Source organism: Bombina bombina, chromosome 5 (genome assembly GCF_027579735.1).
Source record: "Bombina bombina isolate aBomBom1 chromosome 5, aBomBom1.pri, whole genome shotgun sequence".
In the NCBI taxonomy this organism is placed as follows: domain Eukaryota; kingdom Metazoa; phylum Chordata; class Amphibia; order Anura; family Bombinatoridae; genus Bombina; species Bombina bombina.
This window is the reverse complement of record NC_069503.1, coordinates 803461767-803750124: the sequence shown is the minus strand read 5'-3', so window position 1 is coordinate 803750124 and position 288358 is coordinate 803461767. Positions and strand designations below refer to the sequence as shown.

The following is a 288358-nucleotide window of genomic DNA, read 5'->3' as shown; positions in this document are numbered from 1 at the left end:
CAATCGATGCAATATACATACGATCGATACACTGTACATAGCTCAATAGATGCAATATACATTTGATAGATACGAATTACATTGATCAATAGATGCAACATACATTTGATAGATACGAATGTTATCGAATCAAAAATGCAATATACATTTTATAGATACGAATGACATCAACCAAAATATGTAATATACATTTTATAGATACGAATTACATCGATCAAAAGATGCAATCTACATTTGATCGATACGTTTGATAGTTCGATCGATTTGATATATAAATAAATCGATTTGAAATATATATAATTTCCCTGACAGAGTATAACAATAAGACATGTGGTCTGTGACCCGTGGTGTGTAAAGTAGTACTATTCTTAACATTTTACTACAACCTGTTACTCCCCCTATCGGTTGAGGTCTATATGGCCTTCATTTTTGGAACCGGGAGATGGAAGAAGATGATTGTTCTGTCCTCCTACTTCAAATTTCTCAGAAACACAAGTGGCTGTCTCAAAACAGTCCGGACAGAAGATAGATCGATCGATAGGATAGATAGATATACATAGATTGATAGATAGAATCGATAGAAGAAAAATAGATAGATTTTTTAGATATATAATTACCCTGATAAAGTCTAATAATTAAACATGCGGTCTTGGACCCAACTAGGTTGTGTTAAGTAGTACTATTCTTCGCACTTTGAGCCCTGTAACTCCCCCTATTGGTGGAGGTCTATATGGCGGTTATGATTACCCTGACAAAGTATAACAACAAGACACTCGGTCTGGGACCCATGGTAATTTTGCTGTGTTAAGTAAAACTTTTCTTATCACTTGAATCCCTCTTACCCACCCTTTTGTTGGAGTTCTATATGGCCTGCATGATTAGCCTGACAAAGTATAATAAGAAAACATCTGGTCTGGGACCCATGGTAACTAGGTTGTGTTTAAGTAGTACTATTCTTAGAACTGTAATCCCTGTTACTCCCCCTATCAAGGGCGGTCTATATGGCCTGCATGATTACCCTGACAAAGTATAACAACAAGACACACGGTGTTGGACCCATGGTAACTAGCTTGTGTTAATTAGTACTTTCTTTCATGTAATTAGCAAGAGTCCATGAGCTAGTGACGTATGGGATATACATTCCTACCAGAAGGGGCAAAGTTTCCCAAACCTCAAAATGCCTATAAATATACCCCTCACCACACCCACAATTCAGTTTTACAAACTTTGCCTCCCATGGAGGTGGTGAAGTAAGTTTGTGCTAGATTCTTCGTTGATATGCGCTTCGCAGCAGGCTGGAGCCCGATTTTCCTCTCAGAGGTCAGTGAATTTCAGAGGGATGTGAAGAGAGTATTGCCTATTTGAATACCATGGTCTCCTTCTACGGGATCTATTTCATAGGTTCTCTGTTATCGGTCGTAGAGATTCATCTCTTACCTCCCTTTTCAGATCGACGATATACTCTTATATACCATTACCTCTACTGATTCTCGTTTCAGTACTGGTTTGGCTGTCTACTATATGTAGCTGAGTGTCTTAGGGTAAGTAAGTCTTATTTTTTATGACACTCTAAGCTATGGTTGGGCACTTTATATGTAAAGTTCTAAATATATGTGTTTAAACTTATATTTGCCTTGATTCAGGATAATCAGTATTCCTTATTTCAGACAGTCAGTTTCATTATTTGGGATAATGCATATGAAATATTTTTTCTTACCTTAAAATAATTTTTTCAATTGACTTTTTTTCCCTGTGGGCTGTTAGGCTCGCGGGGGCTGAAAATGTTTCAATTTATTGCGCTGACTTTTTTTGCGCAAAAAAAAGTTTGCGTATGGTTGCGTCATATTTGACGTTCAGACGTTTTTTTTGCGCCAAAATTGTGGGCGTCGTTTTTTCGGCGTCACAGGATGTGGCGTCATACTTGACGCCAAAAAATATGGGCGTTGTACTTGGCGCCAATAATGTGGGCGTCATTTTTTGTGCAAAAAAATGTGGGCATCATTCTTGTCTCCACCTTTTTTTCACATTATTTCATTCTTATTTTTCATTGCTTCTGGTTGCTAGAGGCTTGTTCATTTGGCATTTTTTCCCATTCCTGAAACTGTCATTTAAGGAATTTGATATTTTTGCTTTATATGTTGTTTTTTCTATTACATATTGCAAGATGTCTCAACATGACCCTGGATCAGAATCTACTTCTGGAAAGACGCTGCCTGATGCTGGTTCTACCAAAGTTAAGTGCATCTGTTGTAAACTTTTGGTAACTGTTCCTCCGGCTGTTGTTTGTGATAACTGTCATGATAAACTTTCTAATGCAGATTGTATTTCCATTAGTAATAATCCATTACCTGTTGTTGCTCCTTCAACATCTAATGTTCAGGATGTCCCTGTTAATGTAAAAGAATTTGTTTCTAAATCTATTAGGAAGGCCCTGTCTGTTATTCCTCCTTCCAGTAAGCGTAAAAGGTCTTTTAAAACTTCTCATATTTCAGATGAATTTTTAAGTGACCGTCATCATTCTGACTTATCTGTTTCTGATGAGGATCTATCTGGTTCAGAAGATTCTGCCTCAGATATTGACACTGATAAATCTTCATATTTATTTAAGATGGAGTTTATTCGTTCTTTACTTAAAGAAGTGTTAGTTGCATTAGATATGGAGGAGTCTAGTCCTCTTGATACTAAATCTACTAAGCGTTTAAATTCGGTTTTCAAACCTCATGTAGTTATTCCTGAAGTTTTTCCAGTTCCTGATGCTATTTCAGAAGTAATTTCTAGGGAATGGAATAGTCTGGGTACTTCATTTACTCCTTCTCAAAGGTTTAAGAAATTGTACCCTGTGCCATCTGATAGATTAGAATTTTGGGATAAAATCCCTAAAGTTGATGGGGCTATTTCTACTCTTGCTAAGCGTACTACTATTCCTATGGCGGATAGTACTTCCTTTAAGGATCATTTAGACAGGAAGATTGAATCCTTTCTAAGGAGAGCTTATTTATGTTCAGGTAATCTTCTTAGACCTGCTATTTCTTTGGCTGATGTTGCTGCAGCTTCCACTTTCTGGTTGGAGGCTTTAGCGCAACAAGTGTCAGACCATAATGCTTATAGCATTGTTAAACTTCTTCAACATGCTAATAACTTTATTTGTGATGCCATTTTTGATATCATTACAATTGATGTCAGATATATGTCTTTAGCTATCTTAGCTAGAAGAGCTTAATGGCTTAAATCTTGGAATGCAGATATGACTTCTAAGTCAACTTTGCTTTCTCTTTCTTTCCAAGGTAATAAATGATTTGGTTCACAGTTGGATTCTATTATTTCAACTATTACTGGGGGGAAAGGAACCTTTTTGCCTCAGGACAAAAAAATATAAAGATAAATACAGGGCTGCTAATCGTTTTCGTTCCTTTCGTCAGAATAAAGAACAGAAGCCTGTCCCTTCCCCTAAAGGAACGGTTTCCGTTTGGAAACCTTCTCCAGTCTGGAATAAATCCAAGCCTTTTAGAAAGTCAAAACCAGCTCCTAAATCTGCATGAAGGTGCGGCCCTCATTCCAGCACAGCTGGTAGGGGGCAGGTTACGATTTTTCAAAGATATTTGGATCAATTCGATTCACAGTCTTTGGATTCAGAACATTGTTTCTCAAGGATACAGAATAGGTTTCAAGATAAGACCTCCTGTGAGAAGATTTTTTTCTCTCTCGCATTCCAGTAAACCCAGTGAAGGCTCAGGCATTTCTGAAATGTGTTTCAGATCTAGAGTTGGCTGGGGTAATTGTACCAGTTCCAGTTCTGGAACGGGGTCTGGGGTTTTTTTTTTTTTTTTTTTAGTTTTAGTTTTTTTTTATTGAGGACAATATAAAAATAGAGTAATAACAACATAATAATCATACACATCAAATATGCACAACATACTCAATGGTTTGTATTAGACATAGTGAAAGTCCTCTTTTTTTTTTCATCTCTTATACTTGGAGAGGTCGCTCTTGGACCAGCGGTATTGTATAAGTCCATTGTAGGAGATTCTTGATATGCATAATAAACATAACAAACATAACAATAAAACAGGGATAATGTGAGACAGGCTGATACGACCCTATAAAACTAAATAAATACAATATCAGCCTTTATTATTGTACATTTTAAAAGGTTTAAGGTTCAACTGGGAGTCTGATAGAGTTTAAAGCTATACCTGAGATTTAATCTTATATACAGATGACACATTGAACTTTTGAATTAAGGTTGTTAAAATGGGGAAAAGTAAAACGATGGGACATGTGGAGGAGCGAGACATTAAATTTAAAGCTATGAGACTGCCATGTTATGTAAGTGCTTTTAGGGGAGTTACATTGTAAACCATGACTCCGGCACCACCATCACATTTGTAAGCCCAGTCAACTGATTGGTGGTTAAAAATGCGGGCTTAAATCTGGAAACAGGAGGGGGCAATGTTTACATGTAGGGTTGATAAAGTGGCAGAGTGTAAACTCAAGGTATCTGTAGCCGCATGCTTGAAGAAGGTGTTAGTGCGCTCCATTGTTCTCAGGGAGTCATAGGGAATAAGGGATTAACCTGGCAATGATACAACATGTTCCCTCCACTGAGAGCCCCGGCCGTGGGCCCCGCAAGGTAGTGGGAGTACCCAACCTTTATTAGCGTGACAGGTCTAACCCGTATGCTGTGGAGCATTTATCAACAGATACAGCCTAATTATTTAAGAAACTAGCTGTAAGCAGGTGTCCAAGTGCAAATAAATGCTACTAATAAAGGGGTATGATAAGATAAAAAAAAAAAATATTAGCCAAAATCCGAAGCTCTCTGTTTCCCCCACTAGTCTGAACCTGCTTCTGAGCCCCCATGTTCCACTCCGTTAAGTTGTCCCCCACATAGAACAATAGGCAATGATTAATACAGGTTATACATAGTTAGAGTCAAAGGTTGCCGATATAAGAAATCAGCTGTCTGAGAGGGGCAGCTGCAGTCTACCCCTCCCCAGTCTTTGGAATATGGCCAACATCTTGTGATTGCAGAATAATCCCCTCCAAGGCAGATAAATGTCCTTTGTCTCCAGGCCTGTAGGTTACTGCAAACCGACAGTGAGCAAACTGATCAGTGGGTTTTTTGGGTGCCACTAGAATTTGGCATGGGATCGCTGACAAGGCGTTTATGTGGAAAGTGTCCATCTGTGTTTTGCGCCTGTGTGGTTGTCCGGACTGTGCAGCATTATATTGTTCTTGTCCAATTTCCCTGTAACTGAGCTTCGGCCAAGTGGTTGCCTCTGCCTGCGAGTGACCATCAGGTTCCCCAGCTAGCGCAATGTGTCTGCTTGTCAAGAGTGTCAGCTGAGGCCCCACCTGTAGTTTATCTAGTGCCCGCATGTAAAAGGCATCTGATGCTGCATAGTGGTCGCCAGTAGCCGGGTCCCCAACAGAATAACAAGCTCCTTTGATATACTCATGGTCTGAGACCGGCGTTGAGCTCATCTGCGTCTGAGTAATATCATTGCAGCAAGGAAGGCTTTGTTGTTTCATAACGAAAGTGTGAGGCTCTATCACTGGTATTGTGTGCGCTGTGGAATTGGCGCCACATGTTGTGCTTGATTCATAGGAACTGTTCCTTTGAGCGCATACTAAGTTGTTATTGGAGATCTTGGCCATTAGAAAATCGTATGGCGCTTTATTGAGTAGTTTTTCAAAGAGTCTCTCCAGCCTCTCGAGAGAAGGTGTTAGGCAGCATTGTAAGTCCGGTACTCCTATGCAGATCATAATGAAGGAAGAAGTACTTAAGCACACACACTCCTCTATCATATATTTATTTCCCAATATCTTATCGATGTGTCCACATATATATCCGGTGTGATTAAGTTTTGAAGAGGTTCGGTAAGTCAGCCTGATCTGACAGCACCGATAACCCGGCTCTTCCCGGGGGGGAGGTGGATACCAACTGTTAGGCCGCCACCTTTGGCCGTTCTCCGATCTGAATGTCCAATGTCATTAACACAGCAAACAAGAATAGTTTAGATCCCCCAAGTGCCAGGACTATGAGGCTTGATGTTTTTTGTTCATATTATCACTGTGAGAGATTAATAATCGGCGGATTATCAAAAGGTTCTGTTGGAGCTTTCAGAAAATGCGTCCGATCCTGAATACTGCACGGACACGCCCCGGGGTCTGGGGTTTTACTCAAATCTATTCATTGTACCAAAGAAGGAGAATTCCTTCAGACCAGTTCTGGATCTAAAAATATTGAATCGTTATGTAAGAATACCAACATTCAACATGGTGACTATAAGGACTATTTTGCCTTTTGCTCAGCAAGGGCATTATATGTCCACAATAGATTTACAGGATGCATATCTTCATACTCCAATTCATCCAGATCACTATCAGTTTCTGAGATTCTCTTTTCTAGACAAGCATTACCAGTTTGTTGCCCTTCCGTTTGGCCTAGCAACAGCTCCAAGGATCTTTTCAAAGGTTCTCGGTGTCCTTCTCTCTGTCATCAGAGAACAGGGTATTGCGGTATTTCCTTATTTGGACGATATCTTGGTACTTGCTCAGTCTTTACATTCTTCAGAATCTCATACGAATCAACTTGTGTTGTTTCTTCAAAAACATAGTTGGAGGATCAATTTACCAAAGAGTTCTTTGATTCCTCAGACAAAGGTAACCTTTTTGGGCTTTCAAATAGATTCAGTGTCCATGACTTTGTCTCTAACAGAAAAGAGACGTCTGAAGTTGGTTTCAGCTTGTCAAAACCTTCAGTCTCAGTCATTCCCTTCGGTAGCTTTTTGCATGGAAATTCTAGGTCTCATGACTGGTGCATCGGACGCGATCCCCTTTGCTCGTTTTCACATGAGACCTCTTCAGCTTTGTATGCTGAACCAGTGGTGCAGGGATTATACAAGGATATCTCAAATAATATCCTTAAATCCCAATGTTCGATCTTCTCTGACTTGGTGGTTGGATCACCATCGTTTAATTCAAGGGGCCTCTTTTGTTCGTCCAACCTGGACTGTGATCTCAACAGATGCGAGTCTTTCGGGTTAGGGAGCTGTATGGGGATCTCTGACAGCGCAGGGGGTTTGGGAATCTCAGGAGGCGAGATTACCAATCAACATTTTGGAACTCTGTGCGATTTTCAGAGCTCTTCAGTTCTGGCCTCTTCTGAAGAGGGAATCGTTTATTTGTTTTCAGACAGACAATGTCACAACCGTGGCGTATGCCAATCATCAAGGTGGGACTCACAGTCCTCAAGCTATGAAGAAGTATCTCGGATACTTGTATGGGTGGAATCCAGCTCCTGTCTAATTTCTGCGGTTCACATCCCAGGTGTAGACAATTGGGAAGCGGATTATCTCAGTCGCCAGACGTTACATCCGGGCGAATGGTCTCTTCACCCAGAGGTATTTCTTCAGATTGGTCAAATCTGGGGACTTCCAGAAATAGATCTGATGGCCTCTCATCTAAACAAGAAACTTCCCAGGTATCTGTCCAGATCCAGGGATCCTCAGGCGGAAGCAGTGGACGCATTGTAGCTTCCTTGGAATTATCATCCTGCCTATATCTTTCTGCCTCTAGTTCTTCTTCCAAGAGTGATTTCCAAAATTCTAATGGAACGTTCGTTTGTACTGCTGGTGGCTCCAGCATGGCCTCACAGGTTTTGGTATGCGGATCTCGTTCAGATGGCCAGTTGCCAACCTTGGACACTTCCGTTAAGACCAGACCTTCTATCTCAAGGCCCATTTTTCCATCAGGATCTCAAATCATTAAATTTGATTAAATTTGAAGGTATGGAAATTGAACGCTTGATTCTTAGTCATAGAGGTTTCTCTGACTCAGTAATTAATACTATGTTACAGGCTCGTAAATCTGTGTCTAGGAAGATTTATTATCGAGTCTGGAAGACTTACATTTCTTGGTGTTCTCATAAGTTCTCCTGGCATTCTTTTAGCATTCCTAGAATTTTACAGTTTCTTCAGGATGGTTTGGATAAAGGTTTATCTGCAAGTTCTTTGAAAGGACAGATCTCTGCTCTTTCTGTTGTTTTTCAAAGAAAGATTGCTAATCTTCCTGATATTCATTGTTTTGTACAGGCTTTGGTTCGTATCAAGCCTGTCATTAAGTCAATCTCTCCTCCTTGGAGTTTGAATTTGGTTCTGAGGGCTTTACAGGCTCCTCCGTTTGAACCTATGCATTCTCTGGATATTAAATTACTTTCTTGGAAATTTTTGTTCCTTTTGGCCATCTCTTCTGCTAGAAGAGTTTCTGAGTTATCTGCTCTTTCTTGTGAATCTCCTTTTCTGATTTTTCATCAGGATAAGGCGGTGGTGTTGCGGACTTCATTTCAATTTTTGCCTAAGGTTGTGAATTCTAACAACATTAGTAGGGAAATTGTTGTCCCTTCATTGTGCCCTGATCCTAAGAAATCGAAGGAGAGATCTTTACATTCTTTGGATGTAGTAAGAGCTTTGAAATATTATGTTGAAGCTACTAAAGATTTTAGAAAGACTTCTAGTCTATTTGTTATCTTTTCTGGTTCCAGAAAAGGTCAGAAAGCTTCTGCCATTTCTTTGGCGTCTTGGTTAAAGTCTTTGATTCATCATTCTTATGTGGAGTCGGGTAAGTCCCCGCCTCAAAGGATTACGGCTCATTCTACTAGGTCAGTTTCTACTTCCTGGGCTTTTAGGAATGAAGCTTCTGTTGATCAGATTTGCAAAGCAGCAACTTGGTCTTCTTTGCATACTTTTACTAAATTCTACCATTTTGATGTTTTCTCTTCTTCTGAAGCAGTTTTTGGTAGAAAAGTACTTCAGGCAGTTGTTTCAGTTTGATTCTTCTGCTTATAATTTCATTTTTTTTAATTATTAAGATTAAAACTTTTGATTTGGGTTGTGGATTATTTTTTCAGCGGAATTGGCTGTCTTTATTTTATCCCTCCCTCTCTAGTGACTTCTGGGTGGAAGTTCCATATCTTGGGTATCTGCTATCCCATACGTCACTAGCTCATGGACTCTTGCTAATTACATGAAAGAAAACATAATTTATGTAAGAACTTACCTGATAAATTCATTTCTTTCATATTAGCAAGAGTCCATGAGACCCACCCTTTTTGTGGTGGTTATGATTTTTTTGTATAAAGCACAATTATTCCAAATTCCTTATTTTTTATGCTTTCGCTCCTTTCTTATCACCTCACTTCTTGGCTATTTGTTAAACTGAATTGTGGGTGTGGTGAGGGGTGTATTTATAGGCATTTTGAGGTTTGGGAAACTTTGCCCCTCCTGGTAGGAATGTATATCCCATACGTCACTAGCTCATGGACTCTTGCTAATATGAAAGAAATTAATTTATCAGGTAAGTTCTTACATAAATTATGTTTTTCTTAGCACTTTAATCCCTGTTACCCCCCTATCGGGGGAGGTCTATATGGCCTGCCTGATTACCCTGAAAAAATATAATAATAAGACATGCGGTCTGGGACCCATGTTAAATAGGTTGTGTTTTAAGTAGTACCATTCTTAGCACTTTAATCTCTGTAACTCCCCCTATTTGGGGAGGTCTATATGGATGATTACCCATACAAAATATAATAATAAGACATCTGCTCTGGGTCTTGGACCCATGGTAACTATGTTGTGTTAAGTAGTAATGTCCTTAGCATTTTAATAGCTGTTACTCACCCTATCGGTGGCGGTCTATATGGCCTGCATGATTACCCTTACAAAATATAATAACAAAACATGCGGTCTGGGACCCATGGTAACTAGTTTGTGTTAAGTAGTAATTTCCTTTGCATTTTAATACCTGTTAGGGGAGGTCTATATGGCCTGCATGATTACCCTTACAAAATATAATAACAAAACATGCGGTCTGTGACCCATGGAAACTAGGTTGTGTTAAGTATTACTCTTCTTATAATTTTAATACCTGTTACTCACCCTATCGTGGGAGGTCTATACAGCCTGCATGATTACCCATACAAAATATAATAAGACATCTGCTCTGGGTCTGTGACCCATGGTAACTAGGTTGTGTTAATTAGTACTGTTCTTAGCATTTTAATACCTGTTACATCCTTTTGGGGGAGGTCTATATGGCCTGCATGATTACCCTGACAAAGTATAACAACAAGACATGCGGTGTGGGACCCATGGTAACTAGCTTGTGTTAATTAGTACTGTTCTTAGCATTTTAATACCTGTTACTCACCCTATCCGGGGAGGTCTATATGGCCTGCATGATTACCCTAACAAAATATAATAATAAGACATATGCTCTAGGACCCATGGTAACTTTGTGTTAAGTAGTACTGTTCTTAGCATTTCAATACCTGTTACTCACCCTATTGGTGGAGTTCTATATGGCCTGCATGATTACCCTTACAAAATATAATAACAAAACATATGCTCTGGGACCCATGGTAACTAACTAGGTTGTGTTAAGTAGTACTGTTCTTAGCAGTTTAATACCTGTTACAACACCAAATGGTGGCAGGTCTATCTGGCCTTCATGATTAGCCGCACCCAAACCCCAAAAAAAGACAAGCGGTCTTAGACTAACACCCATGGCTAATTCGGTTGTTTCTATTAGTACTATTCTTAGCACTTTCATCCCTGTTACTTTCAGGCCTCTTGGGGTGGTCTACATGGCCATCATGATTAGCCTAACAAAATACTACAATCCAACCTTTGCTCAGTCTTCATAAGGCCCTTCATTGGCTGTATTTTGGTAGTACTGTTCTTATTAGTTTAATAGCTGATACAACACCGAATGGTGGCAGCTCTATATGGCCTGCATGATTAGCCGCACCCAAAACAAAAATAAATCCAAGAGGTCTTGGATTAACACCCATGGCTAACTCGGTTGTTTGAAGTAGTACTATTCTTAGCACTTTCATGTCATCCCTGTTACTTCCAGGACTCTCGGTGGTGGCCTACATGGCCATCATGATTAGCCAAACCAAATACTACAATACAACCTTGGCTCAGTCTTCATAAGGCCCTTCATTGGCTGTATTTTGGTAGTTCTGTTCTTATTAGTTTAATAAATGATACAACACCAAATGGTGGCAGCTCTATATGGCCTGCATGATTAGCCGCACCCAAAACAAAAATAAAGCCAAGCGGTCTTGGATTAACACCCATGGCTAACTCGGTTGTTTCAAGTAGTACTATTCTTAGCACTTTCATCTCATAATCCCTGTTACTTCCAGGACTCTCTGTGGTGGTCTACATGGCCATCATGATTAGCCTAACCAAATACTACAATCCAACCTTGGCTCAGTCTTCATATGGCCCTTCATTGGCTGTATTTTGGTAGTACTGTTCTTATTAGTTTAATAGCTGATACAACACCGAATGGTGGCAGCTCTATATGGCCTGAATGATTAGCCGCACCCAAAACAAAAATAAATCCAAGAGGTCTTAGATTAACACCCATGGCTAACTCGGTTGTTTCAAGTAGTACTATTCTTAGCACTTTCATGTCATCCCTGTTACTTCCAGGCCTCTCGGTGGTGGTCTACATGGCCATCATGATTAGCCAAAAGAAATACTACAATACAACCTTGGCTCAGTCTTCATAAGGCCCTTCATTGGCTGTATTTTGGTAGTTTTGTTCTTATTAGTTTAATAGATGATACAACACCGAATGGTGGCAGCTCTATATGGCCTGCATGATTAGCCGCACCCAAAGTCCAAAAAAAGCCAAGCGGTCTTGCACTAACACCCATGGCTAACTCTTTGTTTTCAAGTTGTACTATTCTTAGCACTTTCATCTCATCCCTTACTTCCATGCCTCTCGGGGGTGGTCTACATGGCCATCATGATTACCTTCACCAAAATATAACAACAATACGTGCATGCAGGGAACCATGGTAAGGTTACTTCCTTTCGCAAAATCAAGTATAACAGTTGCAGGCAGAGGTTCTGACCCTGCATTATGGCTGCACCTCTCCCTAAAAGAGGCATGCGTTACAGAGTCTGTGGGCATGTATGCAAAGAGCTGGCCTGCCTTAAAGGAGCAGCAAGGCAGTACAGGTCGTTCTCCTTAAGCCGTTTTATACGCTGTCCCACGGCCACGACCCTCAACAGCCACAACAGAATGAAACACCACATATGCCATCCTTTTGAACAATAGAGTACAGGTATGGTAGTTACACGGCGATATTTATTATGAACCGTGAAATTGAAAACAAAAACAGGATTGGACACCCAGTACAGTACAGGTCGTTCTCCTTCGGCCTTTTTAGAAGAGTGTTCCGGACCCTCAACAAAAACAACAGCAGGAAAGAGGACATATGGCATCCTTTTGAACAATAGAGTACAGGTACATCATTGATTTTAGAAACCCAGAGATAATTTTTGGCAAATGGGAAATAGAAAAAAACATTCATTGGACACCCAGTACACTTCTTTATCCTTAGGCCTTTTTATAAGAGGGTCCCGGACCCTCAACAGAAACGACAGCAGTAAAGAGGACATATGGCATCCTTTTGAACAATAGATGACAGGTAAGGCATTGATTTTATAAACCCATAGATAATTTTTTTGCAACTGTGAAATAAAAAAAAACATTGATTGGACACCCAGTACACTTCTTTCTTCTTAGGCCTTTTTATAAGAGGGTCCAGGAGCCTCAACAGAAACAACAGCATGAAAGAGGACATATGGCATCCTTTTGAACAATTGATTACAGTTAAGGCATTGATTTTAGAATCCCTGAGATAATTTATATGAACAGGGAAATAGAAAAAAAAATTGATTGGACACCCAGTACACTTCTTTATCCTTAGGCCTTTTTATAAGAGGGTCCCGGACCCTCAACAGAAACGACAGCAGGAAAGAGGACATATGGTATCCTTTTGAACAATTGATTACAGTTTAAGGCATTGATTTTAGAATCCCTGAGATAATTTATATGAACAGGGAAATAGAAAAAAAAATTGATTGGACACACAGTACACTTCTTTATCCTTAGGCCTTTTTATAAAAGGGTCCCGGAACCTCAACAGAAACAACAGCATGAAAGAGGACATATGGCATCCTTTTGAACAATTGATTACAGTTAAGGCATTGATTTTAGAATCCCTGAGATAATTTATATGAACAGGGAAATAGAAAAAAAATTTGATTGGACACCCAGTACACTTCTTTATCCTTAGGCCTTTTTATAAGAGGGTCCCGGAGCCTCAACAGAAACAACAGCATGAAAGAGGACATATGGCATCCTTTTGAACAATTGATTACAGTTAAGGCATTGATTTTAGAATCCCTTAGATAATTTATATGAACAGGGAAATAGAAAAAAAATTGATTGGACACCCAGTACACTTCTTTATCCTTAGGCCTTTTTATAAGAGGGTCCCGGAGCCTCAACAGAAACAACAGCATGAAAGAGGACATATGGCATCCTTTTGAACAATTAATTACAGGTAAGGCATATGAACCTGGAAATAGAAAAAAACATTGATTGGACACCCAGTACACTTCTTTATCCTTACGACTTTTTAGCACAGGGTCCAGGACCATCAACAGAAACAACTGCAGGAAAGAGGACATATGGCATCCTTTTGAACAATAGATGACAGGTAAGGCATTGATTTTAGAAACCCATAGATAATTTTTTTGCAACTGTGAAATAAAAAAAAACATTGATTGGACACCCAGTACACTTCTTTCTTCTTAGGCCTTGTTATAAGAGGGTCCCGGACCCTCAACAAAAACAAGAGCAGGGAGCTGGGCATAGGAGTACAAGGGAGTGTGACAATAATAATGTGAAGGGGAAGATTGCAGAGTTGTGGCATTTTTAATTTGTTATCGTGGGAAGTACTTGCAATGACCTTGCTCTGGTGAATCCATATCGCAAATGTCTTTTTTAAGGCACTGTTTGTCTATTTTTTGAATATCAGCATTTGGTAAATGAAGCGTGACTTAAGGCTGGTGAGAACCGACCTTTCTTCTGGCTGTTTGAAAATGTTGTGGCTCTGGACAAACATGTGAATAAGGGGCCATCTGCCATATTCTGCACGCAACCCCTTTGATGATTGACGCTAAAAATGTGTCACCTGCAAGCAGAGATCATTACTTCTGTCTAAATCTTCCTGGTATGGACAGGCCACTGTTTCCCACAGCAAGTCATAAGCTTGAACTACAAGATTGTCTTGAGTATGGTAGGAAATCATAGTTTATTAAAGTCTGTACTATCACCACAAAAGCTGAACTTCTTGAAGCAATGAAAATGTCAGCAATTTCCTGTGCTTATGGATGACAAGGAGGACGTCCTGTTGTGCACAGAGATGGAGAGGATTTTTTGTTTCCCTGTACACAACACAGAGATGTCTCCAACATCACCATAAACACAAGACAGCGACTCTTGGGAAGTTCCTGGAGTGTTCCGGTAGCCATCTCTTTGCGCCCCGAAAGGAATACTTTATCAGTCTTTTTGTATACATTTGACATCAGATTTGGAGACTGTGGTGACGCACATTTTATTTATGGTTGTGCAAGCTGTGGCAATTTCAATTGGCATTAAAAAGTAAGATTTGGAGAGGTGACACACATTTTATGCACGCTGTGGCAATTGCAATTTGCAGTGAAAAGAATCTGCTAACAACCACTACCTAGGACCACGCCTGACTCCTGAAGTCATGCTTCAGTTAGTAACTCAAGTTAAATTAAATTATTTTTTTTTTATTATTATTATGCTCAGCAGATTCAAAACATACCATTCTTCTAGTCATATCACACGACATGTCAAAATGCTGCATGGAAAATTTCAGTATGCAAATTCATAATCTTAGTCAACCTAAAAGTGCATTAAATTTTCTAAAATAAACAAAAATACCGAGGAAAAAAAAAAAAAAAAAGGAAAGAGGACATATGGCATGCTTTTGAACAATAGATTACATTTAAGGCATTGATTTTAGAAACCCAGAGATAATTTGTTGCAACCGGGAAATCTAAAAAAAAATTGATTGGACACCCAGTACACTTATTTATCCTTAGGCCTTTTTAGCAGAGGCTCCAGGACCCTCAACAAAACCAGCAGCAGGAAAGAGGACACATGGCATTCTTTTGAAAAATAGATTACAGGAAAGGCATTGATTTTAGAAACCCGGAGATAATTTGTTGCAACCGGGAAATCTAAAAAAACATTGATTAGACACCCAGTACACTTATTTATCCTTAGGCCTTTTTAGCAGAGGCTCCAGGACCCTCAACAAAACCAGCAGCAGGAAAGAGGACACATGGCATTCTTTTGAAAAATAGATTACAGGAAAGGCATTGATTTTAGAAACCCGGAGATAATTTGTTGCAACCGGGAAATCTAAAAAAACATTGATTAGACACCCAGTTTACTTATTTATCCTTAGGCCTTTTTATAAGAGGGTCCCGGAGCCTCAACAAAAACAGCAGCAGGAAAGAGGACATATGGCATCCTTTGGAATAATAGATTACAGGAAAGGCATTGATGTTAGAAACCCAGAGATAATTTGTTGCAACCGGGAAATCTAAAAAAACATTGATTAGACACCCAGTACACTTATTTATCCTTAGGCCTTTTTAGCAGAGGCTCCAGGACCCTAAACAAAACCAGCAGCAGGAAAGAGGACATATGGCATCCTTTTGAATAATAGATTACAGGAAAAGCATTGATTTTAGAAACCCAGAGATAATTTGTTGCAACTGTGAAATCTAAAAAAACATTGATTAGACACCTAGTACACTTATTTATCCTTAGGCCTTTTTAGCAGAGGCTCCAGGACCCTCAACAAAACCAGCAGCAGGAAAGAGTACATATGGCATCCTTTTGAATAATAGATTACAGGAAAGGCATTGATTTTAGAAACCCAGAGATAATTTGTTGCAACCGTGAAATCTAAAAAAACATTGATTAGACACCCAGTACACTTATTTATCCTTAGGCGTTTTTAGCAGAGGCTCCAGGACCCTCAACAAAACCAGCAGCAGGAAAGAGGACATATGGCATCCTTTTGAAAATTAGATTACAGGAAAGGCATTGATTTTAGAAACCCGGAGATAATTTGTTGCAACCGGGAATTTGAATCAAACAAATGATTCGATGGACACCCAGTACACTTATTTATCCTTAGGCCTTTTTATAAGAGGGTCCCGGAGCCTCAACAAAAACAGCAGCAGGAAAGAGGACATATGGAATCCTTTGGAATAATAGATTACAGGAAAGGCATTGATGTTAGAAACCCAGTGATAATTTGTTGCAACCGTGAAATCTAAAAAAACATTGATTAGACACCCAGTACACTTATTTATCCTTAGGCCTTTTTAGCAGAGGCTCCAGGACCCTCAACAAAACCAGCAGCAGGAAAGAGGACATATGGCATCCTTTTGAAAATTAGATTACAGGAAAGGCATTGATTTTAGAAACCCGGAGATAATTTGTTGCAACCGGGAATTTGAATCAAACAAATGATTTGATGGACACCCAGTACACTTCTTCCTTCTTAGGCCTTTTTATAAGAGGGTCCAGGACCCTCAAACAAAACACCAGCAGGAAAGAGGACATATGGCATCCTTTTGAACAATAGAGTACAGGTACAGCATTGATTTTACAAACCCAGAGATAATTTTGGGCAAATGGGAAAGAAAAAAAAACATTGAGTGGACACCCAGTACACTTCTTTCTCCTTAGGCCTTTTTATAAGAGGGTCCAGGACCCTCAAACAAAACACCAGCAGGAAAGAGGACATATGACATCCTTTTGAACAATAGAGTACAGGTACAGCATTGATTTTACAAACCCAGAGATAATTTTGGGCAAATGGGAAATAAAAAAAAAACATTGAGTGGACACCCAGTACACTTCTTTCTCCTTAGGCCTTTTTATAAGAGGGTCCAGGACCCTCAAACAAAACACCAGCAGGAAAGAGGACATATGGCATCCTTTTGAACAATAGAGTACAGGTACAGCATTGATTTTACAAACCCAGAGATAATTTTGGGCAAATGGGAAATAGAAAAAAACATTGAGTGGACACCCAGTACACTTCTTTCTCCTTAGGCCTTTTTATAAGAGGGTCCAGGACCCTCAAACAAAACACCAGCAGGAAAGAGGACATATGGCATCCTTTTGAACAATAGAGTACAGGTACAGCATTGATTTTACAAACCCAGAGATAATTTTGGGCAAATGGGAAATAGAAAAAACATTGAGTGGACACCCAGTACACTTCTTTCTCCTTAGGCCTTTTTATAAGAGGGTCCAGGACCCTCAAACAAAACACCAGCAGGAAAGAGGACATATGGCATCCTTTTGAACAATAGAGTACAGGTACAGCATTGATTTTACAAACCCAGAGATAATTTTGGGCAAATGGGAAATAGAAAAAAACATTGAGTGGACACCCAGTACACTTCTTTCTCCTTAGGCCTTTTTATAAGAGGGTCCAGGACCCTCAAACAAAACACCAGCAGGAAAGAGGACATATGGCATCCTTTTGAACAATAGAGTACAGGTACAGCATTGATTTTACAAACCCAGAGATAATTTTGGGCAAATGGGAAATAGAAAAAAACATTGAGTGGACACCCAGTACACTTCTTTCTCCTTAGGCCTTTTTATAAGAGGGTCCAGGACCCTCAAACAAAACACCAGCAGGAAAGAGGACATATGGCATCCTTTTGAACAATAGAGTACAGGTACAGCATTGATTTTACAAACCCAGAGATAATTTTGGGCAAATGGGAAATAGAAAAAACATTGAGTGGACACCCAGTACACTTCTTTCTCCTTAGGCCTTTTTATAAGAGGGTCCAGGACCCTCAAACAAAACACCAGCAGGAAAGAGGACATATGGCATCCTTTTGAACAATAGAGTACAGGTACAGCATTGATTTTACAAACCCAGAGATAATTTTGGGCAAATGCGAAATAGAAAAAAACATTGAGTGGACACCTAGTACACTTCTTTCTCCTTAGGCCTTTTTATAAGAGGGTCCAGGACCCTCAAACAAAACACCAGCAGGAAAGAGAACATATGGCATCCTTTTGAACAATAGAATACTGGTACGGCATTGATTTTAGAAACCCTGAGATAATTGTTTGGAAACGTGAAATTGCCAAAAAAAACATGCTTGGACACCCACTCCAGGTCGTTCTCCTTCAGCCTTTTTATAAGACGGTCCAGCACCCTCAACAGAAACAACTGCAGGAAACACCACCACATATGCCATCCTTTTGCACAAGCGAGTACAGGTATGGCATCCATTTTAGAAACCCGGAGATAATTGAGAGGAACCGGGAACATTTTTCTAAAAATTTGCTGGGGCACCCATTACAGGTCGTTCTCCTTCAGCCTTTTTATACCATGGGCCACGACCCGCAACAGGCACAACAGCATGAAACACCACATATGCCTCCCTTTTGCACAATAGAGTACAGGTATGGCATAGATGGAACACGGAGATAATTTAGAGCAACCAAGAGACGGATAAAGATGCTTGGTCGGTCCTCCTCCTTCAAATTTGTGGCAATGCGCGTCCAATTTAATGGTTCACCAGATATGAGTGGTGTGCTAAGTTGTACTATTCGGAACAGTTTAATCACTGTTATGTGCCTTATTTTTTTTATTTGAGTTTTGTACCCACAGAGCAGCAGCAGAGGCCAGAAAAATTAGGAATGTACAAATGACTGAAAAATTTGGGTATTGTTGTAGCAACTGCTGTAGCAGTGGCCAGAAAAATTGATGTTTGTAAAACATTTATAAAGTGCCCTAAAAGCTTGTGGTTTGAACACTAGTTGTTGGCGGATAAGTCAAGCAAGTCCTCCGGCTTTATAACAAAAAAAAAAAGGCCAGCCTGTGTACCAGTTGCAGCCCAAGCCAGCTCATCTCATCATCAGGCCTTTTTTATTCAAATGTATCGCCCAATGTCAGTCCCTTCGGGATCCATCCCTCATTCATTTTTATAAAAGTGGGATAGTCAAGGCTTTTTTGACCTAGGCGACTTCTCTTCTCAGTGACAAAACCTCCTGCTGCACTGAAAGTCCTTTCGGACAGGACACTTGAAGCGGGGCAGGCCAGAAGTTCCATTGCAAATTGGGATAGCTCAGGCCACAAGTCAAGCCTGCACACCCAGTAGTCAAGGGTCCATCGCTCCTGAGAGTGTCGAGATCCGCAGTTAAAGCTAGGTAGTCTGCTACCTGTCGGTTGAGTCTTTCTCTAAGGCTGGATCCCGAAAGGCTCTGATGATGCATGGGAGTTAAAAAGGTACGCATGTCCTCTATCAACAAGACGTCAGGAAAGCGTCCTGTCCTTGCCGCCGTGGTCGTGGGAGGAGGAGGATTAATTTCATCTCTTCCCCTGTTACATTCCCGTGGTGCTGTGACATCACCCTTATACGCTGTGTAAAGCATAGTTTTTAATTTATTCTTAAAATGCTCCATCCTTTCCGACTTGCGGGAATTTGGTAACATTTCAGGCACTTTATGCTTATACCGGGGGTCGAGGAGCGTGGACACCCAGTACAGGTCGTTCTCCTTCAGCTTTTTTATACGAGGGTCCCTCAACAGGCACAACAGCATGAAAGAACCCATTTGAACAAGGTTGGATGCCGAGCTAATCATGTCCCGTTCCTCGTCCTCACTGATCTCACTGAGGGTATCTTCTTCCCCCCAGCCACGTACAACACCACGGGTACCAGAGAGGTGACAACAACGAGCACCCTGGGATGCCTGTTGTGCTCTGTCTTCCTCCTCCTCCTCCTCCTCCTCAAAGCCACATTCCTCCTCTGACTCCTCTTCCTCACAATCCTCTTCCTGCGTTGTTGGAGCAGGCGGTCAAACATTAGGAGTGTTGAATTCCACCATGTCGGGCTGTCGCAAATCAAGCGCCTCACTGGCAGGTTGTTTCAACGCTGGATATCGGACAAGTGCGCCATGGCCGTGTAGGAACGCCTGAAATGGCCACACACCTTCCTGGCCTGCTTCAGGACGTCCTGTAAGCCTGGGAACTTATGGACAAATCGTTGTACAATTAGATTACACACATGTGCCATGCACGGCACATGTGTCAACTTGCCCAATTTCAATGCCGCCACCAAATTACTTCCATTGTCAGAAACAACCTTGCCAATCTCCAGTTGGTGCGGAGTCAGCCTCTGATCCACCTGTGCGTTCAGGGCAGTCAGGAGTGCTGGTGCGGTGTGACTCTCCGCTTTCAGGCAAGTCAACCCCAAGATGGCGTGACACTGCCGTACCCGGGATGTAGCATAGTACCTGGGGAGCTGGGGGGGGTGCCATTGATGTGGAGCAAGATGCAGAAATTGAAGAGGACTCAGCCAAGGAAGAGGTTATGGAAGAGGATGGAGTAGGAGGAGTAGAGGAGGTAGCAGCAAGCGTGTCACAAACTCTTCTGCAGAGCCACGCATTCCATGCTTGTCAGAAGTCAGCAGGTTTACCCAATGCGCAGTGTAGGTGATATACCTGCCCTGACCATGCTTTGCAGACCAGCTATCCGTGGCCATATGGACCCTTGCCCCAACGCTGTGTGCCAGACATGCCATAACTTCCTTTCTCACAACAGAGTACAGGTTTGGGATTGCCTTTTGTGAAAATAAATTTCTGCCAGGTACCTTCCACTACGGTGTCCCAATAGATACAATTTTTTTGAAAGCATCAGACTCCACCAGCTTGTATGGTAAAAGCTGGCGGGCTAAGAGTTCAGACAAGCCAGCTGTCAGACGCCGGGCAAGGGGGTGACTTTGAGAAATTGGCTTCTTACGCTCAAAGATGTCCTTGACAGACACCTGACTGTGGGCAGATGACCAGGAACTGCTACATAAGAGAGACTGAGTGGAGGATGGTTGAGAGGGGGCAAGGAGGACAGCACTGGTTGACGTGGCTGAAGATTCTGGAGCAGGAGGAGGAGGGCGGCTTTCACTTTGTGTGCTGCTTCTACTCATGTGTTCTTCCCATCGGCCTTTGTGATGGGAGACCATGTGCCTTCGCAAAGCAGTTGTACCCAGGTGGCTGTTGGACTTCCCACAACTCAGTTTCTTTTGGCACAGGTTGCAAATGGCATCGCTGTTGTCAGAGGCAGACACACAAAAAAAATGCCACACTGCTGAGCTCTGCGATGACGGCATTCTGGTGGTGGCAACAGCATGCGTTGATGGGCGTCGGCGTGCTGTCTGGCTGAACCCTGGTGCAGATGGATGCTGTCTGACTGTGCCACTAGCTCCTTGAGACGACCTCCCCATGCTTCCAAATCGTCTCCTCCTCCTCCTTTCTGTCTCCCCATCTTAACTTTCCCCCTCTTCTTCTTCTCTTCTAGCAGGCACCCACGTGACATCCACCGACACATCATCATCAACCGCTTCACTTGTATCTGACACATCAAGAAAGGAAGCAGCAGCGGGTACAATATCATCATCCTCACACCGTACCTCCATGTCGGTAATGCTGCCTGACTGAGACTGATCACTATTATCTACATCCTCTGTCAATGATGGTTGCGCATCACTCATTTCTTCCAACTGATGTGTCAATAACTCCTGTGACAGATCAAGTGAAGCGGCTGTGGTGCTAGTGTTGGTGGTGGCGACAGGCGGGCGAATGGCACTGGTCACTTGAGACCTGCCCAAAGCACAGCTGGACGTAGATGGTGCGTCAAGGTTAGGAGGACTAGCAGCGGAAGCTGAAGAAGATTGGGTGTCCTGTGTTAGCCATTCAACTAGGTCCTCCTCAGAACTTTTCGCATCCCCCCTGGCACCCGGCGTCTGAACAATGTGCATATTTGTAGGGTCTAAAGGAATCACAGCACCACGACCACGGAACCTGCGGGGTGGCCTGCTTCTGCCTGTCATTTTTTTTTAAATGGACACTAACAATACTATTACACCAATTATATGAGTGGTGGCACTGTGCAAGTGGGCACAGTATACGCCGTGAGACTGACAACAACAAAAAAGACAGATGTTTTAAAAATCACAAATTGATAATTTTTTAAAATATTAAAAGTACTGTGACAACAAATATGATTGTTGGCACTAGTTGGCAAATGGGCCTGTCTGGCACACACGCTGGGAGAAAGGAAACTGCAATTCAATGGCACTAGGAGACTGAAGAATCACAGTCAAAACAGTTATGATTAACAAAAATTCCAATCCTGTTACAATAAATATGATTGGTGGCCTGATGATATGAGCTGCCTTGGGCTACAACTGGTACACACGCTGGCTTTTTTTTTCTTATAATGCAGGATGACTTGCGTGAGTTATCCGCCAACAACTAGTGTTCAAGCCGCAAGCTTTTAGGGCACTTTCTAAATGTTTTGCAAACATCAATTTTTCTGGCCGCTGCTACAGCAGTGGCTGCAACAATACCCAATTTTTCAGTCATTTGTACATGCCTAATTTTTCTGGCGTCTGCTGCTGCTCTGTGGCTACAAAACTCAAAGCAAAAAAAAAGGCACATAACAGTGATTAAACTGTTAAGAATAGTACAACTTAACACACCACTCATATATGGTGGACCATTAAATTGCATGCGCAGTGCCCCAAATTTGAAGGAGGAGGACCGACCAAGCATCTTTATCCGTCTCTTGGTTGCTCTAAATTATCTCCGGGTTCCATCTATGCCATACCTGTAGTTTATTGTGCAAAAGGGTGGCATATGTGGTGTTTCATGCTGTTGTGCCTGTTGAGGGTCATGGCCCATCGTATAAAAAGGCTGAAGGAGAACGACCTGTACTGTGTGTCAAAGCACATTTTCTGTTCAATATTCCCGGTTCCTCTAAATTATCTCCGGGTTACTCAAATCAATGCCATACCTGTACTCTATTGTTCAAAAGGATGGCATATGTGGTGTTATATGCTGTTGTGGCTGTTGAGGGTCGTGGGCCATCGTATAAAACGGCTGAAGGAGAACGACCTGTACTGCCTTGCTGCTCCTTTTAGGCAGGCCAGCTCTTTGCATACATGCCCACAGACTCTGTAACGGATGCCTCTTTTAGGGAGAGGTGCAGCCATAATGCAGGGTCAGAACCTCTGCCTGCAACTGGTATACTCGATTGTGCAAAAGGAAGTAACCTTACCATGGTTCCCTAACCGCACGTCTTGTTGTTATATTTTGGTGAGGGTAATCATGATGGCCATGTAGACCACCCCCGAGAGGCCTGGAAGTAACAGGGATGAAAGTGCTAAGAATAGTACTACTTTACACAACCGAGTTAGCCATGGGTCTTAGTACAAGACCGCATGTCTTCTATTTTTGTTTGGTGCGGCTAATCAGACAGGCCATATAGACCTCCCACTATTAGGTGTTGTAACAGGTATTAAACTAATAAGAACAGTACTACCAAAATACAGCCAATTAACAGGCTTTCAAGAGCCAAGGTTTTATTGTTGTACTTGGTGAGGGTAATCATGATGGCCATGTAGACCACCCCCGAGAGGCCTGGAAGTAACAGGGATGAAAGTGCTAAGAATAGTACTACTTTAAACAACTGAGTTAGCCATGGGTCTTAGTCCAAGACCGCATGTCTTTTTTTTTGGTTTGGTGCGGCTAATCAGGCAGGCCATATAGACCTCCCACCATTAGGTGTTGTAACAGGTATTAAACTAATAAGAACAGTACTACCAAAATACAGCCAATTAACAGGCTTTCAAGAGCCAAGGTTTTATTGTTGTATTTGGTGAGGGTAATCATGATGGCCATGTAGGCCACCCCCGAGAGGCCTGGAAGTAACAGGGATGAAAGTGCTAAGAATAGTACTACTTTACACAACCGAGTTAGCCATGGGTCTTAGTCCAAGACCGCATGTCTTTTTTTTTTTGGTTTGGTGCGGCTAATCATGCAGGCCATATCGACATCCCACAATTAGGTGTTGTAACAGGTATTAAACTATTAAGAACAGTACTACTTAACACAACATAGTTAGCATGGGTCCCAGACCGCATGTCTTGTTATTATATTTTGTAAGGGTAATCATGCAGGCCATATAGACCTCCCCCGATAGGGTGAGTAACAGGTATTAAATGCTAAGAACAGTACTACTTAACACAACCTTACCATGGGTCCCAGAGCATATGTCTTATTATTATATTTTGTTAGGGTAATCATGCAGGCCATATAGACCTCCCCCAATAGGGTGAGTAACAGGTATTAAAATGCTCAGAACAGTACTACTTAACACAACCTTACCATGGGTCCCAGACCCAGAGCATATATCTTATTATTATATTTTGTTAGGGTAATCATGCAGGCCATATAGACCTCCCCCGATAGGGTGAGTAACAGGTATTAAAATGCTAAGAACAGTACTACTTAACACAACCTAGTTACCATGGGTCCCAGACCGCATGTCTTGTTATTATATTTTGTTAGGGTAATCATGCAGGCCATATAGACCTCCCCCGATAGGGTGAGTAACAGATATTAAAATGCTAAGAACAGTACTACTTAACACAACCTTACCATGGGTCCCAGAACATATGTCTTATTATTATATTTTGTTAGGGTAATCATGCAGGCCATATAGACCTCCCCCGATAGGGTGAGTAACAGGTATTAAAATGCTAAGAACAGTACTACTTAACACAAACTTACCATGGGTCCCAGAGCATATGTCTTATTATTATATTTTGTTAGGGTAATCATGCAGGCCATATAGACCTCCCCCGATAGGGTGAGTAACAGGTATTATAATGCTAAGAACAGTACTACTTAACACAACCTTACCATGGGTCCCAGAGCATATGTCTTATTATTATATTTTGTTAGGGTAATCATGCAGGCCATATAGACCTCCCCCGATAGGGTGAGTAACAGGTATTAAAATGCTAAGAACAGTACTACTTAAGTAAAAGGAGGATAGGCAGCTGCTCAAAAAAGAGTGAAATCAAGGGCTGGCAAAAAAAGGTAAAAACTTGAAACCTTTATTGAATCATATTAAAATGTAAGCAGTACAGGGCACACAAACTCCCTGACTAGTTTCGTGCTCTGTTGAGCACTTAATCATAGGGTGAGTTTGTTCAGTGTTCATAGCCTATTTAAAGGCACAGAACACCTGAAAGTAGTTATACATTAAAAACAACAACAGTATTAAAACAATAACAGAATCTACCTAATTACAAACACTATCGGCTAGATTTAGAGTTTTGTCGGTAACGACCCGAAAAACTAACGCCGGCTTTTTTCTGGCCGCACCATAAAAATAACTCTGGTATTGAGAGTCCACATAAAGGCTGCGTTAGGCTCCAAAAAAGGAGCGTAGAGCATTTTTAACGCAGCTTCAACTCTCAATACCAGAGTTGCTTACGCAAGCGGCCAGCCTCAAAAACGTGCTCGTGCACGATTCCCCCATAGGAAACAATGGGGCTGTTTGAGCTGAAAAAAAACCTAACACCTGCAAAAAAGCAGCGTTCAGCTCTTAACGCAGCCCCATTGTTTGCTATGGGGAAACACTTCCTACGTCTGCACCTAACACTCTAACATGTACCCCGAGTCTAAACACCCCTAACCTTACACTTATTAACCCCTAATCTGCCGCCCCCGCTATCGCTAACACCTGCATTTTATTTTTAACCCCTAATCTGCCGCTCCGTAAACCGCCGCCACTTACATTATCCCTATGTACCCCTAATCTGCTGCCCCTAACACCGCTGACCCCTATATTATATTTATTAACCCCTAATCTGCCCCCCTCAACGTCGCCTCCACCTGCCTACACTTATTAACCCCTAATCTGCCGAGCGGACCGCACCGCTATTATAATAAAGTTATTAACCCCTAATCCGCCTCACTAACCCTATAATAAATAGTATTAACCCCTAATCTGCCCTCCCTAACCACCGCTACTTACATTATCCTTATGTACCCCTAATCTGCTGCCCCTAACACCGCCGACCACTATATTATATTTATTAACCCCTAATCTGCCCCCCTCAACGTCGCCTCCACCTGCCTACACTTATTAACCCCTAATCTGCCGACCGGACCTGAGCGCTACTATAATAAAGTTATTACCCCCTAATCCGCCTCACTAACCCTATAATAAATAGTATTAACCCCTAATCTGCCCTCCCTAACATCGCCGACACCTAACTTCAATTATTAACCCCTAATCTGCCGACCGGAGCTCACCGCTACTCTAATAAATGTATTAACCCCTAAAGCTAAGTCTAACCCTAACACTAACACCCCCCTAAGTTAAATATAATTTACATCTAACGAAATTAATTATCTCTTATTAAATAAATTATTCCTATTTAAAGCTAAATACTTACCTGTAAAATAAACCCTAATATAGCTACAATATAAATTATAATTATATTATAGCTATTTTAGGATTTATATTTATTTTACAGGTAACTTTGTATTTATTGTAACCAGGTACAATAGCTATTAAATAGTTAAGAACTATTTAATAGCTAAAATAGTTAAAAAAATTACCTGTAAAATAAATACTAACCTAAGTTACAATTAAACCTAACACTACACTATCAATAAATTAAATACAATTCCTACAAATAAATACAATTAAATAAACTAGCTAAAGTACAAAAAATAAAAAAGAACTAAGTTACAAAAAATAAAAAAATATTTACAAACATAAGAAAAATATTACAACAATTTTAAACTAATTACACCTACTCTAAGCCCCCTAATAAAACAACAAAGCCCCCCAAAATAAAAAATGCCCTACCCTATTCTAAATTAATAAAGTTAAAAGCTCTTTTACCTTACCAGCCCTGAACAGGGCCCTTTGCGGGGCATGCCCCAAAGAATTCAGCTCTTTTGCCTGTAAAAAAAAACATACAATACCCCCCCCCACATTACAACCCACCACCCACATACCCCTAATCTAACCCAAACCCCCCTTAAATAAACCTAACACTAAGCCCCTGAAGATCATCCTACCTTGTCTTCACCTCACCAGGTATCACCGATCCGTCCTGGCTCCAAAATCTTCATCCAACCCAAGCGGGGGTTGGCGATCCATCATCCGGTGGCTGAAGAGGTCCAGAAGAGGCTCCAAAGTCTTCATCCTATCCGGGAAGAAGAGGCGATCCGGACCGGCAACCATCTTGATCCAGCGGCATCTTCTATCTTCATCCGATGACGACCGGCTCCATCCTGAAGACCTCCACCGCGGACCCATCTTCTTCCGGCGACGTCCAACTGAAGAATGACGGTTCCTTTAAGGGACGTCATCCAAGATGGCGTCCCTCGAATTCCGATTGGCTGATAGGATTCTATCAGCCAATCGGAATTAAGGTAGGAATATTCTGATTGGCTGATGGAATCAGCCAATCAGAATCAAGTTCAATCCGATTGGCTGATCCAATCAGCCAATCAGATTGAGCTCGCCTTCTATTGGCTGTTCCGATCATTCTTCAGTTGGACGTCGCCGGAAGAAGATGGGTCCGCGGTAGAGGTCTTCAGAATGGAGCCGGTCGTCATCGGATGAAGATAGAAGATGCCACTTGGATCAAGATGGTTGCCGGTCCGGATCGCCTCTTCTTCCCGGATAGGATGAAGACTTTGGAGCCTCTTCTGGACCTCTTCAGCCACTGGATGATGGATCGCCAACCCCCGCTTGGGTTGGATGAAGATTTTGGAGCCAGGACGGATCGTTGATACCTGGTGAGGTGAAGACAAGGTAGGATGATCTTCAGGGGCTTAGTGTTAGGTTTATTTAAGGGGGGTTTGGGTTAGATTAGGGGTATGTGGGTGGTGGGTTGTAATGTTGGGGGGGGGGGTATTGTATGTTTTTTTTTTTACAGGCAAAAGAGCTGAATTCTTTGGGGCATGCCCCGCAAAGGGCCCTGTTCAGGGCTGGTAAGGTAAAAGAGCTTTTAACTTTATTAATTTAGAATAGGGTAGGGCATTTTTTATTTTGGGGGGCTTTGTTGTTTTATTAGGGGGCTTAGAGTAGGTGTAATTAGTTTAAAATTGTTGTAATATTTTTCTTATGTTTGTAAATATTTTTTTATTTTTTGTAACTTAGTTCTTTTTTATTTTTTGTACTTTAGCTAGTTTATTTAATTGTATTTATTTGTAGGAATTGTATTTAATTAATTTATTGATAGTGTAGTGTTAGGTTAATTGTAGGTAATTGTAGGTAGTTTATTTAATTAATTTATTGATAGTGTAGTGTTAGGTTTAATTGTAACTTAGGTTAGTATTTATTTTACAGGTAAATTTTGTAATTATTTTAACTATTTTAGCTATTAAATAGTTCTTAACTATTTAATAGCTATTGTACCTGGTTAAAATAATTACAAAGTTGCCTGTCAAATAAATATTAATCCTAAACTAGCTATAATATAATTATAATTTATATTGTAGCTATATTAGGATTTATTTTACAGGTAAGTATTTAGCTTTAAATAGGAATAATTTATTTAATAAGAGATAATTAATTTTGTTAGATGTAAATTATATTTAACTTAGGGGGGTGTTAGTGTTAGGGTTAGACTTAGCTTTAGGGGTTAATACATTTATTAGAGTATCGGTGAGCTCCGGTCGGCAGGTTAGGGGTTAATAATTGAAGTTAGGTGTCGGCGATGTTAGGGAGGGCAGATTAGGGGTTAATACTATTTATTATAGGGTTAGTGAGGCGGATTAGGGGGTAATAACTTTATTATAGTAGCGCTCAGGTCCGGTCGGCAGATTAGGGGTTAATAAGTGTAGGCAGGTGGAGGCGACGTTGAGGGGGGCAGATTAGGGGTTAATAAATATAATATAGGGGTCGGCGGTGTTAGGGGCAGCAGATTAGGGGTACATAAGGATAACGTAGGTGGCGGCGCTTTGCGGTCGGCAGATTAGGGGTTAATAAGTGTAGGCAGGTGGAGGCGACGTTGAGGGAGGCAGATTAGGGGTTAATAAATATAATACAGGGGTCGGCGGTGTTAGGGGCAGCAGATTAGGGGTACATAAGTATAACGTAGGTGGCGGTCGGCAGATTAGGGGTTAAAAAAATTTAATCGAGTGGCGGCGATGTGGGGGGACCTCGGTTTAGGGGTACATAGGTAGTTTATGGGTGTTAGTGTACTTTAGAGTACAGTAGTTAAGAGCTTTATAAACCGGCGTTAGCCCAGAAAGCTCTTAACTACTGACTTTTTTCCTGCGGCTGGAGTTTTGTCGTTAGATGTCTAACGCTCACTTCAGAAACGACTCGAAATACCGGAGTTAGAAAAATCCCATTGAAAAGATAGGATACGCAATTGACGTAAGGGGATCTGCGGTATGGAAAAGTTGCGGCTGAAAAGTGAGCGTTAGACCCTATTTTGAGTGACTCCAAATACCGGAGGTAGAATAACCAGCGTTAGGAGCCTCTATATTGCAGGTTGCAGTGTTTGCATTCAAGGAGATAAACCACAAAAGTGGTTCTACAGTTAGCGTAGAATTTATGTTTGAACTCTTCTCCTGTCTGGCTACTCCTAAAGCCATCACCCACCTGTACAAAACCACAGGTTATGCACGAACCGTGACCACATTTATAAGTTCCTCTCCTCCTAATCCAATCACTTCTGTCTGAGTTGTTGGAACAGATTAAACTAGGGGACAACTTGGATGACAGTGTAGGTGCCCTTCTCGGCACAAATTTACATGAACCAATTATGGGTCTTAAAACATCATCATTTTCTAACAAATGAAGATTCTTTCTCAAAATAGAACATACCTGATAATATTCTTTAGAGTATTCAGTTGAGAATACTATAGTGTCTTGTTTTATGATGTTTTGTCCATCTGATAGGTTACTTTATCTATCCCCTATATGGGCCTTTGTATCTATCCCCTTTATGGGCTTTTTTGTTTTTGGTTTTGTTTTTGGTATATATATATATATATATATTGTTTCATTGGATATTTTGTATTGGATGTCCTGTATTTGATATACATATATACCTAAAAACAAATATTATTTGTACATTTTGAATGACAGATTTAGCACAAATAAGTCCTTTTACTAATTTTGTTTTATAGCAAGTTATATAGCATCTTGTCCAAAAATGGGGATTACAGATCAGATTGAGTATGGGATATATTTTCAATACAGTTTAAAGTAATTCTAACAGGCCCATTTATCAAGCTCCGTATGGAGCTTGAAGGGCCGTGTTTCTGGCGAGTCTTCAGACTCGCCAGAAACACAAGTTATGAAGCAGCGGTCTAAAGACCGCTGCTTCATAACCCTGTCCGCCTGCTCTGAGCAGGCGGACAGGAACCGCCGGAAATCAACCCGATCGAATACGATCGGGTTGATTGACAGCTCCCTGCTGGCGGCCGATTGGCCGCGAGTCAGCAGGGGGCGGCGTTGCACCAGCAGCTCTTGTGAGCTGCTGGTGCAATGTTAAATGTGGAGAGCGTATTGCTCTCCGCATTTAGCGAGGTCTTGCGGACCTGATCCGCAGTGTCGGATCAGGTCCGCAAGCCCTTTGATAAATGGGCCCCTAAGAGTGTTCAAAATTTATAGGAGATATGAGAATTATATTTGCTTTGTAAATACAATTAGGACAATGCAAACTAATTTGGTCTTTATTCACAGTGATTTAGCTGTTTGTTCTTTCTTCCACATGCCATACATAGTGTTTGTAATTAGGTAGATTCTGTTATTGTTTTAATACTGTTGTTGTTTTTAATGTATAACTACTTTCAGGTGTTCTGTGCCTTTAAATAGGCTATGAACACTGAACAAACTCACCCTATGATTAAGTGCTCAACAGAGCACGAAACTAGTCAGGGAGTTTGTGTGCCCTGTACTGCCTACATTTTAATATGATTCAATAAAGGTTTCAAGTTTTTACCTTTTTTTGCCAGCCCTTGATTTCACTCTTTTTTGAGCAGCTGCCTATCCTCCTTTTACTGTGGTTACTTTCGGCTACACTTGGCAGCTTGCACCCCTGCAGCCTGATCACTTTGGTTTGCTCTTTCCTCCCCGGACCTGGCAGTCACTTCCGCGTCTGCAGCGGCTTGAATCTTGGGAAGAACAGTACTACTTAACACAACCTTACCATGGGTCTCAGACCCAGAGCAGATGTCTTATTATTATATTTTGTAAGGGGTAATCATGCAGGCCGTATAGACCTCCCCGATAGGGGGAGTTACAGAGATTAAAGTGCTAAGAATAGTACTAATTAAAACACAACCTAGTTACCATAGGTCCCAGACCGCATGTCTTATTATTATATTTTGTCAGGGTAATCAGGCAGGCCATATAGACCTCCCCCGATAGGGGGGGTAACAGGGATTAAAGTGCTAAGAAAAGAACTAATTAACACAAGCTAGTTACCATGGGTCCCACACCGCATGTTTTGTTGTTATACTTTGTCAGGGTAATCATGCAGGCCATATAGACCTCCCTTGATAGGGGGAGTAACAGGGATTACAGTTCTAAGAATAGTACTACTTAACACAACCTAGTTACCATGGGTCCCACACCGCATGTTTTGTTGTTATACTTTGTCAGGGTAATCATGCAGGCCATATAGAACTCCTCCGAAAGGGGGAGTAAGAGGGATTTAACTGCTAAGAAAAGTTTTACTTAACACAACCTTGTTACCATGGGTCCCAGACCGCGTTTCTTGTTGTTATACTTTGTCATGGTAATCATGCAGGCCATATAGACCTCCACCGATAGGAGGAGTTACAGGGATGAAAGTGCTAAGAATAGTACTACTTTACACAACCTAGTTACCATGGGTCCCAGTCCGCATGTTTAATTATTATACTTTGTCAGGGTAATTATATATCTAACAAATCTATCTATTTTTCTTCTATCGATTCTACCTAACTATCAATCTATGTATATCTATCCTATCTATCTATCTATCTATCTATCTATCTATCTATCTATCTATCTATCTCGTGTCCGGACTGTTTTGAGGCAGCCACTTGTGTTTTTGACAAATTTGAAGTAGGAGGACAGACCAATCATCTTCTTCCATCTCCCGGTTCCAAAAATGCAGGCCATGTAGACCTCCCCCGATAGGGGGAGTAACAGGTTGTAGCAAACTGCTAAGAATAGTACTACTTAACACACCACGGGTCACAGACCGCATGTCTTATTGTTATACTCTGTCAGGGAAATTATATATATTTCAAATCTATCTATTTATCTATCAAATCGATCTATCAAACGTATCTATCAAATGTAGATTGCATCTATTGATCAATGTAATTCGTATCTATAGAATGTATATTACATATTTTGGTTGATGTAATTCGTATCTATCAAATGTATATTGCATCTTTGGATCGATAACATTCGTATCTATCAAATGGATATTGCATCTATTGATCGATGTAATTCGTATCTATCAAATGTATATTGCATCTATTGATCTATGTAATTTGTATCGATCATATGTTTATTGCATCGATTGAGCTATGTAATCTATGTATCTATCTATCAAATCTATCTATCTCGTGGTTGTGCAAATGGACTGTTTGCGGTTGTTTGCGGTGCGTTACACTTGGAGTTTGGTCTGTCACTGTGAAGCGGCACGTTATTGCAAACAATTTAGGAATGTTAGGTGATTTAGGCCCTTTATGGGTTAAAAGCAGACTCTGCATCAACTATGTAATTTTCCATGGGAGTTTTGACATGGATCCCCCTCCAGCATGCCACAGTCCAGGTGTTAGTCCCCTTGAAACAACTTTTCCATCACTATTGTGGCCAGAAAGAGTCCTTGTAGGTTTTAAAGTTCGCCTGCCTATTGAAGTCAATGGCGGTTCGCGCGGTTCGCTGATTCGCGAACAATAACGGAAGTTCGAGTCCGCCGTTCGCGAACCAAAATGTTTAAGTTTGCGACATCACTACCCCTTGGTTCCTCACCCTACCTTCCCCTAAGCCGTAAGCTCCCCTCTCTGACTGTCTGAGTTGTGTCCACTGGTTTTTCGCCCTACCTTCACAAGAGCCTTAAGCTTCCCTCACTGCCTACTTGCCTTCTCAGGCTGTGCTCCCTTGTTCCTCATCCTACTTTTCCCTAGCCTTAAGCTCCCCTCCCTGCCCGCCTGCCTGGGTTGTGCCCCCTGGTTCCTCACCCTACCTTTATCTGAGCCTTAAAATCCTGTTCCTGCCTCCTGGCCCGTCTGCCTGGGCTGTTCCCCTTGGTTCCTCACCCTACCTTCCCTGGAGCCCTAAGCTCCCCTCCCTGCCTGCCTTCCTGGGCTGTGCTCCCTGGTTCCTCACCCTACCTTCCCTGGAGCCATAAGTTCCCCTCCCTGCCAGCATGCCTGGATTTTGCCCCCTGGTTCCTCACCCTACCTTCCCCTGAGCCGTAAGCTCCCCTCCCTGACTCCCTGCATCCCTGCCTGGGCTGTGTGCCCTGGTTCCTCACCTTAACTTCCCTGGAGACTTAAGCTCCCCTCCCTTCCTCGCTGCTTGCCAGCCTGGTCTGTGCTCCCTGGTTCCTCATTCTACCTTCCCTGGAGTCTTAAGCTCCCCTCATAGCCTGCCTGCCTTCCCAGGCTGTGATCCCCGGTTCCTCCCCCTAGCTTCCACTGAACCATAAGCTCCCCTCCCTGACTGCCTGTTGGTTCCATGCCCTAACTTCCCCTGAGCCTTAAGCTTCCTCCCTGCCCACCTGACTGGGCTGTGCCCCTTGGTTTGTCACCCTACCTTCCCCTGAGCCTTAAGCTCCCCTCCCTGCCTCCCTGCCCACCTGCACTGGCTGTGCCCCCTGGTTCCTCACCCTATCTTCCCCTGAGACTTAAACTCCCCACCCTACCTTCCTGCCCTCCTGACTGGGCTTTGCCTCCTGGTTCCTTACCCTAACATATGCTGAGTCTGAAGCTGCCCTCTCTTCCTGTCTGCAAGGGTTTTGCCTCCTGGTTCTATGCCTTATCTTCCCTTGAGCCTTAAACTCCCCTTCCTGCCACCCTGCCATCCGGACTGGGCTTTGTCTCCTGGTTCCTCACCATAAATTCCCCTGAGCCTTAAGCCCCCCTACCTCCCTGCATGGGATGTACCCCCTGGTTCCATGCCCTACCTTCACCTGAGCCTTAAGCTCCACCCTGGCTCCATATCCTACCTTCCCCAGAGACTTATGCTCCTCTCCCTGTGTCCCCTTGTTCCTTACCTTACCTTCCCGTGAGCCTTAAGCTCCTCTACCTGCCTGCCTGCCTTGCTGGGCTGTGCCCCCTGGTTCCATTCCCTACTGTACAAGGACCCTTAAGATCCCTCCTAGACATCCTGCCTGGGCTTTGTCCCCTTGTTCTTTGCCCTAACATCCCCTCAGCCTTAAGCTAACCTTCCTGCTTGCCTGCTCAGGCTGTGCCCCTTGGTTCCTCACCCTACCTTCTCCTGAGCCTTAAGCTCCCCTCCCTGCCTGTCTGCCTTCCCAGGCTGTAATCCCTGATCCTATGATTAAGTGCTGCATAGCACGAAACATGTAAGGATTTGCTCCCCCCCCCCTCCACCTGTATAGCTTGCATTTGTACTGTGCTGTGCTTGTCTACTTGTCTACTTGTTTTAAACATTTTTGTAATAAACCTTTGGATTTTATGGACTATGGAGTAAGAGTGCTGCTTCCCTCTACCTTCTACCATTGTAATCCCTGTTCCTCATCCTACCTTCCTCTGAGCCTTAAGTTCCCCTCCCTGCCCGCCAGTCTAGACTGTGCTCACTGGTTCCTCAACCTACCTTTCACAGAGCCTTTAGCTCCCCTTCCTGTCTGCCTGCCTTTCTGGTCTGTGCTCCCTGGTTTCTCACCTTCCTTACCATGAGCCTTAAAATCCCCTCCCTGCCCACCTGCCTGGGATCTGCCCCCTGGAATCTCGCCCCCTTGGTTCAATGCCCTACCTTCTCTGGAGCCTTTAGCTCCCCTTCCTGTCTGCCTTCCTGGTCTGTGCTCCCTGGTTCCTCACCCTTCTTTATCCTGAGCCTTAAGCTCCCCTCCCTGCCCACCTGCCTGGGAACTGCCCCCTGGTTCCTGGTCCTAAATTCCTCTGATCTTTAACCTCCCCTCCCTCCCTGCCTGCTTTCCCAAGCAAAGCCCCTGGTTCCATGCCTACCTTCCCCAAAGTCTTAAGGTCCCCTCCCTCCCTGCCTCCCTGCCCGGGCAGAGCATCCTGGTTCCTCGCCCTACCTTCACCGAAGCCTTAATTTCCCCTCCCAGCTTGCCTGTCTGGGCAGTGCCCCCTGGTTCCTCAACCTACCTTCCCACGAACCTTAATCTCCCCTCTCTACCCTCCAGTCTTGGCCCCCTGATTCCTCGCACTACCTTTCCCAGAGCCTTAAAGGGACAGTCTACACCAGAATTTTTTTTTTTTTTTATTGTTTTAAAAGATGGATAATCCCTTTATTACCCATTTCCCAGTTTTGCATAACCAACACAGTTATAATAATATACTTTTAACCTCTGTGATTATCTTGTATCTAAGCCTCTGCAAACTGCCCCTTTTTTCAGTTCTTTTGACAGACTTGCAGTCTAGCCAATCAGTGCCTGCTCCCAGATAACTTCTCGTGCACAAGCACAGTGTTATCTATATGAAATACGTGAACTAACACCCTCTAGTGGTGAAAAACTGTTAAAATACAATCTGAAAGAGGTGGGCTTCAAGGTCTAAGAAATTAGCATATGAACCTCCTAGGTTAAGATTTCAACTAAGAATACCAAGAGAACAAAGCAAAATTGGTGATAAAAGTAAATTGGAAAATTGTTTAATCTAAGCTCTATCTGAATCATGAAAGTTTATTTTGGCCTAGACTGTCCCTTTAAGCTCCCCTCCCTGCCTGCCTACCTGGGAAGAGCCCTTTGGTTCCTTGCCCTACTTTTCCCGGAGCCTTAATCTCCCCTCCCTGCCTTCCCGGGCAGAGCCCCCTGGTTCCATACCCTAACCTTCCCCAGAGACTTAAAGGGACACTGAACCCAAATGTTTTATTTTGTGATTTAGATAGAGCATGCGATTTTAAAGGGACACTCAAGTCAAAATTAAACTTCACGATTCAAATACAGGATGCAATTTTAAACAACAATTTTAAATACCTTCCCCAAAGTATTAAAGTCCCCTCCCTCCCTCCCTGCCTCCCTGCCCGGGCAGTGCATCCTGGTTCTTTGCCCTACCTTCACCAAAGCCTTAATTTTGCCTCCCAACTTGCCTACCTGTGCAGTGCCCCCTGGTTCCTCACCCTACCTTCCCCCGAACCTTAATCTCCCCTCCTTGCCCTCCAGTCTTGGCCCCTTGATTACTCGCACTAACTTTCCCAGAGCCTTAAGCTCCCCCTGTCTACCTGGGAAGAGCCCTCTGGTTCCTTGCCCTACTTTTCTCGGAGCCTTAAGCTCCCCTCCCTGTCTGCCTTCCCGGGCAGAGCCCCCTGGTTGCATGCTCTACCTTTCCCATAGTCTTAAAAGGATCCCCACACCAATTTTTTTTCTTTTGTGATTCAGATAGAGCTTGCAATTTTAAGCAATCTGAAAGAGGTGGGCTTCAAGGTCTAAGAAATTAGCATATGAACCTCCTAGGTTAAGATTTCAACTAAGAATACCAAGAGAACAAAGCAAAATTGGTGATAAAAGTAAATTGGAAAATTGTTTAATCTAAGCTCTATCTGAATCATGAAAGTTTATTTTGGCCTAGACTGTCCCTTTAAGCTCCCCTCCCTGCCTGCCTACCTGGGAAGAGCCCTTTGGTTCCTTGCCCTACTTTTCCCGGAGCCTTAATCTCCCCTCCCTGCCTTCCCGGGCAGAGCCCCCTGGTTCCATACCCTAACCTTCCCCAGAGACTTAAAGGGACACTGAACCCAAATGTTTTATTTTGTGATTTAGATAGAGCATGCGATTTTAAAGGGACACTCAAGTCAAAATTAAACTTCACGATTCAAATACAGGATGCAATTTTAAACAACAATTTTAAATACCTTCCCCAAAGTATTAAAGTCCCCTCCCTCCCTCCCTGCCTCCCTGCCCGGGCAGTGCATCCTGGTTCTTTGCCCTACCTTCACCAAAGCCTTAATTTTGCCTCCCAACTTGCCTACCTGTGCAGTGCCCCCTGGTTCCTCACCCTACCTTCCCCCGAACCTTAATCTCCCCTCCTTGCCCTCCAGTCTTGGCCCCTTGATTACTCGCACTAACTTTCCCAGAGCCTTAAGCTCCCCCTGTCTACCTGGGAAGAGCCCTCTGGTTCCTTGCCCTACTTTTCTCGGAGCCTTAAGCTCCCCTCCCTGTCTGCCTTCCCGGGCAGAGCCCCCTGGTTGCATGCTCTACCTTTCCCATAGTCTTAAAAGGATCCCCACACCAATTTTTTTTCTTTTGTGATTCAGATAGAGCTTGCAATTTTAAGCAACTTTCTAATTTACTCCTATTAGCAAATGTTCTTCATTCTCTTTGTATCTTTATATGAAAGCAAGAACGTAAGTTTAGATGCCTGCCCATTTTTGGTGAACAACCTGGGTTGTTCTTGCTGATTGGTGGATAAATTCATCCACCAATAAACAAGTGCTGTCTAGGGTCTGGATTTTCTTTTTCAAATAAAGATAGCAAGAGAACGAAGAAAATTGATAATAGGAGTACATTAGAAAGTTGCTTAAAATTGTATGCTCTATTTGAATCACGAAAGAAAAAATGTGGGTTCCGTATCCCTTTAAGGCTCAGGGGAAGGTAGCGCGAGGAACCACGGGGCACAGCCCAGGCTTACAGGCAGGGAGGGAATCTTAAGGCTCAGGGTAAGTTAGGGCATGGAACTAGGGGGCATAGCCCAAATAGGCAGACAAAGAGGGTAGCTTGGCAGATTTGGCATATAATGCAGTGGGGCTTATGAGTAAATTAAAAAGTTGCTTAAAATTGCATACTCTATCTGAATCACGAAAGAAAAAAATGTGGGTTCAGTATCTCTTTAAGCTCCCCTCCCTGCCTGCCTGGGTTGTGCCCCCTAGATCCATGCCCTAATTTCCCAGGAACCTTAGGCTCCCTGTCAGGGTACAGGTAAATGACATATATACAGTATGTATATATATATATATATATATATATATATATATATATATATATATACAGGGAGTGCAGAATTATTAGGCAAATGAGTATTTTGACCACATCATCCTCTTTATGCATGTTGTCTTACTCCAAGCTGTATAGGCTCGAAAGCCTACTACCAATTAAGCATATTAGGTGATGTGCATCTCTGTAATGAGAAGGGGAGTGGTCTAATGACATCAACACCCTATATCAGGTGTGCATAATTATTAGGCAACTTCCTTTCCTTTGGCAAAATGGGTCAAAAGAAGGACTTGACAGGCTCAGAAAAGTAAAAAATAGTGAGATATCTTGCAGGGGGATGCAGCACTCTTAAAATTGCAAAGCTTCTGAAGCGTGATCATCGAACAATCAAGCGTTTCATTCAAAATAGTCAACAGGGTCGCAAGAGGCGTGTGGAAAAACCAAGGCGCAAAATAACTGCCCATAAACTGAGAAAAGTCAAGCGTGCAGCTGCCAAGATGCCACTTGCCACCAGTTTGGCCATATTTCAGAGCTGCAACATCACTGGAGTGCCCAAAAGCACAAGGTGTGCAATACTCAGAGACATGGCCAAGGTAAGAAAGGCTGAAAGACGACCACCACTGAACGAGACACACAAGCTGAAACGTCAAGACTGGGCCAAGAAATATCTCAAGACTGATTTTTCTAAGGTTTTATGGACTGGTGAAATGAGAGTGAGTCTTGATGGGCCAGATGGATGGGCCCGTGGCTGGATTGGTAAAGGGCAGAGAGCTCCAGTCCGACTCAGACGCCAGCAAGGTGGAGGTGGAGTACTGGTTTGGGCTGGTATCATCAAAGATGAGCTTGTGGGGCCTTTTCGGGTTGAGGATGGAGTCAAGCTCAACTCCCAGTCCTACTGCCAGTTTCTGGAAGACACCTTCTTCAAGCAGTGGTACAGGAAGAAGTCTGCATCCTTCAAGAAAAACATGATTTTCATGCAGGACAAATCTCCATCACACGCGTCCAAGTACTCCACAGCATGGCTGGCAAGAAAGGGTATAAAAGAAGAAAATCTAATGACATGGCCTCCTTGTTCACCTGATCTGAACCCCATTGAGAACCTGTGGTCCATCATCAAATGTGAGATTTACAAGGAGGGAAAACAGTACACCTCTCTGAACAGTGTCTGGGAGGCTGTGGTTGCTGCTGCACGCAATGTTGATGGTGAACAGATCAAAACACTGACAGAATCCATGGATGGCAGGCTTTTGAGTGTCCTTGCAAAGAAAGGTGGCTATATTGGTCACTGATTTGTTTTTGTTTTGTTTTTGAATGTCAGAAATGTATATTTGTGAATGTTGAGATGTTATATTGGTTTCACTGGTAAAAATAAATAATTGAAATGGGTTTATATTTGTTTTTTGTTAAGTTGCCTAATAATTATGCACAGTAATAGTCACCTGCACACACAGATATCCCCCTAAAATAGCTATAACTAAAAACAAACTAAAAACTACTTCCAAAACTATTCAGCTTTGATATTAATGAGTTTTTTGGGTTCATTGAGAACATGGTTGTTGTTCAATAATAAAATTAATCCTCAAAAATACAACTTGCCTAATAATTCTGCACTCCCTGTATATATATAAATATATATATATATAAATATATATAAATATATACTAACATATATATATATATATATATATATATATATATATATATATATATATATTGAAGCCATGTTTATATCAGATATTACTATAAGGTTACAATTCTGATGTCAGGAATTGACTTTAAACCCATGTAATTTTAATACACATCTCAGAGCTCAATGCAGACAAGATGTCCCAAAAACTTCAAAAGAGTGCATTTGCTCCCTAGCTAAAAGTACAAAGTTATACTCTATTCAGCAGTCCGGTGAACAGGGGGTTAAAAGGAAACCAAAGTCCAGTCCCAAAATTGTGGCAGAAACTAGGGTGCCACCTAACCCCCTCAATTTGGAGTCTAAAAAGAAAACCTATGCGGAGGTGGCCCGAGAAAACAGGCCATCCCCACAAAGTTTTAACTCTGCCCCTCCCCCAACACGGGCTGAGGCGCAGAGAGATTATGCTCAAAATGGGGGGCATACCCAGGTAAATAATTATTACCAAAGAGATGAACGCCCACAAAATAATTGGTATCCCCTTAAAAATAAATACCAAAAATTGCGATAATACTCTCAGGGTAACCAAACACCCCAAATAAATAGTGCTCCCCAAAATACTAACGCTGAACAAGTTGAACCCCAAAGACAACCACATCAAAATAGGAGAAATAGCTATGATTCTGAGGGATCCCAAGGACCCAGGAATCAATACTCTGAGATATCAAAAAATCGGTCCATGGGTAAAGATAGCTTATCCATTCAAGTGGGCCAACTCAGTACACAAGTTAGTCAATTATGTACACTATTTACTAATATGAGTCAAGCTTTTACGGCTCAGCAACCTAACAATCCTTTTTTAGGGGTACAGCCTGTGGCCAGCAGTGGGCCACAGGCACAGTCATAAATACTGCAGTATCACCTAAAAGAGAGGGGAGAGATATACCAAATAAAATGATAAATGTCAATAATGGTACTAATCATATTCTCTCCCTACAGACCGGATGTGATGATGAGCAACCTCAGCCGGGAAACTGTAACCAATCTCTTCCTTTGCAGCATTCTCTTAACCTTATTTCCACAGATGCAGTACACAGGTACCCAATCAGCCCTATTATAGAGGAAATGAATGGTGAGCATCAAAATTCTCCTGCATCAGGTAACACGGCGGATTCAGGTAACACGTGGCGAGGCACACAATTGTGTAAACATACCAATTTTATGTGTGAAATGGTAGAAACTGCAGGGAGATATTATGTATTAGCTGAGCTGCAGTATTCAGTCTCCAACCCTATCATGGGATTAATTGATACTGGGTCTCAGGCAGGCAACTATTTTATCCCACAGGTACTACACACAGCTAAATGAGCTAACTCCTCACAAACCTAAAATAAAAGAATTTGATGGTTCGCTAATAGGTGTATGGGGTGACTCTCTAAAAGTCTGCGGTACAGCATGGTTAAAGTTAAAGCTAGGGAACAGGGTCATAAGACACCCTGTCATTATAGTAGATCTGCCAATTGATCGTTTAATTATTTGTAGTGATCTCCTGAAGCGATTAAGCACCTTAATTGATTGCATAAATAATTTAATTTGGTAAGTAAAAAAGCCTATTAATTATGAGAAATCAGGTATATCTTGCACCCGGCATAACTGTCACGTGGTGGAAGAGAAACCAGATGCTGTGGAGATTCATTTCAGGAATGACTCTATACCTGAAATCACTATCCTACAAATAGATGATCAGACTCCTTTAAGTGGCTCTGATGGTAATACTTTTAAAATTTCGCCTGGAAAGATAGCGAATATCTCCTTTAGACGGCGATATATTAACCATATCTCTCGACAAGGGAGACCCTAAATCCCCTAAGGGGGAAGGCCACTCTCAATACCTTGCAGGAATTGAGAGAATTAAAGAGGATCTATTTATCCCTATACAAATGCATGACCTTGGTAAAACCAAATATGCTAAATTGAACTTAAAACAGGAAGCTAGCTATATAAGTGAAGACTTATTAGCACAGGTAGCTGAACCTAAAGTGATTAAATATCTTTCTCCCCAAGACCACTGTGTCCACAGCCCGAATGACAGATCTGAAAGCTATAACATCACAGCTAAGTGCTTATTATCTATATCTATAGGTAATAAATCAGCGGAGCACCTGTTTTTAGTTTTATATACTCCCCATAATCAAATATACGTTGGCAATGATCTCTTACATAGATTTGATTAAGTCTTGCCACTGGAGCAGGTTAAAGGGGGACCCTAAAGTGTTTCAGGATGAAAGCACAGCCCTGAAAGCTAATCAGCAATTGCCATATGCTGTGAATAGGCAGGTGTCTAACGATGTTATAATCCCTGCTGGGGCTAATAGATTCCTCTTACCCTTACAGGTAAAGAGAGGTCAGAAACTAAAAACTTCTGAAACACTACTTTGCCTCTCCCATAGAATACAAAATCTGGGTATAACAAGGACTCATACGCCTTTGGTAAATATTGAAAGTATTCCAATACATGTTATTGTGCATAATATGACCCCACAGGATATAACCTTATCCAAGGATATGCGCTGGTATCAAGTTATTACACTTTTGGATTCCAGAATAATGTAATTGGGCTAATACCTGAAGGATACTTAACTGAAGAACAATTAATAGAACAATCCTTTGCATCTATACCAGAGGGACTATTTACAATTCAGTCTATTTATCCCTTCAGCTCAGAGGAAAGCATCTGTAAAATTGAAGAAGCCTCTCTAGTATTTGATCAGCCAATAAAAGATCAAGAATACCCCAATACCCAGAGTCATGGGGGCAATATATATTATAATCAAGGGGACCTCACCTCTAGGTTGGAAGAAGCCTATGAAATAGGACAGCCTGAAATTTTTTCCAGGATTTCAGCAAATAGTCGAATAGCAAATATCTTTAGCTAATAGCTGTTTCAGGGATGATGAATGCAGACAGCTGCGAGAACTCCTGATGGAGTACAAGGATATTTTTGCTAGGGATTCTTATGACTGTGGGACTACAGACTTTCACATTGCAAGAATACAAACAGATCCCAATGCACCACCTGTCTTTGTTAAACAATACAGACTTCCTTTAGCCTCATATGATTCTCTTGCAGAAATCATAAGGAACTTGGAAGAAAGGGGTATTATCCGACAGGTGCACAGCTCTTATAACAATCCTATTCTAGGTGTTCTTAAGCCAAATGGACAATGGCGTTTGTGTGCTGACTTAAGACAGTTAAACAAACGAGTGTACATGTCTGGCTGTGCCATATATTGACCAGTGCCTATCACAGAAGCAGGGATCCAAAATATTCACTGCCATTGATTGTGCACAGGGATATTGGACCATAATGGTACATGAGAAGGACCAGTATAAGCTGGCATTCTCATTCCAAAAGGTCCAGTATGCATTCCAGAGACTTCCGTTTGGATACATAAATTCAGGACATGAATTTGCTGTATTCATGCATAAGGCTATGCATGATGCACTGAAAAGGGGGACCTTATCTTATGTTGATGATGTTTTAAGCAAAAGCACAGACTTTGAAAAACACATCACAGAGCTTAAACATGTCCTCAGCCAACTTAAAAGGGCAGGTGTCAATTTATCCCTACAAAAAGCTCAATGGTGCCGCACTCGTGTAAACTTCTTGGGACATGAAGTTACTTCTGAAGGGTTAAATCCTCAGAAGAAAAAGGTGGAAGCTATAGTAAATTCTAAAAACCCAACTAACTTAATGGAATTGAGATTGTTCCTGGGTATGACAAATTATTCTCGCAAATTTATTGATTATTATGCAGAATTAGCTAAACCACTGCTTCTAAAGAAGGATGTAAAATGGCACTGGAGTGAGACTCAAGAGACAGCTATCAAAGAGCTGAAGAGAAAACTCACTCAAGCACCTTGCTTAGCGCACCCTGAAGGCGGTAAACCTTTCTTCTTAGAAACAGGTTACACAGATAAAAGCATGAGTGCTGTTTTATACCAAATGCATGATAATTTAGGATTGCTTATGCAAGCAAAACTCTATCCCCAGTAGAAATAAAATGTAACGATTGCGAAAAAGCCCTCTTATCTACTGTATGGGCTCTACAAAATTTCCGCAGCTATATACAGGTCGTGAAAATTATTGTAGAAACGGCCCATCAGCCTTTGCTCTATTTGCAAAGTGAGAGAATAAGAGATGGGAACTTCTCTAATAGCCGCATAACAACTTGGACTCTTTCCTTACAAGGCTGGCTGAACTTTTGGCTAAAGTGTGGTGACTGAAAAGTGGTTGTGTTGGAATACATTCATTTTAAGCAAATTGGGCTATTTCTTCTTATCCACATTGCAAATACTTATTTTCATATGAGGTGAAACAAAGAATATTGGAAGCTGAATATCGATTTGATTATTTTTGGTGAAGTATACGAGATTGATAAATATATATATATATATATAATATTTAAATCAAACTGCAGTTAATAGATTTAAAAGAGCATTTTATATTTTAGTTTGCTTTCATACGCCTAGATTACGAGTCTTGCGTTAGGGTTAAAAAGCAGCGTTGAGAGGTCCCAACGCTGCTTTTTAACGCCCGCTGGTATTACGAGTCTAACAGATACAGGTGTACTGCTCACTTTTTCTCCACGACTCGAGCATACCGCTAATCCCCTTACGTCAATTGCGTATCCTATCTTTTTAATGGGATTTTCCTAACGCTGGTATTACGAGTCTTGGAGAAAATGAGCAGTAGACCCTCTCCTGTCAAGACTCCTAACGCATTTAAAAGTCAGTAGTTAAAGGGACAGTCTACACCAGAATTTTTATTGTTTTAAAAGATAGATAATCCCTTTATTACCCATTTCCCAGTTTTGCATAACTAACACATTGATAATAATATACTTTTAACCTCTGTGAATATCTTGTATCTAAGCCTCTGCAAACTGCCCCTTTCTCCAACATAGGTGTGTCCGGTCCACGGCGTCATCCTTACTTGTGGGATATTCTCTTCCCCAACAGGAAATGGCAAAGAGCCCAGCAAAGCTGGTCACATGATCCCTCCTAGGCTCCGCCTACCCCAGTCATTCTCTTTGCCGTTGTACAGGCAACATCTCCACGGAGATGGCTTAGAGTTTTTTAGTGTTTAACTGTAGTTTTTATTATTCAATCAAGAGTTTGTTATTTTAAAATAGTGCTGGTATGTACTATTTACTCAGAAACAGAAAAGAGATGAAGATTTCTGTTTGTATGAGGAAAATGATTTTAGCAACCGTTACTAAAATCCATGGCTGTTCCACACAGGACTGTTGAGAGCAATTAACTTCAGTTGGGGGAACAGTGAGCAGTCTCTTGCTGCTTGAGGTATGACACATTCTAACAAGACGATGTAATGCTGGAAGCTGTCATTTTCCCTATGGGATCCGGTAAGCCATGTTTATTAAGATAGTAAATAAGGGCTTCACAAGGGCTTATTAAGACTGTAGACTTTTTCTGGGCTAAATCGATTCATTATTAACACATATTTAGCCTTGAGGAATCATTTAATCTGGGTATTTTGATAAGATTATATCGGCAGGCACTGTTTTAGACACCTTATTCTTTAGGGGCTTTCCCAAATCATAGGCAGAGCCTCATTTTCGCGCCGGTGTTGCACACTTGTTTTTGAGAGGCATGACATGCAGTCGCATGTGTGAGGAGCTCTGATACTTAGAAAAGACTTTCTGAAGGCGTCATTTGGTATCGTATTCCCCTTTGGGCTTGGTTGGGTCTCAGCAAAGCAGATACCAGGGACTGTAAAGGGGTTAAAGTTAAAAACGGCTCCGGTTCCGTTATTTTAAGGGTTAAAGCTTCCAAATTTGGTGTGCAATACTTTTAAGGCTTTAAGACACTGTGGTGAAATTTTTTGAACAATTCCTTCATATTTTTTCGCAATTGCAGTAATAAAGTGTGTTCAGTTTAAAATTTAAAGTGACAGTAACGGTTTTATTTTAAAACGTTTTTTGTACTTTGTTATCAAGTTTATGCCTGTTTAACATGTCTGAACTACCAGATAGACTGTGTTCTGAATGTGGGGAAGCCAGAATTCCTTCTCATTTAAATAAATGTGATTTATGTGACAATGACAATGATGCCCAAGATGATTCCTCAAGTGAGGGGAGTAAGCATGGTACTGCATCATTCCCTCCTTCGTCTACACGAGTCTTGCCCACTCAGGAGGCCCCTAGTACATCTAGCGCGCCAATACTCCTTACTATGCAACAATTAACGGCTGTAATGGATAATTCTGTCAAAAACATTTTAGCCAAAATGAACACTTATCAGCGTAAGCGCGACTGCTCTGTTTTAGATACTGAAGAGCATGACGACGCTGATAATAATGGTTCTGAAGGGCCCCTAAACCAGTCTGATGGGGCCAGGGAGGTTTTGTCTGAGGGAGAAATTACTGATTCAGGGAACATTTCTCAACAAGCTGAACCTGATGTGATTACGTTTAAATTTAAGTTGGAACATCTCCGCATTCTCCTTAAGGAGGTATTATCCACTCTGGATGATTGTGACAAGTTGGTCATCCCAGAGAAACTATGTAAAATGGACAAGTTCCTAGAGGTCCCGGGGCTCCCAGAAGCTTTTCCTATACCCAAGCGGGTGGCGGACATTGTAAATAAAGAATGGGAAAGGCCCGGTATTCCTTTCGTCCCTCCCCCCATATTTAAAAAATTGTTTCCTATGGTCGACCCCAGAAAGGACTTATGGCAGACAGTCCCCAAGGTCGAGGGAGCGGTTTCCACCTTAAACAAACGCACCACTATACCCATAGAAGATAGTTGTGCTTTCAAAGATCCTATGGATAAAAAATTAGAAGGTTTACTTAAAAAGATGTTTGTTCAGCAGGGTTACCTTCTACAACCAATTTCATGCATTGTCCCTGTCGCTACAGCCGCGTGTTTCTGGTTCGATGAGCTGGTAAAGGCGGTCGATAGTGATTCTCCTCCTTATGAGGAGATTATGGACAGAATCAATGCTCTCAAATTGGCTAATTCTTTCACCTTAGACGCCACTTTGCAATTGGCTAGGTTAGCGGCCAAGAACTCTGGGTTTGCTATTGTGGCGCGCAGAGCGCTTTGGTTGAAATCTTGGTCAGCTGATGCGTCTTCCAAGAACAAGCTACTTAACATTCCTTTCAAGGGGAAAACGCTGTTTGGCCCTGACTTGAAAGAGATTATCTCTGATATCACTGGGGGTAAGGGCCACGCCCTTCCTCAGGATCGGCCTTTCAAGGCAAAAAATAAACCTAATTTTCGTCCCTTTCGTAGAAACGGACCAGCCCAAAGTGCTACGTCCTCTAAGCAAGAGGGTAATCTTCTCAAGCCAAGCCAGCTTGGAGACCAATGCAAGGCTGGAACAAGGGAAAGCAGGCCAAGAAACCTGCCACTGCTACCAAGACAGCATGAAATGTTGGCCCCCGATCCGGGACCGGATCTGGTGGGGGGCAGACTCTCTCTCTTCGCTCAGGCTTGGGCAAGAGATGTTCTGGATCCTTGGGCGCTAGAAATAGTCTCCCAAGGTTATTTTCTGGAGTTCAAGGGGCTTCCCCCAAGGGGGAGGTTCCACAGGTCTCAGTTGTCTTCAGACCACATAAAAAGACAGGCATTCTTACATTGTGTAGAAGACCTGTTAAAAATGGGAGTGATTCATCCTGTTCCATTAGGAGAACAAGGGATGGGGTTCTACTCCAATCTGTTCATAGTTCCCAAAAAAGAGGGAACGTTCAGACCAATCTTAGATCTCAAGATCTTAAACAAGTTTCTCAAGGTTCCATCGTTCAAGATGGAAACCATTCGAATTCCTATCCACAAGGAACATCATCGGTTCCTAAGGTTCGCATTCCTGGACAAGCATTACCAGTTCGTGGCGCTTCCTTTCGGATTAGCCACTGCTCCAAGGATTTTCACAAAGGTACTAGGGTCCCTTCTAGCTGTGCTAAGACCAAGGGGCATTGCCGTAGTACCTTACTTGGACGACATTCTCAAGCGTCGTCCCTTCCTCAAGCAAAGGCTCACACGGACATTGTCCTGGCCTTTCTCAGATCTCACGGATGGAAAGTGAACGTGGAAAAGAGTTCTCTATCTCCGTCAACAAGGGTTCCCTTCTTGGGAACAATAATAGACTCCTTAGAAATGAGGATTTTTCTGACAGAAGCCAGAAAAACAAAGCTTCTAGACTCTTGTCGGATACTTCATTCCGTTCCTCTTCCTTCCATAGCGCAGTGCATGGAAGTGATAGGTTTGATGGTAGCGGCAATGGACATAGTTCCTTTTGCGCGCATTCATCTAAGACCATTACAACTGTGCATGCTCAGTCAGTGGAATGGGGACTATACAGACTTGTCTCCGAAGATACAAGTAAATCAGAGGACCAGAGACTCACTCCGTTGGTGGCTGTCCCTGGACAACCTGTCACAAGGGATGACCTTCCGCAGACCAGAGTGGGTCATTGTCACGACCGACGCCAGTCTGATGGGCTGGGGCGCGGTCTGGGGATCCCTGAAAGCTCAGGGTCTTTGGTCTCGGGAAGAATCTCTTCTACCGATAAATATTCTGGAACTGAGAGCGATATTCAATGCTCTCAAAGCTTGGCCTCAGCTAGCGAGGGCCAAGTTCATACGGTTTCAATCAGACAACATGACAACTGTTGCGTACATCAACCATCAGGGGGGAACAAGGAGTTCCCTAGCGATGGAAGAAGTGACCAAAATCATTCTATGGGCGGAGTCTCACTCCTGCCACCTGTCTGCTATCCACATCCCAGGAGTGGAAAATTGGGAAGCGGATTTTCTGAGTCGTCAGACATTGCATCCGGGGGAGTGGGAACTCCATCCGGAAATCTTTGCCCAAGTCACTCAACTGTGGGGCATTCCAGACATGGATCTGATGGCCTCTCGTCAGAACTTCAAAGTTCCTTGCTACGGGTCCAGATCCAGGGATCCCAAGGCGGCTCTAGTGGATGCACTAGTAGCACCTTGGACCTTCAAACTAGCTTATGTGTTCCCGCCGTTTCCTCTCATCCCCAGGCTGGTAGCCAGGATCAATCAGGAGAGGGCGTCGGTGATCTTGATAGCTCCTGCGTGGCCACGCAGGACTTGGTATGCAGATCTGGTGAATATGTCATCGGCTCCACCATGGAAGCTACCTTTGAGACGAGACCTTCTTGTTCAGGGTCCGTTCGAACATCCGAATCTGGTCTCACTCCAGCTGACTGCTTGGAGATTGAACGCTTGATCTTATCGAAGCGAGGGTTCTCAGATTCTGTTATCGATACTCTTGTTCAGGCCAGAAAGCCTGTAACTAGAAAGATTTACCACAAAATTTGGAAAAAATATATCTGTTGGTGTGAATCTAAAGGATTCCCTTGGGACAAGGTTAAAATTCCTAAGATTCTATCCTTCCTTCAAGAAGGATTGGAGAAAGGATTATCTGCAAGTTCCCTGAAGGGACAAATTTCTGCCTTGTCTGTGTTACTTCACAAAAAGCTGGCAGCTGTGCCAGATGTTCAAGCCTTTGTTCAGGCTCTGGTCAGAATCAAGCCTGTTTACAAACCTTTGACTCCTCCTTGGAGTCTCAACTTAGTTCTTTCAGTTCTTCAGGGGGTTCCGTTTGAACCCTTACATTCCGTTGATATTAAGTTATTATCTTGGAAAGTTTTGTTTTTGGTTGCAATTTCTTCTGCTCGAAGAGTTTCAGAATTATCTGCTCTGCAGTGTTCTCCTCCTTATCTGGTGTTCCATGCAGATAAGGTGGTTTTACGTACTAAACCTGGTTTTCTTCCAAAAGTTGTTTCTAACAAAAACATTAACCAGGAGATTATCGTACCTTCTCTGTGTCCGAAACCAGTTTCGAAGAAGGAACGTTTGTTGCACAATTTGGATGTTGTTCGCGCTCTAAAATTCTATTTAGATGCTACAAAGGATTTTAGACAAACATCTTCCTTGTTTGTTGTTTATTCCGGTAAAAGGAGAGGTCAAAAAGCAACTTCTACCTCTCTCTCTTTTTGGATTAAAAGCATCATCAGATTGGCTTACGAGACTGCCGGACGGCAGCCTCCCGAAAGAATCACAGCTCATTCCACTAGGGCTGTGGCTTCCACATGGGCCTTCAAGAACGAGGCTTCTGTTGATCAGATATGTAGGGCAGCGACTTGGTCTTCACTGCACACTTTTACCAAATTTTACAAGTTTGATACTTTTGCTTCTTCTGAGGCTATTTTTGGGAGAAAGGTTTTGCAAGCCGTGGTGCCTTCCATTTAGGTGACCTGATTTGCTCCCTCCCTTCATCCGTGTCCTAAAGCTTTGGTATTGGTTCCCACAAGTAAGGATGACGCCGTGGACCGGACACACCTATGTTGGAGAAAACAGAATTTATGTTTACCTGATAAATTGCTTTCTCCAACATAGGTGTGTCCGGTCCACGGCCCGCCCTGGTTTTTTAATCAGGTCTGATATTTTATTTTCTTTAACTACAGTCACCACGGTATCATATGGTTTCTCCTATGCAAATATTCCTCCTTAACGTCGGTCGAATGACTGGGGTAGGCGGAGCCTAGGAGGGATCATGTGACCAGCTTTGCTGGGCTCTTTGCCATTTCCTGTTGGGGAAGAGAATATCCCACAAGTAAGGATGACGCCGTGGACCGGACACACCGTTGGAGAAAGCAATTTATCAGGTAAACATAAATTCTGTTTTTTTCAGTTCTTTTGACAGACTTGCAGTCTATCAGTGCCTGCTCCCAGATAACTTCACGTGCACGAGCACAGTGTTATCTATATGAAATATGTGAACTAACACCCTCTAGTGGTGAAAAACTGTTAAAATGCAATCTGAAAGAGGTGGGCTCAAGGTCTAAGAAATTAGCATATGAACCTCCTAGGTTAAGCTTTCAACTAAGAATACCAAGAGAACAAAGCAAAATTAGTGATAAAAGTAAATTGAAAAATTGTTTAAAATTACATGCTCTATCTGAATCATGAAAGTTTATTTTGGCCTAGACTGTCCCTTTAAGAGTTTTATGGGCTAACGCCGTAACATAAAACTCTTAACTAAAGTGCTAAAAAGTACACTAACACCCATAAACTACCTATTAACCCCTAAACCGAGCCCCCCCTACATCGCAAACACTTAACTAAAGTTTAAACCCCTAATCTGCTGACCGGACATCGCCGCCACTTAAATAAATGTATTAACCCCTAAACTTCCGCACTCTCGTCTCGCAAACACTAGTTACATTTTATTAACCCCTAATCTGCCGTCCCTAACATCGCTGACACCTACCTACATTTATTAACCTCTAATCTGCCACCCACAACGTCACCAACACTATACTAAATTTATTAACCCCTAAACCTAACCCTAACACCCCCCTAACTTAAATATAATTTAAATAAAACGAAATAAAATAACTACAATTAACTAAATTATTCCTATTTAAAACTAAATACTTACCTGTAAAATAAACCCCACGCTAGCTACAATATAACTAATAATTACATTGTAGCTAGTTTAGGATTTATTTTTATTTTACAGGCAAGTTTGTATTTATTTTAACTAGGTACAATAGTTATTAACTATTTAATAGCTACCTAGTTAAAATATGTACAATTTTACCTGTAAAATAAACCCTAACCTAAGTTACAATTACACCTAACACTACACTATAATTAAATTAATTCCCTAAACTAACTACAATTAAATACAATTAAATTAAATAAACTAAAATAGAGTCACTGATCAAGCAAGAATTAAAAATGTTTTCCTAGAATACTATCAAAATCTATATGCAGCAAAAGAAATTAATATGGAGAATAAGAATAACTTTTGGCATAAGATCAGCTTGCCTAAAATATCTCAAGAAGCAGTTAGCGCCCTTAATAGACCGATTAGGAAAGAGGAAGTTCTAGAAGCTATAAATAATGCTAAAGTCAATAAAGCTCCTGGCCCCGACCAGATACCTGTAGAAATGTACAAAATACTCAGATCAGAGATAGCAGATACTCTAGTCTTATTGTTTAATGGATATTACATAGATGGCATAAATATGTCAAAGTATTTTTCAGATTCTATCATATCACTGATCTTGAAAAAAGGGAAAGACCCACTAGATCCTAAGTCATATAGGCCCATTTCACTACTTAATGTAGACTATAAGTTACTAACTCATATCGTTGCAAACCGATTAAAATTCTGTCTTGATCCAATCATTCATATTGATCAAACGGGCTTTATGTACCAAAGATCCTCTACCAAAAATATGCGGAAAGTAGCTTTAGTACTAGAGTACTTCTGGAATAAAGTATCAGAGAGAAAAACAGACAATCAGGACTTTGCATTAATTACAATCGACGCCGAAAAAGCGTTTGATTCCGTGGGCTGGGATCATCTATTCTCGACTTTAAACTTTTTTGGTTTTTCAGGCCATTTCGCGCAATTTATTAAAATTCTATATGACCATCCCCGGTCCAGTATTATAATTAATGGCAGTTACACTTCGAATTTAACATTATATAGAGGAACGAGACAGGGATGCCCACTTTCCCCGCTATTATTCAATCTTGCTATAGAACCTCTGGCGGTTACATTACGACAAGAACTACAAGGTATTAGATTAGGCCAAGAGAAACTAGTATTATCTTTATATGCAGATGATTTGTTATTATATATTAGAAACACAGAGAGGAATATACCACAGGCCTTAAATATTATCGATATGTTTGGTTCTATTTCAGGTTATAAAATTAATGCTAATAAGTCCGAAATTCTCTGGTTACATAAGACGAAAAAAAAGCACACAAGATCATCCTTTCCAAGAGTCTTTAAGTATTAAGTATCTAGGACTAAATTTCCATGTAGACCCAAACCAATGGTATAAATTAAATTACTCTCCTTTCTTTAAAAAAGCTTCAGAGAAATTACAACGCTGGATTATGTTCCCTATCTCCCTCTCGGCCAAGGTAATGATTATAAAAACTATCTTGTTTCCTCAATTAACGTATATTATGCAAAATCTACCACTATTTATAAAGAGTCAAGATATAAAAAGATTTAATAGAGAATGTGCTAATTTCTTCTGGAATAACAAGAGACATATGCTTTCTATAGCAAAACTAACACTCAGATTTGAAGACGGCGGATTATCTTTTCCAGATATTAAAAAGTATAACATGGGGGGCGTGTCCTAGCAGCGACTCGATGCAGTCGCACTCTTCTGTAGCTCTGGAAGAAAAATCAATAATCCGCCGGTTATTGCTTTAATTCTACAGCATCTGACATTAGTTTGAGTCACAGCACAAATCTACACAAGATCCTATAGTTGGTTGCTGTATTTATGATCCTGGAGACAGAATTGGACGATTGAGGCCTGTAGCGGCGGCGACCTCACAGGCAGCGTCCCCCCCCCTGGACCCCAGGGGTGTCTAGCCAGAACCGGTTAATCTACGCACCCACAGCAATATTGCCGTAATTAATAACCTTTCCCATTAAGCATCGGCACACCGACTTGGGCATAGTAATTGTACAGAGAGTGCTGTCGCAAACATCAATCGGTCATAATGGGAGTTAGTGACCTTTCTACTGCTACTGATCATTGCTTAGCTAAGTTGGAGGCTCTGCTACAAGCTCTAATAGATAAAGCTCCATCGGAGCAGGACTTACTCTATCTAATGGAAAAATTAGAATTTACTAAAGCTGCTGAGCCGGTGCTACAACAATCCGAGATCAGTGAGCCAGTGGCACAGCTACAGCCCGGCGACGATGAGCAACCTACCACGCTGGGGCTCGGAGCAGCCATGCAGTCAGGCGGTAGTCCTGCTTTCACACCATTATCGACATATGACAACGATAAATATAAAGCAGAGGAAATGCCACACCAGCATAATTTGCAAGACACCAGCCTCTCGCTATACACAGGCCAGCCGGGCGGAAGATGTAACACTACTACATCTCGGAGGGCGCCTGGAGCCACATTGATCCACACACAGATGGAGGTATTGGACCTTCCGCAACTAAAAGTCACTGCCAGCAAACAACGAAGACCTCTGATCGCTCTCGGGATTGGAGATCCCACGGACTTAGCAAGTTTGCAGGTACGGGTAGAACAGATCTTGGAGCTGCTGCGGAAGCCACGTGGGCATTGGGGGAGCCCGGAGATAGCCGCAAATATAGAGATTCTAAGCTCACCTACCTTTACCACAGATCTAGATTGTTTCTCAGATAGTATATGGCTTGTGGAGGGTCCTGACCTCCGATATAACCCTCCCGGGACTGAGAACCAAATCACACTACCCCCAGGCACTATCACTACCAGATTTCCTATACTGCCGAGGGGAGAGACCCAGCTCTGCCAGATTGCCGGCTGTGAAGGGGATGGTGCTTTTCGTGACAAGTGGAGGTACTCGGGGGGTTGATAACTCTACTTTAATGCACATCTACCAATAAACTTTACTTGGGACTCTCTTAAAGACTCATATATAAGATTTGCCGCGCTGTTTGGTTTTGCTACCAGCGATTGTTTTGATGTTTTCCGGTTTGCATATATGCTTGAATATAGATGTTTTACTAATTTAATATGTAACTCCTATCCCATTAACTCTATCCTTATTTTTCAGAAGCCCGGGAAGAGGGAGGTTGTTCAGAGGCAGGGGGAGATGAGTATTTTTTTAGTCTATAACTCTCGGGTTGAATGTGGCATTAATGGCGGGCACATTAAACATAATGTATTACCTCACTCGCGGCTGGCGGCCGCGGTAGCGGGTGGGGGTCATGCCTATATGTTATAGCTGGGACATCGCCATTTATCTGTCAGTAAACACCCCTAACAACCTCAACATTGAACATTCCCCCTACGATTGCAATATTAATATTTATATCATTGGGTAGGTGAAAAATACCTCTGATAAAGCATTATTATTACCCACTTAAGTGCTGCAGGGCTCCAGGAATCAACTACCCTGCCTATCTATCCCCCTTTAAAATAGCCTGGACACCCCTGTGTTAGGACATGTTTAAAAGCCTCTAAGGCTATATACATTGCTTAATTAACTAAACCTTACTTTCTACATGGGAATAGGATAGCTGTGGGTGCAACTACATATAAAAAGGACATCTCTTCTGGTTAGTTGTGTCTCTTGACACAAATTCTTGTGTGTTGTTCTGTCTCTTTTATTTGATGTGACTCCCCAAAATTGTATATAAATGTCTTTGTATTAGACCCATGAGTGGTCTAAGATGCTAACACTAGGGGATCTGAAGGAAGTACACTCAATTAGACAATGTGTTTTTAAATAATGACCCCCATATTTGAATATCGACTGCAGATTGTCATTTTGTTTTAATTGTTATATGGCTCTAGCAATCAACAGAGGGGATAAACTTGTTACTTCATGGAATCAATGACATATTGTATTATAATATTTCTAAGGTATGCTATGGTGCATACATTTTATGACGTGTACTTTTGTTTGATATAAATAAAGCTTTTTTGAAAACCAAAAAAAAAAAAAAAAAAAAAAAAAAAAAGTATAACATAGCCACATTAGCTCGTTTCGCATTTGACTGGGTAACAGAAGCCAACTACCTGACACATGTGTATATGGAAGAACAACTTAGTGCTCCATATACATTGAAAGCTTTGTTGCATTGCCCAATACCATATCTACCAAAGGATATTAAAAAGATGCTATTAATACGTAACACTATTGAAGCATGGCAGAAACTGAATAATCTACTTAATCTTAACTTTGAAATATCTCCACTCCTACCAATACAAGGTAACCCAAAATTTACGCCAGGTTTATCCTATGAAGTCTATAATGTATGGTCCCAAAAAGGCCTATTTTATGTCTATCAATGTTTAAATAATTATCTTCAGATTAGATCGTTTGAGGACATTGCCAGAGAATTTGATCTTTCAAATAAAAACTTCTTCGCTTACTTGCAAATCAGACATTTTATAGCAGAAAATAAAATATCAAATTTAGAACGTGAAGGATGGGGACAAATTGAAACATATTTAACATATTATAAAACAGGCAAACATAGTATCGCCTTACTATATAAAATTATGCTTGCTAAACAGGGTCAGTTAATAATTAATAGTCTCTCTGAGAAATGGAAAACCCATTTTGATAACATGACTGTAGATATGCTATAAGCAAGTTTCAAGTGGGTCAAGAGTGCTTCTATCTCGACAGTCTGGAAAGAATCACATATAAAATTAATTAGCAAGGCCTATTTGACGCCAATGAAAATGACTAAATGGAATTCAAATTCCGCTAATAATTGTCCCAGATGTAATAATCCAGGTGCAGATACAGTGCATTGTTTCTGGGAATGCCCCAAAATTCTGCAGTTCTGGATCAAAATAGAATTTTGGCTCAATAAGATGCTAGACACTAGACTAAAGATTACACCTAAACATATTTTTTTTCTTGCCACTACAGAGACAAATAGAGATAATATCAACCTTATTAATACGACAATCATGTTGGGACGTAACCTAATATTAAAACACTGGAAAAGTAAAAAGGCCCCTCCTATGTCTTGCTTCATAAATTCAATACATGCACAGTTAATTTTTGAACAAATGAGTATCTCAGTCTCACAAAAAAGAAAAATTAAAGCTTTCTTCTCAAAATGGCTAAGAGTTATTTTATCTTACCCACGTGATATTCAGTTCTCCCTTATTTTTAATTTGCGAAGAACAGAATACTTTGAAACTTTGATTCTGACAGGGGTCTTCCCAACTGAATGGTACTGATCTGGGATGATTAGCACGAGAGGGCTGGGTGGAGAATATAGGTAATAGGGGGAGAGGGGGTGGCTGAGAGGAGAGGGGTAACAGAGAGTATTCTTCTCCTTTTTTTTTTTTTTTTTTTTTCTTCTCTCTCCCTTCTTTTCCTTGTTATTGTTCCTGGTATGAGTGGATGAATGGATGCCCCCCCTCTCCCACTGTGGAGAGAAAGGCGGTAGGGCATACATTTTTTTTAAAAAAAAACCCCATTATGGGTGCGAGAATTTATTTTGTTTGAACTTTATTACTAGATGAAGATGGAGTTATAATTATAAAGTGCCATTATATGCCTGTAATATGATGTCTTCTTTGTCTTCAAGCTGTACCCATTCTGTTTCAATAAAAACTATATATAATAAATAAACTAAATTACGAAAAAAAACTCAGTAAATTACAGAAAATAAAAAAATAATTACAAGAATTTAAAACTAATTACACCTACTCTAATCCTGGTAATAAATTAAAAAAGCCCGCCAAAATAATAAAATTCCCTACCCTATACTAAATTACAAATAGCCCTTAAAAGGTCCTTTTGCGGGGCATTGCCCCAAAGTAATTAGCTCTTTTACCTGTAAAAAAAAATACAATACCCCCCAAAATTAAAACCCACCACCCACCCAATCCCCCTTAATAAAACCTAACACTAACCCCTTGAAGATCACCCTACCTTGAGACATCATCACCCATCCGGGCACAAGTGGACCTCCAGAGGGGCAGAAGTCTTCATCCAATCCCGGCAGAAGAGGACATCCAGACGGGCAGAAGTCTTCATCCAGCTGGCATCTTCTATCTTCATCCATCCGGAGCGGAGCGGGTCCATCTTGAAGCCAGCCGACGCGGAGCATCCTCTTCTTCCGACGACTCCCGACGAATGAAGGTTCCTTTAAATGACGTCATCCAAGATGGCGTCCCTTGAATTCCAATTGTCTGATAGGATTCTATCAGCCAATCGGAATTAAGGTAGGAAAAATCCTATTGGCTGATGCAATCAGCCAGTCGGATTGAGCTCGCATTCTATTGGCTGATTGGAACAGCCAATAGAATGGGAGCTCAATCCTATTGGCTGATTGGATCAGCCAATAGGATTTTTCCTACCTTAATTCCAATTGGCTGATAGAATCCTATCAGCCAATCGGAATTCAAGGGACGCCATCTTAGATGATGTCATTTAAAGGAACCTTCATTCGTCGGGAGTCGTCGGAAGAAAAGGATGCTCCGCGTCGGCTGGTTTCAAGATGGAAGGTAGGGTGATCTTCAAGGGGTTAGTGTTAGGTTTTATTAAGGGGGGATTGGGTGGGTTTTAAAGTAGGGTTGGGTGTGTGGGTGGTGGGTTTTAATGTTGGGGGGGTATTGTATTTTTTTTTACAGGTAAAAGAGCTGATTACTTTGGGGCAATGCCCCGCAAAAGGCCCTTTTAAGGGCTATTTGTAATTTAGTATAGGGTAGGGAATTTTATTATTTTGGGGGGCTTTTTTATTTTGTTAGGGGGATTAGAGTAGGTGTAATTAGTTTAAAATTCTTGTAATTATTTTTTTATTTTCTGTAATTTAGTGTTTTGTTTTTTTCGTAATTTATTTTATTTAATTTAATTGTATTTAATTGTAGTTAGTTTAGGGAATTCATTTAATTATAGTGTAGTGTTAGGTGTAATTGTAACTTAGGTTAGGGTGTATTTTACAGGTACTTTTGTCTTTATTTTAACTAGGTAGCAATTAAATATTTAATAACTATTTAATAACTATTGTACCTAGTTAAAATAAATACAAACTTGCCAGTAAAATAAAAATAAATCTTAAGCTAGCTACAATGTAACTATTAGCTATATTGTAGCTATTTTAGGGTTTATTTTATAGGTAAGTATTTAGTTTTAAATAGGAATAATTTGTTTAATTGTAGTTATTTTATTTATATTTATTTCAATTATATATAAGTTAGGGGGGTGTTAGGGTTAGACTTAGATTTAGGGGTTAATAAATGTATTATAGTTGCAGCGACGTTTGCGGCGGCAGATTAGAGGTCAATACATTAAATATAGTTGCGGAGATGTTGGGGGGGGGGCAGAGTAGGAGTTAATAAATATAATGTAGGTGTCGGCGATGTTGGGGGCAGCAGATTAGGGGTTCATAAGTATAATGTAGGTGGTGGCGGTGTCCGGAGAGGCAGATTAGGGGTTAATAATATAATGCAGGTGTCGGCGATGTTGGGGATGGCAGATTAGGGGTTAATAAGTGTAAGATTAGGGGTGTTTAGACTCAGGGTTCATGTTAGGGTGTTAGGTGTAGACATTAAAAGTGTTTCCCCATAGGAATCAATGGGGCTGCATTTTTTGCAGGTGTTAGACTTTTTTTCAGCCGGCTCAGCCCCATTGTTTCCTATGGGGAAATCGTGCATGAGCCTGTTTAGCCAGCTTACCGCTACCATAAGCAACGCTGGTATTGAGGTGAGATGTGGAGCAAAATTTTACTCTACACTCACTTTTTAGAGGCTAACGCCGGGTTGAAAAAACCCTGTAATACCAGCATTGTTTGCAGGTGAGCGGTGAGCTGGAACTGAGTGTTAGCAACGCACGGCCTTACCGACAAAACTTGTAATCTAGCCGATAGTCCTGTATGGTGTTAAGCTTTTCTTTTGTATGCTAAGTGATTTATCTTTGCAAATATATATATATACAGTATATATTAGAATAGTCTTAATTGTAGATAACTAAGAATTTATTTCAGCTTAGATAAATTGGCATAGGATGTGATTATTTGCACAAATAATATATACAATTTCTGATGTTTTAAATTGGAATTATATAGGATAAATTGTGGCTATATAGCCGATTGTACTGTCTGAATGTTAGTGGCTCATATCTTGGTATCTCATTGTGGTATTTTAAATGAAATTCAATTGCGAATAAGGTTAATAAATAAGGTAACTTTTAGGATCTTTGCATAGCATATTAAGTTTAAACGTGTATAGTTTGATTCAGATCTGGATTTTCTATAAATATAATTCAATATGTCTGTAAATTTTAACTAATACAAAGAATTTAGGAATTTATATTAATTTTATCATTTTGTATATGCATTTTATTGGGGTTTTATTTTAAAGAATAATTATTAAATATATTGTATTATAACCTGGCCATATACTGACATCCCCTCACTGCCAGCCTGTCTAGACTGTGCCCGCTGGTTCCTCACCCTAACATTCCCTGAGCCTTAAGCTCCCCTCCTTGCCTCACTGCCCGCCTGCCCAGGATGTGCCCCCTGGTTCCTTACCCTACCTTCACCAGAGCCTTAAGCTCCCCCTGGTTCAATGCCCTATCTTCTCCGGAGCCTTAAGCTCCCCTCCCTTCCTGCCTGCCTGGGCTGTGCCTCCTGGTTCCTCACCCTACCTTCCAAGGAGCCTTATGGTCCCTTCCCTCCCTGCCCGTCATGTATTCCTTGTTCCATGCCCTACCTTAACCAGATCCTTAAGCTCACCTCCCTGCCTGTCTGTCCAAGCTGTTACCCCTAGTTCCTCGCCCTACCTTCCCCTGATCCTTAAGCTCCCCTCCCTGTCTTCCTACCTGGGCAGAGCCCCTTGCTTCCTTGTCCTAACTTTCCCGGAGCCTTAAGCTAACCTGCCTAACTGGGCTGAGCCCCCTGGTTCCATGCCCTACCTTCCACCAGAGCCTTAATTTATCCTCCCTGCCTACCGGGCAGACCCCTTGTTCTATGCACTACCTTCCCCAGAACCTTAAGCTCACCTCCCTTCTGCAACTTTTCCTGTGAGCGATGGGAAGTGGCAACTGGCCCACTTTTAGGGTAGGGTATCTGGATGATGCACCATCCTATGGCTGCACAGTACTTCAAGGGGGCTTACTTCCCATTTGCTACCTGGGAATGGTGAGGGGTCCCTGGGTAAAGATGGCTGGATGACACCTCCCTCTTTAAAGTGTTGCCCCCGGTGGCCCAACAAGGAACATGATATAACTGTCACTTCCATGCTGGCCCACGTCTCTTCTGCTACCCGGGAATGGTGAGGGGTCCCTGGGTAAAGGTGTCAGCAATTAAATCATATGTTCATACATCACATATTTAATAACTATAAACCTGTAAAGTGATGGGGTGCAATTAAGTCTTGAAATATTTTTACTTATTCAAGTAACAATCATATTTATTTATTTAACAATGCAACCAAATTATGCTCATTTATCATCAGCTCATCTTGTATCAGAGTGGAAGTATCTGCCTGTAACTGGATATGCCACACTTTTTTAATAACTTGATGATCACTTCTCTAGGTATACTTTCCTATGCATCTTTTACCCATTGGGCTACAAGGCTATAAAATGGGCCCTTCAAAGCACACTCTCATGTTAGTTGCTATTTGCCGGATTCCATCCATGTGTTCCAGTATTTTTTTATATGGGTTTTGAAAAGTTTGTTCATGGAGACATCTAATGGTTGCAGGATTGATGTACAACCACCAGGAATCACTGCTTGCCTTGTCTTGTTTCTGTGTAGCTTTGCCTTGATGGATTTGCAGAGATGACTTTGGAACTGGTCTCAAACAAGCAATGATCATGGCTTAGAAATATTTTGGGGCCTTTAGCCCCCATCTGCACCTGGAGAGAGCTGCCTGGTTCTCCTTCTGACTTCCAAAAAGCCTTATGCCTTAAGCCCCCCAGCTTCACCTGGGGAGAGTTGACTAGTTCTCCCCCTGAACTCCCCAAGGCTCTGTGCGTTATGCCCCCAGCTCTGCCTGGAGAGAGCCACCTGGTTCTCCCCCTAAATTATCAGGAGCTCCCTGTCTGCCTAACTGGAAAGAGCCTTCTTTTTCCATGCTGAACTTCCACAGAGCCTTAAGCTAACCTTCCTGTCTGTCTTTGCTGTGCCCCCTTTTTCCTCACCCTCCTTTTCCCCTGAGCTTTAAGATCCCCTCCCTGCCTGCCCTCCTGTCTGCACTGTGCCCCCCGGTTCTTTGCCCTACCTTCCCCGGAGCCTTAAGCTCCCATCCCTGCCTGGGTTTTGCCCCCTTGTTCCTCACCCTACCATCACCTGAGCCTTAAGCTCCCCTTCCTATCTGCCTGGGGAGAGCTACCTGGTACCTCCCGGCCCCACCAAGAAAATGCAGACTAAAGCCTCCCCTGCTCTATATGCAAGAAGCTGCCATATCCCTCTATGGTCCTAGGGAGTAGACACAGTTCATCACCCTCCCTTCCCCTGAGCCTTAAGCTCCCCATACTGCCGCCGGCCCACTTGCCTATACTGTGCCCCTGGTTCCTCGCCCTACCTTCCCCTAAACCTTAAGTTCTTCTCCCTGCCTGCTTACCCCGGCTGTGCCCTCTGGTTCCTCGTCCTACCATCCCCTGAGCCTTAAGCTCCCCTTCTGTCTGCCTGGGGCGAGCGACCTGGTTTCTTGCCCTACCTTCCCCAGGGCCTTAAGCAGCCCTCCCTACCTGCCTACCTGGGCTGTGCCCCCTAGTTCCTCGCCCTACCTTCCCTGGAGTCTTAAACTCCCCTTCCTTACATGCTACCTGGGTAGAGCCCCCTCCTTTCTTACCTTACCTTCCCAGAGCCTTAAGCTCCCCACCCTGGCTGCCTACCTTTGCAGTCAAAGCCCTACCTTCCCAGAGCCCTAAGCTCCCCATCCTGGCTGCCTAACTTCGCAGTCCAAACCCTACCTTCCCCAGGGCCTTAAACTCCTCTCCCTGCCACCCTACATAGGTAGAGCCTTTTTTTTCCTTTCCACCCACCATTAAAATCCTGCTTGAGGTGTCGGACAACACTTGTAGGGGGACAGCAGAGCTCTAGTCACTCACCTTTAAACTCTCCTCCAGTGGCAGCACAATGCTTCCATTGTGCCCATGAAGCTCTGGCAACCTGGGAATGATGAGGGGTCTATGGATAAAGGTGCATGCCCAGGCGATGCCCCCTGGTTCCTTGCCCTATATTCCCCAGAGCCTTAAGCTCCCCTCCCTCCTGATTGGGCTTTGCCTCCTGGTTCCTCACCCTAACTTTCACAGAACCTTAAGTTCCCCTCCCTGTCTGCCTTCCCAGGGAATACCCCCTGGTTCCTTGTCCTACCTTTCCCTGAGCCTTAAGTTCCCCTTGCTGCATGCCTGCCCAGGCTGTGCTCCCTGGTTCCTTTCCCTACCTTCACCAGAACCTTAAGCTATCCCCTTGGTTGCATGTCCTACCTTCCTCAGAAACTTAAGCTCCCCTCCCTTCTTGCATGCCCGGGCTGATACTCACCCTAAATTCCCCTGGGCCCTAAACTGCCCTTTCTGATTTCCAGCACACCTGCCTTCGCTGTGCCCCCTGAATTCTTGCCCTAACTTCACCAGAGCGTTAAGCTCCCCCCTTCCTGCCTGCCCAGGCTGTGCTGTTCCTCACCGTACCTTCAATAGAGCTTTAAGCTCCCCTCTCTGCCTGCCTGTAATCCTGCCTGGGCTTTGCCCCCTGGTTCCATGCCCTACCTTCACCAGAGCCTTCCATGCCCTACCTTTCCTGAGGGCTTTAAGCTCACCTCCATGCCACTCTGCCTGCCTGCTTTGGCTGTGCTCTGTGGTTCCTTGCCCTACATTAACCTGAGCCTTAAGCTACCCTCTATTTCTGCCTGCCCGGGTTGTGCCCCCTGGGCTCCTCACCCTACCTTCCCCTGAGCATTAAGCTCCCCTCCATGACTGCAATCCTGGGAAGAGTCCCCTGGTTCTATGCCCTACCTTCCCTGGAGCATATATCTGCTCCCCTTCATGACTGCAATCCTGGGAAGAGTTCCCTGGTTCTATGCTCTACCTTCCCTGGAGCCTATATCTGCCCTCCCTGCCTGTATTCCTGGGCTGTGCTCCCTGATTCTTCACCCTACCTTCCTCTGAGCCTTAAGCTCCCCTCACTGCCTCCCGGCATGCCTGGCTGGGCTGTGCTTACTGGTTCCTCGCCCCCTACCTTCCCCTGAGCTTTAAACTCCCCACCATGCTTTCCTGCCCTCCTGACTCGGCTTTGCCTCCTGGTTCCTCGCCCTAAGGTCCACTGAGACCCTTCCTCCCTGTCTGCAAGGGTTTTTCCTCCTGGTTCTATGCCTTATCTTCCCTTGAGTCTTAAGCTCCCCTTCCTGCCACCCTGCCCTCCTGGTTCCTCACTCTAAATTTCCCTGAGCCTTAAGCCTCCCTCCCTGCCTGCCTGGATGAGATGTGCTCCCTGGTTCTGTGCCCTACCTTCAGCTGAGCCTTAAGTTCCACCCCTGGATCCATGCCCTACCTTACCAAGAGCCTTATGCTTACCTCCCTTCCTGCATGCCCAGGCTGTGCCCTCTTGTTCCTTACCTTGCCCTGAGCCTTAAGCTCCTCTCCCTGCCTGCCTGGGCTGGGCCCCCTGGTTCCATTCCCTACTTTACAAGGACCGATAATATCCCTCCCTTCCTCACTGACCTCCTGACTGGGCTTTGTCCCCTTGTTCTTCACCCTAACTTCCCCTCAGCCTTAAGCTAACCTCCCTGCTTGTCTACCCAGGCTGTGCCCATTGGGTTCTCGCCCTACCTTCTCCTGAGCCTTAAGCTCCCATCTTTGCCTGTCTGCCTTCCCAGGCTGTGATCCCTGTTTCTCACCCTACCATCCTCTGAGCCTTAAGTTCCCCTCCCTGCCCGCCAGTCTGGGCTGTGCTCCCTAGTTCCTGGCCCTACCTTCCCCAGAGCCTTAAGCTCCACTTACTGCCTGGCTCCCCAGGCTGTGCTCCCTGTTCCTCAGCCTACCTTTCCTTGAGCATTAAGGTCTGCACCCCTCCTGCCTGCATAGGCTATACCTGATGGTTCAATGATCTACCTTCAAAGGAGCCTTAAGCTCGCCCCCCCTTGGTTCAATGCCCTACCATCTCTGGAGCCTTTAACTCCCCTTCCTGCCTGCCTATTTGGTCTGTGCTCCCTGGTTCCTCACCTTCCTTACCATGATCCTTAAAATCCCCTCCCTGCCCACCTGCCTGGGAACTGCCCCCTGGAATGTTGCTCCCTTGGTTCAATGCCCTATCTTCTCTGGGGCTTTTAGCTCCCCTTCCTGTCTGTCTTCCTGGTTTGTGTTTCCTGGTTCCTCACCCTTTCTTACCCTAAGCCTTACGCTCCCCTCCCTGCTTCGCTGCCCACCTGCATGAGAACTGCCCCCTGGTTCCTGGCCCTAAATTCCCTGGATTTTTTTCACAGACAGAGCCCCTGGCTCCATGCCCTACCTTCCCCAGAGTTTTAAGCTCCCCTCCCTCCCTCGCTGCCTCCCTGCCCGGGCTGTGCATCCTAGTTCCTCACCCTACCTTCACCAAAGCCTTAATTTCCCCTCCCAACTTGCCTGCCTGGGCAGTGCCCCCTGGTTTCTCACCCTACCTTCCCCTAAATCTTAATCTCCCCTCCCTGCCCTCCAGTCTGGGCCCCCTGATTCCTCACATTACCTTTCCCAGAGCCTTAAGCTCTCCACCCTGCCTGCCTACCTGGACAGAGCCCTCTTGTTACTTGCCCTACTTTTCCCTGAGCCTTAAGCTCCAATCCCTGCCTCCCTAACCATCTTCCTAGGCTGTGCCCCCTACTTCCTTGCCATACCTTCCCCAGAGCCTTAAGCTCCCCTCCCTGCCTGCCTTACCGATCGTTCTCCCTGTTTCTCAACCTACCTTCCCATGAGCCTTCAGATACCCTCCCTGCCTGCCTGCCCGCCTGCCTGGGTTGTGCCCCCTTTTCCATGCCCCACCTCCATCAGACCCTTAAGTTACCCTCTCTGCCTGCTGGCCATTGTTGTGCCCCCTCATTCCTCGCCCTACCTTCCCCTGCGCCTTAAGCTCCCCTTCCTGCTGCCCTACCCACCTTCCTAGGCTGTGCCACCTGGTTCCTTGCTGTACCTTCCCCAGAATCATAGTCTCACCTCCCGGCTTGCCTGCATGGGCTTTTTCCCCTGGTTACGTGCCCTACCTTTAAAAGAGCCTTAAGCTCACCCCCCAGGTTCCATGCTTTACATTCACCAGAGCCATAAGCTCCCCTCCCTTCCTTCCTGCCATGGCTATGCCCCCTGGTTCCTAACCCTACTTTCCCCTGAGCCTTAAGCTCCCCTTCCTGCCTCCTTGCCAGGCTGCCTGTGCTGTGCCCCCTGGTTCCTTACCTTACCTTTCATCCGAGCATTAAGCTGATTGCCTGCCTACCTACGCAGAGTCCCCTGGTTTCATGCATTGCCCTTCCTGGAGCATTAAGCTCCCCTTCCTGTCTGCCTGCTCATGCTGTCCCCCTTAGTTCCTCGCCCTAACTTCCCCTGAACCTTAAGATATCCTCTCTGCCTGCCTGTTCTGTGCCACCTGGTTCTATGCTCTTCCTTCCTGGAGCCTTAAGCTCCCATCCCTCCAGCCTACCTGGGCAGAGCCCCTTGGTTCCTTGCCATACCTTCCCCAGAGCTTTAAGCTCCTCTCTCGGCATGCCTGCCCTGGTTACTTGTACTACCTTTACCAGAGCCTTAAACTTTCCTACCTTCCTACCTGGGAAGAGCCTCCTGGTTCCATGCCCTACCTTCCCTCGAAGCCTTAAGCTTGGTTCCTCGCTCTAACTTCCTGCCTCAGTTATGCCACCTGGTTCAATGCCCTACCTTCCTGGAGCTTTAAGCTCCCCTCCCTGCCAGCCTACCTGGTCAGAGGCCCCTGATTCCTTGCCTACCTTCCCCAGAGCTTTAAGCTTCATTTCAGCCCACCTGCCTGGGTTGTGCCCCCTGGTTCCTTGCCCTTCCTTCCCCGGAGCCTTAAGCTCCCCTCCCTTCCTACCTGGGAGAGCCTCTGGTTCCATATCCTATCTTCTCCCGAAGCCTAAAGCTCCCCTCCCTGCCTACATGCTTGGGCCATGCCCCCTGATTCCTCGCCCTACCTTCCCCTTAGCCTTAAGCTTCTCTCCCTTCCTGGTTGTCTGCATGCCTAGGCTTTGGCCCTGGTTCCATGCCCTACCTTCCCCAGATACTTAAGCTCCCCTCTCTTTATAGATGCTTGGGCTGTACCCCCTGATTCCTTAACCTAGCTTCCCCAGAGCCACTCCCTGTCTGCCTTCCCGAGCTGTGCTCCCTCCTTCCTCACCCTACCTTCCCGTGAGCCCTAATTTACCCTCCCTAGCTGCTGACCCACCTGCCTGGGCTGTGCCCCCTGGGTCCTCACCCTACCTTCCCCAAAGCCCTAAGCTTCCTTTCCTTAATGACTGACTTCCTGGGCTTTGCTCCCTGATTCCTCACCCTACCTTCCCCTGAGCCTTAAGCTCCCCTCCCAGCCACCCAGCTAGCCTGCGTTGGCTGTGCCCCGTGGTTCCTCGCATTACCTCCCCTAGAGCCTTAATCTTCCCTCCCTTCCTGCTTGCCTGGGCTGTGCCCCCTAGTATCTTTTCCTACCTTTCCCTGTGCCTTAAGCTCCCTTCTATGTCTCCCTTCCCCCATGCCTGGGCTTTGCCTCCTTGTTCCTTACCTTACCTTCCCCTGGGCTCCCCCTCCGGCCAACCAGCCAGCCCATGTTCGCTGGGCCCCCTGGTTCCTCCCACTACCTTCTAGAGCCTTAATCTTCCCGCCCTGCCTGCATGCCCAGGTTGTGCCCCCTAGTATCTCTTCCTACCTTTCCCTGAGGCTTAAGCTCCCTTCTCTGCATCCATTCCCCCATGCCTGGGCTGTTCCCCCTGCTTCCTCGCCCTATCTTCCCTTGAGCCTTAAGCTCCCCTCCCTTCCTCCCTGCCCTCCTGACTGGGCTTTACCCCTGATTGCTAGCCCTAACTTATATGGAAACTTAAACTCCCCTCCCTCTCTGTCTGCCTGGGCTGTGCCCCCTGCTTCCTCGCCCTATCTTCCTTTGAGCATTAAGCTCCCCTCCCTTCCTCCCTGCCCTCCTGACTGGGCTTTACCCCTGGTTCCATGCCCTAACTTCCATGGAGCCTTAAGCTCTCTTCCCAGCCTGCTCAGGCTGTGGACCCTTGTTCCATACTCTACTTTCCTTGGGGGCCTTAAGCTCCCCTTCCTGCCTGCCTGCCCAGGCTGTGCCCCCTGGTTCCTCGCTTTATCTTCCCTTGAGCCTAATGCTCCCCTCCCTTCCTCCCTACCCTCCTTACGGGGTTTTGCACCCTGATTCCTCGCCCTAACTAACACAGAGCTTTAAGCTCCCCTCCCTGCCTGCCTGTCCAGGATGTGGCCCCTGATTACTTGCCTTACCTTACCCAGAGCCTTATGATCCCCTCCCTGCCTGCATGCCTGGGCTGTGCCCACTGGTTTCTCACTCCACCTTACCCTGAGCCTTAAACTCTCTTCTCTGCTTCCCTACCCTTGTGCCTGGGCTTTGCCCCCTGGTTCCTCGCCCTAACATTCTCAGGTCCTTAATCTCCCTGCTTGCCCAGGCTGTGCCCCCTGCCTCCTCGCCCTGTCTTCCCTTGAGCCTTAAGCTCCCCTCCCTTCCCACCTGACTGGGCTTTGCCCCCTGATTCCTCACCCTAACTTCCACAGAATCTTATACTCCCTTCCCTGCCTGCCTGCTTGGTCTGTGCCCCCTGGTTACTCACCCTATCTTCCCTAGAGTCTTAAGCTCCCATCCCTCCCTGCCTACCTGGGAAAAGTCTCCTGGTTCCATGCCCTATCTTCCATGGAGCCTTAAGCTCCCCTCTCTGCCTGCTCAGGCTAAGGCCCCTGGTTCCATACCCTACCTTTCCCTGGGCCTTAAGCTCCCTTCTCTGCCTCCCTGCCCTCCTGTCTAGGCTTTGCCCCCTGGTTCCTCAGCCTAACTTCTCAATAGCCTTGAGCTCTCATCCCTGCCTTCCTTCCTGCCATGCATGTGCTCCCTGGTTCTTTGCTCTATCTTCCTTTGAGCCATAAGCTACCCTACCTTCCTCCCTGCTCTGACTGGGCTTTGCCCCCTGTTTCCTCACCCTAACTTCCACAGAATGTTAAGCTCCCCTCCATGCCTGCCTGCCTGCTTGTGCTGTGCCCCCTATTTCCATGCTCCACCTTCCTCGTAGTCTTAAAATCCCCTCTCTACCAAGGCTCTGGCCCCTGGTTACTTGCCCTACCTTACCAGAAGCCTTATGATCCCCTCCCTGTCTGCATTCCTGGGCTTTGCCCCCTGGTTCCTCACCCTACCTTTCTCTGAGCCTTAATCTCCCTGCCCGGGCTGTGCCGCCTGCTTCCTCTCTCTATCTTCCCTTGAGCCTTAAGCTCCCCTCCCTTCCTCCCTGCCCAGGCTGTGCCCCCTGTTTCCTCGCCCTATATCCCTTTGAGCCTTAAGCTCCCCTCCCTTCCTCCCTGCCCTCCTGACTGGGCTTAACCCATGATTCCTAGCCCTAACTTCCATGGAACCTTAAGCTTCCCTCCCTGCCTGCCTGCTCGTACTGTGCCCGCTGGTTCCATGCCCCACCTTTCCTTGAGCCTTAAACTCCCTTCTCTGCCTGCTTGCCCTACTGCCTGGGCTTTGCCCCTTGTTCCTCGCCCTAACTTCCCCCGGTGCTTAAGCTTCCCTCTCTGCCTGCCGTGGCTGTGGCCCTTGGTTCTTCACCCTGACTTCCCTGAAACCTTAAGTTCTCTCTCTGCCTCCCTGGGCTGTTCCCCCTGGTTCCTTGCCCTACCTTCACCAGAGCCATAAGCTCCCCTCCTTGACTGCCTGCACAGACTGTGTCCCCTTGTTCAGCACCCTACTTTACCAGTGCCTTCAGCTCCCCCGCTGCCTCCCACCCTACAAACCCTGAGCCTTAAGCTTCCTTCCCTGCTTGCCTTCCTTCCTGGGCTGTGCCATCTAGTTCCTGACTTCACCTGAGCCTTAAGATTCCCTAGGGGAAATTTGTTTTAAGGTGTGCTAGTTTCCTATATCTGATTTGAACAGTTATATATTTTTAACCCCCTAGTTCCTTGCCTTAGCGTCCTTTGAGCCATAAACTCCCCTCCCTTCCTCCCTGCTTTCCTGACTGGGCTTTGCCCCCTGTTTCCTCACCTTAACTTCCACAGAACCCTAAGCTCCCCTCCCTGACTGTCTGCTCAGGCTGTGCCCCCTATTTTCATGACCCACCATCCCCGGAGTCTTATGGTGGGTCTTGGTATAAGTCTACCAAGGCTGTGGCCCCTGGTTACTTGCCCTACCTTACCAGAAGCCTTAAGTTCCGCTCCCTGCCTGCATTCCTGGGCATTGCCCCCTGGTTCCTCACCCTTCCTTTCTCTGAGACTTAAAGTACCAGTCAACACAGTAGATTTGCATAATCAACAAATGTAAGATAACAAGACAATGCAATAGCACTTAGTCTGATTTTCAAATAAATAGTAGATTTTTTTTCTAACAATTTTAAGTTATGTCTATTTCCACTCCCCCTGTACCATGTGACAGCCATCAGCCAATCACACATGCATACACATACCATGTGACAGATATCAGCCAATCACAAATGCATATACGCTTATTCTGTGAATTCTTGCACATGCTTAGTAGGAGCTGGTGACTCAAAAAGTTTAAATATAAAAAGTGTACTTTTTTTAATGGAACTTAATGGAAATTGCATGCTCTATCTGAATAATGAAAGTTTAATTTTGACTTGAGTGTCGCTTTAAACACCCCTCTCTGTATCCCTGCCCTTTTGACTGGGCTTTGCCCCCTGGATCCTCGCCCTTACTTCCCTGGAGCCTTTATCTGCCTGCCTGCCTGGGCTGAGCCCCCTGCTTCCTGTCCTATCTTCGCTTGAGCCTTAAGCTTGCCTCCTTTCCTCCCTGCCCTCTTGACTGGGCTTTACCCCCTGCTTGCTAGCCCTAACTTCCACGGAACCTTAAACTCCCCTCCCTGTCTGCCCTGGCTGTGCCCCCTGCTTCCTCGCCCTAGCTTCCCTTGAGCCTTAAGCACCCCTCCCTTCCTCCTTGCCCTCCTGACTGGGCTTTAACGCCTGATTCCTAGCCTTAATTTCCCTGGAGGCATAAGCTCTCCTTCCTTCCTCCCTGCTTGCCTGCCTGCCTGGGCTGTGCCCCTGCTTTTCTTGCCCTACCTTCTCCGTAACATTAAGTTCCCCTCCCTGCCTACCTGCCTGCTGGGGCTGTGCCCCATGGTTCCTCACCCTCACTTCCCCTGAGCCTTAAGCTACCCTACCTGTCTCCCTGCTTACCTGGCTGTGCTGTGCCCCCTGGATTCTCAACCAACCTTCCCTGAAGCCTAAGGCTCTCCTCTCTGCCTGCCTGCCTTCCCAGGCTGTGCTCCCTGGTTCCTCACCCTACCTTCCTCTGAGACTTAAGCTCCCCTTCCTGCCTCCCGGCCCACCTACCTTGGCTGTGCCCCCTGGTTCCTTGCCCTACCAACCCCTAAGTTTTAAGCTCCCCTCCCTGCCTGCATACCTATGAACAGTCCCCTGGTTCCATCTCCTAACTTCCATGGAGCCTTAAGCTCCCCTCCCTGCCTGGTCAGACTATGGCCCCTGGTTCCATACCCTACTGTCCCCGGAGCCTTAAGCTCCCCTCCCTGCCCGGGCTGTGCCCCCTGGTTCTTTGCTCTATCTTCCCTTGAGCCTTATGCTCCCCTCCCTTCCTCCCTGCCCTCCAGACAGGGCTTTGCACCCTGGTTTCTAACCCTAACTAACACAGAGCTTTAAGCTCCCCTCCCTGCCTGCCTGCCCAGGCTGTTGCCCCTGATTATTTGCCTTACCTTACCCAGAGCCTTAAGATCCCCTCATAGCCTGCATGCCCGAGCTCTGCCCACTGGTTCCTCGCACTAACATTCCCAGATCCATAATATCCCTGCCTGCCCAGGCAGTGCCCCCTACCTGCTCGCTCTATCTTCCATTGAGCCTTAAGCTCCTCTCCCTTCCCTCCTGACTGGGCTTTGCCCCCTGATTCCTCACCCTAACTTCCACAGAACCTTAAACTCCCCTCCCTGCCTGTCTGCTTGGGCTGTGCCCCCTGGTTTCTCACCCTATCTTCCATTGAGCTTTAAGCTCACCGCCCTTTCTCCCTGCCCTCCTGACTGGGCTTTGCCCCCTGAATCCTCACCCTAACATTCACAGAACTTTTAACTCTACTCCCTGCCTGCCTACTCGAAATGTGCCCCCTCGTCTCTCACCCTATCTTCCATTGAGCCTTAATCTCCCCTCTCTTCCTCCCTGCCCTCCTGCCTAGGCTTTGTCCCCTGGTTCCTCACCCTAACTTCCCAATAGCCTTGAGCCCTCATCCTTGCCTGCCTGCCAGTTCTGTGCCCCCTGGTTTCTTGCCCTATCTTCATTTGAGCCATAAGCTCCCCTACTTTCCTCCCTGCTCTCCTGACTGGGCTTTGTCCTCTGTTTCCTCACCCTAACTTCCACAGAATATTAAGCTTCCCTCCCTGCCTGCCTGTTTGGGCTGTTCCCCCTATTTCCATGCCCCACCTTCCTCCCTGCCCTCCTGATGGGGCTTTGCACCCTGGTTTCTCACCCTAACTAACATGGAGCTTTAAGCTCCCCTCCCTGCCTGCCTGCCCAGGCTGTGGCCCCTGATTACTTGCTTTACCTTACCCAGAGCCTTAAGATCCCCTCATAGCCAGCAAGTCAGCGCAGTCACCACAGAGTTTTCTTCAACCTCCCAAGACGTTGTCATCGCTTAGTGCCCTACGAGATGGAAACTGGAGGGATGGATGTTACTAATGTTTTTAAAAGACAAACCCATGTACAAAATTAAGCAATGAAGAATTCTAGAAACCCAGCGGGCTGGGTAAAATGTGTACTAAAATACAGTCCTCGTTGAGATTTTAATATTTGTAATATGTGTTTTATGTAAAACTATGATCAAAGACAATGTAGCGCTTACATGTTTTAATGTGAAATAATTTTTCAGAATCTGCAGTATTGATTAATAATGCAAAATAGGACAGAACTTATGCAAAGGTGTGTCAAATACTTTTTTTTTTTTTTTTACCTAACTCTAAGTGCAGAAATCATTTTATTTTTCCCTCCAATAAAATATTCACCAGATGCACTAATTTTATTTAATTATTTTTTAATTTAAACACTAGCATCTTTCAAGCACCGAAAAAATTGGGCCTCACTAATTTTGTTTTACATGTACAGTGTACACCATTTAATGGAATTAAAACCCTTTCAAAATGCTGCTTAACATTTTGTGCCATAGATATTTTGTTATAGTCATTATATTTTTGTCACTTTTGTATGTTTGGAATTCATGGGTAAAAACATGTAAGGTGTTTTTCATTGCAAAAGCACAAGGGTATAAGGAAGGATTAGTCACTGAAAATTTTTGTTCAACCCACTTTAAATTGTGTTGTCATTCTTGTTTTATGTGTTTATTTATTATTTAACTATTTAATTATTTTCCTATTCAGTAATAATGAAGTATTCATTGCATTGACACTGCAATGTCTTACGATTACAAGTGGTGGGGGGTAACCTTTCTTATCAATAAAATGTTACTTATTGCTGATTTCTGTTGGATAAAAGGTCTTTTGATGGACATTAAACTTTTGATAATAATTTTACAAAATTAAATTGCACTAATGCTTTAATATGACAGTGTATGACCTTGTACTGATGATAATCATATACTGCTGTTTTGGAATGTTTCAATAATAAAGAATATTTTTTAAAAAAAAACAAAAAACAAGATCCCCTCATAGCCTGCATGCCCGGGTTGTGCCAACTGGTTCCTTATCCTACCTTACCCTAAGCTTTAGACTCCCTTTTCTGCTTCCCTGCCCTTGTGCCTGGGCTTTGCCCCCTTGTTCCTCGCCCTAACATTCCCAGATCCTTATTCTCCCTACCTGCCTGCCTAGGCTGTGCCTCCTGCCTCCTTGCTCTATTTTCCATTGAGCCTTTAGCTCCTCTCCGTTCCCTCCTGACTAGAATTTGCCCCCTGATTCCTCACCCTAACTTCTACGGAACCTTAAACTCCCCTCCCTTCCTGCTTGGGCTGTGCCCCCTGGTTTCTCACCCTATCTTCCATTGAGCTTTAAGCTCACCTCCCGTTCTGCCTGCCCTTCTGACTGGGCTTTGCCCCTGAATCCTCACCCTAACTTTCACAGAACCTTAAAATCCCCTCCCTGCCTGCCTGCTCAGGCTGTGCTCCCTAGTCTCTCACCCTATCTTCCATTGAGCCTTAATCTCCCCTCTATGTCTCCCTGCCCTTCGGCCTAGGCTTTGCCCCCTGGTTCCTCACCCTATCTTCCCAAAAGCCTTCAGCTCTCGGACCTTCCTTCCTGCCAGCCAGGTCTGTGCCCCCTGGTTTCTTACCAAATCTTCCTATGATCAATAAGCTCCCCTTCTTCCCACCCTGCTCTCCTGACTGGGCTTTGCCCCTTGTTTCCTCAACCTAACTTTCACAGAATGTTAAAATTCCCTCCCTGCCTGCCTGATTGGGCTGTACCCCCTATTTCCATGCTCCACCTTCCCCAGAGTCTTAAACTCTCCTCCCTACCAAGGCTGTGGCCCCTGGATATTTGCCCTACCTTACCAGAAGCCTTAAGATCCCTGCCTGCATTCCTGGGCTTTGCTCCCTGGTTCCTCACCCTACCTTTCTCTGAGCCTTAAACTCCCTTCCCTGCTTCCCTGCCCTTGTGACTGGGCTTTGCCCCCTGGTTCCTCACCCTAACTTCCCCAGAGCCTTAATCTTCCTAACTGCCCAGGCTGTGCCCCCTGCTTCGCCCTATCTTCCCTTGAGCCTTAAGCTCCCCTCCCTTCATCCCTGCCCTCCTGACTGGGCTTTACCCCCTGATTGCTAGCCCTAACTTCCACAGAACCTTAAACTCCCCTACCTCCCTGTCTGCCTGGGCTGTGACCCCTGCGTCCTTGCCCTATCTTCCCTTGAGCCTTAAGTTCTCCTCCCTGCCCTCCTGACTGGGCTTTACCCCCTGATTGCTAGCCCTAACTTCCATAGAATCTTAAACTCCACTACCTTCCTGTCTGCCAGCGCTGTGCCACCTGTTTCCTCGCCCTATCTTCCCTTGATCCTTAAGCTCCCCTCCCTTCCTCTCTGCCCTCCTGACTTGGTTTTCCCCCCTGATTCCTAGCCCTAACTTTCATGGAGCCTTAAGCTCCCCTCCCTGCTTGCCTGTTCAGGCTGTGTCCCCTGGTTCCATGCCCCACCTTTCCTTGAGCCTTAAGCTCCCCTCTCTGCCTTCTTGCTCTCCTGCCTGGGCTTTGCCCCCTGGTTCCTCACCCTAACTTTCCTTGAGCCTTGCCGCTTGGATGAAGATTTCTCCCGGTAATAGTTACATTGTATCTAGCTTAGGGTTTATTTTTATTTTACAGGCAAGTTTGTATTTATTTTAACTAGGTAGAATAGTTACTAAATAGTTATTAACTACTTAATAACTACCTAGCTAAAAAAAATACAAATTTACCTGTAAAATAAAACCTAACCTAAGTTACACTAACACCTAACACTACACTAAAATTAAATAAATTACCTAAATTAAATACAATTAAATAAATTACATACAATTAAGCTAAATTACAACAACAAAAACACTAAATTACAGAAAATTACAAGATATTTAAACTAATTACACCTAATCTAAGAGCCCTATCAAAATAAAAAAGCCCCCCCCAAAATAAAAAAAACCCCTAGCCTAAACTAAACTATCAATAGCCCTTAAAAGGGCCTTTTGCTGGGCATTGCCCCAAAGAAATCAGCTCTTTTACCTGTAAATAAAAAATACAAACACCCCACCAACAGTAAAACCCACCACCCACACAACCAACCCCCCAAATAAAACCCTAACTAAAAAAAACTAAGCTCCCCATTGCCCTGAAAAGGGCATTTGGATGGGCATTGCCCTTAAAAGGGCATTTAAATCTATTGCTGCCCAAAGCCCTAACCTAAAAATAAAACCCACCCAATACACCCTTCAAAAATCCTAACACTAACCCCCGAAGATTCACTTACCGGGAGAAATCTTCATCTAAGCGGCAAGATGTCCTCAACGAAAAAAATCCTATTGACTGATGCATCCAGTCAATAGGATTGAACTTCAATAGGATTGAACTGATCCAATCAGCCAATAGGTTTTTTTCTACCTTAATTCCGATTGGCTGATAGAATTCTATCAGCCAATCGGAATCTAAGGCACGCCATCTTGGATGACGTCACTTAAAGGTACCTTCATTGCGAAGAAGCCGTCCATTGAAGAGGAGGCTCCACAACGGATGTCTTGAAGATGGAGCTGCTCTGCGTCGGAAGGATGAAGATAGAAGATGCCATCTGGATGAAGACTTCTGCCTGTCTGGAGGACCACTTCTGCCCGTCTGGAGGACCACTTCTGCAGGCTTCGTTGAGGACATCTTGCCGCTTGGATGAAGATTTCTCCCATTAAGTGAATCTTCGGGGGTTAGTGTTAGGATTTTTTAAGGGTGTATTGGGTGGGTTTTATTTTTAGGTTAGGGCTTTGGGCAGCAATAGATTTAAATGCCCTTTTAAGGGCAATGCCCATCCAAATGCCCTTTTCAGGGCAATGGGGAGCTTAGTTTTTTTTAGTTATGGTTTTATTTGGGGGGTTGGTTGTGTGGGTGGTGGGTTTGACTGTTGGGGGGTGTTTGTATTTTTTATTTACAGGTAAAATAGCTGATTTCTTTGGGGCAATGCCCAGCAAAAGGCCCTTTTATGGGCTATTGATAGTTTAGTTTAGGCTAGGGTTTTTTTATTTTGGGGGGGTCTTTTTTATTTTGATACGGCTCTTAGATTAGCTGTAATTAGTTTAAATATCTTGTAATTTGTTTTTTATTTTCTGTAATTTAGTGGTTTTTTTGTTGTAATTTAGCTTAATTGTATTTAATTTATTTAATTGTATTTAATTTAGGTAATTTATTTAATTTTAGTTTAGTGTTAGGTGTTAGCGTAACTTAGGTTAGGTTTTATTTTACAGGTAAATTTGTATTTTTTTTAGCTAGGTAGTTATTAAATAGTTAATAACTATTTAGTAACTATTCTACCTAGTTAAAATAAATACAAACTTGCCTGTAAAATAAAAATAAACCCTAAGCTAGATACAATGTAACTATTAGTTATATTGTAGCTAGTTTAGGGTTTATTTTACAGGTAAGTATTTAGTTTTAAATAGGAATAATTTAGGTAATGATAGGAATTTTATTTAGATATATTTTAATTATATTTAAGTTAGGGGGTGTTAGGGTTAGACTTAGGTTTAGGGGTTAATAAATTTAGAATAGTGGCGGCGACGTTGGGGGCGACAGATTAGGGGTTAATAAATGTAGGTAGGTTGCGTTAACATTGGGGGAGGGAGATTAGGGGTTAATAAATATAATGTAGGTGGCGGCTATGTCGGGGGTGGTAGATTAGGCGTTAATAAGTATAATGTAGGTGGCGGCGATGTCGGGGGCGGCAGATTAGGGGTTAGTAAGTGTAAGATTAGGGGTGTTTAGACTCTGGGTTCATGTTAGGGTGTTAGGTGTAAACATAAATGTAGTCTCCCCATAGGAATCAAGGGGGCTGCGTTACTGAGTTTTACGCTGCTTTTTTGCAGGTGCTAGACTTTTTCTCAGCCGGCTCTCCCTATTGATTTCTATGGGGAAATCGTTCACGAGCACATATTACCAGCTCACCGCTGTATTGGAGTGCAGTGTGGAGAGCAATTTTACTCTACGCTCACTTCTTGCCTGTTAACGCCGGGTTTGTAAAAAACCTGTAATACCAGCGCTGCAGGTAAGTGAGCGGTGACAATAAACTGCACGTTAGCACCGCACAGCTCATGACGCAAGACTCGTAATCTAGGCGCAAGTATTTTACAACAATTAAATTTGGTCTTTTGCCATGTTGCCTATTGTTACAGCATCTCTGATTGATTCAGGGGTCTCAGAGTAACATACAATAAGGCTTGGTACTAATTGGTACTATGCTTTATTACCTGGGCTGTGAGAAACTGCCTGGGTCACCTAAAGATATATACAATCAGACCCAGACTGGCCATAGGACATACAGAAAAAATGCCCAGTGGGCTGAGCTCTTATATGAGCTTTGCTGCTATATAGAGGCCCCACCCTCAGGGTCGGCTCCAGAACAAATGAAATGGGGGGGCATTTTTTTTCACGAGGGGGCATGCATTTAAAAAGCATGTATGAGGGGCGGAGCTAACCGCCGAGGAGACTAGCTGCACATGATAATAGCTCCTGTCTTCAACTTATATTTTGTGGGGTTATTTTTGCCCTTGGAGCCCACAAATTCTGGAGATGTGCTGTACCCCTACCTGAGACGCTACTGCACAAGACAGAGCAAGTTTAAGGAGCGCTCTCCCAGCTCTTTGCCGATCCCATAAAGTGAAGCCTATCCACGAGGTGGTGTAAACATGGAGGTCACTCGCACGGCTGTTTTGGCCCTTTTTGAGGAACATCACCGCGATCTGCTTTCCAGACTGGATCGGCTAATACTGACTAGCAGACACCCAGACTCGAGGGAAGCTGGGCCTCCTGTGACTCCCATTATCGGTGAGGGTCCTACCTGTGAGAATGACTCCAGCTACAATGATCCAGAGAGGAAGTTTTCCAGGCCCCAGGGAGTGGTTTGTGCGCAGTCGGATACCTGTTAGCCTTCCCTGCTCCCCTTGGCCCTCATCAGGAGAGCTGCGACTGATGCTTGGTGTGACGGAGGGATTTCCAGAACGGAGAGGGTAACTAGGGAATACCTGCAAGCTAAGCTCGATCTGTTGCCGCTGCAACACTTCTCCCCCAATGCTAATGCTGCCCGGTCCCTAACCAGAGGGGAGATCATCTGGCTTGATCCGGGGACTTACCTTCTCGACCCATTTGTATTGCATGCCGACCGGCTTCCCCTGGTCGCTCCCGCTCTCCCGGCTGTTCGGATTGGAATCCAGAGCTGGCGAATAGGAGTGGGTTAGTTTGATACTACTCTGGGCCCCGGGACATCCGATTACCCAGTCCTTTCAGATATGCCCACCCCAACACAGCTTGGGCTACCGCTGGGGACAATATTCATTGACTTCAGCAAAGGATCTGTTTTTCATTCTCGAGGATGCCCTTCTCCATCTGACAGTCTGTAATAGCATAAGAGAGCCCTACGTACATGACCTGCATCATTATTACTCTCCTATATATAAGAGACTTAGACATGGGATAAGTTGAGTCTTGGGTCTAGGGCTATAGCGCTATGTTACAACCAACATGTTTTGCATGATCTTACCTATTAGTACGTCTGTATTATTGTTAACCCTATCCAAGATATTACTGTATGAAGGCTGTATGAAGGCAGTAAAAGCTGATATGTATGTACAACATGTGTTTAAGCTAGTTCACTGCTAATTATTTACTGAACATATTTGAATATTTTATCTAAACTGGTTAGCTGCTCCTCCAAGAATCTAAGTGTAAATGTCTTTGTATGTAGATCCCTTAAAATGTCATTATGTACTAAGTCCTGACCTTTATAGCTCTTAAGGGGTTACTCTATGTCTGTGCTATTTAGAAGCAGTTATTCAGCTAATGTGATACGAAAATGTGAGAACATGTTTTAGAAATGTTGTTTGAGACTATAACTGGGAACACATGCATATAGAATCACATTGGCTGCTCTTGATATCCGAATAGATACCTACTGTTCCCAGTAACCCTGGGGCTTATGTTAGGGATCAGTTGTCAATCATCTGCTTTAAATCCGCCCCCCCCTCTATCCCTCTTCCCCTCTTCTCCTTACCCCCCTCTCCCCCCCCTCCCCTACCCCCCTCTTCTTTTCCCTCCTCCTCTTTCCCCCTCCTCTTCTTCCCCCCTCTTCTCCCCCCTATCCCTTCCCTTTACCCCTTCCTCTCCCCTCCCTCTCCCCCTTCCCCCCCTACCCTATCCCCCCTCTCCCTCCTTATTCCTCCCTCTTCTAAAGATGTGGTAAGGGATAACCGCCTTATCCTCCACATCCCTATTTGGCAGAGTTGTGTTGTCCCTGCCCTGCCCGTGGAGCCTTGTTTGAGTGTGTCCTGGTTTGTTTATAAAAATGGCTCTTCGGGAATTTCTTATGACTATTACTCTGTGTTCAATATTTCTAGATACTTTTTCCCTCTCATTTCAGTATAAGAGTTTTATTCACTTATGTACCTAATGCATGTGATCACACTACTGGCACGTCGCAATAGGTTCAGGGTCTGTGTGTCCCTCCCCTGATTATAAGTTTTTTGAACCTACAGCTTTTAGACTCACATTCTTATTGACCTCCTGGTAGCTGTTTTAATGCGAATAGTCATACGCTGGCACCTATTAAGGTTCAAGTTTAATTATGAACCAGTCCCTGTAGCTTATTCCCTTGAAGTAGTGTAAAGTACTCACGTAAATATTGTTAATTTTTCACTTTCTTCTTACATCTCCTTCACTTTTAGTGTTAGTTTTCTGGACCTAACCATGGTCCCAGCGGCTATAAGAAGGAGGATATAAAGTGTAGGCCTCATTCAGGCCTGAACTAACTAAAAGCCCTCTGAGTAGTACATTCATCTTACTGAGGTCCAAAAGCGGACTCGGCTTGGATGGGGGGAAAAGAGCGTGCTTTGAGGTTTGCTCTGCCATTTTGTGTATATTCCAATCTACGAGTCCACTATGATTGTTACAACAAGAGATCTATACCCAAATTTGTTATTCAGCATTTGTTTTTGTTCATGTAAACTATATTGTCATATACTATGTGTCATTTGTTTGTTTGAGCAAACTGATTCCTGTCTGTTATTGTTATTCCCTCAATAAAAAAAAATATTAAAAAAAAAAAAAAAAAAAGCATGTATGAGAGTCAAAATAAGAGCAGACCTACTGTGGCAGTCCAGGGGTTACATTTATCAGATCTCTGGCTGTGCAGGAGTTAGATTTGTTTATATTTCTGTAAGTGCAGCGGTTACATGTGTCATATCTCAAGGAGTATAGGGGTTACATTTATAAGATGTCTGGCAGTGCCGCAGCAGTTACATTTACCAGATTTATGGCAGTGCAGGGGTTACATTGGTCATATCTCAGGAATGTCTCCCACATATGACCCAGCCAGTGGACACTGTTTGCATGTGTAGCTCTACCAATGACCCTACTAATGATCAAATAAGCTTTTACGTGACAATAAGTTTGAGTGCCAAGCAGTACATTACTTGTACAGATATTATTAATGAAATTTACCAGCACACACACAGTATATACAGTATGTATATACACACAAATGATATATATATATATACATACATATAAACACACACACACACACACACAGTATATATATATATATATATATATATATATATATACACACACATATACACACGGTATATATGTATATACACACACACACACATATATATATATATACACGCAAACAAAATATATATATATATAATAAAACAACCTTAGGAACAAATAGGAGATGTTTTGAAACATGTAAATAATAAACATAAGGCTATTTCACTCATTGTCCCACAGCCACATTTGAAGTATGTGTATGTGAGCACCTATAATCTGACACACATTTTACACTGATTACTGCAGATAAAGCAGGCACAATGCACACTTCTTTTGTGTGACCTGCAGTGGGGAAACCAAGGAATTCCCTATTTGCTTCTTTATCTGTGGCTGTCAGGATATAAAGCACAATAGGGAAGGGATACTACTCTCACACACACACATTGGTTATACAGCTGTGTTTTCACAAAATTACTTCTGCCTTCCCTCTCACTGACTGTTAGCTTCTCCCAGCACTTCCTGCAGAGGTCTGATGATGTCATCATCTCACTTCAGCTCTGTAGTAAGTGGGCTAGCAGGAGATGGGGCATTGCAAGGCCTAGGTTAACTGTGAGAGCACCAGCAGGGAAATGCAATTTTATTTGTTATCTGGACCTGGTTGTAAATAGAGGAGAATAAAGAGATTAGCTGGACCCTCCAGTGGCAGATCTCCAGTGGCTGCAAATGGTTGATGCGACATTTGGGACCCTGGACGTTCCATCACTTTTAAAATTTAAAAAAAAAAAAAAAATTAAAAAAAAAAAAAAAAAAAATCACTTATTTTGCCCTGGGGGGCACAGCATTCCATTTGGGGGGGGGGGCATTGCCCCCCAATGCCCCCCTTAGAGCCGACCCTGTAGTTAGCCTTCTGTTAAAGCAGTTCTACTCCATGATCATGGGTCCAAGAGTGGCCCATTATTTAATAGAGAAGGTTTAGATTTATATTGGCATGCCTGTAATTTATCTCTTTATAGCATTGCTACAGCTAATAATCTTAAATCAAGTTGCTAGTTGAGTCTGTTTTCTTTGAGAGCAGCCTAGTAATACCTTACTGATTTGTTTGTATGCCACACTTTACTTTAAGGAGTCCCTTAAGGGGTTCCTTCTACCATAGTTAGCTTTCTGTTAAAATTAACCTATCCCATGGGTTAAAGGGACATGAAACCCAAAAATTTTCTTTCATGATTCAGATAGAGAATACAATTTTAAACAACTTTCTAATTTACTTCCATTATCTAATCTGTTTTATTCTCTTGGTATCATTTATTGAAGGAGCAGCCGTGCACTACTGGTTTCTAACTGAACACATGGGTGAGCCAATGACAATCAGTTTATATATGCAGCCACTAATCAACAGCTAGAACCTAGGTTCTCTGCTGAACATGAACTTTCCTAGATAAACATTTCAGCAAAGGATAACAATAGAAAGAAGCAAATTAAATAATAGAAGTAAATTGGAAAGTTGTTTGAAATTGTATTCTCTATCTGAATCATGAAATAAAATTTTTGGGTTTCATGTCCCTTTAACCCTTTGAGTGCTAAGCACTTTCCCACCAGGGTGCTAAGGTGTTTTTTTTTTTTTCTTCAGATCCCCAAGACTTACACTGTTGGAAAGGTTAGGTGATTACCTTTCCAACGGTGGGTCTTGGGGGTCTGTAGCTGCTTAGATGCCTGAGATACAGGCTTCTAAGCAGCATGCCCCCTGCTCCTATATTTAACATTGTTTATGTTAAATAAAGTTTCTCGTGACATCATCACGTCATTGCACCTGACGTCACCGCGCATAACGTGAAGCCCCAGCGATGCCTGTCACTATGCAGGCCAGATCGCCCTGGTAGGAGCCGGTGGGAGCCCCCAGATCTCCCTTAAAGTAGGAGAGTGCTAGTGACGGCTCTGAGCCATTAGCACTCAAGGGGTTAAGGTCTGGAAAAGGCCCTTTATTTAAGTGGGAAGGCTTAGGTTTATGTTGGCTTAACTGTACTTGTATCTATCCCTATGTAATAATAGGTATATAAATCACTCAGCCATATTGATAGCTGACTCTGTTAATGTCACAAGGATATTTGTTTTGTATTTTATATGATACGCTCTGTACTACATTTTCAATGAGGACAATTGTGTAATGCTTTATAACTTTGTTTGTATGCCAAATTTACCTCTCAATAAAAATATTTAAAAAAAATAATAATAAAAAAAAAAATACCTGTGAAATAAAAATAAAACCTAACGGCTAGATTACGAGTTGTGCGTTAAGGTAAAAAGCAGCGTTAACAGGTCCTAACGCTGCTTTTTTATGCCCACTGCTATTACAAGTGTTGCAGGTATAGGGGCACCGCACACTTTTTTGGCCTTACCGCAAACCGACTTACGTAAACTTTGTAAACCCTTTTTTCTATGGGACTTCCATAGCGCCGGTATTACGAGTCTGTGTCAGGGTTTTTTCCCTGTTGTGTTTGTCATGTGCTGCTGGCAGCCATTTTACTCACCTCTCTTCCTAACTATGGTGCATTGTGGGGGATGCTGCTAATTTCCTGTACTTTCTTTTATGGCCAGACTGGTGTGCATCATCCGTGTGAGACAGGATGCAGTCTCAGAATTGTGATGTCATAACTTATTATTTAAAAGGCCTCTGTTCAGTATGCTTTGCCTTTGCGTTGTCTCAGACCTGTTTGTGAGAGTTCCTGTGTGTTATCTGGCTGCCTGACGTCCTTCCTGGTTCTTGATCCCTGGCTTGTTCCTGACTCTGCTGTTTTCCTTGTTCCTGATTCCGGCTCGTCTGACTATTCGCTTTGGCTCCTGACTCGGCTCATCTGTCTACCAGCTCTGGTTTTGACTCCTGGCTTGTTATTTGACTTGTGGACTTTTTATTATTTTTTGCTGTTAATAAAGGTGTGATTATTTTTGCACTTCTCGTCTCTCATCTCAGTCTGATTCCTGGCACCCTGACAAGTGAGCGGTACAGCCTATACCGACAAGATCCGTAACGCATTCTAAAGTCAGTAGTTATGAGTTTTACACTACAACGCTGTAGCATAAAACTCATAACTAAAGTACTAAAAAGTACACTAACACCCATAAACTACCTATTAACCCCTAAACCGATGCCCTCCCGCATCGCAAACACTAAAATAAAAATTTTAACCCCTAATCTGCCACTCCGCACATCGCCGCCACTATAATAACCCCTAAACCGCCACACTCCCACCTCGCAAACACTAGTTAAATATTATTAACCCCTAATCTGCCGCCCCTAACATCGCCGTCACCTACATTATACTTATTAACCCCTAATCATCTGCTCCGGACATTGCCGCAACCTACATTATATTTATCAACCCCTAATCTGCTGCCCCCAACATCGCCGCCACCTACCTACATTTATTAACCCCTAATCTGCCATCCCCAATGTCGCCGCCACTATTCTAAATGTATTAACCCTTTAAACTTAAGTCTAATCGTAACACCCCCTAACTTAAATATAATTTAAATAAATCTAAATAAATATTACTATCATTAACTAAATTATTCCTATTTAAAACTAAATACTTACCTATGAATTAAACCCTAAGGTAGCTACAATATATCTAATAGTTACATTGTAGCTAGCTTAGGGTTTATTTTTATTTTACAGGCAAGTTTGTACAGGTAGCCCTCAGTTTACGCTGGGGTTAGGTTCCAGAAGGAATGGTTGTAAATCAAAACCGTTGTAAATTGAAACCCAGTTTATAATGTAAGTCAATGGTAAGTGAGGGAGATAGGTTCCAGGCCCCTCTCAAAATTGTCATAAGTAACACCTTTTTTAGTTTTCCATTTATTTATTTATTCCAAAGATTTAACTATTTAACTTTATTTTACAATGGCAATTTTATTTTGATAGCTTTTGTTGGTTTTCTAGTTTCCACTGTATTTTAGCGCTAGAACATATGTGTGTTTTTTTTAAATAAATGTGACTATTTGTGCAACTGTTTCATAGCCTCTTGTAAATATGTTGTATTAATCCATAGTACATTATTGCCCCCTTATCACTTTATCATAAATGGGGGCAATATTGCCCTATGACTTATACCACCAATTACAGATGCCTCTTTGGTAATCCTACAGAGGCCTGTGTAAAACAATATAATAGTTTGATCCCAAATGGGAATATTATGGGTGCTATAGATGAGGCAGAAATGGAATTCTTAACTGTCAAGTGACCCACAATTGCTAAACTATATCTATTACCCAAAATTCATAAAAACATTAACATTCCTCCTGGAGGACTGATTGTTTGGGCAACAAGTCACTAACTGAGAAACCAAGTAAATAATTGGATGCACACCTTAAGAATTAGTATTTAAATTACCCTCTCATATTAGGGCTAGAATGCATATTTTAATAAATGAAATCAATATTCCTGAAGGTGCTTTATTAGTCATGTGTGACATAGAGTCACTGTACACAAGGATTAAAACCAGATTGGGGTATTCAGGCTGTCAGCCATTTTGTTTATAATGTAGAATGTGTAACGGAGATAACTAAATAATTTTTTATATCCTTAATGAGATTTGTTTTGGATCATAATTATTTTGTCTTTAACAGTCAGTTCTACTTACAAACTTGTGGAACAGCCATGGGGACAGGCTGTGCCCTAACATACACCAACCTTTATTTAGGATGGTGGCAGGATACAGTTGTGTTCAGTGAGACTATGAAAAATTATACGCAACACATAACACATTGGTCTAAATACATTGACAGCATCCTAATTATTTGGGATGAGGGACATGATTTATTGAGCCAATTTATAGGGCTATTGAATGATAACTCATATGGCTTATATCTTACCTTCATTGTCAATAAACCTGAAATTCAATTTTTGGGTCTAACTATTAGAAAGACCAAACTTACCAAACTCTGTAATTCTACTTCTTCCGTAAACCAACAGCTACTAATAATATTCTGACAACTATCAGCTCTCACTATCCCTTAACAATCTTCTGTTGGAGAATATTTGAGACTAAGGAGAAATTGCAGTTAAATGTAATCCTTTAAAAACGCAGCCAGGGATTTAAGGAGTAAACTTTTGTCCAGAGGGTTTTCTCATAAATTACTTGTCAGAACGTATCACAGAGTGCTGAATTATTCAACAGATGAATTACTGACGCCAACAAAAATGGGCTCTGATACTATGGCCCCTATTTATCAAGCCATCAACCGAAATTCCGCTGGAATTCCGCAGCGTAATTGTGGAGAGCTTGATTCGCTTTATTTATCAAAGGCTACAGACCGGCAAAAGTAGAAATTTGTGACGTAACATATGATCCGCTGGTTTCAGTCCGACACAGATCGATGCTTACGTCACTACAGATGTTCCGAATGCAAATTTACTTTTATTTTCCTATAGGAATCAATTGGGCTGCGTTAAGGAGCTTTACGCTGCTTTTTTGCAGGTGCTAGACTTTTTTTCAGCCGGCTCTCCCTGTTGATTCCTATCGGGATGTCGTGCACGAGCACGTTACACCAGCTCACCGCTGACTTCAGCAGCGCTGGTATTGGAGTGCGGTAGTGAGCAAAATTTTGCTCAACGCTTACTTCTTGTCTTTTAACAATGGGTTTCGGAAAACTCGTAATACCAGTGCTGCATGTAAGTGAGCGGTGAGAGAAAACTGCTCGTTAGCACCGCATAGCCTCTAACGCAAAACTCGTAATCTAGGTGATTGATTTTAATTGTTTCGTATATGCATTTTATTGGGGGTTTGTTTTAGAGAATAATTATTAAATAAATTGTATTATAACCCTGCTATATACTGACAAAACTTACAAAAAGATGGGATTTAATCTTATTATTAAAATACATTGAACAAAGCTTACAATGATAAACTAATTGATAAAAAGTTGAGAGAGTATTTGTACAACAAGGACCCTAGAAATCCTATTTTTTATACAGTACCTAAGGTACACAAAGATTAATTTAAGCCCCCAGGGACACCCATAGTCTCTAGTATAGATTCTGCATTTACTAATATCTCTATATTTTTAGATAAGATTTTGCAAACAAAGGATACACAAATATCTTCTTATCGTAAAGATACTGGGGATTTCCTGAGAAAAGCTAAAGATATAGTCTTAGAAACAGACACATTTTTACTTTTTACAATGGATGTTAAGAGCCTCTACATGGCCATTAAACATGAGACAGGAATTGGTGTGATAAGAAAGGTGCTGGCTCTTAATAAAAAATATACAGGTAGACAAGCAGAGTTTGTGAATGATCTTTTAAGGCTTATATTGTACAGGAATCACTTCTTGTTTCAAGATGACTGGTACATTCAAATAAAGGGTACAGCCATGGGAGCGAACGTTGCCCCATCATATGCCAACTTATTTATTACGAGATTGAGGAGAAAATAATTTATGAAAATGAAAAGTTTATTAAATATGGAGCCACATGGTTGCGCTTCATAGATGATGTGTTTGGCATATGGTGGGGCAATGTAGAGTCCCTTAAACAATTTGTGAATGAGATTAATTCAGCAGTGAGAGGCCTAGAGTTTTCGGTAGAGTATAGCAAAGAATCTATAACTTTTTTGGACACCAAAGTATCCAAGGAAGGTCATAAACTAACGTTTGACCTTCATAAGAAAAAAACAGACAGAAATACTCTACTCAGCTATGACAGTTTTCATCCTAAGGGATTAGTGAATTCACTACCGAAAAGCCAACTCTTAAGAGTAGACAGAATTGTGAGCAATGAAAACACACAAAAAAAAGAGAATCGAGGAAATGAAACAAAAATTTCTGGAAAGGGGATACCCAGAACCACTACTGAACAAACAAATAGTTAGTCTCAAGGAAACACTGGATATTAAGGGTAATAAAAACAAAAATAAGGATAGAGTGGTACTAGTCACACAGTATAGTCCTCATAGTGAGAGAATAGCACATGTCATAAGAAAACATTGGCACAGTTTGCAGGACTGTAATAAAGAAGTAGTGGAGTTAAAAAACCCACCTCTTATGGCCTATAGAAGGGTTAAGAATCTAAGATATCAGCTAACTAGTACTGACATGGGGCCCAATAAGAAATCTAAACAAACCTTCCTAAATAAGAAGAACTTGGGCTGTTACCCCTGTTTAGGGAGTATGAGGTGTAGCTCTATGGTCAAGGGGAATCACTTTTTCCATCCAAGAAAATAGAAAAAGTATCAAATTAAAGATAATTACACGTGTGAGTCCACGTTTGTGGTTTATTTAATTAAATGTTCCTGTTCCCTGATCTATGTGGGTGAGACCATCCGCATGGTCAGGGACAGGATGAGTAAACACAGCTCTAACATAAGGTGTAATAACATAGATGCCCCTGTTTCTAACCATTGTGTGGGCACCAAATTAATCAACTAAGGTGGCAGGTCATAGATAGTGTAGGCCCCAAATGAATGGGGTTAATAGGGAAAAACTCCTAAAACAAAAAGAAATGTTCTGGATTCAAGAATTAGACTGTATGATCCCAAAAGGCCTGAATAGAGACCACGATTGGTCAGTTTTTCTGTAGATAGCAAAACTTTTTTAGGCAAGGAATTAAGATAGGATAAAAAGCTGCTAGGTAGTTACTAGAGAGGCATTGGGCAAGAAATGAAGAGGTATATGTCCCTAGCATTAAGTAATATAAACAATAGGTTTGTTAATGTGTAAGCTATCCATCTATGTTTTTAACTATAGTGTAGTAATATTTTTTCACCATTAGGTGGCAGAAGAGACACACATATGCCGTTGGCGCGAATTTGAATGGTTTTAAAAGCGAGAAATGTATTGTATAATTATTAAGCATGAATAAGGGTTGTTAACCCGAAACATAGCTTTATATATGTTTGTTTAAACAATAAAAGAATACTTTTATGTGCCAGTGCTGTGGACATCTATTTTGTACCGACATGCAGAATTAGGACAGGTAATAGATGTCAAACACTGGTTTAAAATCTTTGAGAAAGCCAAGAAAACTTCTGTATCAGCCAAAATACAAGAAATGCACTAAAAATGTTTAAGTAGGTGGTACTTGACCCCCCAAATATTAAAGAAAATATACCCAAATGCAAGTGGGGAGTGCTGGAGAGGCTGCGGAGAGGAGGGTACCCTCCTATATATCTGGTGGACGTGCCCATGCATTCACTCCTTTTGGGAGGAGACATTCTTGGAAATTGGATCCACTGGACCATTATCCCTCCTAAACCAAATTACCTAATCTATCACAAAATGCCCAAGATGGTTGGGGAGGCTAAATACCTTTTTTTTTGGTGTTAAACAGGGCTAAGGGACTCATACATCTGTATTAGAAGAAACAACAAATCCCAAAGCCACAGGAGTGGAAGATTAGGGTGGATGAACTGCTTCAAAAAGGTATCATTATCTAAAAAAAGGGTAAAATAAACACCCATGAAATTATGCGTTTAATGTGGGAGGGATGGGATATTTTACTAGAACACAAGACTATATGGACATAATTAGTCGCTCATAGCTCAAGAGAGCCCCCCTCGCATCATCCTACACTCACCTGAAAGCGATCACAGGCCTCTTCCCATCCCAGACTCCTCCCTTCCCTCGCTTTTTTTCTCATACCCCCCTCCCTCACACCCCTATTCACAGATTTCTCTCTATATTCCGCCTCCCTACTTTTCTTCTCATCCTATTTGGGAGAGCACATAAGGCGTTTTTCTAATCTCAGCTTAGTGTAAAGTGAAAACTGAGACCAAGGTTATCGAAACACTAACACCTCATTTGTTATCCTTATCTTATTATATCAATGATGCTAATGCTAAACATACAAATACTACTAAAAGTGAAAAGAACAGTATACTATAAAATAGTTTTTCCCTTAATGTGTTTCCAATTACTTTTTTTTACCAGCTGCAGAGTATAAAATGCATGAGATTTGCTTTTTAAGGTTTATTTGTGTATATAAATTAGCTGATTTTCGCCTAGATTTAGAGTTCTGCGTTAGCCGTCAAAACCAGCGTTAGGGGGTCCTAACGCTGGTTTTGGCCGCCCGCTGGTATTTAGAGTCAGTCAGGAAAGGGTCTAACGCTCACTTTCCAGCCGCGACTTTTTAATACCGCAGATCCCCTTACGTCAATTGCGTATCCTATCTTTTCAATGGGATCTTTCTAACGCTGGTATTTAGAGTCTTGGCTGAAGTGAGCGTTAGAAATCTAACGACCAAACTCCAGCCGCAGAAAAAAGCCAGGAGTTAAGAGCTTTCTGGGCTAATGCCGGTTCATAAAGCTCTTAACTACTGTGCTCTAAAGTACACTAACACCCATAAACTACCTATGTACCCCTAAACCGAGGTCCCCCCACATCGCCGCCACTCTATTATTTTTTTTAACCCCTAATCTGCCGACCGCACACCGCTGAAACCTACATTATCCCTATGTGCCCCTAATCTGCTGCCCCTAACATCGCCGACACCTACATAATATTTATTACCCCCTAATCTGCCCCCCCCAACGTCGCCGCTACCTACCTACAATTATTAACCCCTAATCTGCCGACCGGACCTCACCGCTACTATAATAAATGTATTAACCCCTAAACCGCCTCACTCCCGCCTCGCAAACCCTATAATAAATAGTATTAACCCCTAATCTGGCCTCCCTAACATCGCCGACACCTAACTTCAAGTATTAACCCCTAATCTGCCGACCGGACCTCGCCGCTACTCTAATAAATGTATTAACCCCTAAAGCTTAGTCTAACACTAACACCCCCCTAAATTAAATATAATTTAAATCTAACGAAATAAACTAATTCTTATTAAATAAATTAATCCTATTTAAAGCTAAATACTTACCTGTAAAATAAACCCTAATATAGCTACAATATAAATAATAATTATATTGTAGCTATTTTAGGATTTATATTTATTTTACAGGCAACTTTGTATTTATTTTAACCAGGTACAATAGCTATTAAATAGTTAATAACTATTTAATAGCTACCTAGTTAAAATAATTACAAAATTACCTGTAAAATAAATCCTAACCTAAGTTACAATAAAACCTAACACTACATTATCAATAAATTAATCAACTAAACTAAATTACAAAAAAAACAAACACTAAATTAAAAAAAAAAACAAACACTAAATTACAAAAATAAAAAAATTACAAGAATTTTAAACTAATTACACCTACTCTAAGCACCCTAAAAAAATAACAAAGTCCCCCAAAATAAAAAAATGCCCTACCCTATTCTAAAATAAAAAGTTAACAGCTCTTTTACCTTACCAGCCCTTAAAAGGGCCTTTTGCGGGGCATGCCCCAAAGAAAACAGCTCTTTTGCATTTAAATAAACATACAATACCCCCCTGTTCCGATCAGCCAATAGAATGCAAGCTCAATCTGATTGGCTGATTGGATCAGCCAATCCGATTGAACTTGAATCTGATTGGCTGATTCCATCAGCCAATCAGATTTTTCCTACCTTAATTCCGATTGGCTGATAGAATCCTATCAGCCAATCGGAATTCGAGGGACGCCATCTTGGATGACGTCATTTAAAGGAACCTTCATTCGGACTTAGGACGTCGTTAGAAGAGGATGGATCCGCGTCGGCTGCTTCAAGATGGTCCCGCTCCGTGACAGATGGAAGAAGATAGAAGATGCCGCTTGGATGAAGATGTTTGCCGGTCCGGATCTCCTCTTCTTGCCGGATAGGATGAAGACTTCGGACCCTCTTCTGGACCTCTTCTTGTCGGATAGGATGAAGACTTCGGACCCTCTTCTGGACGGATCGGTGATACCCGGCGTGGTGAAGACAAGGTAGGAAGATCTTCAGGGGCTTAGTGTTAGGTTTTTTAAGGGGGGTTTGGGTTAGATTAGGGGTATGTGGGTGGTGGGTTGTAATGTTGGGGGGGTATTGTATGTTTATTTAAATGCAAAAGAGCTGTTTTCTTTGGGGCATGCCCCGCAAAAGGCCCTTTTAAGGGCTGGTAAGGTAAAAGAGCTGTTAACTTTTTATTTTAGAATAGGGTAGGGCATTTTTTTTATTTTGGGGGGCTTTGTTATTTTTTTAGGGGGCTTAGAGTAGGTGTAATTAGTTTAAAATTCTTGTAATCTTTTTTTATTTTTTGTAATTTAGTTTAGTTGATTTAATTGTAGATAATTGTAGGTAGTTTATTTAATTAATTTATTGATAGTGTAGTTTTAGGTTTAATTGTAACTTAGGTTAGGATTTATTTTACAGGTAATTTTGTAATTATTTTAACTAGGTAGCTATTAAATAGTTATTAACTATTTAATAGCTATTGTACCTGGTTAAAATAAATACAAAGTTGCCTGTAAAATAAATATTAATCCTAAAATAGCTACAATATAATTATTATTTATATTGTAGCTATATTAGGGTTTATTTTACAGGTAAGTATTTAGCTTTAAATAGGATTAATTTATTTAATAAGAATTATTTTATTTCGTTAGAATAAAATTATATTTAACTTAGGGGGGTGTTAGTGTTAGACTTAGCTTTAGGGGTTAATACATTTATTAGAGTAGCAGTGAGGTCCGGTCAGCAGATTAGGGGTTAATAATTGTAGGTAGGTGGCAGCAACGTTGGGGGCGGCAGATTAGGGGTTAATAAATATAATATAGGGGTCGGCGGTGTTAGGGGCAGAAGATTAGGGGTACATAGGGATAACGTAGGTTGCGGCGGTGTACGGAGCGGCAGATTAGGGGTTAAAAATAATATGCAGGGGTCAGTGATAGCGGGGGCGGCAGATAAGGGGTTAATAAGTGTAAGGTTAGGGGTGTTTAGACTCGGGCTACATGTTAGGGTGTTAGGTGCAGACTTAGGAAGTGTTTCCCCATAGGAAACAATGGGGCTGCGTTAGTAGCTGAACGCTGCTTTTTTGCAGGTGTTAGGTTTTTTTTCAGCTCAAACTGCCCCATTGTTTCCTATGGGGGAATCGTGCACGAGCACGTTTTTGAAGCTGGCCGCGTCCGTAAGCACCGCTGGTATTGAGAGTTGCAGTGGCAGTAAATATGCCTGTAAGCTCCCTTTTTGGAGCCTAACGCAGCCCTTCTGAGAACTCTCAATACCAGCATTATTTAAAAGGTGCGGGGGAAAAAAGCATGCGTAGCTAACGCACCCCTTTGGCCGCAGAACTCTAAATCTAGGCGTTTGTGTTTTGAAGCCACAACCTAATAAAATGGGTTGAGCTTGTAGGTATAATCAGATCTTATTACTTTATCACATTGTGTAAATATACCTGCTTTTTAATCTTATATCTGTCCATTAACCAATCACCAATACTTGGAGAGAACAATGGAAAATTTAAATGTTATTACCTTATCTCTTCTATAGCCCACTGGGAGTGTAATTTCTTCTACTGGCTGTGTTAATACAGCTTGGCCTCATGGCCAAAAACTTTCAGGATGGGTGGGGATATCACAGGCTAAATACACTAATTAAAATGCCAATATAAGGTTAATGGGATACTTGTACACAATTTAATACACTCCAGCAGGTAAAGTGGATCATTGGGAACAAATTAAAGGGGAGAACATTTTTTAGTAAACTGTCCATTTAACAATCTCAAAGCTGATGGTTTTTCTAACCCTATTATCTGTAAGAAAATTCCTGGTTGCACTTTTCTTATAAGTTAACACCTATGTAAATTGTTTTGTTTAAACGTGTTTATAACAATGTCCTTTGTTTTGTAATGTACTTTTAACTTACAAAAAAGCTTGTTTAAAAAAACCCCAAAAAAAAACACGCACTACAGTAACTTTATTGTTAATAGATATCAGATATAAAATGCTTTGGGATCCACAAAGTTCAACTGGGAATAAAAGGGAGTGATGTAGAGAAATCTTTGTTACAAACTGAAAGTAAATGAATTTTGTTTAATAAACTCACTTCAGCCATTTGGGCTAAATGTGCAAAATAATTTTGTTCCATTCCTATAATGCTATCTTGATTACTGGAAACGTAATATAACATCCTAGGTAACAATACAAAAGGAAGCTGGAAACTCTGTAATGGTAAATAAACATCCACTTACATGAATAGAAATAAGTATGAACAATGGGTAGCGACACATTCTTTGTGCACACTGATGGCAAATAATCTAATTCAGAAAAGTTAATAGGTTGACACACTAAGAGTCAACATAATTTGTTCAATTACATTATAGTCAATCACACACAGTACTAAATATTGTATATTTTAAAAACAATTAAAGGGACCTATAACACCTTCAAAAGATCCTTTAAACTAACTTATACTGATTAATAATAACACACTACGCATGAATCTCTATTCTTGAGGGTCAGTTTACCTCAAACAGTTTAATTAGAGTGTCTTCAATCAAACTGCTGATCCAGCACTTGGTAAAGCTATGTATGCCGCCATATTGCCACAGGGGCACAGCAGTCATGTGATGAACATGGCATATACTTTTATTAATCAAGTCAGAGAATTATCAGAACCCTTGATCACTGTGGAGCTGAGCGAGTGCTACATTAGCTGTATATATTATTATATTTATCTTATGTGCCTCATATAAAAAACATTCAGTTTGTGAAGGCATTATAATAAAAGCACTGCCACTTTTTTTTCATTATAAATACATCTGCACTATTGTCTGCAGCTCAGCTCCAGGAATGCACAGTCACACCTCCTTGAACGGTTGTAAATTCTCTTAGCAAACTACAGAGGGGAAGAAGGGGAGGGGGCATATTTGTTGGAAGATAGCAGCTCTGCTAAATAAGTGAATAACTAATGTATGCACTGTTAGTTTTCCAGCTGCTATCTTTCAACGGAACATACCTCCTCCCCCTCCCTCTCTCCCTCCCGTAGTTTGCTATGAGAAATCACAAACATTCACGAAGGTGTGCATTCCTGGAGGGGGAGGAGGCATGTTCCGTTGGAAGATAGCAGTTGGAAAACTAACAGTGCATACATTAGTTATTCACTTATTTAGCAGAGCCCCCTCCCCTTCTTCCCCTCCATAGTTTGCTAAGAGAATTTACAACCGTTCACGGAGGTGTGACTGTGCATTCCTGGAGCTGTGCTGCAGACAATAGTGCAGATGTATTTATAATGAAAAAAAGTGGCAGTGCTTTTATTATAATGCCTTCACAAACGGAATGTTTTTTTATATGAGGCACATAAGATAAATATAATAATATATACAGCTAATGTAGCACTCGCTCAGTTCCACAGTGAGTGAGTGCTCTGATAATTCTCCTCTAAACTGGATAAATAAGAGTATGTGCATCACATGACTGCTGTGCCTGTGAGTAAAACGCGCGTTACAATATGGCTGCAAACATAGCAGCATTGAGAGCAGTATCAGCATTCTGTTTGACAACATTATCTTGAACATACTGGGGGTAAACTGCTCAGAGTCATACACATCCTTGATTACTAGATTTAAATTATATTTATGATTGACAGCAGAAGTTTGTTTGCAGAATTTGCGGCAGGTGTTTAGTGTCCCTTTAAATATGAGCTCACAACAAGAATTATAGTTTTCACATTTATTTTATAAGCAAATTGTGTTCTTAGAATTATTATTTTATTAAATTATTCTACTTATCAGTATTAAAATCTTGTGTTTTATATCACTTTTACAGCTATCAGCACTTATAGCACAGTTAAAGTTTACTACAGTATTAATTGTATTGCATTTAGCAAAGCGAGGAATATAAGTTATTAGTCACAACTTCATGATTGCAAACTTTTATGGATACCCATTGTCATGGAGCCTTGACTACGACATTTGCCGAAACGCATAGGCTTGTTTAGTTTACACACCAGCCAATAGGAATGCAGGGTACCCCAGTATAAAACTGGAACTTTGCATTCAAGCTTCAGTGTGCGGCGGAGATCGCATTAAGAGGAGCCTCCACGCTAGATGTCATAGCCGCTGCTGGTCCTGCCCAGCTCCGTGCCACCACAGCTGCACGCCACTGGGATCAAGATAGAAGATGCCCCCGCAATGGATGAAGATGTCGCCGCCTGGATGAAGACTTCTCACCACCTGGATGAAGATAAATGTCCGGCCTTCAAGAACGGTAAGTACATTTTTTGGGGGGTTAGTGTTAGGTTTTTTATTTTATTTTTGGGGTGTTTTTTTTTTTAGATTAGAGATTTTTTTAATGGCCAGCAAAAGAGCTGATTGCCTTTTTAAGGGCAATGCCCATACAAATGCCCCTTTAGGGGCAATGTGTATCTTAGGTTTTTTTAGACTTATTTTTCTTTATTTTGGGTGGGTGAGTGGGTGGGGTTTTTTACTGTTAGGGGTTAATTTGTATTTCTTTTTATGTAAAAGAGCTTATTCAGGGCATAACCCTACAATTGGCCCTTTTAAGTGATATTGGTAGTTTAGTATTAGATTGGGGGGGGGTGTTTGGGTGACTTTTTTGTTTTTATAGGGGTATTAGATTAGGTTTAATTTTTTTGGGGGATAATTTAATTTTTTCTAATGTAATCTTAGATTTTTATTTTTTTTTGTGATTTTAGATTTTTCTTTATTTTATGTAATGTTAGATTTTGTATTTAAATTAAATCGTAGGTTTTATTTTTTATGTAATGTTAGGATTTTTTATTTAAATTTTAGATTAGGCTTTTTAATTTTGCTAGTTTAATTAATTTGTTAGTTTAATAAATTAATAGTTTTTATTTTATGTAATAGGGATTAATTTAGGGGGTGTTAGGGGGCTTAGGCCTAGATTTAGAGTTTGGCGGTATCCGTGAAAACCAGCGTTAGAGGCTCCTAACGCTGGTTTTAGGCTACCGCCGGTATTTGGAGTCAGTCATTAAAGGGTCTAACGCTCACTTTTCAGCCGCGACTTTTCCATACCGCAGATCCCCTTACGTCAATTGCGTATCCTATCTTTTCAATGGGATCTTTCTAACTCCGGTATTTAGAGTCGTGTCTGAAGTGAGCGTTAGAATTCTAACGACAAAACTCCAGCCGCAGAAAAAAGTCAGTAGTTAAGAGCTTTCTGGGCTAACGCCAGTTTATAAAGCTCTTAACTACTGTGCTCTAAAGTACACTAACACCCATAAACTACCTATACACCCCTAAACCGAGGTCCCCCCCACATCGCCGCCACTCTATTAAATTTTTTTAACCCCTAATCTGCCGACCGCCACCTACGTTATACTTATGTACCCCTAATCTGCTGCCCCTAACACCGCCGACCCCTATATTATATTTATTAACCGCTAACCTGCCCCCCACAACGTCGCCGCCAGCTACCTACAATAATTAACCCCTAATCTGCCGACCGCAAAGAGCCGCCACCTACATTATAGCTATGTACCCCTAATCTGCTGCCCCTAACAACGCCAACCCCTATATTATATTCATTAACCCCTAATCTGCCCCCCTCAATGTCGCCTCCACCTGCCTACACTTATTAACCCCTAATCTGCCGAGCGGATCTCACCGCTACTATAATAAAGTTATTAACCCCTAATCCGCCTCACTCCCGCCTCAATAACCCTATAATAAATAGTATTAACCCCTAATCTGCCCTCCCTAACATCGCCGACACCTAACTTCAATTATTAACCCCTAATCTGCTGACCGAATCTCGCCGCTATTCTAATAAATGTATTAACCCCTAAAGCTAAGTCTAACCCTAACACTAACACCCCCCTAAGTTAAATATAATTTAAATCTAACGAAATAAATTAACTCTTATTAAATAAATTATTCCTATTTAAAACTAAATACTTACCTGTAAAATAAACCCTAATATAGCTACAATATAAATTATAATTATATTATAGCTATTTTAGGATTTATATTTATTTTACAGGTAACTTTGTATTTATTTTAACCAGGTACAATAGCTATTAAATAGTTAAGAACTATTTAATAGCTAAAATAGTTAAAATAATTACAAAATTACCTGTAAAATAAATCCTAACCTAAGTTACAATTAAACCTAACACTACACTATCAATAAGTTAATTAAATAAAATACCTACAATTACCTACAATTAAACCTAACACTACACTATCAATAAATTAATTAAATACAATATCTACAAATAAATACAATGAAATAAACTAACTAAAGTACAAAAAATAAAAAAGAACTAAGTTACAAAAAATAAAAAAATATTTACAAACATCAGAAAAATATTACAACAATTTTAAACTAATTACACCTACTCTAAGCCCCCTAATAAAATAACAAAGACCCCCAAAATAAAAAATGCCCTACCCTATTCTAAATTACTAAAGTTCAAATCTCTTTTACCTTACCAGCCCTGAACAGGGCTCTGATGAACTGCCAGTGAGGCAGGAAACGCGTCAGCAGAAGGATTTCACTGTTTGCTGTGCCGGTTTGCTTTAAGATATATCAATTAAGTACATGTTTTAATATACTGAAAACCTTACCTCTCTCTCTCCTTTCTACCCTGGAACTGTGAATCTGTTTTAGACTTAAATATGCTCTACGCTCCTTTTTTGGAGCCTAACGCAGCCACTCTGTGGACTCTCAATACCAGAGTTATTTAAAAGGTGCGGCCAGAAAAAAGCCAGCGTTAGCTACGCGGGTCGTTACCAACAAAACTCTAAATCTAGCCGTTAGTGATTAGATTAATGCTTTGCGTTGTGGGTTAATAGTTTAAATAGGTAGATTGCGTTGTGGGGGATGGCAGATTAAGGGGTGATTTAACAAGGGCTGAATGTAACTGTTTCCACGCGAGCCTTCAGGGTCACAGGAAACAGGAGTTAAGAAGCAGCGGTCCGCATGATCTCATATGATTGGGTTGATTGATACCCCCTGCTAGCAGCCAATTGGCCGTTAATCTGCAGGGGGCGGCATTGCACAAGCAGTTCACCAGAACTGCTTGCGCAATGCTAAATGCCAACAGTGTATGCTGTCGGCATTTAGCAATGCAGGGCGGACATGATTTGCTTTAGTGAATCATGTCCACCCAGGGTATGATAACTCAACCCCTAAGGGTTAATAGTTTGACTAGGTAAATTGCATTGTGGGGGTATGGCGGATTAGGGGTTAATAGTTTAAATAGGTAGATTGCATTGTGGGGGGATGGCAGATTAGGGGTTACTAGTTTAAATAGGTAGATTGCTTTGTGGGGGTGGCGGTGTGGGGGGTTGGCGGTTTAGTGCTTAATACATTTATTATAAGTTGGGAGTTGAGAGGATGGCGGATAGAGGGGTTTTGACGTGTCGGGTTTATTTTTGGGAGGCGGGTTAGACTTCAATGGGAAATAGGTCTCAAAAAGCTCCTTTTTCCTAGTTGAGTTGGATGTAATTTTTCTCATTGTATCGTCAGCCTCCGACAGTGTATTAACAGTTTGCACGGTCATTGGAAACCTGGTATTATTTATAGATTAGTGGCTTCTGATACTTTGTATGGGGCACGAAAATGTTTTCAGCAGTTGGAGTCTGGTTGCCGAAATTGAAGTGTAACGGGCCATTGGAAGCCGTTGGTGAACGAAATAGCTAGCTTCCAACAGCATGTTTATCTGCTTGCGAGCGCATGCAAACCTTATTACGGCTCAATGGAAACAAGCCCTAAGTTGGACTATTCAATGCTGTGAGGTGTATGCTATTATAAATATAGCTACTACAATTGTAGAGATTCTGCAAGAAATTGGTAAATTGTACTAATTACATGTATTGAACAAGCTGGATGGCAACATGTGTTTTATTATATTGAATGTCATACAACTACTTATTTAAGAACAATTGTGAACTAAGCTGCCTAAATTATCAATAGTATTATTAAGCAAACAAACCTTTGCATGTCTTGATATATTCGCATATAGTAACACCTGATGCTGAACTGAAAAAGTTCAACACCCAAAATTTTACACATACTAATGAATTAACCACTACCAAACAGTGAATGAATAGAGACTATTTGTTATAATAGGCCTGACCAAATAAGAACATAATTAACTTACACACCATTACACATATATTGGGGCCGATTTAACAATGGCCAAATAGCTCCTAATATCCCTGTTTCCGTGCGAGCCTTCAGGCTCGCCGGAAACAGAAGTTAAGAAGCAGTGGTCTTAAGACTGCTGCCTCTTAACTCATACACCTCATCTGAGGCTGCGGACATCAATCCGCCCGATCGTATATGATCGGGTTGATTGACACCGCCTGGCCGCGAATCTGCAGGGGGCGGCATTGCACAAGCAGTTCACCAGAACTGCTTGTGCAATATTAAATGCTGACAGCATACGCTGTCGGCATTCAGCGATGTCTGGCGGATATGATCCACTACAGTGGATCATGTCTGCCAGACATTGATAAATTGGCCCCATAGTGTCCAATCCAGGTGGGTCTACATAACCAAAATCCCTAAGATGTTTTTGTTGTTAAATATGCAATAACTCCAGAAAGGTTCTGATATCTTTCCTCAGAGTAGTTTGAATATTCAGCTCATTTGTAAAAACCTTTGACTGATATCTGTTAAAAATAAACATGTTTTTAACTTCCATTCCCATTATTATTTTACTAATTTTGTTTCAATAAATGTTGTTTTAATTTAAGTGACACCAAATATGAGAGTAAAAATAACATCACCAAGTATACAAATATACGGCTAGATTACGAGTTGTGGGTTATGCCTGAAAAAGCCTCACAGCGCTGCTTTTTCCCTACCGCTGGTATTAAGAGTTTACGTAACACCACAAAAATATCCATCTCCACTCAAATCCATAACGTAAACCCAGACCCAGTAGTTAATCATATACCGCTAACAAAAACGTCCACAAATCGCTTCAAAAACATTACACTAAGTACACTTACACTCATACAAACACTACACAATATTTATTTTTTTAGATTTTACATTTTCATGTCAAAATAGAACGGATCAAAGTTACGAGATCTTGGGTGTTTGAAAAATGCCACACAAATCCATTTTACATTGACTTACATAGACAAACGGGAACATACACTCATATAGCTACATCTAACTACAAATATTATCACATACATACACAAATCAATACATACAAACAATATACAGCACATTAGCTACACAAAACAGATTTTTATTAGGAAAGAAACACGATTTAGCTACTTTTTCACACAAGAACATGACGTCACTCACTTTATGCTCAAAAAAAGTGTTGGATTTTATTTCTCAACAAATTTTTCTCTTCCATTGACTTCAATGGGGAAGACGTGCTCATGCATGCAACAGGCAGATTTACCTAACGCACGCAAAATGCGTAGACTTGAAAACTCGTAATACCAGTGTTACAATTGTGGTAATAACTCATTCTTTCTTGCGTTAGTCCCACTATGACAAATAGATCAAGAAATTACTATTTCCCTATGGAGTTATAGCTTTTACTTGTGTGAAATTCACTACAACATCACAGTCTTAAAGGAAATTACATTACATCAAATAATTTTTATATTTCATTATTCACAAACAGTAGACAATTGGAAACACGTCTCATTTACCTCTATTATAACATTTCATTTATTCAACTCATATGCTTGGATGAATAGCATATCTACATAGGCTCAACACATGATCATTGATGGATGCACATACATGACTTTTGCCATTCACTCATACATGTGCACTGATAGTCTGGCCAAAAAACACATATAAACAATTAATACATTTACATAATACAACTACATTGGAAGGTTGCTTAACATTGGATTCTCTCTCGGAATCACCAAACATCAATTATGGATTTAGTGTCCCTTTAACATCACAATTCACTCATAATATACCATTAGGAATTACGTACAATAAGAACAGATCATTAGAACAGATTAGAGCTGTCACCTTTTTGGAAGGAACAACAATGCTATACTGCTTCATGTAAGTCAGCATATGTGGGAGAGAATCACAAAATACATACATAGATGTACATAACATGCATCACACAACAACAAAGCACACATTTATCTTTTTAATCAGCACACAATAAGAATGTTGTAAAATACAACAACAGAATGAGGATTTGCTAACTAGACAGGCAGGTTGCTAATATGATGACGTCATTCTAAGCTTCAACCACACAGATTACAGCAATAGGACTGTACCGCCCCTTTCAGAAGTTTCTCACTCAATACTACAATACTACATATACGTAAACGAGAGTTTGGAAGATCTTCATTATTATAGCGATTTCAATGGGACATGTAAAATATTGACATCTCGCAAATCACTTATATATACAATACTACAGATGTCAGCTGGAAGATCTTCATTATTATTGCGATTTCAATGGGACACGTAAAATATTGACATCTCGCCAATCACTTATATATAGAAGAATACAGATGTCAGCCATTACTTTATCGTTTAGAAAAAATATTGCAGCAACCTTGATCGATCAGATTCTATGGCCTTGATTTATCAAAGTTTGGCGGACCTGATCCGCCAGTGCGGATCAGGTCCGCCAGACCTCGCTTAATACGGAGAGCAATACACTGTCCATATTCAACATTGCACCAGCAGCTCACAAGAGCTGCTGGTGCAACGCTGCCCCCTGCAGACTCGCGGCCAGCAGGGGGGTGTCAATCAACCCGATCGTACTCGATGTCTGTATTGAGCAGCAGTCTTTGTGACCGCTGCTTCATAACTGCTGTTTCTGGCGAGCCTGCAGGCTCCATTCGGAGCTTGATAGATATGCCCCTATGCCTTGTCTATGCCCATTATACACAAGTATGCACTTTCATTCATGTTAGCGTGGACGTGTGCTTTTTACTATAACATCGCGTTTAATAAGTATTTATAACGTATATGAGCAAACATTATGAAGGTGCACTGTATATGTTATATTTTACACTTTCACATTACGATTCATTGGGGGAAAACAAAATTTCAGCAAACACCTAAAAAAAAAACGCCCCCTTTGAAAGCATTCGCGCCGCTCACATACAATCAAGTGTATACAATCAGCAATCATTACGAACACGCTACCATTGGACATATTGCACTATAAATCCCCCAAACAACATGGCCAAAGCATCCCTTGTGATCGACATTGTATCAAATCGCTTCTGTGTGTTTGCATACCTTGTTTGCTCTGCTGTCTGGCTTTGTGCTGCTTAGCTTGGCAAATATGGATGATCCGCAGTTAGTTGCTGCTGGTGCTGTTGCACAAGTGGTGTACAATAGAATCAGGCGTGCTCGGCGTCTCCAAAAGAGCCAAAGGGCTTGTCTGGTTAGAGGTCCTCCTGTTCACAAGGTGAAGCCCACCTTGAATAACATGAGCGACTTCGAGGTTTGATCGCAAAAAGCTCATTAGCCTTTTACGATGTTCTTAAACCTCATATGGAGCCACATAGACATATGTGAACTGCAATCCCTGGCATGACCAAGATGCTAAGTTGCATAAACGTCTTGGCCTCCGGAAATTTTCAATCCGGAGAGGGGTACATGCATGGGCTGTCTCAGGGTACCTTCTCTGTGGTTTTTGACAACTTTCTGGATGCCATGGTACGAGTCAGTAAGCATTACATAGGATTCCTTCAAAATGATGGTGATTGGAGGTGCCTGAAGAGGGAATTCTTTGCAATAGCTCGAATGCCCAATGTCTTGGGAGCAATAGATTAAACCCACATTGCGCTGCATGCTCCAGAAGATGACTTGCCCTTCCGAAATCGCTAACACTTCCATAGTCTAAACATGCAGTTTGTTTGCGATGCATGGATGCGGATTATGCAGGTGTGTGCGAATTTCGGTGGGGCTTGTCATAATGCCCGCATCCTCAGACAGTCATCCCTGTGGCGACAGTTTGAGGCCAGACAGTTTCCCCATGGGTGGCTCGTTGGTGAGTACTTGTGCACAACATGGATAGTTAGACAATTGCCACTGTAGTCTTCAAAAACATTTGTGTTTGTGTAATGTTCATTATGTGCAGCTATAGGATGCAATTTAACCATTTCTTTCTCTTTTAGAAAATGTCTCGTTTATGCAAAATACGCATATGTAGCATGTCCTACCTTAAATGGGCAGATATAGGATGCGCTTCAACCATCTAATTGTCTTTCAGCAAATGTCTATTTTAGGGGATTTTCGTGTACACAAATTAATTGTATTTGAATATAATAATTTTAACTATATTTTTAATATTTGACATTTTGTTATGTTCATTATTTATAGGTGATTTGGGTTACATAAGCCACCCTTGACTCATTAAGCCGTTGCGTAACCCCACAGATGAGGCCCAGGAGCGCTACAATCGGGCGCACAAGTGGGTTATGGCTGTAGTGGAGAGGATGTTTTGGCTACTCAAAATGCGGTTACGATGCCTAGACAGGTCTGGAGGAGCCCTCCAATACAGCCCTGGTAAGGTGGCGAAGATCGTTATAGCCTGCAGCGTCCTGCATAACATTGCTCAGCGGGCTGGGATGCTGCAGGCCGTCCAGGCGCCCCAAGACCTCCTCCAAGATGAGGAGGATGACCCTGTTCTAGAGGGGTCATTCCGGGATGAGGGGCTCAATGTCAGAGCAAACATCATCAACCACCACTTCAGACGGTAAATACTAGAAGTTATATAGGAGCATTGCGAATATGTGTGAATTGTAGAGAATAGTGCAAACATGTTAGGACTGTTCAACAAATGATTATAAAAATATATAATTTAATATTATTATTATCATAGGTAATTTATACATCATATGATTCTGGCATTGGCTCCTGTAATGACTTTGCCACCTGGTTTTCAAAGACAACATCAGATGGTAAGTATAAACAATGTATGGACTGTGGGTGGGGGGAATTTTGCACAATCAGCCATCATATGGCATACATTTTAAAATTTAGTATTTAGTTTACACATTACTAGATTTTTGGATAGTCAGAAAGGGATCCTCTAGCAATACTATATGCTTCTAAGTCATATTCCAAGTCAAACATCAGAGGTTAGGTCTGCACAATGTATGACTTCACACTTGATTGATAGAACATAACAGAAGATGCTACACATTCGCCTAGATTTAGAGTTTGGCGTTAGCCGTCAAAAGCAGCGTTAAGGGCTCCTAACGCTGCTTTTTACCGCCCGCTGGTATTTAGAGTCAGCCAGGAAAGGGTCTAACGCTCACTTCAAAGCCGCGACTTTTCCATACCGCAGATCCCCTTACGCCAATTGCGTATCCTATCTTTTCAATGGGATCTTCCTAACGCTGGTATTTAGAGTCTTGGGAGAAGTGAGCGGTAGAGCCTCTACCGACAAGACTCCATCCGCAGAAAAAAGGCAGCAGTTAGGAGCTTTATGGGCTAATGCCAGTTTATAAAGCTCTTAACTACTGTGCTCTAAAGTACACTAACACCCATAAACTACCTATGTACCCCTAAACCGAGGCCCCCCCTAATCGCCGCCACTATAATAACATTTTTTAACCCCTAATCTGCTGACCGCACACTGTCGCCACCTATATTATCCCTATGAACCCCTAATCTGCTGCCCCTAACATCGCCGACACCTACATAATATTAACCCCTAATCTGCCCCCCCAACATCGCCGCTACCTTGCCTACACTTATTAACCCCTAATCTGCCGACCGGACCTCGCCACCACTCTAATAAATGTATTAACCCCTAAACTGCTGCACTCCCGCCTCGCAATCCCTATAATAAATAGTATTAACCCCTAATATGCCCTCCCTAACATAGCTGCCACCTAACTTCAAGTATTAACCCCTAATCTGCCGACCGGACCTCGCCGCTACTATAATAAATGTATTAACCCCTAAAGCTAACCCTAACCCTAACCCAATCAGATTGAGCTCGCATTCTATTGGCTGTTTCGATCAGCCAATCAGATTTTTCCTACCTTAATTCCGATTAGCTGATAGAATCCTATCAGCCAATCGGAATTCGAGGGACGCCATCTTGGATGACTTCACTTAAAGGAACCTTCATTCATCGTCTAGTCGTTGTTGAAGAAGGATGTTCCGCGCCGGAGGTCTTGAAGATGGAGCCGCTCCTCGTCGGATGGATGAAGATAGAAGATGCCGCTTGGATGAAGATGTCTGCCGGTCCGGATGTCCTCTTCTGCCCGGATAGGATGAAGACTTCTGCCACTCCGCATGTCTTCTTTTGGTCCATCAGTGCCCGGCTGGGTGAACACGGCTCAAGGTAGGGAGATCTTTAGGGGGGTAGTGTTAGGTTTATTTAAGAGGGGTTTGGGTTAGAGTAGGGGTATGTGGGTGGTGGGTTGTAATGTTGGGGGGTGGTATTGTTTTTTTTTTTTACCGGCAAAAGAGCTGATTTCTTTGGGGCATGCCCCGCAAAAAGCCCTTTTAAGGGCTGGTATGGTAATAGAGCTGTTAACTTTTTAAATTTAGATTAGGGTAGGGTTTTTTTTTATTTTGGGGGGCTTTGTTATTTTATTAGGGGGCTTAGAGTAGGTGTAATTAGCTTAAAATTCTTGTAATCTTTTTTTTATTTTTTGTAATTTAGTGTTTGTTTTTTTTGGTAATTTAGTTTAGTTTACTTAATTGTAGGTAATTTTAGGTACTTGTAGTTAATTTATTTAATTTATTTATTTATTTATTGATAGTGTAGTGTTAGGTTTAATTGTAACCTAGGTTAGGATTTATTTTACAGGTAATTTGGTAATTATTTTAACTAGGTAGCTATTAAATAGTAAATAACTATTTAATAGCTATTGTACCTAGTTAAAATAAATACAAAGTTGCCTGTAAAATAAATATAAATCCTAAAATAGCTACAATAAAATTATTCGTTATATTGTAGCTATATTAGGGTTTATTTTACAGGTAAGTATTTAGTTTTAAATAGGAATACTTTAGTTAATAATATTTAATTTATTTCGTTAGATTAAAATTATATTTAATTTAGGGGGGTGTTAGGGTTAGACTTAGCTTTAGGGGTTAATACATTTATTATAGTAACGGCGAGGTCAGGTTGGCAGATTAGGGGTTAATATTTGAAGTTAGGTGGCGGCGATGTTAGGGAGGGCAGATTAGGGGTTAATACTATTTATTATAGGGTTTGCAAGGCGGGAGTGCGGCGGTTTAGGGGTTAATAACTTTATTAGAGTGGCGGCGAGGTCCGGTCGGCAGATTAGGGGTTAATAAGTGTAGGTAAGGTAGCAGCGACGTTGGGGGGGGGCAGATTAGGGGTTAATAAATATTATGTAGGTGTCGGCGATGTTAGGGGCAGCAGATTAGGGGTACATAGGTATAATGTAGGTTGCGGCGGTGTCCGGAGCGGCAGATTAGGGGTTAATAGTGTAATGCAGGGGTCAGCAATAGCGGGGGCGGCAGATTAGGGGTTAATAAGTGTAAGGTTAGGGGTGTTTAGACTCGGGGTACATGTTAGGGTGTTAGGTGCAGACTTAGAAACAGTTTCCCCATAGGAAACAATGGGGCTGCGTTAGGAGCTTAACGCTGCTTTTCTGCAGGTGTTAGATTTTTTTTCAGCCCAAACTGACCCATTGTTTCCTATGGGGGAATCGTGCACAAGCACGTTTTTCCAGCTAGCCGCTACCGTAAGCAACGCTGGTATTGAGGGTTGAAGTGGCGGTAAATATGCCTTTTTGGAGCCTAACGCAGGCTTTCAGAGAACTCTAAATACCATCGCTGTCTTAAGGATGCGCTGGGAAAAAAAAGCAGCGTTAGCTACGCGGGTCTTTACTGACAAAACTCTAAATCTAGGCGTTAGTAAGCTAGTGATCTAAATAGTTTCAGAAATGGGGGTGGGGGGTGCAGAACTAAGTCACACACTTTTATTAATTATTTGATTTACACTTTTTCTTCCATTAGGGAGATGACTTCATCTAAAGACTGAAAGTGAAAGTAAATAAATTTATTTTCATACTATATATTTTTCTACGTAATTTTTTTAAATACATATTCTTTGAGACATATCTCTACCACAGTAAAATAAGAAGAAATATATCCATCTAATATTCTGACATGTAAACAAAATATTAGTCCCATGACTGTTAAAGTCATCTATTTTACAAGCACATGTCTGATATCAAATATACTAATTTTGTTTAATGTATTGAATGAAAAATATCAACACAGCTTATTCAGATAATGTTAAAGTCAAGTATCTTACAAAATTTAAGTTGGAGTTAAATACATCCATCTATGCTTTTATTGTGTGATTTATAGATGTTAAAATCATAAAATGTTTATGACGAGGATATGTAGTCTAAATTATACATAACAACTTTGTTGCTTTCACTTTTAAGAAATTAAAGTGTTTAACTTACATTAAAGGGACAGTGTAGTTTAATGTTAGATTCACATTCTAATCTCTATAATCTTTCTTAGTTATCCAAAAACATTCTTACACTAAATATAGGTTATTCGGCTTCAGGGCCGCCATCAGGGGGTGACAGGGGTGACTCCTGTCAGGGGCCCAATGAGCCAGGGGGGCCCCCATGAGGCAAGAACTAAAAAAAAAAAAAAAAAAAATTTTAAATTTTGGCAGCCACCAGTGGGAACTACAGCAGAGTGCTAATTGAGCATGGGAAATGTTATTACAAGGAGTAAAGTATTAGCATTTGAGAGGATTTCTGAGTGTGCACTAAACCACTATGCATAGAGTGAGCCAGACTTGGCACTTACGTTTGTACAGTGTGTGCCTGAGTCAGACGGCAGATTACTTTCATTTGCAGAGAAGGTAGGACTTACTTAGCAAATGTTTTTTATTTCTTTGTGCAATTTCGGATTGTAACTTCAGTGTGGTAGTAGTTGCATGGTGGGGCCATTTTTTTTAGCAGCAGTGTATTTATGATTATTTGACAATGCTGTAGAAATTCTATATTTAAAACCATGCAGAAATGTTTCCTCCTCAATACACAAATGGTAGGTGCCTTTTTGGCAGATATATATATATATATATATATAACATTCCAGTTCACTGCCCCTTTATGCAAGGACTTTCCAGATGCAAGGAGGCATTTTATGTTATGTTATACTCTCAGACTAAGATTGCTCAGTGTTTGAAATGAGACAGGTTAACTTAAAACTGTTCAGTTTACACTACAGCTGACTTAATTTTGGAATACATACCAGCAAGCCTAAACCCTGCATTTAACCAGATCTAATGGTATGAGTACCACAGTTTATGGATCCACCAAGACCATATAGAGTACAGCATTTTCAAAATCCATAAGTACAGCTGACAGATGGGAACATCTGTACACTATATTTGAAGTGGTGCTCTTGTTTGGGAAAATAGGGAAAAAACAAACAAACATACTGTATGTCAACCTTTTAAAACTTTTCTTCATCTAGCCATCTACCCAGATAATTAATGTACAATTTTGAATTCACAGAATTATTTTTGTTTACACATTTACAAATATGATTCTTTAAAAAGTGATCTTTTCATTTCTGCAATTTTTTTTATCATGCATGTCACACACTGTTGATTTAGGGGATGCAAGGTGCATACATGTTTCCTCCTGTGAGTGTTTCTGTGGGTGTCTGTGTTTATGTCTTTGTGCTTTGGTTTGTGTCTCTATGAGTGGATGTCTGTGAGGGTGTGTGCATATGTCTTTGAGCTTTTCTATGGGTGTCTCTGTGAGGGTGTGTGTATGTTTGCCTTTGTGTATTTTCTCTGGATGCCTCTGTGAGGGTGGGTGTGTGTATGTATGTCTGTTTTCTGTGGATGTCTCTGTGAGGGTGTGTGTTTTCTGTGGGTGTCTCTGTGAGGGTGTGTGTATGTCTTTGTGTGTTTTCTGTGGATGTCTCAGTTAGGGTGTGTGTATGTCTGTGCATTTTCTGTGGGTGTATCTGCGAGTGTGTATTTATGAATGTGTGTTTTATGTGATTGTCTCTCTGTGTGTGTGTATGTCTTTGTGTGTTTTCTGTGGGTGTCTGTGTGTGTATGTCTTTGAGTGTTTTCTGAGGCCGTCTCTGTCTGTGTTTTCTTGGGTGTATGTGCAAGTTTGAGTTTGTGTATGTGTCCATTGTCTGTTCCTTTTTAGGACATTTGACCTTACTATTGATTATTCACATCTTTCTACAGACTTTGAGACTAATGAGACATTTCTGGAAGTCACCAATCCACCATTTAACCTTTAAATTGTTTAGGCAGTTCAGGGCCCTTCCTTTCAGCCACTGCATGCTGTTGCCATCATTTAGTTGGCATCTTCCTTGACAAAAAGATAATCAGAACTCCATATTTTGTTTTGTAAATCTCCTTTTTTGACAAAACTGTAGTCTACCTCATTACTTGTCAGGTCAATGTAAACAAGTGCTGAGATTGTATGTTATTATTATTATTATCGGTTATTTGTAGAGCGCCAACAGATTCAGCAGCACTATAAACAAAGGGGACTACAACAAAACAATTAAAGGGATCAGATGGGTAGAGGGCCCTGCCAAGAGTTGCACTGTTGTAATACACTCTGTGTCTATATGTGAATCCTTATGTGTGAGTGTGTGTGTTTCAGTGTGTGAGTGTGCCTGTGTGTTTCTGTTTGTGTGTTACTACCTACTTTAAAACATTTCCAAGTTTGTCTACACTTAAGAATAAAGTGCATATACGTTTTAGTCACTTGGTAAAAAAAATTGCACATGTTAAGGGGGGGGGGCCTAATCAATGGTTGTCAGGGGCCCCAAAATTTCTAGTGGCGGCCCTGTTCGGCTTTAATTATTTTTAAGGTAATATGTTAGATATTATCTTTAAATAAAACGTAAGTTAATTTCACATTTATACTAAGCTAGTTATTGTATGCCATATTGATTACTTTTTAGCTCTAGTGGAGTTATATGAAGGGTCAGTTAACTATAGATATATCAAAAGATAATTTCTAGCAAGTATACTCTTTACCTGTTGGATAGATATCACATATCTATAGGTACTTCCATTTAGACATGTGCGATTCGGTTCGGTCCGAATCGAAATTCGGACGAATTTTGTTGAATTTGGAATTCGGATCGATTCAAATTTCCGAATTGCGGCAGTGCCAAATCTACCGAATAAATCCGAATCGATTTGAATTTATTCGGATGGATATGTATTACACTAGTATTGTACAGTATACTAGTGTAATACACAGCACATCCCACTTAACAGTGCCGAAATTCCGAAAAATCCAAATCGATTCGAACCGAATCGAACCGAACCGAATTTCACATGAATCTGAAATAATCCGAATGAATCCGAAACGAATTCATTCGATTTCTTCCGAATTCGAATCGATCCGAAATTCGAACCGGTCCGAATCGATCCGAACCAAACCGAATTTTTCGCGGCTGCACATGTCTACTTCCATTCCCCTTTAGTTTAGTTTATTTCAACAATGTTAACTCCACATATTCCTAATGGTTTTGTCCTTAAAGGGACATTAAAACCAAAATTTAATTTAATGATTCAGAGAGATAATACAAATCTTTTAAAACAACATTTAAATTTACTTCTATTATCTAATTAGATTCATTCTTTAGATATCCTTTGTTAAAGAAATAGCAATGCACATGGGTTAGACAATGACCAAGGCATCTATGTGCAACCACCAATCAGCAGCAACAGAGCCTATCTAGATATGATTTTCAGGAAAGAATATCAAGAGATAAAAGCTAATGCGATAATAGAACTAAATTAGATGTTTTTTTAACATTGTATTATCCATCTAAATCAGGAAAGATTATAGCTTAATGTCCCTTTAAGGTAAAGCTGTATAAATACAGCCATTGGAAGATATTTCATTCACAGTGGGGAAAACAATACAGAAGGTAATACAAATATGCTTTATTCTCATGTTATCCTAAGTTTGAGAAATGGAGATGCATAGGTTTATGATCAGCAAAGCATAACTGGGAAATATCTACTTATTTGTGTGTGGGCAACAATGCATATTTACAATGTTTAGACAGATGTATTTTGATAAATGTAAAGATTGCATATTAGCTCATTAAAGGGACGGAAATTCAAAAGCGTTTCTTTCAGGATTCCGAAATAAAATATCTTTGTAAACATTAAAATGTACTTATATTATCTAATTTCCTTCATTATTTTGATATACTTTCCTTTACAAAAGAAAGAAAAAGTCTGGCACTATGAAAAATAATGTGATAGGAAAAAGGGATATTGTATTCCCTGGTGCTAACCCTTATTATATATAATCAAAGGGGGAAGGGGGAGAAAACTGGACAAGAAGGGGTTAATAAGCACTCATTCCTATATTAAATGGTGACTAAGTTGAAACATTCAACTAATACATTGGAAGTAAATTAAGTTAAAACTTATTTAAATTTATTAAACCACTAAAAGAGAGTGTGATAAGAATGAACACTCTCACATATACCTAAATAGCTCCACACTCGCACTAGACACTCACACTAATAACACAGATGCTGCAATATACCCAGACAATGCCACACAGACTCAACCACCCCCCTGTATTCCTGGCCAGTAACAGGATACGCTGGCTTCAGGTGACAGGGATGGTTTATGTACTGAGTGACATGTCCCTTGCAGCTGTTATATATTTCGTGACACTCACGAAATATATAACAGCTGCAAGGGACATGTCAATCAGTACATAAACCATCCCTGTCACCTGAAGCCAGCGTATCCTGTTACTGGCCAGGAATACAGGGGGGGTGGTTGAGTCTGTGTGGCATTGTCTGGGTATATTGCAGCATCTGTGTTATTAGTGTGAGTGTCTAGTGCGAGTGTGGAGCTATTTAGGTATATGTGAGAGTGTTCATTCTTATCACACTCTCTTTTAATGGTTTAATAAATTTAAATAAGTTTTAACTTAATTTACTTCCAATGTATTAGTTGAATGTTTCAACTTAGTCACCATTTAATATAGGAATGAGTGCTTATTAACCCCTTCTTGTCCAGTTTTCTCCCCCTTCCCCCTTTGATTATACTTTCCTTTACAACCATATCTAGATATGATCAGTAGCTGAAGATTGGTGGATGCACAGAGATGCCTTGTGTGATTGACTAAGGGGCCTAGTTATCAAGCTGTCAACCTCAAATACGCTGGAATTCCGCAGCGTATTTGTGGCGAGGCTGATTCGCCTTAGTTATCAAAGGCTAGAGACCGGCAAAAGTAGAATTTTGTGACGTAAACTTTGATCCGCCGGACTCAGTCCGACACAGATCGATTTTTACGTCACTCCAGATGTTCCGCACACAAGTACGGCACAATCTGACTACTTTTGATAGTTATCAAAAAACTAGCAGGTACGCTTGGCACTTTTACGGCCCAGCATACCTGGTTTTCAATCCGCCACCCTGGAGGCGGCGGATCCCATAGGAATCAATGGGAGTCTGACCATAGCGAAAGTACAAGTTCGCTGCTGCCAGACATCCCATTGATTTCTATGGGAGCTGTCTACACCTAACACCCTAACATGTACCCCGAGTCTAAACACCCCTAAGCTGTCCCCCCCTACACCGCCGCAACTAAATAAAGTTATTACCCCCTAAACCGCCGCTCCCGGAGCCCACCGCAAGCTACTCTATACATATTAACCCCTAAACCGCCGCTCCCGGAGCCCACCGCAAGCTACTCTATACATATTAACCCCTAAACCGCCACTCCCTGAGCCCACTGCCACCTACATTATACCTAGTAACCCCTATCCTGCCCCCCCCTATACCGCCGCCCTCTATAATAAAGTTATTAACCCCTATCCTGCCGATCCCACACCTCGCCGCAGCTAAATAAATAGTTTAACCCCTAAACCGCCGCTCCCGGACCCTGCCGCAACCTATATTAAATTTATTAACCCCTAATCTGCCCCCCCTACACCGTCGCCACCTATAATACATGTATTAACCCCTATCCTGTCCCCCACTACACCGCCGCCACTGTAGTAAATTTATTAACCCCTAAACCTAAGTCTAACACTAACCCTAACACCCCCCTAACTTAAATATTAGTTAAATAAATCTAAATAATATTTCTATTATGAACTAAATTAATCCTATTTAAAACTAAATACTTACCTTTAAAATAAACCCTAATATAGCTACAATATAAATAATAATTATATTGTAGCTATCTTAGGGTTTATTTTTATTTTACAGGTAACTTTCAATTTATTTTAACTAGGTACAATAGCTATTAAATAGTTATTAACTATTTAATAGCTTACCTAGCTAAAATAAAGAGAAATTTACCTGTAAAATAAAAACTAACCTAAGTTACAATTACACCTAAAACTACACTATACTTTAATAAATTATTCCTATTTAAAACTAAATACTTACCTGTAAAATAAACCCTAAGATAGCTACAATGTAATTAATAATTACATTGTAACTATTTTAGGAATTATATTTATTTTACAGGTAACTTTGTATTTATTTTAGCTAGTTAGAATAGTTATTAAATAGTTATTAACTATTTAATAACTACCTAGCTAAAAGAAATACAAAATTACCTGTAAAATAAATCCTAACCTAAATTACAATTAAACCTAACACTACACTATCATTAAATAAATTAAATAAATTAACTACAAATAACTACAATTAAATACAATTACATAAACTAACTAAAGTACAAAAAAAAAAGCTAAGTTACAAAAAATAAAAAAAATAGGTTACAAACATTTTAAAAATATTACAACAATTTTAAGCTAATTACACCTGATCGGAACAGCCAATAGAATGCAAGCTCAATCTGATTGGCTGATTGGATCAGCCAATCGGATTGAACTTGAATCTGATTGGCTGATTCAATCAGCCAATCAGATTTTTCCTACCTTAATTCCAATTGGCTGATAGAATCCTATCAGCCAATCGGAATTGAAGGGACGCCATCTTGGATGACGTCCCTTAAAGGAGCCTTCATTCGTCGGTAGTCCGTCGGTAAAGAAGAATGTTCCGCGTCGGCGGGATGAAGATTGAAGACCCAGCTTGGAAGATGACATCGCCCGGATAGAAGACTTCTTCAGCGCCTCTTGGAAGATGACATCGCCCGGATGGAAGACTTCTTCAGCGCCGACTGGAGGATCACTTCATCGGATGGAAGATTTCTTCAGCGCCCCTTGGATGATCACTTCTGCCGCTCCGGGTCTCCTCTTCAGTTCCATCCCTGCTCGGCTGAGTGAAGACGACTAAAGGTAGGATGATCTTCAGGGGATTAGTGTTAGGCTATTTTAAGGGGGGTTTGGGTTAGATTAGGGGTATGTGGGTGGTGGGTTTTAATGTTGGGGGGTTGTATTTTTCTTTTACAGGCAAAAGAGCTGAATTCTTTGGGGCATGCCCCCACAAAAGGCCCTTTTAAGGGCTGGTAAGGTAAAAGAGCTTTGAACTTTTTTAATTTAGAATAGGGTAGGGCATTTTTTTATTTTGGGGGGCTTTGTTATTTTATTAGGGGGCTTAGATTAGGTGTAATTAGCTTAAAATTGTTGTATTATTTTTAAAATGTTTGTAACTTATTTTTTTTATTTTTTGTAACTTAGCTTTTTTTTTTGTACTTTAGTTAGTTTATGTAATTGTATTTAATTGCAGTTATTTGTAGTTAATTTATTTAATTCATTTAATGATAGTGTAGTGTTAGGTTTAATTGTAACTTAGGTTAGGATTTATTTTACAGGTAAATTTCTCTTTATTTTAGCTAGGTAAGCTATTAAATAGTTAATAACTATTTAATAGCTATTGTACCTAGTTAAAATAAATTGAAAGATGCCTGTAAAATAAAAATAAATCTTAAGATAGCTACAATGTAATTATTATTTATATTGTAGCTATATTAGGGTTTATTTTAAAGGTAAGTATTTAGTTTTAAATAGGATTAACTTAGTTAATAAGAGAAATATTATTTAGATTTATTTAATTAATATTTAAGTTAGGGGGGTGTTAGGGTTAGTGTTAGACTTAGGTGTAGGAGTTAATAATTTTATTACAGTGGCGGCGGTGTAGTGGGGGGCAGGATAGGGGTTAATAAATTTATTATAGGTGGCGACGGTGTAGGGGGGCAGGATAGGGGTTAATAAATTTATAATAGGTTGCGGCAGGGTCAGGGAGCGGCGGTTTAGGGGTTAAACTATTTATTTAGTTGCGGCGAGGTGCGGGATCAGCAGGATAGGGGTTAATAACTTTATTATTGAGGGCGACGGTATAGGGGGGGCAGGATAGGGGTTACTAGGTATAATGTAGGTGGCAGCGGTGTCCGGGAGCGGCGGTTTAGGGGTTAATACATTTATAAGAGTTGCGACGGGGTCTAGGAGCGGCGGTTATGGGTTAATACATTTATAAGAGTTGCGGCGGGGTCTAGGAGTGGCGGTTTAGTTGCAGGAGGTAGAACAGTATAGTATAGTGTGGGTGCTTAGTGACAGGCTAGCAAGAAAGCTGTCAAAAAGCAGAAGAGCAGCGAAATCGGATGAGTGATAACTCTCACAGTCCGCTGCTCATCGCCCCGTACTTTGTGAGCGGATTTTTGACAGCTTTTTTGATAACTTAGGCGAATTTTTGCAGGTCCGCGGCGGCGATGTGAGGCGAGCTTAGGCGGGCGTATTGGGCCGGCGAAGATAGGTAAAATAGACACGTGGATAACTACCCCCCTAAAGCTCAACCATGTGCATTGCTATTTCTTCTGTAAAGGATATCTAAAGAATAATCTAAATAGATCGAGTTGATTTTAAATTTTTAAAACTGTATTCTCTCTCCAGATCATGAAAGAAAATATTTGGGTGTAATGTCCCTTTAAAAATAAAGACGCCGTTGCCCAATAACATATGTGAGCAGTTCAGACAAATACAAGCTCAAGGTTTATTTACTAATAATGAACAAACGTATAGTTTAACATTTAAAAACAGATTATCCAAGTTCCGTCCATTATAAATAAAAATTACGCATTTCAGAAATATAGCGTGGGAAACGTATTTTGCAACACGAGATTCGCATCTTTAAAAATACTAGTATAATGCCACGCACTAGCACACAATCGATGTGCATTATAAATACATTTAATAGAGCAATGTCAATACTTCACAATAAGTCACGATATTAAGTCACGATATTTATTGAATAAACAATAAATACATACAATGTTTACTATTTTCAAATAAAATGTATTTATATTAAATAACCTGATCGATATTAAACATTGAAATGTGTAAAACATTTACTAATGTGACTGGATTATATTTAATAAAAATCAAATAGAGATCAAATGTAAAATTAATATATTAATATTTAACGGATCACGTATATTAAATCTGCGTCACACATCCGCATAACAGTCCCATGAGTTACAAATAAGTCTACATGAAAAATGTATTTGGGTGTAAGAGAGGCGCTGTGAAACAGCTGAGGGAACAAAAAAAAAATACGGGTTATGAGAACCATTTAAAAGGAATATTCTGACTCCACGAAAACATTCTTGATAAAGGCACTCATAGTGCTGAAACGCGTAGAAAGGAAGCTGTGGAGTCTGTTTACATTTTCCACTTGTCACCCATCATCTATCGATAGAACCCAGGGTAGATCCAGGAGGATCTAGGAAGATTAAGGAGACCGCTGTCCACTCTTTTTCAACGGAATAGCCGAACGGCAACTCGAAAGGATTTAGTGCTGTCACAGACAGTGAAGCAGCTGTGAGTACTTCCGCCACGCATCTACACACACGCTGGCCGGGGAGCACAGCTAGGTAAGCCTGTCATACAGCTGAAGATTCACACTGAACGTTTTATTATAATAATTACATCGATAAACTGTCCTTGAATAAGAAAATTTGTCACTTTTTCAAACAAGAAAATTCAACGAAATTCACTTATTTCCCAGTGCACACAACAAAGAATTATCTAACACTTGTATTTAACACAGAACGGCAGAACAGCAGATTGTCCTGTCTCTCACTCACTTCAACCCACAGAGTTCAACTCAGTACACCCAATAGGAATTTTTCTACACACTTCTAACGGGACTTTTTCCACCCACAAAGGATACCTTTACCCACCAGGTTTAATTCACATACGGACATTGTTGGAGTAATTATAAGCCTATTGTTTTAGCTTAATTATTATCATGTTTATCGGAGGCTTAACATATTGCACCTTATCTAAGTGATAATATAGCGTTGAACCGTCCTAGTTACAACATAGCGTTAAATTGTCAATTGTACGATTTATTCATTGCTGCTAACTATTCTCTTTATTTTAATCAGTTGTGGCCACAACTCATCTTTTAATTTTAACTTCAAATTCATCTACTATCGTCATCTATGTAATTTTAACTTTAAATTCATCTATTATTGTCATTTATTAAATTTGTTCTTACTAGCCCTTGCTTTTTTGGAATTTATTATACATATTGATATATTTTTATTCATACAATTTGAGCCATTTTTTGTTCCCTCAGCTGTTTCACAGCGCCTCTCTTACACCCAAGTTTTTTGTTTCCTTTATTGGACTGAGTAGGGAGATATCAGTCTTATTTAGAGAGGCTTAGAGGGTTAGACTAAGTCCAGACTCTTGTTTCTGATACATGAAAAATGTAGTAACATCACCCCCAGGAGGTATGTGAATGGAAGTTACTAAGATATGAAACATTAAGGAACGGACAATCAGAGTTCATCACACAAACATAACTTGAGTCAGTATGGTCTCACAGACATGATAACAAAATTACAATATTTTATCCAATCAGATGTACAGATACCATGTCCCATGGTGCATATCATGTTTACTTCACCATATAAAAGTGCATTACACGTTGCCATTTTTGTCAGTTCTCTAATGCCTGCTGGCGGATATATATATATATATATATATATATATATATATATACAACACATAGAAACACCCAGCACTCACCAGCTAGCTCGCAGCTAAGATAAAATCACAATTTGAAAGGTTAGTCACCGCACCTGGCCAAATGGGAAAGCTCAGGCACCACGTCAAGGTCCTTTCCATTGCCTGAGTCCCTTTTTATTTGTAATCCCCCTTGTTTCTTGCACCCATTCCGGACTGGGGTTAACTGCCTGTGGCTCTGGTGACATCACAGCTTTTTTGGAGTGCTATTTAGCACCCAGGGCTGGATGTTGCTGAGTTACAGGATGTGTACCTGATCCGGTCTTGGAGTGCAGTTCCCTTCCATGTTTTGTATTTTCTATGGGTGATTACAGCCACCTGTGAACCCCTTCTTTGTTCTCAGTCTGTTTGGCTTTGTGAGCTTGCATGATAGTATGGCTGTGTTAGGGACTCAGGCAATGGAAAGGACCTTGACGTGGTGCCTGAGCTTTCCCATTTGGCCGGATGCGGTGACTAACCTTTCCAGTTGTGATTTTATCTTAGCTGTGAGCTAGCTGGTGAGTGCTGGGTGTTTCTATGTGTTGTATTACTTTTTATTTGTAATCCCCCTTGTTTCTTGCACCCATTCCGGACTGGGGTTAACTGCCTGTTGCTCTGGTGACATCACAGCTTTTTTGGAGTGCTATTTAGCACCCAGGGCTGGATGTTGCTGAGTTACAGGATGTGTACCTGATCCGGTCTTGGAGTGCAGTTCCCTTCCATGTTTTGTATTTTCTATGGGTGATTACAGCCACCTGTGCACCCCTTCTTTGTTCTCAGTCTGTTTGGCTTTGTGAGCTTGCATGATAGTATGGCTGTGTTAGGGACTCGGGCAATGGAAAGGACCTTGACGTGGTGCCTGAGCTTTCCCATTTGGCCAGATGCGGTGACTAACCTTTCCAGTTGTGATTTTATCTTAGCTGTGAGCTAGCTGGTGAGTGCTGGGTGTTTCTATGTGTTGTATTACTTTTTATTTGTAATCCCCCTTGTTTCTTGCACCCATTCCGGACTGGGGTTATCTGTCTGTGGCTCTGGTGACATCACAGCTTTTTTTGGAGTGCTATTTAGCACCCAGGGCTGGATGTTGCTGAGTTACAGGATGTGCACCTGATCCGGTCTTGGAGTGCAGTTCCCTTCCATGTTTTGTATATATATATATATATATATATATATATATATATATATATATATATATATAAAAAGAAAGGATTGTTGTCAGCACTATCAGTTTAACCAATAAAAAGGGGTAGTATACAAAGGTCCAAATATTTAGAACTTATCAGACCTTTGGTGCAAGGGGAAAGTAGAAAATAGAATCCTATCAGCCAATCGGAATTCGACGGACGCCATCTTGGATGACGTTATTTAAAGGTACCTCATTCCTCGTTCAGTCTTCGTGCCGGATGGATGCTCCGCGGTGGAGGAGCGAAGAAAGAAGATTGAAGATGCCGCTTTGCTTGAAGACATCGCCGGATGGAAGAAGACTTCACTGCCGCTTGATTGATAACATCACCGGATGGAAAAAGACTTCACTGCCGCTTGATTGAAGACATCGCCCGGATGGAAGAAGACTTCTCTGCCGCTTGATTGAAGACATCGCCCGGATGGAAGAAGACTTCTCTGCCGCTTGATTGGACATCGCCCGGATCGGATGAAGAGTTCTGCCCGGCTGGGTGAAGACAAGGTAGGGAGATCTTCAGGGGGGTAGTGTTAGGTTTTTTTAAGGGGGGTTTGGGTGGGTTTAGAATAGGGGTATGTGGGTGGTGGGTTGTAATGTTGGGGGGTGGTATTGTGTTTTTTTTTACAGGCAAAAGAGCTGTTTTCTTTGGGGCATGCCCTGCAAAAGGCCCTTTTAAGGGCTGGTAAGGAAAAAGAGCTGTGAACTTTTTTTTTATTTAGAATAGGGTAGGGAATTTTTTTTATTTTGGGGGGCTTTATTATTTTATTAGGGAGCTTAGAATAGGTGTAATTAGCTTAAAAATCTTGTAATATTTTTTTATTTTTTGTAATTTAGTGTTTGTTTTTTTTGTAATTTAGTTTATTTTATTTTATTGTATTTTAGTTTAGATATTTGTAGTTTATTTAATTTATTGATAGTGTAGGTGTATTTGTCACTTAGGTTAGGATTTATTTTACAGGTAAATTGGTAATTATTTTAACTAGGTAGCTATTAAATAGTTATTAACTATTTAATAGCTATTGTACCTAGTTAAAATAAATACCAAGTTACCTGTAAAATAAATATAAACCCTAAAATAGCTACAATGTAATTATTAATTACATTGTAGCTATCTTAGGGTTTATTTTTTTTTTATTTTTTTTTTAACAATAGTTTTTTATTGGTTTTGCAATAGAAAAAAATACATTAAATTATTACATAGGTGAAATTTCACGATCAGTACGTAAATTAACAAAGAGATAAGGGGTCTTCCCAATCAACATATAAACTAGGATAGGACCAACAATTTGTGTGACTGAGTGGGTGGACCTCCGTAGGCTGATCTGGTTATGGGTCAGTTCAAGAATTCTCACCTTCCGGAGGTCACTGAGCCCCTTGACAGAGAACTATACCTCCGCTGGAGTGTCTCCAAGGAAGGAAAAAAAAATAAATATGTCCATTTTCACAATATCTGGTGTACAGTTAGGGTTTATTTTATAGGTAACTATTTAGATTTAAATAGGAATATTTTAATTAATAATATTAATATTAATTAGATTTATTTTAATAAGAATTTAGTTAGGGATGTTAGAGTTAGATAGGGTTATTATACTTTATATATATATATATATATAATATAATAACGATATTAACTATATTAACCCTAATATAATTAGGATTAATATAGTTAATATATATAATATAATAACTATATTAACTATATTAACCCTAATATAATTAGGGTTAATATAGCTGGCGGCGGTGTAGGGGGATTAAATTAGGGGTTAATATTTTTAAAATAGATGGCGGCGGTGTAAGGGGCTCACTTTAGGGGGTAGGTAAGGTAGATGGCGGCGGGGTAGGGGCTCACTTTAGGGGGTAGGTAAGGAAGATGGCGGTGGGGTAGGTGCTCACTTTAGGGGGTAGGTAAGGTAGATGGTGGCGGGGTAGGTGCTCACTTTAGGGGGTAGGTAAGGTAGATGGCGGCGGGGTAGGTGCTCACTTTAGGGGGTAGGTAAGGTAGATGGCGGCGGGGTAGGTGCTCACTTTAGGGGGTAGGTAAGGTAGATGGTGGCGGTGTAAGGGGCTCACTTTAGGGGGTAGATAAGGTAGATGGCGGCGGTGTAAGGGGCTCACATTAGGGGGTATGTAATGTAGCTGGCGACGGTGTAGGGGGATCACATTAGGGGGTTATACTTTTAATGTAGGTGGCGGCAGGGTCCGTGTGCGGCGGTTTAGGGGTTAAATACTTTATTAGGGATTGTGGCAGGGGATCGCGGTTGACAGGTAGACATTGCGCATGCGTTAGGTTTTATTTAACAGGTAGTTTAGGGAGTTACGGGGCTCCAATAGACAGCGTAAGGCTTACTATGGCTGCATTTTGTGGCGAGGTGAAAATGGAGTAAGATTTCTCCATTTTCGCCACGTAAGTCCTTACACTGTATATTGGATACCAAACTGCGCTGGTTTGGTATACCTGCCTATGGCCCAAAAAAATACAGGCGAAGGCAGAAATATACAAGCGTAACTTCTAGGTTACGCCGTATATGTGATACCAAACCAGCGCAAATTTCGGCATCGCTGGCTTTTGCGGGCGACGCTGCATATCGGATCTGGCCCAAAGACCTTAGTGTAGTGCATACAGCAGCTGATCAGCAGATGGCAGCAATTTGAAACTGCATTTGTTACAAGTTCCATATTGTCATATTATACCTTCATTGTATTATGTTGTTGTCAGTTAGTAAACAGAAAGGATACTTGTTACTGAGTTTATCAGTCTCTGAGTTATACTTGTGTGTATATTTATGACAAATAAGAGAGATCCCTGGATAAGGAAGTGTTGTCAACTCGTCACTAAATATACCATTTTTGTTGTCAGTTCTGGTAATGTAGGGACATGATCAGGTACTAAAAAAAAATCGACATAGAAAAAAAAATAATAAAAACCATATCGCTAAAGCGAATCTATCGTCTATTTACGTTTGTGCATTTATTTATATGTAGCAACGCTTCAGAATATACAACCATTTCATGTTATTCTATGGGAATTTGGGAAAGAAATGAAAAATCGCACCCGGTCCCAGATGGCGCATGCGTATTACACACTGGGCCTTAGCTACTCCCGCTAACAAGGGAATTGAATTGCCTGTATCGCGGAATGAGTTATTCGGTACTCCGTGACGTCACGGCGCCTATTGATCTGTCAGTGTTGTGAATTTACTTTCCGCTTCCTTGTCCAAGAGATCGACATGTTTGTGGCCCGGAGTATTGCAGCCGACCACAAGGATCTTATCCACGATGTTTCCTTTGATTTCCACGGCAGGAGAATGGCGACTTGCTCCAGTGATCAGAGCGTTAAAGTAAGAGGGCGGAAGGAGCTAGCACATGGGAAGCAGCCTTTATTAATGGGGCTTTTTAGCATGCTATGGTGATTAATAACTTAGTGTTCGCTACTGGAAATCCAGGTTCAATCGCTATATTTATATTTAACTACTGTACTTATAAACTGTGATGGGCTTCAGTTTGTGCCAAGTGTCCAATTCAGTTTGCCTTCTGCAGGGAATAAGCTGTCAGTGAAAGAGTTAGAGCTTTTACTAGAGGAATTTTACTACTAATAATATTTATTTGCAAAATGATTATTTTCAAAACTGAAATCCAATCTCGTGCTAATAAGTGTTAATGTACCTCTGCAAAGCTTGTGCCATAGTGGTTCTGGCAAATATTGACTTTTTTGTTGTGATGTTTCTTCATTCATATAATAAAGCTGATGCTTTGGTTAAAAACAAAAAAAAAACCCCTGAGAGTACATGAATGAATATACAAAAACAACACCCAGGCTTCCTAATCATGTGTTTTTCACCTTTCCCTGTCCCACTAGGTGCAAGCCAACCCAAAGCCGACCATATGGTCAAAGCATGAAGGAATATATCATGCAGTGCATTCCTGCTAGAGGCATCACTGGCAAAACTTGATGAGCTTTGGCTATGCACTACCTTTTCTCCCTCTAAAAAAAAAGAAAAGGGGAAACACCAATACTAACTTTAAAAGGTATAAATGTATTTTTCTGTTGGTAGAGATCTTGCAAGTACAGATGACTTATTAGCCAGCTTTCACCTCCATGGCTGGGCTATATGACCGAATATGACCTTGTTCACCATATATGTGATTTTACCACATACATACTTTACAAACCACATTAATTTATTAAAAATAATTCCTTCTATTCTATGACAATAATAGCCTTGCCAGAATACAAAAGAGTGAACTAAAGAAGCTTCTTGAGATTATATTGAGTTACTTATTTACTGAGACAAAGGAAAAATACATAATTTTAATACTTTGGGATAGGATTCCACATATGTGTTAAAAGTTATCATATGACTCTAAACTATCTAATCCCTTTTATCTAATCATACCTAATATTTCCCACAAAATACTAAGTACTGTAAATACCACTCTAACATTCACCTTGCAACCTCCTGGTGAGATTCCTGACAAATGCACTGTATACTTCTTCATCCAAACAAACTATACAAATTCCACCATTAACATAGTAACAAATAACCACACTAAATTTGTTATAATGTTGGGTATCAGGGGGCTTCACCAACATATAGTGCTTGACAACCTTAGACTGTACCACTCACTATGCACTACAGCCACCTCAGGCCATAGAAATGTATCTCTAAGCCAAAACATTATATATATATATATATATATATATATATATATATATATATATATATACACTGTGTGTGTGTGTGTATATGTATGTACGTGTGTATATATATATATATATATATATATATATATATATATACACACACATTATCTCACAAAAGTGAGTACACCCCTCACATTTTTGTAAACATTTTATTATATCTTTACATGTGACAACACTGAAGAAATGACACTTTGCTACAATGTAAAGTAGTGAGTGCACAGCCTGTATAACAGTGTACATTTGCTGTCCCCTCAAACTAACTCAACACACAGCCATTAATGTCTAAACCGTTGGCAACAAAAGTGAGTACACCCCTATGTGGAAATGTCCAAATTTGGCCCAATTAGCCATTTTCCCTTCACCGGTGTCATGTGACTTGTTAGTGTTACAAGGTCTCAGGTTTGAATGTGGAGGTGTGTTAAATTTGGTGTTATCGCTCTTTCTCATACTGGTCACTGGAAGTTCAACATGGCACCTCATGGCAAAGAACTCTCTGAGGATCTGAAAAAAAGAACTGTTGCTCTACATAAAGATGGCCTAGGCTATAAGAAGATAGCCAAGACCCTGGAACTGAGCTGCAGCACGGTGGCCAAGACCACACAGCGGTTTCACAGGACAGGTCCCACTCAGAACAGGTCTCGCCATGGTCGACCAAAGAAGGTGAGTGCACGTGCTCAGCATCATATCCAGAGGTTGTCTTTGTGAAATAGAGGTATGAGTGCTGCCAGCATTGCTTCAGAGGTTAAAGGGGTGGAGGTCAGCCTGTCAGTGCTCAGACCATACGCCGCACACTGCATCAAATTGGTCTGCATGGCTGTCGTCCCAGATGGAAGCCTCTTCTAAAGATGATGCACAAGAAAGCCTGTAAACAGTTTTCTGAAGACAAGCAGACTAAAGACATGGATTACTGGAACCATGTCCTATGGTCCGATAAGACCAAGATAAACTTATTTGGGTCAGATTGTTTCAATCGTGTGTGGCGGCAACCAGGTGAGGAGTACAAAGACAAGAAGCTGAGGGTAAAGGTGATGATCTGGCCAAGCATGTCTCCAGACCTAAACCTTTTTGAGCATCTGTGGGGCATCCTTAAACGGTAGGTGGGGGACTTACATTCACCAGCTCCGTGATGTCATAATGGAGGAGTGGAAGAGGACTCCAGTGGCAACCTGTGAAGCTCTGGTAAACTCCATGCCCAAGAGGGTTAAGGCAGTGCTGGAAAATAATGGTGGCCACACAAAATATTGACACTTTGGGCCCAATTTTGATATTTCTACTTAGGGGTGTACTCGCTTTTGTTGCCAACTGTTTAGACATTAATGGCTGTGTGTTGTATTATTTTAAAGGGGACAGCAAATGTACACTGTTATACAGGCTGTACACTCACTACTTTACATTGTAGCAAAGTGTCATTTCTTCAGTGTTGTCAAATGAAAAGATAAAATAAAATATTTACAAAAATGTGAGAGGTGTACTCACTTTTTTAAGATACTGTGTGTGTGTGTGTGTGTGTGTGTGTGTGTATATATATATATATATATATATATATATATATATACACACTTGTACCATTTACTAATTTACATGAGTATTTTTTTGTACATGTGTTATCTGCCCCATTTTGTTTCTTGCTTTTTAGTTAAACCTGATATAACTAAATCTTTTTTTTTTTTATATATTTTCCATCTGGCCTTATGTGATCATACCTATTTGGTAACAGGATAACATGAATTGAAATAATATCTGTTGACCGGCATCCCAAATTGTTGTACATTTAAGGGGCCATATCGTCTGGCAAGTTCCACCACCATGGACGGAACTACTTTAAGTAAAACAGTTTACAGCCAAAACAACTTAAAGGAACATAAAAACCCAAGTTTTTTTTTCTATGATGTAAGAAAGTGCACAGTTTTTAAAAACGTTACAATTTACTTCTATTTTCAAGTTTAGTTCATTTTCTTGGCATGCTTTGTTGATAGGTTCAGCAAGTGGGCAGATGTCTGGAGCGCTCTATGGCAGCAGTGTTTGCACAATGTCAAATGGGGTTAAAAGTATTGTAAAACAGCTGTCATTTAGAGTTTCAGATATGCACCCTCCTGATTATCTTAAATGGATATAAAATCCACCTTTTTTTTTTTTTTTTTTTTTTTTTTTTTCTTCTTTCTTGATTCAGATAGAGCATGCAACATTACTTTTAGCCACCAAACAGCAAGTGATACCCAAAGGTCTGAACCAAAAATTGTCCGGCTCCTAAGCTTACATTCCTGCTTTTTCAAATAAAGATACCAAGGGAATAAAGAAAGATTGCTAATAAGAGTTAGAAAGTTGCTTAAAATTGCATGATCTATCTGAATCATGAAAGAAAAAAATTGGGTTTCATACCACTTTTAAGTAGGTGATTTAACAAAGGGTACAAAGAGAAGTAAATCTGAAAAGTGTTTATTTTTTTAATTGTAAGCTCTGAATTTTATAAAAACACACAGTCAATCAATGAGCATTAGGTGGAAGTACCTATCTGCCAAAGCACATTCGCAGGTGGTAAACGGTTTTTAGTTAAAAAACAAAGATGTTTAAGTGCTGCTCTTGATATTTTTCAAGTAAGAAGGTTAATGTTGCTTAAGAACCAATATAACTGAAAGTGTAACCAGGCGCTGAGGATTTTGTGCAAGTGCTTAGGGGTCATTGGGTGGTCCAAGATGCGTGTAATATATATATGCTAACTTTAAAGGGACACTGAACCAAATTTTTTTCTTTTGTGATTCAGATAGAGCATGCAATTTTAAGAAACTTTCTAATTTACTCCTATTATCACATTTTCTTTATTCTCTTGGTATCTTTATTTGAAAAGCAATAATGTAAGTTTAGATACCGGCCCATTTTTGGTGAACAACCTGGGTTGTTCTTGCTGATTGGTGGATAAATTCACCCACCAATAAATAAGTGCTGTCCAGGGTCTGAACCAATAATTGGCTGGCTCTTTAGCTCAGATGCCTTCTTTTTCAAATAAAGATAGCAAGAGAACGAAGAAAAATTGATAATCGGAGTAAATTAGAAAGTTGCTTAAAATTGCATGCTCTATCTGAATTACAAAAGAAAAAAATTGGGTTCAGTGTCCCTTTAAAGTGTGAACATGTTAATATAGTCTATATGCTTTAATGTGTCTTTCCTGTGGTGGGTAAGTGAAACAGTAATAATTAATACTTATAATTTAGACTTTTTATTAATATAAAAAATAAATTCTTTTGACTTGCTGACTTAATAAGTTCTTTCTCCCCCCTTCTTAAAGGTCTGGGACAAAAGTGAAAATGGTGATTGGCACTGTACTGCAAGCTGGAAGGTGAGGTACAAAGTCCATCTAGTCACTCTTTTCTAAAGAATGTGTCGTCTTTGTCTTAATGTTCTAATCACTCTTTTATAAAGAATGTGTTGTCTTTGTCTTAATGATCTAATCACTCTTTTCTAAAGAATGTGTCGTCTTTGTCTTAATGTCTTAATCACTCTTTTATAAAGAATGTGTTGTCTTTGTCTTAATGTTCTAATCACTCTTTTATAAAGAATGTGTCGTCTTTGTCTTAATGTTCTAATCACTCTTTTCTAAAGAATGTGTCGTCTTAATGTTCTAATCACTCTTTTCTAAAGAATGTGTTGTCTTTGTCTTAATGTTCGAGTCACTCTTTTATAAAGAATGTGTCGTCTTTGTCTTAATGTTCTAATCACTCTTTTATAAAGAATGTGTCGTCTTTGTCTTAATGTTCTAATCACTCTTTTCTAAAGAATGTGTCGTCTTTGTGTTAATGTTCTAATCACTCTTTTCTAAAGAATGTGTCGTCTTTGTCTTAATGTTCTAATCACTCTTTTCTAAAGAATGTGTTGTCTTTGTCTTAATGTTCTAATCACTCTTTTCTAAAGAATGTGTCGTCTTTGTCTTAATGTTCGAGTCACTCTTTTCTAAAGAATGTGTCGTCTTTGTCTTAATGTTCGAGTCACTCTTTTCTAAAGAATGTGTCGTCTTTGTCTTAATGTTCTAATCACTCTTTTCTGAAGAATGTGTCGTCTTTGTCTTAATGTTCTAATCACTCTTTTCTAAAGAATGTGTTGTCTTTGTCTTAATGTTCTAATCACTCTTTTGTAAAGAATGTGTCGTCTTTGTCTTAATGTTCGAGTCACTCTTTTATAAAGAATGTGTTGTCTTTGTCTTAATGTTCTAATCACTCTTTTATAAAGAATGTGTTGTCTTTGTCTTAATGTTCTAATCACTCTTTTATAAAGAATGTGTTGTCTTTGTCTTAATGTTCGAGTCACTCTTTTATAAAGAATGTGTCGTCTTTGTCTTAATGTTCTAATCACTCTTTTATAAAGAATGTGTCGTCTTTGTCTTAATGTTCTAGTCACTCTTTTATAAAGAATGTGTCGTCTTTGTCTTAATGTTCTAGTCACTCTTTTATAAAGAATGTGTCGTCTTTGTCTTAATGTTCTAATCACTCTTTTCTGAAGAATGTGTCGTCTTTGTCTTAATGTTCTAATCACTCTTTTCTAAAGAATGTGTCGTCTTAATGTTCTAATCACTCTTTTCTAAAGAATGTGTCGTCTTTGTCTTAATGATCTAATCACTCTTTTCTAAAGAATGTGTCGTCTTTGTCTTAATGTTCTAATCACTCTTTTATAAAGAATGTGTTGTCTTTGTCTTAATGTTCGAGTCACTCTTTTCTAAAGAATGTGTCGTCTTTGTCTTAATGTTCGAGTCGCTCTTTTCTATAGAATGTGACGTCCTTGTCTTAATGTTCTAATCACTCTTTTCTGAAGAATGTGTCGTCTTTGTCATGTTCTAATCACTCTTTTCTAAAGAATGTGTCGTCTTTGTCTTAATGTTCTAATCACTCTTTTCTAAAGAATGTGTCGTCTTAATGTTCTAATCACTCTTTTCTAAAGAATGTGTCGTCTTTGTCTTAATGATCTAATCACTCTTTTCTAAAGAATGTGTCGTCTTTGTCTTAATGTTCGAGTCACTCTTTTCTAAAGAATGTGTCGTCTTTGTCTTAATGTTCTAATCACTCTTTTCTAAAGAATGTGTCGACTTTCACCTTTAAGTTTTCTTTATTTATATTTCTCTAGTTTGTTGACAAAAATATGTGATACTTTAATGAGTATGTTCTATAGTAGGGCTTGACACATTTGTTCAAAATGTAGGAGCCTGCCTATTTAGGAGCCAGAAAATGTTCCCTACTTAGAAGCTATATTAGTGCTCAAAAAAAGAAGATGCATGCGTCTGATGCCTCAGGTATACATTGGGGCTTAATAAAGCTCAGACTGTGAGTATTTTTTTATAAAAATTCAAGAGGAAGGGGGTCATGATCTCAAGCTGAAGGGTAGTAGATTCAGGAGTAATTTGAGAAAGGACTTTTTTATAGAAAGTGTGATTCATGGAATAAACTTCCACAAGAGGTGGTAATGACAAACCCTGTGGGGGACTTCAAGAATGCCTGGGATAGAACTAGATAAGTTTATACTTTTAGGAAATATTGGGCAGACTTGTTGGGCCTATGGTTCTCTGTCGTCAAAATCTGTGTTTCTATTACCACAGTGATATCCTGGCTATTAAAACCTATATATAAGGTCTTTATTTAAAAGAGGGACTTTGGGGCTTTAAAGAAGGAGTCTTTATGCCTTTTTTTGATCTTTTAAAAGTTCTTAGAGACCCCTTATTAATTTTTTTATTATCCTATATACCTCCAAGTTCACCACCGAGCAGGCAATTGCCTTTCAAACGGTGGGTCTTGGGGGATTCTAAGGCTTAAAGGGACAGTCAAGTCCAAAAAAACTTTCATGACTCAAATAGGGCATATAATTTTAAACAACTTTCCAATTTACTTTTATCCCCAATTTTGCTTTGTACTCTTGGTATTCTTAGTTGAAAGCTAAACCTAGGAGATTCATATGCTAATTTCTTAGACCTTGAAGGCCGCCTCTAATCTAAATGCATTTTGTTAGTGAGGACTGATTGGCTAAACTGCAAGTCTGTCAAAAGAACTGAAATAAGGGGGCAGTCTGCAGAGGCTTAGATACAAGGTAATTACAGAGGTAAAACGTGTATTATAACTGTGGTAGTTATGCAAAACTTGGGAATGGGTAATTAAGGGATTATCTATATTTTAAAACAACAACAAATTTTGGTGTTGACTGTCCCTTAAAAGGGACATGAAACCCAAAAATGTTCTTTCACGATTCAGATAGAGAAAACAATTTTAAACAACTTTTATAATTTACTTCTATTATCTAATCTGTTTTATTCTCTTGGTATCATTTGTTGAAGGAGCAGCAATGCACTACTGATTTCTAACTGAACACATGGGTGAGCCAATGAGAATCAGTTTATATGTGCAGCCATCAATCAGCAGCTAGAACCTAGGTTCTCTGCTGCACATGAACTTGTCTAGATAAAAATTTCGGCAAAGGATAACAAAAGAAAGAAGCAAATTAAATAATAGAAGTAAATTGGAAAGTTGTTTGAAATTGTAATCTCTATCTGAATCATGAAAGAAAACTTTTGGGTTTCATGTCCCTTTAAGGCAGTTGTGATAAAGTTTCAATACCCCCCCCCCAATCTAGCTTCCTTAAAGGGACTTGAAACCCTTGACTGATAGAGAATACATTTTTAAAGAAGTTTCCAATTTACTTCTGTTATCAAATTTTATCTGTTGTCTTGTTATTCTTTAATAACCTTGTAATAAAGGAGACTAGAAACTTGCCATTTTCACACTTTTGATAGTGATGGTTTTAGTTTTTTGACCCTCATTGCACTTACAAATAAACATTAATTTATTTGTGAGTTATCCACAAATATTATACTTTGTTTTTTTCAGCAGACCTAGCATTTTTAGAAACCCCCCCAAAAACTTTAATTTGCAGAAATAGCATAGTAAAACACCATCATATAAGATGCAAAATAAAAATGTTGTGTTTTTCTATGGCATGCAATGTAAATAGCAGCATGGTAGTCATTGTCCAACATTTGTAATCGGCTAAACTAAAATCTATTTTCTTTCATGTAATTAGCAAGAGTCCATGAGCTAGTGACGTATGGTATATACATTCCTACCAGGAGGGGCAAAGTTTCCCAAACCTCAAAATGCCTATAAATACACCCCTCACCACACCCACAAATCAGTTTTACAAACTTTGCCTCCCATGGAGGTGGTGAAGTTAGTTTGTGCTAGATTCTTCATTGATATGCGCTTTGCAGCAGGCTGGAGCCCGGTTTTCCTCTCAGTGTGCAGTGAATGTCAGAGGGATGTGAAGAGAGTATTGCCTATTTGAATTCAATGATCTCCTTCTACGGGGTCTATTTCATAGGTTCTCTGTTATCGGTCGTAGAGATTCATCTCTTACCTCCCTTTTCAGATCGACGATATACTCTTATATATACCATTACCTCTACTGATTCTCGTTTCAGTACTGGTTTGGCTTTCTACTACATGTAGATGAGTGTCCTGGGGTAAGTAAGTCTTATTTTCTGTGACACTCTAAGCTATGGTTGGGCACTTTTATATAAAGTTCTAAATATATGTAAACATTTATTTGCCTTGATTCAGGATGTTCAACATTCCTTAATTCAGACAGTCAGTTTCATTATTTGGGATAATGCATTTGAATAATCAATTTTTTCTTACCTTACAATTGGACTTTTTTTCCTGTGGGCTGTTAAGCTCGCGGGGGCTGAAAATGCTTCATTTCTCCTGTTAAGTGTAGTCAGTCCACGGGTCATCATTACTTCTGGGATATTAACTCCTCCCCAACAGGAAGTGCAAGAGGATCACCCAAGCAGAGCTGCTATATAGCTCCTCCCCTCTACGTCACACCCAGTCATTCTCTTGCACCCAACTAATAGATAGGATGTGTGAGAGGACTGTGGTGATTATACTTAGTTTTTATATCTTCAATCAAAAGTTTGTTATTTTAAAACAGCACCGGAGTGTGTTGTTCCTTCTCAGGTAGAATTTGAAGAAGAATCTACCTGAGTTTTTGGATGATTTTAGCCGGCGTAGCTAAGATTCATTTTGCTGTTCTCGGCCATTCTGAGGGGTGAGGTAAACTTCAGATCAGGGGACAGCGGGCAGGTTCACCTGCAAAGAGGTATGTTGCAGTATATTATTTTCTGAGGAATGGAATTGACTGAGAAAATACTGCCAATACCGATATAATGTAAGTTCAGCCTTAAATGCAGTAGTAGCAACTGGTATCAGGCTGTTATGTATATATGTTTACACTTCAGTATTCTGGGGAATGGCACTTCACTGGGATAATACTATATGCATATAACTTTAGACTGACGGATTTCTCACTGAAGTTTTATGGATTTTATCATGTGTGCCGTGGAATTTTAACAAAATTCAATAAAGGATAAGTTTTAACTTTTGATGTGCAGTTATCATTTGACTTGCATATAACTTTTAGCCTAACTTGCAGTGGGAACGTCTAGCAACAGGCTGTTTAATGACATTTCATGTTATTTGATTTTAAACGTTTTTCTGGCATGTTAAATCGTTTAATTATCTGAGGTACTGGGTGAAAAATTGTTTTGGGCACTGTTTTTCCACTTGGCTGTCGTTTATTTTAATTTAAGACAGTTTACTGAACTTCCCTCACTGCTGTGTGTGAGGGGGAGGGGCCTATTTTGGCGCTTTTGCTACGCATCAGAAATTCAGTCACAAGTCTGTTTCTCTCCTTGAATGATCCGGATCGTCTCTACAGAGCTCAAGGGTCTTCAAAAATTATTTTGAGGGAGGTAATCACTCACAGCAGACCTGTGAGATTGTGCTTTGACTGTGATAAAAAACGTTTATATTTTGTACATTTTTTTCTGCTATTAAGGGTTAGTTATCCATTGCTAATGGGGGCAATCCTTTGCTAAATTTATGCCTTTACCGGGAAAAATTTGGTTTTTATAATTTCTCCGGTTCATTGTTATTCAACTGTCATAGTTTTTTTCTGTGCTTCTTAAAGGCACAGTGCATTTTTCATATTACTTGTAAATTGAGTTGAAAAGTATTTCCAAGCTTGCTAGTTTAATTGCTAGTTTGTTAAACATGTCTGACTCAGAGGAATATCTCTGTGCTATATGTGCAAAAGCCAAGGTGGAGCCCAATAGAAATTTATGTACTAATTGCATTGATGCTACTTTAAATAAAAGTCAATCTGTACAAATTGAACATCATTCACCAAACAACGAGGGGGAAGTTATGCCGACTAACTTGCCTCACGTGTCAGTACCTGCATCTCCCGCTCGGGAGGTGCGTGATATTGTAACGCCGAGTACTTCAGGGCGGCCATTACAAATCACACTACAGGACATGGCTAATGTTATGACTGAAGTTTTGTCTAAATTACCAGAACTTAGAGGTAAGCGAGATCACTCTGGGGTGAGAAGAGAGTGCGCTGATAATATTAGGGCCATGTCAGATACTGCGTCACAATTTGCAGAACATGAGGACGGAGAGCTTCAATCTGCAGGTGACGGATCTGATCCAAATAGAGTGGATTCAGACATTTCAAATTTTAAGTTTAAACTAGAAAACCTCCGTGTACTGCTAGGGGAGGTATTAGCGGCTCTGAATGATTGTAACACCGTTACAATCCCAGAGAAATTATGTAGGCTGGATAGATACTATGCAGTACCAGCGAGTACTGACGTATTTCCTATACCTAAGAGGCTTACAGAGATAATTACTAAGGAGTGGGATACCCTTTTCCCCCCTCCTGTATTTAGAAAAATGTTTCCAATAGACGCCACCACACGGGACTTATGGCAGATGGTCCCTAAGGTGGAGGGAGCGGTTTCTACTCTGGCTAAGCGTACCACTATCCCGGTGGAGGATAGCTGTGCCTTTTCAGATCCAATGGATAAAAAATTAGAGGGTTACCTTAAGAAAATGTTTGTTCAACAAGGTTTTATATTGCAACCCCTTGCATGTATTGCGTCTGTCACGGCTGCGGCCGCATTTTGGTCCGAGTCTCTGGAAGAGACTCTTGACTCAATAACCATAGACGAGATTTCAAATAAGCTTAAAACCCTTAAGCTAGCTATTTCATTTATTTCAGATGCCGTAGTACATTTAACTAAACTTACGGCTAAGAATTCCGGATTCGCCATTCAGGCACGTAGAGCACTGTGGCTAAAATCCTGGTCAGCTGATGTTACTTCTAAATCTAAATTACTTAACATACCTTTCAAAGGGCAGACCTTATTCGGGCCCGGTTTGAAAGAAATTATCGCTGACATTACAGGAGGTAAAGGCCATGCCCTGCCTCAAGACAGAGCCAAACCTAGGGCTAGACAGTCTAATTTTCGTGCCTTTCGTAACTTCAAGGCAGGAGCAGCATCAACTTCCTCTGCACCAAAACAGGAAGGAGCTGTTGCTCGCTACAGACAAGGCTGGAAACCAAACCAGTCCTGGAACAAGGGCAAGCAGGCCAGAAAACCTGCTGCTGCCCCTAAGACAGCATGAATTGAGGGCCCCCGATCCGGGAACGGATCTAGTGGGGGGCAGACTTTCTCTCTTCGCCCAGGCTTGGGCAAGAGATGTCCAGGATCCCTGGGCGTTAGAGATCATATCTCAGGGATATCTTCTGGACTTCAAAATCTCTCCCCCAAAAGGGAGATTTCATCTTTCAAGGTTGTCAACAAACCAAATAGAGAAAGAGTTTCTATGCTGTGTACAAGATCTTTTGCTAATGGGAGTGATCCACCCGGTTCCGCGGTCGGAGCACGGACAGGGGTTTTACTCAAATCTGTTTGTGGTTCCCAAGAAAGAAGGAACCTTCAGACCAATCTTGGATTTAAAGATCTTAAACAAATTCCTAAGAGTTCCATCATTCAAAATGGAAACTATTCGGACAATCTTACCCATGATCCAAAAGGGTCAGTACATGACCACAGTGGATTTAAAGGACGCTTACCTTCACATACCGATTCACAAAGATCATTACCGGTATCTAAGGTTTGCCTTCCTAGACAGGCATTACCAGTTTGTAGCTCTTCCATTCGGATTGGCTACGGCTCCAAGAATCTTCACAAAGGTTCTGGGCGCTCTTCTGGCGGTACTAAGACCACGAGGAATTTCGGTGGCTCCGTACCTAGACGACATTCTGATACAAGCGTCAAGCTTTCAAACTGCCAAGTCTCATACAGAGTTAGTACTGGCATTTCTAAGGTCGCATGGGTGGAAGGTGAACGAAGAGAAAAGTTCTCTCTTTCCACTCACAAGAGTTCCCTTCTTGGGGACTCTTATAGATTCTGTAGAAATGAAGATCTACCTGACAGAAGGCAGGTTAACAAAGCTTCAAAATGCTTGCCGTGTCCTTCATTCCATTCAACACCCGTCAGTGGCTCAATGCATGGAGGTAATCGGCTTAATGGTAGCGGCAATGGACATAGTACCCTTTGCACGCCTACATCTCAGACCGCTGCAATTGTGCATGCTAAGTCAGTGGAATGGGGATTACTCAGATTTGTCCCCTACTCTGAATCTGGATCAAGAGACCAGAAATTCTCTTCTATGGTGGCTTTCTCGGCCACATCTGTCCAGGGGGATGCCATTCAGCAGACCAGATTGGACAATTGTAACAACAGACGCCAGCCTACTAGGTTGGGGCGCTGTCTGGAATTCCCTGAAGGCTCAGGGATCATGGACTCAGGAGGAGAGTCTCCTTCCAATAAACATTCTGGAATTGAGAGCAGTTCTCAATGCCCTTCTGGCTTGGCCTCAGTTAACAACTCGGGGGTTCATCAGGTTTCAGTCGGACAACATCACGACTGTAGCTTACATCAACCATCAAGGAGGGACAAGAAGCTCCCTAGCGATGATGGAAGTATCAAAGATAATTCGCTGGGCAGAGTCTCACTCTGGCCACCTGTCAGCGATCCACATTCCTGGAGTGGAGAACTGGGAGGCGGATTTCCTAAGTCGTCAGACTTTTCATCCGGGGGAGTGGGAACTTCATCCGGAGGTCTTTGCCCAAATACTTCGACTTTGGGGCAAACCAGAGATAGATCTCATGGCGTCTCGCCAGAACGCCAAGCTTCCTTGTTACGGGTCCAGGTCCAGGGACCCGGGAGCGGTCCTGGTAGATGCTTTGACAGCACCTTGGACCTTCGGGATGGCCTATGTGTTTCCACCCTTCCCGATGCTTCCTCGATTGATTGCCAGGATCAAACAGGAGAGAGCATCGGTGATTCTAATAGCGCCTGCATGGCCACGCAGGACCTGGTATGCAGATCTAGTGGACATGTCATCCTGTCCACCTTGGTCTCTGCCTCTGAGACAAGACCTTCTAATTCAGGGTCCTTTCAAACATCAAAATCTAATTTCTCTGAAGCTGACTGCTTGGAAATTGAACGCTTGATTTTATCAAAGCGTGGATTTTCGGAGTCAGTAATTGATACCTTAATACAGGCTAGGAAACCTGTTACCAGAAAGATTTACCATAAAATATGGCGTAAATACTTACATTGGTGCGAATCCAAGAGTTACTCATGGAGTAAGGTTAGGATTCCTAGGATATTGTCTTTTCTACAAGAGGGTTTAGAAAAGGGGTTATCTGCTAGTTCCTTAAAGGGACAGATCTCAGCTCTGTCCATTCTTTTACACAAGCGTCTGTCAGAAGTTCCAGACGTTCAGGCTTTTTGCCAGGCTTTGGCCAGGATTAAGCCTGTGTTTAAAACTGTTGCTCCACCATGGAGCTTAAATTTAGTTCTTAACGTTTTACAGGGTGTTCCGTTTGAACCCCTTCATTCCATTGATATTAAATTGTTATCTTGGAAAGTTCTGTTTTTGATGGCTATTTCCTCGGCTCGTAGAGTCTCTGAGTTATCAGCCTTACATTGTGATTCTCCGTATCTGATTTTTCATTCAGATAAGGTAGTTCTGCGTACTAAACCTGGGTTCTTACCTAAGGTTGTCACTAACAAGAATATCAATCAAGAGATTGTTGTTCCATCATTGTGTCCTAACCCTTCTTCAAAGAAGGAACGACTTCTGCACAATCTAGATGTAGTCCGTGCCCTGAAATTTTATTTACAGGCAACTAAAGATTTTCGCCAAACTTCTTCCCTGTTTGTCGTTTATTCTGGACAGAGGAGAGGTCAAAAAGCTTCTGCTACCTCTCTCTCTTTTTGGCTTCGTAGCATAATACGTTTAGCCTATGAGACTGCTGGACAGCAGCCTCCTGAAAGAATTACAGCTCATTCTACTAGAGCTGTGGCTTCCACTTGGGCCTTTAAGAATGAGGCATCTGTTGAACAGATTTGCAAGGCTGCAACTTGGTCTTCTCTTCATACTTTTTCCAAATTTTACAAATTTGACACTTTTGCTTCTTCGGAGGCTGTTTTTGGGAGAAAGGTTCTTCAGGCAGTGGTCCCTTCCGTATAAAGATCCTGCCTGTCCCTCCCGTCATCCGTGTACTTTAGCTTTGGTATTGGTATCCCAGAAGTAATGATGACCCGTGGACTGACTACACTTAACAGGAGAAAACATAATTTATGCTTACCTGATAAATTCCTTTCTCCTGTAGTGTAGTCAGTCCACGGCCCACCCTGTTTTTTATGGCAGGTCTAAATTTTTAAATTATACTCCAGTCACCACTGCACCCTATAGTTTCTCCTTTCTCGTTTGATTCTCGGTCGAATGACTGGGTGTGACATAGAGGGGAGGAGCTATATAGCAGCTCTGCTTGGGTGATCCTCTTGCACTTCCTGTTGGGGAGGAGTTAATATCCCAGAAGTAATGATGACCCGTGGACTGACTACACTACAGGAGAAAGGAATTTATCAGGTAAGCATAAATTATGTTTTTATTGCGTCATTCTTGGCGCAGACTTTTTTGGCGCAAAAATTTTCTTTGTCATTTCCGGCGTCATACTTGTCGCCGGAAGTTGCGTCATTTTTTTGACGTTTTTGCGCCAAAAACGTTGGCGTCACTGGATGTGGCATCATTTTTGGCGCTTAAAGCATTTAGGCGCCAAATAATGTGGGCGTCTTTCTTGGCGCTAAAAAATATGGGCGTCATTATTGTCTCCACATTATTTAAGTCTCATTGTTTATTTGCTTCTCTTTGTTAGAAGCTTGTTCATTGGCATTTTTTTCCCATTCCTGAAACTGTCTTTTAAGGAATTTGATCAATTTTGCTTTATATGTTGTTTTTTCTATTACATATTGCAAGATGTCTCGGATTGGCCCTGAATCAGAAGATACTTCTGGAAAATTGCTGCCTGATGCTGGATCTACCAAAGATAAGTGTATCTGTTGTAAACTTGTGGTAACTGTTCCTCCGGCTGTTGTTTGTAATGAATGTCATGACAAACTTGTTAATGCAGATAATATTTCCTTTAGTAATGTTCCATTACCTGTTGCTGTTCCATCAACATCTAATATTCAGGGTGTTCCTGTTAACATAAGAGATTTTGTTTCTAAATCTATTAAGAAGGCTATGTCTGTTATTCCTCCTTCTAGTAAACGTAAAAGGTCTTTTAAAACTTCTAATTTTTCAGATGAATTTTTAAATGAACATCATCATTCTGATTCTGATAATGATTCTTCTGGTTCAGAGGATTCTGTTTCAGAGGTTGATACTGATAAATCTTCATATTTATTTAAAGTGGAATTTATTCGTTCTTTGCTTAAAGAAGTCTTAATTGCATTAGAAATAGAGGAATCTGGTCCTCTTGATACTAAATCTAAACGTTTGAATACGGTTTTTAAACCTCCTGTAGTTATTCCAGAGGTTTTTCCCGTCCCTGATGCTATTTCTGTAGTAATTTCCAGGGAATGGAATAAATTGGGTAATTCATTTACTCCTTCTAAACGGTTTAAGCAATTATATCCTGTGCCATCTGACAGATTAGAGTTTTGGGATAAAATCCCTAAGGTTGATGGGGCTATCTCTACTCTTGCTAAACGTACTACTATTCCTACGGCAGATAGTACTTCCTTTAAGGATCCTTTAGATAGGAAAATTGAATCCTTTATAAGAAAAGCTTACTTATGTTCAGGTAATCTTCTTAGACCTGCTATATCTTTGGCGGATGTTGCTGCAGCTTCAACTTTCTGGTTGGAAGCTTTAGCACAACAAGTAACAGATCATAATACTCATAGCATTGTTAATCTTCTTCAACATGCTAATAATTTTATTTGTGATGCCATCTTTGATATCATTAGGGTTGATGTCAGGTATATGTCTTTAGCTATTTTAGCTAGAAGAGCTTTATGGCTTAAAACTTGGAATGCTGATATGTCTTCTAAGTCTACTCTGCTTTCCCTTTCTTTCCAGGGTAATAAAATGTTTGGTTCACAGTTGGATTCTATTATTTCAACTGTTACTGGGGGGAAAGGAACTTTTTACCACAGGATAAAAAATCTAAAGGTAAATTTAGGTCTGCTAATTGTTTTCGTTCCTTTCGTCACAATAAGGAACAAAAGCCTGATCCTTCCCCCTACAGGAGCGGTATCAGTTTGGAAACCATCTCCAGTCTGGAATAAATCCAAGCCTTTTAGAAAGCCAAAGCCAGCTCCCAAGTCCACATGAAGGTGCGGCCCTCATTCCAGCCCAGTTGGTAGGGGGCAGATTACGATTTTTCGAAGAAATTTGGATCAATTTGATTCACAATCTTTGGATTCAGAACTTTATTTCACAAGGGTACAGAATAGGCTTCAAGATAAGGCCTCCTGCAAGAAGATTTTTTCTTTTCCGTGTCCCAATAAATCCAGTGAAGGCTCAAGCATTTCTGAAATGTGTTTCAGATGTAGAGTTGGCTGGAGTAATTATGCCAGTTCTGGAACAGGGGCTGGGGTTTTATTCAAATCTTTTCATTGTACCAAAGAATGAGAATTCCTTCAGACCAGTTCTGGATTTAAAAATATTGAATCGTTATGTAAGGATACCAACATTCAAAATGGTAACTATAAGGACTATTCTGCCTTTTGTTCAGCAAGGGCATTATATGTCCACAATAGATTTACAAGATGCATATCTGCATATTCCGATTCATCCAGATCACTTTCAGTCTCTGAGATTCTCTTTCCTAGACAAGCATTACCAGTTTGTGGCTCTGCCGTTTGGCCTAGCAACAGCTCCAAGGATTTTTACAAAGGTTCTTGGTGCCCTTCTATCTGTAATCAGAGAACAGGGTATTGTGGTATTTCCTTAATTGGACGATATCTTTGTACTTGCTCAGTCTTCACATTTAGCAGAATCTCATACGAATCATCTTGTATCGTTTCTTCGAGAACATGGTTGGAGGATCAATTTACCAAAGAGTTCGTTGATTCCTCAGACAAGGGTAACTTTTTTAGGTTTCCAGATAGATTCAGTGTCCATGACTCTGTCTCAGTTTCAGCTTGTCGAAACCTTCAGTCTCAATCATTCCCTTCGGTAGCCTTATGCATGGAAATTCTAGGTCTTATGACTGCTGCATCGGACGCGATCCCCTTTGCTCGTTTTCACATGCGACCTCTTCAGCTCTGTATGCTGAACCAGTGGTGCAGGGATTATACAAAGATATCTCAATTAATATCTTTAAAACCGATTGTTCGACACTCTCTGACGTGGTGGACAGACCACCATCGTTTAGTTCAGGGGGCTTCTTTTGTTCTTCCAACTTGGACTGTGATCTCAACAGATGCAAGTCTGACAGGTTGGGGAGCTGTATGGGGGTCTCTGACAGCACAAGGGGTTTGGGAATCTCAGGAGGCGAGATTACCAATCAACATTTTGGAACTCCGTGCAATTTTCAGAGCTCTTCAGTCGTGGCCTCTTCTAAAGAGAGAGTTGTTCATTTGTTTCCAGACGGACAATGTCACAAACGTGGCATATGTCAATCATCAAGGAGGGACTCACAGTCCTCTGGCTATGAAAGAAGTATCTCGAATACTTGTATGGGCGGAATCCAGCTCCTGTCTAATTTCTGCGGTTCATATCCCAGGTATAGACAATTGGGAAGCGGATTATCTCAGTCGCCAAACGCTACATCCGGGCGAATGGTCTCTTCACCCAGAGGTATTTCTTCAGATTGTTCAAATATGGGGACTTCCAGAAATAGATCTGATGGCTTCTCATCTAAACAAGAAGCTTCCCAGGTATCTGTCCAGATCCAGGGATCCTCAGGCGGAAGCAGTGGATGCATTGTCACTTCCTTGGAAGTATCATCCTGCTTATATCTTTCCGCCTCTAGTTCTTCTTCCAAGAGTGATTTCCAAGATTCTAAAGGAGCGTTTGTTTGTTCTGCTGGTGGCTCCAGCATGGCCTCACAGGTTTTGGTATGCGGATCTTGTTCGGATGGCTACTTGCCAACCCTGGACTCTTCCGTTAAGACCAGACCTTCTATCGCAAAGTCCTTTTTTCCATCAGGATCTCAAATCCTTAAATTTGAAGGAATGGAGATTGAACGCTTGATTCTTAGTCATAGAGGTTTCTCTGACTCTGTAATTAATACTATGTTACAGGCTCGTAAATCTGTATCTAGGAAGATATATTATCGAGTCTGGAAGACTTACATTTCTTGGTGTTCTTCTCATCATTTTTCTTGGCATTCTTTTAGAATTCCTAGAATTTTACAGTTTCTTCAGGATGGTTTGGATAAAGGTTTGTCTGCAAGTTCCTTGAAAGGACAAATCTCTGCTCTTTCTGTTCTTTTTCACAGAAAGATTGCTAATCTTCCTGATATTAATTGTTTTGTACAGGCTTTGGTTCGTATAAAACTTGTTATTAAGTCAATTTCTCCTCCTTGGAGTTTGAATTTTGGTTCTAGGGGCTCTTCAAGCTCCTCCGTTTGAACCTATTCATTCGCTGGATATTAAATTACTTTCTTGGAAAGTTTTTTGTTTCTTTTGGCCATCTCTTCTGCTAGAAGAGTTTCTGAATTATCTGCTCTTTCTTGTGAGTCTCCTTTTCTGATTTTTCATCAGGATAAGGCGGTGTTGCGAACTTCATTTACATTTTTACCTACCTTTGTATAAAGCACAATTATTCCAATTCCTTATTTTATATGCTTTTGCACTTTTTTCTTATCACCCCACTTCTTGGCTATTCGTTAAACTGATTTGTGGGTGTGGTGAGGGGTGTATTTATAGGCATTTTGAGGTTTGGGAAACTTTGCCCCTCCTGGTAGGAATGTATATCCCATACGTCACTAGCTCATGGACTCTTGCTAATATGAAAGAAATGAATTTATCAGGTAAGTTCTTACATAAATTATGTTATTTTTGCCCCTTTTCTCCATCTTGCAGTTTATACAGAAAATGAGTAGGTATAAATGATCTAACCATACAAATATTAGATATATTTTACAATTACACATTATTCTGATTTCCCAGAGGTGTAGCTTTACCTATATAGACAATTTATGCTTCTAGCCCTGTCCAGACTCAATCAGCATAGCAAAAAATATTACAAAAAAATAGTTGTACTAAAAGTCTTCTTATATAGAATTTCACAAAATATCAAAATTTTACATTCTCCCATTTATTTTACTAATGCTGACAAACATTGATCTATGTGCCCTAACAACAACAACAACACAACAAAGGCTAATGGGTAGCAGCATGGATTTTATTTATATCAAATGGTTTTTATTCACAATTTTAAATCACTAGTCAATAAGCTTCAATGTAAACAATGGTTTTCTGAATGACATTTCCATTTTTAGAACAGTTTTTCCACTTGTATCAGATACTTAATGATTTAGTTATATACCATTAGATAAGAAATTATTTGGAGGTGATCTATCTGCAGTTTAATAGGTTAATCACTCATATTTTATCAACTTTTGAGCTATAATTTATTGGAAGAAGAAACATAATCTTTACCTTAATAATAAAAATTTAAATACAGGTAGCCCTCAGTTTACGCCGGGGTTAGGTTCCAGGAGGAATGGTTGTAAATCGAAACCGTTGTAAATTGAAACCCAGTTTATAATGTAAGTCAATGGGAAGTGGGGAGGTACGTTCCTGGTCCTCTCAAAATTGTCATAAGTAACACCTAATACATTATTTTTTAAAGGTTTGAAATGAAGACTTTAAATGCTAAAGAGCATTATAAGCCTAATAATATAGATTGTATCATCATCAAACTAAGTTTAATGAGCAAAAACATCTGCTAAACATCACCTAATAAAATAATTACACAACAGATTGCATCATCATCAAACTAAGTTTAATGAACAAAAATGTTGTTTTACTTGCATTTTTCGGCAAACAGTTCTCTGCATTGTTAGCATGTTAGATAATATTGGTTCTGCACCTATTCTATGCATTTCAATCTGCAGTGATTAATAGGCAGTTAGGCACCTTCATCTCAAGCAACTGGACAGGAAGATAATAGGGAAGTGGCTGCTAAATCTTGTTTGCTCAATAGGTCTGATCTGTGTACACAGATCAATTTCAGTCTGTTAAACTATCTTAACTTTGCTGAAACACAAGCGAACAGCTCCACCTACTGGCTATTTTAATTAGTGCACTGGTTTTTAATGCATTTCAATAGAAGTCCCATGACTGAAAAAAAAGGTTGTTAACTTAATAATAATGAAATTTGTTTTATTTAACGAAAACAATATCATTATGTTTCACTTTCATTTTTACTACTTGCACCTCCCTCCTCACTCTTAGGTCCTTGTGCAGATCTATTCTTGTTACAAACAATCTTCTATTCATTGGGCTTCTTGAAAGTAAGGGGTTGATTCTGTGCGCATAGCAAAGTCAAAATATTTTTTTATTATTCAGATAAAACATGCAGTTTTAAACAACTTTCCAATGTACTTCTATTATCTCATTTGCTTCATTCTCGTTATCCTCTGTTGAAAAGCATATCTAGGTAGCTACAGCAGCAACTGAGAGCTAGCTACCGATTGGTAGGTGCAATTATATGCCTTAAAGAGGCAATAACCTATAGATGCAGTTAAACGTGCTGTTTTCCTGAGGGGGCTTCTCTAAAAACAAAAAATCTTTATTCCTTAAAGTTTACAAATGCTTGGCGGAACTTCCTGGAAGGAGGAGCTAGATAGAGCACGCGAAAGTAGCGTGCTACCTGCAGGAGCTCAATGAAGAACCAATGCCGGTCACGGTCCGTTGCTGGAGTTTGTAACATACTCCCTAGGACACTGCCCTACCTCAATTAGGGTGCGACCTGGAAGTCTGCTTTTAGCCGCCGGCGGCTCATTCGCTAGAGCCACAGCCAAGCCACTGTTACACTGCTTAAATAGCGAGCTGTCTATAACAAAGAATAGAGACTGAATTTACTTAGCAGAGAATCGGACCAATGCTGCACTTAACATAAGGGGTGCCACTTCTTAAAAATAGAGGTCTGACTAAGTCCTCACGCCTTGTTTATGGAGCGGCTGAGGTGAACACTGAGAAAGAAACCCTGACTATCCTGATTCTTCTCACCTGGCTGAGAGCTGACGCTGAGAAGAGACTGACCTCCCCCATACTGACCGATTCTACTGCGGAGGAACGCCGAGGAAAAAAAAAAAAAAAAAACCCTGAATGCTCTGGCTCTCTCACCTGGCTGAGAACCGTTGCCGAGAGGAGGCTGATCGTGTCCACATATATCGGCTCTGATACGGAGGATGTCGAGAGGATAAAATCCTGGTTGTTCCAACTCCCTCACCTGGCTGAGAATACAGACCGGCTCTACTACGGAGCGTGGAAACGTCTATTGGAGCAGGAGTGTTGTATCTGCCCCGCTGTACTGGAGTCTGGGGATTTCCCTTTCGCGAGGAGTAAGGCGGCAGCGCAGCTGACGGAAGGATAGGAAACTCTGGTTGGTGAGAACGCTGCTGCTGTGGGAAAAGAAAAGAAGACCTCCTGAAGTTGGAAGTGGGGGGGCAATTAGAGCCCGGTCTTAACGGAGTAAAACACTGGAGATTATCCCTCTTAGCAAAGCCCTGGCCTGCAGAGACTATCGCAGAGTTAATTCCTGGATGCAGAGACTATCACTGTTTAAAGATCGCTGTGCAGGGGTAACAAGGTCTATCCTGGGCAAGGAAAATTTATCCAAAATCCTCAACACGCAAGTACTTTCTTTACTTAAGCCTCTATTTTAAGGCTATAATACGTTGTTTGCAGACATATGAACATTGCCTTTAACTTTTGTATCTACAAATTTTAGCGTAATAACTAATCTATCCTGATGTGATCCTGAGAGCATACACAGTTGTTTTTTTGGATGGCAACAACTTGTTTCTTTTCGCCACAGATATAACAATAGTTGGGAACCAAGCCAATTCATATACATTGTGGCAACATAATACTAAGAACTTGGAAACTGTTGCCTGCCTGTTATATAGTTTATTTCATATGTGTGAAACTGCATATATATCTTCGTTATAGCGCTTGAAAATGTTATAATAGATTGAGTATACTGACTTAAACTGTGAGCTTATATTTCGAGGTAGATACCAGGAGAAACTAGAAATTTAGATTTATTGGCAGATAGATGACTCAGGCTATCTTTATATAAATTACATGTTAAATTGCTAATAGGCTAAAGAGTCCATAGAATTAAGTCTGGACTATAAAAATATCTCTTGTAATAGATAAATTGAGATATCTAGATCCTTGGGTTAATTTAGGGAATTTGTGTTAAAATTATTCCCAAATACAAACGCTATATATCTAGTATATTAGGATCAGCTCTATATTGGGTACAATATTGTCCCGTTTAATATAAGGAGCATAAGAGGGAATTTATTACAACCGCTATTTCCTGAATTAATGCTTTATAGATCTTTAAACAGATAATATATGGAAATTTCAGTCTATGTAGATTTAGTAGAAGGAAGCAGATGCAGGTGTTTTATATTTGGATCGTGTGTTAAATTTTCAAGTGAAACATAGAGTTATATATTGAATTGAAGGTTATTACTGACTTCTGGGTAAAATACATCAAGAGAAAAAGGATACTCCTTTTTAGGATCAATTTAAGGAAAGTGGTCTAAATTGATATTATAACATAGTTTATTCTAAATAGTTAAGGCACCAACTGGGGATCTAAATTTAAGTAAAAGTTACAAACATTATCTATATTTCCTGCAGTAGGAACAGTTTTCTACTCCTTTCCCTTTCTCAAACTGTCTAGTAGTAGGAGCAACAAGGCAAATTTTCTAAAAAAAAATAAATTTAAATCTAGGGCACGATGTACTGTGTTGCGGCTATAATCATGGTCATTTAAATCACTTTATAGATTGCACATTATCTACACTTTGTCCCCTTTTTTTTTTTTTTTCTCTCTCACTTTTTATACTCCCACAAGTGGGGCTTACTCCCCCCTAAACCACGTATAGTTTTTACTTGTCTATCCACTTCTAAGTGGCCAACTCTATTCTTTCCCCCACGTACACGAGAAATATATGGAAAAATTTCTCTCCCCTCACAATACACTTTCACAGACCATGCCACCTAAAATAAAAGACAGGAAGCCACGTACATCGGACATCATGATGGAAAATGCTAGCGAAGGAATCAATTTAAAAGCAGACTTACAACCACTAATTACCCAGCTCAGTGATATTTTCATGCCCCAATTTGAACTACTTAAAATCCAAATATCTGGGCTATCATCAGAACTAAAAGTATTCGCCAATAGACTTACGGAAGTAGAGGATAGAGTTTCTACAGTAGAAGATATATCTAACAATCACTCTCAAAGAATATTAGACCTTGAAAAAAAAAATACAATGTTGACTGCCAGGATAGATGATTTAGAAGACCGCTCCAGGCGGAATAATTTAAAAATAATAGGATTGCCTGAGACAGATCAATATAAAGACCTTCTACAATTTGCATCAATAACTCTCCCTCAAGCCCTAGGTATTATACAGGTGCCATTACTCATAGAAAGGGCCCACAGACTGGGTCCCCCTAGAACTAGAGATAATGGGAAAAACACATATAGGCCAATCTTGATAAAATTTCTGAACTTTCAGGATAAAACAAATACGCTTAGAGCATATAGAAAAATTGAAAACTTTCATATTGGAGGAAATAAAATCTTAGCTTTTCAAGACTATTCCTCAGATACAGCTTTTAGGAGGAAAGAGATGGCACCCTTTTGTACAAAGCTGATACAAGAGGGCTTCTTAGCAAAATTATTGTATCCAGCAAAAATTCTCATAGAAGAAAAGGACGGCATAGTTAAACTAGATAATTTAGAAGAGGCCAAAGCGTATTTCAAAAAACATAAGATATCACTCACATAAGATTTAAGGAACACATCTTAGGTAATCTAACTTGAGCATATTTATGGTGCTAGTCAATATATTTGATGAAATTGAAATCTATTCTGCATTTATGATATATAGGTTTTTATTTAAGCTGATTTACATGCTAGAGGAACTAGCAAATTATACTTTGTTTTGGCTGGGGATTTTTTGTTGTCCACATGGTAGTATGAATGCTTGCGTGGGTGCTTCCCCCCCCCCTTTTTTTTTTTTTTTTTTTTTCTTCTTCTTCCCTTTTTGCTTCACTTGCTCTCTGCCCCCTACTCCCCTCCCCCTCTTACCCCGTTCGGATCAGGAATGTTTTATAAATAAAAGGAAATATTAGGTGTCTATCATGGAATGTGGGGGGTATCACCTCCCCAATCAAGAGGAAAACAATACTTAGACAACTGGGCAAACACAATCCTGACATAGTCCTACTACAGGAAACACACTTAAAAATGAAGGAAATTGTGAAACTTAAAAGTAAATGGGTTGGAGAGGTGATAGCTGCTCCCTGTTCCAGAAGGAAAAAAGGAGTTGCCATTCTGATAAATAAAAAGCTAGTTTATAGTATCTTGAATATAATTTTAGATCCGCAAGAGAGATGGGTGGTCTAGGAGATACAGGTGGACGGCCTTCAATTGGTGATTTGTAATGTATATGGTCCTAATAATACAGAGCCTAGCTTCTGGAATAACTTAGTTTTTATGTTAACCAAATTTCATGGACAGAATATAATTCTAGCGGGTGATTTTAATCTAATACCCACAGAAAAATTGGATAAAAGCTCCTCTAAAAAGTCTACTTTTTCTAAACAGAAGGCAAAAATTTTTAAACAAATATGCAAAGATCTAAAGCTACATGACATCTGGCGATTGCAGCACCCTGATACAAGGTCTTTCACCTGTGACTCCAAAAGTCATGGTTCCTTCTCTCGGATAGATTTTTTTCTTGCTGTCCAGCTCTTTAATCAAATTAGAAGTCAAGGCAGAAATACTGGACATATTGATTTCAGATCACGCAATTATTTCTTTAGACTTTCACCTACTACCAACCCAGAATAGAGAAAGAAATAACTTTTTCTTTCCAAAATTTTTAGCAGATAATATAGAATTTAATAACTGGCTTAAAAGTAAATGGAGAGAATACGACTTCTTAAATAGAGCGTATCGTGGGAAAATAGAAATATTTTGGGAAACCGCTAAGGCCTTTCTAAGAGGACATATTAAAGCATATATGATTGCAAAAAAAAGGAAATCACAGGAAAGGGAAATTCTTCTATCTAAACAAGTAAAGAATGCATATACCAAATATATTAATAACCCCTCTAAGCAGCTTGGGGATAAATATAAAACAGCTAAAGCAGAAAGGAATATTTTTATCAAACAAAAGGTCGCCCGGGAAGAACTTAAAATAAGTACCAAATATAAAGGCCAATTCGGGAAGTCGGCCCAATTTTTATCTAGGTTGGACAAGGCCAGGAAAAAATCCAATACAATAGAAGCAATTTATGAGGGAACAAATAGAGTCACTGATCAAGCAAGAATTAAAAATGTTTTCCTAGAATACTATCAAAATCTATATGCAGCAAAAGAAATTAATATGGAGAATAAGAATAACTTTTGGCATAAGATCAGCTTGCCTAAAATATCTCAAGAAGCAGTTAGCGCCCTTAATAGACCGATTAGGAAAGAGGAAGTTCTAGAAGCTATAAATAATGCTTAAGTCAATAAAGCTCCTGGCCCCGACCAGATACCCGTAGAAATGTACAAAATACTCAGATCAGAGATAGCAGATACTCTAGTCTTATTGTTTAATGGATATTACATAGATGGCATAAATATGTCAAAGTATTTTTCAGATTCTATCATATCACTGATCTTGAAAAAAGGGAAAGACCCACTAGATCCTAAGTCATATAGGCCCATTTCACTACTTAATGTAGACTATAAGTTACTAACTCATATCGTTGCAAACCGATTAAAATTCTGTCTTGATCCAATCATTCATATTGATCAAACGGGCTTTATGTACCAAAGATCCTCTACCAAAAATATGCGGAAAGTAGCTTTAGTACTAGAGTACTTCTGGAATAAAGTATCAGAGAGAAAAACAGACAATCAGGACTTTGCATTAATTACAATCGACGCCGAAAAAGCGTTTGATTCCGTGGGCTGGGATCATCTATTCTCGACTTTAAACTTTTTTGGTTTTTCAGGCCATTTCGCGCAATTTATTAAAATTCTATATGACCATCCCCGGTCCAGTATTATAATTAATGGCAGTTACACTTCGAATTTAACACTATATAGAGGAACGAGACAGGGATGCCCACTTTCCCCGCTATTATTCAATCTTGCTATAGAACCTCTGGCGGTTACATTGCGACAAGAACTACAAGGTATTAGATTAGGCCAAGAGAAACTAGTATTATCTTTATATGCAGATGATTTGTTATTATATATTAGAAACACAGAGAGGAATATACCACAGGCCTTAAATATTATCGATATGTTTGGTTCTATTTCAGGTTATAAAATTAATGCTAATAAGTCCGAAATCCTCTGGTTACATAAGACGAAAAAAAGCACACAAGATCATCCTTTCCAAGAGTCTTTAAGTATTAATTATCTAGGACTAAATTTCCATGTAGACCCAAACCAATGGTATAAATTAAATTACTCTCCTTTCTTTAAAAAAAGCTTCAGAGAAATTACAACGCTGGATTATGTTCCCTATCTCCCTCTCGGCCAAGGTAATGATTATAAAAACTATCTCTTGTTTCCTCAATTAACGTATATTATGCAAAATCTACCACTATTTATAAAGAGTCAAGATATAAAAAGATATAATAGAGAATGTGCTAATTTCTTCTGGAATAACAAGAGACATATGCTTTCTATAGCAAAACTAACACTCAGATTTGAAGACGGCGGTTTATCTTTTCCAGATATTAAAAAGTATAACATAGCCACATTAGCTCGTTTCGCATTTGACTGGGTAACAGAAGCCAACTACCTGACACATGTGTATATGGAAGAACAACTTAGTGCTCCATATACATTGAAAGCTTTGTTGCATTGCCCAATACCATATCTACCAAAGGATATTAAAAAGATGCTATTAATACGTAACACTATTGAAGCATGGCAGAAACTGAATAATCTACTTAATCTTAACTTTGAAATATCTCCACTCCTACCAATACAAGGTAACCCAAAATTTACGCCAGGTTTATCCTATGAAGTCTATAATGTATGGTCCCAAAAAGGCCTATTTTATGTCTATCAATGTTTAAATAATTATCTTCAGATTAGATCGTTTGAGGACATTGCCAGAGAATTTGATCTTTCAAATAAAAACTTCTTCGCTTACTTGCAAATCAGACATTTTATAGCAGAAAATAAAATATCAAATTTAGAACGTGAAGGATGGGGACAAATTGAAACATATTTAACATATTATAAAACAGGCAAACATAGTATCGCCTTACTATATAAAATTATGCTTGCTAAACAGGGTCAGTTAATAATTAATAGTCTCTCTGAGAAATGGAAAACCCATTTTGATAACATGACTGTAGATATGCTAAAAGCAAGTTTCAAGTGGGTCAAGAGTGCTTCTATCTCGACAGTCTGGAAAGAATCACATATAAAATTAATTAGCAAGGCCTATTTGACGCCAATGAAAATGACTAAATGAAATTCAAATTCCGCTAATAATTGTCCCAGATGTAATAATCCAGGTGCAGATACAGTGCATTGTTTCTGGGAATGCCCCAAAATTCTGCAGTTCTGGATCAAAATAGAATTTTGGCTCAATAAGATGCTAGACACTAGACTAAAGATTACACCTAAACATATTTTTTTTCTTGCCACTACAGAGACAAATAGAGATAATATCAACCTTATTAATACGACAATCATGTTGGGACGTAACCTAATATTAAAACACTGGAAAAGTAAAAAGGCCCCTCCTATGTCTTGCTTCATAAATTCAATACATGCACAGTTAATTTTTGAACAAATGAGTATCTCAGTCCCACAAAAAAGAAAAATTAAAGCTTTCTTCTCAAAATGGCTAAGAGTTATTTTATCTTACCCACGTGATATTCAGTTCTCCCTTATTTTTAATTTGCGAAGAACAGAATACTTTGAAACTTTGATTCTGACAGGGGTCTTCCCAACTGAATGGTACTGATCTGGGATGATTAGCAGGAGAGGGCTGGGTGGAGAATATAGGTAATAGGGGGAGAGGGGGTGGCTGAGAGGAGAGGGGTAACAGAGAGTATTCTTCTCCTTTTTTTTTTTTTTTTTTTTTTTTTTTTTTCTTCTTCTCTCTCCCTTCTTTTCCTTGTTATTGTTCCTGGTATGAGTGGATGAATGGATGCCCCCCCTCTCCCACTGTGGAGAGAAAGGCGTTAGGGCATAAAAAATAAAAAATAAAAAAAACCCCATTATGGGTGCGAGAATTTATTTTGTTTGAACTTTATTACTAGATGAAGATGGAGATATAATTATAAAGTGCCATTATATGCCTGTAATATGATGTCTTCTTTGTCTTCAAGCTGTACCCATTCTGTTTCAATAAAAACTATATAAAAAAAAAAAAAAAAAAAAAAGTTTACAAATGCTTACACACAAGGAGATGACATCTTGTGTGTTTCGCACCCCTTGCCAGCGCTTACTCATAGATCTGAGTAAGTGCTGCATTTTTTTAATCGAATAAAGTTTTTTTGTTTTTAAAGAATCACATGAGTGCGGCAATATCCTTTTTGTGTTCTGTATCCAGTAGTAGGAGATTGCTGTTTCTGCCTACACCCGGCTTAAAGGGACACAAATCCAAAATTTTTTCTTTCATGATTCAGACAAAGCATGCAATTTTAAGCAACTTTCTAAATTACTCCTATTATTATTTTTTCTTCTCTTGCTATCTTTATTTAAAAAGCAGGAATGAAAGCATAGGAGCCGGCCCATTTTTGGTTCAGCACCAGCAAGTGTATTTCGTATTTGAGTCACTTATTCAGCGTGTCTGCAGCCACGGATTTGTATGTTCCTGTGGAGGGCTTCTCTAATAGAGCCCCTATCTCTTTCAAATAAGGGGTCACTTGTTCCTCTAACACAACTGGTTGGGAGACTGAGGATCTATTTGAACCCCCTCCCCCACAGGTTAAACAGATATTTTAAGTGCAGATTTATTGCTGCCTAAGTGGGTGATCTTCATCTTTCAGGGATATGCAATCACATATTGGAAATTGTGGACTCCCCTCTTTCAAGTGTTGTTTCTTGAGCCTGTAAAATGCAGATGATCACAGAAAAAAATGTCCTAAAAAAGAACAGCTCTTAATGTGCAGATTAACCTGAAGAAGGTGAGTTCAGAGGCCCTATCACCCCCTGTTTGTGCTAGAGGTACTAGTGACATTTGTAGGAGCAGACTCTCCTCTTTCAAATTATGTCTTTTGTCCCTCTACCAGAAACAGCGAGGGAGGTAAGGGCACTTTCAAGGGACAGTAAACGCCCTGAGATTTTTATGCATAGTTAAATAACTTTGCAATATGTTTCCATTATTTCTTTTGACCCCTTTTCACATATTTAAAATTGAGCAATTTCTTGTATTCAGATATTGAAATGCACCCTGCTTACTTTAAGGCTAACTCTAATATATATCCGACCCTTTTTGGCTTGAACTGATAACTGCAAATTAGTACATTTTTGTACTACTTTATGGCCATGGGATTTTTTCTATTGAAAAATAATTGCAGAAAAAAGGATTTTTTTTTGTTTTAAAAATATAAAGACTTGTTATTCTTTAGCAACTAATGAAAATGTAGCACAATCTGATGAGTTATCTTTTAGGATCTCTTCTTCATCAGGACAAGGTTTACATTTAGAGAAAGCTAAAGAATGACATCAGCATATCATGTCAATTTCCAATATTACGCATGTTATAGGCAGTCTTCTTATAAACCAGAAAGATTAGGCCATTTTAAAGGTTTAGGTGCAACTTATGGTTCAAAAACTATTCCTTTGTGATGTTCCGATATTCCATATGCATTTTATGACCTCCTCAATCTACAGATCTAACTATCATTGAATGGGTTGTTCTGGAGAGCAGAGATCAAACCAAAATGTCCACCTTTTTCAATTTTCAAAGAACTTAAGGTTTTTCTTCTTAACGAATGACAAAAGTATTCTATTAAACACAGTTCATGACTTGTAAAAACAGTGATTCAATTCTTTGGTAATATTTAAAGCTTTAGTGGTAGATGGTAGTTGTCCTTTGCAATGTCTGTCTGTCCTTTTACTGTGAGCTTGATGAGAGTACTTCACCTTTTTGTTTATATGCTGGCATTTATTTTTAGAATTCCCTTTTTACTTCTTTCCAGAAGTATCTTATTTCTATCTTTTCTCTTACAGACACACAGTGGTTCTGTGTGGAGGGTCACTTGGGCTCACCCAGAATTTGGCCAGGTACTAGCTTCCTGTTCATTTGATAGAACTGCTGCAGTATGGGAAGAAATTGTTGGTGAATCAAATGACAAACGTCAAGGACAGAGCCACTGGGTAAGATTTCTCCCATAGATTTTAGGATTTATCTTTAGGAAATTTATAGAGATAATGCTGAGTAGATTATAACTATTATTACTCCTTATAAGGAACTCTTATTTTTGTTTATTCTCTGTTTATATTCAATAAAATTTTTATCGAAAAAAATACCTGTTATTCAGATACTTATTTTTTTTTTTTTAATGTAAGTATTACGGCAAAGGATAGCAAAATTGTATCATATTTAGAAAAATGAAGTGTTGTTGCTGTCCAGCCAAATCTCCATTAACCCTTTGAGTGCTAATGACAGCTCTGAGCCGTCACAGAGTTTCTCACTTTGGTGCTAATGACGACTCAGAGCCGTCATGAGCACTCTCCCACCTTGAGGGAGATCTGGGGGCTCCTTACTGCTCCTACCCCGGAGATTGTGCCTGTAGGCATCGCCGGGGCTTCATGTGATGCGCGGTGACGTCACGCGCAATTACGTGATGACGTCACCGCGCAACTCTATTTATACTTAACAATGTTAAGTATAGGAGGAGGGGGCATGCTGCTTAGAAGCCTGTATCTCAGGCATCTAAGCAGCTACAGACCCCTAAGACCCATTGTTGGAAAGGTAATCGCCTACCCTTTCCAACAGTGTAAGTATTGGGGGTCTGTAAAAAAAAAAAAAAAAATGTTTTAAATTTCTAAAATAATAATAAATAAAACATTAGCACCCAGGTGGGAAATGGCTTAGCAGCCAAAGGGTTAAAGAGCTTGCTAATGAGTCTGTATATACAGGTACAAGTTTCCATATCTGGAATTACAAAATCCAAACTTTTTCTGAAATCCAATGACTATTTAAAAGATATAAAAAATAACTTCTTCTTTTTTTTTTTTGCCTGTAAGTATTCTCTGCCTGTGTTTTTGGTTTGATTTTTGTGTTGTAAAATGCAAATACAGGCGTACCTTGAATATATTGCTGGTTCAGTTACAGACCACTGCAATAAAGCGGATATAGCAATTGTGATGCCGCGCCGCTCTAGCCGTTGCTAGGGGCGTGGCGTCTCCTTCCCTGCTTGTTGCCAGGGGCTGTGTCGGGCCCGGATGCATGCAACGCTGACGTCATCTCCGCACGCTCCTCTCTCACTGATGCTGGTCCGGACGCCTGTGGCGCGAATCCTGGGCCTTTGTAAGTCCTTTCAAAATGATCTATCACTGTCCAAGTATAGGTGTTACTCCTGGGTGTGATAGATCGTTACTGCTATATTGCCATTTTGTGTTTGAACCCTACCTGTCTGACTACTCTGCCTGTTATACCCCTGAATTGCTTGATTGATATACTGCTGCTGAACTCTGCCTGTTATACCCCTGAATTGCTGGATTGATACTCTGCTGCTGAACTCTGCTTGCCTGACTACTCTGCCTGTTAACCCCTATTATTCTGGATTGCCTCTCTGTTGCCAAACCCTGCCTGCCCGACCATTCTAGTGGTTTGCCTTTGGACTGCTTTACCGTTGCCAAACCCTGCCTGACCATTCTAGTGGTTTACCTTGGACTGCTCTACCATTGCCGCTGAAGAGTACCCTGCCTGTGGTGAGTGCTGCTTCCCTCATCTTGTGGACTTTCTCTGCTCTGGGATGTTCCCTATCTTTCTGGCTCGATGCCGGGATAACAAGACTATTGTCCGAGTTCGGTCTGATAGAGGAATATCCCACGAGCATTACAGCAATAAAGTGAGTCACACACTTTTTTTTGTTTTCCAGTGCATATAAAAGTTATAGTTACTATACTGTAGTCTATCAAGTGTGCAATAGCATTATGTATAAAACCTACCTTGAATGCTAAAAAAATGCTACCATCATCTGAGCCTTCAGTGAGTCATACTCTTTTTGCTAGTGGTGTGTATGTATATATATATATGTGTGTGTGTATATATATATATGTATAGTGTGTGTGTTTGTATACTATGTATACAAAAGTATTAAATGATAAAAAAATAACTTTAGGTTGCCTGTATAAGCTGTGTTCGTGCATGTAAACATTGACTAAATTACATAACATATTGTTGTTTACACTTGGTGCCATCCACCACTCCAAACTATCCCATTTAACAGACGCAAATATTCCAAAATTCAAACCTTTTCCGGTCCCAAGCAGTTTTGATAAAGGGTATTCTACCTATATTATAAAAATAAGTAGAATACTACAAGTAAGATCCAGCCATTAGTAATTGGTAGTGTTGATCCCTGAGCTTTGGCAAGACTTGTATCAATGCGCTTTCATTTGGGGGGGAAAAATCTTTTCCTTTACTTGATGCTACCCACTAGCACTTGCACCCTTAAAGGGACATTTAGCTGTCTTATAGATGCAGCATTGTTTCAAAAACAAAAAGTCATTAACTTTTTTTATTTTGCCAAAAAGTCACTTTTATATAACCAACCAGACGTGGACTCCTTGCTCAGTGTGCTTAGAGGAATATGGCTACACCTCACTGACAAAGAGGTTTCTTGTTCAGATAGGAATTGCCTGGTATTTCTCCAACATAGGTGTGTCCGGTCCACGGCGTCATCCTTACTTGTGGGATATTCTCTTCCCCAACAGGAAATGGCAAAGAGCCCAGCAAAGCTGGTCACATGATCCCTCCTAGGCTCCGCCTACCCCAGTCATTCTCTTTGCCGTTGTACAGGCAACATCTCCACGGAGATGGCTTAGAGTTTTTTAGTGTTTAACTGTAGTTTTTATTATTCAATCAAGAGTTTGTTATTTTAAAATAGTGCTGGTATGTACTATTTACTCTGAAACAGAAAAGAGATGAAGATTTCTGTTTGTAAGAGGAAAATGATTTTAGCAACCGTTACTAAAATCCATGGCTGTTCCACACAGGACTGTTGAGAGGAATTAACTTCAGTTGGGGGAACAGTGAGCAGTCTTTTGCTGCTTGAGGTATGACACATTCTAACAAGACGATGTAATGCTGGAAGCTGTCATTTTCCCTATGGGATCCGGTAAGCCATGTTTATTCAGAAAGTAAATAAGGGCTTCACAAGGGCTTATTATGACTGTAGACTTTTTCTGGGCTAAATCGATTCATATATTACACATATTTAGCCTTGAGGAATCATTTAATATGGGTATTTTGGTAAAATAATATCGGCAGGCACTGTTTTAGACACCTTATTCTTTAGGGGCTTTCCCTAATCATAGGCAGAGCCTCATTTTCGCGCCGGTATTGTGCACTTGTTTTTGAGAGGCATGACATGCAGTCGCATGTGTGAGGAGCTCTGATACATAGAAAAGACTTTCTGAAGGCATCATTTGGTATCGTATTCCCCTTTGGGCTTGGTTGGGTCTCAGCAAAGCAGATACCAGGGACTGTAAAGGGGTTAAAGTTAAAAACGGCTCCGGTTCCGTTATTTTAAAATGGGAGTGATTCATCCTGTTCCATTAGGAGAACAAGGGATGGGGTTCTACTCCAATCTGTTCATAGTTCCCAAAAAAGAGGGAACGTTCAGACCAATCTTAGATCTCAAGATCTTAAACAAGTTTCTCAAGGTTCCATCGTTCAAGATGGAAACCATTCGAACAATTCTTCCTTCCATCCAGGAAGGTCAATTCATGACCACGGTGGATTTAAAGGATGCGTATCTACATATTCCTATCCACAAGGAACATCATCGGTTCCTAAGGTTCGCATTCCTGGACAAGCATTACCAGTTCGTGGCGCTTCCTTTCGGATTAGCCACTGCTCCAAGGATTTTCACAAAGGTACTAGGGTCCCTTCTAGCGGTGCTAAGACCAAGGGGCATTGCAGTAGTACCTTACTTGGACGACATTCTGATTCAAGCGTCGTCCCTTCCTCAAGCGAAGGCTCACACGGACATAGTCCTGGCCTTTCTCAGATCTCACGGATGGAAAGTGAACGTGGAAAAGAGTTCTCTATCTCCGTCGACAAGGGTTCCCTTCTTGGGAACAATAATAGACTCCTTAGAAATGAGGATTTTTCTGACAGAGGCCAGAAAAACAAAACTTCTAGACTCTTGTCGGACACTTCATTCCGTTCCTCTTCCTTCCATAGCGCAGTGCATGGAAGTAATAGGTTTGATGGTAGCGGCAATGGACATAGTTCCTTTTGCGCGCATTCATCTAAGACCATTACAACTGTGCATGCTCAGTCAGTGGAATGGGGACTATACAGACTTGTCTCCGAAGATACAAGTAAATCAGAGGACCAGAGACTCACTCCGTTGGTGGCTGTCCCTGGACAACCTGTCACAAGGGATGACCTTCCGCAGACCAGAGTGGGTCATTGTCACGACCGACGCCAGTCTGATGGGCTGGGGCGCGGTCTGGGGATCCCTGAAAGCTCAGGGTCTTTGGTCTCGGGAAGAATCTCTTCTCCCGATAAATATTCTGGAACTGAGAGCGATATTCAATGCTCTCAAGGCTTGGCCTCAGCTAGCGAAGGCCAAGTTCATACGGTTTCAATCAGACAACATGACGACTGTTGCGTACATCAACCATCAGGGGGGAACAAGGAGTTCCCTGGCGATGGAAGAAGTGACCAAAATCATTCAATGGGCGGAGACTCGCTCCTGCCACCTGTCTGCAATCCACATCCCAGGAGTGGAAAATTGGGAAGCGGATTTTCTGAGTCGTCAGACATTGCATCCGGGGGAGTGGGAACTCCATCCGGAAATCTTTGCCCAAATCACTCAACTGTGGGGCATTCCAGACATGGATCTGATGGCCTCTCGTCAGAACTTCAAGGTTCCTTGCTACGGGTCCAGATCCAGGGATCCCAAGGCGACTCTAGTAGATGCACTAGTAGCACCTTGGACCTTCAGACTAGCTTATGTATTCCCGCCGTTTCCTCTCATCCCCAGGCTGGTAGCCAGGATCCATCAGGAGAGGGCGTCGGTGATCTTGATAGCTCCTGCGTGGCCACGCAGGACTTGGTATGCAGATCTGGTGAATATGTCATCGGCTCCACCATGGAAGCTACCTTTGAGACGAGACCTTCTTGTTCAAGGTCCGTTCGAACATCCGAATCTGGTCTCACTCCAGCTGACTGCTTGGAGATTGAAAGCTTGATTTTATCAAAAAGAGGGTTCTCAGATTCTGTTATTGATACTCTTGTTCAGGCCAGAAAGCCTGTAACTAGAAATATTTACCACAAAATATGGAAAAAATATATCTGTTGGTGTGAATCTAAAGGATTCCCCTGGGACAAGGTAAAGATTCCTAAGATTCTATCCTTTCTCCAAGAAGGATTGGAGAAAGGATTATCTGCAAGTTCCTTGAAGGGACAGATTTCTGCCTTGTCTGTGTTACTTCACAAAAAGCTGGCAGCTGTGCCAGATGTTCAAGCCTTTGTTCAGGCTCTGGTTAGAATCAAGCCTGTTTACAAACCTTTGACTCCTCCTTGGAGTCTCAACTTAGTTCTTTCAGTTCTTCAGGGGGTTCCGTTTGAACCCTTACATTCCGTTGATATTAAGTTATTATCTTGGAAAGTTTTGTTTTTGGTTGCAATTTCTTCTGCCAGAAGAGTTTCAGAATTATCTGCTCTGCAGTGTTCTCCTCCTTATCTGGTGTTCCATGCAGATAAGGTGGTTTTACGTACTAAACCTGGTTTTCTTCCAAAAGTTGTTTCTAACAAAAACATTAACCAGGAGATAGTCGTGCCTTCTTTGTGTCCGAAACCAGTTTCGAAGAAGGAACGTTTGTTGCACAATTTGGATGTTGTTCGCGCTCTAAAATTCTATTTAGATGCTACAAAGGATTTTAGACAAACATCTTCCTTGTTTGTTGTTTATTCTGGTAAAAGGAGAGGTCAAAAAGCAACTTCTACCTCTCTCTCTTTTTGGATTAAAAGCATCATCAGATTGGCTTACGAGACTGCCGGACGGCAGCCTCCTGAAAGAATCACAGCTCATTCCACTAGGGCTGTGGCTTCCACATGGGCCTTCAAGAACGAGGCTTCTGTTGATCAGATATGTAGGGCAGCGACTTGGTCTTCACTGCACACTTTTACCAAATTTTACAAGTTTGATACTTTTGCTTCTTCTGAGGCTGTTTTTGGGAGAAAGGTTTTGCAAGCCGTGGTGCCTTCCATTTAGGTGACCTGATTTGCTCCCTCCCTTCATCCGTGTCCTAAAGCTTTGGTATTGGTTCCCACAAGTAAGGATGACGCCGTGGACCGGACACACCTATGTTGGAGAAAACAGAATTTATGTTTACCTGATAAATTACTTTCTCCAACGGTGTGTCCGGTCCACGGCCCGCCCTGGTTTTTTAATCAGGTCTGATAATTTATTTTCTTTAACTACAGTCACCACGGTATCATATGGTTTCTCCTATGCAAATATTCCTCCTTAACGTCGGTCGAATGACTGGGGTAGGCGGAGCCTAGGAGGGATCATGTGACCAGCTTTGCTGGGCTCTTTGCCATTTCCTGTTGGGGAAGAGAATATCCCACAAGTAAGGATGACGCCGTGGACCGGACACACCGTTGGAGAAAGTAATTTATCAGGTAAACATAAATTCTGTTTTTGGCGCTGGACTGACCGTAATAGGCGGGATCAGACTGATATACTACAGGAAAGTTCTACTCTGTGAAAAGCATTACTGGCCTAAAAGAAGCTGCACCCAGGTGGTAAATCTCCATAGAACAGGCTAACCATGGTATTGAGCCGGTTGTTCGTTCCTGTGAGTGCACTTCTCTCTGTATATATTTAGTCTCCCTATGGGAAAAAGGGGCAACCAGAAGTGAACTCCTTGCTCAGTGTGCTTAGAGGAATATGGCTACACCTCACTGTAGAGGCCCAATGAAGGCCGAAATGATCGTCTGGGGTTGCTGTGTTCCTTGTTCAGAGAGGTATTGACTGGTATTTCGGCGCTGGACTGACCGTAATAGGCAGGATCAGACTGATATACTACAGGAAAGTTCTACTCTGTGTAAAGCATTACTGAGCTAAAAGAAGTTGCACCCAGGTGGTAAATCGCCATAGAACAGGCTAACAATGGTACACAACACTGCATTACAAAAGATCTGTTTAATTTGTTAAAATGTCAAAATGTGTTAAAAATGATTAAAACCTGTGATTATGTAAACTTTTGTTTTGTAGAACAGATACATGTCCCTTGAAAAAGCATTGTTTTATCTATTTTTTTTTCTGTGACTGATCTAAATGAGCTCCTGCACCAATCAAGAAACACAATTTTAATTATAGGAAAAGTTAGCAGATTATATAATGAAAGTGCATTGCATATTCTAAGGGGAATTCTTTTTTCTTTCCTAAGATATGGAGAATCCACAGCGGCAAAGAGCACCACAGCAAACTTAGTGTCACTCCCCTACCCATAATCCCTAGTCATTCTCTTTGCCTCTGTCAATGGAGGAGGTGAAGTTTGGTGTCTGAAAAAATGAATTCCTTTTTCGGGGTACATTTCCCTGCAAGCAAGTATTTGGGTTTAGCTGAGTCCACGTCAATCTCTTCAGTAGAGTAGTGATGGGTTTTAAGCAGTTAGGAAGTTGTGAGGTAGTTAGTGATAGGAAGAGGTAAAGTGAGGTGCTAGATTAGATTCTTCAATCAAGAGTTTATTATTTTTTAAAGTGGTGCCAGAGAGTGCTACTTTTTTCCAGGGTGTAGCCGTAGTCCATGTCAGTCTCTAGAGTAGAGCTATTGGTGGCTTTAGAGCAATGGGAACTGGTGGGACATAATTCTCACTGCGCCTCCCATACTGTGATGCTGCCCTTTCTGTGATGGCCTCAGCTGAATCTTACTTAGGCTCTATCTTGTCTACCGGACTATAGGAGGGAAAGGACCTCTGAACCCTGTTGAGGCTGTCCTGTTGTCGGACAGCATAGAGGTAAGTGCAGCCTTTATTTCTCTAAAGGAAGACTCCTCATAGTCTCCTCTAAAGTACAGGACTTCCCCACATGACGGCTTTGTTCCGACACTGGGCTACGCTTGGGTTTAATTTTAAGAACCGCTTGGTTTTAGAATGTTTAATACAGGATTCACTTTCTTTGTGTGTGACTTTAATATGGCTACGTGATACATGGCTTAGCCGATAAAGGAGGCAGCATTAACAGGCACTGGATTCTGGGGCTATCAAGTTTTATGTTAAAACTTAGCCGTGCTGTGTTTTTAGACTTTGACGCCCACGAAGGGCTAATTTTCGCGCGCTTCAGTCAGTTCAGTGACGCCGCGTAGTTGTTTCCTGAGTTCTGACATCGGTATAACCAGCTGGATGTTAAGCTAAGAACCGCTTGGTTTGATAAAGCAATGAGCTGATAGCGTTCTGTGATTTGATTGCTAGCTGAAGTTGTTATTCTTGCCATTTGTCGGCGATCCACATCCCAGGGGTGGACAACTGGGAGGTAGATTTTCTGAGCAGGCAGACCTTTCATCCAGGCACGTAAGCTGGTAACTAGGAAGATTTACCATAAGATATGGCGTAAATATCTTTATTGGTGTGAATCCAAGGGCTACTCATGGAGTAGAGTCAGGATTCCCAGGATTTGGTCCTTTCTCCAAGAAGGATTGGAAAAGGGGTTATCGGCGAGTTCCCTAAAGGGTCACATCTCTGCCTTATCTATTTTGTTGCACAAGCGTCTGGCAGATGTACCAGATATTCAATCTTTTTGTCAGGCTTTGATTAGAATCAGGCCTGTGTTTAAACCAATTGCTCCTCCATGGAGTTTGAATTTAGTTCTTAAAGTTCTTCAAGGGGTTCCGTTTGAACCTATGCATTCCATAGATATTAAGTTATTATCTTGGAAAGTTTTGTTTCTTGTTGCCATTTCTTCTGCTCGAAGAGTGTCTGAGCTTTCGGCATTACAATATAATTCTTCTTACCTTATTTTTCATTTGGATAAGGTGGTTTTACGTACTAAGCTTGGTTTCCTTCCTAAAGTTGTTTCAGACAAGAACATTAATCAAGAGATTGTCGTTCCTTCCTTGTGTCCTAATCCTCCTCCTCAGAAGGAACGCCTGCTACACAATTTGGACGTAGTCCGTGCTTTAAAATTTTACTTACATGCGACTAAGGACTTTCGTCAGTCGTCTTCTTTATTTGTCATTTTTTCGGGCAAAAGTAAGGGTCAGAAAGCTACGGCTACCTCTCTTTTTGGCTGAAGAGTATCATCCGTTTTGCATATGAGACTGCTGGACGGCAGCCTCCTGAAAGAATTACGGCTCATTCCACTAGGGCTGTGGCTTCCTCATGGGCATTCAAAAATGAGGCTTCTGATGAACAGATTTGCACGGCTGCAACTTGGTTCACTTTTTCTAAATTTTACAAATTTGATAACTTTTGCCTCGGCTGAGGCTGTTTTTGGGAGAAAGGGTTCTTCAAGCAGTGGTGCCTTCCGTTTTAGGTTCCCTGTCTTGTCCCTCCCTTATCATCCGTGTACTATAGCTTTGGTATTGTATCCCACAAGTAAGGATGAAATCCGTGGACTCGTGTCTTTAAAAAGAAAAGGAACATTTATGCTTACCTGATAAATGCCCTGTTATCTGAGACAGTTTTTTTTTTTTTTATAAATATTTTTATTGAGGTAAAACAAGTCATACAATTGTACGTATTACATGTCCAAAATCATGTTACAAAGAAGCAGGTCAACAAAATAAAACATTTACCAGTGACATGACCGTAGACAACGGTTAGAACCTCAGCTTATTTTAACATTAAAGAAGAGAGAATTGAAAAGAAGAGATTGTCGTCTGAGTTATGTACCCCGAATTTCATGTGTTATCCACCCACCCGTCCATAGATGGAGATGACCTCCCTTGGTGATAGCTCATTTACCATGTTTGTTATGTATATAATCTTCCCAAATAAAAAGTATCTCATGAAAGAAGTCTACGCGTGATATTTTCATGTAATGATGTTACTCTAAATGTATAGTTCTATGTATGATATTGATCCATTGTGCTATGGTAGGGGATTAGGGTTGTTTCCATAGTTGAGCAATTAAAGTTTTTGATTTGAGAGAGGTTTTTATTTTGGTTAAACTTCAGTCACAACTAACTAGTAATTGTAAAAAGGCTTACAAAATGTAATAGGTAACTCAAATCTGTGTGTAGGTAGATTATAGGCAAAGCCCTATAACAATATAAAAAAAAAAAAAGAAAATTGATACACTAAAATTTATTAAAGTAAACTAAACCACACATACTAAAGCAAGGACTGAAAAAATTAAAAACACTTCACCCCAGATGAACTGAAAATCTGATGATATCAGAATTGTCAAATGAATGCTATCTGACTAGCAGCAAATATGAGGATAAATATATAGGCTAAGCCCTTACAATCCGAGGGCTAAGTTAATATTAATTTTAAGTGTTATTAATTTTTCTGCTAGAAAAGTCAGAACAACTAGGGTGAGCTAGTTAAATAGGGAAAGACAGAGCTTATCCCAGAGGACCCCTGACATACGTTTTGCAAAAAACGCTTCCTCAGAGGGGTCAAACTTCAGTCACCTCTGCACCTTAGCTTTTCCTTTCTCTTCCTAACTTCGGTCGAATGACTGGAGTGGGAGGGAAGGGAGGAGCTATATATACAGCTCTGCTGTGGTGCTCTTTGCCTCCTCCTGCTGACCAGTAGGCGTAATCCCACAAGTAAGGATGAAATCCGTGGATTCATCTTGTCTAAAAAGAAACAAATGTATCAGGTAAGCATAAATTTTCTTATTACCACACAATTAATAGTATACAGTTTGCAGTTAGTTGTGCTTATATTATCACACAATGAATAGTATACAGCCTGTAAATAGATAGCTCTTCTACAATTAAATAAGACTCCCTGATGGAGATAAATTCCTTTCAAATTCTGCTCCATACTTTTATCCATTACATCTTTAAAAAGATCCAGCATCATAAAAATGGAAAATATATCCTATTTTGATTGCAGCATCAACCTTTAGGTGGAGCAGCAAATTGGTTATGCAAAGGTTTTTCCAGGGGAAAAATCTTACATATTTTTTAGATTTTGCAAAAATATTTGAATATATAGACTTTAAAACATCAGAAATAGGGGAATACTGGTCTGATGCAAAACTTGAACTGAACCAATCAGATAAAAACCTGAGAGAGTTCATTCTCAATTCCCAGAGAACTTAAAATCCCTTTTAATGAATTCAAATTTTTGTTGCAGTGTCAAATATTATGGGAAAATCAGATCTTGTGTTTCCCCATCAGAGGCAGAATCGGGTGATTAAGAAAAGCTTCCATCATAAATCTGCCCTATAGTTCCTTGTCTTGCTTGCCAGCAAGGATTAGCACAATGCGAACAGGTGGGCATAGGCCTGGCTGTATCACTAAGAAAAAAGCATAACCAGCCATAAATAAACAAATAAATAGTATGTACATAAGGCATTCAAGATACACACATTATACCTTATAGTTGCCCCTCCTGAGCTGTACCAGCTTGAGGCTGGAGCTGAGACTTAATCATTCTCATTCTCCATGTTAATGCTGAGCACATAACGAAATATATTAAGCCCTAGAAGCTTATAAACAATTGTATCCCCTTTTTTCTTTATAAATTACTTGTGTGACAAAAACGTGTGCTATAGCACTTACCAAAATGAAGATTCAATGATGCCGGTTCACAAAACTGAAAGGAAGGGTCGGTACTTTAATGAGGAAGAAGGAGAAACATTCTCTGTTGAAGGCTATGTCAAAGCTTTGAAAGATTTGCACGCACGATTATGACAGCCTTCAGACGCGGCCCCCATGACGTCCCTTTACCAATGACGTCACAGTAACATGGCGGCCCCCACAAGGAAACCATAAGGAACGGTATTCCTGCCGCCTATCGCCATATCAGTGACCTCGATCACAGAAACCATGGCGCCGGACAGCTGGAAGGATCATCAGCTCAAATATGCAGCTAAGTAAGCCATATGCACAAAGGGAAAAAAAATTGCAGCCCAGAAGGTAGAAACGGAGAGGGACTCCTAGCCCTGTCCACCTAGCAAGATAGTAAGGTTTCGGTTCCACCTACTGCTACGCAGGTTGCCCTCCCTCATAAGTCTGATGAGGAGGATACATCAGTAGCCTCTGAGGGTGAAATCTCAGATTCGGACAGTATGATTCCTTCATCTGATACTGAAGAAGTAAACTTCAGATTTAATCTTGAACACCTTTGTGTACTGTTAAAGGAGGTATTGGCTTATTTGGATGACTCCGATACTTCTGTCGTTGTCAACCCTAAGAAGCCAAGTAAACTTAATAAATACTATGATCTTCCTTCCTCTGTGGAAATGTTTCCTGTTCCAGACCGTGTGACAGAGATTATTTCACAGGAATGGGAGAATCCAGGGATACTTTTCTCCCCGTCTCCCGTCTTTTAAAAAGATGTTTCATGTTGATGAATCCATTAAAGATTCATGGCGCACGGTGCCTAAAGTAGAAGGGACTATTTCTACTCTGGCTAAGAGAACTACAATCCCTATAGAGGATAGCTGCACCTTTAAGGATCCCATTGACAAGAAACTGGAAGTTTATTTGAAAAAGATGTATGTTCATCAAGGTCTTCAATGACAATCTGCAGTTTGTATTGCCTTGTCTGAGCCAATTTTAGTATAGACTCTGTTGGTCCAAGATATGATTAAGGCTCTCAAACTAGCCAATTCCTTTAATTCTGATGCTAACATGCAAGTTATTAGACTGTGAGCTAATATGTCTGGCTTCACTGTATTAGCCCGCAGGGTTTTGTGGCTAAAATCTTGGTCAGCTGATGTTACGTCCTAGTCCAAGCTTCTGGCGCCTTCTTACCAGGGTAAGACCTTGTTTGGACCTGGTCTTGCAAAAATAATTTCTGATATTACAGGTGGAAAAGGGTCTTTTCTACCACAAGACAAGAAGAACAGACATAAAGGACGTCAAAGTAATTTTCGTTCCTTTCGTATCTTCAAAGGTCAAAAGTCTTCCTCTCCCTCTTCCAAGCAGGAACAGTCCTAGTCTTCATTGAAGCCCAATTAATCTTGGAATAAGGGGAAGCAATCGAAGAAACCCTCAGCTGAGTCTAAGTCAGCATGAAGGGTCGGCCCCTGATCTGGGAACGGATCAAGTGTGGGGCAGACTTTACCTGTTTTGTCAAGCGTGGATACGAGATGTCCCAGATCCTTGGGCTGTGGACACAGTATCTCAGGGTAACAAAAAATAATTCAAAACTTTCCCTCCCAGGGGCAGATTCCTCCTCTTAAGATTATCTGCAGACCAGGTAAAAAGAGAGGCATTCTTGAACTGCGTTCAGGACCTTTCCTCCCTGGGTGTGATTGTTCCAGTAAAGGAACAGTGTCTAGGATTCTATCCAAATCTGTTTGTGGTTCCCAAAAAAGATGGAACCTTTCGACCCATTTTAGACCTAAAGTGTCTCAACAAGTTTCTCAGGGTACCGTCCTTTAAAATGGAAACCATTCGTTCCATTCTTCCTTTGGTCTAAGAGGGTCAGTTCATGATGACCATAGACCTGAAGGATTCGTATCTTCATGTTTCGATCTACAGGGATCATCACAAGTTCTGGGGGCTCCCTTCGCAGTGATCAGGTCTCAGGGAATTGCAGTGGACCCCTACCTGGATGACATATTGGTTCAGGCACCATCTTTTCAACAAGCAAACTCTCATACAGAAATCTTGTCTTTTCTACATTCCCACAGATGGAAAGTGAATCTGGAGAAGAGTTCAGTTGTTCCAGCTACAAGGGTGGTTTTCTTAGAGAATCTATTATGGTTCCTATCTATGAAAAATTTTATGACGGAGGTCAGAAAATCCAAGATTCTTTCCTCTATCTTCAGTCTACTGTTCAGCCGTCAGTAGCTCAATGTATGGAGGTAATTGGTCTGATGGTTGCTTCTATGGACATCATTCCCTTTGCTCGATTCCATTTGAGAGCTTTGCAGTTATGCATGCTCAGACAATGGAACTGAGACCATTAGGATCTGTCTCAGAGGATAGATCTAGACCAGTCGACAAGAGACTCTCTCCCGTGGTGGCTTGCTCAGGAGCATCAGTCTCAGGGCACATGCTTCCGGAGACCTTCCTGGGTTATAGTGACCACGGACGCCAGCCTGCTAGGCTGGGGAGCAGTCTGGGACTCGTTAAAGGCTCAGGGACTATGGACTTGAAATGAGTCTGCTCTCTCTCAATAAACATCTTGGAGTTGAGAGAGATTTACAATGCTCTGATGGCTTGGCCTAAATTGTCCTTAGCCCGGTTTATCAGGTTCCAGTCGGACAACATCACCTCAGTGGCTTACATCAACCACCAGGGAGGAACTCCTTGAGTTCTTTAGCCATGAAGGAGGTGACTTGGATTATTTAGTGGGCGGAAGCTCACAATTGTTGTCTTTCTGCCATCCGCATTCTAGGAATGGACAACTGGGAAGCGGATTTCCTGAGCAGACAGACCTTTCATCCTGAGGAGTAGGCTCTCCATCTGGAGGTGTTCTACAGGTAAACCCTCAAGTGGGGGGTGCCGGAGTTGGATCTGATGGCGTCTCTGCAGTACGCCAAGCTTCCAAAGTACGATTCAAGATCAAGAGATCATCAGGCCGCTCTGATAGATGCTCTGGCGGTTCCTTGTGTTCTCGGTCTAGCATACCTGTTTCTTCTGTTTGCGCTCCTTCCACGAGTCATTGCTCGTATCGATCTAGAGAGAACGTCGGTAATTCTAATAGCTCCTGCATGGCCTGCAGGATCTGGTATGTAGACCTAGTGAAGATGCCATCTCTGCCACCTTGGAGTTTTCCTCTGAGGAAGGACCTTCTAACTCAGGGTCCATTCCTGCATCCAAAACTCGTTTCTCTGAAGCGGACTGCTTGGAGACTGAAAGCTTAGTTCTGTCTAAGCGTGATTTTTCTGAGTCGGTCACTCTTAAAATTTACCATAAGGTATGGAGTAAATACCTTTTTTATTGGTGTGAATCAAAGGGCTACTCTTGGAGTAGGGTCAGGATTCCTAGAATTTTGTCTTTTCTACAGGAAGGTCTGGAGAAAGGGTTAAGGTCAGATTTCTGCACTTTCTATTCTTTTACATAAACGTCTGGCGGATGTGCCAGTTGATCAATCTTTTTGTCAGGCCCTGGTCAGTCAGGCCTGTGTTTAAACCTGTTGCTCCTCCTTGGAGCCTTAACCTTGTTCTTAAAGTTTTGCAACAGGCTCTGTTTGAGTCAATGCATTCCATAGACATTAAGTTATTATCTTGGAAGGTTTTGTTTTTGTTGCCATTTGTTCTGTTAGGAGAGTTTCTGAACTCTTGGCTTTGCAGTGTGATTCGCCTTACCTTATCTTTCATGCGGATAAGGCGGTCCTGCATACTAAATTGGGTTTTCTCTCTAAGGTGGTTTTGGATAGAAATATTAATCAGGAAATTGTTGTTCCTTCTCTCTGTCCTGATCCTTCTTCACATAAGGAACGCCTGTTGCACAACCTGGATGTTGTGCACGCTCTAAAACTTTACCACAGGTTACTAAAGATTTTCGCCAGTCATCTGCCCTGTTTGTTTCTCTGGAAAGCGTAAGGGTCAGAAGGCTACTGCTACTTCTCTTTTCCTCTGTTTGAGAAGTATAATTAGTTTTGCTTATGAGACTGCTGGTCAGCAGCCTCCTGAGAGAATTACAGCTCATTCTACTAGGGCAGTCTCCTCTTTTTGGGCTTTCAAAAATGAAGCTTCTGTGAAACAGATTTGCAAGGCTGCAACTTGGTCCTCTGCATACTTTTTCAAAATTTTCCAAATGTGATACTTTTTCTTCGGCTGAGGCTTCTTTTGGGAGAAAGGTTCTTCAAGCGGTGGTGCCTTCTGTTTAGGTCTGCCTGTCTTGTTCTCCCTCCCTTTTCATTTCGTGTCCTCTAGCTTGGGTATTGGTTCCCACTAGTAATTGGAATGTCTTTGTGGACTCTCCATATCTTAGGAAAGAAAACAAAATTTATGCTTACCTGATAAATTTCTTTTTTTCTGGATTTGGAGAGTCCACGACCCCACCCTTAATTAAGACAGTGTTTTTTGACTAAACCTCAGGCACTTCTACACCTTTGTGTTATTCCTTATTCCATTTATCTCTAGGGTAGAAAGACTGGGGATTATGGGTAGGGGAGTGATACTTAACAGCTTTGCTGTGGTGCTCTTTGCCTTCTCCTGCTGGCCAGTAGTTAAATCCCGCTAGTAATTGGAATGACGTTGTGGACTCTCCATATTCGGAAAGAAAGAAATCTATCAGGTAAGCATACATTTTTGTTTTTTTCTGTCGAATGTCAATATAAGACTGTGGAATAAGCTCAGGTGTCCTTGGTTTATCTTTAAGTAACATGCTAGATCTTTTATCCCCTTTTATCACAGTTATGCTGAGAACATGAGCAACATGAAGTAAAATGCCAAGTGTGTAATTTCTTATTAATTTGTATTTTCTTTTCAGGCTCAGGATGTTAACCCTTTCATCACATAAGCAACGTTAACATGTATTTTTATTTGAAGTTTTTTTCCAAAAATATTTCCCGCCATATGTAAACAACCTTTTTCATTGCTTTATTTTGTATCTCGTAGGTTAAAAGAACAACACTTGTAGATAGCAGGACATCTGTAACAGATGTAAAATTTGCTCCAAAACACATGGGCCTGATGTTGGCCACATGTTCTGCAGATGGTGTTGTTAGAGTGTACGAGGCTCCTGATGTCATGAATTTAAGTCAATGGTCTCTGCAGCATGAAATTTCTTGCAAGTTGAGCTGCAGTTGCATCTCATGGAATCCTTCCAGGTTAGTCATTATCTTGAAATAATAAAAAGAGAATCATACTGTTTGTAGAGACCTTTCCCTGTGATCTTTCCTATTTATTTTGTATAGAGACATCGATCTGTTGCCTAAAACAAAAAAAGTAAATTAATTGTGAGACTAATTAAATCTACAAGGTAAAAATACTGGTTTGTGTTAATTTCTCTTTACCACAAACCTGCTATGTTCATGACCCTTTATTTTTACACTTTTGTTTTTATATTTTGTATGCATATAATAAAATACTACAATCTACTACGTTTTGTATTATTTTTTTATAAATGGGTCTCGTCTCACTAGCTTGGTGTGCTTTGTTAAATTTATCAGATTTGGGAGCCTCTCAAAAAAAATGAAGTCTTCTAAGTTTAGAAGCCAGTGGAAAAAATTTAAAGCCATGGCTTCCTCTCTGTTTGAAATTGCAAGTCTTTGAATTGTAGATAGTAGAAATCTGCTAAATTGCTCATTTCAAGAGAGGCCTACTTACTTTTGATAGATATTAGAAGAAAAATGCTTTGTATTAACCATAAATACTCCTTTTTTTTTTTGTTTTGTTTTGTTTTTTTGTTTAGTTCTCGTGCACATTCACCTACAATTGCTGTTGGCAGTGATGAAAGCAGTCCTAATATAATGGGAAAAGTTCAGATCTATGAATATAATGAGAACACAAGGTAAAAACCTATATGTACTTTGTTTTTGTTTTTTTATGTTATGTTTTTATTTACATGCTTATTTTTCCATCTAAAGGGGAGAGGAGTCCACGGCTTCATTCATTACTTGTGGGAATTATGAACCTGGCCACCAGGAGCAGGCAAAGACGCCCCAGCCAAAGGCTTAAATACCTCCCCCACTCCCCTCATCCCCCAGTCATTCTTTGCCTTTCGTCACAGGAGGTGGCAGAGAGGAGCCGGAAAATCGGAGGTCTCTTATGAGGGGTGCTACCCTTCGCTATGGGACAGAAGTTTAAGTAGCCCTTCAAGCTTCTCAGTTGAGGGCCTGGGTGAATGTTAGAGTCCGGAGATGCAGAGGGAGCTTCCCTTTGGGACACCATCCCGACTCATATTAACACCTCCTTTAGCAATTGGCGTTGACAAAATTTTGCAGATTGCTTTCTTCTCTCAAGTCCATGTCAAGAGCGCAGCTACTACTTGTCACACTTGAAGGGCGGTCTTCCTGTTCCATGGCATAGATTCTTGTAAGATCGTTTCATTTTTTATATTATGATAACGCAGAAGACAGGGCCACAGTTTAGCGCCTTTATCTTTATAGAAACTAGGGTTAATATTCCTATATGGGGATTATTGAACAGGGCGGTATGTACATACGTTTATTGTGTGATGTTATGTGCAAGGACGCGGCTCTGGCATTTTTTGTGGAACTGACAGGTTCTCTTCCGGGAGTTTTTGCGCTGTCTTTTTTGGTGCGTTTTCTCCTCGGCAGGGGCGGTCCTGCGTAGACATCCTTGTGACCTGGTGGGGCCTCTTTACTTCCGGTCTGATCTGCGATGGAGGAGACGAATGGTTTCTGCAGTCCGGGTCATAGGAGGTGGTGAGTGCCATTTGTGGTTATAAAGGTGCCTGTTCTAGTCTTTTTTTCTAAAAGCTATGGAGGATTCTGACGCGTTAGAGGGTACTCCCTCTTAAACTAAGTCTTATACCTGTGTTTATTGTGAGGTTTTGGTAGACCAGCCTGCACAATTGTTGAACATGCCTTGAGAAGGCTACGAATGTCTAGCACTACTGAGCCGTCTCCTTCTGAGGGGTCACCGTCCCGTGAGGTGCGTTCCCTAATGGCGTCCCCTATACCACATGCAGCGCCCCAGGGTCCGACTGTTACCCTTTCGTGGGGAGATTGCTTGGCCGCCTGATTTTGCAGATCAGCTTGAAATGGCAGTCGCTAAGGTGATCCATGCTTTGCCGCGTTCTGCTAAGTTCAAGCAGGCCGCCCCAGGATTTGTCTCTGTCGGATGCCGCGGAGGGGTGGTACATGACGAGGCCCATTCCGACGCATCGGAAGGGGCCCTTTCAGGGTCGGAGTCAGTGTCATCTAAACCTCCGGTAGAGGAGGAGTCTGGTTTTATGTTTAAAATGGAGAACTTGCGTTTCTTACTAAAGCAGGTACTGGCTACTTTAGAAGTTCCAGAACCAAAGCTTCCACAAGAGCCCTCCATTCCTAAATTTGATTAAGTCTAGGAGGACAGGGTGGTTTCCCGGTTCCTGTCAAGATGGCGAACATTATAAAGAACGAGTGGGAGCGGTTAGGCTCTTCCTTTTCCCCCTCTTCTAATTTTAAAAAGCTTTTCCCCGTCCCAGAGGCCCAGCTTGAGTTGTGGGGGACCATTCCCAAGGTGGATGGGGCCATCTCCACGCTCGCTAAGCGCACGGCCATTCCTTTGGAGGATAGTTCTTTGTTCAAGGAGCCTATGGATAAAAAGTTGGAAAACCTGTTACGAAAGATGTTTCAACGCACAGGGTTTGTTTTTTAACCGGAAGCGTCATATTGGTGCGATGCCTTATTTGATATGATTGAGGGTGAACCCTCTTTCGAGGATGTGCAGGAAAGGATTAAGGCCCTAAAGGTAGCCAATTCCTTAATTTGTGACGCTTAATATGCAAATTATCCGCCTGAATGCTAAAGGTTTTTCGGTTCTAGCACGCACGGTTACAGGAGGCAAGAGTGCCTTCCTTCCCCATTCCATCTGGCAGAGGCCCACACCAGAGTTCTGCTGCAGTTACTTCAATCTCACGGTTGGAAGATCAAACGCGAAAAGAGTTCTCTGGTTCCCAGTACCAGGGTGGAGTTCTTGGGCACGATCATAGACTCAGTGTCCATGAAGATCTTTCTCACAGACAAGCGATGCACAAAGATGGTGTCTATCTTTCTTGCCCTTCAGTCTACAGTGAGACCATCTGCAGTGCATGGAAATGATTGGGCTCATGGTCTCCAGCATGGACATAATTCCATTTGCCAGGTTTCATCTCAGACCTCTTTAATTGTGCATGTTGAGACAATGGAACGACGATCATTCTGATCTGTCACAGCCGATATACATGGATGCGCGGACTTGGATTTCCCCCTCCTGGTGGATCCACCCGGATCACCTGTCCATGGGGACATCCTTCCTGGGAGATTGTGACCACGGACGTGAGTCTGGCAGGATGGGGAGCTGTTTGAGGTGCCAGGATGGCACAGGGTAAGTGGTCTCGCTTAGAGTCTCTTCTTCAAATAAATATTCTGGAGCTTCAAGCGATCTACAATGCTCTGAGTGCTTGGCATCGTCTGGGGAACTTCAGCTTTATCAGGTTCTAGACGGACAACATTACCTCAGTGGCTTACATCAACCACCAGGAGGGCACAAGGAGCTCCCTGGCAATGAGGGAGATGTTTCGGATCCCGGAGTGGGCGTAGACCCACAATTGTTTGCTCTCTGCGATTCACATCCCGGGTGTGGACAACTGGGAGGTGGATTTTCTCAGCAAGCAAACTTTTCATCCGGGGGAATGGTCTCTTCACCCCGAGGTGTTTGCGGAGATCTGTCTCAGATGGGGTACGCCAGAGATCGATCTCATGGCGTCAAGGTTGAATTGCAGTCTTCCCCGATATGGATCGAGGTGGAGGGACCCCCAGGCAGAGTTAATAGACGCATTGGCGATGCCTTGGGGGTTCGGTCTTGTATACATATTTCCTCCGTTACCGCTTCTGTAGTGGCGTCCTCCATTCTGATTACTCCCTCGTGGCTGAGGAGGACGTGGTTTGCGGATTTTGGTAGGGATGTCATCCTCTCCGCTGTGGAGGTTACCCTGTCGCAGGGATCTGCTGGAGCAGGGTCCTTTTCAACATTGAAATCTAGATTCTCTGAGGCTGACTGAGAGATTGAACGCTTAGTCTAAGCAAAAAGGGGTTTCTCTGAGAATGTGATTGACACTCTAGTTCAGGCAAGAAAGCCGGTCACTCGTCGCATATATCATAGGGTGTGGAGGACTTACTTGTCCTGGTGTGAGAGTCATGGCTACCCTTGGCACAAGGTGAGGGTAATCCAGGATTTTGTCCTTTTTCCAAGAGGGTTTGGAGAAGGGTCTCACCGCTAGTTCCCTAGAAGGACAAATTTCGGCTTTACCTGTTCTGTTGCATAGGAGACTCACTGATCTCTGTGACATCCAATCTTTTGTTCTGGCCCTGTCTCGAATCACGCCTGTTTTTAGGCAGACTGCTCCTCGTTGGAACTTAAAGGGACATTAAACCAAAAATTTTTCTTTCAGGATTCCAATAGAGGACACAATTTTTAAAAAGTTTCCAATTTACTATTATCAAATTTTTTCATTCTCATGTTATTCTTTGTTGAAGAGATACCTAGGTAGGTAGCGTGCACATGCCTGAAGCACTACACAGCAGGAAATAGTGCTGCCATCTAGTGCCCCTACTAATGTATAACATTGTTGCAAAACTGCTGCTATATAGTGCTGCAGACACGTGCACACTCTTGAACTTACATTTCTGCTTTTCCACAAAGGATAACAAGAAAACTAAGAAAATTTGATAATAGAAGTACATTAGAAAGTTGTTTAAAATGTTATGTTCTTGATCTGATTCAGTGCTCATTATTTCGTAGTTGAATCTTTTACCCAGCAGAATAGCCACTCCGCCTTTGCGATTCACGCTAGGGGAAAAGAGAACTTCTTTTACCCATGAGGACTTTAATTTGAGAACCTCTTCGGCTCGTGAGAAGGGAGATATCTTATACTAAAGATTAAAATTGCCAATACTCTCTACACATTATGTAATGCATATGCCCCGAACGTTTTTAACTTCCTCTTTTGGGAGATGTTGCAGGCCAGGCTCATAGAATGCGCAGAAGGTTTTTTAATAATGGGCTGAGACTTTAATATGGCTCCACAATATCCTCTGGATAGATTGAGGCAAAATCTTGCTCTCAAAAAGACTAAAAGGGATAAATTAGAGTCAAAACTGTTTTCAAGAATGTTTAGTAATCTTAAAGTCCACAACATATGGAGATTACAAAATCCTGATACACGTGATTACACATGCTTATCAAAAGCACACAAATCACTCTCACAAATCGATCTATTCCTGTTGGACGAACGTTTATGTAAATTGAAAGTTATAGCTCAAATCTCACCTATTGCCATATCTGATCACGCCCCTATTTTCCTTGAACTCCAAACAGATGCCCTTCCCCACAGGAATAATCTTTCTCCCCCCCCCCACATACTTAGCCTCTGACGCTAAGTTTAAAAACTGGATTGAAGCCAAGTTTAGGGAATTCACACTATTTAACTCCGAAGCTTTAAACCGTCCTGCTTTATTCTGGGAAACCGCAAAGGCGGTTTTAAGGGAAGAAATTCTGGCATATACTATCAGGCGAACTAAGAAACTTAAGACGGGAGAATTAACTTTTATGCGCAGTGACAAATGCTTACAATTCCTATCTAGCTGAAAATACAAAGCAGAATTGGGCTAAATATACTGCAGGATTAGGAGAGAGTTACTCACTGGCCCTATATAAGTCAACACAAAAAGATATTAGATTTTCAGCAAAATTGTATAGACATGGGAATAATTCAGGGAAACTGTTAGCAAAACTTCTTAAGCAGGATAAGGGTTGTCAGATAATAGATGCCTTAAATGTTGAAGGTCAAAAAGTTAGGTCTCCTGAAGACCTGGTCCAAGTTTTCTTCAAATATTACACTGATTTATACTCCCCTGGAATCTCTAATATCACGAAACGAGAGGACTTCTGGAGAAAAATGTCATATCCTTCAGTATCATCTGCTGTACTTGAACAATTGTATTGTCCAATAACCAACTTAGAAGTGGCTAATACTATCCAAACGTTACCTCATAAAGCATCCGGCCCTGATGCACTCCCCAACGAATTTTATAAAATGATATCCCCTACTATAACACCTCACGTAACTGCTTTATTCAAATATATACATACACACACACACAGCAATGAGCCCACAGCTAACTTTGTAGCATCTTATACGACGCTGCTATTAAAAAAAAAAAAAAAAAAAAAAAAAAGGGAAAGATCCGGCTATGAAGGAATCGTATAGACCCATTGCTCTCATGAACTCAGATTATAAACTCCTAACTTCTATTTTAGCTCAACGGCTGCAATCGCTTTTACCCCTCATTATCAATTCTGATCAAGCTGGATTTATAAAGAACAGGAACTCCTCTGCTAAAATAAGAGAACTTATTCTTATTATAGCCTATCTCAGGGCAAACAAGGGCCTAGCTCTAGCTGGGAATGGGCCCAATTCGGATCTGGCAATTTTAGCCATAGACGCCGAGAAGGTTTTCGACTCGGTCCAGCATGATCATCTGCTATTCACTTTAGAACAATTCGCCTTGAAAGGAAACTTTATTAAGTTTGTTGCAAACTTATGCCGAGATGCCTCTTCAAGGATGGTAGTCAACGGGTCTCTTTCACAGTATTTAATACTGCGTAGAGGAACTAGGCAAGGCTGTCCTCTTTCCCCGCTTCTTTTCGATATCGCTATTGAACCGCTCGCTATATTAATTAGATAGCAACTTGAGGGAATTAAGATGGGCAGCCACGAGTCAAAAATCGCACTTTACGCGGATGATATTCTGATATATATGACTAATACATGTATGAATATACCCAGACTTCTTTCAATTCTACAACAATTCGGATCCTTCTCTGGATATAAGGTTAATATTACAAAATCAGAGTTTCTTTGGATTAAGCAGACGAAGGAATCTTGTACAAAAATACCCTTCTCCATAGTTCAGGAGTCATTTAGATATTTAGGAATAATATCTCCTAACCCTGATACCTGGTGCTCTCTGAATATTACACCAATTATAAATAAAATCAAAGACTCTCTTAAAAATTGGCATAACTTACCTCTTTCCCTATCTGGACGTATAGCAGCATATAAGATGATTCTCCTTCCTAAAATGCTCTATATTCTTCAGAACATTCCTTTGATATTAACGAAGAAAGACTTGTCTTCTTGCAATTCTGTTTTGCGATCATTTATATGGCAAAACAGGAGGTCTAGAATTTCTCTTTTGAAACTTTCTCTCCCTGTAAGGTACGGCTGTTTGGCTTTACCTGATCTTAGGGCTTATAACTACGCTTTCTTGGCTCGCATAGTAACCGATTGGTTATTTTTAAAAGACTAGGTCACAAATAACCTTGAAAAAAATATAACGAGTTCTTTCTCTCATGCATCGCTTATTCATTCTAATACTAGTTTTATACCACCTGAAATAAAAATTGAGGTCTATATATAATCCAATTTTAGCATGGAAAAAGATTTGCAACAGGTTAGTTATAGAACACCGAGTCTCGAGATACATTCCATTCCTGGGGAACCCCCAATTTCAAACAGGATTAAACTCAACACTCTTTTTAAAATGGAAGCATGAGGGTCTCTCTAATGTATGTCAGATATTGGATATGGAAAGGCGCTGTGTTTAAACATTTGATTCTCTTAGGCATGAATTTAACCTCCCACACAGAAATTTCTTTGCATATCTTCAAGCGAGACACTATGCCAAAAAATTGATAGTCGACTATGGCTGGAATTGGTCATTAGAAAATATTGAAAACTGGCTTGTACTAGTTAAGAATAGATACATGTCAATCTCTCCCTGCTATATATAATGCCCTAGTTTCAGATATGGGCACAATGAATTTGGGTAAGCTCTGCATTAAATGGGCCGCATTATTAATGCAAGAACTAGATCCTAAATTACCATACCTTTCAATGCAAGAAGATACGCGAGCAACTCTCTCCTCTACGTGGAGGGAGTCTCACTTGAAGTTACTACATATGCCTTATTATACCCCCGAAAAGGGGTTCAAATGCGAAAATTCTAATTTTATCATATGCCCCAAATGTTCTTTTCCTTTGGCAAACCTTCTGCACATGCTATGGGCCTGTCCAAAAATCAGAAATTTCTGGCTTAAAGTTCAATTTTGGCTTCGTAAAATATTGAATAACCCTTCTCTGATCCTGTTGTCGGTGAACATGGTCTTTCTCTGTTCTCACTTAGAGAATAAGCAACTTAACACTAAAATTATTAATACGACTATATTGGCCGCTAGATATCTTATCTTCTCAAATAAATTGATACTAATATAGACAATAATCAGGATATTACCAGGTTTTTCCTCAAATGGTCAATGTTTATAAAAGCACTTCCCCCGAATGAAACTGAATTCTTAATATACCATTTCCGAAATTCTGATCTGGTTTTGCTTGTGATATGGTAAATTGATCTCCCTCCCCCACCCCATTTTTTTTTTTTCCTTTTTTTTTTTTTTCCTTTTTTTTTTTTTTTCCTTTTTTTTTTTTTTTCCTTTTTTTTTATTCTCTTCTCCTCTTTCTCTTTTTTTTTTTTTCTTTTTCTCTCTTCTGATAAAATATAAAATTCCAACAATGTGCCAATGCTTAAGTTAACAATGGAAAAAAATGTATATTTCATTTTTCTTTTGTTTTTCTCTTTCTTTTTCGCTGTTATACATTGCTATGAAGTATTCTTATAGTTGTACCCTATATAGGGATTAAAATTATTTTGTATATTTTGCAATGCATTGTTGTTGTTGTAAATAAAAGCATAAAAAAAAAAAAAAAAAAAATCATGAAAGAAAAGTTGGGTTTTATGTCCCTTTAAACTTGGTACTTGAAGTCTTACAGAGGGTTCCGTTTGAGCCTATGCATTCTCTTGACATAAAGGATCTTTTATGGAAGGTTCTCTTTCTGTTGGCCATTGCATCGGCACACAGAGTCTCTGAGCTGGCGGCCTTGCAATGTGAGCCCCCTTATCTGGTGTTTCATGCTGATAAGGCTGTTCTTCGCACAGGTTTGGGGTTTCTCCCCAAGGTAGTGTCTAACCGTAACATCAATCAGGAGATAGTTGTTCCTTCTTTATGTCCTAGCCCTTCTTCTCCTAAGGAGAGGTTACTTCATAATCTGGATGTGGTTCGTGCTTTGAAGTTCTATTCTCGGGCCACAAAGGATTTCAGACAATCTAAATCACTTTTTGTCGTATATTCAGGGAAGCGCAGGGGTCAGAGGGCTTCTGCTACTTCTTTGTCCTTTTGGCTGTGGAGCTTGATCCGCTTGGCCTATGAGAAAGCGGACATAAGCCTCCTCAGAGGATCGTGGCCAATTCAACTACAGCGGTGGCTTCATCTTGGGCCTTCAAAAATGAGGCTTCTATGGAGCAGATTTGCAAGGCGGCTACCTGGACCTCCTTGCATACCTTCACTAAGTTTTACAAATTTTATGTTTTTGCTTCTGCGAAAGCTGTTTTTGGGAGAGAGGTTCTACAGGCTGTGGTGCCCTCAGATTAAGGGTCCGCCTTTTACCCTCCCGGTTTCATTGTGTCCTCTAAAAGCTTGGGTATATGTTCCCACAAGTAATGAATGAAGCCGTGGACTCTCCTCCCCTTTAGATGTAAAACATAAATTATGCTTACCTGATAATTTTAGTGGATGTTCCAGGGGGGGTAGACAAAATGAGAAGTGATATACAACAATTGGAGGACTGGACAAACGACTGGGATCTAAAGTTTAACACAGCAAAGTGTAAAATAATGCATTTAGGGAAGAAAAATCCAAATGTTAATTACGGACTCAATGACACTTTACTGACTGTTACAGATGAGGAACAGGACTTGGGAATTATTATTTCAGATGATTTAAAACGTAGTAAACAATGTAGTAATGCAGCGAGCAAGGCTAGCAGAATGCTTGGATGTATTGGTAGAGGTATTTGCAGCAGAAATAGTAAGGTTCTTATGCCACTTTATAGATCATTAGTTAGGCCTCATCTTGAGTATTGTGTGCAGTTCTGGAGGCCATATCTTCAGAAGGATATTAACAAACTTGAATCTGTGCAAAGGAGGGCTACCAAAATGGTACATGGTCTAAAAAATCTTTCCAGGATGGGCTCAATGACCTAAATATGTATAGCTTAGAGGAGAGAAGGGAAAGAGGTGATATGATAGCAACTTTCAAGTACGTTTAAGGGATTAGTAAAACTGAGGCTGTGGGTATTTTACATAAAAGGGAAAATTCAAGAACAAGGGGTCATGAGCTCAAGCTAAAGGGTAGTAGATTCAGGAGTAATTTGAGGAAGCACTTCTTTACAGAAAGAGTGATTGATTTATGGAATAAACTTCCTCAAGAGGTAGTAGCAACAAACACTGTGGGGGACTTTAAAAATGCATGGGACAAGCATAAGGCTATCCTACAAACTAGATAAGTATATACTGTTAGGTAATATCGGGCAGACTTGCTGGGCCAATGGCTCTTATCTGCCGTCAATATCTATGTTTCTATGTTAATCTAATATACCTGGCAGTGAAGGGGGTTAACCAGGTAGCTTGTAAGGTTAGGTTTAGCTGTAGTGTAGAGATTACCCTCCCATCTGACCCCTCTCACCCCCTGATCCCTAGCTCTCTTCCCTCCCTCACCCTCCACTGGTCACCACCATCCTAGGTACTGTCAGTCTGCTAGTTGCATTTTTAGGCCTTTTATTTATTTTTGTTGTAGGGATCCCTCCCCCAATTAACTAGTAGCAGCCATATTAGATACTGCCAGTTCTCTTTCTGTACCCAGTTTATACTGTATAATTATTATATTTTTTCAAATAATTTATGAATACTTTTTTTTTCTATAGTGTAGTGATCCGCTGTCCCCATCTTTCACCCGTTTCTGAAGTGTAAAGGCCCATCCCTCAACAAACATTTTTTTTCTGTAGTGTAGGGAACTCTCCCCTTCTTTGCCTCCCACACCACCAATGGCATCACTGCAATCCGATAGAGACAGCGATCTTCCATCATGTGGTTAAGAAAGAACAATCTCTCAAAACTGACAGCAGGGATTGTAGCATGAGCCAGAAGGTTGGAATTAGGTACTACGTCAATAGGATATGCTAAGCAAAGTACTTTGTGATGTAGTACCTATGTCTAAATGGGGTAAGGGGTTAAAATGGCATGCTCTCTGTGAACCATGATAGTTTAATGTTGACTTTGATGTCCCTTTAATATTTCTAATATGTTAAGAAAAAAAAGTACTTTATTCTGCAGAGGGGAAACTAAAAAAATTAAACTACATCACAACTTTACTACATTGTATTAAACATTTTATTGGAGTTGAGTATATAATATTTCAATCAGAGACTGGCCTATTCAAGATATCCTTGTTAGAAAGCAACCGTATCCCTTATCTTTGTGCAAATACTGATGCTTGCCTTACGCATCAGCACATCAATTACTGTATGCAGTTGAAAGTTCCTGAGCTTTGTCTGTTGAGTTATACAATTACATCAGTTTTTCACAGTGATTAGATGTCGGCTGTGAAGCATTAGTGATACCAAGACACAACCTACTGCTATTCTCAACTCTGGAATTTGATTTACAAGTTTGTTTAGCAAAATGTTGTATACATTATAAGCCAGATTATCATTCATGGACAGACATATTCACCTCTCTCCGCCCAGCTTCTCTGGTGGGCAGCAATTCTCTGCCCGCTTTTACCATTGCACACACATTCTCCTGAGCGCCTATGTGCAACCCATAGTCCTTAGCGTCTCTCTGCATACAGTTTTCTTGTTGTTTTTCAGAAAATATGTAAAAGCTGAAACCTTCATGACAGTCATAGACCCTGTTCACGACCTGGCGTTTGCTCCAAATCTGGGAAGATCCTTTCACATTCTAGCTGTGGCAAGTAAAGATGTTAGGATTTTTACCATGAAGCCGTTAAGGTGAGAAAACATTGCTACAGTTGTTTAAGAAAGTTGTTTAAGAAAGCTGACAGATGTTAACTGTTTATAATTTTTAAAAGCATTACATTTTCTTAGTGTTCCTTCTCATATTGACATTGCATAGAGACGTAGACAGTCAATAATGGACACAGGTTAAATGTGCTCACAAGTAACAATTCTGTGTAATATTTCCCCCCCTGCACATTTGTCTGCAATTTTCCAGGTATATAATGCGTTTGTGCTTTTGAATCTTTCTCTCACCAGAGAGATGTCTACTCTAAATTTACATCTCTGACATTAATTCCATCAGGGAAAAATATTTGAATCAAGTTATTATATATTTTTTAATAGTAGAAGACTCTAGCAAAGATGACATAACAAGAACCACTTTTGATTGCATTATTTAGATATGAAAGCTTTAAAAAAATTTTTTTTTTAATTATTTATTTGTTTCCAACACAGAGTACAATAAAAAAACAAAGATTCTACCTTTACATACCCTACAGGGTCAGGTGTGACAGCAATAGAAAAGCATAATACAAAAAATTATTTTTTCCATACATACATTGATTAACTGGAAAGAAAATACTCACAAATAGCAAAGTCTGTACAAAGTGTTGTTTTTTTTTTTTTTGTTTTTTTTTTCCTACATTCAAAACAAATTAGAACAATATTAATCATACCCACCTACTACTTATTCATACACCCACACAAACAAAAAAGAAAAAAAAAAAAAGAAGAAAAAAGGGATGGGGGGAGGGGAAAGGGAGCTCTCAGAATCCTCTCTCAGTAGTTTCAGTTTCTAAATTAATCTATATCCCCCAGACAAACTTAGCCTTATATTTCTCGATAATTAGTTATCCATGTATGTGGGAAAAGATCTAAAGCTACAAAGTCCATAAAGGAGCTTGATGACAGGAATGGCGTAAGGATAACTTTTTGTATCGCTAAGGGATATGTTTTGATAATCGGGAGCCAACCTGCTATAAAAAAATTTATTCTCTTTTCTGCTATAGTTTCTAAGTGAACTGACTCATGTATGATTTGAGTTTGAATCTCTTGTAGGATCTGAGAAAATCCAGGAGCTGAAGTGTCCTTCCAATGTTTAAGAATTTGATGTCTTAACAGCTAGTATAATAATATTTAAAGTATGAGCATAAAAGCCCCTATTACTGGGAGCATCTAACCAGATTATCTCATCAAGTGACAGGATAATAGTTGATTTATACTGCAAATTAAACCAATATTCTACCTTACGCCATAGTTGTATAACTTTCGGGCAATACCAAAACATATGTAGAATATCAGCCTTCGATTTATTACATCGGGGACAATTCCCGTTGCAAGTAGAATAAAACTTAGCTAATCTTAACGGGGAAATATAATAATTATTAATAAGTTTTAGATAAGATTCTCTCCAACTCCTGGGGATTTCACATTTTTTTACATTTATCAAACTGCGTTGAATTTTACCAAAATCAATTGAAGGGAAAAAGGGAGTCCAAGATAGTGTCAATTTGTTTGACAGGATTAATGCTTGTTTAGAAAGCATAATATCATATAAGAGCGAGATGGACGGGTTTTCTAATGCAAATTTTTGAAGACATAGATTGATATCCGACCATGCACTCAATTTACTCATATCCCACTTACATGAGTTAATAAAATGACGGACCTGTAAGTAAGCAAAAAAGTTGGAACTAGGTAGCTGAAAATGTTGAGAGAGAATCGAGAAGGAGATTAATTGCCCATCTTGAGGCAAGATCTCATAAATATATTTAAGCTCTTTTTCAGCCCACTCTCTAAATACTACTTGTTTAAGCCCGGGAGAAAATTGAGGATTTCCTCTGATTGGTAAAAATACTGAAAATGTATAGTCTACTTCCAAGCTTATACAGCACTTCTGCCAGGCCGCCACAATATTTCTAATGGAAATTTAGCGAGAGTATCTGTATTGGTAAGAGATGAATAGGACAATGTAATATCGCTTTCAGGGCACAAGGGGAAACCATATAAGTCTCCATCTCTATAGACGACACTAATTCTTTCTCCACAATCCAATCCATCGCCGTTTTGGCTAGACAAGCCCAATTATATAGTTTAAAGTTGGGAAAAGCAAGGCCTGCTGCTTCAAAGCATTGCATAAGTCTATCTAGCGAAATACGTGATTTCCTGTTCCAAATGAATTTGGAACAACAGGAGTATAATTACGCAAATCCTTGTTAAGGATAAAAAGCGGGAGATTCTGAAGAGGATAAAGTAAACAAGAGAAAATTAATGTCTTTATTAGATTTACACGGGCCGTGATAGATAGTGGAAATGTCGTCCATAACTCTAAATCTGATATGACCTTAAGAAATAATGGCGAAAAATTCAACCGATACCAGTTTTTCGGATTTTTATGTAATACTATACCTAAATAAGTTATTGCTTCAACCTCTTTAAATGGATGATCTTGTATGCTATTCCTAGATTTATTAATCCACATGAGTTCACTTTTATTGAAGTTGATTTTATAGCCCGCAAATGAACTGAACTCATCTAGACATTGTAGTGTGGTTGGAATTGAATGAGCGGAGTTCTTTAAGAATACCAATAGATCATCTGCATATAGCAGGATCTTAAGAATATAGGAGCCCATACTAATTCCCTCTAACACATTTCTTAAACGAATAGCTAAGGGTTCTAGTGCCAAATTAAATAAGAGAGGTGACAACGGGCAACCCTGCCTTGTTCCCCGTCCTAAAGTGATTTTTTGAGATAGCTGACCATTCACAATGAGAAACGAAATTGGATTTCTATAGACTTTTTGAATAAATTGTAAAAATTGATTCTTAAAGCCAAATTCCTGTAGTACTCTAACTAAATGGGCCCAAGAAATAGCATCGAATGCCTTTTCAGCATCTAAGGAAAGAATCGCGCAATCATTTATCCAATTCTTTTTTCCTTTCTCATTTAAATAATGGGAATAATCCAAAAAAGTCACTATTTTCCTTACATTCTTAATTGAAGTCCTAGATCTAATAAAACCGGTTTGATCTGTATGGATAATGTTATCCAGCAATGAGGAGAGCCTGTCAGATATAATAGCCATCAAAATTTTATAATCTGTATTCAATACAGATATGGGCCTGTAAGAGGCTGGTTCTTCCGGATTTTTCCCCTTTTTAAGAATTAACGTAATGTTGGCGGCTAAGAAGTAAGAAGAGATAGGGCTATCTGATTGGAAGTAGCTATTAAACAACCTTACCAGTATAGGGATGATTTCTGGGGCTAATATCCTGTAAAATTCTATCGGGAGGGAATCCGGGCCGGGGGCCTTATTTAATCGCATCTTATCTATCATTTTTTTTTTCATCTGCCTCAATTGGAGCATTAAGAGATATCAAATCCTCTTCCTGAACTTGTGGTAGCTTTATATTTGACCAAAATCTCTCTTGTCTATATACATTACTATCCTGCTTCGAATATAATTTCTGATAATAAGAGAACAGAACTCTGCTAATTTCCATTGATTCTGTATGGTATATACCATTTTCTTTTATAGTTAGAATATAATTCTTTTTCTTTCTATTTTTTATTAATTTTGCTAGGTATTTAGTTGAATCTCCATAAAGACCTCTAAATTGGCTATTAAGTTTTGATTCTTCAATATGGGATTTCTGGTCTAGAAAAACATCTTTCTCTTCTCGCCTCTTGATATTTATTCCACTTACTTATGGAACGCTCCTCAGAAAATTTTCTATAAGCATTTCTAACACTATTAGAAAGCTGAAGTTCTCGAGCCCTAGCCTTTTTCTTACTATTTATTAGATAACTCATAATTTCACCTCGTAAGACAGCCTTGGCCGTCTCCCAAAAAATCTCCATTCTATCAAAGAAAGCAATATTATGTGTGCTGTAGTCCCTCCATTTCTGCTTAAGCCAATTGGAAAATCTAGGACTATTCATAAGGTATCGTGGAAAGTATAAGGATTGCGTTCTTTTGGAGGAACTAGATGAAGAGGGAAGAGTGAGATAAACTATTGCATGATCGGATATCAATATGTCACCAATACCTGGATTAGTTTGAACAATTGAAAGAGCCTCAGATATTAAAAACAAATCGATCCTAGAAAAAGTTCTATGGGCTCTAGATTCACAAGTAAATGTCAAGGAATCAGGGTGTTTAGTTCTCCAGATATCGACCAGTTTCAACTTTGTGCAGAAAGTTCTAAAATATTTGGCAGTTTTTTTATACTCTTTGGCGTTTGTATTGCAGAACCTGTCTAATTCTGGAAAAAGTGTCATATTGAAATCACCTGCTAAGATAAATTTTTCCCCCACAAAGGGAAAAATCTTAATTTTTATTTTTTCCCAGAAATTTTTACTGTTTTTATTAGGCCCATACACATTACATAGGACATATGCTACTTGATTGATTTGAATTTGGAGTATGATATATCCTGCGTCTTGATCTTTCTCTATATGTAAGATTTTATAGTCAAGGTCTTTATGCAATAAAAACGCTACTCCACATTTCCTGTCTATACTTGCCGCGGCAACAACTTCACCCACCCATTTAATTTTGAGTTTTGCAGCCTCTATGTCGGTAAGATGGGTTTCCTGAATATAGGCAATATCTGGTCTCTTTTTACCAAGAGTTTTAATTATAAGCTTTCTCTTCTTAGGGGAGGATATACCTCCTACATTCCAAGAACATAAATGTAATCCAGTCATTTCAACCTAACAGAATCTTTTAACTCAATCATTTCTACTTTTTCACAGATGGAAATAGACGAGAGAGAGAGAGGGGAGAGAGGAGAAGGAGGGAGAAAAAAAAAAAAAGAAAAAAGAAAAAAAAAGGGGGGGGGGGAGAAAATAAATAAATAAAAGTAATTAAAATGACAAAACATCTACAGACACACACCCCATTCATCCACATATATACCACATATAGCCTGGCGACTATTAATCTATTCATGATAAAACAAAACTCGACTGTATTGATCTTCATTTTGGGATTTTTGAACTAATAAACCTTTTGATACCTTCAATATCCTGGAAAGCAAGTGTAGAATCCCTATCTTCAACTATTACCTTGGCCGGGTAGACCATACGGGCTTTAAATCCATTATTTATTAATTGTGAGCAGAATGGAGCCATTAGCTTTCTCTTTGTGGACGTCTCGTTAGAGAAGTCCTGGAAGAGTAAGATCTTGTTACTGCCCAGCTGCAGGGGGCCATTCTTTCTGGAGAGTTTCAATAATTCCAGTTTGTCTTGGAACTTTAATACTTTAAATATACACATTCTGCTCCTAACTGTACCGTCAGACTGTGTTCTCTTAGAACCTATCCTGTGTGCTCTCTCTATTATTATGGGTAAAGAATCTGCTGACATTCCTAACGCTAGAGGTAATTCAAAGGAAGTGAATTTCATTAAATCCTCATATTCCATAGTTTCTGGGAGCCCCACAATACGTATGTTATTACGTCTGGAGCGATCTTCTATATCCTCCAGGCGCAATTGCATACTTTGAATTGTGGTATCCTGCTTTTGAATAATTACTTCCTGAGCATTTATACGGTCTTCAAGGTCAGAAATTCTGTCCTCCGCTTCACCGATCCTAGCAGAAAACTGCCTGACTTCGGTGGAGAGGGACGACAATTCAGTAGTCATACCCGCAATTTCTTTTTTAATCATTTCAAATTGAGGTGAAAACACCGCTGATAGATGTGTTATCAACATCTGAATATCAAGGGAAGGGGGAGTTAATTCACCTAATGTAACATCAAGACTGGTGTCATTTGTTTTAGATTTTTTATCTTTTACTTTAGCAGGCATCACCGGTGAATTTCTTTTCGTCAGTGTGACGAATTTTTCCATAGATTAAATGTGCAAGTGAAAATTTAGTACTAAGATGTGAGCCAACCTATTAATAGCCTCGCCACGGCAAGGACACAAAAAACAACACTTGTGAAAGCAAACAAGCTATACTAGCTGAAGTGATGGACCTCTGGGTCCTCTTTCTTTCTTTTTTTTTTTTTTTCTTTTTTTTTTTTAATAAATGTGAGTCTCTGAATTTATAGAGTGATCCCCTAGCTGGGGGGAAGGAGAAAAAGAGAAAAAAAAGCAACGACAGAAAAAAAAAAAAATAAAAACCATGCAAAATAAGAAAAAAATAAGAAAAAAATATGGGCCTGTCAAAGTGTTTATATAAGTTCCCTACCTTCCCCTTCCTCTTGTCTCTTTCCCTTTTCACCTATAATCTAGCCACCAGAGAGCATAGACTATACACAATGTTTAAAAAAAATAACGGTCTTTCTTAAGACTGCTACAGTGTATAAATCTTAATAAGCGAATAACCCAGAATATGAGTTTTTTTTTTTCCCTTCCTTTAGCCCTTCCTTCTCTTTCCCTTCTCTTTCCTTCCTTTTCTCCCTCTTTTTTTCTTTTTGACCCAACCTTATTAATATAGAAAAGGAATTTCGTAGATAGCAAAACAAACCACAAAAAAAACAACAATTGTCTAGAAAATGACAAGTCAGCCTAACAAGCAACAATATTAGCACATGCTATTCAATTGTCAGGTTCAGCATAGAAGATCCGGTAAGGTAAATTGGTGTAAACACCATTTTCCAACATATAGATAGATACAAATAACCCCTGTGTTTAGCACATATGTATTGCAGGAGATGTAAAAATAACACATAGGGATGATATGCCAACCCCCAAACTATATTCACATGCAGGTTTTAAATTTGACATGTACCAGACAAATGTCCTTAAGATCTTACGAGGTACACTTCTTATGTCTCTTAATTAGCACCCTGCAAGTAAGAATAGTAAATTCTCAGATTTTCCCCTTTTTACTTCGACTTTTATCCTTTTCGTTTTCCTTCAAACTTTAGTTTTCCCTTTAGGAAGATAGAGAAAGTGAAGTAGGCCGTTTGTTGTAGGATTTTACCTCCACAATCCGCTAAAGTTAGCAAGGCCAATACAGAATAAAAGGAGTAGGGTGACCTGGGTAAATATATGAACAGTTTATCCGGTATGGAGCATAATAACCGGTAATCTCTTTAAAGGTTAACTGGCTCTCTTTAAACCAGCAAAGTTAATGGCAAACAAAGAAGGCAAATATATTAGCGATACTTGCGGTAGCAACAGTTTCTAGAGGCTCCCCGTCGATTTAGTGCAGGCACCCGGATTATCCTGAAGCGGCTGTGTTCGCTCCCAGCAAACCCAAGGAACCCGGTCCACCGCCTTGTCACAACAGCACAGCTCTCGATGAGGTTGGTCGGCCCAGCACGGATCCCTCCGCAAAGCGACGGACCTCCTCACCGGCACTAGCTTTTCCTCCGGCTTCCTGTCAAGCACTGCAGGAAGCTGTCCGCGGTGTGTCTGGTCTTTGTCTTCCGTACAGCAACCAGCTACCTCGCACTGGTTCCGGAGCTCTAGGATCCAGGTAGGGGGTATTTAGGGTGTTAATTACCCCAGGATGTTGCCGCTTAACTTTATGCCTTCTGCCAGGTACTCATTCAGCACTCATTGAGTCCAATAAACAAGATAGGGACTTTCCAGCTTCTCTACAGCCAGGGTCTCCTGGATGCGAGTATTACCACACTGATATCCCCACTGAGTTGCTGGGGTAAGTGGTTAGATAGCTTGGGTAAGATTTTTTTCAGCGGTGCTTGGTCACCGCACAGCTCTGGAGCATGCTGTTCTCAAGCTCCACCCCAAACGGAAGTCCTCGCGAGAAAATGGGCTGGAACTCTTAACTAAAATTTTAACTAAGTTTAAATTTTATCTTTTTTTATCTATGAAATATTATTTTCTTATTGCTCCAACTCGCGTGTTAACTTCACTAGACGGAGGCTTTTTAGCACGTAGGGTTGCGTTCGTATAATGAGTTGAAAGTAAAAAGTGGAACTTTGAATATAACGAATGTATTAACATATTCTCCCTTTGACTTTGATGAAGAGTGAAATCTACAAAAAAACCTTACACACATACTCCTATTCTATCCCGACATGAATTATGAATATTTTACATTCCAATGTTCTTCACATAGAATATGTTCTATTTATTCCTTAAAGGGACCGTACACTGTAAAATTGTTTTTATATGAATGTATTTTCAATGACTTGTTATACCAGCTGCAGAATATAACATTTATGAGAAATTGCATTTTTCGGTTTATTTGTGTATATGAAGTTGCTGGTTTTGTGCTTTTAAACCACAGCCTATTACAATGGGTTGAGCTTCAGGTAATATCAGATCTCATTATGTTATAACTTTGTGTACACACACTTGCTTCCTTATCTTATATTTATCTAGAAAACCAAAGCTCAATACTTAGAGAGAACAATGGAAAATGATCATTTTATTACTTTACACTCTCAGTGGGGGGCAGGATAGTTATCTTTTCTGCTGGCTGTGTTTACTTAGGCTATTCAATAGAATATACTCCAGTATAGAAACTTTCAGTATAGGTTGGGCTACCACAGGCTAAATCAGCTATTTCAAATGCCAAAATAGGGGTAAAGGAGCTACTTGTAAACAATTTAAAACACTCCAGCAGGTAAAATGAATAATTGGGAACAATTTAAAGGGGGGAAATTTTTTGGGTGAACTGTCCCTTTAATATATAATAATATAAATCCCATGATTTTGAATATATACATAGGAATATCTATTTACAAATACTTCCCCTATGTGAAGAACATTGAAATGTTTACAGTACATACAGTTAAACATTTTATTAAATAGGTTTATTACATTTTTTTTTTTTTTCATGTTTAAAGTGATGGTAAATTCTAGCGTTTCTGAAACGCTTCGATTTACTATTGAAACAAATAAAGGGGACTTCCAGTCATGAAGTATAAAATACTTCATGCTGAAAGCTCCTTATTTGTTTACAGCGTTCGCCGCACTAAGCTTCTCAGGCAGAACGCTATTTGGCTGAGAGGCAACATTTCGGCACCAAGCAAACTCATTTACTTTCAACTCATAATAAGCGTGTTATTTCCATTGAGCGCAAAAAGATGAGAAATACCCCATATTGCTTGCACGCACATTTTATTATTAGTGTTACCATTTCTCTTGTTAAGTGTATCCAGTCCACGGATCATCCATTACTTATGGGATATATTCTCCTTCCCAACAGGAAGTTGCAAGAGTCCACCCACAGCAAAGCTGCTATATAGCTCCTCCCCTAACTGCCATTCCCAGTCATTCTCTTGCAAGTCTCAACATAGATAGGTCGTGAGAGTCTGTGGTTTTTTATACTTAGTTTATTTCTTCAATCAAAAGTTTGTTATTTTTAAATGGCACCGGAGTGTGCTGTTTATCTCAGACAGTATTTGGAAGAAGAATCTGCCTGCGTTTTTTCTATGATCTTAGCAGACGTAACTAAGATCCAGTTGCTGTTCTCACACATTCTGAGGAGTAAGGTACTTCAGAGGGGGAATGGCGTGCAGGTTTTCCTGCAAATAAGGTATGTGCAGTAAAATATTTTTCTAAGGAATGGAATTGACTAAGAAAATACTGCTGATACCGAAGTAATGTAAGTACAGCCTTTAAATGCAGTGAAAGCGACTGGTACCAGGCTGATTGATAGAGATATATGCTAAGGTATGTGCAGTAATATATTTTTCTAAGGAATGGAATTGACTAAGAAAATACTGCTGATACCGAAGTAATGTAAGTAAAGCCTTAAATGCAGTGATAGCGACTGGATCAGGCTTATTAATAGACATACATACTCTTATAAGAATGTGTTTTAAAACGTTTGCTGGCATGTTTAATCGTTTTTTAACATATGTTTGGTGATAAAACTTATTGGGGCCTAATTTTTCCACATGGCTGGCTTAAATTTTGCATAGAAACAGTTATAGGGAAGGTAATCCACAGCTCAGCTGTGGCAGTTTTGTTGTGTCTGTTTAAAAAAATTTCGTTTTTTTTTTTTTTTTTTATCTGTTTTTTGCATTAAGGGGTTAATCATCCATTTGCAAGTGGGTGCAATGCTCTGTTAACTTATTACATGTACTGTAAAAATTTCGTTTGATTTACTGCCTTTTTTCACTGTTTTTCAAATTTTGACAAAATTTGTTTCTCTTAAAGGCACAGTAACGTTTGTTATATTTGCTTGTTAACTTGATTTAAAGTGTTTTCCAAGCTTACTAGTCTCTTTATTAGTTCTAACATGTCTAACATAGAGGAGGCTCTGTGTTTATTATGTTTAAAGCCATGGTGGAACCCCATTTTAGAATGTGTACCAGATGTACTGATTTCATGTTAAACAATAAAGATCATTTTTTGTATTTAAAAACATTATCACCAGAGGATTCTGTCGAGGGGGAAGTTATGCCGACTAACTCTCCCCACGTGTCAGACCCTTTGACTCCCGCTTTAGGGACTCACGCTCAAATGGTGCCAAGTACATCAAGGGCACCCATAGCGTTTATTTTACCAGAGGATTCTGTCGAGGGGGAAGTTATGCCGACTAACTCTCCCCACGTGTCAGACCCTTTGACTCCCGCTCCAGGGACTCACGCTCAAATGGCGCCAAGTATATCAATGGCGCCCATAGCGTTTATTTTACAAGACATGGCAAAGGTTGTGTATAATACACTGGCAGCAGTATTAGTCAGACTACCTGAAATTAAAGGAAAGCAAAACAGCTCTGGGGGTAGATACAGAGCATACAGACGCTTTAAGAACCATGTCTGATACTACCTCACAATATGCTTAGTCTGTGGGTGATATTTGTGACTCAGGGAAGATGATTTAACCTGATTCTGATATTTCTACATTTAAAATTTATGCTTGAGAACCTCCACTTGTTGCTCAGGGAGGCTTTAGCTGCTCTGAATGTGTACAATCGCAGTGCCAGAGAAATTGTGTAGACTGGATAAATAATATGCAGTGCCGGTGTGTACTTATGTTTTTCCAATACCTAAAGAGGTTTACTAAAATTTTTCATAAGGAATGGGATAGACCAGGTGTGCCGTTCTCTTCCCCTCCTATTTTTTAGAAGAATGTTTTCTAATAGTTGCCACCACACGGGACTTATGGCAGACAGTTCCTAAGGTGGAGAGAAGAGTTTCTACTCTAGCTAAGCGTACCACTACCTCTGGCGAGGACTGTTGTGCTTTTTTAGATCCAATGGATAAAAAATGTTTATTCAACAAGGTTTTATCCTGCAGCCCCTTGCACGCATTGCTCCTGTCACTGCTGCTGCGGCGTTCTGGTTTGAGTCTCTTGATGAGGCTTTACAGGCTCCATTGGATGAATATATTTGACAAGCTTAGAGCACTTAAGCTAGCCAATTCCTTTGTTTTCTGATGCCTTTGTTCCTTTGACTAGACTAACGGCTAAGAATTCTGTTTTTTACTATACTGGCGCGCAGAGCGCTATGGCTTATATCATGGTCAGCTGTCGTGACTTTAATAAATAAGCTACTTAACTTCCCTTCAAGGGGCAGACCCTATTCAGGCCTAGTTTGAAGGAGATTATTACTTATATCACTGGAGGAAAAGATCATGCCCTTCCTCAGGACAGGTCCAAATCAAGGGACAAAAAAGGCCTAATTTTCGTGCCTTTCGAAAATTCAAGGCAGGTGTGGCATCAACTTCCTCTAAGACAAAATAAGAGGGAACTTTTGCTCAGTCCAAGTCGGTCTGGAGACAACCGGACCTGGAACAAAGATAAGCAGGTCAAGGAGCCTGCTGCTGCCTCTAAAACAGCATGAGGAACGGACCCCTATCTGGTAACGGATCCTATAGGGGGCAGACTTCATTCTTCGCCCAGGCGTGGGCAAGAGATGCCCAGGATCCCTGGGCATTGGAAATTATACCCCAGAGATATCTTCTGGATTTCAAAGCTTTCCCCCCCAAAAAAGGGGAGTTTTTGCCTTTCACATTTATCTGCAAACCAGATAAAGAAAGAGACATTCTTGCATTGTGTACGTGACCCATTCAGTTCCAATAGAGGAACAGGGACACAGATTTCCTCAAATCGGTTTGTGGTTCCCAAGGAAAGGAAACCTTCAGACCTATTTTGGATCTAAAAGATCTTAAACAAATTCTTTAGAATTCTATCATTTAAGATGGAAACTATTCGTACCATCTTAACTATGATCCAGGAGAGTCAATAGAGGACTACAATGGATTTGAAGGATGCTTATCCTCACATTACGATGCATAAAGATCACCATCGGTTTTTCAGGTTTGCCTTTCTAGACAGGCATTACCAGTTTGTAGCTCTTTCCTTTGGGTTAACTACAGCCCCTAGAATCTTTATGGAGGTTCTGGGGTCACTTTGGCGGTCCTTAGGCCGCGGGGCATAGAAGTGGCCCCTTATTTAGACGACATCCTGATACAGGCGTCAAACATCCAAGTTGCCAAGTCTCATACGGACGTAGTACTGGCATTTCTGAGATCGCATGGGTGGAAAGTGAACAAGGAAAGAGTTCTCTATCCCCAATATCAAGGGTTTCCCTCCTAGGGATTCTGATAGATTTTGTAGAAATTAAAATTTACCTGACGGAGTCCAGGTTGTCAGTTTCTAAATTTCTGCCGTGTTCTTCATTCCATCCGCGCCCTTTGGTGGCTCAGTACATGAATGTAATCGGCTTAATGGTAGCGGCAAGGGACATAGTACCGTTTGCACGCCTACATTTCAGACCACTGCAACTATGCATGCTCAGCCAGAGGAACGGGGATTACACAGATTTGTTCTCCTGTTAAATCCGGACCAAGAAACCAGAGATTCTCTTCTCTGGTGACTATCTCGGGTCCATCTGTCCAAGGGTATGACCTTCCGCAGGTCAGATGGGACAATTGTTACAACAGATGCCAGCCTTTTAGGTTGGGATACAGTCTGGAACTCCCTGAAGGCTCAGGGATAGTGGACTCAGGAGGAGACCCTCCTTCTAATGAATATTCTGGAACTGGGAGCGATATTCCATGCTCTTCAGACTTGGCCTCAGTTAGCAACTCTGAGGTACATCATATTTCAGTCGGACAATATCACGACTGTGGCTTACATCAACCATCAAGGGGGAACAGAAGTTCCCTAGCAATGTTAGAAGTCTTAAAATAATTCACTGGACAGAGACTCACTCTTGTCTAAAAGCTATCCCTATCCCAGGTGTTGAGAACTGGGAGGCAGATTTTCTAAGTCGTCAGACTTTTCATCCGGGGGAGTGGGAATTCCCTCCGGAGGGGTTTGCACAAGATCAAGCAGGAGAGTGCTTTGGTGCTTTTGACAGCGCCTGCGTGGCCACGCAGGACCTGGTATGCAGATCTGGTGGACATGTCATCCTTTCCACCACGGTCTCTGCTTCTGAGACAGGACCCTCTACCTCAGGGTCTTTTCCACCATCTAAATATAACTAATCTGAGATGGACTGCCTGGAGACAGAACGCTTGATGTTATCAAAGCATGGCTTCTCCGAGTCAGTAATTGATACCTTAATACAGGCATAAAAGCCTGTCTCTAGGAAAATTTAACATAAGATATGGTGTAAATATCTTATTGTTATGAATCCAAGGGTTACTCATGGAGTAAAGTCTGGATTCCCAGGATATTATCTTTTCTCCAAGATGATTTTGAGAAAAGGGTTGTCAGCTAGTTCTTTAAAAGGACAGATTTCTACTCTGTCTATTCTTTTGCACAAGCGTCTGGCAGGTATTCTAGACGTTCAGGCATTTGGTCAGGCTTTGGTTAGAACCAAGCCTGTGGTTAAAAATGTTGCTCCGCCATGGAGCTTAAAGCTGGTTCTTAAGGTTCTTCAAGGAGTTCCATTTGAACCTTTTCATTCCATAGATATCAAACTTCTATCTTGGAAAGTTCCTTTTTGGTAGCTATTTCCTCGGCTCATAGAGTCTCCGAGTTATCTGCGTTGCAATGTGATTCTCCTTATCTGGTTCTCCGTACGGATAAGGTAGTCCTGTGTACCAACCTGGGTTTTTACCTAAGGTGGTATCTAACAAGAATATCACTCAAGAGATTGTTGTTCCATTCTTGTATCCTAATCCTTCTTCAAAGAAGGAACGTCTATTACACAATTTGGACGTGGTTCGTGTTTTAAAGTTTTACTTACAAGCTACTACAGATTTTCATCAAACATTCACCTTGTTTGTTGTCTATTCTGGACAGAGGAGAGGTCAAAGGACTTCAGCAACCTCTCTGTCTTTTTGGTTAAAAAGCATAATTCATTTAGCTTATGAGACTGCTGGACAGCAGCCTCCTGAAGGGATTACAGCTCATTCTACTAGAGCTGTGGTTTTCACTTGGGCCTTTTTTAAATGTGGCTTCTGTTGAACAGATTACAAGACGGAGTCTTGGTCTGCGTTTCATACTTTTTCAAATTTAACAAATTTGATACCTTGCTTCTTCGGAGGCTATTTTTGGGAGAAAGGGTTTTTTACAGGCAGTGGTAACTTCCGTTTAAGTACCTGCCTTGTCCCTCCCATCATCCGTGTACTTTAGCTTTGGTATTGGTATCCCATAAGTAATGGATGATCCATGGACTGGATACACTTAACAAGAGAAAACATAATTTATGCTTACCTGATAAATGTATTTCTCTTGTAGTGTATACAGTCCATGGCCCGCCCTGTCACTTTAAGGCAGGTAATTTTTCCATTAAACTACAGTCACCACTGCACCCTATGGTTTTCCTTTCTCTGCATGTTTTCGGTCGAATGACTGGTAATGGCAGTTAGGGGAGGAGCTATATAGCAGCTTTGCTGTGGGTGGACTCTTGCAACTTCCTGTTGGGAAGGAGAATATATCCCATAAGTAATGGATGATCCGTGGACTGGATACACTACAAGAGAAATACATTTATCAGGTAAGCATAAATTATGTTTTTTAACATACTATCTAGAAAATAAAAATATTACATTTTATGGCACTTTTTTCCCCCTTCAGTTTACATTTTAAAATTGAGTTGATTAACGGACAGTTTTTGTAAGATTGCCAGATTATATATAAATATTGTATTTGTACTTCATTTGTGCTGGGGGTTTTTCTTTTTAAATGTAACTGCAAAATTATTTTAGTCTTAAATATTTTATAAATGACTACTTTTACCCACATTTAGGGCTCCATGAAACGGAAAGTTAAGAAGCAGCAGTCATAAGACCGATGCTCCTTAACCTGTCCACCACCTTTTAGGTGGCGGATTGAAATCATCCAGCTAGTGGCTGATTGGCCACCAGTGAGCAGGGGGCTGCATTGCACAAGCATTTCATTTTGAAATGCTTGTGAATTGTTGTTACTATACACTAATTAAGTGGGCTGCAGTATTTTGCATAACTAATTACCCTTAAGGTTTTTTTGTTTTATTTTTAAAAACTATGACTTAAACTAAAATGAAAATGTATTTAATTTTAAATTAAATGAACCTGTTTTCTTTAAAAACAGAGTAAGTCAGAGATAAGAACTAAAGATGGGCTATAAAAGTATTACAGATGACCAAGCTTGACTCTCCCTACTGCACCGCTGCGAAATAACACCAACTTCATGGTCAGACCACTCAGCAGTCCAAATACATATACACTGGAGGGAGGAAACACCTGGTCCATTCCTCTGGAAACTAGACAATACCCTTTTAGATAGAGTAGATATTAAGGATAAACTGACTACTGTACTCACTGACTATTTCCATATAAATTCTCCCTCTACACCCAACCAGTTCACTGTATGGGAAGCACATAAATGCATGCTCAGAGGGGAATTTATCAAACTTCAATCCAAAGCAAAAAAGACCCATAGGAAAACTTACACAGACCTAACCACTAAATTTGCAGAGTAAGACTGCCTACACAAAAAATCCCCCCAAGACAAAACAATCACGGAGGAGCTTTACAAAAACTATCTACAGTTAAAATACCAAATTCTTAAACGTAAAACGAAAAGCCTTTTTCATTATGAAAGCAATAGATCCAGGAAGCTATTAGCATGCGACTAAAAACTCAAATCGCATATATACAAACTACAACTCCCTAACCAACCTCCACTAAAAACCACTGCTAAAATCGCCCAAACATTCCATACATACTACACCAAACTTTACAACCTACAGTCTGACACATCCACATACCAAAACCCTACAACAAACACTCAGTTCGTTCAAAATTGCTCCCTCCCGACTCTCACCCAAAGCCAGAAGGAAAAACTTAACGCCCCTTTTACCCTACAAGAAATATTAGCAGCTATTCAAACTCTTAAATCCTGGTCCCATCCTTAAAAATGATCTTCTATGAAATATCCGAAGGAGCAGCATTTTCCCCCTCCATGCTAGAAGCTCATGTAGTGGTTTTGCCTGAACTTGGAAAGCCAACTACCTCCCATTCCAATTTCTGGCCTACTTCATTGTTAATCATTGATATTAAGATATATTCCTAAATTCTGGCCACCCAAATCAACCATGTCCTTCCTGACCGAATACATCTCAATCAAGTTGGTTTCACCCTATTCCAAGAGGCCAGAGACAACAATAAAAATGTTAAATGTTGTAGAATATACTACTAAACACCACGTACCACCAGTGCTCCTTTCCATGTACGTTGAAAAAGCTTTTGACCACTTAAGCTGGTCCTTCCTAAATGACACTAGCTAGATTCGGATTTGATGACAAATTCACCTAATCCCTCTGCAAAAATCAGATTAAACGATTCCTTATCACACTCTTTTCAAATTAGGAACGTAACTCGACAAGGGTGCCCATTATCCCCTATCCTATTCCTTCTAGCAATGGAGGTTATGGCCACTTATGTTAGATAAAAAATAGGAAACGGAAAAAACAGGGCGCAAGGTTATGTCCTCTATAAGCTCCTTACCAAAATATACCCTTCCCTAGGTATAATAAAATGAGTAAATCAAAATAAAAAATTATATGATAAGAAGCGCTCAATGAGAGCAATAGAGTACTGAAGGATTACATTTAAAGGAAAATTGTATTATTATTCAGTAATATAATCCATGTATAAAACTTTACATACAAAAATAAATATTAAGAGGCATCAGATAGAAACCTTATAAAATGGGGATGTCTCCCCAAAAAATCAAAAAAGATATCCGTATATAGCTAAATAAAACCAACATACAATGATTGGACAGAAATCAAAAAAATGTCAAGGGCTTAATATTACATGTGTAATGTTAAAGTGCAAAGATATAAGGTGCAGGTATCCTACGATAATGTTGAAAATAAAATTAAGCAAATCTTAGGGTAGTGTATGGAATCTAGATGCCTAGATAAACTATAAAACCTTAAATGTATAAGTTATATGGCGTGATAAACTTAAGTGGTAAATATAAATAGTGGTGGATATAAAAAGTGATGTGTGTCTACTCAATCTAAAAAATATTCATAAAATAGCGGAGTCTAAAAAGGTATCCTATAACTAACAAAAAATGACACAATGTTACACAGTAGAAAAACTAGATAGATATAAAAAATTGACCCAATTTTCACAATATTGCACAGTATAAAAACTGGATGGACACAAATGTAACTAATAATAAACTGTCCTTGATATGAATGTAAGAAACAATGCCGAATCTACGGCTACTGCAAAATGTATGTTAGAATATTTCCACAGATCCCAAAGGGGTAAATCAAACTAGTCTTTTTTGCTAATCACAGGAGGGTTTGAACAGAATGACCTCAGAGTAGCCTTAAAATGATACTACCTAAACTCCTATATATCTTCCAGACACTACCTATACCACTCGCTGAAAGCAGTTTACATCAGTTTCAAAGACTACTCAATTCATATATTTGGAAATACAAACGTCCTTGCATATTCACCCATACCCTATATCGACCCAAACACAAAGGCGGACTAGGAAACCCTAATCTTTCACTCTACCGCACTGCGGCCATCCTCAAGAGAGTAACTGACTGGTGTAAACAAGCAGCCCATAAAGAAAGGATAACCTTGGAGCACAACCTTGCCAAATGCATACAACTAGGTGGCCTATGCTGGCTCCCAGACACAAGAAAACATATAAACCTAACAGCGTCTACCCTCATATTGGAAACGTTACGAATTGGGACAAACTCTTAAAAACACATAAAACCTTGTCAACTCCACATTCACCACTAACACCTATAATAAATAACCCCACTCTTCCTGCCTTTTACCAACAGACCAGATAATACCCACACTACATCAGGCCATACCATGCCACTTACTATTACAAAATGGCAAGTTAAAATCAAAAGAAGATATCTCAGAAATTATAGGACCTACATTTAGCAGTTGGTTTAGATACCTTCAACTTTCGCATTATATCTCCTCACATCCAGATAAAGCCAATATATATAGATATCTCACTCCGTTTGAAACAATTTGTTTTATGTCACACCCACATACGGGCATCCTATCTATAATATATAAAATACTTCTGATACATAACTCTGATACACTCTCATCATATTTACATAAATGGGAAAGGAGCTTAACGACAATTTGCGTGTTAAAACGTAGAGAAGAATTTTTAAACAGATGAGCTCATCTTCCTCCTTCTCCACTGCAGAGATGAACGTGAAACTCCTTTAAAGATGGTATTACACACCAGGCAAACTGAACACTATGATACCAAACTATCCAGCTGACTGCTGGCGGTGCTGCAATAGCAGGGGTATCTTTACGCACATATGTTTGATTTGTTCCACAACACAATCATACTGGACAGACATCTAAAAAGAAATTGAAAAAGTTCTCCACATTTCTTTACCCCTGACTCCATAGATCTTTATTTTTAATAACTTCCCACCTATAAAATGCTCATTGCGATTAGAACTATTGACTATTATGATAAATACTTCTAAACGGTTTTTATAAAAGGCTACCAGCAAACACTTAACAATCAGTCTTGATAAAGGCCTATCACGGGCCGAAACGCGTTGACCGATTGGTAAGCCTTATTCCATTACTTCTTCGATTTTAGTATGTTATTGCGCCATGTATGTTTCTTATTTCTTTTAGGTTGAGGACGTTCCTTTCATCAGCTGCTGATTCTTACACACTCACTCTGAACTAGCAGCCTTTTTAACAGACAACAGTATCTTTTTTCATGCCCTACTGAGTTGCAAGTAACCCCACCATCAGGATTTTTTATCTATAACCTTCATATTTATTTTTTCACTATTTACTTTCAGCCTGTAAAGTTTACATATTAAGGATTACGTTTTATATATCTTCACAGATTAACTGAATCACCTTTATTCACTTTTCAAGGGTCATTTACCCATAAGACTGTTATCTTGACTATAGACATTTATGGGGTACTAGCACTCCCCAGAGGGCGCATTTATTATTGCACATTATTGCATTTATTATTGTTTTTTATCCTATGTGATTGTAGTCTTGTATATTTTATACAATCAACCATTCATTTTACTTTACTGTATGTTTTTTATTTCTTGTATTTTATTAATATTTTTTTAGCATGGATCCATGATTTTTTATCTTGTTAAATTTAAAGTAATATTTCTTCACACTCCTGTTTTTAACCTTGTTGAATTAAAGTAATATTTTCTTCACATTTCTATATTATTTGTATCTCTTACATATCCCTTGCCTCCTTTGGTAGGCGCCTGGGGCCCTATCTATATTTCCTGGTTTTTATTCCTTCCCATTGGACAAAACTATCATTACCATCCGTGCAATTTTGGAAAGACAGTTACCTATTCCCTACATTTAAAAAAAATATCATTATACAAAAATCGAAAAGATAGATGTCTATCCCTTTATTTCATATGGGGGGAATATATTAATTCACAAACCCCTTCAACCACCAGCAATCCCAAATGAAACTTCCTCTTCAGAAATTTTCTTCCTTAGGGAACTTCTCACACAACACTTGACTTCTCCAGAAGTCATGTTCAATATTTAGCATACACTCACTTAAGGATCAACAACATATTTCAAATATGTAACCCTACAACGCAAAAACCCTCTTCTGATATTATTTATAAACTTTGTTTGTTTTTCTTATTTTTCTGTATTAATCTTTCTCGTTGTTTATGGGATGTATCCAGCTACTTTCTGTAATGTCCAACAAAGCTTTCAATAAAGGAAAATTAAAAACAAAAAATGTATTTCAGATGTTTGAACATAACCTTTACGCTATTAAATCAGTTATTAAAAATATGGCTCATAAAAATGATGAGAGACATGTTTTTATGTTGCAGGTGTTACCTTGGTCTTTAGCAAACCAGTGCTATGTTGAGAAGTAGAAAAGATAAAAGCATTCGTGATAATTCATCAGATTGTTGTTTTGAATTTTCCATGAAACATTTGAAAGATGTGGCACATGAGACCACCGTTGCTTTTTTCACTTAAACACATGACACAATGGGCCTGATGATTAAAAACTCACTGGCATGGAGAGAAATGAGCCCAAATCTTTGGGTCTATTTTTGAGCAATATTTTACAATATATGTGTCCTTCACATCCAGATATCTACATAGAGAGATAAACAACTTTCAAATAAAAAAAAATGTTAAATGTCTTTGAGGGAACTTGCGGTACTGTTGAGACTTATTAGATCATCTCGCCAGAGCGGAGAGGTTTAAATCATCAGGCCCTATCTGTGCTTCAAACCATTGATATCCTATATCAGCCCCATAATAAAACAGGAGGGTGGTATTGCCATGTTATCTGGATGAGCGCTTACTGCTTTCTTTTGTAAGACCTGAAAGAAGGGTTTAACAGTGATCCTAAACACAAAGCCAGGGCTACATTGGAGTGGTTAAACAACTATTAACTATGACACATTTTGCACAGTCAGAGCTGTTAACCAACAGTGCCCAGCGTGCCTGAGCAGTTTTGCTAAGAAGAATCAGCAAAAACCTTTGTAGCCAAAGTTCAAAGCTGGTAGAGGCATGAAAATTCCCTGCAGCTGTAATAGTTTTATTAAGTGTTGTCTTGGGAGTGAATAAACATGTTTCACAGTGAATAAAATGTTTTGCACCTTCTAGATGTAGACATAGTATTAAAGAAAATTAAAAAAGTAATCAAAAATGATTTCACATTGTAACTTAATAAAGTAATTGGAAGTGAGTACCTATGCAATCAACTGACACATTCATTGTATTAAATAAATAAAACACAATATGACACGTTTCTTTAAGTGGCGTTAAGAAATGGTTTACCCCAGTATTTTTTTTTTTTGTAGGAAAGAGATGACTTCATCTGGAGGTGTGACAAAATTTGAAATCCATACAGTAGCTCAATTTGATAACCACAACTCACAAGTATGGAGAGTAAGCTGGAACATAACTGGCACCGTGCTGGCATCATCAGGTGACGATGGGAGCGTGCGACTGTGGAAAGGTATGTTTCTGGCATATATGGTCTGTTTGTGTTTTAAAAAAAAAAAAAAAATACAAAAAAGTAAATAAATATATATATGTGCATCATTTTGTCACGTTTATGATTAAAGAGAACTCGAGCAAGTGATATACTCCACATTGATCTCACACCCAAGAGAGTCCTAGGTTGAGAGTCCTTGAAATAGAAATACCAATAAAGAAAAACACTTTTCTCCAACATAGGTGTGTCCGGTCCACGGCGTCATCCTTACTTGTGGGATATTCTCTTCCCCAACAGGAAATGGCAAAGAGCCCAGCAAAGCTGGTCACATGATCCCTCCTAGGCTCCGCCTTCCCCAGTCATTCTCTTTGCCGTTGTACAGGCAACATCTCCACGGAGATGGCTTAGAGTTTTTATTATTCAATCAAGAGTTTGTTATTTTAAAATAGTGCTGGTATGTACTATTTACTCTGAAACAGAAAAGAGATGAAGATTTCTGTTTGTAAGAGGAAAATGATTTTAGCAACCGTTACTAAAATCGATGGCTGTTTCCACACAGGACTGTTGAGAGGAATTAACTTCAGTTGGGGGAACAGTGAGCAGACTTTTGCTGCTTGAGGTATGACACATTCTAACAAGACGATGTAATGCTGGAAGCTGTCATTTTCCCTATGGGATCCGGTAAGCCATTTTTATTACAGACAGAAAAAAAGGGCTTCACAAGGGCTTTTTAAGACTGTAGACATTTTCTGGGCTAAATCGATTTATATATAAACATATTTTATACTCCATAGCCTTGAGGAATTATTTTAATCTTGGGAATTTTGTAAAATAACCGGCAGACACTGTATTGGACACCTTATTCTCTAGGGGCTTTCCCTAATCATAGGCAGAGTCTCATTTTCGCGCCTGTATTGCGCACTTGTTTTTGAGAAGCATGACATGCAGATGCATGTGTGAGGAGCTCTGATACATAGAAAAGACTTTCTGAAGGCGTCATTTGGTATCGTATTCCCCTTTGGGCTTGGTTGGGTCTCAGCAAAGCAGATACCAGGGACTGTAAAGGGGTTAAATAAAAAAACGGCTCCGGTTCCGTTATTTTAAGGGTTAAAGCTTCCAAATTTGGTGTGCAATACTTTTAAGGCTTTAAGACACTGTGGTGAAATTTTGGTGAATTTTGAACAATTCCTTCATACTTTTTCGCAATTGCAGTAATAAAGTGTGTTCAGTTTAAAATTTAAAGTGACAGTAACGGTTTTATTTTAAAACGTTTTTTGTACTTTGTTATCAAGTTTATGCCTGTTTAACATGTCTGAACTACCAGATAGACTGTGTTCTGAATGTGGGGAAGCCAAGGTTCCTTCTCATTTAAATAGATGTGATTTATGTGACACAAAATTTAGAGAAAATGATGCCCAAGATGATTCCTCAAGTGAGGGGAGTAAGCATGGTACTGCATCATCCCCTCCTTCGTCTACACCAGTCTTGCCCACACAGGAGGCCCCTAGTACATCTAGCGCGCCAATACTCCTTACTATGCAACAATTAACGGCTGTAATGGATAATTCTATCAAAAACATTTTAGCCAAAATGCCCACTTATCAGCGAAAGCGCGACTGCTCTGTTTTAGAAAATACTGAAGAGCATGAGGACGCTGATGATATTGGTTCTGAAGGGCCCCTACACCAGTCTGAGGGGGCCAGGGAGGTTTTGTCTGAGGGAGAAATTTCAGATTCAGGGAAAATTTCTCAACAAGCTGAACCTGATGTGATTTCATTTAAATTTAAGTTGGAACATCTCCGCGCTCTGCTTAAGGAGGTGTTATCCACTCTGGATGATTGTGAGAATTTGGTCATTCCAGAGAAACTATGTAAAATGGACAAGTTCCTAGAGGTCCCGGGGCCCCCCGAAGCTTTTCCTATACCCAAGCGGGTGGCGGACATTGTAAATAAAGAATGGGAAAGGCCCGGTATACCTTTCGTCCCTCCCCCCATATTTAAAAAATTGTTTCCTATGGTCGACCCCAGAAAGGACTTATGGCAGACAGTCCCAAAGGTCGAGGGGGGCGGTTTCTACTCTAAACAAACGCACCACTATACCCATAGAAGATAGTTGTGCTTTCAAAGATCCTATGGATAAAAAATTAGAAGGTTTGCTTAAAAAGATGTTTGTTCAGCAAGGTTACCTTCTACAACCAATTTCATGCATTGTCCCTGTCACTACAGCCGCGTGTTTCTGGTTCGATGAGCTAGAAAAGGCGATCAATAATAATTCTTCTTCTTATGAGGAGATTATGGACAGAATTCGTGCTCTCAAATTGGCTAATTCTTTCACCCTAGACGCCACTTTGCAATTGGCTAGGTTAGCGGCGAAAAATTCTGGGTTTGCTATTGTGGCGCGCAGAGCGCTTTGGTTAAAATCTTGGTCAGCGGATGCGTCTTCCAAGAACAAATTGCTTAACATTCCTTTCAAGGGGAAAACGCTGTTTGGCCCTGACTTGAAAGAGATTATCTCTGATATCACTGGGGGCAAGGGCCACGCCCTTCCTCAGGATAGGTCTTTCAAGGCCAAAAATAAACCTAATTTTCGTCCCTTTCGCAGAAACGGACCAGCCCCAAGTGCTACGTCCTCTAAGCAGGAGGGTAATACTTCTCAAGCCAAACCAGCCTGGAGACCAATGCAAGGCTGGAACAAAGGAAAGCAGGCCAAGAAACCTGCCACTGCTACCAAGACAGCATGAGATGTTGGCCCCCGATCCGGGACCGGATCTGGTGGGGGGCAGACTCTCTCTCTTCGCTCAGGCTTGGGCAAGAGATGTTCTGGATCCTTGGGCGCTAGAAATAGTCTCCCAAGGTTATCTTCTGGAATTCAAGGGGCTTCCCCCAAGGGGGAGGTTCCACAGGTCTCAATTGTCTTCAGACCACATAAAAAAACAGGCATTCTTGCATTGTGTAGAAGACCTGTTAAAAATGGGAGTGATTCATCCTGTTCCATTAGGAGAACAAGGGATGGGGTTCTACTCCAATCTGTTCGTAGTTCCCAAAAAAGAGGGAACGTTCAGACCAATCTTAGATCTCAAGATCCTAAACAAGTTTCTCAAGGTTCCATCGTTCAAAATGGAAACCATTCGAACAATTCTTCCTTCCATCCAGGAAGGTCAATTCATGACCACGGTGGATTTAAAGGATGCGTATCTACATATTCCTATCCACAAGGAACATCATCGGTTCCTAAGGTTCGCATTCCTGGACAAGCATTACCAGTTTGTGGCACTTCCGTTCGGATTAGCCACTGCTCCAAGGATTTTCACAAAGGTACTAGGGTCCCTTCTAGCGGTGCTAAGACCAAGGGGCATTGCAGTAGTACCTTACTTGGACGACATTCTGATTCAAGCGTCGTCCCTTCCTCAAGCAAAGGCTCACACGGACATTGTCCTGGCCTTTCTCAGATCTCACGGATGGAAAGTGAACGTAGAAAAGAGTTCTCTATCTCCGTCAACAAGGGTTCCCTTCTTGGGAACAATAATAGACTCCTTAGAAATGAGGATTTTTCTGACAGAGGCCAGAAAAACAAAACTTCTGAACTCTTGTCAAATACTTCATTCTGTTCCTCTTCCTTCCATAGCGCAGTGCATGGAAGTAATAGGTTTGATGGTAGCGGCAATGGACATAGTTCCTTTTGCGCGCATTCATCTAAGACCATTACAACTGTACATGCTCAGTCAGTGGAATGGGGACTATACAGACTTGTCTCCGACGATACAAGTAAATCAGAGGACCAGAGATTCACTCCGTTGGTGGCTGTCCCTGGACAACCTGTCACAGGGGATGAGCTTCCGCAGACCAGAGTGGGTCATTGTCACGACCGACGCCAGTCTGGTGGTCTGGGGCGCGGTCTGGGGACCCCTGAAAGCTCAGGGTCTTTGGTCTCGGGAAGAATCTCTTCTACCGATAAATATTCTGGAACTGAGAGCGATATTCAATGCTCTCAAGGCTTGGCCTCAGCTAGCAAAGGCCAAGTTCATACGGTTTCAATCAGACAACATGACGACTGTTGCGTACATCAACCATCAGGGGGGAACAAGGAGTTCCCTGGCGATGGAAGAAGTGACCAAAATCATTCAATGGGCGGAGACTCACTCCTGCCACTTGTCTGCAATCCACATCCCAGGAGTGGAAAATTGGGAAGCGGATTTTCTGAGTCGTCAGACATTTCATCCGGGGGAGTGGGAACTCCATCCGGAAATCTTTGCCCAAATTACTCAACTGTGGGGCATTCCAGACATGGATCTGATGGCCTCTCGTCAGAACTTCAAGGTTCCTTGCTACGGGTCCAGATCCAGGGATCCCAAGGCAACTCTAGTAGATGCACTAGTAGCACCTTGGACCTTCAAACTAGCTTATGTATTCCCGCCGTTTCCTCTCATCCCCAGGCTGGTAGCCAGGATCAAGCAGGAGAGGGCATCGGTGATCTTGATAGCTCCTGCGTGGCCACGCAGGACTTGGTATGCAGACCTGGTGAATATGTCATCGGCTCCACCATGGAAGCTACCTTTGAGACGAGACCTTCTTGTTCAAGGTCCGTTCGAACATCCGAATCTGGTCTCACTCCAACTGACTGCTTGGAGATTGAACGCTTGATCTTATCAAAACGAGGATTCTCAGATTCTGTCATTGATACTCTTGTTCAGGCCAGAAAGCCTGTAACTAGAAAAATTTACCACAAAATATGGAAAAAATATATCTGTTGGTGTGAATCTAAAGGATTCCCTTGGGACAAGGTAAAAATTCCTAAGATTCTATCCTTTCTTCAAGAAGGTTTGGAGAAAGGATTATCTGCAAGTTCCTTGAAGGGACAGATTTCTGCCTTGTCTGTGTTACTTCATAAAAAGCTGGCAGCTGTGCCAGATGTTCAAGCCTTTGTTCAGGCTCTGGTTAGAATCAAGCCTGTTTACAAACCTTTGACTCCTCCTTGGAGTCTCAATTTAGTTCTTTCAGTTCTTCAGGGGGTTCCGTTTGAACCCTTACATTCCGTTGATATTAAGTAATTATCTTGGAAAGTTTTGTTTTTGGTTGCAATTTCTTCTGCTAGAAGAGTTTCAGAATTATCTGCTCTGCAGTATTCTCCTCCTTATCTGGTGTTCCATGCAGATAAGGTGGTTTTACGTACTAAACCTGGTTTTCTTCCGAAAGTTGTTTCTAACAAAAACATTAACCAGGAGATAGTCGTACCTTCTTTGTGTCCGAATCCAGTTTCAAAGAAGGAACGTCTGTTGCACAATTTGGATGTTGTTCGTGCTCTAAAATTCTATTTAGATGCTACAAAGGATTTTAGACAAACATCTTCCTTGTTTGTTGTTTATTCTGGTAAAAGGAGAGGTCAAAAAGCAACTTCTACCTCTCTCTCTTTTTGGATTAAAAGCATCATCAGATTGGCTTACGAGACTGCCGGACGGCAGCCTCCTGACAGAATCACAGCTCATTCCACTAGGGCTGTGGCTTCCACATGGGCCTTCAAGAACGAGGCTTCTGTTGATCAGATATGTAAGGCAGCGACTTGGTCTTCACTGCACACTTTTACTAAATTTTACAAGTTTGATACTTTTGCTTCTTCTGAGGCTATTTTTGGGAGAAAGGTTTTGCAAGCCGTGGTGCCTTCCATCTAGGTGACCTGATTTGCTCCCTCCCTTCATCCGTGTCCTAAAGCTTTGGTATTGGTTCCCACAAGTAAGGATGACGCCGTGGACCGGACACACCTATGTTGGAGAAAACAGAATTTATGTTTACCTGATAAATTACTTTCTCCAACGGTGTGTCCGGTCCACGGCCCGCCCTGGTTTTTTAATCAGGTCTGATAATTTATTTTCTTTAACTACAGTCACCACGGTATCATATGGTTTCTCCTATGCAAATTTTCCTCCTTTACGTCGGTCGAATGACTGGGGAAGGCGGAACCTAGGAGGGATCATGTGACCAGCTTTGCTGGGCTCTTTGCCATTTCCTGTTGGGGAAGAGAATATCCCACAAGTAAGGATGACGCCGTGGACCGGACACACCGTTGGAGAAAGTAATTTATCAGGTAAACATAAATTCTGTTTTTCTCTGCATTGTTTCTTTAGCAAACTACATGGATAATTGGAAGTGTACTGGTGTTCTAAAAGGAGACGGGAACCCTGTTAACACTACTCAGCAAGGATTCTTTGTTTCTTCCTTTGGATCAGCCAATCTAAGTCTACAAAACTCTATAAATGGATCTTCTGGCAGGTAACGAGTGCAACTCAATGAAGAATGACTTAGCGTTAACCATTGTGTGTTTTTCTCCTCATATTATTCACACGTTTGCTAAACAAATATTGCATGTTTATCTACATTAAAGGGATATGAAAACCCCAAGTTTTCTTTTGTGAGTAAGACAGAGCATACAATTTTAAAAATGTTTCTGATTTTCTGCTTTTATCAAATTTTCTTCATTCTCTTGTTATTCGAGTAGTAGCAGTGGTTTTCCTGGAAGCTAGCTGAACACATCAGGCGAGCCAATCGGCAAAGGCATAAATGTGCAGCCACCAATCGGCAGCTAATTCCCAGTAGTGCACTGCTGCTCCTGAGCCTACCTTTTGTATGCTTTTCAACAAATGATGTCAAGAGAATAAAGCAAACTAGGTTATAGAAGTAAATTGGAATGTTTTTTTGTTTTTTTTTAAATTATATGTTGTATTGTATCTAAATCATGAGACTCATTTTTCCATCTAAAAGGGAGGAGAGTCCACGGCTTCATTGATTACTTGTGGGAAATAAGAACCTTGCCACCAGTAGAATGCAAAGACACCCCAGCCAAAGGCTTAAATTCCTCCCCCACTTCCCTCACCCCCGAGTCATTCTTTGCCTTTCATCACACGAGGTTGGCAGAGAAGGGTCGGAAGATTCGGAGTAGTCTCTTATGGAGGGTAGTACTCTTCGGAATGGGACTGTAGTTTTAAGTAGTCCTGTCAGCCTCTCAGTGATAGCTTGGGTGAAAGTTAAAGTCTGGAGATGCAGGGAGAGTCTTTCTGCAAAACCATCCCAACTCATTTTAACAGCTCCATAAGCAATTAGCGTTGACGAGTTTCGCTGCCTGCTTTCTACACTCAAGTCCATGCTACTACACTGTCACACTTGAGAGGCCGTGTTCCTGTTCCATGGCATAGATTCTGGTAAGATTGTTTCATTTTTTTATACACATAATGATAACGTAGAAGACAGGGTCACAGTGTGATAACTTTTAACTTTATAGAATCAAGTGTTAATATCCCTGGTTTATTGAACAGGGGGGGGATTCTGTACATAATATTGTTTGTATCATTGCTGCGATATGTGTGAGATGAGGCTCTGGCAATGGGTGGACTTTTAGTTTAATTTCCAGGAGTATGTGCGCAGCCAATTTGGCGTGTTTTTCTCCCTAGCGCAGGAGCGGTCCTGCGAGGCATTCCTTCTGACCGGGTGTGGCCTATTCGACTTCCTCTGCTTGACCGGCTGTTGCCGAAACAGTTTCTGTGGCTCGGGTCATAGGAGGTGGTGAGTGCCCCGGTCATTGGAGGTTATAAAGGTGCCATTTTTTTTATATATATATCTAGTCCGTATTAAAGGCGCAAGCTATGGAGGACTCTGACTTGTTAGAGGGTACTCCCTCTCTAACAAAGTCTCATACTTGTGTTTATTGCGAAGAGGTTCTGATAGATCTTCCTGCTCAACTATGTTCCGCATGCCTTGATAAAGTCACGACATCTCGAAAGAAAAGGGTGTCTAGTACTACTGAGTTGTCCACCTCTGAGGGTTCCCCGTCCCGTGAGCCACATTCCCTAAATTCATCTCTGATTACACATGCCGCGCCCTAGGGCATGACCATTTCTCATATTGGAGTGATCCGTTGGCTGCCAGATTTTGCGGATCAATTGCAAACGGTGGTGTCTAAGGTGATTAGTGCCATAAATATGACGATCCGACCCAGGTGTCATATACTCCAATGGATATTTCGAAAACATTATCCGCTGACGAGGACGACTCCGACTCTTTGAAGGATGTTTCTTCCGTGTCGTAGTCTATGTCATCTAAAGCTCAGACTCAGAGGAGCCTGACTTTAGGTTTAGGATGGAAAATTTTTGCTGAAGCAAGTGCTTGCTACTCTCAAGGTTCCGGAACCGAAACTACCCAAGGACCTTCGATTCCTAAGCTTGATAAAGTATATGAGGACAGGGTGGTGCCTTAGACCTTCCCTGTTCCTGTTAAGATGGCTAACATTATTAAGAATGAATGGGAGAGATTATGTTCTTCCTTTTCCCGTTCTTCTTATAAGAAGCTGTCCCCCGTCCCGGACTCTCAGCTCGAGCTATGGGGGACTGTCTTAAGGTGGATGGTGCTATCTCTACGCTCGCGAAGCGGGCAACGATTCCTCTTGAGGATAATTCGTCGTTTAAAGAGCCTATGGATAAAAAGTTAGAAAACATGTTAAGAATTATTTTTCAACACACATGGTTTGTTTTTCAGCCGGCAGCGGCGGTAGCTGCAGTAGCCGGAGCTGCGACATATTGGTGCTAATCTCTGTCGGACATGACCTCTAAGTCTAGACTGCTATCCCTTCTCTTTCAGGGAACGATCCTGTTCGGTCCAGGATTGGACTCGATCATATCCACGGTTACGGGAGGCAAGTGCGCTTTCCTACCGCAGGATAAGAAGGCTAAGCCTAAGGCATCTACTTTTCGTCCCTTTCGTGCGGACAAGGCTTAACACCAGCAGCCCGCCGCGAAAGCGGATCAGTCCAAGGGCACTTGGAAGCCAGCTCAGTCTTGGAATAAGTCAAAGCAGAACAGGACCCTTTGGTTCTGGAGGTTATCGCCCAGGGATACAAGATAGGGTTCAGATCTCATCCGCCCAGGGGCAGATTCCTCCTGTCAAATCTGTCTTCCAGACCAAAAAAGAGAGATGCCTTTCTAGACTGTGTGAGGGATCTCTCTTCTCTCTGAGTTATTGTACCAGTACTCCCAGCAGAAAGGGGTTTAGAGCACTATTAAAAACCTTTTTGTGGTCCCAAAGAAGCAGGGCACATTCCGTCCGATTTGAGACCTAACAAATTTCTGGCTGTTCCATCATTCAAAATATAAACGATCAGATCTATTCTGCCCCTAGTTCAGGAGGGGTAGTTCATGACGACAATAGATTTGAAGGATGCCTACCTTCATGTGCCAATCCACAGGGATCACTTCAGGTTCCTGAGATTTGCGTTTCTGGACCAACATTTCCAGTTTGTTGCCCTTCCCTTCGGTCTGGTGATGGCCACGAAAGTCTTCACAAAGGTTCTGGGGGCGCTACTTTCAGTAGCCAGATCCAGAGGCATTGCTGTGGCGCCCTATCTGGACTACATCCTAGTCCAGACGCTGTTGTTCAGTCTCGCAGAGGATCACTCAAGGGCCCTTCTTCTTTTGCTCCAATCTCACGGTTGGAAGATAAACTCGGGAAAGAGCTCCCTGATTCCCAGCAACAAGGTGGAGTTCTTGGGAACGATAATAGATAATCTGTATCCATGAGGATATTTGTCACAGATCAGCGACGCAGGGAGATTGCGTCCACCTGTCTTGCCTTTCAGTCCTCCTCCAGTCCCTCAGTGGCTCAGAGTATGTAGGTGATCGGGCTCATGGTGTCCAGCATCGATATCATTCCATTCGCCAGGTTCCATGTAAGACCTCTTCAGTTGTGCACGTTGACAGTTTAACGGCGATCATACAGACCTATCCCAACAAATTTCTCTGGACGATCGGAAGAGGGACTCCCTCTCTTGGTGGATCCGTCCGTAAAAACTGTCCCAAGGGACATCATTCCTGAGACCATCCTGGGAGATTGTGACCACGGACGCGAGTCTGGCAGGATGGGAAGCTGTTTGGGGTGCCAGGATGGCTCAGGGAAAGTGGTCTCGAGAGGAGTCTCTCCTCTCGATCAATATTCTGGAACTTCGACCAATCTACAATGCTCTGAAGGTGTGGCCTCCTCTGGTGTCGTTCAGTTTCCAGACAGACAACATTACCTCTGTGGCTTACATCAACCATCAGGGGGGGACGAGAAGCTCCTTAGCAATGAGGGAGGTTTCTCGGATAGCTGTTCGCTCTCAGCAATCCACATTCCGGGTGTAGACAACTGGAAAGCGGATTTTCTCAGCAGGCAATCCTTCCATCCGGGGGAATGGTCTCTCCATCCTGAGGTGTTTGCAGAGATTTGTCACAGATGGTTGACGCCGGAGATAAATCTCTTGGCGTCCAGACTCAATTGCAAGCTACCTAGATTCGGGTCGTCGTCCAGGGATCCACAGGCAGAGCTGATTGATGCCTTAGTGGTGCCTTGAGGGTTCAACCTAGTTTACATTTTTCCATCGTTGCCACTTTTACTTCGTGTAGTGGCCCGCATCAAGCAGGAGCAAGCATTAGCTATTCTGATTGGTCCGTCTTGGCCGCGGAGGACTTGGTTTGCGGATCTGGTGGGGATGTCATCTTCTCCTCCATGGAGGTTACCCTGTCGCAGGGATCTGTTGATACAGGGTCCCTTTCAACATCAAAATGCTGACTGCGTAGAGATTGAACGCTTAGTCTTGGCCAGGAGAGGGTTTTCTGAGAGAGTGATTGAAACTCTCGTTCAGGCCAGGAAGCCAGTCACTCGTTGCATCTATCATAAGGTGTGGAGGACTTGCTTGTCCTGGTGTGAGAAGCATGGATATCCTTGGCACAAGGTTAAGGTATCAAGGATTCTGTCCTTTCTCCAGGATGGACTGGAGAAGGGGCTTGCCACCAGTTCCTTGAAAGGACAGATTTAGGCATTATCTGTTTTGTTGCACAAGAGGCTTTCTGAGCTTTCGGATATTCAGTCTTTTGTTCAGGCCTGTCTAGAATCAGGCCTGTTTTTAGACATTCCGCTCCTTCTTGGAGCTTGAACTTGGTTCAGAGGGTGTTGCAGAGGGTTCCGTTTGAACCTATGCACTCTATTGACATTAAGATTCTTTCCTGGAAAGTACTCTTTCTGTTGGCTATTGCATCGACTCGCAGAGTCTCTGAGCTGGCGGCCTTGAGCCTCCTTATTTGGTCTTTCACGCTGATAAGGCTGTTCTTAGCACTAATTTGGGATTTCTTCCCAAAGTTGTGTCTAACCATCACATCAATCAGAAAATATTAGTTCCTTCTTTGTGTCCTAACCCCTTTTCTCCTAAGGAGAGGTTACTTCACAATTTGGACGTGGTTCGAGCCTTGAAGTTTTTTATCTTCAGGCTACAAAGCATTTCAGGCAATCGACATCTCTTTTTGTGGTGTATGCGGGGAAGCGCAAGGGGCAGAAAGCCTCTTCAACTTCTTTGTCCTTTTGGTTGAGGAGCAAGATTCGCTTAGCTTATGAGACGGTGGAACATAAGCCTCCTCAGAGGATCACGGCTTATTCGACTAGAGCTGTTACCTGATCCTCCTTACATACCTTTACAAAATTTAACAAATTTGACGTTTTTGGGAGAAAGGTGTGGTGCCCTCAGATTACGGTCCGCCTTCTTTTTGCCCTCCCGTTTTTCATTCAGTGTCCTCTAGAGCTTGGGTATTTGTTCCCACAAGTAATGAATGAAGCCGTGGACTCTCCTCCCCTTTAGATGGAAAACATAAATTATGCATACCTGATAATTTTTATTTCCATCGTGGGGAGGAGAGTCCACGGCTCCTGCCTGTGGCTCCTGTGGGCGGGCCTAAAATTTGTTTTTTATTCTTCTGGCACCATTTATACCCTGATATTTCTCCTGCTGTTCCTTGTTCCCTCGGCAGAATGACTGAGGGAAGCGGGGGGGGGAAGGTATTTAAGCCTTTGGCTGGGGTGTCTTTGCCTCCTCCTGGTGGCCAGGTTCTTAAATCCCACAAGTAATGAATGAAGCCGTGGACTCTCCTCCCACGATGGAAATAAAATTATCAGGTAAGCATAATTTATGTTTTTGTTTCATGTCCTTTCAATTGTTTGGTCTAATTATTTGTTTTCACTAACTTGACATGCACTTCAGGGCACTGTGTTAAATATTGCAAATAAAAATGGCCTTTGATGAAATTGTCACGTTTTTCCTTTTGTCATAATTCACACAAACTGAATAAGTTGTTGCATATACTCTGATACCATAGTTTGTGTTTTTTTTATTTATACGTTAAAATAAAAAATATTACAAATATTAGTGGAAAAGGAGTGAATTTGTAGCATAAAGAAATAGTAACAGTGTGTAAGATAAATCCAGTGTGTAACATTTTGGATGTAGTTGGTTGGTCTAAGATAGCAAGTATTAGCCAATGAGAGAAAAGGAAAGAAAGAGTCAAGAAACAAAGATAATTTAAAGCAGCTATGCTCCTTCCCACTACACCACCATTAAATATATTTAAAGATGTTTGGCCTAACGTTAGAGCTTTTAGTCTGAGAATAAGCAAATGTGATTTATTTTTTGCTAAAAAAAATAACTAACTACACTTTTGTAATATCCTTTATTCTAATCTGGTGTTTTAGAGACCATACATAATATACTTGGATACACTAAGTTTAAAGTACAACTTTTAAATAATGTCTTAACACAGAGGAGAAATGAACGTAGTGTAATGTATTTTTCTTTCATGTAATTAGCAAGAGTCAATGAGCTAGTGACGTATGGGATATACATTCCTACCAGGAGGGGCAAAGTTTCCCAAACCTTAAAATGCCTATAAATACACCCCTCACCACACCCACAATTCAGTTTTACAAACTTTGCCTCCTATGGAGGTGGTGAAGTAAGTTTGTGCTAGATTCTACGTCGATATGCGCTCCGCAGCAGGTTGGAGCCCGGTTTTCCTCTCAGCGTGCAGTGAATGTCAGAGGGATGTGAGGAGAGTATTGCCTATTTGAATGCAATGATCTCCTTCTACGGGGTCTATTTCATAGGTTCTCTGTTATCGGTCGTAGAGATTCATCTCTTACCTCCCTTTTCAGATCGACGATATACTCTTATATATATACCATTACCTCTGCTGATTTTCTTTTCAGTACTGGTTTGGCTTTCTACAACATGTAGATGAGTGTCCTGGGGTAAGTAAGTAAGCTTATTTTCTGTGACACTCTAAGCTATGGTTAGGCACTTTTTTATAAAGTTCTAAATATATGTATTCAAACATTTATTTGCCTTGACTCAGAATGTTCAACATTCCTTATTTTCAGACAGTCAGTTTCATACTTGGGATAAATGCATTTGTTTCAATCATTTTTTCTTACCTTAAAAAATTTGACTTTTCCCTGTGGGCTGTTAGGCTCGCGGGGGCTGAAAATGCTTCATTTTATTGCGTCATTCTTGGCGCGGACTTTTTTGCCGCCAATTTTTTTTTCTGTTTCCGGCGTCATACGTGTCGCTGGAAGTTGCGTCATTTTTTGACGTTTTTTTGCGTCAAAAGTGTAAGCGTTCCGGATGTGGCGTCATTTTTGGCGCCAAAAGCATTTAGGCGCCAAATAATGTGGGCGTCTTTTTTGGCGCTAAAAAATATGGGCGTCATTTTTGTCTCCACATTATTTAAGTCTCATTATTTATTGCTTCTGGTTGCTAGAAGCTTGTTCACTGGCATTTTTTTCCCATTCCTGAAACTGTCATTTAAGGAATTTGATCAATTTTGCTTTATATGTTGTTTTTTCTTTTACATATTGCAAGATGTTCCACGTTGCAACTGAGTCAGAAGATACTTCAGGAAAATCGCTGCCCAGTGCTGGAGCTACCAAGCTAAGTGTATCTGCTATAAACTTTTGGTATCTGTTTCTCCAGCTGTTGTTTGTATTGCATATCATGACAAACTTATTAATGCAGATAAAATTTCCTTTAGTACTGTTACATTACCTGTTGCTGTTCCGTCAACATCTAATTTTCAGAGTGTTCCTGATAACATAAGAGATTTTATTTTTTAAATCCATTAAGAAGGCTATGTCTGTTATTTCTCCTTCTAGTATACATAAAAGTCTTTTAAAACTTCTCTTTTTTCAGATGAATTTTTAAATGAACATCATCATTCTGATACTGATAATGGTTCTTCTGGTTCAGAGGTTTCTGTCTCAGAGGTTGATGCTGATAAATCTTTGTATTTGTTCAAGATGGAATTTATTCATTCTTTACTTAAAGAAGTATTAATTGCATTAGCAATAGAGGATTCTGGTCCTCTTGATACTAAATCTAAACGTTTAAATAAGGTTTTTTAAATCTCCTGTAGTTATTCCAGAAGTGTTTTCTCTCCCTGATGCTATTTCTGAAGTAATTTCCAGGGAATGGAATAATTTGGGTAATTCATTTACTCTTTCTAAACGTTTAAGCAATTATATCCTTTGCCATCTGACAGATTAGAGTTTTGGGACAAAATCTCTAAGGTTAATGGGGCTGTCTCTACTCCTGCTAAACGTACTACTTTTCCTATGGCAGATAGTACTTCATTTAAGGATCCTTTAGATAGGAAAATTGAATCCTTTCTAAGAAATGCTTACTTATGTTCAGGTAATCTTCTTAGACCTGCTATATTTTTAGCGGATGTTGCTGCAGCTTCAACTTTTTGGTTAGAAGCTTTAGCGCAACAAGTAACATATCATAATTTTATATCATTATTATTATTCTATAACATGCTAATAATTTTATTTGTGATACCATCTTTTGATATCATTAGAGTTGATGTCAGGTATATGTCTCTAGCTATTTTAGCTAGAAAAGCTTTATGGCTTAAAACTTGGAATGCTGATATGTTTTCTTAGTCAACTTTGCTTTCCCTTTCTTTCCAGGGTAATAAATTATTCGATTTTCAGTTGGATTCTATTATCTCAACTGTTACTGGAGGGAAGGGAACTTTTTTACCAAAGGATAAAAAATCTAAGGTCCAAGCCTTATAGAAACCTATAGCCAGCTCCTAAATACCCATGAAGGTGCGGCCCTCATTCCAGCTCAGCTGGTATGGGGCAGTTTACGTTTTCTTCAAGGAAATTTGGATCAATTCCGTTCACAATCTCTGGTTTCAGAACATTGTTTCAGAAAGGTACAGAATTGGCTTCAAGTTAAGGCCTCCTGCAAAGAGATTTTTTTTTCTTTCCCGTGTCCCAGTAAACACAGCAAAGGCTCAGCATTTCTGAAATGTGTTTCAGATCTAGAGTTGGCTGGAGTAATTATGCCAGTTCCAGTTCTGGAACAGGGGCTGGGGTTTTATTCTATCTCTTCATTGTACCAAAGAAGGTCAGTTCCTTCAGACCAGTTCCGGATCTATCTATATTGAATCGTTATGTAAGGATACCAACATTCAAGATGGTAACTGTAGGACTATCCTGCCTTTTGTTTAGCAGGGGCATTATATGTCTACAATAGATTTACAGGATGTATATCTGCATATTCCGATTCATCCAGATCCCTTTTAGTTTCTGAGATTCTCTTTTTAGACAAGCATTACCAGTTTTGTGGCTCTACCGTTTGGCCTAGCGTCAGCTCCAATAATTTTTTTCAAAGGTTCTCGGTGCCCTTCTGTCTGTAATCAGAGAACAGGGTTTTGGTATTTCCTTATTTGGACGATATCTTGGTACTTGCTCAGTCTTCACATTTTCGCAGAATCTCATACAAATCGACTTGTGTTGTTTCTTCAAGATCATGGTTGGAGGATCAATTTACCATTCAGTTCATTGTTTCCTCAGACAAGGGTAACCTTTTTAGGTTTCCAGATAGATTCAGTGTCTATGACTCTGTCCTTGTCAGATAAGAGAAGTTTAACATTGATATCAGCTTGTCAAATCCTTCAGTCACAATCATTCCCTTTGGTAGCCTTATGCATGGAAATTTTAGGTCTTAGGACTGCCGCATCGGATGCGATCTCCTTTGCTCGTTTTCACATGCGACCTCTTCAGCTCTGTATGCTGAACCAGTGGTGCAGGGATTACACAGATATCTCAATTAATATCTTTAAACCGATTATACGACACTCTCTGACATGGTGGACAGTTCACCATCGTTTAGTTCAGGGGGCTTCTTTGTTCTTCCGACCTGGACTATAATCTCAACAGATGCAAGTCTTACAGGTTGGGGAGCTGTGTGGGGGTCTCTGATGGCACAAGGGGTTTGGGAATCTCAGGAGGTGAGATTACCGATCAATATTTTGAACTCCGTGCAATTTTCAGAGCTCTTCAGTCTTGGCCTCTTCTGAAGAGAGAGTTGTTCATTTGTTTTCAGATAGACAATGTCACAGCTGTGGCATACATCAATCATCAAGGAGGGACTCACAGTCCTCTGGCTATGAAAGAAGTATCTCGAATACTGGTATGGGCGGAATCCAGCTCCTGTCTAATCTCTGCGGTTCATATCCCAGGTATAGACAATTGGGAAGCGGATTATCTCAGTCGCCAAACGTTGCATCCGGGCGAATGGTCTCTTCACCCAGAGGTATTTCTCCAGATTGTTCAAATGTGGGAACTCCCAGAAATAGATCTGATGGCTTCTCATCTAAACAAGAAACTTCCCTGGTATCTGTCCAGATCCCGGGATCCTCGGGCGGAAGCAGTGGATACATTATCACTTCCTTGGAAGTATCATCCTGCCTATATCTTTCCGCCTCTAGTTCTTCTTCCAAGAGTATTCTCCAAGATTCTAAAGGAATGCTCGTTTGTCCTGCTGGTAGCTCCAGCATGGCCTCACAGGTTTTGGTATGCGGATCTTGTCTGGATGGCCTCTTGCCAGCTGTGGACTCTTACATTAAGACCAGACTTTCTGTCGCAAGGTCCTTTTTTTCCATCAGGATCTCAAATCCTTAAATTTTAAGGTATGGAGTTTGAACGCTTGATTCTTGGTCAAAGAAGGTTTCTCTGACTCTGTGATTAATACTATATGACAGGCTCGTAAATCTGTATCTAGAGAGATATATTATAGAGTCTGGAAGACTTATATTTCTTAGTGTCTTTCTCATCATTTTTTCTTGGCATTCTTTTTGAATACCGAGAATTTTTCAGTTTCTTCAGGATGGTTTAGATAAAGGTTTGTCCGCAAGTTCCTTGAAAGGACAAATCTCTGCTCTTTCTGTTCTTTTTTCACAGAAGGATTGCTAATCTTCCTGATATTTCATTGTTTTGTACAAGCTTTGGTTCGTATAAAACCTGTCATTAAGTCAATTTCTCCTCTTTGGAGTTTGAATTTGGTTCTGGGGGCTTTTCAAGCTCCTCCTTTTGAACCCATGCATTCTTTGGTCGTTATATTACTTTCTTGGAAAGTTTTGTTTCTTTTGGCCATCTCTTCTGCCAGAAGAGTCTCTGAATTATCTGCTCTTTCTTGTGAGTCTCCTTTTCTGATTTTTCATCAGGATAAGGCGGTGCTGCGAACTTCTTTGAATTTTTTACCTAAGGTTGTGAATTCTAACATCCTTAGTAGATAAATTGTGGTTCCTTCATTATGTCCTAATCCTATGAATTCTAAGGAGAAATCATTGCATTCTTTGGATGCTGTTAGAGCTTTGTATTATTATGTTTAAGCTACTAAGTCTTTCCGAAAGACTTCTAGTCTATTTGTCATCTTTTCCGGTTCTAGAAAGGGCCAGAAAGCTTCTGCCATTTCTTTGGCATCTTGGTTGAAATCTTTTTCATCATGCTTATGTCGAGTCGGGTAAAATTCCACCTCGAAGGTTTACAGTTCATTCTACTAGGTAAGTTTCTACTTCCTGGGCGTTTAGGAATGAAGCTTCGATTGATCAGGTTTGCAAAGCAGCAACTTGGTCCTCTTTGCATACTTTTTCTAAATTCTACCATTTTGATGTGTTTTCTTCTTCTGAAGCAGTTTTTGGTAGAAAAGTACTTCAGGCAGTGGTTTCAGTTTGAATCTTCTGCTTATGTTTTTCATTAAACTTTATTTTGGGTGTGGATTATTTTCAGCAGGAATTGGCTGTCTTTATTTTATCCCTCCCTCTCTAGTGACTCTTGTGTGGAAAGATCCACATCTTGGGTAGTCATTATCCCATACGTCACTAGCTCATGGACTCTTGCTAATTACATGAAAGAAAACATAATTTATGTAAGAACTTACCTGATAAATTCATTTCTTTCATATTAGCAAGAGTCCATGAGGCCCGCCCTTTTTTGTGGTGGTTATGTTTTTTTTGTATAAAGCACAATTATTCCAATTCCTTATTTTATATGCTTTCGCACTTTTTTCTTATCACCCCACTTCTTGGCTATTCGTTAAACTGAATTGTGGGTGTGGTGAGGGGTGTATTTATAGGCATTTTAAGGTTTGGGAAACTTTGCCCCTCCTGGTAGGAATGTATATCCCATACGTCACTAGCTCATGGACTCTTGCTAATATGAAAGAAATGAATTTATCAGGTAAGTTCTTACATAAATTATGTTTTTTCAAGTTTTACCGTTACATTTTAAGGATATTGAAAAGATATATTACACTACACATTGATTTCTCCTCTGTGTTAAGACTTCTTCTTCAAGTTGTACTTTCAGCTTAGTGTATCCAAGTATGGTTAGTTATTGATTAATATTAATTTCTCTCCTATGGAATGGTGAGTCCACAACTTCATTCCAATTACTAGTGGGATATTCACCTCCTGGGCAGCAGAAGGAGGAAAAGAGCACCCCAGCAGAGCTGTTTTGTGTCACTCCCCTTACCCATAACCCTAGTCATTCTTTCCCTCTATGATCGGGAGGACGGTGAAGATGTTTGCCTGAGAAGATTTAATCCTTTAATGGGTACTTTTCCCTGCAAGCAAGGATTGGGGTCAAGCTGTGTCCATGTCACTCTTTAGTAAAAATAATGGTGGCTTTTAGCTTTATTTCTAACACCATTGCTACACCTTCGTTGAAAACCAGAGTTGGTTACTCTGTTTGTTTGTTTGTTTGTTTGTTTTCTTTGTCTACAGGTCCCTGATAAAGAGTAGAGTGTCTGTCACACCTTAATAGCTGTCTTTCTGCCCGGCAGCTGGATCCTCTAGGTACTGAAGGCCAGCACTCTAAGGGGTTAAATCCTCTATTGGATCTTATTGGGACATATCTTATCCTTTTTTATTGAGGGTACATAAAATAGGCAGCTTGCAGGCACTTATGTATGTGTTAAGAAAGAGACTTGGGGGTTAATAAATTTCCCTTATTTTGAGAGATAAGATCTCTCATGAGACTGACTGAAAGGTTCATAAAGTGGGTTTATATTTTCCCTTTTTATTGTAATTATGGGATAGTACTAAGAAATAGATCTTTTTACTTTTTGCATTTTTATTCGAGGCCGTTGGATAGGCTTTTTTTTTTTTTTTTCATCTGTGGCACAGTTTTCTTTTTTGCTAGCAGCTTACGTGACTCTCTGCTCTTTCAAGCGTATATGCAGAGCGGATCTTTGTCAGTCAGTGAGTCTATTCTGTTTTTGCCAATCGGATTGTCTTGGAAGAGGGTAGGATCTCTGATTCCTGCTGGAGAGTCCCTTCTATTACTAGCGGCAGCTTTTGGTCCGTTTATGGTAGTACACCTCAGTTAGAATGAGGTATAGACGTGTGCTAAACATCTATAGAATTATTTTTTATGCTTAAAATTTTTCCTGTGCTTTTAGCGTTTTCTCGCTCTGAAGGATTCCTCTATATTTTCTTAAAGTGACATACCGGGTGCATTCTGTTGATATTAAATTGTTATCTTGGAAGGTTTTCTTCTTGCTATTTCTTCTGCTCGTAGAGTTTCCCAGCTTTCAGCTCTGCAGTGTGATTCCCCTTTACCTTATTTTTTTTATGCGGATAAGGCAGTCCTTCATACTAAGCTGGGTTTTCTTCCGAAGGTTGTGTTGGATCGCAATATTAATCAGGAAATTGTTGTTCCTTCTTTTTGTCCCAATCCTTCCCAGAAGGAACGTCTTTTGCATAACCTAGATGTTGTGTGTGCTCTAAAATGTTACCTTCAAGCAACTAAAGATTTTTGCCAATCTTCTGCCTTGTTCCTTGTTTTCTCTGGTAAGCGTTAAGGTCTGAAGGCCACTTCTACTACTCTTTCTCTCTGGTTGAGAAGTGTTATTGAGTTAGCTTATGAGACAGCTGGGCAACAGCCTCCTGAGAGAATTACGTCTCATTCCACTGAGGCTGTCTCCTCTTCCTGGGCATTTAAAAATGAAGCCTCTGTGGAACAAGTTTGCAAGGCGGCCACATGGTCCTCTTTGCATACCTTTTTAAAATTCTACAAATTTGATACTTTTGCTGAGGCTTCTTTTGGGAGAAAAGTTCTTCAAGCGGTGGTGCCTTCTGTTTAGGTCTGCCTGTCTTGTTCTCCCTCCCTGTTTATTCTGTGCCCTCTAGCTTGGGTATTGGTTCCCACTAGTAATTGGAATGAAGTCGTGGACATTCCATGCCATTAGAAAGAAAAGAAAATTTATGCTTACCTGATAAATTTATTTCCAGGCATGGAGAGTCCACGACCCTGACCATTTTTTTAAATATTAAGACAGCAGTTTTTTTGTATTAACCTCAGGCACCTCCTTCGGCTGAATGACTGGGGTTATGGGTAAGGCATTTACACTTAACAGCTTTGCTAGGGTGCTCTTTGCCTTCTCTTGGTGGTCAGGAGTTGAATATCCCACTAGTAATTGGAATGACGTTGTTGACTCTCCATGTCCGCAAAGAAATACATTTATCAGGTAAGCATACATTTCTTTTACAAGATATGACAAGTCCACGGATTTCATCCTTATGGGATTACGCCTGCTGGTCAGCAGGAGGAGGCAAAGAGCACCACAGCAGGGCTGTGTATATATAGCTCCTCCCTTCCCTCCCACCCCAGTCATTCTCTTTGCCTGTGTTAGTGATAGGAAGAGGTAAAGTGAGGTGTTAGTTTAGATTCTTCAATCAAGAGTTTATTATTTTTAAATGGTACCGGTGTGTACTATTTTACTCAAGGGTAAAGCAAGGGGAGCTGTACAGCTTCAAATATGCTTGTTTCTGTGACTCCCAGACTGTGTGCTGCCCTGCTGAATATGGTCTTAGCAAATTTTATCTAAGACCCAGTTTTGTTCCCACAGATTCCTGGAGGAGAAGGACCTCTAGCAGTGTGGGACAAGTCATGCTGTTAATCAGCATGGAGGTATGTGCAGTCTATTACTTTCTGTGACACCTAGTACCTCAGAAAAGACTGTCATTTTCCTCTGTAAACTGAATATATTCACCTATGTCTGTGTGCTTTACAACACGGTTCTAGAGGGCTGCCTTAATTATTGGGCCTGTTTATGGGGCTGCATGAGGTACATTGGGGTGTTTTTTTTAACAAGTTAACCCCTTCAGGATTGGGCTGACGCTGGGGATTTTTACTAGTGTATTCCGGTTTACTCCGAGCTTCGGAGTTGTTTGTCAGACCGGGAGTTATTGGGGGACTGGCTCCTATTAGATATGTGTTGTGGATCACATTTATTAGATATGTGTTGGGGATCACATTTGTCCCAGCGACTCCATTTTTTTTACAATATTATACAGAGCCGCCCGGGAGTTTCATGTGTTATGCCCACGATGGCGGGGCACTCGTTAGCGCGCTGAGAGAAGTCACGCAGTGCTTTTCTGGGAGTCGGAGGAGTAATTGACTCCGGTGTCTGTCTGGACCGCGTGGGTAGATCAGGCGGTGTAGACACTCTGCTGTTAGGAGGCTCGTTTGTTGGGTCATAGTGAGCAGGTAGGCGCTGTGGCGAGGTGCTATTATTTTTAAAAGTGTAAATTACTGCCCCAAATTAGTTGACTGCTTCTGGGATACGTTATAAAACTTTGTTTTTTGTCTCCAAAGCCACAAATATTAAAATCTTATAACACAGTGTCCTAGACAAAACATTTTTATGTTTTTATTTTACAATGATTTTCTATATGAAAAGTGTATTATATAATTAAATAACGTTTTGCTTTCACAATGGATGATCTTAATGCCAGTACTTGTTCCATGTGTTTAAATGCCAATGTGGAACCCCCGCTTACTTTTTGCCCATCATGCACTGAGGGCATTACAATGTAGAGAGCAGATTTTCTTTAATAAAGATATAGCTCAGGATGTTTCTCAGACTGATGAGACTCAGGGTATGCCAACTCTTTCTCCCCAAGCGCCACAGCCCTTAACGCCCACTCAAGCGACGCCATGTTATTCAACTGCATCCACTTCATTTACTCTGCAGGATATGGCTGCAGTTATGTCATCCACTCTTACAGAAGTTTTATCCAAGTTGCCAGTGTTACAAACGCGGCAGGACAGAAGCCCCTTTGGTTCTTGCGACTTCTGATGCTTTGATGACTATCTCCGATGTGCCCTCCCAGGGTTCTGATTTGGGGAGTAGGGAGCTTCTGTCTGAGGGGGAACTTTCTGACTCAGGGAGTGTTACCTCAGACAGACTCGGACGTCATGTCCTTCAGATTTAAGCTTGAACACCTCCGTCTTCGGGAGGTTTTAGCGACTCTGGACGACTGTGGTACCGACAGAGAAATTGTGTAAGATGGGCAAGTACTTAGAGGTTCCTTCTTATTCTGATGTTTTTCCGGTTCCTAAGAGAATTTCGGAAATTATTACGCGGGAATGGGAAAGACCGGGTATCTCATTCTCACCTTCTCCTAATTTTAAGAAAATGTACCCTATAGCTGACTCTGTTCGGGATTCTTGGCAAACGATCCCTAAGGTGGAGGGTGCTATCTCTACCCTGACTAAGCGTACGACTATCCCTATTGAGGACAGTTGTGCTTTCAAAGACCCTATGGATAAGAAGTTGGAGGGTCTTCTAAAAAAGCTGTTTGTTCATCAAGGTTTTCTATTACAACTGCGGCTGCCTTTTGGTTTGACGCCTTAGAAGAGTCTCTTAAGACTGAGACTTCTTTAGAGGAAATATTGGATAGAATTAAGGCCCTTAAGCTGGCTAATTCTTTTGTTATGGATGCCGCCTTTCAGATCGCAAAATTGGCGGCTAAGAATGCAGGATTTGCCATTTTAGCGCGCAGAGCCTTATGGTTAAAATCTTGGTCGGCGGATGTGTCCTCTAAATCCAAGCTTTTGGCTATTCCTTTCAAAGGAAAGACCCAGTTCGGGCCTGATTTGAAAGAAATCATTTCTGACATTACAGGAGGTAACGGTCACCTCCTACCTCAGGATAAAACATCTAAACAAAGGGGTAAACAGAGTAATTTTCGTTCCTTTCGAAATTTCAAGGGAGTCCCCTCTTCTTCTTCCGCTAAACTGGCAGACTTTATCTCTTTGTCCAGGCTTGGATAAGAGATGTTCAGGATCCCTGGACACTGGAAATCGTGTCCCAAGGGTATCAACTGGAGTTCAGAAATTCCCTCCCAAGGGGGAGGTTTCTTCTTTCACGATTGTCTGTAGACCAGATAAAAAGAGAGGCGTTCTTACGTTGTGTAAAAGACCTCTCCACTATGGGAGTAATTAGTCCCGTTCCAATACAGGAACAGGGTCAGGGGTTTTACTCAAATCTTTTCGTGGTTCCCAAAAAAGAGGGAACGTTCTGACCCATTTTAGATCTCAAGAGTCTAAACAAGTTTCTCAGAGTTCCATCCTTCAAGATGGAGACTATTCGGGCAATTCTTCCATTGATCCAGGAGGGTCAATATATGACTTCCGTGGACTTAAAGGATGCATATCTTGATATTCCTATCCACAAAGATCATCACCAGTTTCTAAGTTCTGCCTTCCTGGACAAACATTTTCAGTTTGTGGCTCTTCCTTTCGGGCTGGCCACAGCACCCAGGATCTTCATGAAGGTTCTAGGGTCTCTACTGGCAGTTCTCAGACCGCGGGGCATTGCAGTGGCGCCTTATCTGGACGATATTCTGATCCAGGCGTCTTATCAACTGACAAAATCTCATACAGACATGGTTCTGTCCTTTCTGAGGACTCATCGGTTGAAGGTGAATCTAGAAAAGAGTTCACTAATTCCACAGACAAGGGTTTCTTTCCTGGGAACTCTTAGTAGATTCTATATCCATGAAAATTTTCTTGACAGAAGTCAGAAAGTTAAAGATTCTGAATACATGCCAAGCCCTTCAGTCCAGTCCTCGGCCATCAGTGGCTCAGTGCATGGAGGTAATTGGATTGATGGTGGTGGCAATGGACATCATTCCGTTTGCTCGTTTTCATCTCAGACCACTACAACTGAGCATGCTCAGGCAGTGGAATGGAGATTATGTAAATTTGTCTCCTCAGATAGATCTGGATCAGGAGACAAGTGACTCTCTTCTTTGGTGGTTGTCGCCGGATCATCTGTCCCAAGGGACGTGCTTCCGCAAATGGGTGATAGTGACAATGGACTACAGTCTACTAGGTTGGGGTGCAGTCTGGAATTCCCTGGAGGCTCAGGGTGTGTGGACTCGGTCGGAGTCTCTACTTCCAATCAATATTCTGGAATTGAGAGCAATATTCAATGCACTTCAGGCTTGGCCTCAGTTGGCTTCGGCCAGATTCATCCGTTTTCAGTCGGACAACATCACTACTGTGGCTTACATCAATCATCAGGGAGGAACAAGGAGTTCCTTAGCGATGACAGAAGTATCCAAGATAATTCGGTGGGCGGAGGCTCACTCTTGTTATCTGTCAGCAATCTACATCCCATGAGTGAACAACTGGGAAGCGGATTTTTTGAGCAGACAGACGTTTCATACGGGGGAATGGGAACTTCATCTGGAGGTCTTTGCCACTCTGATTCTCAGATGGGGCAGACCGGAGCTGGATCTTATGGCATCTCGTCAGAATGCCAAGCTCCCGAGATACGGATCCAGGTCCAGGGATCCTCAGGCCGAACTGATAGATGCCTTGGTTGTTCAACCTAGCTTATGTGTTTCCACCGTTTGCTCTCCTTCCCTGGGTGATTGCTCGTATCAAACAGGAGAGGGCTTTGGTGATTCTCATCGCTCCTGCGTGGCCTCGCAGGACTTGGTATGCCAATCTGGTGGACATGTCCTCTCTGCCACCGTGGAAGCTTCCATTGAGGCAGGACCTTCTCATTCAGGGACCCTTCCATCATCCAAATCTAGTTTTTCTGCAGTTGACTGATTGGAGATTGAACGCTTGATTTTATCTAAGCGAGGGTTCTCTGATTCGGTCATTGATACCTTGATTCAGGCACGTAAGCCTGTTACCAGAAAGATTTACCATAAGATATGGCGTAAATATCTTTATTGGTGTGAATCCAAGGGCTACTCATGGAGTAGGGTTAGGATTCCCAGGATTTTATCTTTTCTCCAAGAAGGATTGGAGAAAGGGTTGTCGGCAAGTTCCTTAAAGGGACAGATTTCTGCTTTGTCTATTTTGCTACACAAGCGTCTGGCAGATGTTCCAGACGTTTAATCTTTTTGTCAGGCTCTGACTAGAATCAAGCCTGTGTTTAGACCAATTGCTCCACTTTGGGTTTGAATTTAGTTCTTAATGTTCTTTAAGGGGTTCCGTTTGGACCCATGCATTCCATAGATATTAAGTTGTTATCTTGGAAAGTTTTATTTTTGGTTGCTATTTCTTCTCCTCGCAGAGTTTCTGAGCTTTCAGCTTTACAATGTGATTCTCCTTATCTTATTTTCCATTCTGATAAGGTGGTGTTACGTACCAAACCTGGTTTCTTTCCTAAGGTTGTTTCTAATAAGAATATTAATCAGGAAATTGTTGTTCCTTCCTTGTGTCCTAATCCTCCTCCTAAGAAGGAGTGTCTGTTACATAACTTGGACGTGGTCCATGCCCTGAAGTTTTACTTGCAAGAATTTGTCAATCATCTTCATTATTTGTTGTTTTTTCTGGAAAACGTAGGGGCCAGAAAGCTACGGCTACCTCTCTTTCTTTTTGGCTGGAGAGTATCATCCGTTTTGCATATGAGACTGCTGGACAGCATCCTCCTGAAAGAAAGGGCTGTGGCTTTCTCATGGGCATTTAAAAATTTTGCTTCTGTTGAACAGATTTGCAAGGCTGCAACTTGGTCGTCTCTTCACACTTTGTCTAAATTTTACAAATTTGTTACTTTTGCCTTGTCCGAGGTTGTTTTTGGGAGAAAGGTTCTTCAAGCAGTGGTGCCTTCCGTTTAGGTTCCTGTCTTGTCCCTCCCTTTCATCTGTGTCCTATAGCTTTGGTATTGTATCCCATAAGTAAGGATGCAATCCGTGGACTCGTCATATCTTGTAAAAGAAAAGGAAATTTATGCTTACCTGATAAATTTATTTATTTTACGATATGACGAGTCCATGGCCCAACCCTGTCATTTCTAAGACAGGTATTTATTTTTTGTTAAACTTCAGTCACCTCTGCACCTTTGGCTCTTCCTTTCTCTTCCTAACTTCGGTTGAATGACTGGAGTGGGAGGGAAGGGAGGAGCTATATATACAGCTCTGCTGTTGTGCTCTTTGCCTCCTCCTGCTGACCAGGAGGCGTAATCCCATAAGTAAGGATGAAATCCGTGGACTCGTCATATCGTTAAAGAAATACATTTATCAGGTAAGCATAAATTTCCTTTTTTTGTTTTTGAGGCTTCTCTTATACTAAGAGGGATACCCAGGCTTTACACTGACTGGGACTTTTTTGCTAGTGCTTGGGTGTCTGTCTTGGCAAACAGCACTCACAGGTGTGCGGCGCAGTCTGCATTATTCTCCTGTATCTAGGAGTAAGACCTGCAAATGTTCCTGATACTATAAAATGAAACCACAAAAACACTAATCATGTGTAATGTTAAGATTTTAACACTTAGAATCACTTCTGCAATGTTGAAGGGATATTATAGTGCAAAATGACATTCTGTAATTTTAGCACTAGTGATCCCGCAATGCTCACCACCTGTATCTGCTTGGGACTATCATTCCTCTGTGGCTCCTGAATGGTACTTAAAGGGACAGTCTACTCCAGAATTGTTATTGTTTAAATAGATGGACAATCCCTTTATTACCCATTCCACAGTTTTGCATAACCAATAATTAATATACATTTTACCTCTGATTACCTTGTATCTAAGCATCTGCAGACTGCCCAATTATTTAAGTTCTTTTGACAGAGTTGCATTTTAGCCATTCAGTGCTGACTTAGTAATTCCACGGGAGTGAGCACAATTTTATTTATATGACACACATGAACTAGCGCTATCTAGCTATGAAAAACTGTCAAAATGTACTGTGATAAGAGGTGGCCTTCAAGTATTAGAAAAAAAGAAATTAGCTTGAGCCTACCTAGATTTAACTTTCAACAAAGAATACAAAGAGAACAAATAAATTTCATGATAAAAGTAAATTAGAAAGTCACATCCCCTATCTGAATCTGGAAAGTATCATTTTGACCAGACTGTCCCTTTTAAACTGCATGTTTAACCACAAAGGCGTTAAACACATTGCAAAAAATTAAATAGTGTAACAATTTAGAGCATGTAATTTTAGCACTATCTCCATTTAAAGCCACTAAACTTTTAACGTTTTGAAGAGACACTGACAAAATTCTCATTTGCTGAATCTTCAAATTTTATTGCTACTCCATAGATGCACAATTTGCAAATAAACATAAACACATGCGTGTACTAATTTTTTTTTTTTTTTTTTTTGTGCGTCTCTTTTCGGATATACATAATAAAAAATGTCTGATTTCTGTGGAAAATAGTTTAGTTTTAAAGAGAGAGCCTTGATATATCCCAGGTGCCAGCAAGCCACATCTAAAATGTTGTACCTGGCTTTTATTCCTTTAAATTATTCTGCATATATTTATATATAAAATCAACTGGCTTCTATATTTGTAGTTCATCAATATGCTGGAGGGCCCTAAGATTAATGTAAATCTGCCAATCCTTGTTATGCAGCAATAACACCCATTTTGTTTTTAAATACGTTTTGTCTTGTAATGCGTCTGTAATGTCTGAGTGCATTAAACAAATATTTAATATGCGAGTGATAAAGTAAATATGTAGTAATATGACCAAGCTTTGATAATTTTAGAAATGTGCTCAAAGGACAAGCTTAGTTTAAAAGTAGAACAGTCACATTATACTAGTCAATAGCAAGCACAAAACTGCTTTACATCACGCAAAGCCAAATTATTTTGTAACTCAAGATGTAAATTTAATTCATAAAGCAGAATAAAATGTAATGACATAACATTTTAAGTGAAAGTCAGTCTAGCGTTTGTGAAATGCTAAGATTGATAATTGAAACAAATAAAGGGGACTTTCATTCATGAAGAATAAAATAGTTAATGCAGAAAGCTCCTTTATTTGTTTCAAGCTTTTTCCGTTCTGAGCTGCTAAGGCAACCCACGGCAGAACTCTGTTTTTCTTGAGAGGTGACGGTTTCACCTCTTTAGCCTATAGCCGCGTGGGAAATCCGGCGTGTCGCTGGATTTCTCGCATGCTATTTACTAAGAGGTGAAAACGTAACATATTTTGTATACCTCCAGCAGCTTCACTTATATATATTGTCAGTAATAGCGCCTTCCAGTATTGTCCTTGTATCCAAAAAGACACTACTCATCAACTTTTTTTTACAATATATATATATATTTATTTATTTTTTCTCCAACATAGGTGTGTCCGGTCCACGGCGTCATCCTTACTTGTGGGATATTCTCCTCCCCAACAGGAAATGGCAAAGAGCCCAGCAAAGCTGGTCACATGATCCCTCCTAGGCTCCGCCTACCCCAGTCATTCTCTTTGCCGTTGTACAGGCAACATCTCCACGGAGATGGCTTAGAGTTTTTTAGTGTTTAACTGTAGTTTTTCATTATTCAATCAAGAGTTTGTTATTTTCAAATAGTGCTGGTACGTACTATTTACTCAGAAACAGAAAAGAGATGAAGAATTCTGTTTGTATGAGGAAAATGATTTTAGCAACCGTAACTAAAATCCATGGCTGTTCCACACAGGACTGTTGAGAGCATTAACTTCAGTTGGGGGAACAGTTTGCAGTCCTTGCTGCTTGAGGTATGACACATTCTAACAAGACGATGTAATGCTGGAAGCTGTCATTTTCCCTATGGGATCCGGTAAGCCATGTTTATTACGATTGTAAATAAGGGCTTCACAAGGGCTTATTTAGACTGTAGACATTTTTTGGGCTAAATCGATTGATATTAACACTTATTTAGCCTTGAGGAATCATTTATTCTGGGTATTTTGATATAATAATATCGGCAGGCACTGTTTTAGACACCTTATTCTTTAGGGGCTTTCCCAAAGCATAGGCAGAGTCTCATTTTCGCGCCGGTGTTGCGCACTTATTTTTGAGAGGCATGGCATGCAGTCGCATGTGAGAGGAGCTCTGATACTTATAAAAGACTTCTGAAGGCATCATTTGGTATCGTATTCCCCTTGGGTTTGGTTGGGTCTCAGCAAAGCAGATACCAGGGACTGTAAAGGGGTTAAAGCTTAAAACGGCTCCGGTTCCGTTATTTTGAGGGTTAAAGCTTCCAAATTTGGTGTGCAATATTTTCAAGGCTTTAAGACACTGTGGTGAAAGTTTGGTGAATTTTGAACAATTCCTTCATGTTTTTTCGCAATTGCAGTAATAAAGTGTGTTCAGTTTAAAATTTAAAGTGACAGTAACGGTTTTATTTCAAAACGTTTTTTGTACTTTCTTATCAAGTTTATGCCTGTTTAACATGTCTGAACTACCAGATAGACTGTGTTCTGAATGTGGGGAAGCCAGAATTCCTATTCATTTAAATAAATGTGATTTATGTGATAATGACAATGATGCCCAAGATGATTCCTCAAGTGAGGGGAGTAAGCATGGTACTGCATCATTCCCTCCTTCGTCTACACGAGTCTTGCCCACTCAGGAGGCCCCTAGTACATCTAGCGCGCCAATACTCCTTACTATGCAACAATTAACGGCTGTAATGGATAATTCTGTCAAAAACATTTTAGCCAAAATGAACCCTTGTCAGCGTAAGCGTGGATGCTCTGTTTTAGTTACTGAAGAGCATGACGACGCTGATATTAATATCTCTGAAGGGCCCCTAACCCAATCTGAGGGGGCCAGGGAGGTTTTGTCTGAGGGAGAAATTACTGATTTAGGGAATATTTCTCAGCAGGCTGAATCTGATGTGATTACTTTTAAATTTAAATTGGAACATCTCCGCATTTTGCTTAAGGAGGTATTATCCACTCTGGATGATTGTGAAAATTTGGTCATCCCAGAGAAACTATGTAAAATGGACAAGTTCCTAGAGGTGCCGGGGCTCCCAGAAGCTTTTCCTATACCCAAGCGGGTGGCGGACATTGTTAATAAAGAATGGGAAAGGCCCGGTATTCCTTTCGTCCCTCCCCCCATATTTAAAAAATTGTTTCCTATGGTCGACCCCAGAAAGGACTTATGGCAGTCAGTCCCCAAGGTCGAGGGAGCGGTTTCTACTTTAAACAAACGCACCACTATTCCCATAGAGGATAGTTGTGCTTTCAAAGATCCTATGGATAAAAAATTAGAAGGTTTGCTTAAAAAGATGTTTGTTCAGCAGGGTTACCTTCTACAACCCATTTCATGCATTGTCCCTGTCACTACAGCCGCATATTTCTGGTTTGATGAACTGATTAAGGTGCTCGATAGTGACTCGCCTCCTTATGAGGAGATTATGGACAGAGTCAATGCTCTCAAATTGGCTAATTCTTTCACTCTAGACGCCTCTTTGCAATTGGCTAAGTTAGCGGCTAAGAACTCTGGGTTTGCTATTGTGGCGCGCAGAGCGCTTTGGTTGAAATCTTGGTCGGCTGATGCGTCTTCCAAGAACAAGCTACTAAACATTCCTTTCAAGGGGAAAACGCTGTTTGGTCCTGACTTGAAAGAGATTATCTCTGATATCACTGGGGGTAAGGGCCATGCCCTTCCTCAGGATCGGCCTTTCAAGGCAAAAAATAGACCTAATTTTCGTCCCTTTCGTAAAAACGGACCAGCCCAAGGTGCTACGTCCTCTAAGCAAGAAGGTAATACTTCTCAGGCCAAGCCAGCTTGGAGACCAATGCAAGGCTGGAACAAGGGAAAGCAGGCAAAGAAACCTGCCACTGCTACCAAGACAGCATGAAATATCGGCCCCCGATCCGGGACCGGATCTGGTGGGGGGCAGACTCTCTCTCTTCGCTCAGGCTTGGGCAAGAGATGTTCTGGATCCTTGGGCGCTAGAAATAGTCTCCCAGGGTTATCTTCTGGAATTCAAGGGACTTCCCCCAAGGGGAAGGTTCCACAGGTCTCAGTTGTCTTCAGACCACATAAAAAGACAGGCGTTCTTACTTTGCGTAGAAGACCTGTTAAAAATGGGAGTGATTCATCCTGTTCCATTGAGAGAACAAGGGATGGGGTTCTACTCCAATCTGTTCATAGTTCCCAAAAAAGAGGGAACATTCAGACCAATCCTAGATCTCAAGATCTTAAACAAATTTCTCAAGGTCCCATCTTTCAAGATGGAAACCATTCGAACTATCCTTCCTTCCATCCAGGAAGGTCAATTCATGACCACGGTGGATTTAAAGGATGCGTATCTACATATTCCTATCCACAAGGAACATCATCGGTTCCTAAGGTTTGCATTCCTGGACAAACATTACCAGTTCGTGGCGCTTCCTTTCGGATTAGCCACTGCTCCAAGGATTTTCACAAAGGTACTAGGGTCCCTTCTAGCTGTGCTAAGACCAAGGGGCATTGCTGTAGTACCTTACCTGGACGACATTCTGATTCAAGCGTCGTCCCTCCCTCGAGCAAAGGCTCACACGGACATCGTCCTGGCCTTTCTCAGATCGCACGGCTGGAAAGTGAACGTGGAAAAGAGTTCTCTATCCCCGTCAACAAGGGTTCCCTTCTTGGGAACAATTATAGACTCCTCAGAAATGAGGATTTTTCTAACAGAGGCCAGAAAGACAAAGCTCCTGGACTCTTGTCGAATACTTCATTCCGTTCCCCTTCCTTCCGTAGCTCAGTGCATGGAAGTGATCGGGTTGATGGTAGCGGCAATGGACATAGTTCCTTTTGCGCGCATTCATCTAAGACCGTTACAACTGTGCATGCTCAGTCAGTGGAATGGGGACTATACAGACTTGTCTCCAAAGATACAAGTAAATCAGAGGACCAGAGACTCACTCCGTTGGTGGCTGTCCCTGGACAACCTGTCACGAGGGATGACATTCCACAGACCAGAGTGGGTCATTGTCACGACCGACGCCAGTCTGATGGGCTGGGGCGCGGTCTGGGGATCCCTGAAAGCTCAGGGTCTTTGGTCTCGGGAAGAATCTCTTCTACCGATAAATATTCTGGAACTGAGAGCGATATTCAATGCTCTCAAGGCTTGGCCTCAGCTAGCGAGGACCAAGTTCATACGGTTTCAATCAGACAACATGACGACTGTTGCGTACATCAACCATCAGGGGGGAACAAGGAGTTCCCTAGCGATGGAAGAAGTGACCAAGATCATTCTATGGGCGGAGTCTCACTCCTGCCACCTGTCTGCTATCCACATCCCGGGAGTGGAAAATTGGGAAGCGGATTTTCTGAGTCGTCAGACATTGCATCCGGGGGAGTGGGAACTCCATCCGGAAATCTTTGCCCAAGTCACTCAACTTTGGGGCATTCCAGACATGGATCTGATGGCCTCTCGTCAGAACTTCAAAGTTCCTTGCTACGGGTCCAGATCCAGGGATCCCAAGGCGGCTCTAGTGGATGCACTAGTAGCACCTTGGACCTTCAAACTAGCTTATGTGTTCCCGCCGTTTCCTCTCATCCCCAGGCTGGTAGCCAGGATCAATCAGGAGAGGGCGTCGGTGATCTTGATAGCTCCTGCGTGGCCACGCAGGACTTGGTATGCAGATCTGGTGAATATGTCATCGGCTCCACCTTGGAAGCTACCTTTGAGACGAGACCTTCTTGTTCAGGGTCCGTTCGAACATCCGAATCTGGTTTCACTCCAGCTGACTGCTTGGAGATTGAACGCTTGACTTTATCGAAGCGAGGTTTCTCAGATTCTGTTATCGATACTCTTGTTCAGGCCAGAAAGCCTGTAACTAGAAAGATTTACCACAAAATTTGGAAAAAATATATCTGTTGGTGTGAATCTAAAGGATTCCCTTGGGACAAGGTTAAGATTCCTAGGATTCTATCCTTCCTTCAAGAAGGATTGGAAAAAGGATTATCGGCAAGTTCCCTGAAGGGACAGATTTCTGCCTTGTCGGTGTTACTTCACAAAAAACTGGCAGCTGTGCCAGATGTTCAAGCCTTTGTTCAGGCTCTGGTTAGAATCAAGCCTGTTTACAAACCTTTGACTCCTCCTTGGAGTCTCAATTTAGTTCTTTCAGTTCTTCAGGGGGTTCCGTTTGAACCCTTACATTCCGTTAATATTAAGTTATTATCTTGGAAAGTTTTGTTTTTAGTTGCAATTTCTTCTGCTAGAAGAGTTTCAGAATTATCTGCTCTGCAGTGTTCTCCTCCTTATCTGGTGTTCCATGCAGATAAGGTGGTTTTACGTACTAAACCTGGTTTTCTTCCAAAAGTTGTTTCTAACAAAAACATTAACCAGGAGATTATCGTACCTTCTCTGTGTCCGAAACCAGTTTCAAAGAAGGAACGCTTGTTGCACAATTTGGATGTTGTTCGCGCTCTAAAATTCTATTTAGATGCTACAAAGGATTTTAGACAAACATCTTCCCTGTTTGTTGTTTATTCAGGTAAAAGGAGAGGTCAAAAAGCAACTTCTACCTCTCTCTCTTTTTGGATTAAAAGCATCATCAGATTGGCTTACGAGACTGCCGGACGGCAGCCTCCCGAAAGAATCACGGCTCATTCCACTAGGGCTGTGGCTTCCACATGGGCCTTCAAGAACGAGGCTTCTGTTGATCAGATATGTAGGGCAGCGACTTGGTCTTCACTGCACACTTTTACCAAATTTTACAAGTTTGATACTTTTGCTTCTTCTGAGGCTATTTTTGGGAGAAAGGTTTTGCAAGCCGTGGTGCCTTCCATTTAGGTGACCTGATTTGCTCCCTCCCTTCATCCGTGTCCTAAAGCTTTGGTATTGGTTCCCACAAGTAAGGATGACGCCGTGGACCGGACACACCTATGTTGGAGAAAACAGAATTTATGTTTACCTGATAAATTTCTTTCTCCAACGGTGTGTCCGGTCCACGGCCCGCCCTGGTTTTTTAATCAGGTCTGATAATTTATTTTCTTTAACTACAGTCACCACGGTACCATATGGTTTCTCCTATGCTATTATTCCTCCTTAACGTCGGTCGAATGACTGGGGTAGGCGGAGCCTAGGAGGGATCATGTGACCAGCTTTGCTGGGCTCTTTGCCATTTCCTGTTGGGGAGGAGAATATCCCACAAGTAAGGATGACGCCGTGGACCGGACACACCGTTGGAGAAAGAAATTTATCAGGTAAACATAAATTCTGTTTTACATATATTTATGTGTGATAAACATAGCTTAACTACTTTGTAACATGATTATATATTTTCTTTTGAGGCTTGGTTGTATACACATAGAAACAATGCACTGTTTTCTAACGTGTTCTTGGTTAAAACTATATGTATATGTTTTGCTTCTGACATTAACACAGGATGTTGGTGATGCATATTTTTTTCTTCCGTTTGTTATATCCCTAACAGAAAGCACAGCTGATACCAAGCTAACCGGAGTAACTTTGCTGTTATGCTGCTTGTTGCATGTACTCACAGGAATGGATGCCGAACTCTTATCCGCAAATGCTGTTTCCTGTTCTGTATATTTCAATTATTCTTGTTTTGAGGGGAAAACAAGAATTCTATTTACAAGCATTTCTGAGGTGCTCTCAACAGCCATAGATTACGTGTACTTTGCAAATGATGTGTAAACTTTATTGCATCACTTCCAAGCCTCTTGTGATCACATCTTGCTTATTTGTATAATAAACTTACCGGATTTGTATCTCAGAATCTCCACCTCCATCAAAAGAAATTTCAGATTTGGGGAGGGTTGCTTAGACTCTGAGAGGAAACACATTTTTTAAAAAACTTTACATTTGTATCTTAACAAATATGTGATCACATTAGACGATTATAAATGATGCACTAAAGATTGTGTAATGTTTGTGTCCCATCAAGTCTGTAGCATTGGTAAAGCTCTGTTCTGCTTGTGGTCTTCTGAACTGGTTCCCTTTTGTATATACTCATTTGTATTACAAATTGTTGAAATGTGTTTGGTATCTTGTTACGTAAAAATTGCAGATATGAAAAGAGCATGGAAAAGAAATTGTCTAACAGAACTCCTCGTTTAGTAAAATACCATAATTTATTGTTAATGGGTTGTTATAATTATATGATTTCTTACATGCTATTAGTTTTAAAGGGTTTTTGTAACTGTGTATTAACATAACATTTTGTACAAGTACACTCATTTTCTAGTGGAAGTATTATCACTTGTACATTTTAAGTTCCTTTCTTGGTTAAAACATGTTGGAGAAAAAAAAATGTCCCTGCCTTTTGGGCTAAATCATTTTATTCTTGAGAATATTTGTTTTTTTTCTAGTTAAACCCAAACAGGTATGAATAGTTGGCTTAAATTTCAGGAAGACCGTTTGAAACAACCAAATGAGATAGGTAAAAGTTTATTGGAAGGATTATGAATTGCTGTGGAATGTGAATAGAAGACTGTTCACAAGATAACATACATACCCCTGTTAAAAAGTAATAGACTTTCTTTCCAATTCTGTTTCATGTAAGGATGTAGGTACAGTTACTGATTATTTCTTTTTACTTTGCTAAGCTGTAATTTGATAAACGTCTAATTATACAACTTTTTTTAGTTAGGTAATTTGACGATATAACCTTTTAAATGCAAAGAAATATAACGTGGAATACTGAACTATGTATAAAAAGTACTTGAGTCATCAACGAATATTAACTGGCCAACCAACACCACAACTGCTTTATTGTCAGGGATATGTATTACTATCTATAAAGTAAATATGTAAACTATATTTACAAATTTGAAGTCTGGGTGTGCTGGGTATAAATATATTTTTACCTATAATTCTGACTGTACCCTGGATTCATTTAAAAATACTCAACATAGTAATTCAAAAGGTATTTTTCTTCAATGTAAACTTATAAAATTGGTTCAGTAACCCGACTAAGCTTAGTGAATGAGCTACATATGGTCTTGAAACTTTGGATTGGGACTTTTAATTACTTTTTTTTTCTGCTGCTACTTTTTTCCTCTGTGTTCTTAAACATTTCTGTTTTCTTTCTTTCGTTCTTTTATTTAATTTGTTTCTTGTTTTGCTGTTTTTCTTCCTCTCTCTGACTTTTTCAGGTGTTTATTCCCCCCGCTGGAAGCCCCAAAGCCTGGATCAAGATGGTCCAATTATGCCCAGTTTATTCCTCCACCTGCTCTGATAAAGCACCCCTATGATGCTGACCCTGTAAGCCCTTCATATCCTCACCCCCGCAGGCAGCAAAACCCTCCACCTCTTAACCCCTTACCTGAAAATCAAGGTGTATGAATAAGTGTGGTTTACTGCAAGCACTTACTGATATTTCATCCTTCATTTGGTATCCATCTTTCGTTTAAACATTGTTTATTATTATTGTTACTTTATTTACAAAACACACACACACATACACTCACACAAATGGTAAATCTTTCATTTGACATCTTATCTAGTTATTCTGTATTTTCCTGTAGTACAAAAATAAAAAAAGACTTCAAACCTCAAAGTGCCTATTTAATACTCCATTAAGCTGCAGCAAAACTTTCAAAACTGTTCCCTTCCATTCCTGTAGTATATTCAAGCAAAATGTAAACTGAAAAAATTTTGAAATATCAAATAAAGTATTATTTAAATGTATAATGAATTTTGTATGAACAGTAAAAATAAATTGTCTACAAAATTTAAGGCCTGTTTTTTGTTGTATTTTATTAAATTAACTTCAGAAACTGTTCAAATCTACCTCATATTATTTTGGCCTGTACATGTTGGCGTAGTTGTTGTTGGCTATATTGTATTATGTTGATTTAGATAAAAAAAAATACACTATTATTGTCTTTGTGTATATGTTTTTCCATCTGCCCTTATGAGTCCAACCCAGTAAATAAGTATTTGAGAATTCTATGCTCCAAGAAGCTCACCAAGATAACTGAATCATCCAATAAAGAGAGGAGAAATTAAGTTAAACCTGGGGGGCTCAAATCAGTGGATGTTGGCACTGTTAAACGTACAGCAATTGAGTTAACTCAAAATAAATATTTTTATTTAAAAGGAACATAGGATGGACAGTGAATACTGCAATTACAAGCCATTTCTTTTGTGCTTCTATACAATAACATGTCAGCCAAGTCTTAACATTTTTAAAAACAAATTAGCATTTTTCTTTTGGTTATTTTTTTTGCAATTAGTTTTTAAATTCCATTTGCCTTATTTGGAGCAGCCAATCTGTACTTTGGTCCACAGATAACAATGATAGCCACTGCCATTAGGTTGGTAAAGAAAATGCATTGTTTTGCAGTTATCTAATAAATCCAATTAGGGATATATATGTGGCAGAGTTAGCCTTGATAAGTCAGTGGGTGTATTTCAATGTTTGAGAACTAGACATTCCTCCATTTTCAGCGCTAAATTACAAGAAAGGGGGCAAAATAATGAAAATATATAAAGTTTTTATTATGCATATATAAACCTTTTCTATAACAAATCAAATGGTGTTCGCTTTCCCTTTTAAGGGCCTTAACTTGGTGCTGTCACCTCGTTTTCCAATATCCTTATAGTTTGTGGACACCGTCCAACTAATTGCACTTTTATAATCCAGAAAAGGACTCTTAACAGATATTTTAAGTTGAACTAAAAACATGTAATTTAAATTTGATTGTATAAAATATGTAAGTGCTATTGGTGGTTAGATGCATGGCAGATGCAATATAGCTTTCTCTTGTTAAGTGTATCCAGTCCACGGATCATCCATTACTTGTGGGATATTCTCCTTCCCAACAGGAAGTTGCAAGAGGATCACCCACAGCAGAGCTGCTATATAACTCCTCCCCTCACTGCCATACCCAGTCATTCTCTTTCAACTCTCAACAAAGATGGACGTAGTAAGAGGAGAGTGGTGTATTATAGTTAGTTTTTTAACTTCAATCAAAAGTTTATTTTTAAATGGTACCGGAGTGTACTGTTTCATCTCAGGCAGCATTAGAAGAAGAATCTGCCTGTGATTTCTCTGATCTTAGCAGAAGTAACTAAGATCCACTGCCGTTCTCACATATTCTGAGGAGTGAGGTAACTTCAGAGGGGGAATGGCGTGCAGGTTTTCCTGCAATAAGGTATGTTCAGTTAACATATTTCTAGGGATGGAATTTGCTAGAAAAATGCTGCTGATACCAGATTAATGTAAGTTAAGCCTTAAATGCAGTGATAGCGACTGGTATCAGGCTTATTAACAGAGATACATACTCTTATAAAAGTGTAATATAAAACGTTTGCTGGCATGTTTAATCATTTTTATATATGCTTGGTGATAAAACTTATTGGGGCCTAGTTTTTTTCCACATGGCTGGCTTGATTTTTGCCTAGAAACAGTTTCCTGAGGCTTTCCACTGTTGTAATATGAGTGGGAAGGGCCTATTTTAGTGCTTTTCTGTGCAGCTAAAAATACTGACAGAGACATTCAGCTTCCCTCTGCATGATACAGGACATCTCTGAAGGGCTCAAAAGGCTTCAAAGTCGTGTTTGAGGAGGGTAACAACCACAGTAGACTGTGGCAGTTGTTGTGACTGTGTTTAAAAAACGTTTTTGTCATTTATTATTCCGTTTTTGTTATTAAGGGGTTAATCATCCATTTGCAAGTGGGTGCAATGCTCTGCTGACTTGTTACATACACTGTAAACATTTTGTTAGTGTAACTACCTTTTTTCACTGTTTTCAAATTTTGTCAAAATTTGTTTCTCTTAAAGGCACAGTAACGTTTTTATATTGCTTGTTAACTTGCTTTAAAGTGTTTTCCAAGCTTGCTTGTCTCATTGTTAGTCTGTACAAACATGTCTGAAACAGAGGATACTTGTTCATTATGTTTAAAAGCCATGGTGGAGCCCCATAGGAGAATGTGTACTAAATGTATGGATTTCACCTTAAACAGTAAAGATCAGTCTTTATCTATAAAAGAATTGTCACCAGAGGGGTCTGTCGAGGGGGAAGTTATGCCGACTAACTCTCCCCACGTGTCGGACCCTTCGCCTCCCGCTCAAGGGACGCACGCTAATATGGCGCCAAGTATATCAGGGACACCCATAGCGATTACTTTGCAGGACATGGCTGCAATCATGAATAATACCCTGTCAGAGGTATTATCCAGATTGCCTGAATTGAGAGGCAAGCGTGATAGCTCTGGGGATAGACGAGATACAGAGCGCGTAGATGCTGTAAGAGCCATGTCTGATACTGCGTCACAATATGCAGAACCTGAGGACGGAGAGCTTCAGTCTGTGGGTGACGTCTCTGAATCGGGGAGACCTGATTCAGAGATTTCTCATTTTAAATTTAAGCTTGAGAACCTCCGTGTATTGCTTGGGGAGGTATTAGCTGCTCTGAATGACTGTGACACAATTGCAGTGCCAGAGAAATTGTATAGGCTGGATAAATACTATGCAGTGCCGGTGAGTACTGATGTTTTTCCAATACCTAAAAGGCTTACAGAAATTATTAGTAAGGAGTGGGATAGGCCCGGTGTGCCCTTTTCCCCACCTCCTATATTTAGAAAAATGTTTCCAATAGATGCCACTACACGGGACTTATGGCAGACTGTCCCTAAGGTGGAGGGAGCAGTTTCTACTTTAGCAAAGCGTACCACTATCCCGGTTGAGGACAGTTGTGCTTTTTCAGATCCAATGGATAAAAAAATTAGAGGGTTACCTTAAGAAAATGTTTATTCAACAAGGTTTTATTTTACAGCCCCTTGCATGCATTGCGCCTGTCACTGCTGCGGCGGCATTCTGGTTTGAGGCCCTGGAAGAGGCCATCCATACAGCTCCATTGACTGAAATTGTTGACAAGCTTAGAACTCTTAAGCTAGCTAACTCATTTGTTTCTGATGCCATTGTTCATTTGACTAAACTAACGGCTAAGAATTCTGGATTCACCATCCAGGCGCGTAGGGCGCTATGGCTCAAATCCTGGTCAGCTGATGTGACTTCAAAGTCTAAATTACTCAACATTCCTTTCAAGGGGCAGACCTTATTCAGGCCTGGTTTGATAGAAATTATTGCTGACATTACTGGAGGTAAGGGTCATACCCTTCCTCAGGACAGGGCCAAAACAAAGGCCAAACAGTCTAATTTTCATGCTTTTTGAAATTTCAAGGCAGGTGCAGCATTAACTTCCTCTGCTTCAAAAAAAGAGGGAACTTTTGCTCAATCCAAGCAGGCCTGGAAGCCTAACCAGTCCTGGAACAAGGGCAAGCAGGCCAGAAAGCCTGCTGCTGCCTCTAAGACAGCATGAAGGAGCGGCCCCCTATCCGACAACGGATCTAGTAGGGGGCAGACTCTCTCTCTCTTCGCCCAGGCGTGGGCAAGAGATGTTCAGGATCCCTGGGCGTTGGAGATCATATCTCAGGGATATCTTCTGGACTTCAAAGCTTCTCCTCCACAAGGGAGATTTCACCTTTCAAGATTATCTGCAAACCAGATAAAGAAAGAGGCATTCCTAAGCTGCGTACAAGATCTCCTTGTAATGGGAGTGATCCATCCAGTTACGCGGACGGAACAAGGACAGGGGTTTTATTCAAATCTGTTTGTGGTTCCCAAAAAAGAAGGAACCTTCAGACCAATTTTGGATTTAAAGATCCTAAACAAATTCCTCAGAGTTCCGTCATTCAAGATGGAAACTATTAGAACCATTTTACCCATGATCCAAGAGGGTCAGTACATGACCACAGTGGACTTAAAGGATGCCTACCTTCACATACCGATTCACAAGAATCATCATCAGTTCCTGAGGTTTGCCTTTCTAGACAGGCATTACCAATTTGTAGCTCTTCCATTCGGGTTGGCTACAGCCCCAAGAATTTTTACAAAGGTTCTGGGCTCACTTCTGGCGGTCCTAAGACCGCGAGGCATAGCGGTGGCTCCTTACCTGGACGACATCCTGATACAGGCGTCAAGCTTTCAAATTGCCAAATCTCATACAGAGATAGTTCTGGCATTCCTGAGGTCGCATGGGTGGAAAGTTAACGAAGAAAAGAGTTCTCTATCTCCTCTCACAAGGGTTTCATTCCTAGGGACTCATAGATTCTGTAGAAATGAAAATTTACCTGACGGAGTCCAGGTTATCAAAACTTCTAAATGCTTGCCGTGTTCTTCACTCCATTCCGCGCCCCATGGTGGCTCAGTGCATGGAAGTAATCGGCTTAATGGTGCGGCGATGGACATGGTGCCATTCGCGCGCCTGCATCTCAGACCGCTGCAATTATGCATGCTCAGTCAGTGGAATGGGGATTACACAGATTTGTCCCCTCTACTAAATCTGGATCAGGAAACCAGAGATTCTCTTCTCTGGTGGTTATCTCGGGCCCATCTGTCCAAGGGTATGACCTTTCGCAGACCAGATTGGACAATTGTAACAAAAGATGCCAGCCTTCTAGGTTGGGGTGCAGTCTGAACTCCCTGAAGGCTCAGGGTTCATGGACTCAGGAGGAGAAACTCCTCCCAATAAATATTCTGGAGTTAAGAGCAATATTAAATGCTCTTCTGGCTTGGCCTCAGCTAGCAACACTGAGGTTCATCAGATTTCAGTCGGACAACATCACGACTGTGGCTTACATCAACCATCAAGGGGGAACCAGGAGTTCCCTAGCGATGTCAGAAGTCTCCAAGATAATTCGCTGGGCAGAGACTCACTCTTGCCACCTGTCAGCGATCCATATCCCAGGTGTAGAGAACTGGGAGGCGGATTTTTTAAGTTGTCATTTTTTAAGACTTTTCATCCGGGGGAATGGGAACTCCATCCGGAGGTGTTTGCTCAATTGGTTCTCTGTTGGGGCAAACCAGAATTGGATCTCATGGCGTCTCGCCAGAACGCCAAGCTTCCTTGTTACGGATCCAGGTCCAGGGACCCAGAAGTGGCACTGATAGATGCTCTAGTAGCGCCTTGGTTCTTCAACCTGGCTTATGTGTTTCCTCTGCTCCCTCGTCTGATTGCCAAAATCAAACAGGAAAGAGCATCAGTGATATTGATAGCGCCTGCGTGGCCACGCAGGACCTGGTATGCAGACCTAGTGGACATGTCATCCTTTCCACCATGGACTCTGCCTCTGAGACAAGACCTTCTAATACAAGGTCCTTTCAATCATCCAAATCTACTTTCTCTGAGACTGACTGCATGGAGATTGAACGCTTGATCCTATCAAAGCGTGGCTTCTCTGAGTCAGTAATTGATACCTTAATACAGGCACGAAAGCCTGTCACCAGGAAAATTTACCACAAGATATGGCGTAAATATCTTCATTGGTGTGAATCCAAGAATTACTCATTGAGTAGGGTTAGGATTCCTAGGATATTGTCCTTCCTCCAAGAGGGTTTGGACAAAGGATTATCAGCTAGTTCTTTAAAGGGACAGATTTCTGCTCTGTCTATTCTTTTACACAAGCGTCTGGCAGAAGTTCCAGACGTTCAGGCATTTTGTCAGGCTTTAGTTAGAATTAAGCCTGTGTTTAAACCTGTTGCTCCTCCATGGAGCTTAAACTTGGTTCTTAAAGTTCTTCAAGGGGTTCCGTTTGAACCCCTTCATTCTATTGATATCAAACTTTTTTCATGGAAAGTTCTTTTTCTGATGGCTATTTCCTCGGCTCGAAGAGTCTCGGAGTTATCTGCCTTACATTGTGATTCTCCTTATCTTATCTTTCATTCAGATAAAGTTGTTCTGCGTACAAACCTGGGTTTTTACCTAAGGTGGTTTCTAACAAGAATATCAATCAAGAGATTGTTGTTCCATCATTATGTCCTAATCCTTCTTCAAAGAAGGAATGTCTTTTGCATAATCTAGACGTAGTCCGTGCCTTGAAGTTTTACTTACAGGCTACTAAAGATTTTCGCCAAACATCTAACCTGTTTGTTGTTTACTCTGGACAGAGGAGAGGTCAGAAGGCCTCGGCAACCTCTTTCTTTTTGGCTTCGGAGTATAATCCGTTTAGCCTATGAGACTGCTGGACAGCAGCCTCCTGAAAGGATTACAGCTCATTCTACTAGAGCTGTGGCTTCCACCTGGGCCTTTAAAAATGAGGACTCTGTTGAACAGATTTGCAAGGCTGCAACTTGGTCTTCGCTTCATACCTTTTCCAAATTTTACAAATTTGACACTTTTGCTTCTTCGGAGGCTGTTTTTGGGAGAAAGGTTCTACAGGCAGTGGTTCCTTCTGTTTAATGTTCCTGCCTTGTCCCTCCCATCATCCGTGTACTTTAGCTTTGGTATTGGTATTCCACAAGTAATGGATGATCCGTGGACTGGATACACTTAACAAGAGAAAACATAATTTATGCTTACCTGATAAATTTATTTCTCTTGTAGTGTATCCAGTCCACGGCCCGCCCTGTCCTTTTCAGGCAGGTCTAAATTTTAATTAAACTACAGTCACCACTGCACCCTATGGTTTCTCCTTTCTCGTCTTGTTTCGGTTGAATGACTGGATATGGCAGTGAGGGGAGGAGCTATATAGCAGCTCTGCTGTGGGTGATCCTCTTGCAACTTCCTGTTGGGAAGGAGAATATCCCACAAGTAATGGATGATCCGTGGACTGGATACACTACAAGAGAAATAAATTTATCAGGTAAGCATAAATTATGTTTTCTTTCATGTAATTGGCAAGAGTCCATGAGCTAGTGACCTATGGTATATACAATCCTACCAGGAGGGGCAAAGTTTCCCAAACCTCAAAATGCCTATAAATACTCCCCTCACCACTCCCACAATTCAGTTTTACAAACTTTGCCTCCTATGGAGGTGGTGAAGTAAGTTTGTGCTAAGATTTCTACGTTGATATGCGCTTCTCAGCATTGTTGAAGCCCGATTCCTCTCAGAGTACAGCGAATGTCAGAGGGACGTGGAGGGAGTATCACTTATTTGAATACAATGATTTCCCTAACGGGGGTCTATTTCATAGGTTCTCTGTTATCGGTCGTAGAGATTCATCTCCTACCTCCCTTTTCAGATCAACGATATTCTCTCAGTTTACCATTACCTCTACTAATAACTGTTTTAGTACTTTTTTTATTACTTAAGACACCTCAGCTATGGTTTAGCACTTTATGCATTTATATAAAGTTCTAAATATATGTATTGTACTTATATTTGCCATGAGTCAGGTTCATGTATTTCCTTCTGCAGACTGTCAGTTTCATATTTGGGGAATATAAACATTTTAAGAAATTTATTTCTTACTTGGGGTTTAGTCTTTTTTTCAATTGACTACTTCTTGCTATTGCGGGTATTAGGCCCGCGCGTGCGTCAAATGCTAAACTTTATTGCGTTATTTTTGGCGCGAAAAAATACGTTTATGACGCAACTTCGTCATTTCCGGCGTCATACGTGACGCCGAGACCTTTCACACTGTGGCGTCATTAGTGATGCGAGTGTGTCATTTCCGGTTATTTTTGGCGCCAAAAAAGTTTACGTTACGTTGTGCGTCATACTTTTTCATTATTTCAATACCCCATTGATGTTTGCCTCTTGCTTTTTTCTCTATCAGAGGCCTATGCTTTTGCATTTTTTCCCATTCCTGAAACTGTCATATAAGGAAATAGATAATTTTGCTTTATATGTTGTTTTTTCTCTTACATTTTGCAAGATGTCTCAATCTGATCCTGCCTCAGAAGTTTCTGCTGGAACATTGCTGCCTGACATCGGTTCTACCAAAGCTAAGTGCATTTGTTGTAAAATTGTAGAAATTATTTCACTGAATGTAATTTGTAATAGTTGTCATGATAAACTTTTACATGCAGGGGGGAGGAGCCAACTATCTAGCTGAGCGGTTGCACATTCTCATAGCTCTGACCACATTTTGCTAAAATATTAACTAAATGCCCGATCTAGCTCAAATATGTGAACATTTCTGCAGATAAGAACATTCAGAGGACCTGCACAATCAATTTTAAAGTGTGCCTAGTACGGTTAAGGGGATTTTATGTCCTGGATGTGCTCGCCTCCGGCCGATAACAAATACTAAGAGCAGCCATCTTGCGTACTATACGACGATTTGTGGCGGTGCCTGGGGTTCGACCAAAGCTTATCACTATACCCTCTGCCTAAATATGGAAACCCCGGAGTGCATTATGGAGGAGATACGCAACTTTTGGATGGCTGCCGCGAGGTGCTTAAATACCCTGCTGGGCTGGCGCCCCGAATAGCAACAGCAAAACAGGCAGTACACCCTGATTACCATCTCCCGATAAATGCTTCTGAGATTAAGCCAACACATCTGACATTGGCGGACACCGCTGGCAAAGAGATGGCTACTGGACGATCAGGCCTCTTTGATATTGCAGGCACTGCTTATGGAGTACCAAACACCGCAGCCCACACTGTTACAGCGAGGCACCAGAGAGCTGTAATAGCTACGATGCCGAATGGAGGGGATAAGATCTCTGCGACACTATCTGAGGCTTTGCTTTTCCAACATAGATCCCTCATTGTGAGGCTGGAGACACCCCTTACGTCGCTGTCAGAGATTCCCTTTCTTCACCCGGTGATCGCGGAGGATGAAGAAGCTACACGCAACTCCATCTATAACTCAGCCCAGCTACTCCTGTTCTCCTTCGCTCCTCGGAGGTACCACACAGCACTTTCGCCTGAAAAAGTAAGCTATATTAGTCCTGGATCTCTGAAGTCTTGGTGTGGGGATCTCAACTTACGTAAAAAAAGAGGACTTGGCTAAATTTAGAGACATTACTCCCAGGAAAACTACTGTTTATTAAGGACACTTATATTGCCTGTTTTTCATACTGCGCCATGATCACACTAATTTTTTATTATCTAGTCTCACCACTTTTCCAACTTTTAAAGTGCAGAATAAAGCACACATATACCTCCTTAAATTTATGTTATATTTAGTATTTTGCATGAAAGTTGTTAATACACATATTGATCTTATTGCATATATACTTAATATGGGATGTAACTACTTACGGACCAGAATGCTTGTTTTATAATTATAGGATTGCCTATGTTTATGTGTTCCTCGTATAATGGCAAGCTTATGATCATATGTGATACACTTTTATTTTTATGTTCTGGAAGTTAAGTGTTTTTATTTAGGAGCCCTGTAGCTGGAACCTGCATACTACTAACACAAAATGTTTTAAATATACCACGTGGAAGTGCAAGTTGCTGTTTGTCTAAGTCAGACTGTCCCTAAAGCTCCTCAGCTCTACCTCCAATTTACAAGAGGACTCTACATAAAGTTTATTTATGCTTGTTCATACTGGCACATTATGACCCTTAACCACTTATTGACCTGGATGCCTGTTTTATAGTTATTGGACTGCCCATGTTCATGTGTTCCTTGTTTAGTGGCAAGCTTATGATTTTATGTGACACACTTTTCCTTTTTATGTTCCGGCGGTTAAGTGTTCTTGCTTAAGTGTCCTGTAGTCCAAATGTGAATGCTAGTAACACAGAATGTCTTACCCAGAATATGCTAGTTAAACCATATATTAGGGCGGATAACTGTTCTCTCATGTCAGGTTAGCACCTATGCTCCTGCTAATATCGATCAGCACAGCTGATCTCCTGTTACTCCACATAGCTGAATATCACCCGTGCCTTGTTAAGTCGCATTTGTAACTGGGTGGTAAGTCTACAGAGTTTAGCATATAATTATCTAACTATAGACACCTATCTTTTTGAGTATGTTTATCTTCACCTATATGGCGTGTCTGTTGCTGGGTGTAAGGGCCCGCACCCAGGCAATAAGACCCCTCAGTACTAAGACAGATATATTTAGGATCACTCAAGATTAACATAGTACATGCTATATTTTGTTGTCTAGGCGACTGGTGTCTCACTGTGTAGAGGCTACCTTGATTTGGACTCACATTTTCAACAAATAATACTCTGCTCCTATATCCATTCTCCTCATTAGTTACAACTTGGAGCAAATAGCAGCCCTTACATATCCAACAAACCCTGTTTAATTTAGCCCTGTAGGTCCTGCACATACTTAGAATACTTTTCCTCATAGAGTTGCGCCCTTTTCATTTTCCCCTTGCCTTACAACCTACTCTAGTTGCCGTGACCATTATCACAATGTGGCACATAACTTTACTTTAAAGCCTCTGATACGCTTATTGTGCGTGCTGGACCTGCATTACTACTGCTATATATGGCCTAACTACTCATATCATTCTATATGAATCGCATACAATGTGAAACTTATGAGAATCTAAGGCTTCATTGTGCCGAGTGCAACATTAGTCTCAGGGGCAATCAGCGCATCTCTAAACTTTTTTTTTTTTCCCCCTACTCACCTGTAAGCGCATTAGACTTTATTTATGGCCATGAAAAGTTATTACCTACCGCACTTAAATAACCATCCTCCCCTGTCACATATGCATATACCCCTTGAGAATTTCAACTACCTCCGACCCCCCCCCCCCTATATTTAATGAGCCTCCTACATGAGGAGACCTAACTATGCGGCTTCTCTTGCCTATGCCGCAACCTTTAATACTCCCTTAGCGTATACTCCAACATTTTAACATAGTACTGACTCTACCTGATATATTTTGCTCAGCAAGACTGTTTACTATAATGCGCTGGATGAGTCTTTATCTGTTTCATCATGTTACTTCATTTCAGAAATAATACTCTCAAGTGTTAATTACTAACCTAATCTAAGTCCATAGGTCTTACAGTGACCGATCCAATTACTTAATTTCCTCACTCAGAGTTTATCGTACATTTACAAAGCCACAGGAGTTGCCCTCAGTGTCAAGTGAGGAAACATACTCTGTTTAGACCATGTTAAAAAGAAAAAAGAGGTTCCAGTTTTTTTTTTTGTGTATACTATCTAATATAATGTGAATGTTGAATATCCATATAGAAGTCGTTGAATTGTATTGCACCATTCTTAGTTTGACTTATGACTTGTTATTCAATGTAAGTTGTATTGTTTCGCACAACCTCAATAAAAATCTTTTTTAAAAAAAAAAAATTTTTACATGCAGATAGTGTTTCCATCAGTAATAGTACATTGCCAGTTGCAGTTCCTTCAACTTCTAATGTGCATGATATACCTGTAAATTTTAAAGAATTTGTTTCTGATTCTATTCTGAAGGCTTTGTCTGCATTTCCACCTTCTAATAAACGTAAAAGGTCTTTTAAAACTTCTCATTTAGCTGATGAAATTTCAAATGACCAACAACATAATAATTTATCCTCTTCTGATGAGGATCTATCTGAAACAGAAGATCCTTCCTCAGACATTGACACTGACAAATCTACTTATTTATTTAAAATAGAGTATATGCGTTCTTTATTAAAAGAAGTGTTAATTACTTTGGATATTGAGGTAACCAGTCCTATTGACGTTCAGTCTAATAAACGTTTAAATGCTGTTTTTAAACCTCCTGTGGTTTCTCCAGGTTTTTTTTTCCTATTCCTGAGGCTATTTCTGATATGATTTCTAGGGAATGGAATAAGCCAGGTACTTCTTTTATTCCTTCTTCAATGTTTAAAAAATTGTATCCTTTACCAGCAAAATCTATAGAGTTTTGGGAAAAAATCCCCAAAGTTGATGGGGCTATTTCTACTCTTGCTAAACGTACCACTATTCCTATGGAAGATAGTACTTCCTTTAAGGATCCTTTAGATAGGAAGCTTGAATCTTATCTAAGGAAGTCCTATTTATATTCAGGTCATCTTCTCAGACCTGCTATTTCTTTGGCTGCATCAACTTTCTGGTTGGAGAATTTAGCGCAACAAGAATTGGATTCTGACATATCTAGCATTATTCGCTTACTGCAACATGCTAATCATTTTATTTGTGATGCCATTTTTGATATCAAAATGTATGTAAGATCCATGTCTTTAGCTGTATTAACTAGAAGAGCTTTGTGGCTTAAATCTTGGAATGCTGATATGACATCTAAATCTAGATTACTATCTCTTTCTTTCCAAGGTAATAATTTATTTGGTTCTCAGTTGGATTCTATTATTTCAACTATCACTGGAGGAAAAGGAGTTTCTTTCATGTAATTGGCAAGAGACCATGAGCTAGTGACGTATGGGATATACATTCCTACCAGGAGGGGCAAAGATTCCCAAACATCAAAATGCTTATAAATATACCCCTCACCACACCCACAATTCAGTTTTACAAACTTTGCCTCCCATGTAGGTGGTGAAGTAAGTTTGTGCAAGATTTCTACGTTGATATGCGCTTCGCAGCAGGCTGAAGCCCGGTTTTCCTCTCAGAGTGCAGTGAATGTCAGAGGGATGTGAAGAGAGTATTGCCTATTTGAATGCCATGGTCTTCCTCTAGGGGATCTATTTCATAGGTTCTCTGTTATCGGTCGTAGAGATTTCTTCTCCTACTCCCTTTTCAGATCGACGATATACTCTTATATACCATTACCTCTACTGATTCTGGTTTCAGTACTGGTTTGGCTATCTACTATATGTAGATGAGTGTCTTAGGGTAAGTAAGTCTTATTTTATTCATGACACTCTAACCTATGGTTGAGCACTTTATATGTAAAGTTCTAAATATATGTTTTAAACTTATATTTGCCATGATTTAGGTTAATCAGTGTTCCTTCTTTCAGACGGTCAGTTTCATTTTTTGAGAAAATGCATATGAACAAAATATTTTTCTTACCTCAAAATTTTCAATTGACTTTTTACTTCTAAATTGCGGGCAGAAAATGCTACAATTTATTGCGTCATTTTTGCCGCAAGACTTTTTTGGCACGAGAATATCGTCATTTCCGGCGTCATAGTTGACGCCGGAAGTTTTCACGTGGTTGCGTCATTTTTGACGCATGTTTGTTGCAGATGTTTTTTGGCGCCAAAAAATGTGGGCGTTATACTTGGCGCCAGTTTTTTTCACATTATTTCAGTCTCACTTTTTAGTTGCTTGTGGTTGCTAGAGGCTTGTTTTGTTTTGCATTTTTTCCCATTCCTGAAACTGTCAGTGGCTATGTGCATGGAAGTTTTAGGTCTCATGACTGCAGCATCGGACGCGATCCCCTTTGCTCGTTTTCACATGAGACCTCTACAGCTTTGCATGCTGAATCAATGGTGCAGGGATTATACAAAGATATCACAATTAATATCCTTGAATCCCAATGTACGACACTCTCTGACATGGTGGATAGATCACCATCGTTTGGTTCAAGGGGCTTCTTTTGTTCGGCCAACCTGGACTGTGATCTCAACAGATGCGAGTCTTTCAGGTTGGGGAGCTGTTTGGGGATCTCTGACAGCACAAGGGGTTTGGAAATCTCAAGAGGCGAGATTACCAATAAATATTTTAGAACACCGTGCAATTCTCAGGGCTCTTCAGTTCTGGCCTCTGCTAAAGAGAGAACCGTTCATTTGTTTTCAGACAGACAATATCACAACTGTGGCTTATGTCAATCATCAGGGTGGGACTCACAGTCCCCAAGCTATGAAAGAAGTATCTCGGATACTTGCTTGGATGGAATCCAGCTCCTGTCTAATCTCTGCGGTGCATATCCCAGGTGTAGACAATTGGGAGGCGGATTATCTCAGCCGCCAGACTTTACATCCAGGGGAGTGGTCTCTCCATCCAGATGTGTTTTCTCAGATTGTTTAGATGTGGGGTCTTCCAGAGATAGATCTCATGGCCTCTCATCTAAACAAGAAACTTCCCAGATACCTGTCCAGGTCCAGGGATGTTCAGGCGGAAGCAGTGGATGCGCTGTCACTTCCTTGGTGTTATCATCCTGCTTACATCTTCCCGCCTCTAGTTCTCCTTCCAAGAGTGATCTCCAAAATCATCATGGAACAGTCTTTTGTGTTGCTGGTGGCTCCAGCATGGCCACACAGGTTTTGATATGCGGATCTGGTTCGAATGTCCAGTTGCCCGCCTTGGCCACTTCCATTACGGCCGGACATACTATCTCAAGGTCCGTTTTTCCATCAGGATCTCAAATCATTAAATTTGAAGGTATGGAAATTGAACGCTTAGTTCTAAGTCATAGAGGTTTCTCTGACTCAGTGATTAATACTATGTTACAAGCTTGTAAATCTGTCTCTAGAAAGATTTATTATAGAGTTTGGAAGACTTACATTTCATGGTGTTCTTCTCATAAATTCTCCTGGCATTCTTTTAGTATTCCTAGAATTTTACAGTTCCTTCAGGATGGTTTGGATAAGGGTTTGTCTGCAAGTTCCTTGAAAGGACAAATCTCCGCTCTTTCTGTTTTATTTCACAGAAAGATTGCTATACTTCCTGATATACACTGTTTTGTACAGGCTTTAATTCGTATTAAGCCTGTCATTAAGTCAATTTCTCCTCCTTGGAGTCTTAATTTGGTTCTGAAGGCTTTACAGGCTCCTCCATTTGAACCTATGCATTCTTTAGACATTAAACTACTTTCTTGGAAAGTGTTTTCTTTTGGCCATCTCTTCTGCTAGAAGAGTTTCTGAGTTATCTGCTCTTTCTTGTGAATCTCCTTTTCTGATTTCTTATCAGGATAAGGCAGTTTTGCGGATTTCTTTTCAAATTTTTACCTAAGGTTGTGAATTCTAACAACATTAGTAGAGAAATTGTTGTCCCTTCCTTATGTCCTAATCCTAAGAATTCTTTGGAGAGATCCTTACATTCTTTGGATGTGGTAAGAGCTTTGAAATATTATGTGGAAGCTACTAAAGATTTCAGGAAGACTTCCAGTCTATTTGTTTTATTTTCTGGTCCTAGGAAAGGTCAGAAGGCTTCAGCTATTTCCTTGGCTTCTTGGTTGAAACTTTTGATTCATCAAGCTTATTTGGAGTCGGGTCAGGCCCCGCCTCAGAGAATTACAGCTTATTCTACTAGATCAGTCTCCACTTCGTGGGCTTTTAAGAATGAAGCTTCAGTTGATCAGATTTGCAAAGGGGCAACTTGGTCCTCTTTGCATACATTCACTAAATTCTACCGTTATGATGTATTTGCTTCTTCGGAAGCAGTTTTTGGTAGAAAAGTTCTTCAGGCAGCTGTTTCAGTTTGATTCTTCTGCTTTTGATTTCAGGTTTTTTCTTTCAAAAATGAAAATAAACGTATTTTTTTGGGTTGTGGATTAATTTTTTCAGCGGAATATGGCTGTTTTTATTTTTATTCCCTCCCTCTCTAGTGACTCTTGAGTGGAAGACTCCACATTTTGGGTATTGATATCCCATATGTCACTAGCTCATGGACTCCTCCCAATTACATGAAAGAAAACATAATTTATGTAAGAACTTACCTGATAAATTCATTTCTTTCATATTGGCAAGAGTCCATGAGGCCCACCCTTTTTGTGGTGGTTATGATTTTTTGTATAAAGCACAATTATTTCCAAATGTCCTTTGTTGATGCTTTCTACTCCTTTCTTTATCACCCCACTGCTTGGCTATTCGTTAAACTGAATTGTGGGTGTGGTGAGGGGAGTATTTATAGGCATTTTGAGGTTTGGGAAACTTTGCCCCTCCTGGTAGGATTGTATATCCCATATGTCACTAGCTCATAGATCCTTGCCAATATGAAAGAAATGAATTTATCAGGTAAGTTCTTACATAAATTATGTTTTTGTACGTTTGTGCAATCGGGGTGCTTAGTACCAAATTTGAAGTTTTTTATTGAGTACATATTTACTACTATGCAGGACCTTTAAATTCTTCTAAGGCCCTAGTAGAAATCTAAACAGAGTAGGGCCCTACTAATAAAATGAATATCCAGTTTTGCAAATCAGATTTGTCTTCCAATAGTTTTTAATGGAATCAATGAAAGATCGGAAGGAGATGGCACAATTTTGCTCACAGTTAAAGGAACAGTGCCAATTAAACTTGCCGATTAAATTTATTTCCTTGGCCTTATGAAAGTCCATAGCTTCAACCCATGTGAGATATATTCCAGCCTACAGGAGGAGGTTAAGAACCCTCACAGAGCTTTAGCCCCTGCCACCTCCTTTCCAGCTTATGTATAGCTGAGCAGAGGAGAGAGACAGGAAAAAAGGTAGTAAAGACAGAAAGCAGCGTTACGAGGTGAGAACTGTCACCCATATACAAAAATAGGTTGGAGGCAATGGACTCTCATCAATACCCAAGCTAGAGGACACAGATGATAAGGGAGGGACAAGATAGGTAACCTAAACAGAAGGCACCACTGTTTGAAGAACCCTTCTCGCAAAAGAGGCCACAGCCGAGGCAAAAGTATGTAGAGAAAACCAAGTTGCAGCCTTGCAAATCTCTTCCACAGAAGCTTCCTTTTTGAAAGCCAAAGAAAAAAGAAACCGCTGTCGTAGAGGGAACTGTGATTCTCTCAGGAGGCTGCCATCCAGCAGTTTCATAGGCCAAGGAATTATCCTCTTCAGCCAGAGCGAAAGAGAAGTAGCCGTAGGTTTCTGGTGCGTTTCTCAGAGAAACAGACAAAACAGGAGACTGGCGAAAGTCCTTAGTCGCCTGCAAGTAGAATTACAGCGAACGCACCACATCTAGGTTTTGCAACAAACACTCCTTATGAGAAGAAGGGTTAGGACATAAAGAAGGAACAACGATTCCCTGATTAATATTCCTATCCAAAACAACCTTAGGAAGGAAACCTAACTTAGTACGCAGAACCACCTTATCAGAATGAAAGATAAGGTAAGGGTAATCATACTGTAACTCAGAGAGTTCAGAGACTCTCTGAGCAGAAGAAATGGCAACAAAAAAATGTATTCAAGATAACATCTTAATACCTAAGGAATGCATAGACTCAAATGGAGCCTGCTGTAAAACTCTAAAAACAAGGTTAAGATTCCAGGAGGAGTAACGGATTTAAACACAGGCCTGATTCTGACGAAGGCCTGACAAAAGGGAGTTCACGTCTGGCACATCCGCCAGACGCTTATGCAACAAAATAGACTAGGCAAAAATCTGACCCTTCAGAGTACTTGCCGACAAACCTTTCTCCAGACCCTCTTGGAGAAAAAACAAAATTCTAGGAATCTTAACTCTACTCCAAGAGTAGCCATTGGATTCACACCAATACAGATATTTACGCCATACTATATGGTAAATCTCTCTAGTCACAGGCTTTACCAGCCTGTATAAAAGTCTCAACGACCGAATCTGAAAACCCACGCTTAGAGGGAACTAAGAGTTCAATCTCCAAGCAGACCACTTCAGAGAAATGAAAATTGAATGAGAGAAGGGACCCTGATCAGAAGGTCCTTACTCAGAGGCAGTCTCCAAGGTGAAAGAGATAACATCTCCTCTAGGTCTGCATACCAGGTCCTGCGAGGTACGCAGGGATAATTTGAATGACCTATGCCTCTCCTGTTTGATACGAACAATGATTTGTGGAAGAGGAGCAAACCGAGAAACAGTGATGTCAGACTGAAATCCCAAGGAAACGCCAGGGAATTTAACAGAACAGCCTGCTGACCTCTAGACCTTTAACATAACTTGGAAGCTTGGCGTACTGCCAACTCCAGCACCCCCTATTGAGGGCTAACCTAGAGAACACCTCCGGGAGAAGCACCCACTCCCCGGGATGAAAATTCTGACTGCTCAAGAAGACCGCTCCCGGTATTCACTCCTGAAATGTGAATAGCAGATAAACAACAAATGTGAGCGTCCGCCCACCACACAATCCACGACAATCATGGCAAAGCAACTCGAGGTTTCTCCCAGGTGGTTGACGTAACCGCTGAGACAAAATTGTACAACGAGAACCAGAAAAACCGGTTAAGAGAACTGAGGTAAAGCCATCAGAGCAATGAAGATCGCTTTCAACTCCAAAATGGTTATACGAAGAGCAGACTCCTCCCAAGTACATAATCACCATCCAACAGGCAAGCGACCGTGGTCACCATTACTCAGGAAAGTCTCCGGAAACTTGTCCCCCGAGACAGAAGCACCTGAGAACTGGAGAATGCGGTTAACAATCCTGCTACCTCTCGCAAGCTAAGCGAGCGCTCTACCACTAATTCTAATTCTCCTGCAAAACAGAGCCACAGGATCCCCTGGTCCACTATCTGAACATGCATAACAGCAGACACTCAGATGGAATGAGGCCAAGGAATGATGTCCAATGAAGCAACCATCAGACCAATTACCTCCATACATTGTGCCACAGAATGGCCAAACAGTAGAATGGCAACAAAAAAAACGCAAGAGGAAAAATCCTCTATTTTCTGACATCTGTCAAAAAAATATTTTCAAGGATAGGGAAACTAATATGGTCCCTAAGAAACTACCCCTGTAGCTGGAACAAGAGAACTCCTCTTCAGATTCACTTCCATCCGTGGAATGAAGAAAAACAACACGATCTCTGTATGAGAGTTTGCTTTTTGAAAAGATGGCGCCTGAACCTTATGACATCCAGGAAAGTCATCACAGCAATTCACTGAAACCTGATCACTGGCAATATTGCCCCCTCTGAGAGCTATGGCAAGGCCCGAGGAAAGAGCCACAAACTGAGTTTTTGACAGAAGGCAAAACTCAGGATCTTGAACAAACACGTCCTCCAGGTCTATGATCACCATGAACTGACCCTCTTGGGTCAACTGGAACTATCCCAGGGAAAGGAGGTTCCAAATGTACTTCAAAAAATGCCTCACTGTTATCTGGCCTGCAGATAAATTTGAGAGGAGGAACCTACCTCTGAGAGGAAGGTATGATTCTATGTAGAAAACCTGAGATACTAAGTCCATAGCCTATCTAGGACATCTAGTATCCTCTCTTGGAAACAAACCGAGAGATACAGCCCCCCACTTGTCTGATTTCTGGAATGGGGCCAAACTCCTCTAGGACTATTCATCTTGTCTTGTGGTAGAAAAGACCCTTTTCCACCCGTAATATCAGGAAAAAAAACCTGACAGATCAGGACCAAACAAGGTCTTGCCCTTGAAAAGTAAGCACCAGAAGCTTGGCCTTGAGGAAAAATCCACTGACCAAAATAAGGCCTCAACGCCCCGCGGGCTAGCACAGCTAAGCCAGATCTTGACTCTGGGCTTAAAAACTTGCGTGGTAGCATCAGAAATAAAAGAATGGCTAGATAAAGAACCTTAATTCTGTTCTGGATCTCCTCCAAGGGAGTCCCTAGCAATTGAAATCAGACAAAGCCTCACACCCTTAAGGTGCAGCACTTGACACAGTGGCAACACAAACTTCCATGTAAGTCCATTGATCCAGCAATCTTCTCTAGGGATCACAGTTCTCTGAACCAGAGGACAAATGGTCCCTACTACTATGGGACCGTGCGCCCTGAAATTTAATGGAGACAGCGGCAGGAAAACTTCCTAGCACGGTCTGGACCAGGAAAAACTTCCACATAGGAATCCTAGTATCTATAAGGTTTACCAGGTTCTTAGGGTTGACAACGACAGGCGTATCAGTTGCTTCAAGGTAGCCAAAACCTTGATCAACAATACACAGAGGTTGTTCAAGCTTAAATTTGAAGGATACTACTTCAGTATCAGATTAAGGAATTATACTGTCCAAATCTGAGATTTCACCCTCAGAGGCTACCGGCGTATCCTCCACATCAGACCTATGAGGAAGGTCAGCCAGAGTAGCAGGAAATGGAACAGAAACCTTACTAGCTGAATTTTTAATTCTCCTCTTGCGTATTCCTTTTAACATAGGAAAAGCAGATAATGCCGCAAATATCGCCAAAGATACATGTGCAACAACTTCTGCAGGCAAATAAGCTCCTCCAGTAGACTGAGAGGAATTGCAGGACACTATATGTGTAGCAATTGAGGCTTGGGATGTTTGAGGAGAAAGCTGTGGCAATACCTAAACAGCATCATCCTAAGAGACATGAGGCTCAGAAAATAAAAGAAAACTACATAGGACACTGTTATCTGGCCTATACAATTTAAAGGGCAAAACAAAATCAAATTTGTCCATAGGAGCAGAACTCAAGCTCCAAAATCAAACTGACAGCACAAAAATCACATACTTTTAAATAATTGTGCTGTCACTTTAAAATTAAATAAAAATGCATTAGGACATGAGGTAAGAAACCATAGAACAGCCCCCTGATCCAAAAATAATACCTCAAATTACTTAATCTTAAGATATTAAAGACTTTGGGAATGTTTTAAAAATGTGCCTGTCACTTTAAAATATTTCAATAATATTAAGCAACCTGCGAATTAAAAATAACATTAATTCAATATTTAATCCAACCTTAATTGTGCAGGTGCATGGGGCTAATGCATGGCAGCACACACCATGTCTTGTCAGTGTTCGAGTGCAGGGAGAACTGTATCACGCAGAGCTAGTGTTTCTCAGCTCTCACCATGAGAAGGAGCATCGAGTGCACCAGGAACAATTAAAACGCAGGAAGACTGAATCAGCCCTACTAAACAAAGTCTCTCACAGACCGCGCCATTCTCAGTGAGGAGAAGGCGGGCATTTAAGGTCCGGAACAGAAAGCCGAAAATGGCGCTGCTCTTCTAGGAGGCGGAGCCAGCAGAACAAGGAAAATAAAGTACGCTGTTAAAATCAACTGCTCGCTTCATAGTCACAAAACCGCCATTAAAAATTAGAACAACTAGTCCTCCGGTACACCAAAACCCTCAAATCACTACTGAATTACAGTGGGTACATCCCGATAACACTACTTACAGCAGTAACTGTTAAAAACAGGCAGAAATAATACAGTGCAAAGTATCAGAAACACTTGTACAAAGTTATTTATTCATAAGTGTTGCGCAATTGCATAAAAAAAGTGAAAACAAGCTGTTTGTCTGACAGCTCAGGAACCCTCTGTATTTTACCCCGGGTTATTATCCCCTCCACATCTGTTTGTTGTTTTCACTTTAATTGTGCAACAGTTATGAATAAATAACAGTAACCCCATCACCATTTGTGCTCCTCTCTTCTCTTTTGTACATGTACTTTACTTGGCCATAGAGTGAGCACTGTTTTGGTGCATATGCGTGACTGCAGGGCCCAGGGGCCTTTTACAAAACAGCAAGAGCAAGGAGACACAACTACGTCACCATAGGAGGCGACCCGTCAAGCACTACTGTATCAGGAAGCAGGATCCCACAGCATTGTGACTGCGGAGGACAGAGCGTTTCTCATACGCCAGTCCGGGAGGGTACTCCGTGGCCTCTGAGGATTGCAAGGTATGTGTCTGGGTGAAAATTGTGTTCGTACATTGAAACTTGACGTTCAAGGGGCACATATTTTGAGGTAGTATCCTCCTTACATACACCCTGTGAGAGGAAGGGGAATTCTCTACAGGGTTTCATTACTACTTGTACATCTTTACGGGTAAACTAGAGACTGCACCTATTCATAAGCTTTCTCAGCGCTATTGAGTTTACACTCTCTCTATAGAGACTAGTTCTCAGTTTTACAATTATTTTTTTGATTATACCAATTATTACCCACCTTTTGATTCATTCCCCTTTTTATTGTTTGTAACAGAGACACTGTAAAGGGCACCATTTAAAAATAAAGCCTCAGGGGAGAATTCCCTGCATGTCTCAAACATATAAGAGGTCCTGCCACTGCTGAAATAATCCTTTCCAAAGGGAATAATCAGTCCCAATAAAGATGCAGTTTATTTTATTAAGTGCCTTCTAACCTAGAAGACCAAAAAGGCACTTACCTGCATCTAACCGTCCGGCAGGAGGACAGCTCACCTGGCTTGTGAAACAAGGAAAGACAGAGTAAACTTAATCAGGCTTTCTATACTAGGGCAGCAACATGTTAGGAAAACACAGCAAGGTCCACCTCACAAGTTACTAACTGCTTTAAAGCCACCACTGCCCTACTGAAGAGACTAATGTGGAGTACGGCTAGACTCAATCCTGAGAGGAAAGATCAGAGCAAACCTACTCTGGTCTTCAAAATAATAAACTCTTGATTGAAGTAAAATAAATACTCTTCTTCAGACACCGAAACTTCACCACTTCCTTGCAACGCAGGCAAAGAGAATGACTGGGGTTTGTGGGAAGGGAAGTGATACTTAACAGCTTTGCTGTGGTGCTCTTTGCCTCTTCCTGCTGGCCAGGAGTAATATTCCCAACAGTAATTCATGATGATCCGTGGACTCACCGTGTCATTAGAAAGAAATAGAATTTATACTTACCGATAAATGTGTTTTCCTTCTGAGCTGATGAGTCAATAGCTTCTTCTATCCTCCCAGTCATTGTTTGCCTTTCGTCACTAGAGGAGGATGGCAGAGAAGTGTCAGAAGATTTGGATATTCCTGTAATGGGTATGTTCCCTTCAAGGGAGGACTAGAGTTTAAAGTAATCATATAAACCTCTCAGTGAGGGTATTGATGAAAGTCTGGAGATGCAGGGAAATTTTTTCTGCAAAGCCATCCAGACTGTCTATCTAACAACTCCTGAGTGATCAGTGTTAACGAGTTACACTACTTGCTTTTTCACACTCGGGTCCCTGTCAGATTATCGCTACAAGGCCGTCACACTTGAGAGGCTATATCTGTTCCACAGCACGGATCCTGGAGGGTAAGTCTGTGTTATTTTAATATAGCATGGACGCCGTATATTGGATCACAGTGTGACTCCTCTATACCTCAGTAGGATCAAGGGTTATTATCTCCTCAGTGGGAGTTTATTGGGAACAGTTTGGGGAGTTTATATACTGCTTTAACATTTGAGAAGATCGTTTTCTGGGCTTATTTAGACTGTGTACTTTGGGCTGAAACAGGCAGGTTTCACTTTGTAAGTTTGCACACTTTTTCATAGCAGGGTATGTCCTGCCTTGCGCACCATGTGACCAGGTGCGACTTCATTCACTTCCTTACGATCCTGCTACAGACAGAACTCCTGAGCGTTTCTTGATTACTTGTCTGGGTCTAGGAGGTGGTGAGTGCCCCAGCCATTGGTTTTGTAAAGGTGCCTTTCTATATTTAAAAAGTTTATTTTCATATTTTTTTTTTCAACTGTGGGATTATATACTTACTATAGAGGACTCTGCTAATATGTTAGAAGGTTCCACTCCTTCTGTAGTGATTAATAATACCTGCTTATATTGTGAGGAGGCCGTGGTTTGCCCGTCTGCTCAATTTTGTTCCAATTGTCTGGGTACTGTTTTAAAGTCTAAGAATGGAGCTAAGTCTGCTATTAACCCTAGCACAATTAGTCCCTCTGAGACATCAACCTCTCAAGGTTCTGTGACCCAAGAGATTACTACCCTTTCTACCCTAACTGCCTCACATGCAGTTTCCTGCAACACAGCTATTTTTCCATCTGGAGGGGGCCTTTTTCCTGCATACTTTACCGTGCAGTTACAATCGGCAGTGTCTGCGGCCCTGAGTGCCCTACCTATCTCTGGGAAACGTAAGAGAAAGGTAAAACACAGTTCTCCTGTTTTAGATTCCTCTAATTTCCAATCGGATCTAGCGAGTATGCCCCAGCTATCAGGAGATAAATTGACCTCTGTGGCATCAAAGTCGGAGACTTATATTACTAAATCTCTTCCAGCGGAGGAACCCTCATTTTAGATTTAAAATTGAACATCTGCGTCTTTTTACTAAAGGAGGTCCTGTCTGTGCTAGAGGTTCTAGAGGCTAAACTACCTGAGGAACCTAAGATCCCTAAATTGGATAGGGTTTATGAAGACAGGAAGGTCCCACAAACTTTTCCAGTCCCAGTTTGTATGGCGAACATTATTAGTAACAAATGGGAAAGAATTGTAACATCCTTTTCTCCCTCTGCTACTTTTAAAATATTGTTCCCGGTCCCTGACTCTCAATTAGAGCTGTGGGGCTCCATCCCTAAGGTGGATGGCACCATTTCAATGCTTGCTAAGCGTACTACTATCCCTGATATGGATAGCTCTTAATTTAGAGAACCTATGGATTAGAAGTTGGAAACTTTTCTAAGGAGAATGTTCCAGGACGCAGGATTTTTATTTCAACCGGCTGCAGCAGTGGCGGGGCTGCCACCTACTGGTGCGACTCCCTGTCAGAACTTATCAAGGTAGAATCTCCCCTCGAGGATATTAAGGAGAGAATTAAAGCTCTAAGAGAAGCTAATTTTTTCATCTGTGATGCGAATATGCAGATTATTCGCCTGAATGCTAAGGCATCAGGTTTTGTGGTCCTAGCCCGCAGGGCTCTCTGGTTGAAGTCTTGGACTACAGATATGGACTTGAAGTGCCTAAACAAATTTCTAAGTGTCCCCTCCTTCAAGATGGAGACTATAAGATCAATCCTTCCCCTGGTTCTGGAAGGTCAGTTTATGACTACCATTGATCTGAAGGATGCATACCTTCATGTTTCGATCCACAGGGATCATTTCCAGTTCCTGAGGTTTGCCTTTCTGGATTAGCACTTTCAGTTCATAGCACTTACATTTGGCTTAGCTACTGCTCAAGGATATTCACAAAGGTTCTGGGAGCTCTTCTAGCGGTAGCCAGAACCCGTGGTATAGCAGTAGCTCCTTACCTGTACAGTATCTTGGTACAGGCACCATCTTTTACTCTAGCAAGGGATCACTCAGATTTTATTCTAAGTCTTCTTCGGTCACATGGATGGAAGATAAACTTGGAAAAAAGTTATGTTACTCCCAGATACCAGAGTGAATTTCCTGGGCACAGTTATAGACTTGGTGTCCATGAAGATCTTTCTAACAGATCAAAGAAGTTGCAAGCTAACAACAGCATGTCTTGCCCTCCAGGCCTCATTGAGATCTTTGGTGACCCAGTGTATGGAGGTAATTGGACTCATGGTGTCTTATATGGACATTATTTCCTTTGCCAGATTCCATCTCAGACCTTTACAGCTATGCATGCAGTGACAATGGAACGGTGACCATTCCGATCTGTCACAACAGATAGTTCTGGACAGCCTGTTGAGAGACTCACTCTCTTGGTGGCTCCGTTAAGATCACCTGTCCCAAGGCACATGCTTCTTGAGACCGTCCTGGGAGATTGTGATTATGGACTCCAGTCTATCCAGCTGGGAGCCGTTTGGGGTCCTAGGAAGGCACAGGGGCTGTGGACTCAGTAGTCGTCCACTCTTCCGATCAATATTATGGAACTCCGGGCAATCTTCAATGCTCTGAAAGCTTGGCCCCTCCTGGGTTCGTCCCAGTTTAGCAGATTCCAATCAGACAATATAACTGAATAAATTTCCAACGTTTCAGACTGATTACCTGGGGTTTATCAACAAATGGAATACCATCCTTTCGGATTGTTCCCTTCGTTTGATATTACTTTTAGTAAATTATAAAACTAAGGCTCTGAGTATAATTACAAAACAAATAGAACTATTACAAGTGGAACTACATCTAAGGAGAAATGCATTGGAATATTCAAGGTATGATATCATCTTGAAAAAAACACTTTCAGAAACAAAGGCTCTTTTGGTAGAAGTTAAGCATAATAAGTATCTAAGAGATCAATTTGATTACGATAATAATAGAATTTTTGTGTGGAATAAGAAAGAGAGGTTTGAAGGCCGTAGATCTTCTAATAGGACTAGAGGTAGAGATAGGTTCCAATATCAACAGCAATAAGAAGGATTATAGAGGCAATGAACCTAGAAGCAAGAGGGTCACCTTCACAGAGAGTGAGGCAGAATCCTATGACGATAGCTGCGTCGGGTGGGGAGGAGCCTATTGGCAAATCCACCCCCATTGCCTCTACTACAGTAGAAGACATAGTAGTGAGACCTAAGACTACAGCTAGAGGGATACCCCCTATTCTTAAAAAGCAACAACAAGGGGGATCCAAATATACTACTGAGAATATACAAACTGAAGGTCAGAGTAACATCTCCCCATTAAACGAGGAAGATAGACAGGATCTAGAACAGGTTTTTTCCTCCCTCACACAAAACCGGAAGGGGGGGGGCGAGGGAGAGGGGGACCAGATGGCCATCAAGGTCAAAACAGCTACCCAACCAGAAGAGGGAGGTTCAGAAACAAGTACCAGTAGTAAATAATGTTATCAATTTGTCAGATTATCCACTTACGGGAACTGAATTGAGGGTGCTGAATTTGGGTTTGGGCTTTGTCCCCGCACAAAAATTCAACCTCTTCAATACACTAATAGATATCAACAAACTAATTAGGGGTTTAACTTTAAAAAATTATTTTTTAATAAGAGTATTGAGGAGGTTGCACACTCTACTGAGATAGCTGCCTGTAACAGGAAGGACATGAATAATGCATTATCCTTCGGTGAGGCTTATGATGTAGCCATAATGGAAGATTTGTTCCAGGAAGGAACTGTGGCTGAAAATGCACAAACCGACAGCATGCCACGATTCAGGGAAACTTCCAAGTTTTACCCTATACAGGGCAGGGGGAATATCTTGTAAACTTTTCAGGCTAGGGTTGAAAGAGATCTGACACTGCTGCTCCGGGCCACCCCGCCAGGCCAATTCAATTTGAATGCCAAGGAAATGAGAGTTTTAAAGAAACTACAAGAAAATGTAGACTTGGTAATAAGAAATGCTGATAAGGGTGGTTCGGTGGTAGTGATGTCTAGATCTCAATTCATTGCAGAAGCAGAAAGACAACTGTTGAATGTCAAAATATTATTTGAATTTGAGTGGAGACCCCACCACCCGGTTTAAACGGGAACTTGCACATATCCTGGATGAAGGTAGATACTTGGGTGTCTTGGATGGACCTAGCTGTGATTTTCTCCAGGTGGATAATCCTGTGATCCTGTGATAATCCTGTGATGCCAATTTTTAACCATCTACCTAAGGTTCACGGGTAGACTCATCGTAAGTGGGATTGGGTCCCTATTGGAGAGGACCTCACAATGGTTAGATGGTATTTTGCATCCATTGGTAGGTGGTCTCACCAGTTTCTTACAGGATACTACCCATGTTCTTAACCTAATTAAATATTTGGACTGGGATCAGTCCGATTTGTGGCTTACCATTGACGTTAGGGCTTTATACACTTCTATACCTCACGACAGGAGCCTGGAGGCCATAGAATTTTTTCTGCGCAGAAGTACTGGCTCTACAGATGATTGCGTCCATTATGTCTTGAGAATTGTCAAGTTTTTGTTGACGCACAATTATTTTGCCTTTGAGGGATTTTCCACCTCCAGAGATGCGGACAGCTATGGGCGCCAAATTTGCTCCCTTTTTTGCCAACCTCTTCATGGGGTGGTGGGAGCTGTCACGCATCTATGGAGGTGGCAACCCCTATAGACAGTATATACAGTTTTACAAACGCTACATAGATGACTTGCTCCTGGTAGGGAGAGGCCCAGAGGAATTAGCCAAATAATTGGTGGATTGGTTGAATACCAATGATATAGGGTTAGAGTTCACTTTTGAGCTCAATAATTCCAAGATCAACTTTTTGGATCTGACCCTCAAAGGTATACCAAACATTGGAATTGAGACAGAGGTCTATAGGAAATCTATTACAGGTAACACCCTTCTCCAGGCCAGGAGCAGTCATCCGAAACAGGTTTTTAGATCGGTAGCCAAGGGACAGTTTACGAGATTGAAGAGAAACTGTAGCAATGAATCACAGTATGAGGACCATGCAAATCAGTTATCAGAACGTCTATTAAACGGAGGCTATAAGCGACATGAAGTTGTCAAAATTAGGGAAGAAGTAGCCATTATTGACAGACAAACCCTGTTGAAAAAAATCTGTACCCAATAATGAAAAGAACAGAGGGATTTTCTTTGTAACTGATTATAGTATGCAGTATCATAAAATTTGTCAAATAGTACAAAAAAAATTCAGAATATTGGCAGCTGACGATGCATTAGTTGAAACGGTGGATAAGGGATGTAAATGCTCTTTTAGAAAGGGAGTCTCCTTGGGAAACATATTGGCACCCACCCAATTGAAATTGCCTCAGTTAGATGACCCAAGCTCTTGGTTATGGTTCAATGGTATGTTTAAATGTAGCAACAGCACATGCAAGGCCTGTGTGAACATGTAATAGTTGCGGAAGGTTTCAAAAGTGAGGTTACAAATAAAGTATACAAGCACAATAGGTGCATGAATTGTAGAAGTAGTAATACAATATACCTAGCAGGTTGTTCAGATTGTCATCTCCAATATGTGGGTATGACGTCAAGAGAAACAGGTATTAGGGTACTGACCACCCCCCTGGTCCAACATTTTAACAGGGTTCACAATAAACAAGTGACTAGTTTTAAGTGGACTATTATAGAAATAGTTAATACCAATCAAAGATGGGGGGGTAGAGATCAAGCACTGGCAAAGAGGGAGGTGTTCTGGATTTTTCACTTGCAGACTAGATGTCCAACTGGATTAAATTCATCATATGATCTCATACATTTTTGGAACTGAATTCTAATTGATGGATGAAATTATAGACAGACTTATTTTTATTTGCAATATTTCTTAGTTCCTATTTGGGAACATTGTGTATATATTGATTAGTTAGGTAGGATTTTTTTACTTTATGATATGGGTAATGGATTGAAATGATTTAAAGGAGCAAAATGAATTTTCACATTATTAATTGTGGTTATATTTGAACTCAATATACAGTGGATTTGTTTTATATCCACTGAAGCAATGTGTGGCAAGTACATCAGCGCTTATCACAATAACTGTGATTTATTAAAAATGACAACAATTGCAATACTGTATTCATTTGGGTTTCAAATATTAATAGGTTTTGAAATGTAAAATGAATATTTTTACTGTTTGCATTAAACTGTGGTACTTAGGGGTGCTTTACTAACAAGTGTGTTAGCAGTTGGCGAAGCCAAATAATTGCACAGAAAATGAAATATGAAAGGTTTATTCACAAACAATATTATAATGTGGAGTGAAGTAGAAAAGAGAGTTAAAAAGTTTAAAAAATTAAGTTGCATTGTAACGTATTGAGTGTGTTACTTGTATTGCATTTATATGAAACACTGTCTAGTTAAAATGTATGGTGTATTTATGTTTCCCAATTTGTGTATGACTAGACAGAAAGCAATGAAACAGTTAACACTACAATTGCACCTTAGCAAATCAGATACTTTTTATCCTCTTAAAAGGCCCATTAGTGTGAGGGTGGTCATAGAGCTATGAGTACGGCGTTCCAGCCGAAACGCGTAAGCTTTGGACAATAAGGGCATGTTTTGTACCTGTATATGTAACCGCTCTTAAATGAATAAAAGAAAAAGGAATTTTTAACTGCAGCTCTGGACTTTGTGTTTATTGTATTCTCTCCACCCCAATGTCTTTGCAGAGATATGCAGCAGATGGGGTTGTTGGAGATAGACCTCATGGCCTCCAGTCTCAATGCCAAACTACCCAAGTATGGGTCGAGATTGAGGGACCCTCAAGCTGTTCTAATACATGCCCTAGGGGTTCCATGGAGGTTCAGACTCCTATATCTTTCCTCCATTACCTCTTCTCCCTCGTGTGGTGGCCCGTATCAAACAAGAACACTCGTCAGTGATTCTAATTGCTCCATCCTGGCCGCGAAGGACTTGGTTCACAGATCTGGTGGGGATGTCCTCATCTCCTCCGTGGAGGTTACCCTGTCACAGGGACCTGCTGATACAGGGTCCTTTTCTTCATCAAAATCTAGATTCTCTTAGGCTGACTCAATGCATCTACCATAAGGTGTGGCGGACTTACCTGCACTGGTTTGAGGAGCGTAGTTTTTCTTGGCATAAGGTTAAAGTTGCAAAAATGTTATCTTTTCTCGAGGATGGACTGGAGAAGGGTCTATCTGCTAGTTCCCTGATGGGACAGATATCGTTCTTGTCAGTATTGCTGCACAAGAGATTAGCTGAGCTTCTGGATGTGCAGTCCTTCATTAAGGCCCTGACTAGGATCAGACCTGTGTTTAGAAAGATGGCTCCGCTATGGAGTCTCAATCTTGTTCTTCGTGTGTTGCAGCAGGCTCCGTTTGAGCCCATGCATAATGTTGACCTTATCTTGGAAGGTTTTGTTTCTATTGGCTATTGCCTCTGCTCGCAGAGTCTCAGATTTCTGCCTTGTAATGTGACCCCCCTTGCCTTGTTTTTCATGCTGATAAGGCAGTTCAGATCGCAACATTAATCAAGAGATTGTTGTTCCTTCCTTGTGTCCCAATCTTACTTCGGCAAAAGAGCGTTTGCTTCACAATCTAGATGTGGTTCGTGCCTTAAAGGTCTACCTTCAGGCTACTAAGGAGTTCAGACAATCTTTATCTTTGTCATCTATGCGGGTAAACGCAGGGGTCAGAAGGCCACTACATCTTCCCTGTCTTTCTGGTTGAGGAGTGTCATCTGCCTAGCTTATGAGACAGCGGGACAACATCCTCCTGAGAGGATTACGGCTCATTCCACTAGAGCAGTAGCTTCTTCCTGGGCTTTTAAGAACAAAGCCTCTATGGATCAGATTTGTAAGGTGGCTACCTGGTCCTCCTTACACACTTTTTCTACAAGCAAGGTAGGGAACAGCAACCAGCAGTAGGGCACGGAGCAAAGGGTCAGCCAAACCCTCAGTGTAAAGTGCAGCTCGCTTTTTGTTTTTCTTTTGGCACCTTTACACCCTGATGTTTATCCTACTTTTCCTCATTCCCAGAGTTCTCAGAGGTTTTTGTTCTCTCAGTCCCTGTACACTTGTGTTGAACACATATTCGGTTAGTCCATGTAATGGACGCATCTGTTGTAAGCACTAAGGGATTCTCTGATGCGACGTCAATCCCCCATCTATGGGGTTTTATGTCTAGGGATAGCTATTTTTAGTCATAGTTTATTAGAAAAAACGGTAATTATGTGTGCTGCATATTAATATGTTAGAAAATATGTAAATACTTTTTTTTATGGTTTTATGTACCATATAAGTTTCTGAAACTTACTGACTTTTTTTTACGGTATTAGCAGAGATTTCTTAGTATTTGCTATCATCTTGTGGCATTTTAATGTAATTACTCTTATGAATATATTTTTTTCTTGTTTTTCAAGGAAAGAATATTCTATCTGCTTATCCCTTTATCTTGTATGCTTCATATTAAGGAATACATTATTTTTATTTGGGCATGATTCTCCTTCTCTAGGATTATCATTTCCTATCCTTTTGAGAAGATTTAAATCATCACTTTTTTATTTATACTTTCCTTCCCCTTTTATATGGGACGATATGATTATAGATCTCAGATTTATACTTTATCTATATGTTCATATTGTTTTCACATTTATGGGTAAATTATAACTCTATGCTATTATCTTTCTCATCTTGAGATTTTCTGCTAATGTCTGTTGCGTTATGTATGACCTATGTGAAATACATCTTTCTTTTAGTGGATTTCAAGTCACTAATATGTTTTATTTTTCACGCTATTTTATTTTATGTACATGGTTACAATAATATATTGTGTATTATCCTATGTAAAATTAACATTTTCCTTAGTGACTAAAGATGTTTAGTTTCAAGTTATCTTATTTCATGTATACGTACACTTGAATATAATCTTCTCACATGTTGGGGAGATTTTCTGTTGTCTGTTGCAACTTAAGGGGTAATGCTGTGTCCATGTAATACTCTTGAGTACGAGTTTTGGTAGCTGTTAGCTGCTGGAGGTCGCAGGCAGGTTCTCTGTCCTCTCTCCAGCAATCTATGCTAACCCCAACCTGGCAACCAGGGTTAGTTCTCTGCTTTCCTGTCTACTCAGGTCCTTGTCAGAAGCCTGGATGAAGCTGGCAGACCTGTGTGTGCTGTGACTTCTCCACAGCAAGATCCTAGAGGGTAAGTTCTTTTTTTTTTTACTTTAGATGCATTACAGACATCAGAGGTCTCAGCATATTTTTTATTTCCTCAGTGAAGGGTCTAAATAAAGAGTATATCCTTTGTTCAGGATATCTGTTATGAGCAGTTAAGCCCCTGCGTTTCTGTGAGGTAATTGTGTGGGCACAGTGACTCAAACATTCTCCTCAGGTGAGACAGGGATATAATGGGCTTAGGATAGGGGTTCAGTCTCGTCCCTTATCATGCATATAGAGCCTCTGTACTAGCTCTCATCACGGATGCAGCTTGCAGTGCGAGATCAGTTTATTAAAGCAACCGCCACGCAATGGCCATGGGGGAACCTCAGTGATTAGTATCTGTTGCGATTATACGCAGTGCGGAGCTATTCTTTTTGGCACCATTTCTCCCGATCTGTTGGACTATTAGGCATATTGACTAGTGGCATTAAGCCTTTATATTCAGTGGGGGTGTGTTTGGAACTTCTCTTTTTGTGACACTGCTGACTTGTCAGCCTGACATGTATGTTGCTTATAGGTGCCCAATGGTCACTCTGCTGAACATTGCAACAGCTCCCTTGTTCACTGGTCTCTGCACTGTGGCAATTCATGCGGATAGCAGAACGTATGCTGCCTCAGTGCTCGATCCCCTAGAGCCTACGGCCACTCCACCCTGAATGCGCCTGATCTCGGAAGCCTGTTTAGTACTTGGATGGGAGACGCCTGGGAATACCAGGTGCTGTGCTTCTGCCCCACCCAGTGACTCACTGAGCGACTAGAATAAGGTGACAGGAGAGTCCGTGGGCGCATCTTAATTTACACTTTGGTCTTGTTACGACTGTTTTACACTATGTGGCGCCTCTTCTTTCTGCTTGATTCTCCCGATTCCTCACATCGAGAACCAGAGGAGCAGCCGAAGTCCATTTTCAGCCCAAGACCATCACACCATCGGTGTTATTTGGGCCAATAGACTGGCATACAGCAACGTCTGAGCTGTGACGGTTTGTGCACACACGCTTTGTGTTTTTGAATGCAGTGCGCCCCTTTCGGGTTTCCTTTTGGGAACTGTTTGACTTCAGCTTCAAAAAGGTGTATATAGGGGCTGCAGCTTGACATTTGATCTATCTTGTTTTATCAATCTGAATTGCACTTTTCACTATTTTATTGTTTTTATTTACTTTTGATTTTCAGATTTCAATGTTTGACTCTTTGACTGTTTTTATCAATCTTTATTCATTTTATTTGTCTATTTGACATTCATATGATATTTTGGTTTTAAGATAATGTGTACACATGAGATTGTGATTTCATAACAATTCTAATACAGTAATATTTATTAATTTTAAGGCACGATACCTGAAAAAATCAGCTTTGTATATTTAGTAATCGAGTATTAGATTATTCTACTTTTCAATTGGTTTGAAACTAAATGACATCAACTCTTATAGATTTGCTGGATTATTTACAGTTCCAATATTAGTAACATCTAATGATGTTTAAGGTATAATACCTAAAAAATTTTTATCTTTGCATATTCAGCATATCGAGCATTAGATTACTTCCATTTGGTTAAAGTTGAATGATACTAAGTCTACAGGGAGTGCAGAATTATTAGGCAAATGAGTATTTTGACCACATCATCCTCTTTATGCATGTTGTCTTACTCCAAGCTGTATAGGCTCGAAAGCCTACTACCAATTAAGCATATTAGGTGATGTGCATCTCTGTAATGAGAAGGGGTGTGGTCTAATGACATCAACACCCTATATCAAGTGTGCATAATTATTAGGCAACTTCCTTTCCTTTGGCAAAATGGGTCAAAAGAAGGACTTGACAGGCTCAGAAAAGTCAAAAATAGTGAGATATCTTGCAGAGGGATGCAGCACTCTTAAAATTGCAAAGCTTCTGAAGCGTGATCATCGAACAATCAAGCGTTTCATTCAAAATAGTCAACAGGGTCGCAAGAAGCGTGTGGAAAAACCAAGGCGCAAAATAACTGCCCATGAACTGAGAAAAGTCAAGCATGCAGCTGCCAAGATGCCACTTGCCACCAGTTTGGCCATATTTCAGAGCTGCAACATCACTGGAGTGCCCAAAAGCACAAGGTGTGCAATACTCAGAGACAGGGCCAAGGTAAGAAAGGATGAAAGACGACCACCACTGAACAAGACACACAAGCTGAAACGTCAAGACTGGGCCAATAAATATCTCAAGACTGATTTTTCTAAGGTTTTATGGACTGATGAAATGAGAGTGAGTCTTGATGGGCCAGATGGATGGGCCCGTGGCTGGATTGGTAAAGGCCAGAGAGCTCCAGTCCGACTCAGACACCAGCAAGGTGGAGGTGGAGTACTGGTTTGGGCTGGTATCATCAAAGATGAGCTTGTGGGGCCTTTTCGTGTTGAGGATGGAGTCAAGCTCAACTCCCAGTCCTACTGCCAGTTTCTGGAAGACACCTTCTTCAAGCAGTGGTACAGGAAGAAGTCTGCATCCTTCAAGAAAAACATGATTTTCATGCAGGACAATGCTCCATCACACGCGTCCAAGTACTCCACAGCGTGGCTGGCAAGAAAGGGTATAAAAGAAGAAAATCTAATGACATGGCCTCCTTGTTCACCTGATCTGAACCCCATTGAGAACCTGTGGTCCATCATCAAATGTGAGATTTACAAGGAGGGAAAACAGTACACCTCTCTGAACAGTGTCTGGGAGGCTGTGGTTGCTGCTGCACGCAATGTTGATGGTGAACAGATCAAAACACTGACAGAATCCATGGATGGCAGGCTTTTGAGTGTCCTTGCAAAGATTTGTTTTTGTTTTGTTTTTGAATGTCAGAAATGTATATTTGTGAATGTTGAGATGTTATATTGGTTTCACTGGTAAAAATAAATAATTGAAATGGGTATATATTTGCTTTTTGTTAAGTTGCCTAATAATTATGAACAGTAATAGTCACCTGCACACACAGATATCCCCCTAAAATAGCTATAACTAAAAACAAACTAAAAACTACTTCCAAAACTATTCAGCTTTGATATTAATGAGTTTTTTGGGTTCATTGAGAACATGGTTGTTGTTCAATAATAAAATTAATCCTCAAAAATACAACTTGCCTAATAATTCTGCACTCCCTGTATATAGATCTGCCGGTTTAGCTAACATTGGGGATCCATCATTTGTATAGTTCTGTTTTTCATCACTCCTATATGTGGTTGAAAGAGTGGCTTTTCGTATAAATATACGATTGAACACTAGTCTATTTCCCTCTAGAATTTTTGAAAATTAAGTGACACCTTTTTATATCTGCCAATTAAGCCAGCAGTGCAATTCTTGTTATATAAAGGTTGTTTTTTTTTTTATATATTGTATTTGCTTTTCCTTTTTATTTCAAGTTTGGTCTTTTTTTCAAATTCACACACATATTCACAGGGCAATTCAATATTGTACAGGCCATTAATAAATTGTGCCTTTAACGTTTAGCGGTTATTTTCATCCATCTGTTCATTCAGAGCTCTTATTATTTTTTTAGCATTTTCAAGCACTACACTCACACTCTCAACAGTTTTCATTAACAGAACACAGTCATTTTTTCAGCATTTTTCAACACACATTTCCTCACACTATACCACTTTTTGAACTTTACTACATTTATGGTCTTCCCTGACACTTATTCTTAGATATCACACCAGTGTTTTACACAACACCACACCCACTTTCATCACTACTTGATTACTCTGTTTTCATCAGACTCTTCATTCTTGTACATACTACTTGGACAATATGCAGTCCAAGGAAGAGAGAAGTTCCAAAAGATTAGGTTTCAATTTATCAAAAGACACTATTATCTCAGAAATAATTTCTGAAACCAATGACATTAGACCTATGAGAGATCTGTTTTATTTGTTAGAAGAAGAATTGAATATAGAACATAGACATAGACCTCGCGGCTCTGGAAAAATATATAGAAGTTAACTATATTCCTAGGGGATTGAGAATCTTTAAACACTGTTCCTTCAAAGATGATCCCATTTGACTCAAAAAGTGATATGAGGCTCTTAATGAATGTTATTTCAGCCTAATGAAAATTCTGATAGATCACAGACGTAAACTTTATAGTCAGAGTAGTGTTAATATAGACAAAATACAGACGGATCTTAGGGTATATCAACAAAATCCAGACTATGGTAAAATTTGGAAGGACATTAATGAACACACAGATAGATTCCAAGAGAACATTGTTAACAACAAAAATAGAAAATTGCAGAGGGACCACGAAGATTACACAAATGACTGTGTTTACACATTTAACCGCAAAGAAAACACATCTTAGAATAAACCTACACACCCGAACCAACAGGGTTGGAAAACTGTTCACTATAACAAAAATAATCATTATAGGATATCACACCAGCCTGACAATAGAACACCACTTTACAATTCCACCTACAACAATACATCCAATCACAGATTTTCACAGCCAGATACAGATCAAAGAACCCACAAAGAGGGTTACTACAAGCAGGGTACATCTGCCACAAACAATAGGACTCACCACAACTCCAATACGCATTACAACACATCATACCAATCGCATTCAGAAAATAAATCACAACATTATCCTCATTATTCCAATAGAGAACAAGCGCACAACCATTACTGTCAGGATAGGTAAAGTCCAGAGTAAGACCCAAATGCTAGAATGAGGGTAATAACACCCTAGCATAGTGAGTATATACCAGGACCTGACCCTGTGACAGCTATAGTATAAAATACTCACAGAGATAGGCTGGAAGATGGCACAGCAGGGTCAGGAGAAGAAACTTCGAGTAGATAGGGTAAATCAAGAGAGTTGTCAAGTAAGCAATGTCCGGCAACGTGTAATCAGGCAGGTAGGGGTTAAGCAATAGAGTAATCCAACAAGCAATGTCCAGCAACGTGTAATCAGGCAGGTAGGGGTTAAGCAATAGAGTAATCCAACAAGCAATGTCCAGCAACGTGTAATCAGGCAGGTAGGGGTTAAGCAGTAGAGTAATCCAACAAGCAAAGTCCAGCAACGTGTAATCAGGCAGGTAGGGGTTAAGCAATAGAGTAATCCAACAAGAAAAGTCCAGCAACGTGTAATCAGGCAGGTAGGGGTTAAGCAGTAGAGTAATCAAACAAGCAATGTCCAGCAACGTGTAATCAGGCAGGTAGGGATTAAGCAGTAGAGTAATCCAACAAGCAAAGTCCAGCAACGTGTAATCAGGCAGGTAGGGGTGAAGCAATAGAGTTTTCCAACAAGCAAAGTCCAGCAACAAGGGATCAATCAGATAGGGGTTCAGGATTCAGAATAACGATAAGCACAGGTTCAGAAATATGAGAAATACTCACAAGCCAACGAGTGAAAAACAAACAGGCACCGGAGGAGAGAAGACGCCGGAATAAGAAGCCATTCTGACGTCAGAGGAGAGGGACGGCTTCAGTCAAGTTGCTAGGCAACAAAGTGTAGCGCAACAGCGCTGAAGAAATCCGGAAGGGGGAAGAGCGCTCAGCTGAGCGATCGCGACAGTGCCCCCTCCTCAAGGACCCCTCCGAGGAACACGAGTAGGCTTCGAAGGATTCCGAACGTGGAACTGTTTGATCAGGGCAGAGGCGCGGATATGAGAAGCAGGTTCCCAGGAACGTTCAGTAATGGGGTAGCCCTTCCAATGAACCAAATAGTATAAACGATTACCTCGTAATCTGGAATCAAGAATTTGACTGATCTCGAATTCTGAAGTACCATCCACAAGAAACGGAGAGGGAGTTTTCTTTTTGGTGGAAAACCGATTAGAGACTGCCGGTTTAAGAAGAGACACATGAAATACAGGATGAATCTTCAGGTTGTCTGGTAAAGCCACCTTGTAAGCAGTAGAACAAACCTTGGAAACAATTCTAAACGGTCCTATGTATTTAGGACCCAATTTAGCACAAGGCTGCTTAAGACGAATGAATCTGGTTGATATCCAAACTTTGTCTCCAGTGCGGAATGAAGGTGCCTTATGGCGTCTGCAATCAGCAAATCGCTTATACTTTAGAGAAGAGAGGAGAAGAATTTCCCGAATCTTCTTCCAGTGTTTACGGAGATTCTTCACAGTTCGATCTGCTTCAGGAACACCAGAAACCCCAGAAGACATAGGAAAAGTTCTAGGCTCGAATCCATAAGCTGCCTTAAAGGGAGAAGTCTGTAAAGAAGAATTGAGACGAGAATTGTAAGCAAGTTCAGCCAAAGAAAGAAGTTGAGACCAATTGGAATGTTGATGATTAACATAATGTCTGAGATAAGATTCAAGAGATTGGTTAACTCGTTCAGTTTGACCGTTGGATTGAGGATGATGGGCAGTAGATAGAGATATGGTAACTCCAAATTGTTTGCATAGAGATTTCCAGAATCTTGAGACAAATTGAACTCCTCGATCAGAAACAATGTCCAAAGGAAAACCATGTAATCTGGTGATATGGAGTATAAACAGGTCAGCGAGTTTCCGGGCAGATGGTAGGCCAGTTAAAGGAACAAAATGAGCTGTTTTGGAAAATCTGTCTACCACAACCCATATGGTCTTGTTTCCGGCAGAATTAGGAAGATCAGTAATAAAGTCCATGGAAACATGAGACCAGGGATAATATGGAACCGGTAGAGGTTGTAAGAGTCCAAAAGGTAAACCAGAAGACTGTTTATTAGATGTACAGGAATTACAGGCTGCAACATAATCCTTGACATCTTTGTTCATAGAAGGCCACCAGACATGTTGTTTGAGTCTCCATAATGTATTACGTACTCCCGGATGTCCTGACAAAATATTATCATGAGCCCAACGAAGAAGTTTAAGGCGGAATTCTGCAGGTACAAACAAGATTCCAGGAGGTATGTTATAGGAGGAAGGAATGGAGGCTTGAGCGGACTGTAGTGCTTGAAAAGGAAAAGTAGACAACTGAGCTAGAACTTTAGCAGGCTGGAGAATGGGTTCAGAATCCAACAATGTAGAATCAGAAGTTTGAAATTGTCTGGATAAAGCATCCGCTTTACAGTTCTTAGAAACAGGAATATAAGAGAGGACAAAATTAAATCTGGAAAAGAACAGAGCCCACCGAGCTTGGCGTGAATTGAGGCGTTTAGCAGTATGAAGATACAGAAGATTTTTATGATCCATGAGAATAAGGAATGGCTGAACCGTGCCTTCAAGCAGATGTCTCCATTCTTCCAAGGCCATCTTAATCGCTAACAATTCTTTGTTACCGACGTCGTAATTCAATTCTGAAGTATTAAACTTCTTGGAGAAGAACCCCACAGGAAGGATTTTGCTAGTGATGGGATTTCGTTGAGAAAGCACAGCCCCGGCAGCGATCAGAGAAGCATCCACTTCAACGATGAATTGGAGACTCGGAACTGGATGGCAAAGAACGGGGGCCGAAGTAAACGCAGATTTCAGAGACTCAAAGGCCTGTAAGGCTTTATCAGACCAATGTTTGCAATCCTGACCCTTCTTAGTAAGAGCAGTAAGAGGTGCCGATATGTTAGCAAAGTCTTTTATAAATTTACGGTAGTAATTGGCAAACCCTAGAAACCTCTGAAGAGATTTTAGGGAAGTTGATCTAGGCCAATCTATAATAGCCGACAGTTTGTCAGAATCCATCTCAAATCCAGACGGAGAAATGATGTAACCCAAAAAATGAATAGATTCTTGATGAAAAGAGCACTTTTCAAGCTTGGCAAATAGAGAATTTTCACGTAATCTCTGGAGTACTAGTTTAACGTGATGAACGTGATCCTGCAAAGTCCGAGAATAAATCAAAATATCATCAAGATAGATAATGACGAGTTGATTAAGATAGTCTCTGAATATTTCATTAACAAAATGTTGAAAAACTGCAGGGGCATTGCATAACCCAAAAGGCATAACTAAATATTCATAGTGTCCAAATCTTGTGTTGAAGGCTGTTTTCCACTCATCCCCTTTTCGAATCCTGACCAAATTGTATGCCCCACGAAGATCCAATTTGGTAAAAATGGAAGCACCCTGGAGACGATCAAACAATTCAGGAATGAGAGGAAGGGGATAACAATTCTTGATTGTAATCTGATTAAGAGCACGATAGTCAATGCAAGGACGTAGACCTCCATCTTTCTTTTCAACAAAGAAGAAACCTGCTCCTACCGGAGAGGAAGAAGGGCGAATAAAACCTCGGGCCAAATTATCCTTGATGTAGTCTTCGAGAGAAACATTTTCTTGACAAGAAAGTGGGTATGTTTTACCCTTAGGAAGAGGTGCTCCAGGTAGTAAATCAATGGGACAATCAAAGTCCCGATGTGGAGGTAATACTTCAGCATCCTTCTTAGAAAAGACATCACAAAAAGAATGATATTGTACAGGCAAAGAATCAGGAATGTCCAAAACTGCCACAACTGTACTAGAAGGTTTGGGAGTATTCTGTAAACACTTTTGGAAACAAGAGGATCCCCAGGTAACAAGTTCCCCTTTTGACCAGGAGAAAACCGGATCATGAAGTTGTAGCCATGGAAGTCCCAAAATTAAAGGAAACTGAGGAGAAGAGATGATGTCAAAACAGATGGACTCCGAATGAAGTACTCCTACAGACATAAGAAGTGGTATAGTAGAATATTGAATGATTCCTGAACCTAAAGGTTGACCACTGACAGTAGTGACCTTAATTACTTGGCTCTTGGAAAGCAAAGGAATCCGAAGGGAATTAACAAAATCCGAATCCATAAACATTCCAGCAGCTCCAGAATCAATGAGTGCTTGAGCCTGGAACTTGGTGTTGCCAAAACGGAAGGTGACTGGAACAAACAGCTTGGGATTGAGGGTAGGAAAAGATTTTTGGCTTAACTCAGTCCCTCTTTCTAGAGTTAAGCCCTGGCTTTTACTGGACGGGTTGGACAATCTTTTAACATATGTCCCTTAATACCACAATATAGACATAGTCCAAGATTACGCCTTCTGAGACTTTCAGCTTCAGATAAATTAATTGCACCAACCTCCATGGGTTCACTAGATTCAGAGATAGAAGAATTCGGAGCAAGAAGGATAGGTGAACGAGACAAAGGACGGGAATTGGATTTTAAAAAGGATCTTCTGAGAGACTACACCTCTCAAAAATTTAGGGAACTGTCTGCCCAATATGACCTTCATGATGTCTGGAGGGCTCTCCATCCTGACTCCTGTGACCATACCTTCTACTCGGCTCCCCACTCATCCTTCTCTAGATTAGACTACTTTTTCTGTGACCCTTGGGCACTGAGGAAGGTGCAGAGATCTGTTATACTGCCATGCACATGGTCTGATCATGATGCGGTGGTGGTCGCTTTAGAGACAGGAGGTGCCCGAGAGGGGCCCAGGAGATGGCGCATGCCTGAGCATCTATTTCAGGACACTTCCATGCCCGAATGGTCCAGAGAAACCATTGAGTTTCTAAAGATCAACAATACAGGGGAGACTTCAGTCTCCATTGTCTGGCTGGCACTAAAAGCCTACATGAGGGGGCTCCTCATAAAAAAAGAATCACAGCAGAGAAAACAGAGAAATGAGTCCCTAGCACAGTTATACTGCAGGCTGGGAGCATTTAGGAAGAGAGCTGAAAACAGAGCCTCCCCTCTGGATGTCACTAAGTGGCAGGAAATCAAAGCACAAATCCAAAAATTAGAACTTGAGCAAACGCAAAGAATGCTCAAATTTCTGAAAATGAAATTCTACCATAGTGGAAACAAGGCTGACCGCATGCTTGCGAATAAACTCCGCCAAAAGACAATGGCAAACAGAATCTCCTATATCCAAACGGAAGAGGGAAGGCGTTATTCGCCAAGAGCCATAGGCGAAGCGTTTGTGGAATATTATAGCAGGCTCTACCAAATATCCGCATTTGAGAGAGAGCCAAGCCTCCCTAGGGAGGACATAGTAAATTTTTTGCGAGCCCTTGACCTGCCCAAAGTTCCGAAGGAGGCCGAGGAATCGTTGTCGGCTCTCATTACTATCTCCGAGGTGACCCAAGCTATAAAAGGGCTGAAATTACACAAGGCCCCGGGCCCGGATGGATTCTCATCTATCTTTTACAAGAAACTCTTGGGAGAGATTAGTCCCCTCCTGGTGTCTGTCTTTAATGCAGCTTTCCAGAATGGGTGTTTCCCCAGAGAATACTTGGAAGCAGAAATTGTGACCATCCCAAAACCGGACAAAGATCCGAGTAGATGTGCAAGTTATAGACCTATATCCTTAATAAATGTGGATATAAAGCTTTACTCGAAAATCCTGGCTAATAGGCTAGCCAAAGTGCTTCCCTCCCTGATCCATCTGGACCAGGTGGGGTTTGTCCGGGGCCGTCAGGGTTCGGACAATACGCGCCGTCTTCTGGATATCTTCGCTGAGACTAAGTCTCTGGGGCTCCCACTAGCTGCCCTGTCGTTGGACGCGGAAAAGGCCTTCGACAGGGTGCGGTGGGAGTATATGGAGGAAGTGTTGAGGGCCTTTGGGCTTCCGACCTGTCTTACTAATGCAATTGTGGCACTATACTCGGGCCCTTCAGCCAGAATCCGAGGAAAGGGGTTCTGCTCAGATCCCTTTGAAATCAGAAATGGGACCAGACAGGGGTGCCCGCTGTCCCCACTGCTCTTTGTACTGTCTATTGAGCCTTTGGCTATCATGATTAGGAAGACGGCTGAAATCCAGGGAATACTGATTCATGATACTTTGCAAAAACTCGCACTTTTTGCAGATGACCTCACCCTGTTTATCACGGAGCCTGAAACCTCACTGCCGGCAGTCTTTGAATGTTTACAGACATTTGGTGCGATATCATACTACAAGCTCAACTTCACTAAGACAGAGGCGTTGGCAATAAACTTATCTACGGAGCAACTTAAGGAGCTCAAGGAGACTTACCCATTTGCTTGGTCCACGACTGAATTAAAACACCTAGGGGTTATCCTTTCCCCGGACCCAAAGACTGTAATCCGGGCAAATTACGACCCTCTGTTAAAAGAATTTGATTCTCTCACTACGAAATGGGTTAAATATGAGATATCGTGGATCGGGAGAATACAGTCGGTGAAGATGTCCCTCCTCCCCAAGGTCACGTACTTCTTTAGATGTATACCACTGGCTGTCCCGCAATATATCCTTAGCCGATTCCAGACGATAATAAACAGGTTTATCTGGCAGGGTAAACCCTCAAGGATAGCCATGCAACAACTACAACGGCCTGTTCCGCACGGAGGATTGGCAGCACCTAACATAGGCAAGTACTATAAGGCAGCTATGCTCTCCCACGTGACAGCGTGGGGGGCCCCAGCTGAGGAAACTAGGTGGGGGCAGCTTGAGCAAGCTGTGCTCCCCTCGGGTCTGCTGCTGGAGGACCTCATATGGGTCCCTCAGCATACAGATGCACTCTTGGGGGTTGAGAATCCTGTCATTAAAGCAGGTATTAAAACATGGAAAGAACTTAGTGGCCTGACCGGAGTGGCTCCGCACCCATCCCCAATCCATTCAATCAGGGCTCTGCTATCCTGTTTGCCGGAATCTCATGCGCAGTTGTGGTCCGGCTGGGGTATTAAGCATGTAAGAGATCTCTATACACCCAGAGGGTTGGCGACCCAAGCCTCAGATCTGTCAGACATAGACATCCCCAAAAAGTTCCACTTTGAGTATTTCAGGCTTATATCATTGTTGATCTCATGGAAGTTTCAAAAGGAGAAACCCAGAGAATTGACACAATGGGAAAAAAGATGGCTGGTGGGCAAACCCCTACGCAAGGCGTTGACAATACATTACCAACTCCTGCTAGACTCAGAAAGATTCGCCAAAACATTCCGCATTGTGGAATGGGAAAGAGATATGAGGAAGGAGCACGAGGAGTTGGAATGGCAACAGGCAGTTCAATACACAAGAGCAGCAATTCATTGCGTCTCATTGTATGAGCTTTACATAAAACTAGTCCTACGCTGGCATAGAGTACCAGTTAGCCTCAATAGGATGTTTCCACAGACTTCGGACAGATGCTGGAGGGGATGTGGCCAAAGGGGTTCCCACTATCATATCTGGTGGAGTTGTGCGGGAATAAGGGTAATTTGGGACCAAATAGAGGTAATGTTAGATAAATTGGGGTTACTAAACGGACTGACATCTGACACTGCCCTGTTCCATCTGGGACTGGGAAAACTGGCACAACCTGAGAGAGTGCTATGTATCACCATACTGTTAGCTACGAAACTAGCAATTGCAAGATGCTGGTTAGGAAAAACGCAGGTCACACTTTACATGATACGAGACATTATCGAATATATCCGCTCTATGGAAGATTTCTCTTTGAGATCCATGGGCAAAGCTGGGTTACACGGGCAAATCTGGGCACTCTGGGAAGTAGGAGTCAACTAATAGAAAGACATCTAACGTACAATAGTCTCATAAGTGGAGTCCACAGGGACAATATAGAAGATAGCCACTTGCTCTTGGGACTTGGGTCCCCTTCCCCCCCCCCCCCTTTTTTTTTTTTTTTTTTTTTCTCTCTCTCCCCCCTTCCCTCCCCTTTGTTTCCTCTTATCTTCTTTCCCCCTTCTCTACTCCCTTATTCTTTTCTATGCCGCCCGGGTACATTCTCAACCTCCCACTGATGAACAAGGTATAGCCTGCCTGGGTTCAGTTAACTAGGTATTTCTTATATACTTTATTTCTGGTTACTTAAGTCTAGAGGAGGGGTCATGCCCCAGGCAGGGCATATATGAAACTTCAGTTTCTGTTTGCTTGGTATATGTTACCTTAAGTAAAACTAAGATCCTTGAACTGAGCATTGACAGAGATAAGCCTTTTAGTAATAACCACCCTTGTGAGACTATAGGCTTCAGTTGACAATTCAGATGCAGGTACCATTCGCTGTCTGTGAATATGAAGTTATGTAAAAAGAGGTATCACTCATGGCTAAAGAATGCCCTCATTGGACAACTGTTTGAACTATGCATAAACCTAATGACATGTCTGTTTTATTGTTTATCTATGTTTGCTTTCTCTGGTATGTATCATATGGACATGTTGCCATGATTCCCTTATATAAATGACTGTATTATTTATGACTTTACCTCAATAAAAAAATATTTAAAAAAAAAAAAAAAAAGGATCTTCTGTTACGGTCACGTTCATGGAGACGCTCAGAGTAACGAGCATCTAACTTGATACATAAATTGATGAGTTCTTCTAGAGAATCAGGAAGATCTCTATAAACTAGTTCGTCTTTTAAACGATCGCAAAGACCTTTACGAAATGCTGCACGCAGGGCCCCATGATTCCATATAGTTTCAGCAGCTAAAGTCCGAAATTCTATAGCGTATTGTGCTACAGAAAGAGAACCCTGCCTTAAATCTAAAAGTCCTGCTTCGGCTTCTGCAGACCTTCCAGGTTTATCGAACACGGAAGAAAATATGGATACAAAAGTGTCAATATCATGAAGCAAAGGATCATCCTTTTCCAACAATGGAGAAACCCAAGCCAAGGCTTTACCTTTCATAAGAGAAATCAAAAAGGTGATCTTGGAAGAAGAGGAAACAAACATCAGAGGATTATTTCTGAAATGTAGGCGGCACTGATTAAGGAATCCTCGACAGTCATCCGGGTTGCCATCATATTTATCAGGTAGCGGAATTCTGGGTACTAACTGTTCAGCAGGATGTGGCGGATTATATGTAGGATTAGAACTGGCCGCAGGAACAACAGGAGTTACAGGGACTTGTGAAGGCGGAGAGAGGTTATGCAAAAGAGCAGTAATTTGATCCAATTTAGAGTCCAATGATTGCAGGTGTGCGGAGTGGGTGCCAAGCAGCTGTCCTTGTAGAGCCACAGCTCTGGATAACTCACCAGGGTCCATTTTATGGCCTGTTTGTAATGTCAGGATAGGTAAAGTCCAGAGTAAGACCCAAATGCTAGAATGAGGGTAATAACACCCTAGCACAGTGAGTATATACCAGGACCTGACCCTGCGACAACTATAGTATAAAATACTCACAGAGATAGGCTGGAAGATGGCACAGCAGGGTCAGGAGAAGAAACTTCGAGTAGATAGGGTAAATCAAGAGAGTTGTCAAGTAAGCAATGTCCGGCAACGTGTAATCAGGCAGGTAGAGGTTAACCAATAGAGTAATCCAACAAGCAATGTCCAGCAACGTGTAATCAGGCAGGTAGGGGTTAAGCAGTAGAGTAATCCAACAAGCAAAGTCCAGCAACGTGTAATCAGCCAGGTAGGGGTTAAGCAATAGAGTAATCCAACAAGCAATGTCCAGCAATGTGTAATCAGGCAGATAGGGGTTAAGCAGTAGAGTAATCCAACAAGCAAAGTCCAGCAACGTGTAATCAGCCAGGTAGGGGTTAAGCAATAGAGTAATCCAACAAGCAAAGTCCAGCAACGTGTAATCAGGCAGGTAGGGGTTAAGCAGTAGAGTAATCAAACAAGCAATGTCCAGCAACGTGTAATCAGGCAGGTAGGGATTAAGCAGTAGAGTAATCCAACAAGCAAAGTCCAGCAACGTGTAATCAGGCAGGTAGGGGTTAAGCAATAGAGTTTTCCAACAAGCAAAGTCCAGCAACAAGGGATCAGTCAGATAGGGGTTCAGGATTCAGAATAACGATAAGCACAGGTTCAGAAATATGAGAAATACTCACAAGCCAACGAGTGAAAAACAAACAGGCACCGGAGGAGAGAAGACGCCGGAATAAGAAGCCATTCTGACGTCAGAGGAGAGGGACGGCTTCAGTCAAGTTGCTAAGCAACAAAGTGTAGCGCAACAGCGCTGAAGAAATCCGGAAGGGGGAAGAGCGATCAGCTGAGCGATCGCGACAATTACAATCACTCAGATTCATACACCACATCATATCAGACCACTCAAGCACACCAACACAAAATATCACACCCCTTACCACACAAAGGTGCCACGTGGGGTCATAACAGTCACAACAAATCACAGGGTGAACACACCAACACACGAGATCATAACAATCACAACAGTATGCAACGTTACCACAAACGACCTATTCTGTATCCACCAACAGATCACATTTGGACACACAATGATAACCCACAGATGCCCAGTACTAACTTTGAACACTACGAACATCGCAACAGATTTAGTCCACTTATATCATTAGGAGACACAGAAAGCCCCAGCACCAGCAATACTTCCCCACCTCCTTTTTTAAGGACCAGCCCCAACATGAGAACAGACAATTTTCCAGTACGGTCTGTAAAAAGACCTCACATACAAGAAAACGAGGCGCCAGAGGTAGATCCATTACCGCCAAGAAAGCGGAATTATCCAGATTGGATCAGGGCCTATTTAATGTTTGATCGCATACATTGTCCATTGTGGAAAAAAGAATTTTGAAGAAAGGTTTGTCCTTTTGTCCTCCCAATTCTCCCAATATTTTCAATTTATTTGTGGATGTGAATAATTTCACCCGCAAGTTATCCCTACAAAAATATTTCGCAAACAAAAAATTGAAAGCAGAAAAATATATCAATACAGACTCCCAGTTGATATTAACTGACAACATGCCATCCAACAATTCCACTCCATGTATAACAGCAAATGTTGATGACCTTACTGATCATCTTTTCAATGATTATATTCACACTTCAGTGAAAAACAAATCCAATTTTAACCCGATTAACACTAACAACAAATACATTGAATTTTGGAAGTCTGTGAGAGAGTCTTCAAATTGGCCTCCAAAAGGAAAAACTATTCTTTCTACAGACATCAAAAAGCCTTACACAGTTTACAAAACAATTCA

The 288358-nt window shown here is 40.9% G+C and overlaps 1 protein-coding gene across 2 annotated transcripts; it reads left to right on the top strand.

Annotated features, from left to right (window-relative positions):
• The first annotated feature begins 122515 nt into the window (after window positions 1-122515).
• On the top strand, window positions 122516-240604 carry SEH1L (SEH1 like nucleoporin). Of its 2 annotated transcripts, none has more exons than XM_053714891.1 (9): window positions 122516-122759; window positions 127407-127457; window positions 153781-153927; window positions 170444-170655; window positions 171240-171338; window positions 182301-182441; window positions 203626-203783; window positions 209881-210025; window positions 240022-240604. In XM_053714891.1, the coding sequence occupies exons 1-9, from the start codon at window positions 122649-122651 to the stop codon at window positions 240209-240211; spliced, it is 1254 nt and encodes a 417-aa protein (XP_053570866.1). In that variant the 5' UTR covers window positions 122516-122648; the 3' UTR covers window positions 240212-240604. The 2 variants fall into 2 exon arrangements, with proteins under 2 accessions (XP_053570866.1, XP_053570867.1); XM_053714892.1 differs by having other exon boundaries at window positions 238338-240157.
• Window positions 240605-288358: the final 47754 nt, after the last annotated feature.

What these genes read in the sequence shown, in the direction of transcription:
- SEH1L (XM_053714891.1), top strand. Translation starts at nt 122,649, where the DNA reads ATGTTTGTGGCCCGGAGTATTGCAGCCGACCACAAGGATCTTATCCAC. An exon ending in CCAGTGATCAGAGCGTTAAA is followed by an intron (nt 122,760 to 127,406) that starts GTAAGAGGGCGG and finishes CCCTTCTTAAAG; the next exon opens with GTCTGGGACAAAAGTGAAAA. An exon ending in GAATATAATGAGAACACAAG is followed by an intron (nt 171,339 to 182,300) that starts GTAAAAACCTAT and finishes GTTGTTTTTCAG; the next exon opens with AAAATATGTAAAAGCTGAAA.